The sequence below is a fragment of the Eubalaena glacialis genome, chromosome 15 (genome assembly GCF_028564815.1).
Source record: "Eubalaena glacialis isolate mEubGla1 chromosome 15, mEubGla1.1.hap2.+ XY, whole genome shotgun sequence".
Lineage (NCBI taxonomy): Eukaryota > Metazoa > Chordata > Mammalia > Artiodactyla > Balaenidae > Eubalaena > Eubalaena glacialis.
This window is the reverse complement of record NC_083730.1, coordinates 65,938,823-66,211,093: the sequence shown is the minus strand read 5'-3', so window position 1 is coordinate 66,211,093 and position 272,271 is coordinate 65,938,823. Positions and strand designations below refer to the sequence as shown.

The following is a 272,271-nucleotide window of genomic DNA, read 5'->3' as shown; positions in this document are numbered from 1 at the left end:
AGGTTGACCTCTCAAGCGGGAACTGTCACTGTGGCCTGAAAGTTTGTTTTCCAAACCATTCCGGAAACTCCCCATCAGGGGCCTGATGCGTGGTTTACCCAGATTCCTAGGGTGCCCCTCCACTCCGGACCACAGCGGGGCGGGGGGTGGAAGTGACTACATTCCCATCCCAGCCGGGGGCACAGGGTCTCTATCCTAATCACTTGGGACGGAAAAGACAGGTTCCTTAGCGAGAAAGGGGTCTCCCCAGCACCCCTGCCCCAGGAGAGAGGCACAACCCCTGCGGGGGAGGGAGCAGTTGTGGGCCAGGTATTTCTGGTCAGCCGAGAGTAGAGGGGCCCTTCCTGAGTTGGGGGGGGCTCTCCTAACGCTCCCCTCCCCTCCACCGAGGTCCGTTGGCCCCAAGAGCAGGGGCTGGAGCCGGGTGCTCAGTGCCCGCTTCCCTGCAGATTACCCAGCTCAAGATCGCCAGTAACCCTTTCGCCAAAGGCTTCCGAGACTGCGACCCCGAGGACTGGTGAGTGTCCCCCGAGGAGACGGCGAGCGCGCGGGCGCCTGGCCGGGCGCCCCCTGACCCGCCGCCCACCTCCCTCCCGCAGGCCCCGGAACCATCGGCCCGGCGCACTGCCGCTCATGAGCGCCTTTGCGCGCTCGCGGAACCCCGTGGCCTCCCCGACACAGCCCAACGGCGCGGAGAAAGGTAGGGCCGGGGTCGTGGGATCTGGGCAGACGGCCGCGCCCGGCCTCGCCTGCGCCGCAGGGGCGCTCGCGGCCTTCGCGCGCCGGTTGCACAACGGCCGCGGCGGCGGGCAAGCGCGCACTCGCCCGCCCGGCCTGACGGCTGCGCCTGCCCGCCCCGCCCGCCGTCCCAGTGGAGGGCGCGGGCCCCCGGGGAGGGCCGGGGGCTGGGCAGGGGCGCGGGGCGGGGGCGGGCGCGCTCTCGCGGGCCTCTCCGCGGCTCAGCCCTCGGCCCTCCCCACAGACGCGGCCGAGGCCCGGCGAGAATTCGAGCGCGACGCGGGCGGCCCGGCCGTGCTCGGGGACCCGGCGCACCCGCCGCAGCTGCTGGCGCGGGTGCTGAGCCCCGCGCTGCCCGGGGCCGGCGTCCCGCTGCCCGGCGCGCCCGGAGGCCGGCCCAGCCCCCCGCACCCCGAGCTGCGCCTGGAGGCGCCCGGCGCGTCGGAGCCGCTGCACCACCACCCCTACAAGTACCCGGCCACCGCCTACGACCACTACCTCGGGGCTAAGAGCCGGCCAGCTCCCTACCCGCTGCCGGGCCTGCGCGGCCACGGCTTCCACGCGCACCCGCACGCGCACCCGCACCACCACCCCACCGTGAGCCCCGCAGCCGCCGCCGCCGCGGCCGCCGCCGCCGCCGCCGCCAGCATGTACTCATCGGCCGGGGCCGCGCCGCCTGGCTCTTACGACTACTGCCCCAGATAATGCGGGCGCCCGCCTGGGGGTCCGGTCCACCTAGCCTGGGGCCACCGGAGGCCCCCTTCCCGGGCCTCCAAGCCGTGGGGCCTCCATCCGCCAGCCCCAGAGCTGTCCAAGGACCTGGTTCCCTGGCCCCCTGGCCCCAGGGCCACCGCGGGTCACTCCTCAGCCCCGAGGGCCCCGGGTCCGCACCGCCAGTGCCAAAGTGCGCGGTTCGCGCCGGAAGGAAGTGATATTTATTGTTCTCCGCGAGACCGCGACGTCCCCCGGCCCGGCTGGCAGTTGCAGTGTATACGACCCGAGAACCCGTCTGCAGGCGGTGTAGATACTTGTAGATATTTGTAGATAACTGTAGATACCGCGCCGGCGCCGCCTTGATAAACGGTTTCGCCTCTTTTGGAAGCTGCCTGAGTGTCCATTTCTTTGCGTCCAGTCACATCGCGCGGGATGTCTCGGGGAGAGCGAGTCCGGGCTGACTCGGGGACTCGGGGTCTCCCTGCAGCCGGTTCCTGGGCGGGGCGGGGGGCCCCTGAGGTGCGCTCCGAGCCCCTCCTCCCAGCCCCCTCCCGGCCACGCCTCCCTGCGTCCTCTCCCCGCCCCTCCCAGCCCGGCCCGCGCGCCCCTCCCCCACTGCCACCTTGTGGCCCCAGGTGTGCATCCGGCCTTGTTAAATTCCTCACTTGGCGGTTGTCCCTTTTCTAGGACTTGGGCCCTCACCCCTGGCCTGTTTTCAGGCCGGTGCCTGTCCTGTGTGTTTTTCCACGGAAGCTGGTATAACGGTCTTGGTCATGCAGGACAGGACACTGTCCGTTGGGTGCTGGGAAGGGGAGAAGCCCTGACTCTTATCGGAAAGACAAAAACAGGTAGTTCTGCTCTTGTAGCATTTCCCTGGCTGGCCCTGGCTCAGGCCTGCGTTTTCCCCTGTTTATTGACTTTATTTGCTGTGAGTGTCCCCACGGAGTGACCTGGACGGGGCCACAATGACAGTGGTCATGAGTCATCTTGAAACCTGCCTGTGAAGCGTTTTTCCCAAGCCAGGTGGTGAGGGACCTATTAGCTCAACAACAGGGATGGGGCCAGAGGAACCCTTTGATCCCTCCCTTCCTGAGTCCGGGCAGGAAGAGCTGACAGCCTGTCAACGTCAAGGCTGCCGACTTGGACACGAGACGGACGGGAAATGCAAGTGGCCGAGGTTTTGTCCCCCTTCTGTGCCTGACCCAGTGTATTTGTGTCGATCGCTGCCAGGAGGCACCACATCTCCAAGGACACGGCCAGCCATTTCCTGATGCCTGCCCTGCGCTGGACTCTTTTCCCGGATGTGTTGGTCCTGGAGGCGGAAGTGACCTAGAGCTTAGCAATTGGACGGCAGGAACCGTTCCCTTGAGGCAGGTCTAGGAAGGGAGGTGGTGACCAAGGCTGCTGAAGGGTGAGCTCTGGAGCCCAGGGCCCTCCAGAGCCTCATGGGGCACCTGGTGCCAGGGCATGAAGACTTGCAGCATCTACCTGAGTGGCCAGCAGGCTCCGTGGACAGAGCTTCAGGAACGCACTCCTGAGGGGATCCCTGGACATCACCCCTGATGGACACTGTCTACTCCCCACTGCAGATCTCCCTCTGGGTGAGCCAGCTGTGCCACTGGGCTCCCCTGCTTGGGGGCCACAAATGCACCCAGCACCCCCTTGTCCTGGGAGGCCTGCAGGAGTGATGGGCAGTGGTTTGCCCTGCTGAACTAGTCTTCCCTGTGGGCGCCGGCCACCCCTTCAGGACCACCGTGGTTCTCAGGCCTCCCTCTCCCTGCTGCACACTTTCACCATCCAGACCGGGGGAGAACCATGGGTGGAGAAATCTCTTTCCTGGTTTTGTTCAAAGCTAAAGTGAGGAGATGCTTCCCCTGAACCAACGCTGGTACCTGGCGTTTGCAGGTGAGAGGACTCAGCAGAGCGTGGCCCCTCCTGAGATCACCACCCACTGGAGAGGGAGAGCCCCGCTGCTGTCTGATGTGGGGCCGCGCACACGCTGATGAACGGGACAGAATAAAGGTCAACGTCCGGCTCCCGGCCGGCTGCATTAGAGAGCCAGGCGGCCTGTGGGCTAGACCCTGCAGACGGTCGCCTGCCCTGGGGAACGGCCCCCAGAGGCGGGTTCTCTCCCGCTGCCCCCACAGGTAAGTTGGCCTGGCTGAGAACTTGTCATACGCGGGTCGTGAGCCGGGTGCCCAGCCGGCCACAATGCGCTGGTCAGGGTTCTCTATCTCAGACCAGTGTCCAGTCTCCGGTGAAGGGTGCTTGTTTGTTCTCGAGTGGGTGCTGTGCTGCCCATCACCCCCACAGACTGCCGTCACCCTGCCTTTTATCCTGGGGGTCAGAGGGAAGGGTTGGCTTGGGGCACCCAGCCTCTGCTGTGGGCTTCGCGTTTCAGAAAGGCGCTTGGGCCTCTCTCGGTCACTCATCCTGACCCAAGTGCTTGGTGAGCACCCTCAGCTGCAGGCATCCTCCCTGGGACCGTCCATTGTCTTCCCTCTTCCGGCCCCTCCTCCCACACCCCGACCCTTCTCTGTGTGTGGCTGGGGTCCTGTTCACCCCTCCTCTTCGGGGCGACAGCTCACCCTCAGCTGTTGGATGCCCCACAAGCATCTTCCTTGCGTTTCCCTGTCGGCCCAGAGGCCCTGTTCCACCCCTCTTGCCTGTCCCCAGGTTCTGGCTGCCGGGGCAGCGAGGATGAGAGCTAGGACCAGGAGGGACCTCAGAGCTCTGGTCCAGGGGCTCTGGACTCTTCAATCCCGAAGCTCTTCAAAGAACAACAACGTCCACTGTGTGAAAGAGGGAAAGTCGGGAGCAAGTGGAGGAGGGTGGGGCCTTCGGGCCCCACATCAGGGGTCTCAGGAGCCCAAGGACCCTGGGGTGCGGGGTGACAATGCCCAGCAGTAGGCGGCTCCCTGGACCGGCTGCCGCCTTCCTCCGTCCCACAGCCTGTGTCTGGGACGTAAAGGGCCCAGCTCCCAGGGAGGCTCGGGAACTGCCTGCCCTCCCCGTGCCCCCGGCGCAAATGGCTGGCGGTTCTGGAGACTTGCCCGGTGCCAGGCGCCCCGCAAGCCCGGCAGTTGCACCCCTTCACCTGAGTCCCCAGAGCCCCTGCTCTGGAGCCCTGCGACCCCACAGAACCGCCCCCCCTGGTGTGAGGATGCTCAGGACGGACCCCCTGCACCGCATTGCCAGCCGTGGGATGCAGGTGGTCTGTCCGGTGGTCCTCAGGCCCGAGTTGAGGAGGGAAGGGCCCTGGCGGTTGTGGGGCTGCAGCCCCTTTCCTGGGGCTGGGGAGGTCCAGAGGGTATGTGGGCCATGGACGGGGGTGGGGGCGGGGGAGCGTGATGCAGTGCCCTCCAGGTGCTGCTGCAGATCAAAGCCACGTGCAGGCGGCCAGAGGGAGGTGGGGGCCAGGAGCTTCTTCTAGGACCAAAAGGATGATTCCCATGGAGGCCGGAGTGCAGCCCAGCTGGAGCTGGGTGCAAAGGGGGCGAGCCTGGTTCCACAGGCCCAGGCCTTGGTTTCCCTACTGTGACGGGGGGCCCCCTCCTCCTCTGGGTGGGCCCAGTGAGGCCCTTCGGTTCTGCGGGTTACCGGGCAGAACCTCCGCACAGGCCTGTCCCCATGTGCCTTCCCCAATATGGAAGCGGCTTCTGTGTCCTGACTCGGGCCCAGCTGGGAACAGGCAGGGGACACGGCCCAGCCCTGGGAGGGGACGATGGGGTGTTTGCTGGTCTACCTCACACGTTTTCTGTATTTAGAAAAACTCAAATTGTGCCTTTGATTCAATTCCCTTTCCTGCTTGTTGTACTACTTCAAACCAGATGGGTTCACGAGATGAAACTTTGGAATCTCGGCGTCTCCACTTAACTGCTGCCAGGTCTGTGTGTGGGAAACAGCAGAACCAAAGGTATTTTGTTGAAAGCAGCCCACTTCGGGAGGAGCTGAGGTCTTAATAGCAGCGATTAAATTATCTTCTTAATTATAAAGAGGAATGTTGACATCCTTTATCAGCTCTCGACTGCACGGAGCACACACCTAACCCCCTCCTCCCAGCCCCACCACGGCGCCCCCCTGGGCTGGCGGACAGCCGGGTGCTCCTGCGGCGAGGACCTCCATGCCAGTGATCCAGAGATGCCATCTCGGACATCCAAAGGCTCAGTCTTCCTTGGTGGCGTCAGCAGGAGCCTGCGCCTCCGGTGGACGGGGCCGGACCTGAGGAAAGGCTCATTTTCTCAGCCACGTGTGTGTGTGCCCACTGGGTAGGGCCCGTGCAGCTCTGGGGGCTACCCTCTTGCCCCGAAGACAGCCAGCCCCCCCACCCACCCCCAGGAGACCCTCATCCTCCGCAGCCCCTCCCCCAGCACTGGCCCCTCCAGGACAATGCCCCTCCCAGCACTCCTGTCTTCCCAGCCTCCTCCTGGCTCCTCTTGGTCATCCTAGCCTCAGTTCCTCTCCCCTTTTTCCCATCTCAGAGCCCAACCTTTATCCCAGGATGCATTTTCTAGGTTCTTTCCCAGGACCTTTTGTGACCTCGTCACCCAGTGAAGGTGGTGATGGCAGCCAGGCCAATGGAGGCCTCATGCAGGGAGAGGACAGCGCTTGGGGTCTCTCCAAGGCCCCGGCTGCACTTGGACCTTCCCCCAGCAGGGGGGGCGTCCCCAAGGGCAGGCAGGTTCTCCATGGCAGGGGCTGCCTGGTAGACTGGGTTGCTGCCCGGAACACAAGCCCTTCCCACATGCCTTAGTGCGCTGGGACCCCTGTGTGCCCGAGGGCCGACTGGCCGCCGCTTCCTTTGAGGCCAGCAGGTGGGGCTCGGGGCTGCAGGAGCCCCACACACCCGGGTCGGGCGCGAGGCCATCACCTCCTCCCCTCCAACGTTGTGCTGGGGACTCGGAGCCCCTGGGTGTGGCTGTGAGGCTGAAGCAAAATATGGAAGTAGCCGCGTCTGTGCAAACTGTCACCCTTCTGGTAACAGTGAGTGGAGTCTTAAAGGGGCTAAGAAAAACAGGAAGCTTCCTTAAGACGCGGCTGGCCCGTCTGGAAGCTCTCTGGCTGGGCCCTTCTCCTGGGAGACCCTGTGAGGTGGGGACTGGGCTGCCGCTGAGCCAGGAGGCGGGCACTCACCCACCCACCACCTCGCGGCCGGCCTATGCCAGCGAGAAGCCTCTGGCCATTTAGGGCAAAGTCACTGTCCACGGGGGTGGCCGAGGAGAGGCCACGCCCCACACGTGCCTGCTGCTGTATTCCCTCACCAGACAGCGCTACCCGAGAGCTGACCCACCACCCCGAGGAGGCGGGTGGCGGCCCTGTTTCCCCTTCTGCGGGCTGGGGTGTCCCAGGCACATTTCACCTCCTTGGCTCTGATGATCAATCCCTCCCTCCCTTTGGGTGGCTGGCTGGGAGGGTCCATTTAGAGACGGCCCAGGACACAGTCAGCACCCCCTTCAGGAGAGCTGGACACCCAGTCGTGCCCACAAAGTGCTGCAGGGCTGGCCCCAGAGCTGCCTGGGCTTCATCTGCCACTGTCACTGTCCTGCCATCACCTGCTTTCCTGAGTCCAAGGCCATGGGGGCCAATCCCGCCCTCTCATGGGCGGGCTGCAGGCGGGAGCCCCCAGGCAACAGGCAGCCCGACACCATTGCTGCCAGGAAGGGGCCTGGTCTCAGGTGGGCTGGGATAACCTCTTCCTCGTGCTGACAGGGCCGATTCGCTCCCGGAAGCCGGCCCAGCCCTGCGCTCTGTGGCTGGGTCCCTCCAGTGGTCAGCTGCTTCCATGCATGTGTCTCTCCCCAGGGAATTAAGTTCCCAGAAGCCAGAGATCCTATCATGTGTACACCCAGAAAATAACTTAACGATGAATATAAAACCTGGATTAAACCACAGCAAGAGATCACTTCACACCCATTAGGATGGATGGATATTATCAACACAAAACAAACAGAAAATAACAAGTGCTGGTGGGGATGGGGAGAAATTGGAACCCGTGCACTGCTGGTGGGAATGTAAACTGGTGCAGATGCTGTGGGAAGCTAGAGTTTTCTCAAAAAGTGAAACATAGCATTACCATATGACCGAGCAATTCCACTCCAGGGAGTGGACCCAAGAGAACTGAGAGCAGAGACTTGAACCCGAACTTGTCCACTCACGCTCAGGGCAGCTCAAGTCACAGCAGCCGAGAGGTGGAAACAGCCCACCTGTCAATAGCTGATCAATGGATAGAACTGATCAATTGAAAAATGGATAAAAAGATATGAACTGTCCACACAGGGGAATAAAAAGGACATTCTGACACTACAACGTGGATGACCCTTGATGTGATGCTGTTGAAATGAGCCAGACACAGAATGACAAATCCTGTGTGGTTCCCCCTACATGAGGTCCCTGGGCTTGTCAGATTCAGAGACAGAAAGTAGATGGTGGGGGCCAGGGGCTGGGCAGGGGTGGGGGGAGGGGGAGTTAAGTGTTTGTTGGGGACAGAGTGTCAGTTTGGGAAGATGAAAAGTTCTGAAGGTGACAGTGATGACAGCTGCAGGACAGTGTGAGTGTACTTGATGCCGCTGAGCTGTGCACTTAAAAATGGTTAAAATGGCAATGATTTTTAATGTATATTTATGTATATTTAACAATTAAAAACTGCTGGATTGGGCTTCCCTGGTGGCGCAGAGATTGAGAATCTGCCTGCCAATGCAGGGGACACGGGTTCGAGCCCTGGTCTGGGAAGATCCCACATGCCGCGGAGCAACTAGGCCCGTGAGCCACAATTGCTGAGCCTGCACGTCTGGAGCCTGTGCTCCGCAACGAGAGGCCGCGATACTGAGAGGCCCGCGCACCGTGATGAAGAGTGGCCCCCACTTGCCGCAACTAGAGAAAGCCCTCGCACAGAAACGAAGACCCAACACAGCCATAAATAAATAAATAAATAAATAAATAAATAAATAAATAAATAAATAACAAAACCGCTGGATTATCCACAGTCTGCAAAAAACCATGCTGTTCATCTCAAATTGATCAAGTCCTCAACTGTCTCTAAACCAGCAGTTTTTCACACGGTAGTTTTGTCCCCAGGAGCTTGGGCAGCATTTGGAGACACTGTCGGTTGTCACACGGGGTGGGTGGAGGCCGGCCCCCTGCAGTGCACAGGAATCTTCAGGGCAGGTGTCACAGGGTCTGGAGCAGCTCGCAGTGCGGCCACAGTGTTCTGAGCCCCTCAGCCTGCCTGGCACGCAGCTGGGTGGCAACTGGGTGGGCGAGTGCCCCTCCCACGGGAGCCACTCTCCTGGCTACGTGTCCACGAGGCCTGGTCTACCCAGCCCCCTTCCACGAGCCCCCTGGTGCCCAGGGACCCAGACTTGCCATGAGGCAGGCCATCCAGCCCTGGGCTCAAGTCTGGGTGTGGGGTCAGGACCCGGGAGAGAGCCCCTCCCAGCACCAGAGCCCGGCCAGTCCCATTGGCTCTGGAGCAGAAGGGGCGTGCAGGGCAGGCGATGGTGGGATCTTTTTCACTGACCCCTGTTGCTCCTCTGAAACCACCAGGAAAGTCACTGAGGCTTCACAGTCAGAGCCTGTGCCGACCACCGACCCCCGACATTCAACCCCAGGAGCTGGGCTCTTGCTGGCCCCTCCACCGGCCCCTCCTGGCCTGCCCAGCGTCTCTCCCTCTGTTTGTGGGGTTCTGACCTTCCGGGGGCCAGGCCCAGGGTGGGGAGAGGCAGGGGCCAGAGCGACACTTCCAGGTACGTCTCGTGCCCGCCCCACAGTGTTTGCTGAGACACAGTTTCTGCTCTAAAGGCCCACATGTCCCCCAGGGAGGGACAGGGATGCCCACCAGGATCAGTTGGGGGCGGCTGTGCTCTGGGGAGGGCAAGGGGCTCAGGACAGGCTGGGCAGAGGCAAGACCCCTCGGGGGCGGGTCCAGCTGGCCCTGCTCAGGACCGTGCATGACCAGGCTGGTGGGTGAAGCCTCATGGCAGCACATCCACCCACGAGGGACGGATGGATGGGGATGCACCCCAACGTCCACAAAACCAGGACACGGCCAGGTGAGCCCGGCAGGAGGTGGGTGAGACATTCATCCTTCCGTCCACAGGACCCGATGCAGACGAGGGGGGAAGGCGGCCTGGACAGCCTGGGGAGACGGGACACGGTGGGACACGGTGGGACCCGTCTCCACACTCGGAAGAGGCAGAGCTGCAGACACCAGGACGGACAGGGCGGCAGGGCCACGGGGCGACTACGAGGGGCGGGGCGGCCGCACCGGGTGGACTGCAGCTGTCGTGAAACAGGTCCTCTCGCTGTGAAGATGGAGCCAGGCCTGCTCACCCCTTCCTGACCGGACCCCACCCTGGTGCTGCCCCTCCTCCCTCCACGCCCCGTGTCTGAGCTCGTCCATGTGTTGGCGTAGTTCTCGGGTCTGTTATTTATTGCTAATCACAAAACAGCGCCTTCTCCCTCTTTACTTCTCCAGGGAGGTAAGAGGGCCATCGAGGGCCGGGGGTCACGGCCAGGAAGGCAAGGCTGCAGCGGGTGCAGCCGTGGCCTTGGCTCGTCCTGCCCACGAGGAGAGATGTGTATCCAGAAAGGGGTCCATCCAGGCCCACCTGATGGGCTATCCCATTTTTTGGGCAAGTGGCTGCAGGCCCCGGGGGCCAGAGTTCACCTGATACCTGGAGGCCGCTGCTTCACGCTGAAGCTGGGCGCTGGCTACACGGGGCTGAGGTTTTTCCCTTCATTTTGGTCTCTGCTTGAAATTTCCAAAAAAAAAAAAAAAGTCAATTGTTCAATAAATTCTCAAGATTGATAAATTTTATGTTGTGTAATGGTAATTCCCTATATAGTCACATTCTAACTCAGTTCATAAATCAAAATTTATGAATAAAATAAAGCAAAATTTCCCCAACACTTAAACACTGGTTGCAAATTCATTTAAAAACTCTTCTAAACATTTAACAAAACGACAGCCTCACGTCTACTTCCAACGTCTCAGGAGAGACTCGCGGAAGCTGGTTCTCGCCTGTTTCTCTCCCTCCAAGGCGCATCCTCAGTTCTGGAGTCTCACTTTGTAAAGGTTACAAACACTCTAAGGCCCTCCATTAGGAGGTGGGGTCTGTGTCTCCCACACACCAGGGCTAGGCAAAGGCGGCTCTGGGTGCCCGCCTGGCTCGCTGGCCAAGCCCTCGGTGCCCCCACGAAGAATGACTCCCCCAAGGCCGCCACGCCGAGAGCCCACCCGAAGGCACCCCATGGGCGGTGCCCCCGTGCCGCCTTGTCCCGTGGAGAGAGACAAACCGCCCGGTGGGCCCTCCGCCTTCCTGACTGATGACTCACGGGCATGCCCCTGAGTCTGGGCTGATTATTAACATCCCAGCAACGGGACCAGACCAGGGACTCAACTTCTCAACATGCACGTCTTGACAAACAACAAACACACAGGCATCCTGTCATCCTGTCCTCTTCCTGCTGCTATAACAAAATACCACGGGCTGGGCAGCTTATCAACCACAGAGACTCTGCTCAGTTCTGGAGGCTGGAGGTCTAAGACCAAGGTGGATTCGGGGTCGGGCAAGGGCCCCACATACTGGTTCGGGCACTAATCCCATTCTTGGGGCTCCACCCTCATGACCTAGTCACCCCCCAAAGGCCCTGCCTCCAACTGCCATCATGTTGGGGGTTAGGATTCCAGCCTATGGACTGTAGGGATGCAGACGTTTGGGGCAAAACAGTCTTCAGGCGCGTGCAGCTACCTGCTGTGACAGTACGTTTCTGGCACACTTTGTTATTAGAGTGTTGATGAAGATTCTTGGCCTATTTGAACAGAACCAGTGACTGTCACCGTGATGCCCATGGCGGCCCCTGGACCCTCAGCACTGCTCCTGGCCCCTGTGAACACATCCTGGCCTGTGGCAGCCGCAAGATTCACCGCCCCCCCCGACCCCCGTCTGCCCAGTGCCACGAAAACAGCTCTGCTTTAAGGCAGGAGCCACACACGTCTCTGTGAAGGGCAGGTAATGAACACTGGCCCTGGGGCCTGAGGTCCGGGCGCTGTGCACAGGGCGCCGGTCTGCGACACGGAGAGTGAACCTGCCCGCCAGCTCCGAGTCTGAGCGCCCAGGGCAGGTGCTGGCCGTGCACGCAGGTGGCTCCTGCATCCTCCTGGTGGGATGAGGGAAAGGCCAGGAGCGCCTACTCATTTTCCAGTTCAGCCACCATGAGTCTGTCCTGCTTCCTCATCTGTGGCTGTGCCTCCCACTCAGACGCTTCCCCGAGTGGATCCTTTTGGAACTGGTGGCCTCTACCTGGTGGGCACGGCCCCACCACACAGCACCCGCCTTGCCCTCCCCACCTCACTCAGCTCCGTCCGGTCATGCGCTTCCCGCCTGCCCGGATCCCGAGGGGCCTCCAGACGAGCTGGTGTGAGGGTGGCCGCATCTGGGCAGGACCAAGCAGCCCCAACACACAGGAGACCAGGGAGGGCGGGGAGGGGCCTGCACACCCACCCCGGCCCAGGTGCACAGCCTGCTCAGCTTAACCCCAGACCAGGCTCCCCGCAAGGTGCCAGCTGGTTGAGCACCGAGCCTCCAAAGAACCTCGGGTCATCTCCTCTCTGCACACCGCTCGCAGAGCTGCTCCTGCAGAGACACGGGTGGCAAACACCTAACAGCCTTGCTTGCTGGGGGTGCAGACGCTCACGGCACGTGGCACAGAGCAGCCTGCAGGACAGCCCTCCCCAGGGAACACCTCGGTGGCAGTGTCCAGCCCCCGGGGCCGTGTTTACAGAGCACGTGGCGGTCTGACCTCTCAGACATCTTGAAGCTCATGGAGCCCAGGAAAAGGTGAGAATTCCCAACTGTGCTGCATCCCCTGGTCACTTGCCCGGCCCGCCGCTGACCTCTTGCTCGTCCAAGAGGGGCCAGGGCAGTGCGATGCTGGGATGACCATGGGACCCACCCATAGAGTGCCAGGCGGCTGGAAGAGGGCCAGGCAGCGGCGAGCTCAGGAGAAATGCCTGTGTCCCCAGACCCACTTCCTCTGGTCCTGAGCGTCTGGCGGGGCTGTCACAACCCAACTCGGCCCCGTGCATGGAGATTTGGCCACAAGATGTCCTTGGGACACTGCTCACAGCATGTGGCCTTGGTGGGCAGCCCAGAGCCCAGCTCAGGGCCAGCAGCCGTGATCTTCTGGGAGCCTGTGCCTTCAACAGAGGTGAGGGCCAGGTACGGATGGACACTGTGTCTCCCGAGCCCTCTCCCTCTCCGGGGCTGAGTCACGGCAGGCAGCACGCACGGCTCACCCCCAACGCTTGGGAGGCACCTCTGGCTTCTTGTGGTGCCCTGTCCCTCTGCCGGGAGGACACGCTGCCACAGCTGTTTTCGTGAATTCAGTGATTCTGCCAAAGGACCGCTGAGCTGATGGCGCGGATGTAAGCGGGCATGGGCACCACGTCCTCAGCCACAGCCTGGTTTTAGAGGCTGCCCCAGCCCAGCGCCCGGCACCTCGGGGTCACAGCTGCGGCGGGACCTGCGGAATGACTGGTATGTTCACAGCTATGCTCTAGCGAGGAGGCCAAGTGGGTCCTGAGACAGAGTCCTTTGCTGTTTAGCACCGGCCTCTGGTCCAGTCTCCAGGACAGACCCACGGGAGGGGACGCTGGCCTGAACGTTGGCTTTGCTGGGGGTGGGGGCACATGAGAGATGCAGGAGCCCGGCCAGGCCGGAGAAGCAGAGGTCCACCTCCCGAAAGGGGCACCCAGTGCCCTACTGCCTCCCGTGGAGAAGGCAGAGGGTGGGGTCCTGAGCAGACCACAGTGCCCAGAGGACGCCCCACATGCGGGGTTCAAGTCTCCGCAGCCTAAACAGAGCCGCCCGTCTTGCTGGCATTCGTGATGTGGAAACCCTTCTGGATGCGCACCACCCCCCAACATCCCAAGGGCCGCAGCCCCTCCCAGATGTGCTGGAGGAAACCCGGCAGCACCTCTGTCCAACTGGCCCATGGGGAGGCCCGTCCCTGAGCTGGGACGGTGCACAGCACCCCAGTCAGGGGTGTGGGTCTGGGGGGCCCCGGCTGTATCAGCAGCACAGGTTGCAGGCAGTGTGGTGGGCACCTGGGCCTGGTCGCGGGGCAGATACCTGCTGGTCCAGGTGACCCAGGTCAGACGTCTGCTCTCTGGATCCAGAACGCTCTGCTCTGCCCACAGGGACCAGGCCAGGCTTCAGCGGCTGCCCATTGGCTCCCCTTGCCGGGGCCCAGGGTCATCCGCCCACACCCGCAGCTCTGGACCCTTGTCCACCACGAGGCTCCGCAGCCCCAGGACCCGTTCCCACTGCCGCTTCTGACCTTTGGGGCAGAGAGACCACAGAGCTCTCCAAGGATGCAGGTGGCCCTCACAGCTGTGGGGAGGCACATCTTCTGGAGCCCAGGGAGGGCGAGCTGGTCTCCCATGAAGCTCCCCCAACACCCTCGGTGCCCCCTCTCAGCACCCCACGCAGTGCTGGCATTTCAACCCCACTTGTGTCCCTCGTGGCCCCTGCTTCAACCAATCAGCCAAACCTCAGAGCCCTTCAGCCCCCGAGCTGAACCTGGAGGCCAGACTCTCCAGCAGGGCCCTGTTCCAGTGGGTTCGGCATCCCGCCACCTGGATGCACACGTGTTCTCCAGATGCCTGGGAAAGCCATGCAGCCCTTCTGGAGCGCAGCCACCGCAGACCCCACCCTCTCGGGCCTGCTGGGACCCAGTCTGGTTATAAGCAAAGTGCGGAGTAGGGGGGTCCTGAGTGCCCCTTGGGGCCCCTGCCTCGGGGGAGGCCATTCAGGTCCTGCAGCCAAAGGGAGGCTGACCTCAGGTAGGGTGCGAAGGGGGCTCTCCCGGCAAAGAAGCTGATGGAACGAAGGGGTTTGTGGCCCCCAGCTTGGTTGGGCTCTGCCCACAGCCCCCATTCCAATTTTCAGGGTCCCATTTCCTTCCCAATCAACAGCCCAGCCTTGAGAGCAGCTGTCCTGAGGTCTGGGCTCGGCCCCACGTGGGAGCAGCTGGCAGCTACCTTGTGTGAGCGGCTGCAACAGTGCCCTTGGTCCCCGTCTGTCTTGCTTGAGCTGCTGGGCTTTACACCTAGAAGCCATCCTGGGACAGCCACCTGCCACTCTCGGCCTCACTCCACGAGGTGGCCCTTCTTTCCTCCTGCTGGTCCTGCTGGAGGCCTAGCCCTGTGCCCTCCCCGCCACCCCCATCAGGGGCCCTCTCCCTGCCGTGCTCCCGTCAGGAGCCCGTCACCGGCTCAACCCGGTGATGCAGGAGCTCCTGGCCGTCTGCGGTGTGAGGAGCCCAGGACCTGGGGCCCACACTTGGCATCCCTGCTGGACGGACCAGCCACCCTGCCCAGTGGAGGCTCTGAGGACAGACAGCTCTGGGCTCTGACCACCCAGGGAAGCAGGGGGTCACCTGGGAGAATTCGTACCTCAAGCCTGCAGGTTTGCAAACAAGTTTATTATCAGGCGCCCCCGGGTCGGCCTCTTGTCTGGGTTGCTGGTGCCCAAGGTCTGGCCTGGTTATGCTTTAAACGACAGTCACTGTGGCACAGATGCTGTGCTTCATGAAAGGGAGCAGGTCCCATGCAGAAAGGAGGCCTGAATGACCGGCTCTTCCCATGACCAGAGGGGCCCGTGGCCCATGGCCTCCGACCCCTTGCACCACCTTCCAGCTATCCAAGTGTCCTCACAAGGAGCCACGAGTCACGTGCGCGGGTAGAGAGACCAGACACTGATGCGCTGATCCCCAGACCCTGTGGCCAGCAAGCCGTCGGCAGCGAAGGCCACGCAGTGCACGGTGGCGCTGTGGAAGGCCAGCACGGCCAGCGGCTTCATCGTCCGCCAGTGAAACACACGGACGCGATGGTCCCAGCCCGCGGTGGCCAGGATCCTACGGTCTGGCCGAATCTTGACGTCGGCGATCCCGGGGTTGGTGAGCACGTGAGTCCCACGCACCTGTGATCAGAGCAGCAGGGAGAACCGTTAGGTGGCTTCTTAGACCTGCCTCCGCGCCTCTCCCTCTACCAGGACGCCCCCGTCAGGAACAGGGAGCCAAGCGCTCCTGCCAACTTACTGCCACCTCCTGGAGCCAGCACAGGCGACCTATGCCTTTGGCCAGACCCTCGGGTTGAGACAGGACAGACCTCAGTGGACTGCTGCCTGGGCCCTTCCCCAAGGAAATACTGCCCCCCAGCGTCCAGGCAGCACGGCCCACTGGACGGCAGCAAGGTCAGTGGGTCCTCTCTCGCGAAACCTCACCGCACCCAAAGCAGGAGGAGCAGAAGGAACGCAAACCCCACCTTCAGCAAAGCCGGGGGAAGGGCAGCCCTGAGTGGCATGCGAGGAGGAAGGTCGCCTGGGGCTGGATGCGCAGCCATTGCGGGGCCATCTGGCAGCTCTGCCCCACGCTGACAACACACACTTGGCCATCGTCGTGATGACCCAAATGGCCACGTCCTTCCACCCATCCTGCCTTGGCCCAGCCCTGGGCGCCAGGAGTCCTTGCTGCCTCGGGGTCGCTGGTGTGCCCACAGCAGCTCCCTTTTCTCTGCTAATTCACCTCCTGTTGGGCCAGAGCAGCCTCAGGGAGAGTCCTTCATTTTTCAAAGACAACACAGGGAAAAGGAGGAAAGAAACTCGGCGAAAGATGGCAGCACTCCTCGGAAGCAACCAGACACTCACCAGGCACTTTTGCAAATCAGCAAAACAGAACTTCATGAAGCAATGATCTCCATAAAACAAGAACCAGGAGAGCAAACCCAGAGGAGGGAGCCTGATCCACAGGCACCGAGAGAAGCAAACATTGCAGAAGCGAGGGGAATCGGAAGAGACAGCAAAGGCAGGCGTGACCCAACCTGGGGACAGAGGCGCGGCCACTGGAGAGAAACAGAAGATGTGGAAGGCCGCACAGCTGCTCTGACCTTTGCCATTTAGAAAATCTGTTCTTGCTTCTAGAAACTGAAGTCTTAGGATCCACAGAGAGGCTACAGGGTGGTCACAGGAAGGTGCGCTTGATAACGTCATTGGACGCAAAGCTGATTAGTCCTTTTGACAGTCAGACAAAAGGATCAAGTCAACCGTGAGGGCAGAATGGCCCATGGCCACGTCTGGGCCATGTCTGGGCCAGACGGTGGGGTGACGCCTGCGAAGCTGGGAGGGGAGGCCCGAGAATTTTATATCCAGCCAAATTGTCGCTCAGGTATGAGAACAACAGATGAGCATTTGTGAACATGTAAGAACCCAGGGGATGCGTCCCATCAGCTCTTCCTGGAGAACTAGGAGATTAAGTCCAGTCTCTTAGGAGAAAACAGGGGAACGGCAGCAAGTGGCCTGGCAGAGAGTAGGGAACATAGTCCCCTGCAGGATTAGGCCTGAGACAATACGGGGATCAAGGCTACAGAACCGGTTGTGTAACTAACAGAAATACAGGAGGGCAGCAAAAGAGACGGGTGTGAAGTTCACTGATCTGCTCATCTTTGTCATCTGGGTCGAAGATACAAGTCAGCCTCATTCTACGGAGATTATCTGACACCCACTGAGGTGCTGACAGAACAACCTCACTTCCTCTCCCCACCCAGGTGTAATCGTTTCCTAGTATTTGCCCTTGTATTTCTCTGAAAAGGAATAAAAATATACTCAACAGACTTTTGACTGGATTCCAAAGTTAAAGCCAAATGTGTGCTGTGAACGTGAGAGACACCAAACGAATGACTGGCCAAGAAACCCCGGGAGCCAGCAGACGAGAGAGTCGGGGCCCACCCTGGGGACCAGGGAGCACTCGGACAGACTGTGCCCACACTTGACAATGACAGAGTGTGTACAGTTCACAACGAGAAGCTGCGAATGTCTGCTCAGCAGACAAACAGACACCCTTCATGAAGCTGGGACTACAGGAGGTGGCTGTGATGGGCAGCTGGTGCCAGACCACTCCGCGTGCTGCCAACAACCACCAACTGGACAAAAGACACTGCGTGACTGCGTCCAGGCACCAACACCGGCGGGAAGGGTAGCTGACAGGGGAGCCTCCCAGAGGCCCGGTAGCTCTCTGCTGGGGGAATGTCTGGCCGCAAAGTCCAGGCGGAGCACAGCGGCCACGTGAAGCCAAGGAGGTGATCAGAGGGTGGAGCCGCTGGAACCTGTGGGGTGAGGCAGCAGCATGGAGGGGGCTGGGGGAGGGACTGCAGGCCATGTGGGTCCCACGAGTCCTTGTGAGGGCTGGGCTGTGCCCACTCAGGGCACCACACAAGGTTAACCGGCCAGTGGCTGCTGCAGGGTTAAAGGGAACGAATACAAGAGATCAACAGTGATCTTGGACCCAGCAGCCGAGGGTGACATCTGTGTGTCCACACAAGACCAGCTGAGACCCCGCGTGGCCGCGCTGCAGGGCAGGCATCACACCCTGGTTGGGCCTACTCTGGCCAACCATGATGAAGCTGGAAACCAAGCCCCACAAGTGCGAAGGGGAGGTACAGTTTGGAAGGTGAGTCCCACCACATTACAGGAGCCTGGGGATGACCCTGGGCCCCACATACTGCCTGACGGAGTGGAAGCCAAGCCCATGGTGCAGGTGAACAACCGCAGGGATGAGAGTGATTGCTCTGCAAAGTAACAGAATCCAGTCTCCATCTCCATCAGTACAGTGTCTGGCACAGACAAAAATTACTAGACACCCAAAGAAGTAGGAAAAAAAGCAGTTAATGGAAACCAGCCCAGAATGGCATAGGTGTGGAACATATCAGACAAAGACTTTAAAGCAATATTTAAATGTTCTAAAAAATGAAAGAAAATGCAAATAATTATCAAAAAATTGTCTTGATGAGTGAACAGATAGGATCTATTAGCAGAGAAATGGAAATTCAGAACCAACTCAGAACAGCCAACACTCTGTGAAGGTGAAGAGCAAAGCGGGAGGACCGACTTCACAACTTGCTGTGAAGCTACAGGAATCAAGACCATGGATTTTGGTGGAAGAACAGACAAACAGATCAGCGGAACAGAACAAAGAGCCCAGAAATGGACCCCCATAAACACGTGACCTTTGACACAGGAGCAAAGTAGCCTTTTCAACAAACGGTGCTGGAACAACTGGACGTCCACATGAGAAGAAACGAATCCAGACACAGACCTGCCACCTTCACAAAAATCAACTCAAAATAGACCAAAAACCTAAATGTAAATTGCAAAACTATAAAACTCCTAGATGACGACAGGAGAAAACCCAGGTGACCTTGTATTTAGATACAACACCAGAGCACAATCCATAAAGGAAACAACTGATAATCTGACTTCACTAAAATTAGAAACTTCTGCTCTGTAAAGACACTGTTGAAAGAATGAGAAGACAAGCCAAAGACTAAGAGAAAGTATCTGCAAAGACGCATCTGATAAAGGGCTGTTACCCAAAATACACAAGAACTCTTAAGAAAATGAGCAACCCAATTTAAAAATGGGCAAAAAGCCTGAACAGACACCTCAGCACAGAAGATACACAGATGGCACATAAGCATGTGAAAAGATGCTCCACATCGTATGTCATTAGGGAAATGCAAATGACAACAACCAGATACCACTGCACATCTGGACACATGTCATTATACATTCATCCAAACCCATAGGATGTACATCACCAGAAGTGACCCCTGATGTGAACCATGGGCTCTGGGTGATGATAAGGTGTCAGTGGAGTTCCATCGATTTTAACAAATGTCCCACTTGTTGGGGGGGGATGTCGATAGTGGGGGGACTGGGGGTATATGGGAAATCTCTGTACCTTCCTCTCAATTTTGCTGTGAACCTAAAACTGCTCTAAAAATAGAGTCTTTTGTTAAAAAAAAGCACAATAATAGAAAATGTAGAACTGAAAAGCTAATAACTGACGTGAAAAATGTGTAGGACAGGCTTAACAGCAGATTGGAAATTATTATTTTTTAAAAGTCCGTAAACTAGGGGACATTATCAATGGACATTATCTGACCTGAAGAAGAGAGAAAACTGACCAGAGCCTCGGGGGCCATGGCACAATGTCACTCAGGGAGGTCAGACCCCTGAAAACCACAGATAAAAAGAACGTCTCGGGAGTGGCCGAGGAGAAGCCCCACGAGGTGACCAGGAGCGAGGACCAGACGCCACGAGTCCCCAGCAGACGGGGGTCACCGGAGACCACGTGTCCTCAAAGCACACGAAGGAAGCAAACCAAGTGCTCCAGAGAAAAGGCAGAGGTTGTCGCAAAGCATGAAAAAGCAGAGCCCCACTAGAGGGCCCGACAAGACGGCCAGGCAGCGCACACGGGACAAAACAGAACCCATGCAATGAGGTCGCGTGCGCGGCTGGCCCACGAGGGGGACGCCTGTGTGTGAAGGGAGGCTGAAGGTGAAAGATGGAAAAAAGCTACAGAAGGAAGTAGCAGCCAGTAGACACCTGGCCTGAGCCATGTGAATCGTTGCTGAAACGGGCTTTCAGGCAAAAATCCTTTCCAGAGATAACAAGGGTTCAACCCCCCAGGAAGATTCAAAATGCAGACCAAGAACACACAGGACCCAGGAAAGTCACCAAGATGGACCCAGCAAGAGCGCCCGCCAGAGGCCGTAGCATGCATGGCTCTCGGCCCACGTGGCCCACGTGAACCACACGGCTGCCTGAGGGGCAGGCGCAGCTGGGTGGCGGGTGGCAGAAATACCTCTTTCCAAGCATGCGGGCCACGGGAACCTACTGGCATTTCAGGGAGCTGGTATCACTCAGAACTGGTTCTCCAACCACAAATGGATCAAGTTAGAAGCCTAGAAATAAAAAATAACTGGGGAAAGAATCAAACATTTGGAAACATAAAAACACTCTGATCAGCTCCGCAGTCAGAGAACAAAGAAAAATCGGGCGCCCGGAAGTGAGTGTGATGAAACCCGGTCAGAGCTGCACATCGAGCCTGGAGGACCCAGGGGAGGAAGAGAAAGGTAGACGGGAAATGGGGAAAAGATGTTTAAAGAAAACAAACGTAAGCCTGGTCAGGAATGGACAGGGGACAGTCCTGCAGATAAAACAGGGATGCAATCACAAACAACTGAAAAAGGTCAGTGCAGCCAGCACGTGGGCAGCGCCCCTGCGGCAACCCATCCAGCCCCTCCACATCCGCCTGCCCTGCCTTCCTGCAGCCTCTGTCCAGTGCCCAGGCCCGTGATGTCCCGGGCCCGTCCTCCTCCGTCCATGGAGACCAGCAGCGTCCCCGCATGTCCTGCGCTCTCTGCCACTCCGATGCTCTCGTCCAGAGGAATCCAGGCTCAGTGCTTCCTGTCTGTGCTGCACACAAGCAGCCATAACCCACTCACTGGGCGGGTGCCCAGCACGGCCCTCACCCCCACCGCCCCCTCCCTCGGAAGTTGGTGCAGCCATGCCCGCATGAGAAGGCAAAGCCCACACGTGTGCCGGCGGCAGGGGTGCGTCAGCCTGAGCCCCGACCCATGGACAGGGACAAAGTGATCGTCACAGCCCCCGACTCTTCCTCTTCCAGGAACTCCGCCCTGGGCTTGGAGCAGTGGGTGCGCCGGAACCCACTTGGGGGCCTGCTTCAGGGTGGATTTGTTAACAATGGGGATGTTTCCCAGGGAGTAAAGGGCTGCTTCCAAATCTGCCATCTGCTGGTGGAGCCGGGAGCCCAGGTGGGGGCCGGGGAGTTGCAGAGCAGCCTGAGCAGTGGTCCTTGCGTGGCTGGCTGCGAGTCAGGCGCGGAGCGGAGCGCATCCATGCTAGTGTTGCCACCTGGGAGGGGCTGAGATGCCCAGGACGGCCCAGGGGAAAGGGGACAGGAGTGATGCGCCCCCACCCTCGCAGCCCCTCCTGGAAGCTCAGAATCAAGGCACAAGGCCCTGTCAGTGGGGACCTGGACTGGAAGAGACCAGTCCTATCGGGGCCCACCAGCACCCGTGTGTGGTCAAGGCGGCCGGAGCCCCGCCCATGGTGTCCCGAGATGTGTGTGTGGGGGGTGGTGGTGGTGTTGTGCCCATAGCTCCTCAGCTCGGGGCCCCATGGTCTCCCTCGCACCAGCCCAAGTGTCCCGCTGCTGACACTTTAGAGGGAAGCCCCCAGCAGGGCTGGGGAGCGGGCGGGCAGTGGCCACGCAGCAGGGAGGAGGGGACGCCTGGCCGACCAGCCGTGGGCGTGGTGGGGGAGAGTGGTCGTCTGACTCCAGCCTGGGTTGGCTGGGGTGGGGGTCTAGCTATTACTTCAGGGCCTAGAAATACCGCTGGCTGTAAATCAGCCCCTGCTTCAAGGCCGTGGACCCTGCCCCAAGTGTGGGAGGGAGGGGCAGGTCTGTGCACCACCTGTGTCTGACGACAGCCAAGGCCCAGACCCCGGGCTCGAGGGGAGCAAAGCGAGCAGCCCCTACAGGTGGGTGAGCGTCCAATGTCCTGGAGAGGGTGGCTGAAGGCTCCAGTTACCGCTGCGGCCCCTGGCCAAGCCCGTCTCGGACCCGGACCCTCCAGGAAGGATCCCGGCCACCAGTGGCTCTCGCAGAACATGACCTCAGGTGCCAGGAATGTGCGCGCAGCACGGCCCCATCTGGTTCCCATTACCCTCACTCCACGCGGGAGCCCCATCTGCGCCTCTGCAGCGCCCGCCCGCCCACCCGCCCGGGGAGATTGATTTGGGCTCATTAAAGCTGCTGCCGCGAGGTAAGGCACATCTTTGCCCATGTGGCTCCACGGCCAGCACCTCAGGGCCAGTTGCGGCACCGAGGGCCCAGGGAGAGGTACCTGCGGACACTGCAACGCTGAGGCCCTCGAGGCCCCGACACCTCCTCCTTGAGGCCTGCGTTCCAGGACCTGAAGGTGTCTGGGCCTCTGGGGACATGGACGTCTCCAGCGAGGCCACAGTGGGCGGTCGGAGGGAGGAGCGGCGCCTCCTGGGATGCACGCTGAGAGAGGCCCCGGCCGCGGCACAGCCTCCACCAACCTCCCGGCTGGCCTGGCCTCCCTATCCTCTGACTTTCCAATTCATCTGCACAGTGAACCTCCAGCTCTGCGCTGGAACATGCCCCATAAATTTAAGTCTGAAGTTCCTGCAGCTGTTTCTCCAACAAGCCAGGGGAGACCAGGCCGACCTGGGCCAGGACGGCAGGAGGGGCCTCTTCCCGGGGTCCTGGGGGCAGGGCCTGGGGGCACTGCAGTCGGTGGGGCCCTCAGGAGAGCCACCTGGGTCTCTAGGCCTTTGCAAAGTTGGGCTGAAGTTGAAGTCACAGCAGGACAGAGTACTGGACCTCACTGGGGGTGGGGATCGCTGCCTGGTTCCCACCAGGCAGGAGCAGAGGAGGGTGTGGGGGGAACCCCGATGCCCGCCTGGCCAGGCTCTGTGTCCTTGACGGCTCAGAACATGAAGACCCAGCACCACGTGGCTCCGCCCCATTTCTAAAGATGAGCACCATGGTGACTTCCACTCCCACCACCCACATCCAGGACTTCAAGGCCTTGGAGACCCTTCCCCTGGGATGGATGCTGGAGAAGCTCCACCCCCACAGCCGGCCCCAGCCCCGTAGGGAGGCCTGTTTGACCCCATCCCGCAGGGCCTCTGTGGACTCCCTGGGACACAGGACAGGAAGACGGACGGGAAGCTGCTTTACTGCAAGTCAGGCGAGCGTGGCACAGGCTGGTCTGAGGGGGTGGCATAGGGGGCAGGGGGCGATGCCAAGGAAGCTGGAACACCTGCCTTGTCCCCATGTCACATGACCCCTCCCTCCCTCCCCCTCCCGCCTCCCCAGGACTCCACAGGGCTGCTCCCCCCTCAGGACCCTGTCCAGACCCTGCAGCCACGGCCACTCGCTCTGGTTCTAGCTTGGTCCTCCCACAGACTGTGCTTTTTAGGAAGCTAGAGCAGTCCCTCCAGCTGCCGCATGGAAGGTCTCCTTGCCGAGTCCGCCCTCGGCCCCTAGCTCCTGCCCAGGACTCCTCACCCACCCCTGATAGCCCTGCCCCTCGCTGTCCTGCACCCAGGGTGTGGCAATGCCCGCTGGGCATGGCAGTCTCTCCCGATTTTCACCCATGCCCGCCCTCCCCCACCCACCCAAGTGCACAGGGCCTCTTCCCTGGCTGTGGGGGCCCCGGGCTGCTGGGCAAGGCCTCCCATCTGGGGAGGGCCCGAGAGATGCCCTCTTCCTGAGGCCTCCTGTCTGCAGGGAAGCCTGGACCACGCAGCCCCTGTAGAGGGCGCAGCCACAGGCCCTGTCCTCCAGAGCTCCGGGAGGTGGGATACACGGCTCCCCGCTGGGGCCCCACTCCCCCACCAGACCTGGGCTCGCAGAGCCGGCCATGGTCAGGTCTCAGCCTTCTGAGGCTTCCTGGTTAATGGGGCCGCCCCCGCCCAGAAGCCAGTGTGCACTCAGGCTACCCTCAGGGGGCTGACAGGCACAGGGCACACCCAGCACCTCACTCCCCAGGACCTCACCCATCTGAGGCCTGGCCAGGAGGCTCCCCTCCCAGCCAACTCCATCCCCCCCTCCCAACAGGGCTGAGCACTGGGCACCCAGATGTGGCCCCAAGGGCCCCCCAGCCACGTGGGATGGGAAGCCATTGAGCCGTTACGGCCCTCCCACTGCCCCCGGGCAGCCTGCAGACAGCCACAGGGGCCTCACTCAGGGATTTCTCCATGTAGGGTTTGGGTTTTTTTCTTTTTTTTTTTTCTTTTTGATTGATCAGTTCCTTACTGACCAAATTCCTCTGAGTTTTGCAAACGGGCTTGCACAGTCCTGGATTCTACATGCCTTTCCTCTAGATGGACGAGACGTGACCGTTGTTAGCCAAGGTCTGAGGGAAACCCAAACCCTGTGAATGGCTCACGAGCGCCAGCCCCTCTGCTGCCGCCCGCCAGGCCCGCCCGCGCCGGGTCCGATGATTAATTAACTGGGGACCTGCCACAAGTCCTCTTCATGCCTAAATATTGTTCCAGCCCATCAGACTGTTGGTGCAGAGCAGGATAAATGACACCTCGGGCCTGGCCCACTGACCTGCAGGGCCTGCTGCTCATCCAGGCTCCAGACGGCCAGCGTCTTCTCCGCAGAGCCTGAGACGCCCCTGGCCTCCTGGGAGTCGAAGTCCAGACCCATGACGGGCTCCGTGTGGCAGGCGACGCGGCTGCACACTTTCCGTGAGGAGACGTCCCACAGGGCCACCGAGCCGTCCTCGTAGCCGGCCAGGAGGAGAGGGTGGGGACTGGAGTCAGCCTGCGGGGACAGCTTGCAGTCAGCTGGGGGATGCTCGGGGGTCCCAGGCCTTCTGGAGGAGAAGGGGCTTGAGATAGGCCGCCTTCTCCACTGAGCCCTGGGGGGTCTGCACACCCCCAGGGGGCCAACACCCAGACTGGGGCCAGTGCGGGCTGGGTGGGATGCTTGCGGTCAGGGTCTGGGACACTGGCTGGTCCTCCCGCTCCTTCCCACCGGCCAAGATGTGCGGCCACCCCTGGGCGGGGCCGGCCACCTGTCTAGAACTGCCGGCCAAAGAAAATCTCGAGCTCCGTCTCAATGAAAAATGAACCTTCTGTACTTTGTCAACGTCGCCGCGGAAGCCCCCCAACCATCAAGGCTGCAGAGTCAGCGCCTCGCCGGCCGAGCCGCATGATGGATGAGGGCGCGGGTCAGAGGGCTGCGCAGCCGCCTGCAGGGGAGCATGGGGACCCTGGGTCGGCCTGGCACCGACCGAGAGCAGCCGCCCCGTGCTTGGTGCCCAGTCCCGGGACCGCTGCCAGGACCCGGCACCTTTGCTCTCCACTGAGCTCCCAGGGCTCAGAAATGACCAAGCGCCCCCTGCCAGCGGAGAATTTCTCGAGGCCAGGAGCTCAGCCGGCGGCCCTCAAACCCCGGATGGCCAGCAGTGAGCACAGGGCCTGGGGGCCGCCAGCAAGGCTGCCTCCAGGGTCGCCTGCAGCTCCAATGGGGGCCCGCTGCTGGTGGGCAAGGCTGGTGCTGAGCCACGTGCCTAGGCGTGGCCGACAGCACCCGGGCGGGCCCTCCTGGCCCACCTGCTGGAGCTCGCTGCCCACCCAGAGGGGCTCCACGCCCAGGTGTCGCACACCGCGAGTGTCTAACATGAGTGGACGCTACGTCCTCAACCCCAGGAAGCAGAGCTCGCTGTGCTTGGTGTGAGGGGTATGTCTCAGGGCCCTGCAGAGTGAGGGGAGCCAGGGGAACCCTGTGCAGACCAGCTCTGGGATCTGGAGGACGCCTCCCACAAGCCCTTTTTTCTGATGATAACATGTGCTCCCAAAAACAAAAGCAGGAAGGAGGAGTCCAAGAAAGCAGCTGTGAGGAACTTGCTGGGGCCCCTTGGGTCCGTCCCCATTGGGGCACTGTTGTGTCCTCCCACCAGCTTCCCACCGCACTGCCTGGCCCAGCCTGCTCCCCAGCCCCCACCCCGCATGTTCCTCCTGCATCCAGGGCTCCCCCTATGGTCTGGGAGCTCTGAGTGCCTAGGCTGGAGCGGGGGCTGCACACCGCTGAGCCCCCTGTGCAGGCACACAGGGCGGCCAGGACAGGAGCCAGACCAGCCACAGGGCCCCGTGCCAGGCTCTGCCCCTGCACTGAGGCCCCTCCACCTTCTCTCCTGGCACGCAGGGTCCCTGCGGCCCCCCAGGATAGACCCTGCAGGCGGGTCAGTGCTCTGGGGCCTCAGTCCTCTGGCGGCCACGCCCTTGGTGCCAGGCTGACTTCTGCTCGCTCTGCGTCCCCCCCCCACCCCTGGGTGTGCCCCCCAGCACCTCGAGGTTCCCCGGGGAGCCCTTGGCTGGGGGTGGGGGGGGCACTGGCGGACCTGCTCCAAGGGTTGGTGTGGACGACCCCTGACCTCCTACATGACAATCATCCTAACAACACAGGCCATCCACTCTCAGGAGCAAAACAAGAAATCTCTGAATGTTTCAGAAAGGAATCCCACATCAGGTCACTCTGCCACACTCAGATCAATAAGCTATAACCTGGACCTCCAGGCTTGGAGAGGAATAAAGGGACATTTCAAATCAGAATAGACTTTTCTTAACAGGATGCTTTGCACTGGATCTGTATCAACTAACACAACTCGATTTGTCCTTCTGTCAACCATGTCAATTACCTTGACAAGTTTGTACATCCCATTTCTGCACATTTTTCTGATGGAATTCTTACACGATTAGGCAATGACAGCATCTCCAGGGAGGGAGGGTGAGCGGATGCAGCTCCGTCCCGCCCGGGGCCTGTGAGCGCCAGGCCACCTCCACAGCCTCCGCTGCCCCTCCAGGCGCCCCCCCCGCCACCGCCTGCCGGCACCAGCAGCTTTGCCATCCAGGTGAGTCTCAGAGCCCCCACTTCCTCACACCCCCCCCAACCCCATGGGCTTCTCTCAGTTCAGAGACGGCAGGGACACCAACTGCAAGACAGGGCAGGGCCCTGGAGGGACAAGAGCTGGGCCCAGGGACCCTGCGGGCACACAGACACCTCCAAACCATGCGAGCCTGGCTGTCTAACCCATATGGAGAGTCACAGCAGGGGCAGGAACGTCCTCCTGGTCCCAGGCAGCCCGGGGCGGCTCTGAGGAGGCACAGGTGAGCTGCTCGGAGCTGAAAAACAGGCCGTAGGCAGCAGTCCGGGACAGCCCTGGTCAGTGACCTGCTCCCCATGGCTTCTGCAGCTGTAAAGACGCTGCCGAGACTCTTTCCACGTGAATGCACCGGACCATCCGCTCTGCTGCCCCCAGGAGTAGACGCCCATTTTGAGCTGGTGCTGACCGCTAGGGGTGGGAAGCTGCCCCTCTGGTCAGGAGGGTCCCTCCCAGGCCTCGGGCTCAGCCCCAGAGGCAGAACCCATCCTGCAGGGACTCAGGCCTGTGACTCCGCTGCCCCCCCGGCTTCTGCCGCAGCCCCAGGAGATGCCTCCAGACCCTCTCTAATCAGAGAGAACAGCCAAGAAAGAAGGAAATGGCCACAGATCAGAAATACCAAGTGTGGCCGCAGGGAAAGCCAGCACATTAAGCCCACTCCAGCCTCAACAAGGCAAAGAAGTAACAAAAATTAATCCCGGCGACGCAGGGGCCGTGCAGGCTTGCAGGGTTAGTCAGCACCCCCTCCCGGCCCCACGCCAGGCCGCGCCTGTGAGCAGACCAGAGGGGAGCATGTGGCTCCCCCAGGAGGGGGCCACTGTCTCCCACACTGCCCTGCGAAGACGAGGACGAGCCCAGCATCCCCAAAGGGTCTGTAGGCATCCTCACAGCAGGAGGGCTGGAGGGCTGGGGATACCAAGGCTGAGGAGGACGCTGTGCACACGCCTCCCAGGGGCCAGTGCCCGTAGGTGATGAGGAACCAAGTCCCTAACGGGCATGATTCACACCTGGCGGGCGTGGCCAGCAGGTGTGGTCGGTGGGCGTGGCTGGCGGGCGCTGGGCCTTACCTGCCAGAGCTGCAGGCACATGGGCATGCCCAGCCTGGCCTGTGCCTCGGGCTTCAGGGAGCACACTGACGTCTTGGACGGCATCTCCAGAATCTGAACCTGACAGTAAGAAAACAAGCCGAGTTGGGCCGGAGCCAAGTCAAGTCTGTGCTGCACAAACAGGAGACTCCTGAGGCCTCAGCCCGGCCACTGTGGGCCTGTCTGCACCTTTGGGAACCCAGGTCGTGCCTCCCGCGTTGACCCATGGGCTCCTGGGCTCGGGGGCTGCCGGGCTGTGTGGAATGCACGCGTCACTCATGAGTGACCGGCAGGTCCCTCGAGCGGTGTCACTGCCCCGCAGCTACCTCAGGCCTCCTCTGCGTTGACCTCTTGGCCAAGCAGGAGGCCTGGTCCATGGCACTGACTCAGCTCACTCGGCCTCCCGCCCTCCTCCTGGCGCTCCTTCCCGGTCGGGCCCCACATGTGGATGACCCTGAGCCCTCCCGGACTGTCGCATGGCACCCAGACCTGCACACCTGGGGCCCCAGCGCCTGCTCCTCCACCCTGTGTGCGGCCTGTGCTCAGTGTTGCCTGACGCTGACACAGCCCCTCCTGCGCCTGGCTGGGTGACGTGTCCCCACCTGGTGGCTCCAGCCACCCTCCTGGGGAGGCTCCACCAACAACAGCGTGCGCCTCGCAGAGCTGCAGGGCACCTTTCGTCGACACAGGGCAGCCCCAGGTTTTGCAGATGAGGAGTCTGAGGTCCAGACGCGTTGGGGCATCGAGGGGACAGAACCTACACCTGCTGGTCCACTTCTGACACCCGGGGCACAGAACCCCCAGGAGGAAACCCCAGGGTGAACTCAAGGTGTAACCACGCAGTGTAGAGCAGGTGTAGCCCTGCTGCTGCTCTCACTAATGCACGTGCACACGCGTATACACACACGCCCACACACATGCACACACAGCCCCCTCCGCCCGTATCACGTTGCCTGCAGGGCCAGCATCTACCCCAGACACCTAGTCCTCACTGCCCCAAAGAGACGGAAAAGGACCTAAGTGACATGAGCGTCATCCCGCCATGAATTAGAAGCTGCTAGAAGGAGTTCCTGCAGCACCCAAGAAGCTCAGGGGAAGCTCCAGCAAAATGAAGGAGGTACAGGAGTACGCGGTGGCATGGAGTGTGGTCCAGAAGTGACTGAGCAAACCAAAGAGGAGGGGGCCCTCGGAGCCCTTCTGTCCTCCGAGGTCAGCGGGAGGGAGACAGGGGTGGGGACTGGCTGGGCCTCAGGCACCTAAGCCCGTCCCGGCCAAGGCGGGGGGCCTGGAAGGTCAAGGAACATGGTGCTGGGGGCTGGATGCCTGCCTTCCTATTTCTGCTCCGACGCCAGCTTCCTAAAACGTCACTACGTCAGGAGGACAAGCTGCCGGGCGATGGGGGAGGGGGATCCCGGGTCAGAGAGGGATGCCCCCACCCCCGATCTGGGGACTCAGGAAGACCCCTCTGGTGGCAGTGAGGAGAGGCGCGAGGGCGGGGGGATCGGGCAGAGGTGAGTGGCCCAGAGTGAGGGCGACACCAGGGCAGCCCAGGCCTGGGCTAGGCGCCATGAGAGGGGGCGCAGTGCTGGCATCCAGAACAAGTGCTCCTTGGTCCTTGTGGTCCCAGGAGGGGCTCCGCACTCTGCCGGGGCCTCCCACACACCGGGATGCTTCCACCTGGCATTCAAGGGCAAGTTTTGTTTCCAGAAGGAAAAATGTTCGGTTCGGGCAAGTGTGGCCACCCAGACGGCCAGGCCTGGCTCTGTCTGGGCACAGGCCAGTGGCGCCGATTCCAGGTGGGAACATGGAAAACAGCCCTTTTCCCAGGATGTGCAAGGTTCCCAGACCTGTGGCTCCCAGGCGGGGGGGTGGTGGTGTACCAGGAGCCGGGGAGCCGGAGAGAAGCAGAGGGGACGAGCAGTCTCGGGCCAGGCTGGCGGGGGCAGCGGAAGGTGACCTCAGCGGAAGTGTGGCCCGGCCCCCACCACTGAGGAGGCTCGGCGCCACCCGGCTGCTGCCACCAGGAGAAAGCAGAGCCCTCTCTTTTCACATTAATAAAACTTTTAACAGGTTTTTGGCAAACTGGCAAGAAAATCGCATGTAGCTCCTAATTGGTGACTTAAACGCCATCATGAACAAATAGATGCCTGTTCCTGCCTCATTATTTATGAGCTGAATCTGCTTTAAGACTCACGACTCCTCTTGGGCGGGGGCCAAACTTCCCGGGTGCAGGGCTTGCATCCCTGCCCAGCCCCGCCCGCCGCACAGGCCCTCAGGGCAGCAGGGGACACGGGGAGGACGGGGCGTGGGCGGTGGGTAGGGGCCTCCCTCCCCCTGCACATGTACCCCGAACCCACGCCCACTCTCGGCACCCCCAGGCCCCCACCCACCAGGCCGTCCCGCTGCACTTGGGGCTCCTTCCCCCACTGCCTCCAACCAGCACCCCTATCCCCCTGCCCTCGGCGCTCCCCGCCAGCACCCCATTCTGGGCTCTGCTTCCCCTGGGGATTCTGCCTCTTCTATCCCTGGGGTATGAACACCACTGTCCAGCCTGACCAGTCCCTGCCACAGATCGCTGCTGGACGCTCAGCCTGAGCTCCATCTGACAGTGACCTTGGGGCTCCATCCCGCCCACTGCCCCCAGGAGCCCTGTCCTCTGACGGGCCCCACTCATCTGTGACTGCGATTGCCACCCTGGTGCCAGCCCTTATGCCCTGCGCCTCAGCCCTGCCCAAGACCTCTCATGCCAGTGCCCAGTTCTGACCCCAAAAGGCCGCCCTCCCCTGCTGTCCTGGCTCTGAGGCCTACCTCGACCTCATGGGGTCTGCCTGGGGCTTCCCTCCATGCCTGCCTGCTCCCAAGGCCCCTGACAGCCTCGGGCCCTGACCTCGTCCATCCCGTGCTGCTCCTGGCTGGGTGCCAGGGCCTCCCAGAGACCTTGGCCCACTTCGGGCCCCTTTCCCGACCCCCAGCACCAGGGCCACCTCAGGTGACCAGGCCAAGGCTGGCCGGAGGAGCTGCTTGGGACACAGCATTCCTGCAGCCAGGAGCCAAGGGTGAATGGGCTCACTCACCTCATCACTGCCTCTCCCCGGCACAGCCAGCATCCAGCGCTGCAGGCCCCCAGCCAGCACAGAGCCCCTGCAGAAGCCCACACTCTCCAGGAGCACGGAGTCCACGACGGCGTTCCTGCCCTCCGCCAGGTCCCACACGCACAGCTTCAGGTCGCGGCCCTGGCTGCCAAAATAAGAGGAGACGGGCCGTGACCCTCCCAGGTGAGGACAAATGTCAGTGTGTTGTGGTCGGCCGGAGGCCACAGGACGGCAGGGGACACTTCCTGGGGAGGGCCTGGGGGCACCTCAGCTGAGGAAGGGCCGCACGTGAGTCTGCAGCCCAGACGCCTGATGCCAGCTCACGCTCACGGGCTGGCCTGGGGAGGCTGCAGACCGAGGCCCCGGGCGCCCCATGGCACAGGCCCCATGGCCCGCCTCCCGTGGTCTCCCTGCTGCTCCCTGTGCTGCCAAACTGTGGGCCCTCCACCCCTTTGTGAATTAACTGTGACCACCTGGCAACTCCACCCTCATGAATGTTCCCAAGTGCATTTAAAACCTACATTCACACAAAAACCTGTAAGCGAATGTCCACGGCAGCTCTGCTCACCAAACCCGACACAGCCCTCCAACAGGAGGCTGATAACTCACCATGGAGCATCCGTCCGCACCTGACCTCGCTCAGCACCAGAGCAGCAGCAGGGACACACAGCCACCCGCAGGAATTAGATGCCCTTTGCTACGGGGAGGAAGCCCGTCTGAAAGGCCACACACTGCACTTCCACCCGTGTGACCCTCTGGGGGAGGCAGGGCCGCAGGGGCAGAGGACAACAGGGTCCTGCCCACAGAACTCGCCACAAAGAGTGAACTGTTCTGTGTGTGACTGAAAAAACCCACCAGGAGGTCAGGGTCCCAGGACAAGCTGCAGACAGAGATGAATGCCCGGCACTCGGTGCTCAGGGGAGAGCAGATGAGAGCCGACCTGAGACACTCAGGAAGCGTGTCCTCTAGGCACTGTCTGGTTAGAGACAGAGGAACTGGGCAGAGACACGGGACTCTGGCTGGTAGGTGTTCTCACAGGTGTGGGTTAGCAATCCTGAGACCCCCTCACGCGTCCAGCAGGAGCAGGGCTGGACAGAGACGGATGGGAGTAGGGGCAGGGGGCCGGGTCACCAAGAAGCCCAGCAGGCTTTGGCCCTGAGTCAGAGATGTCGGCATGAGCGCATATCTGTGCAAACACAGACACAGACGGACAGATGCAGAGGTGCACACAGGGTGTACGCAGCATGGAGGTGCACACGGGGAGCCCGGGTTGCCCCCTGAGAAGACCCAGAGGCAACGACACCCCAGGAGTGACGAGAACGCCCAGCGCCCGGTCTGGCTTCTTATCCCTTTTCCCCCAGACAGCAAGAGCTGGGGCAGGGTGGGGGGCCAAGATGAGTTCTAAGCACCCTGTAGGGCCAGAAAATAAGGAAATACTTTTAAAAATGCAACAAAGGGCATGTCCGAAGGACACAAGCACTAAAGTTGGAACAATCTGAGCAATAAAATAAATAACAGTAGAATGAAATTCTAACCCAAGAATAAAAGAAATCTCCACGCGCCCAGACCCATGAGTGAACACATACATACACAGGGAGGAGAATTCCCATTAAACAGAAGAGTTCCAATGAAAGTAGAATGCTATAAAAGGAGGAGGAGAAACCCTCCCCGTGAGACCAGCCCAGGCACAGCTGTGGGGGCAGAGCCCCTGGGCGGACGCTGAGGATGGAGGGACGGGGTATCTGCAGCCCTGAGGCTCACTGTCCGCTGCGCGGCTCTGACACTCACCAGAAATGCTCCTCGCTGGGCCTCGGGACTCACTTCCTAGGAGTCTGGGAAGCAGAGGGAACGGTCCCTGCCGTTGGGACACCGTGGACACACCCTCCCCAGGTGGATGAGCCCCGCAGATGTCCCAGACCCCCGACAAGGGGACGAGAAGGGTTTCCTCCCGAAAGCCCACCTCCCCAGTCTGACCCCAAGAAACCCCAGGGCTGAGCCAACGTGAGGGTCACCCCACAGAACCGCTCTCCCGTCCTCCTCCCAAGGGGTGAGGTCCAGACAAACAAGGGAAGAAGCAGCAGCACAGGCCAGTGGGGACAAAGGGGACAGGACAGTGGGCCGGTCCTGGAGCCGTGGAAGGGGACAGGAGGGCACGTGGGGCCCGGCATCTACCCGCACCGTTGGGAGACCTCGGTGCCGCGCGGATGGATGCCCCCCAGGTGGACCCAGGGCATCTGATCCTGATCCAGACCCCAGCTCTGTCTGGAGAACCGCTGGTGTTGGCAGGATGTGCCTGGATCCTGGGGAGCAGGAGTTGCTCGGCCTGAAGCAGCAGCGACGCAGGAGAGAGAGAACATGAGGCCTCTTGACACCGTCTCCGAGTGGAGCTCAGGAGAGAAGCAGCAGTGGGAACCGTGCTCTCACATGGAGGCGCCGGCCCCGGCCGAGGGCGGCCACACAGGGAGGGAGGGCCGGCCTGTCTCTAAGGAACCCCCAGAACAGTGGCTCCCTGCCTCCTTCGCCTGGACCCCTAACTGCTAACGCTGTACACGCGCCCAACTGTGCCACCTCCACGCTTTCCCCCACAGCCAGGGACCCTGGCACAGCCCATGTGGGTCAGTGCCGGTCACGGAGCGGCGAGCTCGGGGCCCCGGGACGAACGCTGGGCTGGTCAGTGCTCACCAGGCCCTTGGACTGGACGGGCCGCGCCTTTCCCTGTCCCTTGTATGTGTGTGTATCATCCCCAGGGTGACATCTCCACGTTTAGGGAGGACAGCAAGGGGATGACACTGCACACAAGGCTGACTGCCTACCCTGATCACCTGGACAGAGGCGCCCGCCAGGTGTGTTCACTCAAAGCCCCTCCCCCCGCCGTGGGCACTTCTGGGAAAGACACTGTGACATCCGCCACCCTGGCCTCAGATGACCCAGCGCCTCCACCCACAGTGGTGCTGCCCGCCGGTCCTGCAGACAGTCATCTTCCACGTCCGCAAGGCACACCCACCAGACAGCGGGCTCTCGCCTCTTCTCTCCCCTCCTCCCATCAGTCTGGACTCACACATTCCTGTGTTACTGATGGGTCATCACCCACAGTTCTCATTGATTTTTGTGCCCTAACCATCCCAGACTGGCCAGTGGGAGCCCCTTCAAGGACACTGGTGGCCTCCGAGCAGCCCCACCACTGGATCCGGGGGCCCCCGGCACCGGGAGGCCCAGTGGGAGTCTTCTCAAGCCTCGTCCACAACAGCTCCAAGTGGACAACCCAGATCTCCACCAACACAGAAAGGTGAGGAATCTGGGTACACACGTCCAGAGGAATAAGACAGAAAGGCCCACACAACACACGGCAGCCATGCACACCCTGGCGGGTCTTGCAGACACAGAATCAGACAAAAAGGAAGCTGCTCCATATCGTTCCATTTAGGTTAAAAAAAAAAAAACACATAAAATGAGTCTATGCTTTTTGGAGATGCATATTCAGACGGTAAAGCAAGAATGAGGGGAGGGGCTGCCTCCTGAGGATGAGGACAGGCCGCTGGGCGGGTAGTGGCTGCCCAGGTGTCCACCCTTGACTAGATGGTCTGAAACTCGTCTTATGCACCTTCCTGTAAGTACATCACGCCTCCCAATAAAGGAAGAAGGAAACAAGCCCACCCAGGCAGCTGTAGAGGCACAGGTGCATCCTCTGGGGTACAGGTGGGGCTGGGGTGTCTGCAGAGCCCTGGCTCCCAGCTTTGTCCTCCGGCCCCTTGACATGAAAGGGCACCTTCCCCCTCAAGGGCCACTTTGGAGGCTTGACTTCCAAACACAGCTGGGCCCCGGCCTCTAGTGCAGCATCCAAGCACCTGCGCGGTCTGCGCCTGCCTAGGCGGGGCCCCCACAGCGCCATCCACCATGCACATGCGCAGGGCGCCCCTGGAGTTGCCGCCCCGCACAGCACCAGCCAGCTCTCCAAGGGGTGGAACTCCCGGCCTGAGGCTCCCCAAGGCCAGCCCAAGGTGCGCAGAGGAGCATGGGGCCCAGAAGGGCCTACACCTCGGCTCAAACCTCAGCAGGAAGTTTCCAGCAGCTTTGTGGGGTCCTCAGACACAGCATCCACTCTAATCATCAGGGAAAGAGCAAAGCCATGCGAGGGCCCCTGCAGTGAGGGGTGCATCTGGGCAAATGGGCAGGGAAGGAGCGAGGCTCTGAGACGGATGGACAAGCACACACGCCCAGGGTACGGCCTCCAGGACTTCTGGGGCCTCAGCCACCTGCAGGGAGTGGGAGCGGCTTCAGTCCCACACAAAAGTGCTTTGAAGCCACTGGGGGCCCAAGAGGCCTTGTTTTCTGGGGACTGGGCTCCACGGTGCCCAGGTGTCCAAGCTCCAAGTCCAGAGCAGGAGAGCAGAACCGTCCGGGAGTTCTGGGGCAGAGGGCGCCCGGGAAAGCCCTCTTTGACTTGGCAGATTTCTGACGGGGGTGGGAAAGCTGGGACCCCTGTACAGGGGCAGATGTCAGGGCCGCCCCAGACAGCAGTCGCTCTGGCTGCCAGGTGGCCCCCACTCCCTCCTGTCCGTGCCCTGCCCTCACCATCCCTCTCTCCAGGGGAAGGAGGGAAGCCCCCTGACTTACTCCCTCACCCACCAGCGCCCTCTTGCTGCCTCCTGGCCCACCTCCCACCTGGGGCCCCAACCCGTCACCTCCACAGGACCCTCCCTCACTGCTGCCCAGCCCCCAGACTCCCCAGTCCCGGCCCACCATGGCGTCAACACATGCAATCTCCTCTGCCAGGGGGCCAGACCCCTCGCTCTGCCATCTCCCACCCACCCACGCTGGCAGCCTAGAGTTCCACGGCCCTGGCACCTGCACGGCCTCCCGGTCTCCCCTGGGGCAGCCGCACTGGGCAGGGAGCGGGGCCCCATCAGCCTGGGTGAGCTTTAGGCTCAGCTCTGTGCCACCCTGGCGACTAGTCCTCCCTGCCTCGCGGGAAGGTGGCTCCATGGCCAGGGAGAAGGCTGCGCTGCAGAGTGGCTATCAGGACACCAGGGCCCGCGACCTGCAGGAGGGAAGCGGAGGCTCCTCCAAGTACTGGCCCCCAGCCCTCGCCCTGGGGGCCCCAGCAGGCCAGGGTGGGCTCGGACAGAGCCGTCCTAAGCGTCCATCAGGCTCTTCTCAATGGGCACCCGCCCAGAAGGCCCACACACCCGGGCTGCGCTGCCCTCGACAAGTCACCCGGTTCTGCCATTGTTGGGGCCATCCTGCCAGCTGGGGGAGGCCACGAGGGCCTCCCCTGGAAAGCTCACGGAACCCCCCCCGAAGGCCACAACCTGGCTCACTGCCACCAAGACTCACCTGAGGAGCTGGGGCCCCTGGGGCAGTGTCTGCAGCCAGGTCACACACTGGCCCCCATGGCCGTCCAGGGTGGCGACCACCCTCCGTGTCTGCAGGCTCCAGATGTGCACCAGCCCGCGCAGGGACCTGTTCAGACAAGCACCAGTCAGGCTTGGGCATGGTGGGGAGCGGGCTGGACACCACGCAGCCGGTGGGTCAGGTGCTCCAGCCAGCAGCTCCCAGCTCAGGGGACAGCTCTGAACACACAACCAGGGGACACGTGCTCCTCTTACAGGGAGGGCGGCAGGGCCCTGGGCAGCCTCTTCTCTGGAGAGGCGGGGAGGCCTCCACTGACAGTGCCAGCTGCCTGGCGCCTCTAACGGAGACCGTGTCCCTGCGTCCTCCACGGGGGAGGCCCAAGGGGACAGCGCGTCGAGGGCTCTGAAAGGGCGAGTGCCCAGGTGATGGGCAGCCTGAGCCCCTTACCCCCCGACTTCACCCTGGGCCGGGGGTACTCACCCTGAGAGGAGCAGCGGGCGCCCCTGCCCCTGGGCTCCTTCACAGAAATGCAGTGCGTGCACCGCCGACTGGGCGCCTCGGAGGACAAACTGGGGGTCTGGTGGTGGGAGCGGCGGGGCCGCCATGCTTGTCACCTGGGGACTGAGGAAGGGCGTGAATGACTCACCTGTCCTCCTTCGGGAAGGCACAGGAGCGTCCTTGGATGCTGCCCACCCCTGCACCTTCTGTCCCAACAGGTACCGTCCCCAGGCAAGGGCAGCAGTGCCCACACCCCTCACCAACTTGGGCAGGGTCCCCCTCGTCCCAGCTGTCCACACACCGGGAGCACTCGTCCTGCCCTCTGCCCAGGCCTCACTCCAGCTTCTCCCTTGGGGGGCCCTCCCCAACGAGCCCCCCCAGCCAAGTCAGAGGTGTGTGGGGTCCCTGGTCTTCGTCACATGGGCTGCAAACACGGCCCGCCAGGTCCCGGTCCTGCTCATCACAACCTCCCAACTGTTACAGCCACCCAAGGAACCATCCGGTGAGCTGCTCTAGGCCTTCCAGGCTCAGGTTCGAAGTGTTCCAGAGCCTGCACGCTGCCACCAAGGGGCAGAAGGGCCGGCACAGGGGTGTGTGGGCAAGGGGCAGGGCCCAGTTACCCGGCCACTCCCCTGGAGGGCTGCTCTCAGAGGACAGACCCTTCCTCAAATCACTGGTCCTGTGTGTAAGGCCTGCTGGGCCCACCCACCCCAAAGGAGAAGCTGCCAGGGTCCCCCCCGAGCCCACCCCAACCACGCCACCCCAATCTCACAGGCAGCCAGGGCCACGTCTGTCTGCCCGCAGGCCCTGGGCCGGGCCGAGGGTGCAGAGGGGACGGCTAGGAGCGGACCCCCCGGGAGCTGGGGCAGCTGGGGGGCCTCTCCTGCTGGGCTCTGGGACAGTCCCCACCCAGCCTGCACACAGCAGGGGGGAGGCGCCCACACAGCCGCCAGAGGGGGGAAGTGAAAGGGCCGGAGTGGGCCGTCGGGAAGGGGCTCCGGGGGCAGAGGGACAGGCCGCCCCCGCACAGGCTCCCACCGTGCAGCCCCCCAACACACACACACGTGCTCACACAGGCGCGTGCACACACACACACACACACACACACGCAGGCAGCACGGTGGCCCTGAGCAGCGCCAGCAGAGACCCAGCCCACACCTGCCACCTGCCTGCGGCCTGACGGCGTTTCCAGAACCTCACCGCACCAGGCTCGCTCCCAGGTGATGAAATCAAGTCCTCCTCCACTGTTTTCCCCGGACGTAGGGAATAAACCCGTCATGTTGTTACAACAGCTGGACGCTCAGGCCAAGACGAAGCCTCGGCAATTAAGGGCTCCATCATTTCAAGCAATTAAAGTAAACACTTTATTTGAAAACTAATTAATTCTAGCTACATATTTTTCCCATGACAATACTCTATGATGACTTGATTTATGACGTCTAATTATTCTTTATTAATCTAATTGAGAATAATCGTATTATCCTATCTCCTGGCACCAGGCTGCCCGGTGAGCACGATGGCCGCCCACAGGCCTTGCCCCCCGCCGGCCTTGCCCACCCCCCTCCACTGGCCTGTCATTCTCCCCCCACCCAGAGGGCAAAGGAGCCTGAAACTTAATCCATGGAGCACAACTTTGGGTTCTGCGAGACACATTCCTTTAAAAATTAAAAAGAGAGACAGTCTGACAGCCTTTCCACCATTGCTACAAATGCCCCCAGAGCCCCCCAGGCCTGGCCCACAGACGGAGGACAGCCGCAGGGTTACTCCTGTGGAGGGGGGGACCCGGCCTCCCCACTACCCTGGTGTGGGAGCAGTGTGCAGCATGGGCAGGGCCACAGAGCCTGCAGCTGGCCCTGTCCTAGGGCACCTGCTGCCCTAGGGACCTCGAGTCCCAGGTCCACGAGGGACAAAGTTTGAGCCCTCTGGAGGTGGGTAATCTCGAAGGAGTATCCCCTACGGATGAGGTCCCCGGGGCCATGGGCTCAGTGTTAGGCTGAACCAGAACCAAAGCTGTGCTTGGAGATTCCAGAACGTCACCGCCCTCAGCCCTCTGCCCCAAATCACAACACCTTGGGGCCCCCCAACTGCAGTCTGTGCATCTCTCAGAAGGACCCCTTCAACCCAGGCCTCAGTGAATTCACAGGAAAAACCCTAAGAAATGCCGGCTCCCAGCCAACACTCGTAAAAGCAGACAAGGAGGCCCAGCACTGCGAGGACCAGGAGCACCAGGAACCGCAGGCGCAGACCTGGACCCGAGCAGAGAGTTCAGGTCTGTGAAATACAACCCTTCACGGCTTTAAAGAAATAAAAAGATGGAACTGAACGTACAAACAGAGAGCATCACCTCTCAGATCTGGAAAATGACCTGACTGGGGAAAAGCTATTGGGAGCAGGAGATCTGCTGTGCCTACAGGTCGTTTATGAATCACAGAGGAAATGCTCCTTCATGAGGGGACACCGGGCTGTCACCACCGGCACCGTCCTTGAAGCGGGCCACCCGCAGTAAACAGCCTGCATCACTCATCTCCCAAGGGCCCATCGCCGTCCACCTCTGCCAGCAACGTGCGGGAACCTCCAGACATACCCACCGGGGGCCCAGACAGGACACCCAGTTCAGACTCATGGCAAAGGTCAAGGTCAAGAGAAACAGCGAGAGAAACAGCAGGGTGACTCTTCTAAATTCAGAGACTAAAGAGCATGTCGACCAAATGCAACGTGTGAACCTTGATTAGATCCTGATCAGAAACGGGGGCCACAACTGGGGGAATCTGAATACAGGCTGCAGATAATATAGAATTGGTATTGCTAAGTTTCTTGGGGAAAACAATGGTATTTTATGTAAAAGAGTGTCCTTATTCCTAGGATACAGTATTTTAGGGATGAAATGTTATGTCTGCAATCTGTTTTCAAACGTTTCAGAAAAAAAACCCTCGACCTGTGTCTAGCTACATACAAGTACACAGGCAGAGAAGTAAAGCAAATGTGGCAAAATGCCCGCCGTCAGTGAACACAAGTACTCACTACTCCACACTTGCCACAAACCCACACGGGACTTGTATCCAGAATAGATAAAGACACAGATCAATACCATAAAGAAGCAAACACCAAACGTTAAATGAGCAAAAGACTTGAACAGATGTTTCACAAGAAACATAAATACCCAACAAACATAGGAAGAGATGTTTAACCTAATTAATAATCTTGGAAATGCCTGTCAAACCCTATTGTGAAATAACTGCACTCCTAGCAGATTAGCCAAAAATTAAACAGCCTGGCAAATGCTGACCAAAATGTGGGGCAACTGCAGCCGTGTACCACGTTGGAGGGGCCTACATGGAAACAATCACCGTGGAAAACAATCAGGGACCACCTGGCACGCCCTATGACCCAGCAACCCCACGCTTAAACACCCTAAAGAAATTTGCACACTTGTACACAAAGACTTGTACAAGAGTGTTCATAGCAGTATTGTACATAATAATAAAAACTAGAAACAACCCAAATGACCATCAACTGCAGAATGGGATGCTTCTGGCACATTCATATGACAGAATACTCCACAGAACTGAAAATGAATAAACTCCAGTGTCACACGGAAGAAGTTCAAAATCATGATTTTCTTCAAAAGACATTAAGGAAGTAAAAAATGAGCCTAGAAACAAGGATAAAATTGTTGCAACATATATCTGATAAAGGACTCATACTCAGAATATGTGTCAATAAGAAAAACAAGTTAAAGTGATTCCAAAAGGCTGAAATTAAAGATAGACAAAGGAATGTCAGGCAAACGGAAACAGTAAGAAAAAAGGAGTTGAAACACTGACATCAAAGTTTAATTCTAGGGACTTCCCTGGTGGTGCAGCAGTTAAGAATCCGTGTGCCAACGCAGGGGACACAGGTTCGAGCCCTGTTCTGGGAAGATCCCACATGTCGCGGAGCAACTAAGCTCGTGCACCACAACTACTGAAGCCTGCCCGCCTACAGCCTGTGCTCCGCAACAAGAGAAGCCACCGCAATGAGAAGCCCGCGCACTGCAACAATGAGTAGCCTCCGCTCGCCGCACTAGAGAAAGTCCGCGTGCAGCAACAAAGACCCAACATAGCCAAAAATAAATAAATTAAATTAAAAAAAAAGTTTAATTCTAGCCAAAAAGCATCAGATTTGACAAAGCCAGACACTTTCTAATACTAAGCTGTGGTTCACAATGAATGTATGAACATCTATGTACTAAGTAACAGAAACAACACCTTTATAAAGCACAAACTACAGGAGATGCAAAGAGGCACAGAAAAAAACTCACTAGTAGTTGGAGAATGTAATATACTACCGTCAGTACAAGTCAGACCAAGTGACAAAATAAGTAAGGAGACAGAAGACTCAACAAGGTAAACAGTATGGAACTGTAGGGAACTCCACACTCTGACAACAGACACTACACCTTCTCCTCAAGGGCACATGAATGCATTCTCTGTGATCATATACTGCGTCACAAAGGAAACATCAGTAAGTTCCGCAAAGAAAAAATATTAACATTATAAACAATATTCTATGATCACAGTGCAATTAAACCAAAAAATTAACAAAATAAAAACCAAAAAGATCTTTCCAACTAAAAATTTTTTTTAATTTATTAAATGACTCCTAGGTAAAAGGGGAAATACTTAAACCACAAATTTTTTAAAATGACAAAACATTACATACCAAGATTCATCAGATATATTTAAAGCTTTGGTCAGAAGAAAAACAGAGATTGATATCACTTATCATACAAAAATAGCAAATAAAATATTAGCAAACAAAATACAACATCAAATTAAGAACATAATACATGCTGACCAAGTGGAATTTATCCTAGAATGCAAAGTTGGTTCAATTAGGAAATCCATTAATGTCATACATCATATTAATAGATTTATGAAGAAAAAGCATATGATTATCTCCATAGATGCTGAAAAAGCCTTTGACAATTCAATACCCATTTTTTTTAATACCCATTTTTAATTACAACACTTAAGCAAACAGAAACTGATGGGTTTCTTAAAAATGATTATAATACACACACACACACACACACACACCCCCTCCTTAGTTCTAAAGCCAACACATTACTTATGAAGAAATATCGGAGGTATTTCTATTAAGATCAGGATACCCACTGTCTACACTACTAGTCAACATTGTATGGGAGGTTTAAGCTGATTCAGTTAGACAAGAAAAATCAATTAGAGGCATATGAATTGGAAAAGATGTTAAATTCTCTTCCAGATGACATGATGGTATACATTGAAAGCCCTAGATAATCAATGATAAAACAGATCCAAACATTAAAAGAACAGGACTTCCCTGGAGGTCCAGTGGTTAAGACTCTGTGCTTCCACTGCAGGGGTCATAGTTTCGATCCCTGCTCGGGGAACTAAGATCCTGCATGCTGTGCGCCATGGCCGCGGCCAAAAAACAAACAAGCAAACAAACAAACGAAAAAACAAACATTAAAGGAAAACTTCAGTGATAGTAGCAGCAAATAAAACTAGCAAAGAGAACTCAACAGCTTCCATGTACACAAACAATAACCCGTCAGAGAAAATCCCACTTACAATACCAACTAAGAAGATAAAATACTTAACAATAAATTTTTTAACTTTTGCATGTCAAAAGAGATAAAAATCAAAGTATCTTTAAAACACATAAAGTCTTCAAAATTAAAGAAGGACTAAATACCAAATAGAAAATTGGGCAAAAGACATGAATAGACAATTCACAAATAAAGAAATGAAAATGGCCCTTAAACATAAGAAAAGATGCTTAACCTCACTCATGGAGAAATGTAAATTAATACCACCTTAAGAGGCTTCTGGTTCTGGCCAGGATGAAGCAGGCTCACTACAGCCTCTCTCCTCTCTATCTGGCCGATTGCAACTAAAAACTCTAGACAAAATATAAACAGCAATTACTTGAAAACTCTGAAAAGTGAACAATAGCAGACAGACTTTGGAGGCCAGTAAAAAGTTGGAGAATTGATCTGAATGGGCACAAGCTTCCTGCTTTTATTTTTATGTCTTGGGGCACTGCCTTGAGGGTGGGTCCAAGTTGCACTGCTGCAAGGCAGTGGTGGCTAAAACTTGGAGAGACACTTTTTCTCTGCACTGAGATTAGTTTAAGTCCTAGATTGAGTTAAAAACAAGAAATATAGTCAAAAAGCCAATAGAATCCTAGATTCTAAAAAGTTAGGGTTCGACTCCCTGATGGCCTGTGTTTCTCTTCTCTCTTGGCCCTGCCCCAAGGATGGACCCTGGACACGGAGCTATGTGGAAGAAGTTAACTCTGAGAGACCCCTGTCTTTCTGGCCAGAGGAACCATGGAGAATGAACCCTGCCAGATCCTATGTGGGTATGAGAATGGCAGAGAGGAGAGAGCTAAAGAAAAAGATCCCTTAATTCTGTGAATGAACCCACAAAAGCCCCAGGCTCTTCTCTGAGCTGCATACGTGTGGGATAGACCCAAAGCAGCACCAGCTTTAAGACCTGAACTAGGACCTAAACCACTGCCCAAGTCTCAGGCTGACCCCAGAGTGGCTGGTGAGTGGGACAGACCCAAAGCAGTGTATCAAGAGCCTTGAAAATGGAAATGAGAGTAAAACTGTAGCCCACAGAGGGTGAGACAATCTAACTGGGTTGAATGCCTGTTAACACGAAACTCAACATTCTCCAGAGGACCCAATGTAATACCCGGTCCAGGGTATGTCTAGGATACAACACAAAATTATTCAACACACAGAACCAGGAAATGAGGTCAATTCTCAAAGGAAACGACAATTTACAGATGCCAACCTCAAGACAGTTCAGATGTTGGGAATACCAGATAAGGGTTTTTTTTTTTTCATAAATTTATTTATTTATTTATTATTTATTTATTTTTGGCTGTGTTGGGTCTTCATTGCTGCGCGTGGGTTTTCCCTAGTTGCGGCGAGCGGGGGCTACTCTTTGTTGCGGTGCGCAGGCTTCTTATTGCCGTGGTTTCTCTTGTTGTGGAGCACGGGCTCTAGGTGCACGGGCTTCAGTAGTTGCAGCACACAGGCTCAGTAGTTGTGGCTCGCGGGCTCTAGAGCGCAGACTCAGTAGTTGTGGCGCACAGGTTTAGCTGCTCTGCGGCATGTGGGGTCTTCCCAGACCAGGGCTCGAACCTGTGTCCCCTGCATTGGCAGGTGGATTCTTAACCACTGCGCCACCAGGGAAGTCCCAGATAAGGGTTTTAAAGCAGCTTTTATGATTATACTCCATGAGGCAAAGGTAAACACACTTGAAATGAATGAAGGAAAGTTCCCAGCGGAGAGAAAAATTTTTTTAAAAAAAGGAAGTTCCAGAACTAAATAATACAATATCTGAAACAAAGACATTCAATAATGGAATCAGAGATGACAAAGGAGAGAGTCAGTGACATGAAGACTGGTCAACAGAAATTATCCAATATAAGATCAGAAAGAAAAAAGACTGGAATAAATGATTAGAGCATCAGGGACTGCAGAATAATAGAAAAGGTCTAACATTCATGCATGGGAGTCTGAGGAGGAGAGGAGATGGGGTAGGAAAATTACCTGAATAAATAATGCCCGAAATGTCACGAATTTGGGAAAAGACACAAATGTATAAATTCAAGAACTCAATGAATCATAAGCAGGATAAACTCAAAGAAAACCATACTCATATCATAATTAAACTGCTGAAAAATAACAGCAGTAAAATCCTGACAGTAATGGCACATTACACATAGGGAAATAATCATCTGTGTGAACGTGAATTTCATATCAGAAACCATGAAAGTCAGAAGACAGTCGAACATCTTTAGAGTAAACAAAAGAACTCTACATCCAGCAAATTATCTTTTGGGAATGAAGGCAAAATAAAGGTATTTTCAGGTGAAGGAAAACCAAGAGAATTTCTTGCGGGAAGAACTCCTCTAAAAGAAATATTAAAGAAGGTTCTACAGCTCAAAAGAAGGATCAGAAAGAAATGTGGAACTCCAAGAAGATAGAGGAAGAGAAATAGTAAACATAAAAGACAAATTTCCACCTCTTAAATGAACATGTATATTGTTGGGGTTTGCAATCTGACAGCTATAACATGAAGGGGGGAGGGTAAGGGGACCCATATGGATGTAAGGCTTCTACTAACTATTAAAAACATAATATATAAGAGATACAGACAAAAAGCTAACAGAAAATTTAAACAGAGTATTTGAAAATATCCAAATAATCCAAAAGAAGGATGGAAAGAAGGGATAGAGGGCCAAAGCATCAGGAAAATGAGAAAACAAAATGGAAGACCTAAATAGAACCATAAAAATGACTACAATAAACATAAATGCTCTCAACATGCTATTGTAAGACCCAACAACTATAAGCTATTTTTAAAAAAGCCTGACTGTAAATTATCTAGAAGAAACCTACTTTAAATATAAAAACATAGAGGACCTCCCTGGTGGTCCAGTGGTTAAGACTCTGTGCTCCCAATGCAGGGGGCGTGGGTTCGATCCCTGGTCAGGGAACTAAGATCCCGCATGCCACACAGCGTGGCCAAAAAATAAATAAGTAAATAAAATTAAAAAATAAAAACATAGATAAATTGAAAGTAAAAATATAAAAGAGATATACTATACAAATAACAAAAAAAAGGTGTAATGGATACATTATTATCAGACAAAGTACACCTCAAAACGAGGACTATTAACAAGGAGAAGAAAACACACAATGACACAAGGCATCAATTCATCAAGAAGACATAAAAGTCCTAAACATGTACTCCACTAACAGCAGAACTTCACAATGCATGAAGGAAAAACTGATGGAAATGAAAGCAGAAGTAGACAGATACATAATCACAGCTGGAGACTTAAACTCCTCCTCAGGAATCAACTCAACAAGTGGCCAGAAAATAGTACAGGAGACCTAATACTATCTGTCTACTGGACTGAGCTGACATGAATTGAACATTCCACCAACAGAACAACTCATACTTCTCAAATATACATGGAACATTCATCAAGATAGATCATATCCTGTGTTTTAAAACAAACCTTAAGGGCTTCCCTGGTTGTGCAGTGGTTGGGAATCGGCCTGCCAATGCAGGGGACACGGATTCGAGCCCTGGTCCGGGAAGATCCCACATGCCACAGAGCAACTAGGCCTGAGCGCCACAACTACTGAGCCTGCACTCTAGGGCCTGCGAGCCACAACTACTGAAGCCCACGTGCCACAACTACTGAAGCCCACGCACCTAGAGCCCATGCTCCGCAACGAGAGGCCACTGCAATGGGAAGCCCGCACACCGCAACAGGAGTAGCCCCCACTCGCCGCAACTAGAGAAGGCCTGTGCGCAGCAATGAAGACCCAATGCAACCAAAAAAAAAAAAAAAACCTTAAAAAATGTAGAGGAACCTTTGTTACTATGTGAGGTGACAGATGTTAACTGGACTGATCATGGCAATCATTTTGCAATATATACAACTATCAAATCATTATGTTGTATACCTGAAACTAATACAATGTTATATGTCAATTATATCTCAAAAAAATGTAGAAGAACCAAAAGCGCACAATGTTCTCTGACCTTATGGATTTAACCTGGAATCAATAACAGAAAGACAACTGGAAAAATCTCCAAATATTTGGAAAACAAACAACATGCTTTTAAATAATCAATGGGCCAAAGAAGTCCCAACAGAAATTGGAAAATAGTTGAACTGAATAAAAATGAAAATATAAAATATCAAAACTTGTCAGATGCAGCTAAAGCAGGACTTCGAGGAAATTTATAGCATCAAATGCCAAATTAGAAAAGAAGAAAGAGGGAATTCCCTGGTGGTCCAGTGGTTAAGACTCCGTGCCTTCACTGCAGCTGGCCTGGGTTCAATCCCTGGTTGGGGGACTAAGGTACCACAAGCCTCATAGTGTGGCAAAAAAATAAATAAATAAATAAATAAAATAAAGGTTTTCTTTAAAAAAAAAAAGAAAGAAAGAAAGAAAAGAAGAAAGGTCTCAAATCAATGACCTAGCTTTTACCTCAAGAAACTAGAAAAGAGGAGAAAAATAAGCCCAAAGCCAGGAAAAGGAAGGAAATAATAAGGTCAGAAAAGAAATAAATAAAACAGAGAATTGTAAAACTACAGAGAAAAATCAGCAAAACCAAAGATTGGTTCTTTAAAAAGATCAATAAAATAGATAAATCGCTAGCTAGCCTGACAAATGAAAAAAGAGAAGAAACAAATTATAATAATGGAAGAAGGGTTATCACTACAGACACCACTAACTTTAAAAGGAGGATAAGGAAATACCGTAAACAACTCAGTGCACATAAATCCAACAACTTAGATGAAATAGAAATTGAAGACCACAGACTAGGGGGTTTCTAGGTCACCTAGAAGAAATGACCCGAATAGCCCTATAGCAACTAAAGGGATTGCATTTTTAGTTAAAATCCTTGCAAAGAAAAGAAAACTCCAGCCCACATGACTTGACTGGCATATTCTACCAAACATTTAAAGAGAAAATAGCCCCAGTTCTATACAATTTCTTCCAGAAAACAGAAAAAAAGGGAACATTTCCCAATTCATTTTGAGGCCAGCACGATCCTCATACCAAAACCAGATAAAGACAGTACAAGAAAAGAAAACCACAAGCCAATACCCTCATGAATACAGATGTAAAAATCCTCAAAAAAAATGTAAACCAAATCCAGCAGTATATAAAAAGAATACACTATGGGGGCTTCCCTGGTGGCCCAGTGGTTAAGAATCTGCCTGCCAGTGCAGGGGACATGGGTTCGACCCCTGGTCCGGGAAGATCCCACATGCTGCAGAGCAACTAAGCCCGTGCGCCACAACTACTGAGCCTGTGCTCTAGAGCCTGTGAGCCACAACTACTGAGCCTATGTGCAACAGCTACTGAAGCCCGCGTGCCTGGAGCCTGTGCTCCACAACAAGAGAAGCCAGTGCAATGTGCACAATGAAGAGTAGCCCCCGCTCGCCACAACTAGAGAAAGCCCGCGCGAAGCAACGAAGACCTAATGCAGCCAAAAATAAAAATAAAAATAAAATAAATAAGTTAAAAAAAAAAAAGAATACACCATGACCAACTAGAGTTTATTTCAGGAACGCAAAGCAGATTCAATATTCCAAAATCAATAGAGATAACTCCATCACATTAACACACTAGAGAAGAAAAAACACAAGACCATATCAGCTACACTGATACAGAAAAGGCATCTGGCAAAATTCAACATCCATTCATGATTTTTAAAAACTATCAGTAAGCATGATCCACAATAGAAAAACGGGTAAATTTCATTTCAAGAAAATTAGAAACTTTTGCTCTTTGAAAGATGATGTTAAGAAAATGAAAAGACAAACTACAGACTGGGAGAAAATATTTGTAAATCATGCATCCATAATATATAAAGAATCCTCAAACTTCATTAGGAAAGCAAAGAAAAAGTAAATAAAAACAGAAAGTAAATTTAAAAAGAAATGGGCAAAAGATGTGAATAAACACTATAGCCAAGAAGATATGCAAATGGCAAATTAGGACCTGAAAACATACTCACCAGCTTCGGTCATCAGGGAAACGCAAACGAAAGCCACAGTCACATGCACTACACGCTTATGGGACTGACCACACTCCTGGCTGCTGGGAAGCACATGAAGCAGAGGAACTCTCCTATGAATATACTGGTACAATGGCTTTGGAATAAAGTGTGGCTGTTTCTCCAAAAAAAGTCCCAAACTGGGAACAATCCAAACATCCATCAAGGCTGAACAAAAGGTGGTACACCCATCTTCAACAACAAAGGGGCACTGATCACGCCTCCCCACGAATCAACCTCAAAATCATATATCGACTAAAAGCAGCCAGAAAAAAAGAGTAAATACCCTATTCTATTTACATAAAATTCTAAAAAGTGCAAACTACCCAGTAGCGACAGGAAGCAGATGAGTGGCACCTGGGGAGGGGCGCTGCAGGGAGTGGGGAGAGACCTTACAAAGGTCGAAGGTTGGGAGCAAACCCTAGGGATTCCCTAAGGACAGCGGGCACATTCATGTCTTGGGTATAGTGATGCTTACACAGGTGTTGGAACTTATCAAATTATCCACTTTAAATATGTGCACGTTTTAGTATATCAGTAATATTTTTAAAAACTCAACAGCAACTAAACAAAAGATCTGAACAGACACTTCACCTAAAAGGTGTACAGATGGCAAATAAGCACAAGAAGATGCTCAGCATCCTTAGCCTCTAGGGAAATGCAAATGAAAACAACACGGTTCAAATGAAGAAGACAAACCCCCAAGGAAGCCAACGGCCGCTAAGCCACCGGTGAGGATACAAACTGCACACACGCCCTGGATGACAGCCCAGCAGGTCCCTGGAGCACAAAACAGCCGATCGTCAAGTTGCCAGCACTCCACCGCTGGATATTTAATCTAGAGAAATGAAAACATATGTGCAAACAAACACCTGTACCTGACTGGTCTGTTCTATTCAGAATATCGCCCGAATGCGAAATGACAACACACCCTTGAGCAATAAAATAGGAAGAAAGTATTGATGAACGCAACACAATGGACGCCTCCCCAGAAAATCAGAGCGAGTAACAGGCTACATACTGCTTGGCCCTATTCACACGGCATTCTGGAAACAGCAGGGCCAGGTAGACAGCGTGGCTGGAGGTGCCAGGGGCCAGGGTCAGGGGTCAGGGGTGGGCTCATGACCAAGGGGCAGCGAGAGGAGGGCTCTGACCATGGAGCGGTTTCTGTACATGTGTTGGGACTCCCTGTAAGTACGTGTCTTAACAATCAGTCCTGATCGATACTGTGAGTCCACAGTGATGAAGGAAACGACTGAAGAAATAGACCAACGGGGAAAGCAGACAAATCTGAGCAGAATTCCAAGTGACTTGCAAGGCGGTGGAGCTGGACCCCTGACTGTGAGGGTGTGCGTGGAGGCAGCCCTCCTCACAGGGGAGACCCGACAACCGCCACCGTCCAGGCGATCAAGGTCATGCTGACAGCACGTTCCCTGGGTCTGATGCGGTGCGATGGCCCTTTATCTTGGAGGTCTTGCTCCTAGAAACCCAGACCCCAGGCTAATCTCGAGAAACACACACGGCAAATCCCAGCGGAGGGTACTCGTCTCGAAACTGTCTCGGGCGTCACAGCCCAGAGGGGCCCAAGGGGATGTGACCAAGTGTCACATGGTCCTGGCTGAGGTCCTGGAAAAGGACACAAGAGAAAAACTAAGGAAATCGGAATAAGCTCCAGACTTGGGTGGATCACAGTGCTCGAGGCTGTTCATTACGGGACGACCGGGCCGTCCCCACGCACAACGGTCGCAAGGGGAGGGCACCAGCACTTTCCAGGCACGGGGCAACCACTGGGCCGCCGCCCTCCTCGCCATTTTTGAGGAGGCTATTTTTCAAATAACATATATTGAACAATATTTGGGGGCTATTTTTTCTTGACCTACAGTTAATGGTATTTGATTTACCACTAAGGTATTATGAAAACCCAGTTTCCTGCCTAGATTTTTCTGGCTTTAGATCCAATTTCTCATTCCAGTTAAGGTGACTTTAAACAGATTTAATGCCAATTTTTAAGTGCTTCTCCTATTTAAAGTGATTTCCCATCTTATTTTTGCCCTAATATAAATAGACTTAAATCCATCAATAGCGCCCCCAACACAAGGTAGTCAGTACTCAGCTAAGCAATTTACTGGTAACTTTTATCATCTTCATGCTCATCGTTACTCCCAAAGCAGAGCAGCACCAGGGAAGGGAGATGCTGACCCAGCAGTCCCCTCTCTCTCATGCGGCATGGCCATTCTAGCAGGAAAACTCTGAGCTGGCCGGTCCTCCAGGCCAGGAGGCACCGAGACCCAGTCCCTCTGCACCTCCCAGGCCACACCTGGACAGGCCATCCTGAGCAGGCCCCGTCGCCCTCCACCTTCCTGATCAGTTCAGACCACAGCAAGGCCCAAATCCCAGAACTGGCCCCTGGAAGTCACGTTACAGACACGGCAGCCCGGGGGCGGTCCAGGCCAGATCACTGGGAAGCCTCCTGCTTCACAGCAGGACATGGAGGTCTGACCACCGCCCCTCCCCCATCTCTGAAACGCAGGGAGGTCCAGGGGAGTCAGCACACAGTGCGTCAGCAACAAGCCCACGACACAGGACAACCCTCTAGGTAGTCAGCCTCTCATCACCAAGGTCCCTGTGGGTCAGCGTCCCGTCCACGGCGCTGGCTTACTGGGTGAGGGCGGCCCAGTGAGTGACACCCAGGCTCCCAGGAGTGGTCCCCCAATAAGTAAGGCCAAGGACACAGCCCCCTCCGAGGAGGCCGGACTGGCCCACAATGCTGTGGAGAAGCTGCAGTTCAGGGGTCCAGGTGAGACAGGGGACAGCCTGCTGGGTGACAGCCCTACCCTGTTCCCTGCAGCTCGCTCCCTGGGCCAAGGAAAACGCACCAGCCGCCCTGCCCTCCTGCAGACTGCCAAGCGTGGGCCCAGCCCAGGGAGGACCTGGCCCCAGCACCAGCCCTGGCCCCCCCCCGCCCCGTGCCTGCAGAGCCCCGGCCAGGCCCGGGTGCAGCGGCAGGTTTGCCCAGGGAACTCAAACTTCACAAGGAAACCATCTCTGGAGTGGGCTCTGCGTGGCCATTCGGAGTCAAAGGCGTGCTTCATAGCCCTCCTGAGCCTGTGCACGGCCAGGGCCCCTTCCCCTTTGAAGCCTCTGGTGAGTGATTGAAGCGTCTCCTTTCTGAGGGGTAGATAGCACAGTGTAATCTGACTCTAAGCCCCGGGATAAAGGTAGTTTGTTTCCTCTCAGCCTTTCTGTCAACACCTCCTCAGTAATTAGCCCTAATTATTACCAAGGGCCAGCCTCCCATTCGGTTATTAAATCAGAAATAGTATCGTGGCCGGGCATCTGTCAACGCCCGGCTGGCGACCTTGGATTCACTGAATCCTCTGTCAGTATCCGTGGCTTCAAAGATGCGGATCCTGGGGAGGGGTTCCGGGGAGGCAGCTCCCTGGCCCGGGGAGGGGGTGGGGAGGAAGACAGTGTCACAAGCGGCCCCGTGCTTAGCGGGCCTCAGAGCCCATTGGGGAGGCGGGAACCGGGCACCATTCCTACACTGCCTTCCCACAACCCGGCCATGCCTGCCTCCCGGGGCCTGATGTGACCATGTGTGTGTGGGTGGGGGGAGACCAGGAACACCCCCATAGCCCTTCCCCAGGCCTGCCTGCCTCTGGCACAGCGTCGCCCAGGAGCCCAGGTGGTGGCCTCAGTTGTGCCCGGTTGCGCACGGCCTGAGGCTGGCAGGCCCGTGCTGGCTGTTCTGCACGTGCACAGGGAAGACTCCTAAGCCCAGCCGGCAGGAGCCCCCCGAGTCCCGACTACAGCCTACCCACCCCGCCCCCCGTGGGCAGGGCACCTCCCTGTGAGAAGGAGGGTCCACAAGCAAACTCGGGGATGGCTGTGGACATGAGTTTCCGAAGTGGAGCTGAGTGCTGTGCTCCTGAGGCCCGGGGAGGACAGCCACCCACCCGTCCTGGGCCTGAGCTTCTTGTTCCATCCAAGAGAAGCAAGTCACCTGCTCCTGCAAAGCCTGGGAGGGGCGCTGCTCCCTCTGGCAGGATCCACTGCTCAGGCAGCAGCAGCGCTGACCTCACCTCCCTGGGGCAGCATCCCGGGCCCTTGGGCAGCTGCCAGCAATTCGTGTGAAGCCCCTTGGGGGCTGTGAGTGTCCTTTCCAACTCGCCCCGTGTTTGGGGAAGATGGCCACGGAGGACCAGGCTCCTCCGCTGGGGTCAAGGTCCACGTGATGTGATGGGTGCCTGGGCAGAGGTGAGCACAGCCTGTTCTCCCCTAAGCACCTCTGCGGCCTGACCAACACAAGGTACGAAGGGCTTCCTACAGCTGAGGGCTTGGAGGCGCCAACTGGACTCCTTGGGATGGGGGGACAGGCCATCCTTGCCGGGCCAGGAGGAAATGCCAGGGTGAGGAGCCACTGGTCCAGGAGCTGGAGATGACAGGAAGGAAGGCCACTTGGGCGTTCTCAGCCGGCCTGCCCGGCACTTACGGGCTGGGGTGGGACCGGCCAGCAATGGGCTGCCGCCCTGGTTGTTCCCGGTGAACGCACGGAAAAGCTCCATGTTTTACAGGAAGTGGGACCATTCCCAGGCACCAGCACCGGCCTCTGGGTCCCACTTCTGCCAGGAGGGATGGTCCACAGGGGCCAGTTCCCCAGGGTTGACAACAGTGCCCAGACGGCCCTCCCCAGGGCCTGGGACGGGGCCGATGCCCGCAGGCTGGTGCCCAGGAAGCTCCCGTGAACCCAGTCCCACTTGGAGAGGGGCCCCTAAGCATGGTGGTGGTGAAGGGCGCTATCACTTGAGGCCTCTTGGGGGCCGATGTGGCACTCCCAGTGGCCAGCAGGCGTCCCTGCACCGTGGCTGCACTTCTGCCACCCGCACAGGCAGGTGTAAGGGCGCGGGCTCACTCCTGACCGCTGGCCCAGGCCGGCACTGCTCAGACGCACAGGTGGAAAGCAGCCAGGGACGTCCCTCTTCACCTTCTTACGGCTCCACCAACAGGGAGAGAGGGCACCCAGGGAGAAGGAACGGGCTGTCAAGGGCGCCCTGCAGGCCAGGAGATTCCAGAGTCACGTGAAAGGAATAATGTTTAAACTTGGGAATATAGAGTAATGTCTTCGAACCCTCTGTAGGGGTCCCAGACACAGAACAACTGGGCACATCCTGCTCGGAGCTGGAGCAGCTCTGCACACAGGGGCGACGTCAGAAGGATGCTCACGACAGCACTGCCCAAGACTGCAAAGATGGGAAACAAAGAAATCCACGTCGGGCGTTCTGATGGCCCAGCTGTCTCCCCCAAGTTCCCATGTTGAAGCTCCACTCCCAGCACCTCAGACGTGGTTGTGTCTAGAGGCTTCAAAGAGGGGATTAAGGTTCAATGCGGTCATATGGTGGGCCCTGATCCAATAGGACCGGTGTCCTCATAAGGAGGAGAGGACACAGACACACTGAGGGAGATCGTGGGGGTACACACAGCAAGGTGAGGAGCCTCGGGAGCAGCCAGCCCTGCCAACACCTTGATCTCGGATGCCCAGGCTCCAGGACCGGGAGGAAGCACCTCCTGTTGCTTAGGCCACGCAGCCTGAGCAGGTGCGCACGGGCATCTCTCCCCACGGCCCACGTGGCCCCCCTCATGGCTGCACAGCTGTGTCCCGTGGCTCGGCGCTGAGGGCCCCACCCACTTCGCGGGAGGGCGCAGCGGCTTCCTCAGGCCAGGGGAACGGAGGGGAGTGACGCGCACCACTAGTGGTTCACAGCGGTCCTTCCCCAGCCTCTGCGGTCGTGGAGAAATGTAGCCAGTGGAGCCCTGTCGGCACGGCCCGAGGGACCACAATGGACGGGGTGGCCACGATGTGGAGGTTCTGTTCCTGCAGCACACTCAGCCCGCCCTGACCCACACAGCGCCAGCAGCCTGGTGACCGCACTCCTCGCTGCCGGACCTCCAGGCTGTTAACAAGGCGGTGACCCCCACTGGGCCCTCAGCCCTAGCCCGCCCCCTTGAGGACCGGTGATTCCGATGGCTCATGGTTCAGCCGAGACCGTGGAGCGAGCAGCCGCCACCGGCACGCGGGCCAGGGTTCAGCGTGCCCAGAGACCTCCTGCGGTTCCCAGCACCTAGAACGTCTCGAGTCCTGGAATCACAGCAGAAAATCTGCCCATACCTCCCCATGGTGCTTTTGTGACTTTTTACCGTTAAATCTTTAATCCACCTGGAGCACGGCTGGCACAGAGTGAGTTTCACTGTTTTCCAGACAACTGACCAGCTGCTCCAAGTCCTCTCACTGAATGATCCACTTTACCCCCATTAATTGGAAACAGCCCTGCCAGCGTGAACTAAACCCCTGTATTTATTCGGCTTTATTTCCAAGTTCTCTGCTCATCCTTCCACACCAATTCCCACGTCCTTTCGTTCCTGCAGCTTTAAAAAATGTTCTGTATCTCACAGAACCTCATCCTCAACACTTCCGGTGTTAGAAGTTTCCTTGGACACGGGCGCTTTACAAACCCTCCCACAGTGCCCACCGTGTCCCAGCTTTAGAAAATGAGACCTCCGGGTATTTCCAAGGGAAGCGAGGGACAGACACAATGGTCTGGAAGGCACGCCCCAGCACAGCCCGCCTTGAGCACATCCAGCAGGCCTGCCAGGCCCAGAGCACCTCCTCCGGGTGGGCTGCCTGCGTGTGCAGAGCCGGGAGTGGCCATGACCCAAGGGCCCTTCTGCCACGCACAGCAGAGTCCCCTCTCCTGGCCCTCTGTGTTCCTTCTCCCCCCCAGAGGAGAGCAGCTGGGTCATCACATCTGCCCAAAGGCAGGGCACAGTGCCAGCTAAAGATGGGGCAATCACTTTGCGGAACCATAGGCGCTGCCTGTCTGGAAGGCCAGCGCCCTCCCACCCTCTCCTGACCCCAGGAATGGGTGACCTTGCCCTCACAACTGAGGCCTGCCCCCCCGTCCTTTTCTTCATGGCCAGGGCACAACAACAGAACCCGTTTTCCACAGGTCATCTGTCCAGTCTCTCCCCAAAGCCCTGGGGCCTGCCGTGGCAGAGCTGACCCTGAGAGGTATGCTGGACCATAACCCGAGCCTGCAGGAACCGTCTGGGGCCCGAGGGGGAAAAGGCCCCCAGTGAGACTGGGGGTCAGAAGGGAAGATGGCAATCTTGGGCTGAGGGAACTCACTCCAAGTCCACTAAGTGGAGACGGGAGAGGCAGCCTGTGCAGAGGGCTGCTGACTGGGCCACCCGCCCCAGAGGGCGGCTCTGGGGCCCCAATGTTGCCAACGACACCAGACCCACAGGTAGGCCAGGCCACAGCTGACCAGGACAGCCTGCAGGAGGGGGGCCTGGGCCTGAGCAATAGCATGGGGGCAGCAGTGTGACCAGGCTGGGCTGGAACATCCAAATTTCTCCACTGGATCAGAACCAAGGGTGCACACTGATTTCTTGTCAGCTTGCTTGTTTCACTTTGGGGCTATATCAGCTTCCCACCTACTTCTAAGATTCGCAGCTGTTTTACTTACGAGGTGTCTGTGCTGTAAAATAACTCACAAATAAAACCACCTGAACCCACAACCTTTTCAAGCAAATTACTAAAGGAAGTAATCCCAACAATGTCTATTTTACTTAAAATTTTTTACCAGACATTTATTACTTTCCTTCCTAAAATGACTTTCTGATTGCAGTTGTATTTCCACTTCTTTTTCTTTCCTACTCTCCAGGAAGGTGTTTTCTTTTCCCAATTATAGGACCCAAAGGGGCCTGAAATGTTTGCCTATCTGCCCCTCAGAGCAGATGCACTGTGCCCCTCCTGTGCTGACCTGGGCTGGAGGAGCCTCCCAGTCAGCTATGTTACTAGAAAACCCTCCCTGTGCAGAGCGGGTCCTCCTTCACTCCACCCTCGGCCCTGGGGACTCACAGCCCTGGTCTGCTGCCTGCTCCTCACTTCACCGCCGGCCTGGAAGCTAGTTCTCAAGGCCACACTCCTCCCACCAAGCCTCCCACTCCCACCCATTCAATCAGACCCTGCAATGATCCAAGCCCCTGTCATGAACCGCACCTGCAATGCTGACCGGGTGCTCGCTGCTGGGCCCAGGCTCTGCTCCCACTGATGCACAACGACTCACTCAGCCATGGATCCAACTCATGTTTAATAGCACCGATTGTGTACCAGGGACACGAGGTTGACTGATGGAGCCCTACCCTAGGGACTCACAGTCCATCCAGAAACACAAGTCATTAGCGCTGGGCGTGAGTGCTGAAGCAGCCAACTGCACGAGTGGGTGTGGAGGCAGGACTGCTGAAGAGCAGAGGGAAGGGCACCGCGGGCCAAAACAAGACTAGATGCTAACACAGCAGGCAAATGCCTGGAAGGGAGCTAAGACTGGCAAGGAGGCCCCCACCCCACCCTCCTGCATCAAAGCTGTCCCAGTGGGCCAGGGCTGCTGGTAAGCCCGTACGTAGGGAAGCACCCTTCTCTGCCAAGACACCCTCCCACTTACACTGAATAATGAAAGCAGCTGCTTCCTCCATGCAGCCTTCCTTAACTTCCAGTCCAGAGGATAGGGGACACAGGGAGCAGAGACTGGGGCAGCAGGAGTCAAAGCAGACACCACAGGAATTAGGTCCAAAAGGGCTGGCACAGCAGACCCAGTCCAGTCCCAGCCAGCACTGAAGCCGGTGGGTTTGCGGGGGGCAGTAGTTACAAGGACTGTACAAACTTGATGAGGACTGACCTATGCAACTCTTTCCAACTAGCGGGAACAGGCCAGGTGAGAAGGCGCTCCCCAACAAGGTGTTGGGATGCAGCCAAGAGCCCAGTGGGAGGCAGCCTCTGGGCTACTGAGGGAGTTGGAGAATGAGGGGCACAGGGCAGAGGCCATTGTCCTGCTGTGCCCTGGGGTGGGGGTTTAAGGGGAGCTGTTTGTGCTCAGACATGGTAGTCGCCAAACAAGTGCATTTCCTGCCCAGCAAAGAGGCAAGTGGACAGGGCACTACCTGGTGTACCCCATCTAGAGTTAGCTGGCAATACCCCTCTGTCCTGACAGGGGGCCGTGGGGTTCCCTGGTCACGCAGACCACTTCATGACAAGGGGGCACTGCCACACCTGCCCAGGCCGTGTTCGGAATCCAGTGCTGTGGGTTGGGGCGTGGGACAGAATGGTGGTTCTCCTGGGGTCGCTGGGGTGTCCACTGCCCCCTGTGGGGTACCTATGGATGCCTCCTGGCCTGCCTCTGTCTCAGAAACCTCCTTTGTTTTCTGGGGTCCTGGACCCCCTGGGTTAGTGGGACCTGGTTTCTGGGCAGGGGGTTCAGCAGATTCTGCAACTGCAGGGACAGGTTTGGGGGCCGCCTCCCCCGGCTGGGAGGAAGATGGCCCCACGGGACCAGGACTGGTGCTGCCTGCAGAGCTGGACAAGGCAGGAGGCTCCGCAGGCCCAGGGCTGCTCTCCATGGCTAGCAGCTGCTCAAATAGAGTATTTCTAGATGTGGAATTGGAACTAGAAACAGTGGGGGTGGCCAGAGCAGCGGGGACAGACCTGAGGGGAGTGCCCATGTTGAGGGCCAGGGCCTCTGAGAACCTAGCTAAGTACTGTCTCACCACAGGCAGCTGTGGGGCCACTGGTGGCTGGCTCGAGGCCAGAGGCAAAGAACAGGGCCCTGCAGCGTGGTACTCAGCAAAGTTGTTCGGGTTTTGAATAACTTCCTCAAGATCCTGGCAAAAAAGCTCATAGTTGTCGGGCAGGGGCAGGTCTCCATCGAGGTAGGGGGCTGCCCATGCCCGGGCTCGGCCCGTCAAGCGCCCGAGGATCTCGCAGACGCGGCTGAGGTTGTCCCGGTAGTGCTCAAAGCGGAAGGACATGTAATCGCCCAGCTGGGCCAGAAAGCGGTCCAGCAGCCAAGGGGAGCCATCGAAGGTGCCTGGGTCCGAGCCGGGCACCCAGTGGAAGTCCACCCTGAGGGGCCGCGGGCCCATGCACATTGCTGGGGGGCCCCTCTCTGCGGGCTTACTGCCCACAGCACCACTCGCCGAGCTCTTCTGCTCCATGGTCGTGCGCACACACACAGGGTCCCCACAGCAGGGCCGCTCAATCCAGGGATCCACTAGGGGGGTGTACGCAACCCCAGGAGTGGCCCCGTCCACCTGCCAGGGGTGTGCATTGGCGTAGTTGGCTGCCGCCCGGATGGGATTGCGAGGGCCCTGGCGCCGGCCACGAGGCATGCTGGGAGCAGATGGGAGCTGCCACGCCAACTACAGAAAGAAAGGAGAGAGGAGGGAGGGACGGCGCCCGGAGGGTAGGCAGAAGCGGCGCGCAGACACAACGGCACAGATGGCTGCGGAGGGGTGCTCCAGGCAAGTGCTGAGTGGGGAGCTGACCACTGCGGCCTCAGAAGAGCTGAGAAGAGCTGATGGGACTGTCAGACGCAGGCCACCATCCAAGGCGATCTGTCCAAAAACAAGGTGGGAAGAGTGGGAACTAGGCCCAACCACCACCACTGGGCAGCCGACCCTGGGCCCCCACCAGGAGCTCTCCATGCAAGGGGGCCCAGAGGCCAGCCTGGGAGGTCCCAGAAGGCAGGTACATGCCACCTGGGATGTTTCAAAGGCAAGATGTGATGGCGGTGATGTCAATCCCAGGAGAAGAAAAGGGGGCCAGATCAGATCCCCCTGGGCTTCCTTGGACCACCTGGATGGCTGTCAAAGAATTTCAGGAGGAGAGTAACAATAACAACCTTCACTGACCGCTCTAGTCACGCCCAACACTGAACCCCGACGAGGCTGGTCCTCTCGCCACCCCCGAGGCACGGTGGTGAGTGAAGTCACTCGTCTGTGGCCACACACGCCAACCAGTAAGTGGCAGAGGCAGCTGACCCCACCACACGTCAGTTACCAGCTACGCTTCACAGTCCTGTGAACCGTCTCCCAGCCGCCCAAGCACTGTACCGTCAGGTGCAGAGTGTGTCATAAAATCTTTTTACATCACAGCCCCAGAAGCATGGCAAGCACTACCTGAGTGACTTCCAGCTTTCCCCCCACCCCCGTCCTGTGTCTCCCAGACTCATGTCGCTACTCACAATGCAGCCACCCCCACCCCAAACACATCCTCCCTGCATTCCCCTCCCTGTCAACAGCCCAGAATCCGATCCCCTGAGTTAAATTCCACTTGCTGTGTCTACTCTCCCCACCCCAAGGTGGTCCCTGCAAAGGGCCTGGAGAGCAGTGGCCATCACCCCTGAGCAGCCCAAAGAAGCACAAAACAAAAAAGGAAGTGCAATTCCCGTCGGATGCAAGGAGCCCTCCCGCAGTCCAGCCTGAGGGTAGCCACCTCCCCAGTCTCCCTGCAACACGAGGTCCACTCCTGGCCTGCACAGAGCGCTCTCTGCTTCACTCCTCCTGGCGCGATTTCCCCAACAAGCCCTCCACACACACACACACACACCCCGCCCCCCACTGCTCCACCGGCTCCCACCTAGGGGCGCCAGTCTGCACTCACCTTCCAGGCGGCTTCCCACGTGTTTACCTACCCCCATCTGCGGGAGCTCCTCCAGGGGGCACGGCCTGTTGGGTCTTTCCGCCCAGGACCTCCCAGGGCGGCCTGCAGCATTCGGAGCCGCCAGGGCCCCCAGCACCTGCCTCCCCAACCCCCAACGCTGGTGGCGGGGCGGGGGGTGGGGGTCTTCCACCCGAAAGCCAGTCCCATCCTAAGACTAAAAACACGCTAAGGCGGCAAAGACCCAAGACAGCAGGTAAATGCCGTCCAGTCCAGTTCCTCACCGAGCTCTGAAAAAACGGTGACCACGAACCACTCCCGCTCCTGCCCCCTGTGAGGGGAGGCAGTCGCTGCCGTGCGCGCCCCGGACCCCGTCCCGCCTGGCTCTCGCTAATTCGGGGAGCGAGGTTCCCAGCATGCCCGGCGCCGAGGGACCCGGCCCTTCCCCGGGACAGGACAGCGTGCGCCCGCGGAGCCGAAGCCGCACCCGGTTCAGGCGCCGCCGCACGAAGCCCACCTACCTGCGGCCACGCGGCGCTACGACGGTCCGGTTCCCTCGACAGCGAGTCCGAGCGCACCTACAAAACGGACGAGACCGGCCGCCGTGAGGCGAGGCCAGGGCCGGCGCGGACCCCAAAGCACTAACCCGCCGGCCGCAGCCTGCGCCCCCAACCACGAGCAGCGCGGGTCCCAGCACCGCCGTGTCGTGCGGCCACGCCCCCTGCGTGCGCGCGGCCAACCCCTACGTCCCCGCGCCGGCTCCCGGAACGCCCCTCGCTGGCCTCCCAGCCGCGCCGCGCCTGCGCCCTGCGTCGTGAAGCCGCGGTCGCGCAGGCGCTTCCGGGCCCTGCCAGCTGGGCAGCAGGGCGCGAGGGTTGATGGGAGCGCGCCCAGTCGGACGCCGCGCTGAGTGCCACGAGAGCAGGCGGGGCCGCGTGCGCAGGCGCAGGAAGGGCCGAGGCCCGAGGGCGGGCGGGGCCGCGTGCGCAGGCGCCGGGGGCGGGCTTCGCTGAGGACTGGCTGGGTGCGGCGGCATCGTGGCGTCCACCTGGCTCTAGCTGGGACTCAGGGACAGACGCCGCGACCACTGCCCTGAGTTACTGCTGAGCGTTAGGAGGGATGCTGGGGGCCGAGGGCACCAGGGAGGGTTGGCACAGAGGATCTGCAGCGCTTCCTGGACGGAGTGCCCGCAGAGTACCCGTAGCTGGAGACCCGGCCGGGGCCGGGCGCGTACGTGCGCCCAGGAGCGACGGGGCGGGGCTGGCCCCGAGGACAGTCCCCTGAGGGCCCGGTTCCCTCGCCGTGGCCTGGCTGGCTCGACTCATCCCTCAAGGCTGGACCCCGAGCGGCTGCCCAGCCAGCGCCCCGACACAGGGAGGGCCGGTGCGGGGGGAAGCTGGTGCCCTACGTGCGAGACCTCTAGCACCTCGTGCCCCGGCGCCCCCAGGTGGGGGCAGGTTACCAGGGCCAAGGCGGCCGAGGTCACTGGAAGTGATGTAACACCAGCTCCCTTTCTGCCCTGGTCTAGCGACTTCTCCCATGAAACCATCTCTGAAATGTTATCTGCATTTAAAGCCAAACTCACTTGCTTTGATCCTTGAAACGGAATCAAAGATTACACTGTACCTTCTCAGGGTTTGTGGGGCTTTCAGCAGCCTCGCCAAAAATAATAGAGGTGGCACCCAGCCAGGAAACGCCTCCTGGAAGTGTGAATGAAACTTGTATTTTTCGGTTGTGTCTTTCCTAATTGACCTGATAATTTAAACTTCGTGCTTCAAAGGAGAGGGGGAGTTCCCGACAGAGTTCTCGACAGTTTGCCAGCTAAGGCCAACTCAGGGCAGTCAGCGGAGAGTGGGCAGCAGCCTTGTGCAAAACACCCAACCACACCCACCCAACTGGGCCACACCATCAGAAAATACCTTTTTGGGTCCAAAACGTTTTTTTTGTTGTTCAGGCCATCTTCTATGTATATATATTTTTAATTGTAAAATATACATAAAATTTATTTTAACCATTTTTAAGTGTACATTCAGTGGCACTAAGTATATTCATATTATTATGCAACCTTCACCACCATCATCTCCAGAACTTTTTCATTACCCCAAACAGAAACTCTGTCCCCATTAAACACTCTTCACCACCCCTTTCCCAAGCTCCCAGTAACCTCTATTCTACTTTGTCTATATTAATTTGCCTATTCTAGGTACCTCGTATAGTTGGAATCACATATTATTTGCCATTTCACTTAGAAGAATGTTTTAAAGGTTAATCCATGGTGTGGCACCTATCAGAATTATCGTTCCTTTTTAAGACAATAATATTCCTTTGTACATATATACAACATTTTGTCTATCCATTCATCTGTTGGTGGACGCTTGGGTTCCTCCCATCTTTTGGCTGTTGTGACTGATGCTGCTGTGAATGTGGGTATACAAATATCTGTTTGAGTCCTTGCTTTCAATTGTTTTGGGTATATACCTAGGAGTGGAATTGCTGGGTCATATGGTAATGCTATGTTTAAATTTTTGAGGAACTGCCAAATTTTCTACAGTGGTTGCATGAGTTTTCATTCCCGCCAGCAATGCACAAGGGTTCCAATTTCTACAGGTGTTCTTTTTTCTTTTTTTTAAAAAAAATAATGGCCATCTTAATGGGCGTGATGTGGTACCTTGTGGTTTTGATTTGCATTTCCCTAGTGACTAGTGATGTTGAGCATCTTTTCATGTGCTTATTGGACCTGGATGTGTGTTTGAACTGGGAGGCCCAGAGGCAGTCGTCAAGCTCTGAAGTGTTCAGGGTTGGTGTCAGGTCTGTGGCTCCCCAGAGCCAGGGCAGCAAGGAAACAGGGACACGCAGCCCAAGAGGTGACGCCAGCTGCCTGAGGACTGCCAGCCTGTTAAGCCTGCCTGTGCTGCTTGCCCCTGGACCTTCCTCAGGGCCCGTCCCCAGAGCCAGCTGGTGGACAGCAGAACCCAGAACCATTCCTGCCATTTCTTTGTTCAAATTTGCTCTGGTCATTCCTACCTTGGTTCTTGTAGTGCAAGCAATCACTCCAGCTGCCACCTAAGTGTCTTCATTTCTCCCTCATTTTTGAATAATATTTCTGGGTTGTCTTTCTTTCTGAATGTAGATTTCATTCCATTTCTTCTCACCTTCATTTTTTCGATGTGCAGTCAGACACATGTAATGTGTCCTTATTCCTCCGACTGTTTTCACAGTTTCCTCTTTGTCTTTGATTTTCAAGAGTTTGACTATGATATGCCTGGCTGTTTGTTTGTTTTTATGTTTATACTGCTTGAGATTTGTTGGGATTCTTGGATCTATAAGTTAATCCAAAATTCATGAAATTTCAGGTCATCATTTCTTCAAAATTTTTTTATGCCCCATTCTCTCTCTTTTCTCCCTCCGAAGCACCATTATATTAAACTTTCTTTCTTTTTTTTTTTTTAATTATTTATTTATTTGGCTGTGCCGGGTCTTAGTTGTGGCACACGGGATCTTTGTTGCTGCATGCAGGATGTTCGTTGCGGCGTGCAGGATCTTTTAGTTGCGGCATGCAGGCGCTTAGTTGCGGCATGTGGGATTAGTTCCCTGACCAGGGATCGAATCCGGACCCCCTGCACTGGGAGCTTGGAGTCTTAACCGCTGGACCACCAGGGAAGTCCCTAGACTTTCTACTGTGGTCTCTCAGATCCACAGTAGAATTACCTCTATTGTTACTCTCTATTCTTTTGATTGGAGAATTCTTATTTATTTGTCTTCAAGATCATTGACCCTTTCTTTTGCCATCTCCAAACTGTTCTTAAAATCCGTTAAAGTCCATCAAGTTACATTTTCATTTATTGTTATACTTTTCAGTTTTAGAATTTCTATTTGGTTCTCTTTGACCATTTCCGTTTCTCTGCTGAAATTCTTTGTGGTCATTCATTATGGCCAATTTTTCCCTTGAGGACTTAAATATATTTATAAAAGCTGTTTTAAAATTTAATTCCAGGGACTCCCCTGGTGGCACAGTGGTTAAGAATCCGCCTGCCAATGCAGCGGACACAGGTTCGAGCCCTGGTCTGGGAAGATCCCACATGCTGCGATGCAACTAAGCCCGTGCGCCGCAACTACTGAGCCTGCACTCTAGAGCCCGTGAGCCACAATCACTGAGCCCGCATGCCACAACTCTAGCCCGCGCGCCTAGAGCCCATGCTCCGCAACAAGAGAAGCCACCACAATGAGAAGCCCGCACACCGCAACAAAGAGTAGCCCCTGCTCTCTGCAATTAGAGAAAACCCGCGCGCAGCAACAAAGACCTAATGCAGCCATAAATAAATAAATAAATAAATTTATTTTTAAAAAATTTAATTCCAACATCTGGATCATCTTGGGGCTGGTTTCTAGGAACTGCTTTTTCCTCTTGGCTAGGAATCACATTTCCATGTTCCTCACCCATCTAGTCATTTTTAGTTGCATTCTGGACACTGATGGCATTTTGTAGAGCCTTTGGAGTCTGTTATCTTCTGAAGTGTGTTGGCCTTTGTTTCAGCAGGCCTTCCACTTTGAACTTTTGGAGGCATGGTTTTATTTTTGTGAGGGTGGATCTGTTGCAGTTTTGCCTTTAGTCCTACACAAACCCGTTAGTCTTGGAACCTAATTTTTTCTCCTAAGGTGTGGACTTGCTGTGGTTTCAGGGGAAGGCCCACAGTGTTTGCACAGCCCCTGTGACTTGGTGTGACTTGAGATCCAAACTCTCTGTCCCCCTGCAGTGGATGATCACTGAAATCTCTGCCCTCTCCTTCTTGGGTCTCGCTCCCACACAAGCAATTCAGTCATCAACTAAGGATCTGACGGGAGTTTACATGCAGGTTTTCAGGGATTTTCTCCCTCATTTCCAGATGCTCTGGCTGACCCCAGCTGTTCTCTGGCACCTCAAGCCAGCAGGACTACAGCTTCCTGTTCCCATTCTGGTCACTGGTGCCCTGCCCTAGGGAGGGCCCTCAGGGGAAATGCATATACACGCGAATCTCACTCAGTGCATTTCTTTTTCCAGTGGCTGGATTCCCTCTAGTTTCTGATTGCTTTTGGTTGATCTTCAGTGCCTTCAGACAGTATCTTTTCTATTTTGTGTGGAGTTGATCACTTTTATTTGCGAAAAAGTTAGCTTTATACAAGCTGCTCAGACACCACCCAGACCAGCCCCTCTGCCCCCTGTACATCTGTCTCACAAGCACCAATCCAGCTATGCTGCCTGTACGTTAAGACACACAGCGCCTAGCGGAACACTTGGAGCAGACCTGGCCTCCTGCTCCCCTGTGTGGCCCTGGCACACGAGAGCTGGAGGAGGAAAGCTGCAGGAAGTCGGGTCGGCTCTGAGCTGCACCCCTTTCCACGGACACATGGTGTGTGGAGCTCAGACCTTGCAAAGCAGGCTCCTCGGACCTGTCAGGATGGAAAACACAACGTAAAGGCTTCACGCCCAGGTCCATCAACAGCTGTGCCTCGAGCACCTACTACACACCAGGCACCATGCTGGGGACAGAGACATGAGGAAGGGAGGCTCCTTTAGGGCAAGAGAGAAACACCATTCCAGGAAGGCTTCCTGGAGGGACAGCCTTGCACTGAATCATAACCAAGGAGGGGGGCTGGCCAGGCAGAAGGTGGAGGCACAGCCTGGAAAAGGCTTAAGGGCCAGGCGTGTGCCGTGGGGGAAGTGATCCCACTCTCTGCCTCCCCGTGGCAGGACCTGGTCCTCGCAGCCCTGTAGGGCAGGTGGGGAGGGCCTCCCGGTGCAGCTCCTCGCCCGGTGTGCCCAGGCATGCACCTCTGGGAGGAGGCAGGCGCCGGGCGGGCCTCTGACCTGCAGAGAACGGCTGATGTGAACAACACTCCACTTGTACAATGTCTCCCCTTTGAAAACCAGATACTCCCTGAGCTATGGAAACCCAACCACTTGCTGAGCGTCAGGACGTTATTATTATAATCACCCGGCCCAGTTCCAGCCACCGGGGCAGGACAATGCGCCTTTGAGGCCGCAGAGGGCTCGCCTCCCATCCACCCTCTCCCACAGGCAGGGGCCTGGCCGCACCTTCATGCCCCACGGGGCACCTGGGGGTCTGGGCATCAGTCTTCTCACTTGTCAGGTGGGGGCCCAAAGAAGACACGTCCAGATGTTGCTTCGATTGCCTCCCGTTCTGTCCCACGTCTTGACCCTGGTAGCTCAGGAGCCACTTACATCTGCTTTGGGGGAACTTATGGGTATGAAAATTCTTCAAAAATACTAAGACCATCAGGGGCCGTTAGCCATTCTTGCCATCATGGGCTGCATGCCTCGATAACATAATTAGGAAAAGGGGGCCCGTGGGGGGCCGTGCCCAGTGCCTGGAGCCCTGGCTGGGTCAGTGGCTGGCGGCCAGGCAGGGAGCTGGGCCCTGCAGGCTCCTGACCCCCAGCTGCTATGTAACAAGGCCACAGTGCCTGTTGCTCATGGTTCCACTTTATTCCCAAGCTTTTGGTGTTACTTGATCATCAGTTTTATGCCATAAAGATCCCAAATTTATTAGGAAAAAAAAAACCCAACAAACTTAATTTCATGGAACTGCAGGCTCGATCACTGTCCCATGAAACCCTAGAGGCCAGAGTCTCAAGGCTTGAGCCAGACCTGCCTCTCTGTTTGCTTCTGCTGTCGCCGCTGGGCAGCCCTGGGGCAAGGCTGGAGCAGGACCAGCCAGGCAGTGAGGGCTCAGTGGTTCCTGAGCTCACCCGCGTTCATCAGGATTGGGTGTTCACCCTGCGGGTGTCCTGTCCCCAGTGGGGATCAGCTCCAAACAACAGGCACGCAGAGGGAGGTGGTCCTCCTGCTGCCCACTTGGACGGTGCTGGTATGGCTGCTGGGACCCGGGCTTGGGTTTCGGGATTAGGGACACCGGAGCACCATAAGCCACGTTGGGCTGGGATTAGGCGGGCTCAGATCTAAGATGCTCTGCTGGCCCTGGGAAGGCACAGGTGCTTGGCTGGGGCCCAGGACGTGCAGGGTTCCCAGAGCCCTCGGGGCAGGCCCAGAAATCCGAGAGCTCTCCAGGAGCTGGGCCGCAGGGAGGGCCAGCCAACGGGGAGGAGTGGGCCTGGGGAGAGCAAACGGGGAGAGCGAGGGTCTGCATCAGGGCAGACTAGGCTGTGCTTCCCCCCACAGACGTCAGACCCAGGTCTGAAGGCCACAGCCCACCTGTCCTGAGGCCGTGCTCCAGCAGACCTTGAAGCAGCATCTGTAAAACAGTCTCCTCCCTCCCAGTGTTGCCCAAAAGATCCGGTGTGTCAGCAGGAGCGGGTCTCCTGCCGGACCCTGGCTACTCGGGGCGGACAACCCAGCTACTGTCCCCAGGCACCATGGAACCAGCCCAAGGGGGGTGCCATCTGTGGCCATCGGGATCAGGCATCGCTTCCACCAAAGACGCTTCCCGACAGGACTGGGCCAGGAGAGGGATGTGCTGTGGGACCTTGGCGCTACAGCAGAGACAGGGCAGGGGACACTCATGGGGCTGTTTGTGATGTGGCCACCTCGGGCCCAGGCACCCTGCTGGGCTTGTTCGCCCTGGGAGGGGGGGCATCTCCCGACCTGTTTCTGGCAGTGACCGGCCCACAACGTCCCCCCACGTGCACCCGGACTAGGACCCAAGGGTGGGCCGAGCAGGACCAGTGGGCGCTGACCAGAAAGGAGGTGGGCAGTGGAGGTCAGGGCAGGCTTGGTCAAGCTGGGCAGGAAGAGGCCATGGCTCAGGTGAGGGCACCCAGGGGTCCTGGGCTCCCAGAGGGGCTCAGGGATGAGTGGGGGCAGCCTGGGGCTCTTGGTGGCCTGGCCCAGACCCCGCCAGCACGGAGGAGCCTCTCATGGCGGACTTGTAAGAACCAGATGCTTCCGTGAGTGATGTGAGTGCAGGGCACTGAGGCCTCACGGTGGGGGGGTGCCCTGACTGGGGTGGGCCAGGCGCCCAGAGCCTGAACAGTGTCCGCAGGGCTCAGTCATGCGGCCTGGTGGCCCTGGGCCTCTGGACAAGCGCACTGCCCAGCCTACTCACGGCGTCCCTCTTGCAGGGCCCTGGGCCACCTGCACCGCAGCAGCTCCTGGAAGCTCAGTGTCAGGCAGTGAGCGGTGGCTGAGGGTCTTAGGCCCAGCACTGGGGCCTGCTTCAGGCCAGGACACCAGCCACGTCTCTGAGCTGCTGCCTGGCTTGTGGCCACAGGACAGATGCCCCGACCTATGGGCACCACCTGACAACGGCTGTTTCTCACAGGGCAACTCCACCTGGAGGGCCCCTGGCTGGACCTGGCAGTCACCTACTCAGCCAGGCCTGCCGCCGCGTGGAACTATGGCTGAGGCATGTGAGGGGTGGGTGTTCCCTGCTACCCACCCAGCAACACTGGGGGTCCCCACATGGCTGTGGGATGCTGGGGGGCACCCACAGCCTGCGGAGGGTGTGCAGCCCTCAGCCCAGCCCTTGAGGACTGGTCACCCGCCCCTGTGTATCCGCCTCCCCGGGGGCCTGGGACCTCGGAGACAGCACCTCAGGGGGCTGGGGGAGGACTGGGGTGGCAGCAGAGGGCTTCCCAACAGAGGGAGAGGCAGGGGAGGGGTGGGCTGGCCCCAGCAGCAGCTCCCCCACGTCACTGCACAACCTGCAGCCACAAGCAGATGAGTGCAGGACATCGCCGGGTCATTGTAGGTTACACAGAACAATCCGAGGAATTAAAGTCATATTTTCATTGCACCATAAAAACATGCCAAGGAGCAGGAGGCGGCCCTGGGCCCAGGTGGAGAGCACCTGGCCTGTGGGGTTCTGGCCCCTCCCTACGCTCCCTGGGAGGAGGGATTGGAGCCGGGCTTTGCCCAGGGAGGGGCCTCAGGCCACGCAGTGAGCGACCCTGGAGCCAGGCAGGCCCGAGGGACACACAAGCAGGACAGAATGCCCTGTGCCCAGCTCCGGCCTGAGACCCAAAAGTACAGTGGGCGCCTCCCCAAGTGCAGGGCGGGGGGCTGGGGGTCAGCGAGGGAAGCCTGGGTCTGCACACACCATCCCACTGGAGCCCCCAGGGCAGGGGGCACAGGGGACATGGCCGGGCCCTTTGTGGCTCCTGATGCTTGAGAACGGGGCCAGGCCCCTGCCTGCGACGGGGAGGGGGTGAGCCCCGCGTGGGGGAGGGGCCTCCACACTGGCGGCGCCCCAGGGCTGTCCCGAGCACCGTGGGGGCTTTGTTCTCCCTTCGGTGGCCACACAGGCTGCGTGAACTGGCCAGAGAGAGGATGTCGCAGGCACAGCTGGATCGAGGCTGCCCTGGGAAAGGGGCTGCAGGGGTACCAACGTGGGGCGGCCGCCTGGCAGGTGCGTGGGGCTCCCAGCCCGACTGCATCACCCGGCATCACAGGAAGCCGCGAGGCCGCCTCAGGTCCCTCTTTGGCCCCATGTGGCCATCCCAGTGCCCAGGCCCCCCCCCTCCCATCCCGGTCAGCTGACCCCGCAAAGCCCGCCCCCTGCCTCCAAGGCCGGGAGGCCATGCCCAGCGCAGAGGGAACCTCCTCGTGGGGCCACCAGCCGGGCGTTAAACGGGACACGGCTGATCGCACTGCATTTGTCAAGAGGCCTGGCCCCTCCCGGCACTTGGCGTCTCAATGGGGCGTCTGAGGGCCGCTGCACACGCTTCACGCGAGCGGCGTCTGAGTTCCCGCAGGCCCATTAAGGCGCAAAGACATTCCTTTGTTCGCTGACAAGCAGGGTCCCACCCAGGGCTCCCGGGCGGCAGACTAAGTGATGTTTTCTTAGGGAAGACACGAGATTAACCGCCGCTAAAGCCCCAGTACAATGCCGGGCCCTGCCCGTCGCTGTCAGCGCCATCTCTCCGCGGTGACTGACAGGTGCCGGGGGCCTCCCTCCCCGTCAGCCTCCATGTGCGGGATTAGCCTGAGCCCAGCCGACAAGCTGGATGGGGCCCTGGGAAAGCGGAACATTCGGGGGACAGGGCCTCAGCACCATCCCACTCCTGTCACCGGTCATGGCGCTGGCAGGTGGCTCTGGAACACAGCTTGCGTTCCCAGGAGGCTCTGCTCCAGGAGGAAAGGCGGGGTCCTCCGGGGCGGGGTGCTGGGGGCCCCCCGCACGCTGACCCCGGCACAGCATGACTCGGAAGGGATTCCCCATGACAAGGGGGTGACAGACGGGCGGCCACCCCGGGCGCGTTGGGGACATCATGGGCAGGGCACGCTTCCGGAAAACACCCTCTTTATTTGTGCCCTGGAAACGCCAGTGGACTCAGACGTGGGCAGCCCGCGGGGGGTTTCTGCACAAGTCGTCATCATCTGGCACGGGCGGGGATGCGAGATGCAGGCCTGGGCCATCCCTGCAGGGCGCTCGGTGGTTGGTCCAGATGCACTGGGCAGGGGCGCGGCTCGCCCGGGCTCGGCCTCCAGCATCCTGCCTGCCGAGGATGGGGGTCAGCATGGGGTGGCCCCACATCCCCACAGCTGCCTGCACACAGGGACTCTCGGGGGACAGAGGAGAAACCAGCCGAGGGGTGGCCCTGCCCCACCAGGTCGTGCATAACTGTTAGAAACACCCTGAAATGATAAAGCTCATCAGAGGCAGCCCTGTTCAGGAGCTGTGGAGGAGCCAGTGCCCTGGGTGCCCCAGGAGAGGCTCTGGGCCTGGCCCACTGCCCACTGATCCTCTGCCGTGGCTTGGCCCTTCACGCCCACCTGTGGGCATCCCGTGGGCGCTCACTGCTCTGTCCACAGTCTCCCGGGGCCCTCGGGACCCCCCCCCCAACCCAGGAAAGGCCGACGGCCAGGGGATGCCCCTCTCAGGCTGACAGGTGGAAAGGCCCCAACCACAGGCATCCCCTTGGCTGGGGTCAGGCAGGGACTTGCTTATTTCCTCCTAGATGAGGCTCAGGACAAACATCACACCCCGGGGCTTCTGGCAGCCCACTCAGCCCGGCTTTGCAAAGTCTAACAGAACCAGACTGCGGGCGGCTCTGAGCACGAGGCTGTGTCTCCACCTTCTGGGCAAGAGAGAAAGGAGCTGGGTTGTTCTGAGCGGGGCAGGTGGTAGGGAGGCCCACTGAGCATTCCACACCCCGAGTCCCCAACCCCCCCGCCCCCAGGACAGGCGCTACGGGGTGACCCCGGCCTCCAGACACCGCCTGCACATGAGGAGCAGCAGCAACCCGGCCGGGGTCTGGAGTGCCCTGTTGGGGGTGGGGCCCTCTCGGCAGGTGCAGCTTCTCCTGCACCTGGAGAGCAGTTCACAGTGGCACCCTACTCCCCTTAAACATAGGACCTACCCCGCATGCGTACCTGGCTCTGAGCCTCCGCTGAGCCTGGCCGTGGGGGCAGAAGTCATGCTGAGCACCCTGGGTCTAGGGATGGCCGCTTAGCCTCAGCAGCCGGTCACGGTGGGGTCCAGGCCCGAGCGCTTGGAGATGCGCAGCTTGGCCACCTCCTCGGCACAGGTTGGGTGGATGCCCACCGTCCGCATCACCTGCTGGTAGGAGGCCCCACACCTGCACGCCGGGGACAGGGGATTCGGGGGACGAGTCAGTGCAGGGAGGCGTGTTCGAGTCCCCCCCGCCCCCATCCTCAGGTGGCAGCACACGGGGGAGAGCTGGGAAGTCACGGTCTCCTCACCGTCCCCCAGCCCTGGCCCCCATCCTCTCTTCTCCAGCTGGCAGCCAGGAACACCTGCCAACACCTATGCTGGCCCCGCCCCACCTCCCTTGAAGCAAACACCCCGAGCCTGCAGCAGCCAGGCAGCCCCACCTCCGGCCCACCTCCCACCTGCCTGGCCTGGCCTCCTGCTGCCCCCAGCCCACCAGGCACAGGCCCACTCGCCCTCCTCTCTGAGTTCAGCCCCCTCCCTCTGCTTCACCCCAGCCCTCCTGCCTCTGACAGCCCCTCACCAGCTGCCTGGCCTCTTCACACCCAGAAACCCACCCCCACCAGAGCTTCCACAGCACGGGCCCCGGGGCCCCGCCATGCACAGCCTGCAGCTGGGACCGGCCCCACAGGACACGTGCCCCCCGGGCGGCCCTCCCAGCACACTTGATGCCGAGGCCCTGCTCCTGACTGCCTGGGCACACAGCCCCCAACCCTCATTCTGAGCAGAGAAGACCCACCGTGCCCCTCAGGGCTGGCTGGGGACACAAGCCTGTTCCCCCCGGTGGCCCGGCCAGAGATGGACATGGCCACCTCTCAGGTGACCGACTGGACCCGTCCCGTTGGGCAGACCCTCTCTGAAAACATGACCACGAGTGACCCTGATGTGGCAGACTTCCGACAGCGGTGCCGCTGACTTTCGGGGGACCCCAGCCTGAGTGTCACGTAACGGCCGACATTCCTGTGGACTTACTTGATCCCCAGAGCAAATCCTTGAGTAACTTCGCCAGCATTGGGGCCAAGGAAGTGCAGGCCCAGCACCAGCTGTGGGGGCTCCCGCAGACACACCATCTGAAAGGCACATGGTCAGCAGGGGCGTGCGCGGCCGTGGGGGCTCTCTCTCATCCCAGCCAGGCCCACGGGGATGCTCACCTTTATGTAACACTGGGACGCGTCCCGTTCAGGCATCACGAACTCCAGTGGTTTATAATACGCGTGATAAACCTGGGTGACAAGACACCGATTCCTGGGTCAGCGGCTGCAGCAAAATAAGCCCCGGAGGTATTTTACAGCTCGACAGGCTGTGGGCACAGTGGTGGTGGGGGGGCGCGGAACTGCCCACTCAGCCCGCAGGTTGTGGTCTGGGGCAAGGACAAGGCTCGGCTGGCCTCGGAGGCACCCCTCTCCTCCCGGCACGGCAGCCTGCGGACAGACCCTCTCCCACCAGGCCCAAGACCCCCAAGAACTACAGCAGTAGAACGGGTGAAGACTGGCCACCCTCTGACTTGCCCCAGAGCCCAAGGCTCAGTGCAGGCACGGGCACCGCCCAGGAGCACAGCCCAGGTGGACACTGCAGAGAATGGACGGGGCGACCGCGGGCAGTGAAAGGGGGGCCCGGCCGCCCATCTGGCCTCCCTCGGGCACCTCGGTGCTCGCCGGGCCCTCACTCGAGCCAGGAGGCGGGGCGGGCGCGGCCCCCACCGGAGCTGCTGGACAAAGGCTTTCAGCGCCTGAGAAGGGCCGATAGCGCGTTCGGGGCTGCGGCCGAGTAAAATATGAGCAGAGCCCTCACATGTGCTGCACAGCCATTATTAATTAATGCAGCTTCAGAGAATATTGTTCTAACGAAGACAGAATTGAAAAGAAAACAAACAAAGGGCATTTGGCCATTCAACATTGTGAAACATAAAACAACATCACGGAATGCCATGGACACATGTCCCAGGGCACTTATGATGAATTGAACAAAAATAGCAAATAAAGTGCCGTTGATGGAGGGGACCAGGGCGCAGGGATGCAGGGCAGGCACTGGAGCCTGGGCACTCATTCCCAAAGGGCCCCCGGCCGCTCTGGTGGCCACGGGGGTCCGGTTTCTTCCAGCCCGCCTGCAAGCTGCCACAGCACCCACAGCCCACCAGGCTACCTGGGGCACACACTGTGGCCAAAGCAGACCCCAGAGAAACCCCCGTCTGATGACAAACCCACCCCTCCGGGGTGGATGCCTGGGTCTGGGCTGTCAGAGGCCCACAAGGACCAGACTCGTGGAGGAGGCACAGGGCCAGGAGGGGGCAGAAGGGCAGGGGTGGAGGCGAGCAGAGGTCGGAGGGCAGGAGGAGTCTTTCAGGTCAAGGCAGACATGCACCCCACCCCGCTGAGGTGGGCCGCAGCCCAAAGGCCCCCTCATTCCCGGGGCTGCCCGCCAGCACCGCCAGCCCATCACAGCCATCGTTCCGGGCCCCACGCCCCGCCCTGCCAAGCTGCAGGCCCCGGGAAGCAGGACGCCAACACTCCCGCTTGCCGCGGGCCTCTGTGGGGGGCGGCCATGATGGGGTGGAGGGCCACACAGGCCTGTGTCCTGGCAGCCCCCTCCCCAGGGCCCTGACTCACCTCCACACGCTCCTCTCCATGGCGAGCCACGGCCTCCTCCTCTGACAGCCCCACACAGCCATACTCCAGCGGTGTGAAGACCGTCGTGGGGACCTGGAGGGTGGGCCGGGATCAGGCACCAGAGTGAAGACCCCACTGGGGTACACCGAGAGCAGTAGTTGCAGGCCAGTCCCTGGACGGGCGACTCCCTCGCTTGTTCCCGGGCTGCACCTCACACACAGGCACACACGCACACACGCACATGCTCACATGCACAGACACACGTGCACCCCCAGAACAAGCTGCAGCTCCCGCAGGCTGGAAGTGGCGTCTGAAGAGGAGGGGCACTCACGTTGTCATAGTCCATCAGGTCTGAGGACCGACTGCAGAGCCGCTGGGCTAAGAGCCTCCCGGCCATGATAGCCGTGGGCGTCAGCTCTGGCCGCCCCTGGAAGGTGGGAGCACGGGGTTACTTCAGCTTGACCCTCAATGGGGGTACCACCTTCCCAGTGGGGCGTCTCCCCCAGACGCATTTTGCCTCTGCTTGTTCCCGCATGCTCTCCTCTGTCCTGCTCGGGGGAGACACCTGTGGTCACGGCCCCTTCCCTGGAAAAGGGGGTGAGCCGCTAACGAGCCCGGCCACACCGGCTACACCGCCCGTACCCACTTGTGACTTCTCTCAGGACCCCTTCTTCACGTCAGTGCCTTTGCAGAGCTGCCCCCACAACAAAGCTCAAAAGGGACCCAGCCACCATTTACCCATTCGCACTAACGGATTCGGGCTAAGACGGGCCCTGGGAGCAGCAGTGGGCTCCGACACGCAGCTTGTCTGGCACGTCAAGCCCATTACCGAGCCCAGATCGGACGCCGTTCCGTGGAGGCCTCTGCCCCAGGGTGTGTCCTGCCGGGGAGCAAGGGGTGGCACAGCCCCTGTGTCCCCACACGCGTCGGCCTGGGACTGGCTGCCAATCACCCCTGCAGCAGCAGGAAATGCAGATGTTGTTTGACATTCCAGAAATGAATGGAGATCGGCAGCGATAAAGCCGCGTAGGCAGCCCGTGCATTCCACTGGCCTGACTAACGGGGACACAGCCCACACGGCACAGGAGGTCTCCCTGAACCACGGCCTCCCCTCGCCAGACCCCTGGGGGTTAACGTTTCTTGCTGCTCAGAGTGACCTTTCTGAGGGAGCAGGCTGAGTGTTTTAAGACACAGCACTGCCCAGCTAAGCGGCCAGGTCCCCGGGGCAGCGAGCAATCGTGAAGCCTCATCCACACCAATGGGCCGACTAGGTGGCCAGATGACCCAGCGGGGGGAGTGGCTGGAGCTCTGACGCACCCAGTGGGCTGTCCCCGCGGTCACGACACAGAGGTCTGTTTCCCACGCTGCATCTCATGAGCCTGGGTTCATGGGGGGCTCAAGGCTCAAGTGGCAGCCAACTGGCTCCCATCTGAGCACTGGCCACAGCGGGGGCGGCCCCCCTGGGACATTGGGGACACCGGGGCCAGGCTGTAGTGCAGGACAGACTGTCTCCAGATGAGCAGGCTGGCCCTTCGGGAACAAAGGGAGGCCCAGCCATGCATGGCCTCCCCGCCCCGCCCATCTCCACATGTGTGCCAGGCTCTCTGGAAGCCTCCCACCTATCACAAGCTGCAGCAGAGGCTGGGGAGGCTGAGGGAGGGGCGGTCCCACAGCATCGATGACAACTGCCACCTTTCTGACCCCCCACACTGAGCATCTCCTGACACCTGAAATAGCTCATTTGCTTGTCATCTGTGACTGTGACAGAACGTCACCTCCACGAGTGCTGGGACTTCTGTCTGTTCCTGCAGTGACCCCAGAACCCAGAAAAGTGCCTGGTGCTCAATGTGTGAAGAATGAACGTAAACTAACACCACGGTGGGTTTCACAGCACCCCCAAACTCATGTCCCCCCAGAACCTCAGGCTGTGCCCTCCTGGGAAGTCGGGGTCTTTGCAGGGGTAATTAAAGTGAGGATTGACGTGAGGCCAGCCTGGATTCAGGCGGCCCTAAATCCAGGGACAGGCAGGCCCCGGAGGAGATGCTTGTGAAGATACCCGGGGCCTCAGAAGCTGGACCTGGCGAGGAGGGTCCTCCCCAGAGGAGGGAGCGCAGCCCTGACGCCTTGACCTCGGATTTTGGGCCTCCAGAGCAGGAGGGAACAAATTCTGCTGTTCTGACCACCCAGTTCGTGGCGCTTTGTGGCGGCACCGTGGAGAGGCCTGCTAGGTCTGGGGGCCCAGCCTATGATTGGGACCCTGCCCTGACTGCCCTCCTCGGGACGTGATGCACGCGTGCAGGACAGGCCGACTGATCCTGAGGCGCTGGGGCCCATAGCTGAGCAGCCCCCAGTGTTGCTGGGCCCGTAAGGGGGGCCACTGACCGATGCCTCCCAAGCCAGGCTCATGGTGGTGCTGACCGCCCAAGATCAGAGGTAAACCAAGGCCAGGAGGTCAAGGCTGCTGCATGGTGTGCAAACAGACACCATCCCTCAGAGCTGACCCGTGAGGAGCTTCACGGCAGGATCTGTGGACGGTGCCCCCTTGTCCGCCTGCCCGTCCACAGAGAGGAGGAGCGTGGAGGCGGGGGTGATGCTCAGCGCCTGGGGCTCAGCGCAGAGCCCATGTGAGCCACATGGCAGGGGTACGGGGTCGGGGGACGGGGTTGGGGGAGGCAGCGGCGCAGGCCGTACCTCCGCCACGTCTCCGATGGCATAGATGTGGGGGACGGAGGTGGCTTCCTGGGCGTCAACCAGGATCTTCTGAGTGTTGGGGTTGGTACGCACACCAGCCTTCTCCAAATTCAGACCTCTGGTTTCTGGAACTCGGCCTGAAGGACACAAAGAGCAAGGCTGGGAGGTTTTTGTTGGTGGTTCTGACCGAGATTCCTTGTTTTATTTAAAACCCTTCTCAGAATGTCCACTCAGAATTGGTAAGGCATCAAGCACCAACAGTGCCAAGGGCCTCAAACACGCGCTCACACATGTATGTACGTATACACACACGTGTGTATACATGTGCACACACAAACACCCGCATAGAGACTCAATGAAAGGATGGAGCAGGAATGGGGAGGAAATGGGGTGGATGGAGAGTCAGCAACAAGACCCTCCTAAACACATCCTATGATACAATTTTGTTTCTTTAAATCATATACACAGTTTATACGTATACATATTCAAAAAGTAAAATTAAATGTGGAAAAAATCCCTATAACCCATAAACAACCTAAAACAAAGGGGTCTATTGTAACAGAACACGTGGAAAGACAACTCGGGAGACCCTGCGAACCCACATTGGAACTGTACCTCCGAGGGTCACGTCCCCACAAGTGCAGATGCTAACAGGTCCTACATGTCACTCAAAGAGGACGGTTCAAACTCCGTAACGTCAACTTTGAATGGGAAATTCATGATTTTTTAAAAATACAAGGCTCCTGGCTCTGACCACAGAAACGGTGTAGAAGCAGCAGCAACCAAGGGCGATGTGCCCCCAGCCCCAGCCGGACTCCGAGGGGCCAGGGACCCTAGGCCACATGGTGGAGTGATGGACGGGAAGGATCAGCACGGCCGCAGGCTCAGCCCGACAGGACCTTGCAGCCTCTGAAGGCATCAGCCCAAGGGGAAGTCGGAAACAGGACCCAGGCCTCACAGACACTGGGGCCCCATCCTCTGTGTGCATTTCCCGGCAGGGGTGTCTCAGTGTCCTCACGTGGCCCCCCGGGCTGGCCTCCGCCCCCACCAAGACACCCCTCCTGCAGCTTGTGCGAGGCAGGACGGTGCTCCACGTGGGTTTACCTCTCTCTGCCACGAGGCTGTGGCCTCGTGTCCCCACATCTGGCAGCGGCCGTTCCCCCGGCACCCATGGCCCACGAGCTGACCCAAAGGAGGCAGACAGTGTGCACGACCTCGCCCCCCCACTCCCCGGGCAGCCCCAGCTCCAAGACCTCCAGGGCCTGCACTGCACACCCACCCATCCTTGCAGGCAGTCAGAGCACGAACCCTGCTCTTGGGGGAGAGGCCAGGAGGGGCAGTGTCAGGCACTGCCGGCTCCGTGTGCTCACAGCCTGGGCCCCATCACAGCTGAGCTGCCTCACCACCCTTTCTCTCCCAGTTCAGACGATGTGGCCTCGTCGAGCCAGGGTGGCAAGGGCCGCTCTTCCTGTCCGACCCCAGGGGGGCAGCAGGTGACCCCCGTCACCGTGGCTGGGGGATCCCGACGGCAGGACGCATGACTTCAAAGGCACACTTCCCACAGCTTCCACGGCTCAGGCCCCAGAGGTCGGGTGGCGGCTGGTGGAGCCCAGGGAGGGGAGCCTTAAGTCTCCAGCTGCTCTCCTGGCGGGAAGTCAAAACACAGGCTCAGCTAAGCCTGCTTCTTGAGCCGATGGCTCCGGCCTCTGCATTCGGCTCGGCCCCAGGAATCGGGGGCTGAGGGCTGGCGCCCTTCGCCGTCAGATTGGACACAGGCAGTGCAAGGCCAGGAGGGCCCCACCTTCTGACGGTACCAGTGCTGGCCCTATGGTCCTGATGGAGACCCATGAGTGCAGAGTGGGACTTGCCGCCTGCCCAGCATCCTGCCAAGGCGCCTGGGGACCCAGTGGGCACCTGGGAGGGGACTGGACTGTGCTCCCAGAGAGGAAGGAGCTGGCCCCACAGGCAGGACTGGAGGGCATGGGCTTAGTGGGCGACAGTCCCTTATGCAGGGGCTCATAGCTCAGTCCTCAGGTTCCTCCCCAGGCCCCCGGGCCCTGCGCCTCCCGGTGACAATCTGGGCTGGGGCTGGAGAGTCCGAGGGCAAAGCCGGCAGCACTTGGACCAGCTGCTCTGATGCCAGCCACGCTGTCCCGGGCTCTCCCCTGCACCCCTGCCTGGCTGGTCACAGGAGGTCAAGAGTGCTTCCTCCTGCGCCTGTGGTAACCATGGTAACTACACACCTTGCAGATGCCAGCAAACCATATCCCAGATCCCGAAGGAAATAAAGATAAATTTGAAAGTAGTAACAGGAGACGGTAACATATGCTGGAGTTAGGTGGCCTCTGCAGTCCATTTTGAAGCCAGGATTTTTTAGGACGCTCTGCGTACGTGAACTTGGAAAGTATGTGGGATGTGTGAGCCAGGCCACTGGTAAAAAGAATAAATGGATGGTTGATGGGGGGTGGGGGGCAGTACAGTGAAGAACAGGCCGCATGCAGCAGGCACTCCACTGACGCTTCCAGAATGAACAGTGAAGGGAGGGGCTGGAGCAGGCGAAGCCCCAGGGGCAGCCGCGGGCACCTCAGGGCTTGGAAGCTGGGCCTTACGGATGAGGCCTGGGGTGGGCAAGCCCTGGACAGGGGTCACACAGGGAGGGACAGGCCCACGCCCTCTGCCGCGCTGCCCCCTCGTGCTCAGAGCAGGGGGTCATGCCCTCCCTTTCAGCTCAGGCCCAGAGCCCCAGAGGAAGATGGAAAACGGCTGTGGGGTCCGGGGGGGTACCCAGTGGCTGGTCGCTCGGATGCCAGCTCAGGCCCAGGCTGGGCTTACATGGCAACGGTCACGTCGTCCTCCGACCGCCTCCCTCGCACCGTGTGTGCAGGTAGTGCTCCTCCCACGATTGGTGGAGGCCCGTCCCGGTCACCCTGCATGTCACGGTCACACGCTGCCCTGTCCGGCACGCGGGCTGCCTGCTCCTCGCCCTGCACGGGGTTGGTGGGCCCCCAGGATAAGGATGGCATCCTCAGGGGGGCTTCGGGGCGCAGGCAGGGCTGCCCCCTCCTCAGTGGCAGTGGGCTCTGCTCATTTGCAGGGCGGTGGAGGGGGGACTGTGAGGACTGAATTTGCGCTTCTTTGACTACTAGTAAAATTCGGTGTTTTTTTGGCCACATGTTAAATTAGCTGTGTCTCCTCTTGAGAATGTCCGATCCTGCCCTTTTCATTCATTTATACGCATCCTCGTGATTCTCTTGCCTTGTAAGAGTTTCTTCCTTAAAACCCGCGTGACTCGCTGCCGTGCTTACTACAAATGACGAGAGCACTAGAACCCCACGTACGAGCAGACACCCAGCTTCCTCCTTCGAGGTGATGTCCACACACCCTGCCCTTGGAGCTGCCCCTCGCCTGCTGGCCAGAGTCCCTCGGGGGGACTGTGTGAGCCCCGGTGCCTCGAAGCTGGGATGGCCCTCCCTCCCAGCGCAGTCTGCCCAGGACACCCAGGGCAGCGTTGCGCCCGAGAGCTCTTGGTGCGACCGGGCCAGTCCAGCCTCCTCTGGTCGCACTGGGAGAACCACGAGCTGCTGGTCATGGCTACCTGCTCTGCGGCACACGGGGACGCAGACAACGAGACACACGTCCTCTCACGTGCCCCTTGCCTCCCGTTACAGGAAGACGGGCGTTCCCTCCAATTTCACGCCTCCTTGGAGCACACTTCCCAACAAGCAGGGGGATCGTGTAACGAGGGAAGATTTAAGTGCCGACAGGAGTGTGAAAGGTGAGCACGGGCTGTGGTCGGACAGACCGCAGCAAGGGTGCACAGGCAGCCTGCAAGGTGCCGGGAGGCAGGGACCCACCCTGGGTGACCCTCCCAGGGGGCACAGGCAGGCCACTGTGGAGTCCCCACCTAAGAGAACATAGCCACACTGGGGTCTCCCGCAGCCACAGCAAGACGCGGTCCCAGGGAACAGGCCTGGTAGCCTTGGCCCGAGGCTGGCCCAACCAGGTTGCATCCGCGCTCAGACTACCAGCTCCTCCCCAACCTCCAAGAGGCGGCCCTGGACGGAGAAAGGGCCCCGGCTGCAGGCATCCTGGGCACCTCGGGCCCCCATCACTGTGTCCTCGGGCCCGAGGGCTTCAGTGTGGTCATTGGGTGCAGTTGGGAAGCTGGCCTCCAGTCCTGAGCCAGGTCTCACGAGCTCCCTTTCCCCACGTTTGAGGCTCAAACATGACACAGGTAAACGGCAATGGCTTTTTGCTAAGACAAAGCCTGAAGAAGAGGAGATGGCTTCAGGGGCTGACTCCCCCTGCCCTGTCTCGAGGCAGGCACTCTGGACCCCGTAACAGTGGCCACCTGGGTGGGCTCTTCCAACTTGGGCAGGGCTCCTGTGGCCCAGGGATGGACATGCCAGAGCCTTCATCCTTCCCTGGAGGCTGGAGATGCTGAGGAGCCTGGGACCGTTTCAGCTCCTGGTTTTTCCGAGGCCATGGTGCTCCAGCCATTCTTTAAAACAAGAGGAAGCTACACGGAAGCTGAGGGTTCCTGCTCGGAGGTGTCCACTCAGGGCCAGCCAGTCCTGCTCCCGCCCCCGCTCCACAGCCAGGCTCCAGGCCACAAGTGGTTAACTGTGCGGGTGAACACGAGCCTGCGGCAGGCGGGCTGACTGTCTTCACTCAGCACCGTAATCGGCACATCTGCAGACAGGAAATCCTCCTCCTGCGAGTTCCCAGCCTGTTATCTAAGACACCTGGTGTGGGTGGGTGATTCACAGACAAACAATGAGCTGGCCCCCTGCACAGCAATTAACTGCTTTAGCTGCTAATGTGTTTAATCCACCACGTGGAGATCAAGGCTGCACCGAGGAAGAGGCTGGCAGACTGCAGGGCCCACGTCCCATCCCCGCGTCTGTGAGCCTCGTCGGCTGTGGCCAAGGCCGTCCACGTGGACCGTCCACAGGGCATGAGGCGCATCTTTCCCTTTTCATTTTTAACACGTCAAGTCCAGCCGGTGTGGATGCAGCACTGGCTTCTGGGCAGACCTACGGTCTGCGAGGTCTTTGCCTCCTCAGCCATGCCGCCCAGGTCGTTGTATTTTGACCTCCAGGATCACCCTTTGTTGCAAGTAGAAATAACGCTTGGTTCAAGGCTTACCTGGTAAACGGGCGGAGAACATTCCCAGTTGTTAAACTGGGAAATGGTTCCTGAATGTTTACAAAACCCGGCGGGAGCAGTGGCCCCGCCAGCACTTGCCCGTGCAGACCCAGGAGGCGTGCCAGGAACCCGCCACCGCAGCGCCGCCTCGGAAAGCAAGGTCAGAGGCCAAGGACTGTGAAAAGCTTCCACCCCCAGCATCAATCACGCCCGGCAGACTGTCTGGGGGATGCTCTTTTTGAAAATACAGAAAACAAAACTCCCAGTTGGGGAGGGCTCCCGGGGCCTTGCCTGCCGCCCACCAGGGTCGTCTGGATGCTGGGAGGACCCTGAGGCTTTCCGAGGGCCCGGCCCCTCGCCCTCTGGCTGCCGCCAGCAGTGTGGGCTCAGCTGATGGCATCTGGGTGCAAGCCCGCGCCTCAGTACAAAGGCATTGGGGACCAAGTGGGAGGATGGGGTGCAAGTTGGGGGGGGAACCAGCCACCTCGTCAGTTAGAACGGATTTTAAATTAATAACCATCAGTTTACGTTTCTGGGTCTGAGTAGCGTTCATCAAAATAAACCTACGTAAAATTTACTTTTACAATTTGGTCAAGAACATTTCCTCTGGTAATTTAGCGGATCTTGGTCAAGAGGCAGTAAGTTCACTCTGGGGCATTTCAGATCTTTGCTTTGTTCCTCAGAAGTGAATCGCTGACTCCTCCGGAGTTTATTTCATTTTCTGATTTCCCACTACTCTGAGCATCTCAGCTTCGCAGAAGTGCACTGCTGCCTGGGCCCACCTCCGGGGACGCAGGGGCCTGGGCAGCTGGGGTGGACAAACACTGGGGGACAGGCCCTCTGAGGGCTCTGCACACTCGCCGAGTGCTGTGGAGCTGGACAACAAGTCTGATGGCCACACGGACTCAGAGCCCAGGCCCAGACGGGGGACGAGTGACCGGGCTCAGCACGAAGAGACCCACGGGCTGGAAACACGGGAGAACGAAGACACTGACCGTCCCTACGTTTAAAATGCAAGCAGACAGATCAGGAAAAAGGGTCCCAAGCCCACGGGCCGCAGGCACCAAGGCAGGTGGGTGTCCCGGCAGGTGAGCCCACACGCCCTCGGGAGCAGGACCCGCAGCCCCTCTGTGGGGAGCCCCTCACGGCGCCTGCACTCTCTGCTCCACCCTCAAAGTCCATTCCTCTCCAGGCTGACCGTCCCGGCCCTGGCAGGGGCCCCCCACATCCACTCTCCCCTTCTCCGTGGGGGCAGCCGGGTGCAGGGAGGGCCCAGCCTGGGAGGGAGTGTGCCCGACAAGGTCACCAACAAGCCATTTCTGCGTGGCCACGCTTGCTTGGCCTTCACCCCCCCAAACAGGTGGACCCATGCCTCTCGGGGAACGGGAGGCAGGGTGGCGGCCAGCCCACGCCTGCTGGGAAAGGCCCAGGGCCTCTGCCCTATCACTAGACGCTGCCTTTGCAAATCTGCAAAGTGTGACTTCTGGCAAGGCTGGGAGGACACCCACTCCCAACACAAGATGACCCACAGAGCTGAAGGCGGCCAAGGGGACGCGTCAGAAGCAACGAGAAGCTGGCTAGAAGCTACACGTCTCCATTACGTTCGCATCTCCATTATGTTCACATAGTAACAGCAGCTGGCTTCTGCGTGCCACCGTCCACAGCAGCATTTTCCAAGACACGCAGAAGACAGAAGCAACCCAAGTGTCCACCGGCAAATGCCCGGATGAGCCTAGTGTGCCATATGCAGCACTGCCTACCATCACAGGCTACGACACAGACGACCTCCAGGACACAATGCCAGTGAACTAAGTCAGACACAAAAAGGGAAACACTGTAGGGTCCCACTCACTTGAGGGACCTGGTCATCAGAGTCACAGAGACAGAAAGTAGGAGGGTGGGGGTCAGGGGCTGGGAGGGGGTGGGGGGTTATCTGATGGGGACAGAGTTTCCATTTGGGACGATGAAAAGTTCTGAAGATGGAGGGTGGTGTGTGAATGTACTTAATGTCACTGAACTGAGCACTTAAAAATGGTTAAGATAGTAAATTTTATGTTACTCACACGTTAAAACAGTTAAAAAAAGGTAAAAACTCTGCTATCGTTTGTATGTTATAAACAGCTATCTGGAAGCTACGGTGGAAAACAAGTCTAATTTACTAAAAAAACACATCTACACCAAGGTTTAAAGTTAGTAGGAAATGTACACGAGGCCTCGATAAACCGCCCGTAGGACTAACTAGTCTCCCCGACGAAAACCCAGCTGCCTGCGACCCACCATCCACAGCTCTTCCTTGGTTTTCATTTCCAGAACGAGGAGCGCTGGGGAAGAAAGACCAGGAGAGCACAGTGTGCTCGGACGGAGGAGGAGCGAGGCTGGTCAGGGCCGACCCATGGCCTTTATCCACCCCCCCACCCCAGAGCCAGCAGGGTGACGGGCGCCGGGAGTGGCGAGAAGGGGGCCAAGATGCCCAATGGAGGGGAAGGCGGCACGCCTTGTCCCCCGAGTGTGCGTAGGAGCACCTGGTCCCGCACCTGGTCCCTGAGTGCGCGCAGGAGCACGTGGTCCCACACCTTGTCCCCCGAGTGCGCGCACAATCACATGGTCCCTCGCCTGGTCCCCCAAGTGTGCGCAGGAGCACAGGGTCCTGAGCATCCTTACCTACGGCCCACAGGACGGTGTCAAAGGTGCCTGTGTCCTTCTTGTCGGAGGCGAGGTCCACCCAGGTGACCTGGAGCCGCCTGTCTGAGAGCCTCTCCACCCTCAAGGGGGTGCAGCCCCTCAGGATTCGGGTGCCGTGAACCACCATGTGCTCTGTGACCAAGGAAGCCATTTGCTGCAAAGCACAAGAGGACACGCCTTGAGGACCGGGCAGCAGTGGGAGTGTCACTGCTGAGGCCTGTGGAGAGGACCTGGGCCTACAGCCTGAAAAGGCCCAGGGCCCCAGGGGAGCCTGTCCAAAGGAAGAGGTCAGGGCCCCACGCCTTCTTCCAGGACGCCTCACACAGGCCGCCCCGCTCCGAGTGCCCTGCTTTCCACGGAGCTGAGGGCCAAGCCGGGAGAGTCTCTGGCGCCCCGACCCCCTCCAAATCTGAGGACCCAAGCCCCTTGGTTAGGGTGCATGTGACCTCTGGACTCTCTTTAGATGTTAGTTAACTGAGTCTTCACTGAAATGGCAGAGACGCACCCCTTCTCCCGGGCTCTGCCTGCCTGGACCCCTGGCTGGGGTCAGCAGCAGGGGAGCTAGGAGTGGAGGTGGGCACCTCCGCTTCTCACCAAGAACTGCTAGGGGAGGTGGCACGGCATAAGGAGGCGCTGCAGGGGGTTCCTCCCTCTCAGCCCAGGCAGCTGTGCCCCCAGGGCCACGGTGGGGGCTCGAACAAGCCATCAGGAGAAAATACAAGTCACTGTTTAACTCCCCTGACTCAGGGGCCACCCCAGCATGAGGAGCCTTGTCTGTCCCCCAGAACAGGTGGGCAGGCCACGAGGCCTCACCTGGAGCCTGCTCTCCCCCCGCTCCCCCGACTCCAGCCTGGTGACCCCACTGTCTCCGCGTGCCAACCACATGCAGATTCTCCCTCTCCTGCTACCATGACCACCTGCCAACCCGGCTCTCCAGCTCAGCCTCATCGGCCCCCTTCTCCATGTCCCTGCGGGCCTCTGCCTCTCGGGCCCCATCTCTGCCTGTGTCCAGCATGAGGCTCGAGGCCTTCCCTGGACATGTGTCCCTGTGGCAGGTGCTCGGGCGTGTGCACTGAGCAGGTGACAGGACCGAGGGGTGCATTGCCCCAGAGCTGTGCAATGGACAGTGCCCATCTCTGCAGGGCACCGGGAGCCTGGTGTCTTGACAATGACAACCCAGACCTGGATTTTAAAGTGACATCTCCTCGGAGGGTTTTTGGTTTAAAAAAAACTCCACGCGCTCATTACGTGGGCACGTCCGCCGTCAGGGAGAGAGTCTGTGCCCCAGGGCCGGTGCTGCCCTGCGCGGTGGACGGGGAGGTGGCGAGGCTGCAGTGGCCTGGCTCAGCATCACGTCTTTCCAGTCCATGGTGGCCGGGCCACCATCTCCCGTGACGGTCACCCAGGGCCTCGCCAGCTGCCGCCTGCTCCCTGTCCATGCTGCCCTTGGATAGCGGAGCTCCTCGGACCTCAGGTGGCTCAGCGAGGAAGCCAGGACAGCACTTCTGCCCACACACGCCGGCCGCTTACTATTGGGTGACCTGACCTCACGGCCCGTGAGCTGGCCAGCATGCCCACGGTGTCCCTCTGGTCCCTGCCACGCTCCCCACGTGCTGACCCTTGCTGCAATACGCTGGCAGGTGTTTATTTTGCCAACAATCTCCTCATTCGACTCAAGGGCCAGTTTCTAAAGACTGAGACCTCGGGCTTCCCTGGTGGTGCAGTGGTTGAGAATCTGCCTGCCAATGCAGGGGACACGGGTTCGAGCCCTGGTCTGGGAAGATCCCACATGCCGCGGAGCAACTAGGCCCGTGAGCCACAATTACTGAGCCTGCGCATCTGGAGCCTGTGCTCCACAACAAGAGAGGCCGCGATAATGAGAGGCCCGCACACCGCGATGAAGAGGGGCCCCCACTTGCCACAACTAGAGAAAGCCCTCGCACAGAAACGAAGACCCAACACAGCCATAAATAAATAACTAATTAAAAAAAAAGAAAAAAAAAGACTGAGACCTCGCTCCCAGCCCACACCTGCACCTGCCCAGGCGGGCCACAGGTGGAGGGGACACCGGCCCGGCATTACCTGGTCGAAGGCCCGGAGAGGGACACTGCGTATCATGACAGTGGCATCCAGGCCGAGCCCAGTGAGGAAGCCAGCACACTCCAGGGCCACGTCTGCCAGAGCAGGCTAAGGAACACTAACGGGAGCTAGGCAGCAAGACCCCCGGTGCCCCCGCCAGCAGCCCCCGTCTCCACCAGTCCCCAGCAGCCCAGAAGAGTCTCCAACACTGGCTGCAGAGACACCCTCCCCACCGCCCCCATCTCTCAAACGCACGTCCAGGGCAAGGTGGAGGCTCCCTTCAGCACCCACAGGCCAGGCGGGTTCTGCCTCCACGGGGCCTCTGTCCAGACTCCCTGGAGGTTAACCAAGGGGCCTGTGTGGTGAAGGACAGGAGACGTGCCCAGACCTCAGTGCCTCCATCTCCCTGCAGACACGCCCTCCACCCTCCCTGGTGTTACTACTCCCTCTTAAGGAACCGGCCTGAGTGGGGCTGCTCTCCAGGGAGGACCGTCTGCCTCACGGCTGTGACCAGCTGCCCAGCCAGCAAGTGGCTCAGGAAGAGCCTCCAGGAAGCCCCAGCCTCAAAGGTCAACCTCAAATTGTCCCTCGAGCACAGGTCATCCGCCCTGAGTGGGCCTGTAAGTGCCTGTAAGTGCCTGGTTCCAGGTGGCAGAGGGCAAGCCCCATGGGAGAGAGTGCGGCAAGGGGGGGAGGCGGGCCTGGGGCCCAAGCTTCCACTCTCAGGACGGTGAACACAGCTGTCTATCTGTCTGTCACCTGCACGCAGCAAAGGATACAGCTGGCCCCAACCACCAACCTGTAAGAGAGATGGACAGAGAGAGAGAAATTGAGTCTCACACGTGGCCGCCATGATGCACGCAGCCATCCCTGGTGGGGCTCTGAGGGGGACGGGGCCCTGCAGCCTTCATGCAGGGCGCCTGTCAGCTGACATGTCACTATTGTGGAGTCCCTGCGGCTAACTGTTCAAACAGGCAGTCCCAATGTACAAAACCCACTTCCCAGAGCTCCAGCTGTAAATGACAAACAGAGCTGCTGGTTTGGGAAATTGCCTGGTGGCGAAGGAATGAGTGGCCAGGGACAAAACAGCACGTCCCGGGGATGGGCCTGGAGGCGGGACAAACATGGACGAAGCCCAGTCAGAAGAAGCAGGAGGCTTTTCCTTCTCTCCTAAGGAAAGTTCTGCCTTGGGTTCCTCTGGACCTCCTGCAGCCAGGCTGGAAACAGACGGGGAGGCGCCAGACGTGGGGCGGCTCCTGGAAGCCCTGTCTGTGGGCAGAACACTCTGGGACCACGGGGCCCAGGCAGACGGCCCACCCCATGCCCACCCAGCCCTACTGCACACAGGCCTGTGGCTGGGAGAGTCAGCTCCCCGAGCAAGGGCAGCCGGGGAGAGGGACACAGGACGCTGGGACCCAGCAGATCCTCTCCTGTTATTCAGCTGCACACACCCTGCATGCATACATGTGCACACACACACACTTGCACACGTGTACACATGAACAGAACTGAACACAGAGTGGAGACTCCCAGCCCGGGCGGCGTGTGGGTGGGCTTGTCAGATCACCCCTCAGCCTTTGAACGAGAGGAGGTGATGCAAGGATGGATAAGCAAATGTCAGCTCTGATCCCAGCAGGTACTAATGATATAATTCCATTTCAAACAGCAGCACATCTCTGGGAATACTGCTGCCGGTGCCTGCGGGAAGCAACTGGCACACGGCTTCCTCTCAGGAGCTGGGACAGGACCGTGCTGGCATCCTGTGCAGGGTGAGTGGGGAGAGCTCGGCGTGTGAGGCACACACACATAGGCACAATGCACATGTCTGCGCATGGGTACACTCAACGTTACACAACCTGCCCTCCCTGAGTTTTGACGTGTATGGGGAACGGGGACAAGCCTTTCTTTAAAATATGAAACTACGAGTTACTTAAAATGCAAACAGGCTTGAGCTGCTTTGAACATCCTGCCCCAATGCAAGGACCAATGAAGAGCATCCGTGTGGACCTCATGGTGCCCTGTGCTCCCACTCAGGGTGGCCAAGGCCTGGGCAACCGTGCCATGCAGGTGCTGGGGAGCCCACTGCCCGCCTGCTGGGCTGTCCTGCTCGTCCGAGCCTTCCTGTCTCCATAGAGCAGACCCTCTTGGCGGGGGGTGGCTGCAGCCTGAAGCCCGCAGCCCAGCTCCAGGCAACGCAGCAACATGGTCTCCTGATTTTGGCAAAAGCGTTTTGTTCCTGCAGCCCCGGGCACCTCCCCAAGCCCTGCAGGGAGCAGGGTAGGGAGGCGGGGTGGGCCCCCCACTCCCACCTCAAGGTCATGGTACCCCCAGCCCCAGGCTACTGGCTCCGAGCCGCCAACATAGGGCACATCTGGGGGACAGGCGCCAGCCAGGCCGGGCCTCAGTGGGCGTTCTTGACCAAGCATGGGCGGCTGAAACCTCACAGCGGGCAGGCGTCCCCTGGCCCTGATGGTCACCTTGGGCCTCATCTTGTCTCCAAGAGGAAAGATGGTCAACAGTGTTGGTTTTCACTCCACCCTGCCCCACCTAGGTGACCCCAGCCTGGGTGGGGCTGAAGCTGGTGCCAAGGCAAAGTGCCCAGGGCAGGCCCTGCCGGCAAAGGGAGGACCTGGGGAGGCGGGGCCTCTGAGGACTGGACACATGGCCTCACACTGCAGCAGGACACCCCACGGGGGCTCCACCTGCACCCAGAGCCCCGCTCAGCTGTGTGTGTGTTCGGGGAGCCCCCCTGTGTGCCCTTCAGTGCTGCAAACACTGTACTCCAAGGTGTAACTGCAGTGGGATTAGCCTGATCACAGGGCTGGCTCTCTCCTTAAAGTCTGAAGGGGGAGAAAGCAGAAACAAAGCCTTCCTTCAGGCCTTGGAGCCCCAGCTTAAAGAGCTCTCCACCTGCCTCTTGAGTCTGAAGGCCCCGATCCGCTCCCCGGGGGTGCACCCACACAGCGTGGGGGCCCTGCAGCTGTCCTGCCATCGCAGGAAATGCTGGGGCCACGGAGCTCGGGGCCCCCAGGAGCAGCTGGACACAATGTCCAGAGAGCACCAAGACTCTCGGGGGCAAAGGCGGGTGGGGCAACCGCGGAGGCTGAGGGCCGGATCTCCAGGCCTGAGCTGCTGGCCACCCAGCCTCATGCAGACGCCCCTGAAGGACGGTCCAGCCGCGGCCCGCACTCCATCGTGGGGAGGAAGACAGGACGCCGCGGAGCCCACGGGCCCTTGGGAGCCGGCCAGTGGAGGCTCCACCGCTGCAGGCCGAGGCCAGGCACGCTGGGCACCCTCGGCCGCCGGCTGGCCTCCTGGCCGGGGCCAAGTGGGAAGGTCCCGCCCGGCTTCAGGAGGCCTCCAGGGCCGGGGGCAGCCCTCGGGTCCATATTCATTTCAGCTCCATTTTAAAGGCGAGTTAAAATAAACACGGGGAATATTTATAAGGCAAATAAATCTGGCAGAAACAGCCCCTCGGAGTGTGAGCAGAGGCCCCCCCTAGCCCAGCCCAAGCTGATAAAATACAGAAATGCTACTGTAGACCCTCGGGCTTATTTTGACTGCAGGCAGGAATGTAAGGAGTAAACACTGACTCCCGTATCACACTGTTACAACTTGCATCCACAGCTCCGCACAAAAGCTGCGTTTCACAGAAGCATCGTACAGGGATATATCTCCAGCTTAATTTTTAAAAAAACCATTTCCTCACATAAATCATGCTCAGAACGGAACGGGTGACTGATACATTGCAAACACTTTTTTCCTTAAACAATAACATACCTAGATTCCTTCTAAACGAAAGAGCTTTTTTAAAAAAGTCTTCTAAACGTTTTTTTTTCTGAAGAAAATAAACACTTTCCTGACCCCAATATCTGGGGCTGTCTTCCCGGCCGCGCAGGCCGCTGCCCCAGCACGTGGTCACTGGGGGCAGCCGCGCGGGGCCCTTGCGCCCGGGCCTCCTTCCGGCCTGTGCGGCCTCTCCGCGCACCAGCCTCCGGTGAGCAGCGGGCAGTGAGAGCCGCCAGACACCGGCCCCTCCTGGAGGTGGACTTGGCTCTCAAAATGTAACGGGGAAATAGCAAACGAGAGAAAATAAAACACACAGGAACTAATTTAACAAAAGACCAGGATTCAGAAACTGCTGGCCTTCGGTGATGGGCGGAGATTACCGGGCCACACCGAGCGGGGTGCCAGTGTCCAGGCGGCCGCAGGTTGAAGGCCATCGGCACCACGGTCTCCACAGTCCACCTCGGAGAGGCTGGCAAAGTGCCTCAGTGACCCAGAGAAATCAATGCGCAAGAAAACAACGCAGGTCTGAAGACCACGCTGGGCACTTGTGCAGCGGTAGGGACCCCGAATCAGGGCCAGAGCAGGACTGGGCTCCACTTGGAGGAGCTTCCAGGCTTGTGGGAGGGGCTGGTGGTGGACGCATGGGACCCCGTCTCTGCCGCAGATGTGCTGCAGACGCCCCAAGGCCCTGGGACCCACAGGAAATCCAGGGCTTTTGTCAAAAACGATCTTGGGGGGGAAAGGCCCTCCTGAACATGCAATAAATCTAACAGCCATTAAGTGTAAAAGAGCCTAAGCTACACTTAAAAAAAAAGACCAAAACATTTGTATGTTACATGAGTTAAAAGGACAAGCTGAGAAAATCTGCAATTGTAAACAACACGGGATCTCAGCCCTGACAGCAAACCTGTGGGAAGATAAGAAAGAGAAAAGCCAGAGAGCAGGCCCAGGAGCGAGCAGCCCCCATTCACAGCCACACACACTCACACTCACAGACACAGACACACGCTTACTCACAGACACACACTCACGACTCACACACTCAATTTTAAACGGCCAATAATTGCACAAAAGACCACATAATAGCAAATGCAAATGAAACCAGGCCACATTTAACCTACTAGTCAGAGACAAAACAACAAATAACCCAGATACTATGGCGTAAAGAGAAAACGTGATAAATGTGACATCAGAAAAATTAACAACTATTCCCAAGTCGAAGCACCAACCACAGCCTGGGGGCCCTGTGGGAGGCGAGGCGGTGGCCGGGGCCAGGAGCCTGACCGCAGATGGAAGTGGCTGCGCTCCCTCCACACCCCCGCAGGGAGCAGGAGAGGCTCCCTTCCCTTCAGGCCCCATGGAAATGCCGAGGCAGCATCAGGCAGGGAGCGCAGCACAGGCGCCCAGCCGGGACCGCAGTTCTCTACTGTGGACATGGCCCTGACCGCGCACACGACACGTAAGAAACACTGAGACAACAAGAAGACGCACGTTGGGGTTTTCATTGCAGCCTTCCACAACGAGGTGGCCGCGAGTGGTGGGAGGTCACACCAAGCCACCCCCATGCCAGGGGCCGTGCCCAGCCCTGAACAAGGACATCTCGTGAGGCTGGGATAGCAAGGACAAGCAGAGCGCAGCACGAGCACACGCGCAAGCTCTCACACACATGCTCACGTGTTCACACACATGCTCACGTGTACACATACATGCCCTCACCCATGCTGACACATGCACACTTGCACACACCTGCCCACCCCGGGCATGCCCTCGGGCCATCGGCAGCCGGTCCCCCGCAGCCCAGCACTATGACAGCCGAGCCTCTGTCGCCCTCTGGTGGCCTCTACGGTCCCTGCGAGCATGAGGTCCCCTCGGTGTCCAGGAAGCAGCACCCAGACCTGGACCCCATGCCAGGAGTGAACCCGGCCCTTGGCCACAGGGGGGCCAGTCACGCTGCAGGCCTGGCTTCACAGCTGGGCTCTGGTTTCTGGCAGCCCAAGCCTTTGCTGATTTCAGGGAAGCCCAGGTGACAAACAGATGAAAACGGGGATGTTCGATCGGAGCCAGAGGGGGACCAGGGCTTTCCCCCAGGGCCCACTCACCTACCCACCCACCCAGATGGCCCTGAGGACCCGCTGGGACCTGCAGCTCCTGGGAACCCTGGTGAAAACCTGCGCCCCAGACAATAACGGCCACTCACTGTGACTCAGTCCTGGGAGAGTGTCAGCCCCAAATGGGCACAGGGCCGGGCTTTTTGCCCTTTCCTCAGGTAGGTGGGAAAGAATGCGCTACAGAGGGGCAGCGGCGTGTGCTCCCCGCCTGGCCGTGTGCACAGGGGAGTGGGGCCCCTTGGGCACCCCCAGGCCTTACGTTTTTCCAGGGGACTCCTTCAGCCAGAAGATGTCATCACTCGTAATCCCGTATTCCAAGGCACCTTCGATCTATCCGGGAAAAGGGTCAATGTGAGGTCCACGTCCCCGGCTGCCCCGGGGCTCCCTCCGAGGATGCCCAGTTTGCAGACACAACTGGGCCAGAACCACCTGCCCACATGTGGCTGCACCTCCTCGGGTGCGGCCTCTGGGACAGGGGACACGGCCGCTCCCTGGGGGGCCCGGGGCAGCGGCTCCTTCCTCTCGCTCTCCAGGACTCCCCCCAGATCCAGACCCAGGGCTGTGGGGAGCAAGGGGTGAAGTGGGGCGGGCCAGCTCCCAGGGTGCCAGGCTGAAGGCTGGAGGCTGGATGCGACCGACCGGGGGCCCTTGAGGGACAGCACGGTGGGCCCTGTGCCCGGGAGTTGTTCAGGTCACCCCATACCCCAGCAGGTGGGGGACACAGGACACGTCCTCTCTATGGCCCCTGAGAGTCAGATGTGTTGGGAGAGAGGAAACGGATTTCAAACAGTTTACGGTTCCAATTGGCAAAAAAAATAAAGTCAGGAATTTCTTAAGTTTGCTCAAGAAGATCGAAAGGTCTGGATATCAAAGGGACTAAAACACAACAAGTGTTGGCAGGCACCGGGGCGGGCAGCCAAGAGCAGAGTAGCCACTAAGCGGCTTCCCCAGGACCCGAGGCTCCCGCTTCACCCCCCACCCCCACGCCCCCTGCCCCTCAGGCAAGCGGACAGCAGGGAGAGTCCAGGCCAGTCCCCTCGCAGGCGCTCTGGCAGCCGCGTGCAGGGTGGAGCTGAGCTGATCCCTGGGCCCCAGGAACTGACCACGGCCATCAGGGGCTTTGAGTGGAGCCAACGTGGGCCCAGCTGTGGGTGAGGGATCACTAATGGTCACCACTTGGCCCCTGCCTATGTGGCTACTGGAACAAGCGCCCTCCTCTCCTACGGAGCCACACATCCTGCCCAGGGCCACCTGGCACAGCTGTCTGGTCCCCTCTGGAGGCTGCTCTTGCTGGGCTGACAGCGGCAGGGGCCGCGTCGCGGTCCTGAGGACTGGAGTGTGTACTTGCCTTGGCGCTCTCCCAGCTCCTGTTTCCAGTGGAAGCACAGAACTGGACGGAGGTTCAGATTTAAGAGTCTGCGAGGACGCAGAACCACGCCCTTGGTCCTCCCCATCCACCTGTCTGGGCCTATGTCTGGGTCTGGGGTGGCCTTGAGCACTGGCCTCCAGGTCCCGCAGAAGCAGGAGGTGGGGGCGAAGGCAGAGCGTCCCCCACCAGGCTGAGCGCTGAGGGTGGGGCACCTCGCAAAGACGGGGGGACTTCCTGGGTCTGGTGTTTAAGCACATCTCTGCCCAATCACTAGCTGGCCACTGAGCAGAGACCTCAGTAGCCTCACAGGACACAGAATAAAGAGTTTACAAAATCGGTCCAGAAAAATCACCCAACAGCCAAGCAGCAATAAACGAAATCCCAAAGTGGAGGGAGATCCTAGCTTCCAGAGTGAACGTGTCATTTTATTTGAAATGATCACTTTTCAGCAAAACATCACAAGACACGAGAAGAAACCAAAAAGGATGAACCCCACGCACTGCAGGTGGGGATGTAAACGGTGAGGCTGCCCCCCGCCCCCAGGGCCTGGGACCTCCACCCCCAGGTGTCTGCCCAGGAGAAGGGACAACTCGCATCCACATGGGCTCCCAGCAGCATCACTCATAACAAAGTGGAAACAACCCAGAGGTCCACCACGCAAGCGGACAACAGAATGTCACACCCGCCGCAGAACATCACTCAGCCATAAGCTGGTCAAAGAGGCCATGCATCTCAACCCACTGATGTGAAACGTCCAGAACAGACAAATCCACAGAGACAGAGAGCAGGCTGCTGGGGCCGGGGGAGGGGGGCGGGAGCGACGGCTGATGGGGCTAGGGTTTCGTTCTGGGCGGATGAAACATTCTGAGATTCAGTAGTGGGACCGACGGGTGAACGACTCTGAGTCAACTGGAACTCACTGGACTGTACCCTTTGAAAGGGTGCATTTTATGGTATGTGAGTTTCACGTCAACTAAAGAACAAGATTTGGGTTTGGGGGAGGAGGAACAAGGCTGAAGTCCCAAACGTTCCAACATTCTGAGGCTAAAAAGGAGGAAACACGGGAGATAGAGAAGAAGTGACGTGGGGACAGGAAGAGGGCAGGCGGGGGCTGGCCCAGCAGCTGAGGAACGTGAGAGCCGGTCTCGGGACTCAGCCAAGTGGGGATGTGGGAACCTGGCTCAGCAGAGGGCACTCAAGAGCACGGGCAGTGGAAAGTGACAGCCGTGAGCACAGGGCCACTTGGAGGAAAGCGGGGAGTGGGAGGTGCACGTCACCAGACCATGAACGGGGTGGGGGGGTGGGGGCTCCTGAGGACACTCACGTGCGTGGGGTACCTCGGCCGCCCTCCGGTGGCGATGACAATGTGGTCGGCCGAAAGCAGAGTCTGAGAAGAAACCGAGAAAGCCACAGTCACCCGGGTCACCTGTGGTCCCCACTCGAGGGCTCCACCAGCTTCCCCATCACAGCCTCTGCCCTGAAGTGTGGACCCTGTGGCAGCAGCCCCAGGGACTGGCAGGAGAGCCTCTAAGTCCAAGCACTTCACAGTTTACACAGCATCGCACGGGGGGTAAGGTCTCCTGGAATCCCCGCAAACCCCTGCAGGGCTGCAGCCGCCTGAGCAGCGGGCAGCCTGGCATGGTCACTTCCTCCTTCACAAAGAATTAGACTGGCCTCGGCCCCAGAGGAACATCGTATCAATCCCAGCAGCGCTGATCTCCAAGGACAGCGCTGAGGCCGAGCAGAGCTGAGGTCCACCCGCCTGGGCCACAGACTGACCCACGGACTGGCCTGTGCTGCCCCAGGGGCCCCGGGAGGTGGGCGCTCACCTCTTCCCCACCTTTTGAGACACCACAAACCATGTGTGGGTTGACAAAGCTGGCCTTGAAGTTAAAGTACTTCACTTTTCTGCAAAATAAAAATAGGATGTTCAAACATTTCCCCTGCAAATGAGGCATCACCTCAGGATTAAATAGGGAGCACTAGGCAGATGGCTACAATGTGAGCTCAGGCCACCCATGGCTCACGGGGGGCAAAAGGAGTGTGTGGACCCGCACCGGGAAGCATGGGGCGCGGCTGCTGTCTCCCCAGGGTTCCCTGGGACGTGGTGACCACAGCTGCCATGGAGGGGTGTCTTAAGGGCCCAAGTTCAGCCCCGGTGTGTGAGGACAGAGGTGGCCAGGCCTCCCCCGAGGTCAGTCCTGTCACCTGGACACCCTCCACCAGGAAGGGGAGGCCCCCACATGCACCCAGTTACCCTCCCCCCAAAACACCCACGGACCTCCTGCTGGTAAGGGGGGTGCCCAGCAGGGAGGGGACGGTGAGGCGGGGAGAGCAGGCACCGCGAGGGGGGAGGGTGGCCGGGCTTTCTAACCCGGGTCTCATGCCTCCTCCTCCTGGGGAGTCCTCACGTGCCCCAGGACCCGCCCAGAGCCTAGCGCGGCGTTAGTACCTGTCCTGCAGCTGGACCCGGTGCCCCCAGTTCAGGGACTTCACGTGGTTCTGAACGGCTTCTGCCATTTTCCCCCTGTTGACACAAAGCACGATGCTTAAAGCCACCACACAAGTGTCAGCTGTGGTCCCGCCACAGATTATTAGAGGCAAACAGCCCTTAACAGAAATGCCCAGAGGCAGAGGGGTTTCTCAAGGTGGTAAAGGTGACGTTTGTCCCCACGGCTGCCGCCCCAGGGCCAGGTTTGGGGCTTCAGACCGAGGGGCTCCGAGCGGACCACGTGCCACCCGCCAGGCCTGAAGCACCGCAGCCTTTGGGCCGAGCGTCCTTCCAGGGGTGTCCTGGGCGCCGTGGGGCAAGTGGCAGCGTCCCAGGCTCCACCCAGGGGATGTGCAGCCCCCACTGTGGAGATCACCAAAAACGTCTCCACACTTTGCCCACTGCTGGGGGCCCAGAGGTGCTCCTGGGTGAGAATCGCGCCCGCAGCTCCTGTGACGCTGATGGGATCGGCCGTCCCCCACGCGCCCTCACCAGTCGTGCAGGGGCTGGGCCACCTTCCAGCCGTAGTGGGGGGCGTCGTGGATCATGCCCCCTAGCAGCGCCGCCTGGTGCATCAGCTTCTTGGGGATGCAGCCGACGTTCACGCAGGTGCCACCAAGGCCCCACCGGGTGCCTGGGGAGGTGGGAAGAGCACACAAACCGGGTTCAGGTGAGCCAGGCCAGCCCTGCTCTACAGCTGTTTCCAATTCCTTTTAGTTGCTTTAACTCCAACGCGGCCCAGGTGAACCTGCCGTGTGGACGCGTCGGCTGCGGTTGCATTCAGACTTGGTTTAAATGAGGAGGATGAGGAACCTACAGTGATGGCAGATTCCCCGAGAAGCAGGACGCCGTCCGGAGACTGGGCAGCAGTCCAGGGCGCAGCCACCCTCTGTATGTGACCCCCCCCACACCTTCTCCAGGGCGCAGCCACCCTCTGTATGTGACCCCCCCACACCTTCCCCAGGACACACGGCTCCCGGCGGGGGCTGCCTACCTCGGGGGGAAGGCTCCACGTAGTCCACCACGGCCACCTTCTTCCCCAGCTGAGCGGCTGGAAGGACCAGAGAAGCAGGCAGGTGAGTACAACCAGGGACTGATTCAGGGTCGGGGACCCCAGGAGCCCACAAGGCCCAGAGGAGGTTGGGGAAGGACCGGGCCAGCAGCCGCCCACGAGCTATGCAGCCGGGTCTCCCACTGCCTCTGCCCCCAGCTATGCTGCCCCTAGATGGGCACCCCGACCTCTTCCTGACCGCAGGCTCTGCACCACCCACCACAGCAGTGCTGGGACGCACCCCCCCCCCACCTGGTTGCAGGTCCAGCACAGGCCCAGGGCTCACCCCAAGCACACTCCCTGGAGGCATCACAGGGAGGCCCCCGGCTCGCTCCCCAGGCCCTCCCTCACTCCTCTCTTCCCCAGACACCATGTGGGGTGGCCCTCGGTCTACCCTGGTCAGAGCCCCCAGGTGGACGTTTGCTGCCTCCTCTCAGGGTGAGGAAATGGAAGCTCGGAGGTCAAATGGCAGGTCCAGGTCAGCCAGGCCCCAAGACCAGGGCTCCAAACTGCACCCCTGCCTGGAGCCCCCTCCCTGGCCTCCCTCAACTGCACCCCTGCCTGGAGCCCCCAGCTGTCAGCAGGCTCCCCCAGCCACAAGCCCCAGGTTCTGAGGCCAGGACTAATCACAGGCTTCCCGCTGGCTCGCCTGTGACACTGCATCAGCCAGCCCTGGTCCCTGGCTGTGACGGCCCCGAGGGCACGCCCCACTTGTATGTCACGAGCCCACGAGTGTTTGAAACACTACAGAACATGCTTGATTCATGGCTACCAGCTACCAAGATTAGAACCAAATTTTAGAAGCCTTCATTAACAAAACCATTTCATTCAACTGAATTAAGATGGGATCCCAGTGCTTGATTTAAAGGCTCCGGCCAAGGGGACACCTCAGACATACCAATGCCCGGCTCCCAGGTCTGATCAGGATGGAGCAACAGGGACCAGAGTTAGCCTCCTGCTCAAAATAACCAAAAATCCTGACAAAATACACGAAATAATGGTTTCAAGAAACTGAATAAACGAAAACAAAGGCCAGCAATCTCTGAGAGACAGGAAAGGGACAAGGTGAGCCCCGCGACCAGAGAGTCTGCAGGACACAGCACGGAGGGGGCCCAGGCAGGTCCAGCAGGCTCCCGGCCTGAGAGTTCCTAGGACAGAGGACAGAGAGGAGAGAGAGGGGAAAGTACCTAAGGCCAGGACAGTGCTGCTCCCAGAAGCCAGCCTGGAGAAACGTTAACTCCTGGAGCACTGGGTGAGCATTAGGAAGGTCATGCCTCAGCAGTTGAGAATAATTAGCCCTAGACCGGGCACAGCGCCACAGCGCCTAACAAATCTTAAGCAGAAGACTCAAAAAGATCAAACTGTCTGTAGCTACATCCCAGAACATGCTCAGAGATATTTCTAGGAATATAAAAATATCCAGAAACCAGCAAGGTAAAGTCCAAAGTGTCTGGCACTCAAACAAAAATTACCAGGCACGCAAAGAAGCAGGAAAATACAGCCCTTAAAGGGAAAAATAGTCAATGGAAACTGACCAAGAACTGACACCAACGTCAGAATTAGTGGAAAAAAAAGTAAAACAGGTGTTTTAACTGTATTCCACATGTTCAAAAAGTCAAGAAGTAACGTGGAAGATAGAAAAAAGGACCCAAGTTGAACTGTAGAGATGAATACTGCACCGAGTGGGGTTCATGGTCAAGTAGACATCGCACACTCTTTTATTAGTGAATTTGAAAACAGGAATAGAAACTATCCACAATGGAAAGAGCTCTCATGAGCTCTGGGACAACCCGGAGCAGCCAGATGCTCAAGTCCCTTATAGAAAACGGTGCAGCATCTGCAGTAACCTTTACCTTAAATCATCTCTAGATTATAACACCTAACACAACGTTAACACTATGTAAGTAGTTGTAAATACAGTGTAAATGATAAATAGTTGCCAGTATGCGGCAAGTTCAAGTTTTGCTTTTTGGAATTTTCTGGAATTTAAAAAAAAATTTTTTTTTGATCTGTGGTTGGTTGAATCTGTGAATGTGGAGCCTGTGGATACAGAGGGCCGGCTGTACTGTCCCCTTGAATTCTATACCCAGAGAAAATATCTTTTTAAAATGAAGGCAGGGCTTCCCTGGTGGCGCAGTGGTTGGGAGTCCGCCTGCCGATGCAGGGGACACGGGTTCGAGCCCTGGTCTGGGAGGATCCCACATGCCGCGGAGCGACTGGGCCCGTGCGCCACAGCTGCTGAGCCTGCGCGTCTGGAGCCTGTGCTCCGCAACAAGAGAGGCCGCGATAGTGAGAGGCCGCGATAGTGAGGGGCCTGTGCACCGCGATGAAGAGTGGCCCCCGCTCGCCGCAACTAGAGAAAGCCCTCGCACAGAAACGAGGACCCAACACAGCCATAAATAAATAAATAAATAAATTTAAAATGAAGGCAGAGTAAAGATGTCTTCAGACTCACAAAAGCTGAAAGAATTTATAACCCCTAGAGCCACACGACAAGAAGTGTTCACGGACGTCCTTCCAGTAGGAGGAAAATGATGCCGGGTGGAAATTCAGATCCACAGAAAGGAACGGAAGCCCCAGAAATGACGACCACATGGGCAGATGTGTTAGTTTTTTCCTTATCGCTGAAATCTCTTCAGAAGGTCACTATTTAGGGACTTCCTTGGTGGCACGGTGGTTAAGACTCTGCGCTCCCAATGCAGGGGGCCCGGGTTCGTTCCCTGGTCGGGGAACTAGATCCCACGTGCATGCCGCAACTAAGAGTTTGCATGCCACAACTAGGGAGCCAGCGAGCCACAACTAAGGAGCCCTCCTGCCACAACTAAGACCCAGTGCAACCAAATAAATAAATATATAAAAATAAAAACAACAAAAAAATAATCAGTATAAAAAAAAAAGGTCACTGTTTAAACAAAAATTGTACAATGTGCTATGGAGTTTGTAACATGTAGAAGTGGAACGTGACTGGTGGGAGAGTGTCACCTGAAGGGGGACCGTGACACGGAAAGGTGCATGTCTCAAACCCGGAGGCAAAAACCTCACCACGTCTGCACGTTAATCCACAATGCACCAAAGGCCTAAATGTAAGAACTGAAGCTGTGAGGCTCTCAGAAGAAAACAGGCCTAAGTCTTTGTGACCTTGGATCGTGATGCTGTTTCTTGGATGTGACACCAAAAGCACAAGAAACAACAGATCAACTGACTTCATCAAAATTAAACACTTTTGTGCTGAAAAGGACACCATCAAGAAAGTGACAAGATAACCCCCAGGATGGGAGAAAGTAATTGAGAATTATGCATCTGATACGGATCTAATATCCAGAATATACGTGTGTGTGTATGTGTGTGTGTATTCTCATAACTCAATAATGAAAAAACAACCCAACTTAAAAATGGGCAAAGGTTCTAAACAGACATTTCTCCATAAATATAGAAACGGCCAATAAACACATGAAAAGATGCTCCATTAACCATGAGGGAAATACAAGTCAACCACAATGAGATACCACCTACCTCCCACCTACTTAGGATGGGCTACGATAGAAAAGACAGTAACAGGTGTTGGTGAGGATGTGGAGAAATTTGAACCCCACACTTCCTAGTGGGAATATAAAATGGTGCAGACACTTTGGAAAATAGTCTGGCAGCTCCTCAAAAGGTTAAACCTTGAGCTACCCTATCACCCAGCAATTCCACTCCTGGGAATCTGCCCAAGGGAAATAAAAGCACACGTCCATACAAAACCTGCAGGAATGTTCAGAGCAGCATTACTCATAACTGCCCCAAGCAGAAATAACCCAAACATCCACCAGCGGACAAGTGGATAAACAAAATGTGGTTCATCCACACTATTCAGCCCTAAAAAAGGAACGAAGTACTAACACACGCTGTATCACAGATGAACACTAAAAACATCATGCTAAGTGAGAGCAAAACCACACGTTTCTATGAAACATCCAGAACACAGGCCAGTCCATAGAGGCGGAAAGGAAACTAGTGGTAGCCTGGTGCTGAGGAGGGGAGGGGGACAGGTGACTACCAGTGGGTACAGAGTACCTGGGGGTGATGAGATGTTCTGAAATTGGTGGTGGTGATGGTTGCACAACTCTGTGAATATAAAATCCACTGAAATAGGCAGTTTAAATGAGTGATCTGTATGGTGTGTGACTTGTACCTCAGTAAAGCTGTTTTAAAAATATGAAACACTAGGGATAAATCTGACATAAGATGTGAAAGACCTGTATATTGAAATGACAAAATATTGCTGAAAGAAACGAAAAAATACCTAAATGAGAGATACGCCACATGACCCAGCTGTTCCACTTTTAGGAGATTATCCAAGAGATTTAAAACACACATCCACACAAAGACACACACACACATACACACACACACACACACACACACACGAATGTTCATAGCAGCACTGTTCACAACAGCCAAAAACTGGAAACAACCCAATCCACAGGCGAATGAACCAACCAAACGTGGTCTAGACATACAGTGGAATACTTATCAGTAATGAAAAGGCGTGAACTCTGGATACACACAGCAACACAGATGAATCTCCAAATAATTGTGCTTTGTGGGGAAGCCCGGAAAGTAAGAATACACACAGCATGATTTCATTTAGACAGAACTTTAGAAAATGCAAACTAATCTACAATGAGAGAAAGCAGATCAGTGGTTGCCTGGGGTTGCAGCGGGGAGGAGCGGGCCAACTGCAGAGACAATGCATTCAGCTCGTGGCTGCTCAGGAGCATCCCCACCCAGCCCGGAGAGCACCACTGCCCTCTCCAGGGGACCCGGAAGCCTGGAGGCCCTGCCATGCTGGCGGGATGCAGGACGCAGGACACGTACCTTCCTTGGCACAGGCTAGGCCGCCGGATCCCCCGCCAATCACCAGGAGGTCATAGCATTGCCGCCCTGCAGGGGTGAGGGGGAGACGTTGAGAAGGAAGGACCAGGAGCAGCCTGGGGCACAATCCCAGGAGGCCACACAGTTTCCAATGTGGTACAGGGTCCACTTTAGGGGATCGGAGTCCCATCCTGTGATGGTATGGGGTGACCACACATCCCCCAGCAGGCAGGAAGCAATGACGGGGTGCATGTTGTCTGCCCAGATCCCGAGACTAAGCAGGTGAGGCTGGCGGGGGTGTAATCCCCACCTCCCCACATCAGGAAGGTAATTGAACTGGCAGGACTGCCCTGAACTCAACTTCACCCAACGTTCTAGCAGACACGGGATTAAAACGTTTGTCTTGACTCCACATGTCTTTCCGTTGTAAAGGTCACCCTTTGTCACCAGTGAGGGAGAACAAGGGCGGCCCATGCGTCGGGCAACACGGCCTGGCCTCTCACAGTGCCCGGCGGGGCCTGGCAGGACTCTGAAACGCCTCTGGGTTCCTTGGAGGCCATTTGCACCCTCCACCCCTGCCCCCGGCACACAGGCCGCTGTGAGTCCTTCCTCCCTGCAGAAGCCACTATCCGTCTCCTGTAAATGCTGGCACAGAAGGCAGGCCAGAGACAACAGAAGCAGGGGGACGGCAAGGGCAGGTGTGTCCTTAGGTGTGGCCAACCTGTGAGAGCCCCGAGCTGGGGACCCCCAGCACCAGGCTCTGGCCCACTCCCCGTGGAGGGAGGAAGAAATAACGGAAGATCATCAGGACGTGGGGAGGTAGGCAGGGAGGTCAAGGCAGCTAGGGGCTGCATCCAGTTGCTCTCTCATCTCTGCTGCTCAGGGAGGCTCTGACCAGGAGAATGTCCCTACCTTCCATGGCAGATGCCCATCCCTCCTGCCGCCACTACAGGGTCCCGGCTGTCACCCCGCAGCCCCACTCTATCAGGCAGAGGGCAGTGCGAGCAGCTGGCTGCGTGGATTGTGGGCTTATCTTTGGCGGTGGGCTCTCCCCACGTGCACGCCCAGCAGCCCTCTCTGTCTGATAAGCACTTGGCAGAGGCCTCCGTGGGGCCTCTGTAGGCTCCACTGCAGGAAATCTGCCTTTAAACACCTGGGGGGTCTGGGTAGCCTGTAGGGGAGGAAGGACCCTGAAGGACCCCAAGACGGGCAGGGCGGGTGCTGCCCTTAGGGTGTCAGCTGGGGACGCACCCGTGCACTCTATGGGGTACCCTGGGGCACCTCACAGCCTGGCTCCCTTCCCCGCATGCAGGGGCTCAGCCGGGAAGGTGTGTCTGCCCCTGTGTCCTGAGCCCACCCTCTTCTGATTTTCTGCTCCTCGCTGAACACAGCGGCTGGTACAGGGCCTGAAAAGAGCAGAGCCCCGCCAGGACGGCGAGGCCTCGGGAACAGCGTTCTGGGGAGGTGGAGGCCCCTGTGAACCCACAGGCCGCTGGCCACCTCGGGAGCCACCTGGGGGAGCATCTGCACAGCTGTCCCCCCTGCACACTCTTTCCTGGAAGCAGGGGTTAGGGAACAGGTGACACCAGCATCGTGGTCACTCTGGCTCCTGTTCAGGGGCCATGTCTGCCACCCCCCATGCCTGGATGGGGCAGGCATGTTCCTATCAGGAGCTCCGGGGCTGAAGTGGAGGCTGAGGCTCAAAATCAGACCCTGCTGACTAGGTGTTGGCACCGTCCCCAGGCCCTATTGGCTCCTCCTCACCCTGGTCCTGGGGGTCCCCCTTTTGCCCTTGAGCGTGGGGGCAGAACTCTGGGTGCATGGCCTCCTGCCAGCCTGCACGGCCTGGGCTGTCACAGCAGCTGCAGCATGAGGGCTGAGGGCTTTAATCATGAAGGTCCCGCCTGACACGTGCAGCAAGGGGGGCCCAGGGGCCAGCAAAGCCACCAAGAGCAGCCCTCCGTCCCCACCTCAGGAGCTGGTGACCGCCTCCCCAGACTCTGCAGGGCTACCTAGCCCTGCTCCCCAAGGCCAGGGTGGCACACAGCTGGCCAGGGCCGGCAATCTTCCTCCCACAGCACCCTATCCGTGAAGGAGCCCTCCCTCTGTCCCTGCTCCAGCACCTCAGCACTCACTCCCTGTGGGGCAGTCCAGGGGTAGGATCTGGGGGATGGTCCCTGCAGGGATGTGGTGGGGAGCATGTTGTCATGCGTGGGACCGGCCACACTGCGGTGGCAGATATGGTGGCACTGTGGCCAGCTCTGGGGGAGCCCCCCAACCAGGAATCACCCCCACCCCCACCCCCTGCCCCGTGTGCCCAGCCGGTGCTCAGGACCCTAGCAGGCCCAGCGCCCGCAGTCATCAGATTGTTGTCTGGTTTGGTCCATGACCCTTGGTGGCTCCAGGAGGACCAGCAGAGTGTGCTCCGCTCCCCCATGGCACCCAAAGAGCGCAGACCGCCGGACTCAGCGTCCCCTCCTTGATTCCCTGCACGTGCATCTATTGAGCACCTGCTGTGTGCGCCCACGAGGCCTTGGGGAGGAGGTGGGAGGCCTGGCCAGTGGGGTGCGCAGGGCGCGAAACCTGGTGACCTCGGGAGGTGAGCCACCGTCACCACGGTCGGGACCACAGGTAATGCTGGGCCGGGGGATCGGGAGGCGGCCACTCTCCCCGCGCTGTTCCCCGCGGGGAAAGGGCGCCGGCGCGGACCCCTCCGGCCCTCGCTCCGCCTCCCCGCGCGAACCCCGATCCCGCGCCCGCCCGCCCGCGCCCAGCAGACCTGCAGTGCCCCGCGCTCCGCCCGGCACGGCCCGCACGCGCCACCGGAAGCGCCCGGCAGGTCCCCGCAGGGCCGCCATCGCCGCCGCCGCCGCCGCCGCCGCCGCCGCCTGGGGCCTCGGCCGGGTCGGGCTGCCCGCCGCGCTGCCTGCGCCGACGACCGACGGGGACGCGACAGGTTGGTGCGCGCGGCCAGGGGCCCACCCGGCGGGGTCCGGACGGGGAGAGGCGCTCCGACCCGGGGCGAGGAGCCTCGAATGGGGGGCCGATCCGGGTGGAGGGATCCCCCTGGGGCGGGGGTTCCGACCTGGGCGGGGGATGTCCCTGGACATGGGGTGGGTCTCCGGAGGTGAGGTGGGGTCTCCGGACTCTAAATGGGGGGGTCCCCGGATCTGGGGTGGGGTCTCCGGACGTGGAGGGGGGCTTCAACCTGGGGTGGGAGTCCCGGGACCTAGGGTGGCGAGGTCCCCGGATCTGGAGTCGGTCTCTGGACATGAGGTGGAGTCTCTAGACCTTAAGTGGGGTGGGGGTGGGGGTCCCAGGACCTGGGGTGAGGGGCTCTCTGGACATGAGGTGGGGTCTTCTGACATGGGTGGGGGCGATGGCACCAGGCTGGTGGAGGAAGGGGGAGTCGTGCTGCAGAGAGAAAGTCCACTTGGGCACAGAGGCCACCACAGGGCTTGAAGACCCCGACCCCAGGTGTGGTGGTTTCTGGGAGGGCTTGGCCATGGGAATGGGTTGCAGAGTCAGGGTCTGACTGTCCTTGGGTCCTCGGAGAGGGAGAACTGTGGGGGCCTGGGCGAGGGGCTCAGCCATCTGGTAGCGCTGGCAGGCCCCGGGGTTCCCCGGGGCCTTTCCTTTTGTGGGAACGGTGGCCCTACCAGGAAGGGGAAGCCTGGGCCCCGACCTGCCCCAGACCAGCCTTTGAGTTTTGAACAGTGGGATTTCTGCACGCTGCTGCCTCCACTCCTGGAGGGGTCCGAGGGGCTTGCCAGGAGAGTGGGTCAGATAAACACAGAGAACACTGGTAACTGCACAGTTGGGGAAAGACCCCAGCACCCTCCAGACTTGCTCAGAGGCAACTGGGCCTTTTAAGTGTGGGTGAGGGGGCATCGGGGCTCGAGACTCAGGGGGTGGAAAATACAAAAAGTGCGAAGAGGCATGGGTCCATGTGACTCCCACCTGAGCTTGCCAACTGGATTTGGACTCCTGCCCTCCTGCAGAAGCTGGGCGGTGTTGCTAGAAGCGATGAGCTTGTCAAGCGGGCACCGTGGGGGGCCAGGGCATTGTAGGGAAGTGGCCTCTAGCTGAGAAACGCAGTCAGTGTTTGTTCCAGTCTTTACAGGAGGCCTCTTGGAGAAGAGGGCTCAGAGGGGCCTGGCTGGGTTCTGTCAGGGAGCGTCTCCTTAGTGAATGGTCGGAGCCAACAGTAGACCCGGGTTTTGAGTCCTGAGGCCGTCCAGTTGAGATGATTTTAGACGTTGAGCTCTCAGGTCTCTAGGTGGTGGAGTGAGGCCGTGGTGGCAGTCCACCAGATTTCCCGGTTTGCCTGTGAATGTTTGTGGTGACGTGGAGACCTCAGAGTCGCAGGCAAGGCTACTTCCGTCCGGAGCAGAGCCCGGGAGACATGGGCATCCCGGTGGGCTCACGCAGTGGCCCACACGTGATGGGCGGTGGTGACCGGTTCTCTGAAGTTCCTGCCACCTTATCTGCCTTCAGCTTCCAGGGCTTTTTCAGACCCTGGAGGAAAAGGGCAGCTACACGACTCCTGAGTCCCAGGATGGGTCTGGGCAGTCACGCCAGGAGGGAGGGAGGAAAATGGGAAAAATTGATATTTGGAGAGGTGTACCAGATATTGAAGGAAATGGAAAGGCCTGGGGATCTGGTGAATGCTGACAAATGTGTAAGTCGGCAGTGCAGTCCAGCGAACAGGTGGATAATAAAACCTCAAAGGCAACAGACAGGACTGGACTCTGATGACCCACAAGGTGTATTATTTTCTCCACTGAGACAAAATTTCTCTCTGTAGTCACTTCCATTTTTGATCAAAGATAAAGTAAGATTATTCTTGTTTACAAAATAGCTCTGGTCTCACTAGATTTGGGCTGATTCTTTACATAAGTGCAGCAAGAATAATGGTTGACACACAGCCCTTTTAAAGTTTGCCTCGTGGAATTTTTTACAGGGAATCTCAGATTGGACATTTAAAAGCTTCCAAGGCTAGGAAGTCAAGAAAGTGCCAGCAGACTTCACCTGTAGACTCGAGTGAACTCCTCTCTGCTCAAGGTTCCCCCAATATCCCAGAGTTCCTAGGCCTGCAGGAGCCAACCTTCCTCGGTCCCTGGGAGACTGGGGACCCTGGATGCCCAGCACCAGGCTGGGTTTTCCCAGAGGGCTTTTTAAGCCTTGGTTCCATAAAGTGACTGCAGTTCCTTAGAACCGTCTGGTCATAGCTGAGTCCATGCGTCATTTTCAAACATGACATTCCTTGGTAATACAAGCAACGTTTTCAGTTATGTCCTATCACAAAGAAGACAGAGTCTTATTAAACCTATGCAAATAACTATATTGCCATGAAAATAAGGATACTCAATAATAGTTTCTGATTTTTGGAGGGATCAGGTGCAGAGAAAAACATAAATGCTTCAATTTTGTTTACAGAAGTATAACTTACTAGATTGTTATGAGTCATAGATAGCTTAAGAGAAAAGGGAAAGTTTTTTTTTTTCTCTAATATCCAGAAAATGGGACATTAAAGAGCCAACAAGGGACTTCCCTGGTGGTGCAGTGAATAAGACTCAGCGCTCCCAATGCAGGGGTCCCACATTCGATCCCTGGTCAGGGAACTAGATCCCACATGCATGCTGCAACTAAGAGTTTTCATGTCACAACTAAGGAGCCAGTGAGCCACAACTAAGGAGCTGGCCTGCCACAACTAGGACCCGGCACAACCAAATAAATAAATAATAATTTAAAAAATAAACAAATAACTCTTAAAAAAGAAAAGAACCAACTATTCTAAACAGAAGCCATAAAAATTATAATCATGCTTTGTCAGTTTACTTAGTCTCATGTAGTTAGTTTTTTTTTTTAACATCTTTATTGGAGTATAATTGCTTCACAATGGTGTGTTAGTTTCTGCTTTATAACAAAGTGAATCAGCTATAAATATACATACATCCCCATATCTCCTCCCTCTTGCATCTCCCTCCCACCCTCCCTATCCCACCCCTCTAGGTGGTCACAGAGCACCGAGCTGATCTCCCTGTGCTATGTGGCTGCTTCCCACTAGCTATCTATTTTACATTTGGTAGTGTATATATGTCCATGCCACTCTGTCACTTCGTCCCAGCTTACCCTTCCCACTCCCCGCGTCCTCAAGTCCATTCTCTACGTCTGCGTCTTTATTCCTGTCCTGCCCCTAGGTTCTTCAGAACAAATTTTTTTTTTTTATTTTAGATTCCATATATATGTGTTAGCATACGGTATTTGTTTTTCTCTTTCTGACTTACTTCACTCTGTATGACACACTCTAGGTCCATCCACCTCACTACAAATAACTCAATTTCGTTTCTTTTTATGGCTGAGTAATATTCCATTGTATATCTGTGCCACATCTTCTTTATCCATTCATCTGTCGATGGACACTTAGGTTGCTTCCATGTCCTGGCTATTGTAAATAGTGCTGCAATGAACATTGTGTCATGTAGTTAGTTTTCGTTCTGCTTGATCTTGGGAGAGCAGTTCCTGGGCCTGTGGGTTTCTCCACTAGAGTTCTGGGTTCTGGGTTCTGATCCTTAGTCCAGAGGGATGGCGCTGCCCGAGGTCCCTGCCCAGTCCTTCCGCAGGTCTCTGAGACAGGCCCTTTTTGTTGAGGATGAAGCCCCCTGGCCTGTAGCTGATTGCAAATGCTTTGGAGAAGCATCAGAGTGAAACAAAGTTACCTGCAGCTGACAAAGACTTAAAATGGCTGTGGTTAAAGAACTGATGAGAGGGGCTTCCCTGGTGGTGCAGTAAGAATCCGGCTGCCAATGCAGGGGACATGGGTTCGAGCCCTGGTCCGGGAAGATCCCACATGCCACGGAGCAACTAAGCCTGTGCGCCACAACTACTGAGCCTGCGTTCTAGAGCTTGTGTGCCACCACTACTGAGCCCGCGTGCCACAACTACTGAAGCCCGCGCGCCTAGAGCCGGTGCTCCGCAACAAGAGAAGCCACCACAATGAGAAGCCCGTGCACCGCAATGAAGAGTAGCCCCCGCTCACCACAACCAGAGAAAGCCTGAGCACAGCAACAAAGACCCAATGCAGCCGAAAATAAAAATTAAAAAAAAAAAAAGAACTGATGAGAGTTCATTATAAAAACACAATTGACAAGGAAATTTGGGTGTTTCTGTAACATACATACCATTTTAAATATTAACTATAATTATGAGTGATAACATTATACCAAAACATATGGAAAGCAAGCAAAATTTCTAAAATATTTATATTAATAGCGTTTACCTGTACAAATATAACGTAGGGAAAGTTAAGATTCTCTTCTTATTTGACAGTGCTTCCCATGCAGTTTACCATAACAGACAGACCTAATTATTATTATTATTATTTTTTTAAATCAATCATCTCATACAGTTTCTCTCTGAGCTTGTTATTTATAAATTTTTATTTATTTATTTATGGCTGTGTTGGGTCTTCGTTTCTGTGCGAGGGCTCTAGTTGCGGCAAGTGGGGGCCTCTCTTCATTGCGGTGCGCGGGCCTCTCATTATCGCAGCCTCTCTTATTTCGGAGCACAGGCGCCAGACGCGCAGGCTCAGTAATTGTGGCTCACGGGCCTAGTTGCTCCGCGGCATGTGGGATCTTCCCAGACCAGGGCCCGAACCCGCGTCCCCTGCATTGGCAGGCAGACTCTCAACCACTGCGCCACCAGGGAAGCCCCAGACCTAATTATTTTTAACATCCCTTCTTTTACAAGGTAAAAGTACAAACCACTGAGATTTTCCAAGGACCCTCTGGGAAATCCCAAAGCCATTTTGAGATCCAAGACTTCATTTAGGATTGATTTTGGGAAGACAGAGTTGTCCAAAATGTCAGAAGGTTTGAACACTTGATTAAATAGGATCCCAGCTCACTGCAGAACAAGACTCAGTTATTTCCTTAACCAAGTGACAATACGGGAGCTCACAAGTAGGAACAGGAGGAAACAGGACTGCAGACCTGAGCTTTTGACCAGGGGGGACACTCAGTTCTCCCGAGTGGCGACGAGGGGTACAGGGAATTATTTTAAGACACAGCTTTGTTTCCTAGGAAGATTATTCAAAAGGTAGAGGGAAACCTTTTACAATCTCTTATTAAAAGCAGACCAATAGGGGCTTCCCTGGTGGCGCAGTGGTTAAGAATCCGCCTGCCAATGCAGGGGACACGGGTTCAAGCCCTGGTCTGGGAGGATCCCACATGCCGCGGAGCAACTGGGCCCGTGAGCCACAATTACTGAGCCTGCGCGTCTGGAGCCTGTGCTCCGCAACAGCAGAGGCCGCGATAGTGAGAGGCCCGCGCACCGCGATGAAGAGTGGCCCCCGCTTGCCGCAACTAGAGAAAGCCCTCGCACAGAAACGAAGACACAACACAGCCATAAATAAATAAATAAATACATAAAATATAAAAGCAGACCAATAATCCAAGAAATCTCTTTTTAACAGAGAGGAAACCAAGCTCTAGTTTTGTATCAGTATGCTATTGATGGTAAAGCTCATTTAAGAAAACTTTGTATACAAATCCATTTAACCTTAGCCAGCTGTAACCTCACAACACAAAATTCCTTTTCCACAAACCTTCCACCACTTTCTATGTCCATTCAGGTTTGTTTCCCTCTTTTTTATTTTACTTGAGGACAAAACAACTTTCCTTCCCTAACAAAAACACATCCTACATTCTCTGCATACTTTTCACATAAGAACACATCCTATTTTCCTACTTTGTGTACCAAGTTGTTTCCCTTTGCTTTGTATCTAGTAGTAGTTTTATTCTCACACATTGATTATAATTTTTAACCATTAGCAACCTTTATTTTACAGAGAAAACTAGGAAGTAGGCAATTGCAAATTGTCTGTCATATCCCAGTATTCTGTAGCAGATTAGCAAATTTTATGAATATAACATCTCGTAATCTGTAAGGCAGATGCTTTTGACAGTACAAATTGTTTGACTGTGGCAAGAATATGTTTATTAACACACCCAAATGTCTTTAGCTTCTTTGTAGCATATAAACATGAGAAGCCAAAAGTATATAAACTTAAACTTATGCCTAATAATGAATGTTTCAGCACTTTATCTTTTTTAATTAATTAATTGATTGATTAATTAATTATTTTTGGCTGCGTTGGGTCTTCGTTGCTGTGCGCAGGCTTCCTCTAGTTGTGGTGAGTGGGGGCGACTCTTCGTTGTCGGTGCGCGGGCTTCTCATTGCGGTGGCTTCCCTTGTTGCTGAGCACAGGCTCTAGGAGTGTGGGCTTCAGTAGTTGTGGTGCATGGGCTTAGTCGCTGCGTGGCATGTGGGATCTTCCTGGACCAGGGCTCGAACCCGTGTCCCCTGCATTGGCAGGCGGATTCTTAACCACTGAGCCACCTGGGAAATCCTCAGCACCTTATCTTATTTAGAAATTATTTAGATATTCAATGAATATCTGTTATTTAACTTAACTTGGCATAACTCTAAGGTTGCAAATTACCAAAAAGATTTTGGAAACTGTTTTTAGGCAGACACATTATAAAACACAATTATTATTGAAATAAAGTGTGTCAGAATAGTGACTGGATTTGATTAAAATCAAACTTATGTGTAAAATCTTAAATGTCTAGTGTATAAAATATTAGCTATTTGACTAGTAAACCAAGTAGAATAAAAATGTATATTTGCACTATGTTTAATTTTGACAACTCTAAAGATACACCTGTTTTATGAAATGAACAATATTAAACTAGTTTTATTTAGCAAAGATTTACCAAATTACAGGAACTTGAAAAACAGTTGAGTTGGTTCTTATATTTCGGGAGGTTTAGGAAGATTTAATTTACGTAAGTGGTTGTTCCTCTCCAAGCCAATTACGATAGAACTCCTTTAAGGAATTTTATAACCTGATTTGGTAATACCATCTGGAGGTAGGGAAATATCATATATATATATATAAACATACAATCTTACATAAACATACAGACAGATGCAAACAGAGATGGTTTTCTTTAAAAAAAATTTTTAGCTATGTGTCAGGCATAAATACAATTATATAAAACTCACTAGTTTATATAAGAGTTAGACCTTGTCTTTGCTTCGTTTTATATTTTTATCCGAATCATGTTGTGGCAGGTGGGGCAGGTTAATTACCTGTTACATATGAGGCCTTAAAGCTTCCCACCAGCATCTGTGGGGACACCTTTAAGATTTTTTCTTCCCTGGTATATAATCTTAGGGAGGCGTAGACTAAATGTTTCCAATTCATTTTTTTTTCCTTTTCAGCCTCAAGTGGTTGCTTTCGGGGGTCCCTGAGTCCCTTGAGAGCCCCCAGTGGGGCAGGGCCCAAGGTTTCAGGGGCTGGGGGATTTTAGGGGCTGGGGGTAGGGGAAAGGCTGGGAAGGAACAGAGGACAGAGGAGGCAGGGACTGGGGGAGGAGGGAGTGGGAAGGGGAGCCACCCAAGACCACCTTATCCTTAGCAAGGATGCTATGCCAACCAGGAGGAAGTGGGCAGAGGCAGCCCGAGTGCTGCTCCGTCAGCGGGGCTGCAGGGAGTCCCCAGGGAGGAGCAGAGTGGCCCCCAAGGGCCAGGAGGGACTCCAGCCCAGGAGGTGCCCTAGCCTTCCCCTGCCCCCTGCTTCAGGGACAACACCTCTACTCACTGTGGTCTGCGGACGTTTGTCTGGAGCCAGAATCACAGGGAAGGGAGATGAGCCTATGGTCCCTGGGCCTCTGCGTCCCACGGGGTGCACACGGGCAGTGCCTGAGGGCACAGCTTTGCGTGTCCCTGGCAGACCCCCAGCTCGGTCAGCCAGCCCCTGGACCCCCTTCACAAGGACCCTGGCCAACCCACACACTTTTGCCCCCAACTGTTGCCTGTGCTCTGAGGCCTGCCCTCTGGGGACGCTGCGCCCCTCAAGCCCTTTCTCTGGGAGGCTGGCTGGCCTTGTGTGGCTCCTGGAGCCCCCACACAAGTGCCGTCTGGCCCTCCCCCGGCTTCCCCATGAGTGTGGCTGAGGCCCAGGCATCCGCTGCTCTCTAGACAGGGGGAGGGCCACCCGGGCGCCACAGCAGATTCAGCTCTTTGCAGAGGGGCCAGAGGCATTCCCAGTGTCTTGATGGACTTTTCAGACTAGCCTCGGAACCCCGGGACTGAAGATCCCATGGCTCTGGGTGTCTGTGCCCTGATTGCCAGTCCCCACCTGGGCCTGAGGGGGGCCAGGGCCCTGGCCAGCATCTCCATTGGGCCCGTGGGGGGATTATCTCCAGGAGGGTAAGTGGTGATAGAAGATGAGGGAGGGCGTGGTTTGAGGGTTGCAGGGAGAACACTTAAGAACGGGCTTGGGACTTCCCTGGTGGCGCAGTGGTTAAGAATCCGCCTGCCAATGCAGGGGACACGGGTTCGAGCCCTGGTCTGGGAGGATCCCACATGCCGCGGAGCAACTAAGCCCGTGCGCCAGAACTACTGAGCCTGCGCTCTAGAGCCCGCGAGCCACAACTACTGAAGCCTGTGCGCCTAGAGCCGGTGCTCCGCAACAAGAGAAACCACCCAATGAGAAGCCCGCACACCACAACGAAGAGTAGCCCCCGCTCTCCACAACTAGAGAAAGCCCATGAGCAGCAACAAAGACCCAATGCAGCCATAAAAATAACGGGCTTATAATAAGGAAGGTTTATGGGGTGGGCTGTTGCTGTGGTGGTTTGGGGAAAGAGGGCCTGCCCCTCACCCAGGTCCACGTGCTGTCTCTGGGGAGATGGATGCGGGGTACATACATACACCGGAGGTATCGGAGGAAGCTCAGGACAAGAAGGCCTTCCCCTCCTCCCAGAAGGGGGTGAGTGTGCACTGTGGGGCAGGCAGCAGGCTGCCCCCAGGCACCCAGTCTCAGGGGGCAGGCGGCCAGAGGACAGAGAGACTGGGAGCTGGGCTGGTTTTTCTGGATCCTGCTTCCTAGTGGGGAGTGGTATGTCCCTTTTTCTTTTTGGAATAGGGAGGACCAGAAACAGGGTGGCTTGTTTTCTTGGTTTTCCACTGTTTTTACTGTAGTAAAACATAAAAAGTTAAAATTTACCATTTTAACCATTTCTAAGTGTACAGTTAGGTGGCATTAAGTGCATTCACATAGTTGTGTAACCATTGCCGCTATTTTCAACACTTTCTCATCATCCCAGGCAGAAGCTCTGTCCCCATTCAGCAGTAACTACCCTCCTCCTCTCCAGCCCCTGGCAACTTCTGTTCTGCTTTCTGTCTCTGTGGATTTGCTTCTTGTAGGTATTTCATATGAGTGGAAACATTCAGTATTTATCCTCTTGTGTCTGGCTTATATCACTGAGCATAATGTCCTCTAGGTCCATCCGTGATGTAGCAGGGTGTCAGCACTTCCTTCCTTGTGGGATGTGAATCAGGGCTGCACTCATCTTAATAGCCAAGTGATGCCCCAGTGTGCAGATAGACCACACTTTGTCCGTTCGTCTGTTTCCATTCGTTCGTCCCTCGGCTGCTGTGACTCACACTGCTCAGAACGTGGGTGGACAAGTGCAGGTTCAAGTCCCTGCTCCTAGTTCTCTTGGGTCCACTCCCAGAATTGGAATTGCTGGGTCATATGGTGACTCTATATTTAACATTTTGAGGAACCACCAGCTTTTTTCCACAGCAGCTGCTCCGTCTTACGTTCCCATCAGCCGTGCACGAGTTTCTGATTTCTCCACATCCCCGCCAACACTTGTTATGTTCCCTTTTTTGGGGGAAGTCATCCTAATTGGTGTGAAGTTGCACCTTGTGGCTTTGATCTACATTTCCTTAGTGACTAGTCATGTTGGGCACCTTTTCATGTGCTTATTGGTTGTTGGTGTATCTTCTTTAGAGAAATGTCTATTCATGTCCTTTGCCCATTTTCTAACTGGGTTGTTGTCTTTGAGTTGTAGGAATTCTTATATATATTCAGGATTTTAAACCGTCATCAGATATGTGGTTTGCAAATATTTTCTCCCATCCCCTGGGTTGTCTTTTGCTCTCTAGATAGTGTCCTTTGATGCACAAAGTTTTTAATTTTAATGAAATTCTATTTTTCTTTTGTTGCCTATGGTTTTGGTGTCATATCAAAGAATCCATTGCCAAATTCAAGGTCATGAAGATTTACTCCTACATTTTCTTCTACGAGTTTTATGGTTTTATCTCTTTAAATTAGGTTTTGGATGCATTTTGAGTTAGTTTTGTATATGGTGTGAGGTAAGGGTCCAAGTTCATTCTTTCACAGGTGGAACTCTAGTTGTCCCAGAACCTTTCCTATGGAATGCTCCTGGCACCTTGTAAAACAATCATTTGATCATAGACGTGAGGGTTTGTTTCCAGCCTCTCAGTTCTGTCCCTTTGTTCTATGTGTCTGTACCACAGTGTGTTAATTACTGTAGCTTTGCAGTAAGTTTTGAAATTAGGAAGTGTGAGTTCTCCAACTTTGTTCTTTTCCAAGATTGTTTTGGCTATTGTAGGTCCCTTGAGATTCCATATGACTTTTAGGATGAATTTTTCTATTTCTGGAAAAATGCTATTGGACTTTTTTGGTGAGAGTGGCATTGTATCTGAGGGTCACGCTGGGCACTGTTTACATCCTGAAAATGTCAAGTCTCCAGTCCATGGACATGGGATGTCTTTTCATTTATCTGTGTCTCCCTCAACTTCCCTCTTGCTATCATGATGCTAAATGTGTCACCTGTGGAGGCCTCATGAAGGTCCAGCCTCCTCAGCAAAACCGGATCTCCGCGGCAGCCTCTCCCAGGACTGCCCCTGTCCTGAGGCGAGAGCCACCGGGAACAGGACACAGCATCCTGCACAGAGCTTTGCCCCTTCCCCTCACTGCGGTCGGGAACCATGTTTGGAAAGTGCACTTTGCAAGCCCCTTAAAACCTTTCCATCATGGCGTGTTTAGGACACACAGAAACAGAGGGTTCGAGGGTGCCCCTCGGTCATCGGCTCTTACCTTCTGGCCAACAGCCTCTTTGTCCTCCTGTCAGGGTAACTGGGGCTCTTTATCTCCCACCCTGGGCCCAGAGCCAAGCAGGGCGTTGGGATTCTAGGGTCCCAAGGCCACCGCTGGGTATGCCGAGTGACCTCACCATGGCTCTTTGGAAGGGCAGAGCGGAAGGCACTTGGGTACGAAGACCTGAAACAAGAGGAGCCCCCCATGCTTTGTTTCCCCACAGAGGGTTCTCCACGGCCCTGAAGCGCTTCCTCCAAGTGTGGCTTCCTTCAGTGGCTTTATTCTTTTTTTTTTTTTTTAAATAAATGTATTTATTTATTTATTCTTGGCTGCATTGGGTCTTCGTTGCTGGGCGCAGGCTTCCTCTAGATGCAGCAAGTGGGGGCTACTCTTCATTGCGGTGCACGGGCTTCTCATTGCGGTGGCTTCTCTTGTTGCGAAGCACGGGCTCTAGGCACGCAGGGTTCAGTAGTCGTGGCACGCGGGCTCAGTAATTGCGGCTCGCGGGCTCTAGAGCGCAGGCTCGGTAGTTGTGGCGCACGGGCTTAGTTACTCCACGGCATGTGGGATCTTCCCAGACCAGGGCTCGAACCCGTGTCCCCTGCATCAGCAGGCAGATTCTTAACCACTGAGCCACCAGGGAAGTCCCCGGAATATTCCTTCTTATTTTTGATATTTATGTGTAACATTTATTAGTTTTTTTCATCAACCCAGAGAATAAATCAAAATGACCCAACATCTCACCACTGCTAGTGAAGATAGTCGTGATACATAAAGCAGCACAGGTGTGGTTAGGGGCTCCTAAGCTCTCAGAAAGGAGCACAGTGGGCAGTTCTGGTCACTTCAGGCCACTCGGCCCCTCCTTGTTGAGTCCTGTCACCCGTCCCTGGAAGAAAGCGCTGTGCCTTAACCCACGGCGCCTTCCCTGTGATTCCCCTACCTGCCTCCTTGGTGGTGGTGCGTCCTGCCCCGTGGGGCATGTGCCTCCTTAGCCTGCAGGGCAGTGCCAGGACCAGGGAAACCAGGCCGTCCCTGGTGTCCCGGACTGGGGGACGCTCCAGGCTACGTCTCGCTGCCTCTCTGCTCTCACTTGAGGGCCAGGCCGGCCTCCGGGAGGGGCCCACGTGCCAGGACTCTGGTCACCATCAGGTTATGGTTCCTGCTTAAAGGCAGGAGAACCCCGCACAAATTCCATCTGCTTTGCTGCTGAGCTCAGAGGAGGGGCGTGGGGGGCGGAGCCGTCTGAGGAGGCAGGTCTGGTCAGTGGCCTGGGAGCAGGAGAGCAGGGCGTGGGCACCACCTGGGCCTTTGTGTGTGAAGACTCTGACCTGCTGACCATGTGCTCACTGTGCCTGGTGTAAATAGGCCATGTGGCCCGAGACCACTCAGACGTCTGGGTGTCCATGCTCCCCTGTTCATCCCTGCTCTGCCCACCAGGCCCCCTCCTCGTGGTCCAGGGCGTTGGGGTTTGGAGCCCTGAGCTGTCCTCGAGGGGTCTCCCCTCCAAGATCCTTGGCCTGCCCGCTTTCCCATGTGCCTTTCCCAATGGGAGCTTCTCGGGGAGCGGGGTCCTGTGTGGCCCCTTCCTGTGCATGACCCCTGCATGACCGCAAGCCCCGATGGAAGCTTCCCACCTTCCTCTGTCTTTCATCCTTTTCCATTTTAAGGTCTGCTCTGTGCCAGCTCAGCCTTGCCGTGTCTCAGGGGCCCCAGGCCCCTCATCTGACTGGGACCCCAGCTACCTGCCCAAAAGGTCGCTTGCCGGGGGGAGGCCTGTCTCGCTCCCACTGTGGTGTGGGTGGCAGGGTGGCCTTCCTTCTCGAGTGGGAAGAGGGGACAGACTGGCCCTGTGTGGTTGTCTCCTACGGGAAGAGCCAATGGGCTGTGCCCTGTGTGCCTGACTTGGGGGCTGCCTGTGTCCTTCTCTGGAAACTCACAGGTCCACACGAGCTCCTGGACTGTCCCGAGTGTGAGTGCCCAAGGGGGCTATGCATGAGGCCGGCTTCCCCTGTGCCGTGTAAACAAGCCTCAGGCCAGCTGTGTCCCTTGTCAGGGCCGCCTGGGAAGCCGCGGGGCTGGGGGAAGCCAGACACACCCGCTCCCCACCCGGGACGCAGCCCCAGTGGGAAGTGGTTTGCAGGTGGGCGGGGCTGTGGCTGTGCTCACCTGGAGCTGGCCACCAGGCATGTGGCTGGCCTCTTGAACCTTGTACCCCCATCAGCACGGGGGGGTGGCCGGGGGGGCAGTGGCAGCACCCCCAGACTGAGAGCGTGGGTCAGCCAGGAGGGCAGGTTACTAACACTGTGGTGACCACGTGCTTCCAGGAGTCCTTCAGGCTGCAAGGCCGGGTAGAGCCCCGCCCATTGCCCCATCACGGATGCTGGAGGCCCCGCCCCTGCTGCTGGCAGCTGGCGCCCTTGGCCTGGTGCTGCTGGCGCTGCTGTGGCTGCTGCGGGCCTTGCGACTCTGGGGCCTGTTCATCATTGGCTGGAACGAGCTTGTCCTGCACCCCGTCCGCAACCTCCTCATGGGCAACAGCAAGGAGCAGCGCATTCTGCGCCACGTGCTGCAGCACGCGGTGGCCGGGGACCCGCAGAGCGTGCTGGACACCATCGACGCCTACTGCTCGCAGAAGGAGTGGGCTATGAACGTGGGCGACAAGAAAGGTGGGCGATGCGGCCGGCACAGGCGAGGGTCAGGGGCTGTGCAGAGCCCCGACGCCCACGTCGCTGTCCCCATGGGAGGGAGGGACATTTGATAAACCCCCCCAGGAGGTGCTGTTCAAGGGGCCCCTTGCCAACGCCAGTCAGAGGCAACAGCAGAGTCTCCACGTGGGCCCTGCACTCGCAGGCCGTCAGGCAGAGCCAGGTGTCAGCACAGGGCGGGCAGTGGGTCCCTGGGTGTCCTGGCTGGGTCTGAGGGTGTATGGAGACCCTTGGACTCTGCCAGGCACAGGCACCAGGCCCCTTCTGGGCTGCCTCCTGACCTTTGGACTCCAGCCTGGGGCACAGGCAAGTGCTGCACTGTACCCCCTGGAGTCAGGCCCTGGGGACAGACGTGACAGCCACTATCCAGCCCCCTTGGACCTTCTGACAGTGTCCAGCTCAAGGGAGCCGGGGAGGCTCTGAGTGCAGCCTGGGGGCAGAGTGGGGGCTGGACAGTGGTTGTCACGTCTGGGGGCTTCCACAGAGGGCAGCTCTGGGTTAGGACGAGTTGCGGGCAGGGAAGAAGGGTGGAAAAGAGAGGGAGCAGTGAGTGCAAAAGCAGAGGCCTGAGGGGCCAGGCACTGGGAAGGGCTGCTGCTCAGTCAGGAAGGGATGGGTCAGGACTGGGGTGGGTCACCCACTGCCTGCTCACCCCACTCCCCTCCGTAGGCCAGATCGTGGACGCCGTGTTGAGGGAGCAGCGTCCCTCGGTGCTGCTGGAGCTGGGTGCCTACTGTGGCTACTCGGCCGTGCGAATGGCCCGCCTGCTGCTGCCCGGCGCCCGGCTGCTCACCATTGAGCTTAACCCTGACTACGCCGCCATCACCCAGCAGATGGTGGACTTCGCAGGCCTGCAGGACAGGGTGCGGAACCATTCCTAGGGTGACAGATGTGGACACAGGTTCCAGGGGCCGGGAGGGCATGAAGGGCCTGGGCCACACCCCGGCGGCTCAAGGCCATGTTTACCCAGCTGGCCCGCAGCCCTGGTCCACAGAGCAGGAGACTCCCAAGGCCCCCAGAGGGAGGGGCAGAGCGGGAACCTGTCTCCCAGAAGCCCCAAGCTCACTGCCCTTGGACACTCAGGGGTCCGGGTGGGGTCTTTTGTTCCAGGTGACCGTTGTCGTCGGGGCATCCGAGGACATCATCCCCCAGCTGAAGAAGAAATATGACGTGGACATTGTGGACATGGTCTTCCTCGATCACTGGAAGGACCGGTACCTGCCAGACACGCTCCTCCTGGAGGTGAGTGTCGACTTAAAAAAAATTGCACAGTGTGAGAGTAGCAAGTTAAGTTTTATTTGGGGCTAAATGAGGACTGCAGCCTGGGAGACAGCACCCCCGATAGCTCTGAGAAACTGTTCCAAAGAGGTAGGGGGGAAGGTCAATATATATGTGATTTTGGTGAAGAGGGAGTACATGCAATCGAGTGCATATTTTTTTGCCAAATGTTTCTGCTAGTCACGAGGAGCAGTCATCGCCATGAAGGATTTTAGTGTTTTTCTAGATACAAGGAGATACAAGAATTGGGCTCATAAAATCTTCTCCTGAAAATTTCTATCTGAAGACCTGTTCTGCCAGTTTTTCCCAGAGCACAGAGTGCCTCATTTTAGCTCTCTACCTGAACTCCTTTCAGGGGGTTTTGAAAGTCAGCAGCTGCAGCAGCACATGATTTAATCCTTGTAGAGGTAGATGGCAAGTGCCAATGGAAAATGCCAATTCATAGTTGACAGGAGCCTCGCGCCCGCCTGGCCGGGATGGGCCCTGCCGAGGGCGGCCCCGGGGGCCCGGGAGGCTTGGGCCAGCCTGCCTGCGGTTAGGACGTGGAGGGGAGTGCGGGGCCCTGGGTGGGGTGGAGACTGGAGGAAGGGGGATCCCCGCAGGGTAGCCTGTGCCAGGGTGGCTGGGAGGGGTGAACACCCGGGGCTGCAAGGGCTTGGGCCGGGGAGGCAAGAGGGAGGCAGCCTAGTGACCACGCAGCTCTCCTGACTGGGTAGCAGGTGCTGGCCAGGGAAAGACGCGTCTCCTGCCCACCTTCCTCCCCAGGCTCCTTGTTGTACGCTCCCTGCGCCCCCGCCCCCGCGTGCCCACCCCCAGGCTGTCCAGCCTCAGTGCCAGCTGCTCCACCGGCACCACGTGGTAGCCAGGGGGCTGCCTCGCCCCCAGGTGAGTGGAGCTCAATATTGATGACCACGACCTTGTCCCTCCCGGGCGGTCAAGGGAATACAGCGGCTGGGGATGCTCCGCCCCACCACGGCCTCCAGCCCGGCAGCCACATGGGGCTGACCCTTGTTGTCAGTCCCCTGCTCGCCCACCTCAGCTCCCCCACAGGCCGGGCATCGCCCGGCACAGGGGGACCGTGGGCGTCAGGGGCACGGCTGCTTGAGCCATAGCTGGGGCCAGGCAGGACCTTGCACCAGTGGTGTTGGCGTGGGTGTGGTGGGCCTGGTGCCTGGACGTGGCGAGAAGGAACCAGCCCTGGCTGGGGGTGTGTGAGAGGGTGCAGGATGGTCTGGGACTGGGCAGGGTGGGGGCAGTGGGCCAGGGCTGTGTGTGGAGGGCTTGACCACACAGGCAGGGCACGGAGGAGGGCTTCAGGCAGGTGAGGGCAGGCTAGACCTATCTTCCGGAAAGATCCTGTTGGCTGCGTGGAGTGGGGAGGGGTGGCAGTGCAGGGGACCCAGACCAGGAGCTGCACAGGGACCTGTGCTGGCCGAGACGGGTGGCAGTGGGGGGCTGGCACGGAGGCCCTCGGGCCAGAGCGGGGGCAGCCACGGGGAGCACATCTGGGCAACTGAGCAGCTGGGCCTGCGTCACCGGGAGGGGAGGTTTCAGCAGCTTTGGGGTGTGTGATAATTACAGGGCCTGCATTGATAGAAAAGCAGCAAATATTGCCCTTAGTAACTAGGAAACTAATAGTTTTCTCAGTGCCGCTTGTTCAAAACTGGTAATTATCTCAAAAGAAGAAAAGTTGTGAATTGGGAACATGCGCTCTGAAGCCCTGCAGCCGGGCTCTGCTTGGGCCTGGCTGCTCCCCCTGGGTTGGGGTGAGGGGCTGGCAGGGAATGTGGCAGTTCAGACCTGGAGCTGCTTCAAGGCGGCCGCGGTCCCCCATTGCTCGGGCCTCTCCACAGGCTGCTTGGGTGTCCTCCCAGCAGGGCAGCTGGCTTCCCCCAGAGCCAGAGACAGACAGAAGCCACACGGTGGCCGGAGTCTCAGCCCAGCCCACACCCTGGGCGGAAGGAGGGAGGGTCAGGGAACAGTGGACCCGGCTCTGGTCCTCTGAATGCCGTTCCCTCCCTGCGGCCAGCACACAGCCTTACTCGGACGTGGGCTTCTGGCCAGAACTCTCCAGGGCCAGGCGGGCGGCCCGGCTTTTGCATCCCTCCTCCGTGATTAACTTGTGCGTTTAGCGCCTGACTCGTTGAGCCCACCTTGTCCACCTGCGTCCTTCAGCACGAGCTCCAGCTCGCCTTGGGTGTTTCCTGCCCAAACCTGAGATGCCCTCCTGGGGCTGGGCTGGGCAGGGCAGGGCGGCGGTGGGGGGGGGGGCGGGGGGGGGGGCGCCTGCTCCCAGGCTGCCCTTTCTCATCAAGATTGCTGGGAAGTTCCTTTTCTTTTTCTAAGAGAAATGCTCCATGATTCAATAGAGGTACTTTGTTCAAATTCTGGCTCATGGGTTGTCCCAGCCTCACTGATCTCACAGCTGTGTTTTCCACTCTGGCCTGAGGGCCCTTGCCTCCCCCTCAGCCCATGGGCCGGAAGGGAGGCAGCCACCATCAGGGAGACTCGAGGGCTGCACAGTGGATCCCACATTCCTAAGTCACCAGGGGGTGCCCGTCTGTCCCTGTGGTCCCGCTGGCAACTTAAGACACGCCTGGGGCCCTTGCTTGATTTTGCTTTCTGTGTTTGGGATTGTTTTTTTTTTTTTCTTTCTCACTTTTATTTAATGATCATGTAAAGAAAACTCTGAGCTTCCAACAGAACAACTGGGCCGTCCCTTCACCCCCTCCCCCAGGCAAACATTTCCTCTCAAGGTATTTCCTCTTTGATTTTTGATGTAATCTAAGCATCTCCTCCCCCAGCTTAGAGAGACTGCAGAGGGACCCGGGAGGTCCAGCCGCTCCTCCCTCTGCAGAGCCTAGGCCCGGAACACTGGCCAGCTGCCCAGGGCCCAGGCGCTGGTGGAGATGGGGTGCCTCAGAGTGGACCCGAGGGCCAGGCTTGTGGGTGGGTGGGGAGGTGTGCCCCATCTCTGCCCCCCAACAGTCACCCTGGTCAGGCCGGATTGAACCTCCAGTGACCGCTGACAGCAGCCCACACACTGGGCACCAGGCATCTCTCTGACCTGGAAGAGCCCCGTGTTCCTGGCACCCGGTGACCAAGGGACCCACTGGCCTTAGTCACCACTGTGGCTTTCCCAATCCTGGCCCCGTCACCTCCTCCACTCACACTTCCAGCTAGCGCTTAGTAAGCACCTGCTGTACTGAGGATGCAGGAGAAGCAAGGAGACCCCTGCCCAGCACAGCCCTTTCCTGCTGTGGCCGCTGCCAGTGAGGAGCTGGCGCAGGGCTGACCCCAGTTTAGGCCACCCTCACCTCCTCCAACAGTCCATCTGTCCCTGCAGGAGTGTGGCCTGCTGCGGAAGGGGACAGTGTTGCTGGCCGACAACGTCATCTGCCCGGGGACACCAGAGTTCCTGGAGTACGTGCGTGGGAGCAGCCGCTTCGAGTGCACGCACTTCAGCTCGTACCTTGAGTACTCGCAGGTGGTGGACGGCCTGGAGAAGGTCATCTACAAGGGCCTGGGCAGCCCTGCGCAGCCTTGACCGCCCACCCTGCCCCAGCTCCCTGGCCAAGCCGGATTCTGAAGGGTGTGGTGGCCCTACTCCCAGCTGCCCCATGTCTGCTATGTGTGCGTCTGTCCTCAGTGCAACACCATCAAGGCCTGCGAGGCCCAGGCCTGCCTGTGCTGGCCCCTGCATGTGGGTCCACCCCAAGCGCGACCAGCTCACCTTGCAAAATCACTGCAGTAAATCTGGAAAGTATCTGACTGTAAAGGCCAGCTCAGGCAGGTGGAGTCCGTGACAGTGTCACACCCCCACCCCCGCCCCCACCCCCGCCCCCACCCCCCAGCATTCCAGTCAGGCTTCTGAGCCTGCCCTTGAGGTCTGCCGTCACCAGGTGGCAGCAATGCCTCAGTGATTGCACCATAACCAACAACTCACCCCACACTTCTGACTCTTGAGTTCTTTCACTTCCTTTTTAAGAATGAAATGCAACTTCTTTACTAAAATCATGTTAACAATCTTATATACCAATATCATGTTTAAAAGATAGTAAAATAGAAATTAAAGATCTAAATATTTAGGTAAGAGATGAACTGAGTGCTTCTTTTCAGCCACTGTGATGATGCTCCTTTCCCCTGGTGTCCTCAGCTTTGCACCAAACACAAGCTGCTCCCCTTGGCCAGATGCTAACATTGCAGACTGGCCGCAGCAGTGCCGGAGGTCAGCCTTGCTCAGTACTGCTCCCGTGGCCAGGCCAAGGGCACCTGTTACAGCCCCATGGGGATGTCTGCAGGCTGGGGTGTGCCCCACCTGGGAAACCAGAACAAGGCAGTCAGCCAGCCTGCAGGTCCATCTCTGACCAAGCAGGTGCTGGGGAAGGTGGACACGGCCCTGCAGCAGTGCCAGATGTGGTCTGTCCAGTGCCCAGCCTTTTGGGGCCCGTGTGTGGCTCTGAGGGGAAGCACCGTCCCCAGTCCCACTCGGCCTTGTTTGGGGAAGAGAGAGTAGACTCAGACCAGCTGCAGCACTTCTGCAGGTGCCCAGCTGGCAAGCGATGAAGCAGAGTTGGTTTGCATCCACCTAAATCCACAGGTGCCCCCAGCTCTGACCTGGTGCTCCAGCCCCAAGGCCCCTAAGTGGTTGGACCTCTGGCCACCTCGGAGGCTCCCTTGGGCCCCAGCAGAGGGTGGGGTCCTAGACCCCAGGATCACCCCTCCTGGCTGAGGCCCACCTGTGCCCAAGACCAGTCACTGGCCAGGACTCCACCCCAGGCCTCAGGACCCAGCTAGCCACCCAGGATCAAGCCCACTCCTCTTTGTGTGTAGAAAGGGGACGCATGTGGGGAAACAACCCTGGGGACTCGGAGCTGAGCCCCTGCGGGACACAGCAGACACACACCATGGGCCACCTCCGACACCCAGCAAACGATGGGAGCGGCTCACGGAGAGAGCTGAGCCTCGGAAGACAGGAGGTTCCTTTGTTGTTTTTTTTAATTTTTAATTTTTCTTACAAAAATTTAGATGTTTACCCATAGTCTTATTTTGGTTTTGTTTTTAATTGTTTTCATTAGTGTTTTTCTTGTTTTTAAGTAACAAACAGCAGGCACTGAACAGCAGTCCCCCACTGCTGCTCCCAAAGGTCAGTCCCAGAGGCGCTACTCAGGGGCCAGAGCCGAGCAGGGAAGGCGCTCCAGGCATCCAGGGGTGGGCGGGGCCCTCCAAAGCCTCTCTGTGGGTCGCCCCCAACTCAGGGCCCAGGGAAGCCCCTCCACCCTTGGGTTCAGACTCCCTTCACTGAGCCCCCTCCCTGCCTGGCTGCGGGGCCCCAGGGCCCCACCCCCACCCAGCTCCTCAGGGGCCCCACCAGCCCCAAAGCAAAGCCGGGTGCCCTGCCCTGGGCCCTGCCGGGCTCCCACTGGCACACAGCACCATATCAGTAAACTAACTCGCCCGGGAGTTAGAAGGGGGGAGAGAGGGCGGGAGGGCAGGCGTGTCCAGAACCCACAGCTCCAGGGAAAGAGGAGCTGCCTACCCCCGCCGCCAGGGGCTCCCAGCTCCACGGCGGGGTCTGCGCAGGCCGCCTGGAGGTCCTTTCCCGAGGTCCCTTCTTCCGAGATCAGACCCTAAGAGCAAACGGCTGGGCCCAGGCCCTGAGGAGGAAGAGGGGAAGGCTGAGCAGGCCCGGTAGCAGGGCGATGGATGCGTGGGTGAAGGCGACTGCCTCGGGTGGTCCTCGGGGGACCCTGTGCTAGGGGCATTGGAAGGTGTGGACCACCCCTGCTCTCACCCCGTGACCTCCAGGCCCTGATGGCACAGGGCCTGAGCCAGGCTGCAGGCCAGGGGGCCCCTCCCTCAGCCCCCAGCCTGGGCTTCCCTCCGCTGGGCCTTCAGGCCCGCTGAGCTCGAGGTGGCCCTGCGGGGAGCGTGCGGAGAGCGGAGCAGGCAGGCAGGCAGATGGGATGGAGAGAAGGCCCCGCCCAGAGGACGAACACCAAATGAGAACAAGAACGTACCAGGCATGCAAGCTAGACCCAGGAGTCAACAGGCTGAGGCTTAGCATCCCCCACGGCGTCCACCAGCCTGACCGCGGGTCTGCTGGGCCCGGGAGGAGGAGCCTTCCTGCTGGGGTCGGGCTGCAGGGCAGTGGGCAGGAGGGCGTTAGAGGCAGAACAGAGCAGGTTAGTCCGAGCTGGCAAGTGGGGGCTGGGCTGGTCAGCAGGGCAGGGCGAGAGCCGGGGTGCATGCGAGAGAGGCCCGAGGGCCGGGGGAGCTGAACCAGCGGGGCTCGGAGAGGCAGGGTTGGCACAGAGCAGGTGGCAGGGGCTGCCCTGGAGGCGAGACCATGCAGAGGAGGGTGCAGATGCGCCCTCTGTCCCGGGCCCCCTCCCTCCCAGTGGGTGCGAGTTTTTAACCACCTGCACCCACAGGCTGGCCCTGACGTGAGGTTCCCGAGGCAGAAGGGCCACACCCCAAACGGGTCTCCTAGCCCAACTGCCCTGCAGGTGAGCCCCACCCCAGGCCCCAGACCAAACCTTGCCTGGGCCCCTCTCCAGGTGACCCCCGGACACACCACCTCCCTGGACACCTGCCCACAGCCACTCACTTTCAACGATTCCTTCTCAGAGGCCTCCCCTGCAGGGTCACTGCCTCGAGCCCTGCACTCCCTCCGGTCAACGGTGGAGTATCCATCTGTGGGGTGGAGGCAGGAGAGGACTCTGAGGCAGGCACCAGGCATGGATCTCCCTCTCAGCCCAGGGTGCATCTGGAGAGGGCCCCCACCTAGCCCGCTCTGAGCCAGGCCTTCTCACGGCCCCTCCCGTGCGGTGGGCCTTGCAGCCTCTCCCCTGTTCCCCACCAGCGGCTCAGAACCCTCCAGCTGCCCCCTCAGCTGCCAGACAGGACACCCTGGCTGGGCAGTGACCCCTCCCTGGCTGCCCCACCCCTCACCCCTGAGCACCCCTAAACCAAATCTTTTTTCCAACCACACCTCCTCGGAAAGTTCTCCCCACACAGAGAATAGGCAGCCTGCACCTGCACCTGCACCTGCACCTGCCCTCACCTGGGCCAAGTGCCTCCATGGGGATCATGTCCTGGCTGCCTGGCTTCTCGCCGTCTGCAAGGTACGAGCGGGTGGCTGGCTGGTTGCAAGCGGTGGCAGGGGACCAGGGCTGGCCTCAGCCTGGTGCCAAGGTGAACACCACGGGTGGAGAGGATTGGGGAGGGGAAGGGAGGGGGCCATCTTCCTGGAGGAAGGTCGGCCTCCCTCCACCCCTCAGCAGGGTGGAGGGACACTCCTGAACCTCAGGATGGACCCCTGCCTCATACTTACCTTGGCTCTTGTCCACCAGCGGCAGCGTGCTATCGTCCAAGCCTCCAGGACTCGGTGGTGCCTTGGGGCCCTTGGCATTAGCAGAACCTGACTAGGGGTAGGAGGGCACATAACAGACAGGGTGGGTCGGGGTGCTCCCGCGGGGTACCCAGCCTGGGCGAAGTGAGAGAGAAAGGCCGGGTGGGCCGAACCTGGAAGCGCGCCTTGGTCCAGCCGTCCCTCTGCAGGGCACCACGCAGCTCCTTGTAACTCCACACTGTCTGCAGCACGTGGGATGCGGCCTTTGCCTCGCGCACCGATTGGCTGCGGTCCGGGCTGGGGTCAGTGTCTGGCCAAGACTGCCCTGCTCTGCCCCCACCTAGGCCCCGCCCCACCCACCTGGGGGCACCTCCTGCCCCACCTAAGCCCCGCCCACCCACCTGGAGGTGCCAAGTGCCACCAGCGCAGGCACGCCGCGGGCCTGCAGCAGCGAGCGCGCGTTGTCCAGGCTGTCAGACACGATCTCGTGGATGGTGTTGAGCACGGCCACCACTGTGTCCTCCTCCAGACAGGCCCCGGGCCGCGCGGGTGCCTGCGCGCTGCGCACGTTTCGCACAAGCTCGGCCATGGCGTAGCTCCCTGCGGGCAGGGGCTGTGAGGATGCTCCGGCGCCGGCAGGAGGGGGGCCGCAAGGAGCAGGTGGCCCGGGCCCCAGACCCCCATCCCCGCCCTCACCAATGAGGTCCTTGTTGCGCCGGTCCAGCGAGAGGTTGCGCAGGGCGATGGCGACAGCGCGCACCACCTTGTCGGTCTCCGACTGCAGCAGCTCCACCAGCACCGGCAGCCCGCGCTCCTTGCGCACCGTGGCGCGGATGTACGTGGCCCACTGCGGCAGGGGTGCGAGGTGTGCTCAGTGCTGGCCGCCCCGCACACACCAGACAGTCGCCCACCTGAGCCCTGACCGCCCCTCCGGCTGGACCGTTCTTCTCCCCCGCCTGACAAAGCCCTCCCCCAGCAGCTCCCCCGGCATCTCCACCAGGAATACTCCTGGGATTCCCTAGGCCTCCTCCCTGCCAGGCTTGGCCTCTCACCACCCAGTTGCCGGCACTGAGGTTCTGCAGGGCACCGGCCGCGGCCTCCAGAGTGTTGAAGTTCCGACTCTCCGTCAGGAGGGACAGGTAAAGACGCACTACCTCGGGCTGGTACAGCAGCTCGAAGCCTGCGCACGGAGCACCCGCAGCCCACAGTCACCCAGGTCGCCCCGTCACCCCCCACCCCCTCCTCAGCCCTCCCAGGGAAGGGCGAGCTGTGGCCCATGATGGCTGTGGCATCATCAGGCATGTTTAGCAGCAACATGTTCACCCCTTAGTCACCGAAGAGTAAAAAGCCTTCCCACTTCACAAAGCAATCAACCCAGGCTCTGAGGTGGCAGTGGGTTTAGGCGAGGTCATTCTTCCTTGACCCCACTGCCAAAGAAATGGGACCTGCCTGACGCTGGAGCTTCCGGGAGGCCTGGGGTGGGGAGGGAGGCAGTAACCATGGCTGCTCCCCTAGCAACAGGACTCAGACTCCCTAGCAACAGCCCCCCCACCCGTATATAAGGCCCACCCTCCCTGTCAGAGCCACTCAACCACTCCTCATCCCTCATCAATTGAGGCTCCAGCCTGGCAGCAGAGCCACCCCACAGTGCTCCAGAGAGGAGGGCGGAGTGGCCTTCCAAGTCTGTCCCCACATTTAGGCTTCTGTGTCCCTGGACATTTCCTCCCCTCCCCCGCAAGCCCCACATGTCATCACCCCTTCTCCAGTTCTCATGTCCCATGCTCCCTCCACTCCAGCTTCCTGTCCCCCAAATGCTCCAAGCACTCACCCCTGCAGGGCATTTGCATGGGCTGATCCCTCTGCCTGTGATGCTTCCCCCCCCAGACCTCCCACGGCTGCGCCGCTGCACCTTGCTCTTGGGCATCTGGGCTTGCAGGGCGGACCTCTCTCGCCCAGGCTGGATTCCCAGTGCACAGAGAAGTGCCACACAGAGTGGGGCTCCGATGGACACAGGGCGCGAGAAGCTTCAACTGCTCCCCCACACGATCTGGGTGATCTTGCCCAGCCTCCCAACTGGATCTGACTGCACCTCGGGGCTCCAAAACCCCTAGGAGTGAACCCGGGCTCCTCGGCTGGCACAGGAGGCCCTCCCCAGCTAGCCCTCGCTCCAATCCCTGCCAGCCTCTCATGTGCTGTGTGACCTGGCAAGTGCCTGGCTCCTCCCTGCCTCCGTGCCCACACCCTGCCTGAAATGACCTGTGGCACAGACCCTGATTCTGAGCCCTGAGCAGGTGCCCAGGGACTGCACAGTCCTCCGGGGAACCCCACACCTGTGGGCCTCAGTTTCCCCACGGGATCCCCAAGCCCCTTCAGCCTGTTTGGTGGTACAAAGCTTAACTCCTGGACAGGCCTGGGCCTGGATTCCACCTCCCACTGCTCACCTTTGGCAGCCTCAGTCCGCTTGGGTAGGTCCAGAGTGTCAAAGTTCCGGTCCATCTCACCATCCCTCTTCCCTGGAACAGAAGGGCAGTGGGAGGTGAGGTGGACCCCGCAGGGTGCAGGTTTGTGTCACGAGGGGCGGGGACAGCACCCCCACATCCAAGACTGGGCACCAAGAGGCCTGGGAACAGAGCACCGTTCTGAGTCCAGGCAGGCAGCTCTGCCCAAAGGGCAGTGGTGGCAGTTAGGCCTAGGGAGGTCCGAGCCCTGCCTGAGCTGCCAGGACTCATCCTCCATCGGGTGCTGGGAGCTGCACTGCAGATCCTCCCGATGGGCTCCTTGGGTCCACCATGTGTGTGAACTGAGGGGCCCAGGAGCCCAGGCAGGGGCAGGGAGGTGCAGACAGGGAAGCCGAGGGCTGGCAGGGACAGGACTTGCCTGGCTGCACAGTGAGGCAGGGCTGGAGCCAAGAGTCCCACTCATGGGGAAACTTGTCTCTGTCTGGGGCCAGGACCCGGCCCTGGGCTCTGCTGGCCAGGAGACCCCCCCACCCGCAGGCCCCTGCAGCAGCCCCACCTAACACCCGTCAGCCTCGGCCTGCACACCTCCATGAGAGCCAGCTCACCACCTCCCGGCCGTCCTCCAGCTCAGATGAGGAACCTTCCCATTCTTGGAAGGCAGAGCTGAGTTCAGACGATCAGGGGCCTGCCCTACCCAGCCTCCTGGGGCATTTGCATGGTCCCTCCATCTGAGCCACACCTGGCCCATCCCATCGGAGGGGCAGACTCTGCTCCCCAGTGCCCCTGGGAATGGACATGCCCAGGCCCTATCCACCCTCGGCTCTGAGGTTACAGAGGGACAGCCCCTCGGCCTCCCGACCAGCCCCAGGCTGACATTCCTGCAGTTGTCATGTCCACACAGTTGCCATGGAGATGGCTGCCTGGAGAAGGGACAGGGATGGGGCCTTCCCAAGGATGAAAGGTCCTGCAGTTGTCATGGAGATGGCTGTCTGAGCAATGGGGGGGGGGGGGGTCCCTGGTGCCCACTGCACCCGCCAGGCCTGCACGGCAGGACAAACAGGGACTTACCTTCATGGAACCACTCTTCTGGGCGGCCGGAGGAAGCACAGGAGAGAGGAGAGGAGCCTGAGCGGGAAGCACCCCCATTCCCTCCCAGGAAGTGTAGGGCAGGGGGACGGGGACTCTCACCCCGATTACTTTTGGGGGCTGAGTGCCCACAAGTGGGATGGGGATCAGAAAAGGCCAACGCAGTGGGGCAGGTGAAGGCAGTGTACAGACCCCTGGCAGCTGCACCCGAGGTAGGGACGGCGTGAGGCAGGTGGGGTGCTGCCCCCTGGGCTCCTCAGGATCCTCGGGTGCCCTGCCAATGCCAGGAGGCGGCGCTGTCCTCGGCACTTCCAAACTTGGGCCCCCAGGCCCTTCCTGGAGCTGAGGGCCTGGGTCCGGGAACCAGGGGGGACCACTGCACAGGTGGTCCTGGCACCCTCCTTGGCTCCCTGAACGTGTCCCCCGTGGGTGTGGAGGGCCTTCAGCTTGGCAGGGCCGGGGGTCCTAAAGCAGTACCCCAGTCCCACCCACACACCTTTGGCCTTCTTGCCACCAAAGCAGCCGGCATCCTCCCTCCTCCGGCGCTGGGCGCCCATGGCACTGCCTGGGGGCCTGGGCTCGGCCTCCTGGTACCTGTCGGCCCCCGGCACCTCCTTGTGCACGTGGTAGGAGAGGTTCCGCACGATGCACACGCAGTTCTCCACCGACTGCAGGGAGAGGGGGCTAGGGTACCGCTGGGGGGCACGGGACACTGACCGCCCCCTCCCCAGGGAAGATGCCACAGCTCGTGAGCGCAGAAGGGACCGGGTGTAGGATGGGGAGGCCTGGGTTAGGGGCCCACTCGGGCGAAACCCAGGGAGGGCCTGAGGAAGGAGGGGGGAGCACCTACCACACGCGGGACCTGGTCCAGGGCTTCAGGGCACACCTGCTGCCCCGCACCACACACCCGTCCCCTGTGCCGCCTGGACAGTCCAGGGCTCCTGCTCCATTCCCCGACCCTTCATGGGAGGATGCGAGACTGACCCTGCCTAGGGCCTGCCAGGGCCTCCCCGCCTACCTTGTTGTCCGTGTCCTTCCTGCCCACGGCTGACTGCAGGGCGTGCAGGAGTGCGTCCACCAGCCCTTCACACTCACGGAGTCGCCTCCGGGCCTCTGCACCATCTGAGCTCACATTCCTGTGTGGCCAAGAGCAAGCCCTGTGACCCCAGCTCCAGCTCCGGGGTCTCATCTTATCTGCAGAACATGCTCTGTGCCACGCTGTTAGGGCTGCTAGCAGATGACAAGAGGTTAGCAGTGAAGGTGAAGCAGCAATGGCCTGACGGCTGGGACCCCAGGAGGGGGCCCTGGCCTGGCATCTGTGTGGGGTGGGGGGCTCCCCTGACTCCCAGCTGAACTGTAAAGGGACAGAAGTGGATCCAGAGGCCTGCATCTGTGCAGCTCAAGGCTCCACCTTGTGCTGAGGTAAGGACCCCAGAGGGTCACGGGGGGATATCCTGATGGACAGGCAGGACCGAGGGGACGCAGGACTGCCTGTGGGGTCTCTGCAGGGCCTCCAAGGGTGGTGGGGGGAGGGCAGGGGTCACAAGGAGGTGGGATGAGGCCTCTGAGGCAGACTGGAGAGGAGGGTCCTAGCTCCCCCTCCCTGGGTGTCACAGGGATGGGTCGAAGCTGGGCAGGGATGGAGCAGGGATACATGGGAGGGTGGCAGACATCCAGAGGCTGCCTGTGGGAGTGAGTACAGCCCCATCAGGCACATTCTCGGGACTCGGGCAGGAACTGTGACCTGGCTCTGACGCCGAGGCCTGGGTGGCTAGCTGTCTTCCACGTTATCTAGGACACAAGGACGTGGCTATTCCTAGGACAGCTGTCCCCAGGTGTGCATGCAGGCTCTGGTGCCTGGCTCCTGCCTCCTTGGCTGGGAACAGCCCTGGGAGGCTTCGAGGGGCACCTGAGCCTGGCCCCACCCACACCTCAAGCAGCCTGATGTGTTCTTGAAGACAGTCGTCCACTCAGCGTCCCGTGGCTTGGAGTCCTCGTTGGGCTCTGGCTCCCAGCCCGAGTGCGGCACAATGACCTCGTGGGTCAGCGTCTGCAGACCATGGTCAATGATGACCATCTTCAGGGGTTCGTAGGACGACAGGTTCCAGAGTGTGCCTGCAGGGTGCCATCAACCCGCCAGTGCTGACCACAGGCACTGTCCCCACAGGACCAGCTCAGGACCCACCCCGCCCTCTTTGGGCCCCAGCTCACACCAGAAGACAGGAGTGACAAAAGCCACAAGAGGCCCTGGGTGCTGCTCTGGTGTGGGTGAGATGCACACGCCACACCGAAAGGGGGCTCCCCAGGGGGGGAAGGAGCCCCCTAGAGGCCAGGACACATAGGAGGGGCTGGCAGGGAGCCTGGAGCTGGCATGTGCCTTCTTTTCCTCACCCCTTCCCAGCCACCCAGGCAGGTAGGACTATGCTCCTGGGGCCACGCCAAGAGGGGATCATCACATGACCCTGACCAGCCACGGTCCCCACCACTGCCCTGCTGGGGGGGGACCAGAGAGGCAGGACCCAGAGTAGTCACAGTGGGGACATGGGAGCTGGCGGGGAGGGGGCCAGCGCCAGCCCCACCTGTGGCGGCCAAGTCCAGAGGTAGAGACCTGACACAGTGCCTGAGCCTGACTCCCGACTGAACCGTGACGCAGGCGGCCAGGCGCCTCACCTGTGACGAGCTCACGGACCTCGCTGTCCCGGGCGGCCCGAAGGAGGCGCACCAGGGCAGGCACACCGCCACAGTCCCGGATGGCGGCCTTGTTGTCAGCATCCCGGCCATACGAGAGGTTCCGCAGCGCCCCACAGGCCCGGCGCCGCACCTCCGCCCGCGGGTGGTCCAGTAGGGCCACAAGCAGCGGCAGCCCCCGCAGTTGCCGCACGCGGCGCTTGACACCCTCGTTCTCGAAGCACAGGTGCTGCAAGTAGGCGGCCGCATTGGCCTTCACGGGGTCCACGGGGTGCCGCAGCATGGCCAGCACCTCGGGCAGCTCGGGGTCCCGCCAGCGCGGCTCCTTGCGGGCACTGTCCACCGAGGGCGAGCGCCGCACTGCCCGGTCCAGGCTGCCCAGGCTGCCATGTTCCGGCTGGGCCAGGGGCGCCGCCGTGGCCGGGAAGGGGGGCCGCTCCTCCATCAGCTCACCGCCATCGTCCGCCACGTCCTCGTAGGCCCTGTGCAGGCGAGCACGGTGCGTGACCGTCCTCTCGCGGCTGCTGGCTGGCCCTGTCCCCAAGCGGCCCCATCACACATTCTCTGGGGGACCATGAACCCATGGGTTAGGGCTAGGCCTAGAGCATCGTCGGTGCTGAGGGTCATACCCGACCCAGCAAGAACTAATAGCCAGTAATAGAGCCAAACCCCAGCCAATGTCATCAGAACTTGTATCCCTGCCAGATGGGAGCTCACTCACTCCCATCACCAGGCAGTTTCCCTGACTCCCAGCTACACGTATTTCTACGAAACATCTGTCTGTGACTGGGGTCCCACCTCCGCATGAGGCCATGTCTGGCTAGTGCACCCCTTGCACACAGCCAGCCTGGTAGGACCATCTGAGGGGCCTCAGGCCACCAGTTCTCCAAGGCACAAGATGTCAAACCCACTTCCTAGGTGAGGGATTGGGGCTGGGGGTGGGCGAGTGTCTTGCCTGTGGTCACACAGCATAATCCAGACCCAGGCAGTGGTCACGTTCCCACCTGACAGAGAGAGGAGCTGAGGGCAGGGGAGACAGAACCAAAGGCTGCAGCGGGAAGGGAAGGACCGAGGGCCTGGGTTCTGGGTGCTCCTGTGCATGGGGGAGGGGCTGGGGCCCAAGCTCAGAAAAATGCCCTGGGCCCCTTGGGCTTGTGTCTTCCGGGCCATCTGGCTGGAGCAGGGGCAGCAGGCATGGGCGCGTCACCAGCTTCTCTTGCTCCAGACCCGCAGGGAGGGTGCCCAGTGCAACCCCACAGCCCAGAGCCCGCCCTTGCCGCTGTCCCCGAGAAGAACCAAGGCCAATTCAAACTAACATGTGCGTTACTAACACAGCCCCGCAGCGAGACTACCCGTGTGGTACTCTGCAAGGAGTGGAAGGCAGGCTTCCCGGAGGCAGTGAGAGCGCATGGGGGCTCACCTGGTGCGCAGGCCCCGCCCACAGTCTGGCCTCCTCCGCGCGGCTGTGCCACAGTCAGGCTCCAGCTCCGGGCCCCCCTCGTCCTCAGCAGCCAGGCTGCGAGTGTCGTCCTCCAAGCCATACGGCTCTGCCTGGAACCGCTCGGGCTGGGAGCGGCCGGCTGGCAGCCCAGGCTCAGGGCCTGCGGGGAAGGCCTCCCGGCGGCTGGGCAGCGTGAAGCAGCCATCACCGGGGCCTGGGCCCAGGGGGCCTCCACGCGGGGGCCGCACACCCAGCCCGCGGGACAGGCTGCCATAGCTGGGGACGTCGCGGGGCTCGTCAGGAAAGCCGCCCCCGCTGCCAAGGCAGGTGCGGGAGAGCGTGGCCGCCGGGCCACCCCCGCGCAGCAGGAAGTGTCGGTCCAGGGGGCCGTCGGTGAAGGGGCCCAGTGGGTGGCCGCCATCCAGCAGGGGGAGGCCATCGGGGCCCACGGGCACCTGGCGCACTGTTCGAGTGGTCACCGTCTTGACTGTCTTGGTGACCTGGTGGGTGAGGGGGCAGCCTGTGGGCTGGTAGCCTGAGAGGCCAGGGTGGCCTCAGCCCTCCACCTGAATAATGGGTGGCCCGCAGGAGGCCGGGGCGAGGTGTACCTTGGTCTCAGTGCGACGAGTGGTGCCATCTTCCGACGTGATGATGGACACATGGGAGGTGGGGGTGCCAGGGTCCTCCTCCACCGTCACTGTCTCCTCCAGCACTTCAGGCGCCTCCGGCATCATGGCCAGAGAGGCCTGGCTGCCCGGGCTCTGCTCCTGGGCGAGGGGGCAGGTGTTGGTGGGAGGACCCCGTGCTCTGCAGCCCTGGGGCAAGGACGCTCATGCTGGCCTGGACGCCAGGAGGGCCTTCTTCCCCTGCCCCAGGGCCTGTCTCAGCCCCGGCTGGTGAGGACAGCAGCACATTCTTGCCTCTGAAAGCCGAGGGGCTGGTCCCCATCCCAGGGCATCCTCGGGCTGATCTAGTGGATAAGGCCCTGGGCCCAGCGGCGCAGTCTTGGGCAGCCCTGTCTGAGCTGTAAGCCCAGCTGCCACAGCTCCTGGAGGCCCAAGCACCCGCAGGATGCTCTCCTGACGTCACTCATCATCACCCCTGGCTGGGCCCTCCCTAAAGGATGGCTCTTTCCTGTGCCTCCTCCCTGCCCACCCCAGAAACCTTGAGTGCAGAGGGTGGCAATTTCAGCATTGTTCACTGACTCCCTGTGGCCACACCCAGGCTCCCGCCATCCCCAAGGCCAGCTAGACGCCCTCGCAGGACAGAAATACCCAACTCCCAGAATGCCCTGAGCACTCAGAGCACCAAAATACCCTCGCCCCTTCCGGCCCAGATACTCTTGGGGTGCTGAGTGGGCAGGGCCTGGCCCTACCTCACTCGGGCCAGTGGCTGGTGCCCCTCACTGAGGCCCTGGGTGTCATATCAGAGCCCAGAGAGGGTGGATTCAGGCCAATGGGGGCCCAGCTGATCCTTGATGGGAACCCTGGTGTCCCCTCCCCACACACCCCGGGCCTCCCCAGCCTTGGACCTCAGCTCTCAGCCTCCCTTGCCAACATCCCCGCAGGCAAGATGGCGCTGGAGAGAGGCTCTTCTAAAGCCCACAGGCCTACTGGCCAGACTCACCAGTGGGGAAACTGAGGCTCAGAGAGGACAGGCCAGCCCACAGCACAGCTGGGCTGGACCCCTGCTATGCTGAGTGGCACGGGGACCCCAGGCCTCTGACCACCTGGGTCCCCCCCACCATGCCAACATCCCAGGATCAGCGTCTGGCCAGGACGGGTAGGAGCTGAAACCCAAGCCGCAGTGGGCGGGCGCGGGGGAGCACATTCCCGGGCAGCCAGGGCCGGGTCAGCAGGAGGACAGGTCCTGCTCCAGGGCCCAGGCCCGTGCCTTGTGGGATGGGTCCCCGCCTGGGCCCCAGGCCCCTGAGGCCTGCACAGACAGGGAGCTGAGGCCCAGGAAAGGCCAGCAGCTCAACCCGCATCTGCCTGGTGCCAGAGCCCTGCTCTGCTCCCGTCCCTGGGACCGGGAACATGCAAGGCAAGGCTCCCAGGGCCACCTTCCCGTCCCAGGGCCCAGGAGCATGCAAGGCAAGGTGCCCAGGGCCAGCCTCATGTCCCCGGGCCCAGGAGCATGCAAGGCAAGGTGCCCAGGGCTGCCCTCGGGGCCTGCCTCCCGAGGGCCTCGGGTGTGAAGTCTCCCCAGGTTGGGGTCCTGTCCTAAAGGAATGCATGTCCCCCCAAATGAACACAGTGTTGAGGTTCTGGGCCCCTGCAGCCTCTTCAGGGGTCCAGGGAGAAGCCTGCACCAACCTGCTAGGAGCATCCCTCAGGCTCTGGTGACAGAGGAAGAGGTCACAGAATGTGCCCCCTCCCCCAGCAGCAGGGCCTCGGAGGACAATATGTAATTTTATGAAAAAGAGAAACTGAGGCCTGACAGAGGGGAAAGAACTACCCAGAACTGCACAAACTGCTAACGTGGGATTTCAGGCATCCACAGGGAAGGCCTTTCAGCCACATGTCACCCCTCTGGGGCGACAGCCTTGGCTGCCACCTTCTCAGTCCTAGAATGCAAGTAGTATGCCTGTTGGGGACCTAGCCAGGAAGGAGGGATGCTGTTCCTTGGGAAAGAGAAATAAACTGAGGCCTGGGGTGGGGACACGCTGACGTGCAGCTGGGCAGGGTGGCCTGGCTCTTCTCTGAGGGCACTGGGGAGCTGGGGCGGTTCTGGAGCAGAGGTTCAGGGACAGCATATGTCCCTGCTGGGGCCTCGGCCGCCCCATCTGCACTTGGCAACTGTGGGAGCAAAAGTGTGGCTGGCAGTGAGCTCTCTGCTCAGCCGGGGAAGGGGAGGAGCAGCAAGGCCCCATGGCTACAAAGCACAGGGAGTGCAGGGAGCAGGACTGACAGGAGGAGACCAGGTTGTCCAGGACACTGCCAGGAGTATGGGCCCCTTAGTAGGTATGCATACATTTGCATACATTTAACCCTCTCCGAGAAGAGCCCCTAGGCTCTTCTTCTAGCCAGGCTTGGGCTGCTGGAGGGTGGCACAGGGGGTGCACATCTTGGACCTCAGTGCCAGGGGGGCCTGGCTGCTGCTTCTCACTCCAGCCTGCAGACACAATGCAGAATTGGGGCAAAAAGGGGATGGGGGTCCAGGAGAGCCAGGGGCCCAACAAGGCCTGGCAACCCTGCAGCATCAGCCACCAGCACCCAGCCCGGGCAGCCCGGTAGCGGGATCCCAAGACCCCAAGAGCCCTGACTGGCAAATGACCTCAGGGAGCTAAAAATGGTGATGACTTCACCCCGGTGGGCAGGGAGGCGGGAGCGTGAGTCAGCCGGTGATCACGGGGAGGCCTGGCCCCCGTTACACACGCCTGGGCACACACATGCAGAAAGGGACCTGGACACACATGTGCACGAGCACCCATCCCAGCTCCCAGGCCCAGGTACGTCAGTTCGCAGGCTCTCCCGACAGCACCCAGCACCGACATCCCCTCTTGCCTTCTACGTGCATGTCCAGACTTCCTCAACCACCCACCCAGCGTCTACCATGGGAGTCTCAGAGCTGGCAGGTGGGGGATCCGAGGCCTAGGGTAGAAGGAGCCCAAGGTCGACCCCTGGCTTGGGCCTCCGAAACGTCTTTGGGGTGAAGACATGGGGTCACAGACTGACTGACCAGGACACAGTCAGCTCTCAACAGAGGCTGCTGACCAGGCTGCCTGGATCCTCATCTGGCCTCAAGGCCCTGCTCTAGGGCCCCATGTCCCACGGCCACCTACCCAGGCAGGCCCACCTCAGGAAACCCCAGCCCTGCCCCAAATTTCCCTCATACCCTAGACATGAACAACACCTGCAGCCTCCCCCACACCCCAAATCCCGCCAAGTCCTGTCAACTGCCTCACCCTTCCTCTGCCCTGGCACCATCCTTGCCTCTCTCGCTGGGATGACTGTCCAGCCTCCCATCACCTCTCCCCAGGGCCCAAATCTGTCCCATGGTCCTCCCATCCATGGTCCACTTGGTCCAGGGGCCCTGGGCCTGGCCCAGCAAGGGGCTGTTGTCCACTTCTGGAGTTTCCCATGAGCTCCTGTGAACTTGTGGGAGGGGCTTAGCCCAGGACTCCAAGCAGGGGCGGGAGTGACCAGTATCCCAGAAAGGTGGACCCAACCACTGCTCTCAAGAGGGTCTCCAGAGGCCCAGAGCTGGAGGGCTCTGGCCCCGTCACACACCTGGGCTCAGCTTCCTTGTATGAAAACAGGAAGGACCCGGGGTGTCCAGGCCACAGGACAGGTGGGATAGTGCCAGTCCTGACTTTGTGACCAGATCTAAGGTGTGTGAGGCACAGAAAAATGAGACGTGGGACAAGACACAGAAGGGCCACCCCTGGGCAAAAGCCCACAACAGCCTCTGGGGGCGCATGTGGGAATGGCGGAAGGAGGAGACAGAGGAAACAAGCCAAGTCACCACTGGTGGGGAGCTGGACTGGGGTCCCAGAGGCACGGATCCACCTGCAATGCCTGCCCTTGAGAGATGAGCACCCATGGTCTGGATCACGAAGAACAGGATGTGGGGTGGTTGCCCCACCCTGTCCACAGCCCCACCAGCACATGCAAGGGATAGATTAAGGTGGGATCCCACCCCTGGCTCCCACAACCCCCTGTCCAGGCTCTCAGAGAGCACGAGATGGCTGCTGCTGGATGAATGAACCGAGGGGTGGAGGAATACCAGCCCCCGACCCAGAGTGGCCATCCTGGATGGCCAAGCCAGGCAAGCATCTCCCACCAGGGAGCAAGTCCTTGGCCACTACAGACGTCCTCTCCCTTGGTGCCCACAGTGGCGAACCCAGCCCTGACTGACCGGGAGCTCCCCCCTCCACAGCAGCAGTCCACCTGCAAGGGCGCAGGCCCAGGCTGAGTGGCCAAGAGGCCAAGGGGCAGTGGGTGCCCAGCAGACTGGGGGAGCAAGCTTGTGGGCGATGGCAGGGTGGGCCATCACCCACCCCAGCTTTCCCAAGCCCAGCCCACACCCATCAGGCACACAGTGGCCCCACATTCTTCCAGCTCCCCTGAACTGGCCTCTCCATCTCTGGGGCAGGCAGGCACCTAGCTGTCCAGGTGGGCAGGTGTGTAGGAGACCTACCTCTTGCTCCTCCACTCTGCCTCAGTTTCCCCGCCTGTTAGGGGACCCCGCCCCTCTGAGCAAGAGTGCAGGCTGCCCGCGAGCCTTCCCCCATGCTGGTGCTGGGAGGAAGCCCCCCTCCGCCTCCGCACGTGGGCAGGGCCATCCCCCAGCCCTCTCTCCACGTGCGCTGCCGCGGCAGACCCTGCTTGCATTAAAGCTCCGAAGCTCCTGCGCGGCCCCCAGAGCCGGGGCCCTGTGAATTTGGGGGAGGCCTAGTCGCGCCGCCCTCTCCAGACTCGGCCTCCCACCTGCGCAGAGGGGCTGCTCGGGAAGGCCCTGCCCACCACCCCGTCCCAGGCACCTGTCCCGGGCGCTGGCCCGGGTGCGCCCGCTCCCACCCCTCCACCCGCTCCCCGCACCCCCGGCGGCGCGCTCACTCCGCCGCCCCAACCGGCCCCGGCCCGGGGCCGCAGACAATAGCCGCCTCCGGCCGGCGGCTCCACGAACAAAAGCGGGTCCTCCCGGAGGGCCGGCGCCCCGCCCTCCGCCACCGGCCCCCGGGACAGTGCCCCCGCCCGGGACCAAGTTCCCTCCAACCTGTCTGAGTTCGGCCGGCATCGGGCCGGGCGCGGGGGGAGCGAGCCGGCGGTGGCGGCGGCTGGACTGGGTTCGGCTGCGGGGCCTCGGCCGCTCTCCTCGGGCTAGGCGGACTCGCTCCCCGCGGGGCCGACCTGGGTACGCGCGGCCAGCGGCCAACCGGGAGGGGCGGGACGGTGAGGCGAGCAGCCAATCGGGCGGGGCCAAGCTGGGGCGGGGTGGATAGCAGCCAATCGGTTGGGGTCGCACCCGGGAGGGGCGGGGCGGCGGGCAGCCAATTGGGCGGGGCGAAGTCCCGCCCCGACCGGCGCGGAGCGGGGCTTGCCTGCAGCCTTGGGCCGGGGTCGCCCTCCGGCCTCGCGGTCAGGCCAGTCAGGGCTCCCCTTCCCCACCCCCGTACCGCGGGGGTAGCATTTTCCCGCCGAGTCCTCCTTCCCAGGCCTCGGTTTACCCCCAGTAAAAGAGCCCACAGCCCTACCCCTGCAGTTGAGGAAACAGTTCTGGCAGTGCAGGGGCCAGTGCGGCTAAGGCATCCTGCAAGACCACCCTCCTGGCACAAGCTGCCCATCCCGGCTGCGACTCAGTTTCCCCTAGCTGTGAAATGGCGGCCTATAAGACAGTATTGACGGCGATGTCGTTCAGGTTTCCTAGATCTGGCTCCAGGCCCTTGCCCACCCTCCAGCACCTCCCCGGTAAGCGTCCCCACAGAGCTCAACCCGAGCCTGCACTGACCCACTTTGTCTTGGGTTCTCTCCATCAAGTCACAAAGGCCCAGGGGTCCCCCATCCTCTGAGAGGTGTCAGAGCAGATCAAAGGGAGGGGAGGGAGCACAACTCTTGGGTGACCCTGGGCGAAAGCTCGTGGGGCCCAGCTGGCCTCAGATCCTCTCCCTTCCATGTCTTTGACCTACTGGGAAGTGGTGGCTAGAAGGGGCGGTTAATCAGAGCTTCTCCTACTATGGTGCACTCCCCACCCCCAGCAGCCTGGCATGGAAGTGCAGCCACCCTGGGGGTCTGGCTTGGCCAAAGGGAAGCGTAGACACAGGGAAGGGTCTGGGCTGGGGCCCTCTCGGATCATACCCCACAAAGGCAAGCCAACGGCTCTCACACCAAGACCAAGAGACCTATGCTCTGGGTTGAACAGAGCTGGGCCGGCCCACAAAGGTTCAGTGGGCTGGGCAAGAGAGGGGGCCTTAGCCTTGGTTTTCTGCTTCCCACCTGCTTCTCCCCAGACCCCACTCCTTCTAGGACACTCCATGCACATAGGCCATGCAACCAGCATGCTCAAGCACTCTGGGTGTCCACTGCATGTCCCTCTGAGTCTCAGTTTCCCTTAAGTTGTCCTTACCACTGGCCCCCCTGTAACTTCCATCCGTGGAGCTACCTGGGGCAGGAGCAGAAGACTGTACCACTGCCCTGAGGGAACTTGGCCTGGATGCTTACATGTGAGTCATTTCTGTCTTCTCCCAAATTTCACCATCTGTTACTGCCCTAGCCTCATCCCCCTCTTGGCCCAGCCCAAAGTTGGCCAGGTCCCTAAAGGTGTCCCCCCCATACACACACACATTGGGCGAGGGCCAGTCCTGCTCCAGCCAGCCTGCTCCAGGTGTCTGGAGGAGGCGACCCTTTCTGCTGGAGGATGAAGGGCAGGCAGCCAGCACTGTGGAGCAGCACCCCCAGACTCTCAACTCCCCAGCCCCAGCTACCTGCCTTGCCACCAGCCTCCAAGCTGCACAGATCCGGGCTCTGACACTGAGGACCAGGTCCAGGCAGCCGTGGCTCACAGGTGGGTCACTAGGCACCTCCGGCTGAGATGGGTCTGGGAAGCAGGTTTGGCATGGAGGCTGCCAGGCCTGGCCCGCTGGATGTGGCTGCCTCCCCATCAGCCCTGCTAGTCCAGCCACAGCCCTGGGAACACACACTCTCTGATCTCAGCCTGAGAAACCATCTCCTCCCAAGAGAGAAAACCAAGGGCAGGCCTGGAGGGCCTTGGGGGGGGAGGGGTAGTGGGTGGGGAGGGTGGTGGCCTGATCTTCAGGCTGCAGCCCTCAGGAGGCCAGGGCAGCTCCAGGCTATGGGAATGTCTTCCCACAGGGGCGTTGACCCTCAGCAGCACCCTCTGGGCTGGAGGCCAGAGCCCTTTCCGGCCTGGGAGGGCTGGAAAGAGGGCCTGGAGCCTAAAGAGTGGCCTTGGGGTCATGGGCTGCCACTGTCCCTGTGTGGCCCAGCGGGCTGTTCTGCTCCCCAAATTTGGGGGTGCAGACCTCACCCTTTGGAGTGCCTGGGGTCCAGGGGGCCACAGGGGTGGCCCTCATACCTAGACCCACCTGGCCTCAGTTCCAGCCTCCCATGAACTGGCTGTGCGGCCACCTCAGCACCAGCTGGCTTGGAAAGACAGCTACCCTGTGTGTCTGGGCCCACTGAAGATGTGTCTTCAGCTCTGACTGTGGACCATGCTGGGCCGTGCGTATGGATCACCCACTGGTAGATGAGGACATCAAGGCTTGGGGGCAGTCACTGGCCAGGTCCCCCAGCCTGACACAGACCACTGCTTCTGAGCCCCAAACGCCCAGGCTAGGTGAGGCTAGCGCACTGGGCCAGTCTCCACCAAGACCCGTAACCCCCTCCCTTTCTCTCCAGCCACAGAGGTCCAGGCTGCCCCAAGCCGCCAGCACATATGTGCCGGGCCCCCGCAGCCAGCAGCCCGTCTGGCTCCCTGGAGCTCTGCCCGTTCCCTGCCCTGCATCTCAGTCAATCACAGGAACTGTAACAATCACAGCAAACTCCAGGTGTGGCGTTCCCTCCTCCCCCACCAGCACCCCGGGAGCCAGGCGCTATTGCCCCATCTGAAGGTTCGGTACTGGGGCACAGCTCGTGTCGGGAGGACCCCACGAGGCCTCCTGACCTGACTGTACATCCCAACTTCAGAGTTCTCAGGGCCTGGCCAAGAGCAGACCGGGCTCTACACCTCCTGGGGCTGAGCAGGGGCAATGGCCAGTCACCTGCTGGGCTGCAGGCAGGGCCTCAGCCCTGCTCAAGCCTCCTCTGGGGCTGACCCACTGACTGATGCAGGCAATGAAGGCAGGGAGACTCCATGGAAGCAAAACCCTCAGTGTCACCAGGCTGACTGCTGAGCCGCCCAGAACAGACCCTGCCCAGCTGCCTGAGCCCTGAGGGCTCACACAAGTGGAAAGTGCTGTTCTGAGGGTCGGGCTGTGTCCTGCCCATTAGTCACATGATGCCCTGCATACCCAAGGGGGTTGGAATCCCACTTTCTTTCCCTCCCCAGAGGCCCCAGGTCTTGCAATAAGCCACTGCATACTGGCTTGTGGTCCACCTAGGCCCCTTGATTTTTTCCCCACTTGGCCATTTTCACCCTTCCTGAGTCCCTGGGCTGTTACCTGCAGGACAAGCTGTTGCCAGGCCATCGACAAGGGCTGCCCACTGCCCACGCCGCTGCTGCCCATGCCAGGCTGCTGGGCACGCTCTAGCTGCAGGGCAACATGGCGCCGTTCCTGCTCCAATGCCCGTGTCAGCCGCTCGAAGCGGGCCTCCTGCTCCTTCACTGAGGCCAGGATGCTGGCAGCCGAGTGCACGTTGCAGTCCTCCATGACCAGGACGCTGGCTGACTGCAGGCAAAGCAGAGCAAGTCAGGGTGGGGCCAGGGCGGGGGCCTGGAGAGGCCGTCGTGGGCCCCCTGCCCACCCCACTCACAGATCACTTGACTCACTCTCAGACCACAGCAGCCAGCTCTCTGGAAAGAAGTCACATTGATTAAATTCTAAATTAAAAGCCATTAATCCAAGGCTGGCCGGAAACAGCCGGCTCCCTCCCTGTGGTGTGTGGGGCTGTGACCCGGGCTCCCTGCTTCCTGCCAGGCCCAGCAGAACCTCGGACCATGGGCGGCCCAGAGCCTGCTGGGGAGGGAAGGGAAGGGGAGGGAAGGGAAGGAAAGAAAGAGCTGGTGTGACCAGCTCTCAGACCTCCCAGGCCCTCTGCTGTCCAAAGCACATGCCAGTTCACCCCACCCTCATGGCACCAGCACAGGCCCATCTCACTGAGGTGGATGCTGGGGCCCAAAGAGGGTGGGGGACTTGTCTGCAGCCACACAGCTCACACGGCAGAGCCGGCGTACTAGTGGGCACGGAGTGAGAAGTTGCTCCGCAGCCGCTGGGTGCCTGGCCACCTAGGCTGGTGCGGGGATGACGCGGGCCTGCAGACCAGCGGTCCCACCTCCACTCCCAGCCACGCTGGCTGGGAGCAAGGGCGGTGTCTACCCCATGCATACAGCCTGGCTGAGATTCCGTGTCCAGAAGTGGCCCATGTGCCTGACGCCTGACCCTGAAGGAGGCTGAGGGCAGGGGCCTGGGCGCCTCAGGCCCAGCGTATGGAGAGAGTCAGGCCTGCCCGGGCCCCATCCCAGCGCTGCCCCTGTGGGCCCCTGGGGAGCGGGTGGGGGCAGTGGGGGCTTGGCAGCTGCAAAGACGAGACAGAGCCAGCGCTTTTCCTTACCACTTGCTCCCTGGCTGACCAGCATGTTTGCTTTTTGTGGGCAAAGAGCAGCAGAAGTATGTGTGCTCAGACCCAGGCGCACGGCAGCGGGTGGGGCGCAGGCCACGTGGGGGCTCCATGTGCAGCACAAAGCCTGACCCAGGCCAGCCCGCCAAGGCCATACCAACGTGGGGCCTGGGCATGGCTGGCAGCACCCCTCAAGGGTCAGCTCTGCTGCTCATGGGCCCCTGGGGAACCAGCTACAAGGACAGAGCCCTGGAGAGGAAGGGTCAGCGCTGGGCTCGGCCACTCCAGTGCCAGCCGGGCCAGGGGTGCGGGTGCACTTCAAGGTGAAAGGACAGCACAGAGACTCCCCCAAAGCCCGCGACAGCTGGGGAAACCAAGGCCCATCGAGGGAAGAGACCAGCGTGGGTCCAGGGCTGGGCTCCACTTCCCCAGCACCTGTCACACAAATGAAACAGCAACGAATTGAATTCCTGCTGGGAGAGGTGGTGGTCAGCACGGGGGTGGTGGGCCGGCTGCGGACCCACGTGATAACATGGAAGGCAAAATATGCATGAATTTTTAAGATGGACCATGAGATTTCAAAGATGCTTTACCCAGCTGATCCTGGGTAGAGGTCGGCTCCAGACTTGCTTCCTCTGCTGTCCCGGGAGGCCTGGGGGCCGCCAGGGAAGTGCCATATGCAGGACCTCAGTGACCCTCGCTCTCCTCCCTGGCCAACGCCTTCCCAGCCTCTGTTCCCCTCAAGGGCCCCGCACTGCCTGCTGGGCAGGCCCCTCCCGCCCCTGCCCAGACCAAGCCACCAGCTTCCTGAGTCCTCGGTGGAGGCCGCTCCTCACCACGCTTGCCCGTCACCCATGGGGTGGATTTAGGAAGAGGACAGGGACGAATGTGCCGTGCAGACACAGGCTGCCTGTCCTGGGGCCCATGTCCAGGCCTAGGCACCCCAGGAGTGGCCCCAGGTGGGTGGATGTTGGGTGGATGGAGGGATGGAAGGGCAGGAGACCGGGTGGAAAGGGACACAGATGAACAGTGAGGGGACGTGTGGATGCTGCCGGGAGGGGGCTGCATGGGAAGGTGGGTGGGGACGGAGGCAGCAGGGTGGGGGGAGAACGGGAGGCGAGCAGGAGGAATGAGTGGACGGGTAGTTGGGTGGATGAATGGGTGAGCAAGGGTGAGGCTGAGAAACACTCTTGGGAAGGGGCCCCCAAGCCCGCTGGGGTGCCACTGTGGCCAGCGCTCACTCCCCCATGGGGGTGCAGGCACACGGAGGAACTGGGGAGATGCCCACCCTCCCCCGAAACCATGCCCACACTCGGCGTCTTCCTGCTAAACCAGCCGCTCCTCCTCAGAAGGAGCCCAGCCAAACCCTGCTCCAGAAATCAAATTATGGGGACGGAGTCCAATCTGGGTTGAGGAATTAGAGGAATTTCCTACGGGTCAGGCTGGCGGGAGGCCTGGGCTCCAGCGCTGACCCTTCGCCGGCCATTTGTTGGCACACTGCCCACTGCCCCAACCTTCACAAGGGGAGGGAGGGGACTGGCTACGGGTGGAGCCTCCTTCCACGCCCCTGGCCCCACCCACTTGATGGGGAGGAAAGTAGGCAGCAGGAGTGCTGAAGGCCACCCACCTGGGAGGGCACGGTGTCCCCCCCATGCTCCCAGCACTGGCCAGGCCTTTCAAGTGCCCATCTTTACCCTACCGCCCCTGCTGTGGTTGGATGGTGCCCACAGCCACGGGGACAGCTTCTGGCCAAGCCCACGAGGACGGGCACTGTGCCACGGCCAGGACCAGAGGGTCACCCGTAGTTGGTGTAATGCGGGGGTCGCAGGGTTGGGGGGGGCTTGGATGGGAAGAGTCCGTTCTTGACCTCAAAGCAGTGGAAGGAACTGCCAAGGAAAAAGGACCAGATCGCCTTTGTGAGAATGAAACATTTCTAAACATCCAGAAAGAGTGCCACGTGCTGTGGTTGTGGCTTCTGTTTTTCAAGTGTAGCGAGCGTTTCAGACAGACGACAAGTGGGACTGTACATGTAGACACGGCTCCACTGCCGCGGAAGATGCGCAGGCACGTGGGGACACGTCACACTACTCTCCACTGTTGTGTTTGCAATTTTCCATGATATGGGAAGTAGGAGAAAACGACAAAGAAAACGAAAATACTGTCAACATATTGGGATCGTCTTCACAACATCCGGTAGAAAAGTGATATCCTTCATCTATATGGTGCCTATATAAGTCAGTAGGAAAACCAAACCCCAACTCGAGGTGGGAAAAGGTCATCAACAAGGCGTGTGGCCCAGAGATGAGGTGCGAAGGATGAGTGTGGAAATGGTCACGCGCGCGCGCGCACACACACACATACACCCACGCACTGGAAAGAGGGCGTGTCGGCCGCAGCGGTGCTCTGGGTGGAGGGCTCCTGGCCCACAGGTTGCAGCAGGTCCAAAGTTCTGCACGTACCCACGTTCTAGGAGCTACTGCCTTCGCAAGACGGCAAGTAAGAGATGGGAAAGCAGGTGCCCCTCCCCCACCCCAGCAGGCCAGGCAAGTGTGAGGCCAGGGAACTCTCCCCAGGGGCTCAGGCGGGCGTTGCCACCCGCCACCTGAGGGAAGCAGCTAGGTTTTCAGGGAGCTGGGAGAACTGTAACTGAATTCAGCCTGGAAATTGGATTTCCCTAGCAGAGGAGGTGACCCTATCGCCACCTGGACCCGACACCATGGGGGTGGGAGGTGGACAGAGATGGCCCCTCAGTGACCTCCTCCTGCCCCCAAACTGTCCCTGTGGACACCCAGCAGCACCCACTGACCACATAGAGTACAACTACTCTGTGCAGGGGGAAGGGTCTGGGCGGTTCTTCCCAAGGGGCTCTTGCCCTGCACTGATGAGGCGCCCTGGGCTAAGGGAGAGCCAGGTCCCTGGCAGCACTGGTCAGCCCCAGGGAAGGGGCCGCTGGACTGGTGGTCCAGGAGGACCAGGGGCTATGGGGAGGCTGATGCAGGAGGCTCGGAGCCAGGTCAAGGCAGGGACACTTCTGGGGGCCCACGGAGGCTGAGGTCTTGGGAGCTAAGGGCCTGGAGCCGGGCCCAGGGCCAGGGCTGGGGAATGGCCAGGTAACTGCAGGCTGGACACAGCAGAGGAGGCCTCGCCCTGGCAGGAGGGTGGGCCAGGTGTAGGTGAGCACCCAGCTGCTGCCCCTCCTCAGTGGGGGAATTGAGCCACAGGGAGCCCCCACCAGAGGCCCCCAAAGGGTCTCGGTCTGAGATTCCTGCCGGGGCAGGTCACAGACACTTGCTCTAAGTCTCCGGGTTCCCTGCCTCTCTGGGTGGACTCGTGGGATGGCGATGGACAGCAGTCCCCCAGCCCCAGGCTGCCCCTCCTGCACCTGACCCAGATGCCAGCTGCAGTCGCAGCCCGAGGGCGATGCCTGACAGGCTCCAAGTGTGGGGTCTGGGCAGCGAGGACCCATCTCCTCCACGGTCTCTACAGCAGCAGCCAGCCCAGGGGCACCCCAAGGGCAGGGCAGGGAGGGCTGGGGCTGGTGGTCTCTATGCCTGCACCAGCAGCCTACCCACTCCAGCCTGGTCATGAGAGGGGAGCCCGGGCATAAGGCTGGGGAACCCCAAGGTGCCCCACTGTGCGGGGTGGGCTGGCCTGTTGCCTCCATACCTCCCCCTAGGGTCCCTCTGGGAGGTGGCTCCCCCAACCCCCCATTCCATCTCAGGGAGAGCAGAGCAGCGAGGGGGCAGTTCTGAGGGCCCAGGCTCAGAGCCCCACCCCACCGTGCTCTGGGGTGGGCACAGGGGCCAAGGCATTCCTGAGGCGGAGCCTGAGGCTCACAGCCAGGCTGGGACCAAACCCGACGGATCCAACTGGCACCAGGGCCTGGGAGCCCAGCTCCTACCCAGGGGCCAAGGGATCCATGAGACCCCGAGGACCACCCCCCCCCCCCGAAGGCACAGGTGGGGCAGCTGTCCGGTCAGGCTGAGGGCCGGTGGCCTGTGTGCACCAGTGCCCTCTGCCTGGAACACCCTTTCAGCCCTCAAGACGCTGGACCCCTTCTTCCCAGGCCCCCTCTGTCACCATGGCAACGCCCAAGCTTCTCTGAGAGGGACAGAGCCTCTTTGTGGTGGCACAAAGCCCCTTTGAGGGGCGGTGGGGGTTCAGCCCCTGGGAGCCTGTGGCCAGTAAGTCTCTGGGGGGCAAGGCATGGCCCCTCAGCCCAGCCCCCACCAAGGCTGCGGAGCCAAGAAAGATGGAGCAGGAGAGCCTGGTGGTTAGGGGCTGAGACACCCACCCCGGCACCACCTGCCCAGCTGCCCACGGAAGGGTCTCTGGGATGAGCCCCAGGGCCCCAGGAGAGGCTCTCTGTGGGGGCCTGAGGACTTCCCACGGCCTTTCCACCATTTGACAAGAAACATGCTCTCCCTGGATAAGTGGAAGAGGCACTGGCAGTGGGGAAACTCCCTGCCAGACGGGAAACCAGACTCAGGACTGGGTGGGAACCAGGCACAGGGAGCCCTCGGGGGGCAAGCGGGTCAGATGGCGCGGCCTGGCATCAGGCCTGCTGAGGGGCTGCCCATGTATCCGGGCCTGCCCTACTCATGATCCTGGCCTGCCTTGCCCTGCTGCAGGGCCCCCCATCTTCGCCTGCCTGCCCTGGGGGAACACAGCCAGCCCAGCTGGGTGGCCTGGGGTAGCCTTGCTGCAGCCAGGACCTCAGGACAGGTTTGGGCAAGATGGAACCTCGCTGTGGCCGGGCTCACTCCAGGGGTTGGGAGATGGGACCCCGAGGGCAATGTGGGTCCAGGGCACAGTGACAGGGACCGAGCGCAGAGCTCCCCGTCCCCACCCCCGAGTGTTGCCCTATCTGTGCCCTGGCCCCGCAGTCAGGGAGGCTCACCCCAGCCATGGAGCCCCTCCCCGTCCCAGTCTGTGGGCCCATGCCACCCTGGCCACTGCTGACCAGGCACTTTGCAGTGCCCCCACATGCTGGGCGCCCTGCCGGGCAGCCCTCCCCAAGTGACCTCAATGTGACCCACTGCAGCTTTGCTAACTAAGCCCCCAGGCTGGGGGGTCACAGCCCCCGGGTGGCAGCACGAGGCAGAGCTGGCCCCAGGAGAGATCTGCCCCTTTGTGGGCAGATCCACGCAGGGCCCGGGGGTGGGGGGCTGCCAAGGGGCCAACCCTGACATGGCAGTGCCCCTCATGGTCAGCAAATGAGATGCCCCTGCACCCCGCGGAGGCCTCGTCTCATGCCTCCACACCCCGCCCGCCTGCTTCCCCGCCAGCATTCCTGCAAGCTGCTGACACTTCTGGGCACTGGGACGGGCCTGCACAGACCATCGTCAGCAATACCAGGTCCACCTCCCCACAGAGCCCAGCCTGGGCCTTCGCCATCCAGGGAGATGGGGCCTGGGGCTCAGCTTCCAGAAGGAGGTTCCCTGGGAAGTGTGAGAGTGAGAAACTGGTCCCCTGTTCCCTCATCGGGAACAACACCGGGGTCCAGCAGGGAGACTCCAGGCCCTGCAGGCACAGTACCCACAGCCCAGGGGGTGACAGGTGTCAGGAAGACCCTCCAGCTGCCAAGGGTAGAGGCAGGGCAGCTGTGGCCACCTGGCCCTGGATGGATCAAAGGGGAGTGTAGGTAAGAGACCAGAGCACGCCCTGTGGAGGGAGGTTCCATCCTTGCTCCTGAGCACAGCATCAAAGAGCCAGGTCCCCTCTGGTCTGCCCTTGCCCAGGGTCCTGTGTGGCCTCCAGCCAGCACTGGCTCCTCCAGGGGCCCCTGGGAACTCCCATTCTCTCCCAGAAGCTGAGCTGGACGCCAGTCTCTCTGCTCCAAACCCCCACGCCTGCCTGGGAACCAATTCAGTGCTCCTGACGCCCAGGAGTGCCCATGGCAACAGGTCCAGACACCACCAGCCTCCATCAGACAGCAAAGTCCTGCCTTTTATATGCAAATGATGACCCAGTGGAACTGGGCAGGGGGCTTCACCCCGCCCCTACCCAGTGCAGACTCTGGGCCCCACAGTGTCCCTGCCTGGCTCCCCACCCCCCCACACACCACATACCATGAGAGCCTGCTGGGAACCGGACCTGTCTGTGTGTCCTGCCCCCCCCCAGGGCGCAGAACACTGCAGCTGGCATGCTGACAATTTGGGGAACTCCTTAAACCCACCCGCAGGCTCACGCGTGCGGCCACCCACAAAGTCATGCACACACACACCCAGAGGCACCCAGGCTGCCCTGTGGGGCCTTGCCTGCCCTGGAAAATGGATGGTAGGTGACCTGACACTCCTGACAGGTCCTTGTGCTGGGGGAGGTAGGACTCAGGCTCCTGGGGGTCAGCGTTCTGGGCAGACTGCATTCCTGTCCTGAACACCTGGCAAGGCTGCCCCCACCAAGACCTGTGAGGCCGGGCCTGCCCTGGCTCCACAGCCTGCAGGTGCCCAGCCTCAGTCCACACCGAAGTGTCTCTGTGACAGGAGTGGGGAGCATGGCCGGGCCAGGACCCTGGACAGAAACACCGAGGCTGCACAGACCTGCTCCAGCCCCCACGGCCCAAGGCAGACCCTGCTGCCCCCCCCCCCCCGGGGACCCAGGAGAGCTGCCGTTTACCAGCACAAACATCAGGGAACAGCTGATGTGCCCTCAAAAGGTTAAAGACGGCCTTGAACTGATGAGCTGGGAACAAACTATAGGGAGAAGGACCGATCGTGGGTGATGAGGATCCTGTGGGGATTTGAAGAAAAACATGGCGGAAGCTAAACAGCAGCCAGGACGCTGTCCCCAGGCCGCAGGATGCAAACCCAAGGCAGACCTGCCAAATGGGCAGAAAAGGACACAAAGCTGTCAAGAGGGAAGACAGGAGTGGTGGAAAATGGACCCTGGGAACAAACTCCCCTGGCACAGGAGGTCCCCGAGGCACCCCACAAATGGCCAGGAGCCACCCCCAACAGAGGCCTCCAGCAGGGTTGTCAGGGTCAGGTTGGGGTCTGAGCTTTCCGCCCAGAAAGAAGCTGAGCAGATTGCGGTCATGTCAACCCTAGCCTTTACGACTTGCTCTCCCTGGGCTCTGTGCCCCAGCCTCCAGGCCGCTGTCCCTCCGCAGGGCAGGAAGGAGGTCGCCTGGCCTGGCCCGCACCGGACACACCCAAGGCGGCACTGAGGAGGGTCCATGTTGCCGCCAAGCTGCCCACGTCCCGGAGGGGCTGGACGTCATCCACGCACAGATGTCAGCTGCAGGACCCTGCTGCCCAGCTATCGTCTCTTGTTTGCAGAAGCTCTTCTACGGTGAGGACCAGCTGACAGCTTTGTTAACAGGGTGCTTCCCTTTCTTCCTTAACTTGGGATCTTGAAAGAGTAAACCCAGCTCTGTGCTTCCTTAAGGAAACATCGTGCAAAGTTCCCGGACTGTCAGAGACGATTTGCCACCCCAGGCCTCAGTGTCCCCATCTGCACACTCGGTGTCCCGCAGGCACTGCGGCCCAGGGCCCATGGGTGCAGGGGTCATGGGGCGCCAGCCTCTCCCTGCAGGGCACAGAGCAAAGGCCCCGGAGGACTGGCTGGCAGCCCGCTCGAAGCCTCCTCGTTATCTTGCAAAATGCAGAGAGCAGCAAGTACATTCAGACGAATGAATGGCCTAATTAGGATTTCACAGAGAGTGAAAATATTTTGAAAAGAAAAAGTTTAACTAAAGGCATATTTGAAATACCAAACTCATCAATTGCAAATGACAACCTGGCAAGATGTGCCAGGGGGGCGGGGTGTCTCCTTCTCCCCACCTGACAATGGGCAGCCTTCCCTGTGGGCGAAAGAACCTGGGCCTCAGCCTCCCCAAATCAGAGCTGCAGGGGGGTGTCCCCGCAGCACAAGACCTAACTCAGGGCGGAGCTGACGACTCTGGGTGCCCCGGTGGAAGGTCACACAGGGACGGGGACGGACGCCCAGGGCCTGGGGAAGAAAGGCCCCTCAGCAGCCTGACAGTCCAGTCCAGGCAGGAGAACGAAGCAGAGCAAGCCAGGGAACAGCCAGAAGCTGACTATGGCTGGCAAGGCAGGGAGAGGCTCCAGGGGCGAGCTGAGGGGCAGGGGCTGCCCCAAGAGCCACTAGGCCAATGGCCACCTCAGGCTTGCACAGACTACCCAGCACGGCTGGCGTGGCACCGTCCCTCCTGGTGGCCTGGGCCCCGCAGCGCAGTCACACCACCAGCTGTGAGGCACCCTGAGCAAGGAATGGCACAGCCAGAAGCTGGCATGGCTCTCGCACCATAACACAGCGGCCAGCACGAAGTGCCACCTGCGCTGAGCCCCACAGGGCGAGCAGAGCCAGGTCTGAAGCCAAGTTCGGCCTCGTAGAATGTTATTCCTGAGAAGCATGTGCTCCGGAGTGGGAAGGGGCTGGGGGCATCCCTGGGGCCGTGGTCTTCGCTCCTGCCTCTCACGTTGAGCCCCCCCACCCGGGGAATGACCCACGAGTCCAATCACAGAGACCCCTGGATGCCTGGCTGAGGGCCGCCCACAGGCGAGGGCCAGCACCTGGCTCTCTGGCAACGCAGGCAAGATGCTTGCGAGGCAGGTGGACCAGCCGACCCGCCCCGAACTGAGACACAAACAGGCGTGCGTGTGCCTGGCCCAGTGGTGCTGCCACTGGAGGCCCTGGGGGTGCCAAGCCCGCGACCCTAGAGGAAGAGGCCCGTTCACCCCCCACAGCATGACAAAGCCACTCGGGCGTGGGACAGCCCATGCCCTCCCAGCCACAGGGAGTCACGCATTCACAGGCCGGATGCTGCAAAGGGGCCCGGATCACTGTGGGGGCTTCTGAGGGGCCTTCCCACAGCAGGGACCTGTTCTCAGTAACCAAGGAGGCTCAGAGGGGCTGGAGACCTGGGGAAACCAGAGTGGGATGCACACGCGCACAGGCCAGCACACCGGGGGTCCCGGGGAGGAGGCCCCAACTGCGTGGACCAACCTGCATCTGCAGGGCAAGTGCGAGGCCGCCCGTGACTTTTCAGAACAGAGACTGGTCAAAGGGAGGCCCCGACCTGATCTTCTAACGGGGCCACAGGCACCTTGAACCTGAGGATGCGGTATGTCACATTTATAGTTCCTGGTGATAGAAAACATCAGTCAAGAAACTGTTCAGATATAACCATATCAACACAGTTCAGCCCTTGCCTCACATTTATGTCAAAGTAAATTCCAGACGGATGAAATCTCAACTGTAGATGCTGACCTGGAAACACCGACAGGAGAAGACGGATGTGTGTTTATCTGCCCACGTGCTAGACAACGCGTGGAACAACAGAAGGATTGAAGAAGGAAGAATTCCACAGATTCCACACAAAACATGAAAAATTTGAGCAATTTTTGAACACGAAAGCCATCATAAGCAAAAATTAAAAGGCTGAAGAAAGACGGATGAAGGCAGAACCCACTCTGTGCGTGGCTGCGACCCCAAGAGGCCCCACGGGGGCCGCGGCCACAGAGGCACAGCCTCCCTCAGCCCGGGTGAGGCTGGTGGAACCAGTGCCCGCGAGGCTGCGTGGAAGTGCCTGCGGCAGACACGAAGAGTCCGTTACCAGACTCAAGAAGCGCAGGAGATGGGGAAACAGGAAGAGGCAGAGAGAGAGGGACAGAGAGAAACAGGGAGAAAACCAGGAGCACGAGGGAGGAGGGAGAAACAGGGACAGGAAAAGAGCAGCAAGGGCAGGCACAGCAGGCGAGGCGGTGGGCAGCCTCCCACAGACCTCATTACCTGCCATTTGGTGTCTGGTTGGCCTGCCAATCTGAGGCACGGTGGTCCACCAGAAGTTTAGGGGGGTGGGGGCCAGCCCCTGCCACCCTAGGCCCCAGATGCCATGCCACCTGTGCCACCAGCAATGCCACGTTCCAAGGCCTGGTGCTCTGGCCCAGCAAGCCCTGGACACAGGCTGAGCCTCTTCATCCCAATCCACAAGCCCCCACATGGCCCAGCAGCCTGGCCACTGAGATGCTTGGCCAGACCTTGGTCCTCCCACCTGCCTGGCTGGCAGGTTGCCACACCCGAGGTCCTGTGGAACACAGAGGAAGGAGCAGGCCCCCTGCCCTCTCCTGTCTTACAGCCCTCAGCACAGGACACTCAGGCATCTGGAGGCTCCTGAGTCTGTAGCCACTGCCTTCTCACCACCACCCAAGTGAGGTGCTGGCTGGGCCAGGCTATCCACGCTGGACACCCAGGGACACAGAATCCACAGGGCTGGGTGGGCTGAGCCTCCCACAGAGACAGGGCTGGGCGGGGCAGGGGCAGAGGGCCAGGCTGGGGCCTGGGCTCCCGCAGTGGAGCAGCACAAGTGGCCACCACACTCTGCAAATCAGGCAACACAGCAAACTGACAGAGTGGTACCAGCAGGGCTCACTTCCCACCACACAGGGTTCTGGGGGCCACAGGGACCACTCAGCCTCCGTCCCTGCTATACTTCCCGGGCACCATGCCTCGTGCCCCTGGAGCTGTGATTAGCAGAGGAGCCCACGTGGCAGGGCCAGCACCAGCGCCCTCGCCATGATCACAGCAGTCACGGCCCCTCCCCACTCCGACGGTGGCCCAGGGTGGCTGTGTGTGCCAGAGGCCATCTGGCCCTTTCAGACAAAGCCTCCTCCCGGCCTCAGTGCCCTCCTCCAGGAGCTGCAGCACCCATTGCCTGTCCTCGCTGGCAGCTCCAACCTCCCTGGTGCAGCAGGGACTACCCTGAGCCGGGAGCGAAGCTGACGGCCTGTGCGACACCAGACACCGCCATGCCAGGCATCCAAGTCAAGGAGGGTGCGGACCAGTCCAGCTAATGTCCTGGTGGGTTGTCCCCAGTGCACGCTTGTCCCTCAAGCCAGACGTCCCTCAAGCCGGTATCTGTGGTCCATACCCAGGCCATCGGTGAATTCAAGTAGGGGTGGCAGGAGGCCCCATGTCCAGCCTTGTCCAGCCCAGGGCCCTGTGCCCACCAGGTTGAGGCTGGCCGGAAGCACACACCACTCAGGCCACAGTCCATCCCTCCATGGACCACACCCACCGGCCCACCACCCGTGTGAGGAGGGGACGTCCCTGGAGGAGGTCAGCATGTCCAGACACCCATCCAGCTGGCTCCACATCCTGCAAGGAACCAGAGGGCACCTGGTGAAGCCAACCGGCGGGGTTAAGTCCCTTCTGGATGGGGCCAGAGCCCCAGCTGGGCACTGTCATCCCTGACCCAAGGGCGTCTGGTGGTGCTCCAACACAGACTCGCTCCCACACGACCGTGCGTGTTCTCACCCCCACCCCACTGGGACTGTCACGTCTACAGTTTGCATCAGCTGCCGTGGTCCCTCCTGGGCGTTTCTTACGCTGTTGACTATCCTTCAAAACCCTGACCATTTTGAGCCGAAGATAACGTCTCCCTTCTCCAGAGGTTGGGTGTGCTCTGTTGTGATAAACTCCCACACCAGGATCCCACTGGCCTGTTCAGGGGGTCATGGCCCCCAGGGGTCTGCCCCCCTCACCTGCCCTGGGGCACAGGCTGCCTGCCTCTCTCCTGAGGCTCCCCGAGGCCAGCCCCCATCCATGTCCCTCCTAGGCCAGCAGCCAGCCTCCCAGTCCCAGACCAAGGACCATGCAGCTTCCTGTCTCGTCCAGTGGTCTGGGGACGCGTTCCCTCTCCTTGTATCTAGGTCTGGGGAAGTTGCCAAAGTGTTTGTGTCGTAAAAATGAAAAACAGGGCACCACAGACAGGCTGGAGGCCACCTCCGGGAGATCACAGTGGCAGAAGCTCTCTCCCCTTGGCTCTGCAGTGTTTACCAGGTTGTTCCAAGCTTCTGTCCAACCTTCCTTTGTGGACATGGCTCATTTGTGGGCCTGCGGGTGGGTCTCTTTGCCTCACAGTAGCCCCTTCATCACGAGGAGGGGCTTCAAGTCAGGGTGGGATCATGGGGGTAGATCAGGATGCCAGGGCCAGAGGCAAGGAAGAACGGGGAGCTCAAGCCAGGCGTGTGTGTGCACGCGTGTACACGTGTGTGCGTGGGCACCTGGGAGGGCAGGCGTGGTTGGGAGTCTGCCCACCCACTGTACCCTCCCCACCCACAGCAGGACCTGCTGCTCCCACCCTGAGGTCTGAGGCTCAGGGATCAGCTTTTGCTTAGAATGTGATGCTTCTGGGGCACGTCTGCTTTTGGCTTAAACGTTCACATAGACCTTGTCCCATGGAGAACCACGTGCCTTTCTTATCAGTCCTGATAACCGCCAGCCTCTCCCCAGTGCTGGCTGTGCCCCATCATCTCGGACTCTCACTAGGGGCCTGGGGTCAGCCCAGGACACCATTTTACAGATGGGGAAACCAGGTCCAGGCAAGGCAGCGCTGGGCCAGGATTTGAACTCAGGTCTTCCTGTCCTTAGGACACACCCCCCCCACCCCAATCCAGCCACAGGAAGAATGTGGCTCCTGCCTCGTGGGACTCCAGCAGGCCAATAACTCCACAAATGCAGAGGAGGGCCGAGAGTCAATGCCAGTGTGGGGGGTGGGAGGGCATCTGCAGGGCTGCAGGTGGGGAGGGGGCCCGAGGGAGCTTCCTGCAGGAGGGTGGGAGCAGGGGGGCAGGGAGGGTCTGGGGACGCAGGGTGGCGGTGGGACCTGAGGTGGGGTCTGTGTCCCCAGGGCGCCTCATCTCAGCAGCACTGTACAGATGGGGGGTGGGGGGAACAGAACCTCATAAGAGCCCTGGGGCCATGGACAGACAGATGGACAAGTCTGAGATACGAAGGTAGAAGCATTGATGGGATTTGTGCCGAGAAGGTGGGGGTACCTGTCTCAGGGAGCCCTTTCTAGCACCCCTCAGAGTTGGTCCTGGCCAAGGACCCTGCACCAAGAGCCTCGGGGCCAAGGGACCCACCCCCAGCCTTGAAAAGGCCTGCTGTGTCCCCGACTGGGGCAGGAGGCCTCTGCAAGGGCTGGCCAAGAGCCACAACAGCACAGACCACAGATGTCTGACAGCACGAGGCAGCCCCCATGTGCACAAACCAAGTCCAGCGGAGGGACAGGGCCCAGGCTTGGGGGATGCTGGGCAGGCAGCTCAGGGCCGCAGTGGGTGATGAGGAGCCCGGGTGAGGGTCAGGCCGGCCTGACTGAGAGCTTGCTCTGCACTCGAGCCTTGAGTCCTGCTCCACCACAGCAAATCCTGACATGCCCTTCCAGGCCGCTGGTCACTCTGTGCACATCTTGAAAAGGCGCCACTTTGGCTGCACCCTTGTTTTACAGAGGACACTGAGGCAGAGAGAGGCACAGCCCTGTGCTGAGTGGCAGATGCAGAGACCTTGCCCGGACCCCTGGGCAGTGGCAAGATGGCCTATGGGGGTCAGGGAGGCACCTAGGGCACACGCCTGAAGGAGGACCCCACCTCCACGGTCCCTGCTGGAGCCTGTGCTCAACCACCCCGCCACCCAGCCCTCGGCCTCCCTCTGCTGTACCGAGGCGGTGAGGGCACAGGGTACTGAGGGGCGTTGCCCAGGGTCCTTGCCCCTCTCCAGCTCCCCACCCTGAACAGGGGGCCTGGAGAAAGCAGAGCTCCAGCCTCCCAGCGGGTGCCTTGGCGGGTGCCTCGGGAAGGGTCCCCACCTCTGGGGGAGGCTGGGTGGAGCCAGTCTTGCTGGCCATGGCAGTCCTGGGTGCCCTCTGGTGGCTGCACTCAGCTTGTTGCTGCTTTGCTAGAGGCCGCTGGCCCCTCAGGGTCCACTGGGGCAGTGGTAAGTGCTGTGCCTCACACACACACAGCCTGGGCTGGGGGCCCTGTAGGTGATGTGGATGTCCACCAGCTCTGGGCTCTTCTTTCCGACCTGTGAAATAGGCTGAGCTGTGCAGCTCTCCCATTCAGGAAGCCCCAGGAAGGAATTCCTGACCCTGAGTCTCTCTTGGTTACTCTCTGATTCCGGGGCTCCTGCAGAGTGGCCGAGGCCTCATCCTAGTCTTGATGGAAGCTGGCAGCAAGGGAACAGATGCCTTCCCCGACCCGAGCCACTGCTGGGGAAGGTCCCAGAACCCCTCGCTGCCTCCCTGGCACCCCACAGCACCCCAGCTCTGTCCCCTCCTTCCCTCTGCTGACGCCAGCCCAGGGCACATGCTAGGGGCTGGCCGAGGCTCTGTTGGGCCTGGTGTCCCCACCCCCCTCTGCGCTACAGTTCTTGGCTCCTCTTGGAAGTGCAGGATCCCACTGCTCGTGGTCCCAGGCCTGTCTCCTGGGATGAAGGGGAGTGAACCCACCTGAATCCTTGTGCAGCACAAACATGGATGGAGGTGCAGCCTCCATGGAAACTGGGAGATGCAAAGGGACCCCTGAGGGGCCACCCTGGGGGAGGCACACAGCCCAGATTGGGGGGCAGCTCTAACCTAGCAGGACTGAGGGCTGGCCCAGCTCACCCAGGAGGCACCTGGTCAACAGGTACTTGTGCCCATGAGGAGAGTGGGGTGAGGGCTGGCCGGGCTGTGCTTATGTGACCTCCTCCCCAGGCCAGGACCAGAGTCCTGAGCACAGCAAGTGCTCTGTGCCCAGCCCTGTGCTGGGTGCCAGTGGATCTCAGACTTGGGGGCATGGGGCGGCAGGGAACAGACAGGGTACTGTGGATGGGACAGGGCAAGGCTGGGGGAAAGCACGAGTGCCCAATTCACAGCCCCACACGCTGTGGCCAGACCCCAGGTCCAGACCACCTGCTTGGGAACTGACTGCTGTGGGTCCAGCACTGTCCCAGGTCCAGATACACTGAGCCCAGGACAGGTGGGACCTGCTTGGGGTGGGCAGACCTCTGGCAGCCTGGACCTGGGAGTGGAGGTTCCCAGTGCAGCCCTGTGTGTGTCCTCATGGGGGAGGTTGCCCCACAGGTGCTAAGCCGGTCACCATCCAACCCCCTGGGTTCATAAACCCTGACCCGGCGTGTGCCCTGCTCGGTGACTCGGGAAAGGGGTGTGAGTGAGGGATTATACAATGAATCGATCCTAAAGAATGAAACCCTTGGGGCAGTTCTTTTCTTTTTCTTGTTCCTAAACACGCCTGGGTCTAAAGGGAAAGGCCGCTGGAGTCCCCGAGTTGCGTTTCCACTGGGACACGTTATGCAGAGATTAGAAACGGTGACATATTGTAAAAACCCAATATTTAATTATTTAAGATTAAAATAGGAAGGCTGGGGATCTCCGGCTGCCCGCCCAGGGTAACACCACGGCAAACCTGGGCCGAGTCCCACTACGAGTAGAGGGGACACGCCTCAGCCAGGGGTCCGGGGGCCCGCCGACAGGGCGCAGGGGTGGCGAGGAGGGGGACCCAGGTTGGGGCTCCGGGCAGGAACCCCAGGCAGCGTTCCCTCCCTCGTCCTCTGGGCGGCGGGAGCAGCGCGGCGCCGGGACATCCCTCGGCCCGGCCGTGCCGGTGCTTCCCGGCGGCGCGCCGCCCCAGGAAAGTTCCCCCGCCCCGGGCCCCTCCGGCCGATGGAAAGTTTCCGTGGCTGCGCGGCGCCAGCTCCAGGCGCCCGGTCGAGCAGGGGGAGGACACGGCTCATATTGGCCGCGGCTTGAGGGGCGCGCGGACCTAGGCGCACGGCCGGTCGGGCAGGACCCGAAGCTGCGCACAAAGGGACCCGCCCCCGTCGGTCCGGGGTCTTGCGCACCGCGGCGCGGGCTCGGTGCGGGTGGAGCAGAGCCGGGCTGGACCCCCGGCCTTGACCCCTGCCCGGACCTCGATTCGGGTCCCTGCCCGTCCCGCAGCCCCGATCCCGGCCCCGACCCCGGTCCCCGGCCCGAGCCTACCTGGAGCGCGGCGTGGGCGGCGCCGCAACGCGGCCCCCGCCCCAGACGGGCGTCCCCGGGTCCCTCGGCGCGCGGCGTCCCCGGGCGGGCGCAAGTGACTGTCCCGGGGCCTCCGCTCGCGCCGGTGCAGGACTCACGCCCTGAGCCCAGCGCAGTCCAGACTAGCCCTCCGCCCCTCTCGCGGCCCGTGCGCAAAGGGGGCCTGCCGGCGCGGCGACCCTCGCCCCGCCCCGCCGCCGCCAGTGTTTCCATTGGTCGGGAGGCCCGGCAGCCGGCACCGATTGGACGGGCGCGGGGAGACACCGGCTTGCCATTGGGCGCTCCGGCTGTCCGTCTCTGCCGACCACGGCCCCTCGTGGAGTAGCGGAGGCCCGGGCACCTGCCGGGACCTCTGCGGCTGAGGCCAGGGCCGCGGGCCGCCCCTTCCGGCGGACCGCCCCCTCCCGGCCGCCTTCGAGGACGTCCCCGGACCGTCCGGCCCGAGCGGGGAAGGGAGCAGGCCCGGCGCCCCATCCCCGGACTCGGGCCGGGTCGGCTGCATCACCACCCCCAGTTCCCAGGTATTCTGCTCCAGCGCCTGCTGTTGGCCCGGCGCTGGGCGCCACGCCCTCCCTTCAGCGTCAATTGTATTCCCCACAATCCGCGAGGGAGCGTTCTGCTGCCCTCCCATTTTACAGACGGGAAACCGAGGCTCAGAGAGGTTCTCACTAGCTTTAGGTCACCGGGGCTCCAACCCAGTCCATCTGACTCCGGCGCCCGGGCGCTCTCCCACCCTCATTGCCCCAGGGTTCCCACTGTGGAGGCCGGAGTGGGTGGGGCTGGCAGTTTTTCCAAGGGTAGAAAGGGACCCCTCCGTGAACAGCGGTTTTCCTCCTTGGTCAGTGATGACTCGACAGACACCGTGGGCTCAGCCCATCCTGCAGGGCCCCAGGGACTGGCCTCCCTCACGCGGCTCACCGAAAGGCCACAGGTCTGGGCCTGGGGAGGAGAAGTTTGTGTGTTCATTTTCCCCGCTTTCTGGTGTCCATTTCCTCCACCCTACCTGGGGTCATGCAGGATCCCTGTGGGGCTCAGCCACCCGAGTTGGGTTTAGCACAGGTTACATTTCCCTGCCAGGTGGAGAGCAGCCACCTGGTCCCTGCAGTGACACAGGGCACACACATGACCACAAATGGGACCACAACCCTAGGCCAGCTCCAGGTAACTTTGGGGTGCAGGGGGCACCAGTGTGGATGCCTCCCATTGGGGCTTGTTTCAGGGGGTCCCTGACCAGTGACCCTGGCTCGTGCGTGGTTCTAAGCCGTTCTTGCTCTGGTTGCACCTGGAGATGACCAGATCCTCAGCTCACCATATTCCCCAAGGCTGCACAGAGCCACATGGCCCACCACAGTGCTAATTGGGGGGGCAGCGGGGGGAGAGACATTCATGTCTTATCCACCCACATCAGGGGTCCACTGTGTTCACCCAGAAGTTCCTTGGTCAGAACGAAGAAAAGGAAATGATTTGGGGCCAGAATTCACCACTGGTACCACATTGGGTTCCCCTGTACCCTGGCATACATGACAAATCAACCCCCAGCAGCCATTCAGAGCCAGGCAGCCACAGCCAACTGACTGGAATTGGCACTGGAGGTGTCACCAGCACTGGAAGTGACAGCCATTTGGCACCCTGGCACAGGGACATTGCTTGAAGCTCTGGGCAGGCAGAATGAAGGGTCCCTCTCCAGAACATGGCAGACCCTTTCCTATACTTAGGAGTGGATTTAATTAGCCCAAAGTTCTCTGTGGATCTCTCCAAGGGCATTGGGCCCTGGTCCTCCTGCAGCCCCTCCTCTCACAATGACCTTGTGGCCCAGCACCACCCCTTTCCCACACACTTGCTGATGGTAGCAAGAGGGGCTGGACAGACCTCTGCTGAGAGGGCAAAGGGGAGAATTGTGCACCAAAATCGGCCCAAGTGAGGACTCCCTCCATCCCCCTCATCCCTACCCCCCCCTCTCCTGACAGGCTTCCAGAGACCTGTCTGCCCTCAAGCTGGCTCACCAGCTGCACGGAGGGTCGGGACAGGCAGTGCCAGTTCCACGAGGACCCACCATGACCCAGGCTGCAGATGGGGGTCAGAAACAGAGTACAGGAGAGATGGTCTCTACCCCTAGACCACTGTCACAGGGCCCAGTAGCCTGGTCTCCTCCATTTCGCCCTCTCTACCTGGCTTCTGGCCAACTCTGTAGGGACATTCCTGGGGCACGTGAGGAAAGCTGCAGGGAGAAAAAGGTTTCAGCCGGATATTAGGAGGAACTTCCCAACAGTTGCAGATGCATGAGATCAAAAGGGTGACCACACAGGTAATGAGCTCCCCATCTAAGGATGTATCTATGTATGTATTTATGTATTTTTTTTTTTAGTTTTTTTTGACGTGGACCATTTTTAAAGTCTTTATTGAATTTGTTACAGTATTGCTTCTGTTTTATGTTTTGGTTTTTTGGCCGTGGGGCATGTGGGATCTTAGCTCCCTGACCAGGGATCGAACCTGCACCCCCTGCATTGGAAGGTGAAGTCTTAACCACTGGACCACCAGGGAAGCCCCTGGATGTATGTATTTAGAGGTGGAGTAGCAGTGAACCCCTTGTAGTCCTGAGACCACCCCCACCCAGATGCATCTCATTGGGTGATGGCAAAGTGGGATTTAAACCTCCATGGAACCCAAGCATGGCTGCATCCCACTTTGCAGGTAATGGGAAGGCACTGCTCAGGAGGGCTTGACCAGTCTGTGTCCCACCCCTCTAAGGCATTGGCCCAGTGATTTGGGGCAGACCACTGCAGCTGCTGCCCCATCCCCCAGGGCATGGTCACTCACCTCCAAGCCCCAGGTCCTGCTTATTCAACACTACTACCTCTTGGCTGGACTGCATGATCCAGCTGCCAGGAGGGGAATCACTGGCACCCACCCAGCATGACTCTCTTGCCAGAAGGCAGGAGGGAGGACTGAGTGTCTCACTGGGTTTGCCGCCTGCTGGCCAGGAGTCCTTGGACGTCGGGAGTCCTTGGCTTCTGTGCCTGTAAAGGGCTTTTGTTGAGTTCCAGGAGGAACATAGATGAGATGGCAAGAGAGTGGGGTGGAATGGGCCTTTGGGGGTGTCATGCAGGTTTGGGTTTTACTCTTGCCTGTGTTTACTACCAGCCAGGCCCTTGCCCTCTCTGATCCCCAGTTTTCACAGGGCGTCAGTCCTCCAAGGAAGGATCAGGGCACCTACAACCTCAACGCAGGGCTGTGGAACTAATCCAGCCACTGCTACTTGCCACCTTCTTTTGACTTCAAGCAAGTGACATACATAACTGCTCTGAGCCTCGATGTTTGCATCTGTAAAATGGGATAAATGAGAGCTGTGTCCTGCAACTCTGGGTTTAGAGCACTTACCACATTGTTATTAACCTTAATATAACTATTTGTTGAGGGCCCACTTTGGAGCAAGCCCTGGGCCTCTGACTCCCCACTTTCTCTGCACTCAGACCCCAGACACAGCCCAGAGGCCAGTGTGCGCAGGGAGCCCAGTGAATGACTCTGTCCTCTTGCAAGGGCCCGGGTCAGTGCCCCTTCCCAGCCTCTTGCTCACTTGTAACCCGGTGCAGATCAAGCCGGCAGCCCTTCATCCTGGGGCCGGCCCTGCAGAACAGCCTCCAGGTGGGTTAAAGGCTGCAGTGGCCGGTCCAGGGTCTGTCCTGAGTTTGGCAGGGATGTCAGGGGTCAGGGGTGCAGTGAGGAAGATGGCCAGTTCAGAGGCATGGAGGGGGCGAGCAGGGCCCCACCAGTGAGCATCCCTGCAGAGCCTCCAGCAGGGCCCAGTGCAGCGCGGGACGCTGGGCGGGCAGGTGACATGTCCTCGAGGGCAGGGCCCAGGGGCCGGTGTCCGAACCGGGCGGGCTGCAAAGGCCGCAGGGGTCACGAGGCGCAGCCGGGCGCTTGGCGCAGCCCCGAGGGCGGGGCGCCGGGAGGTGCAGCCGGAGCGATGGTGCGCGCAGCCAACTGTACTCCGGCTCGCGGCTCGCCGCCCCGCCCCTAGCCTCGCTGCCCAATGGCGAGCGCGCAGACGGTGGGGGGCGGGGCCTGGCGGTGGCGGCGGCGCGCGGGCGCAGCACCCGGAAGTCGGCGGCGGTGGCGGAGGCGGTGAGTACGCGGTGGACTGCGGGCGGCGGGTGGCCGGCGGCGGGTGGCCGGCTGCGCTCCCTGCGGTGCTCGGGGCTCGGAGTCGGGAAGCGGGTCTCGGGAAGTGGGGCGCGGAGTCGGAAGCGGCCGTACAGCCCGCCCTGCCTCAGTTTCCCCTTCTCGAGGCGGTGAATGCAAATCCAGCGGCCGGTCCGGGGAGACCAAGCCGACCCCGGCCGAAGGAGCGTCCTTCCCATTCCTGGAAGGCGTTTCCAGTATCCCCGCCTGGGTGGGGCGTGGGCCCCGCAGGCAGGGCCGGTGTCCCTCGGTGGGGCAGACTGGCCGGCCGGGAGCTGCGCGGTCATCGCGGGGCGAGGGTGGGTGGGCTACGCGGCTGTCGGCCCCAGAGCCCTGAGTCACGCTGCTCCCTCCCTGCGCCCTGCTGCGGGTGACAGCTGATGTCTCTCCGGGGAGGCAGCAAGTGCCAGGTCATCTGTGCGTCTGGACACGGTCTTCCTGGGGTGGCTCAATACTCAGACCTTCCCCCCAGGGCGTCATGGGAGGAGACTGGGCAGGGCTGCACGCTGGGCAAGGCCTTGTAGCCTCTGGGCTTTAAGACGCCTTCCCGCCCAGCAGCTACCACGCTCACCTCTGGGCCACAGATTTGGCTTGGGCCTTCTGGCCTTGGACCGGTCCCTGAGGCTCAAGCCCCCGTCTGTCCTCCACTGGGGATGTCACATGGTCAGCCAGGCCTGCCCTGCCATCCTGCTGCGGACTTGCCCACTGATGTTTTGCTGTTGCTGTTTCCATGCGGCAGCTGTGCAGTAATGGTGCTGTAAGGGGCGCCTGCAGCTGGTAGCTCTTGGGAATTGCTTTTTGCTGCTTGTTCCTTAGTCTTCTGGGCAGCCTTTCACAGCAAGTGTTTGTTGGCCAGACACCGTTCACAGCGAAGAAAACTCAGGCCGAGGGCCAATGGTGTTCCCAAGGTCAGTAAGAGCCAGGGTTGGCCTCTCCTCCTGAGCCCCTCTCCCAAGAACCTTCCTGCGTCGGGTGACCTTTCGTGTGGGGTGGAGCTGCAGGAGGGTGGCTGTGTTGGCAGGTGGACACAGCAGAGGTTCTGTTTCCCCCTCTCCAGGTTCCCAGGGCTCCCAGTGGGCGGAACATGTTGCCCTGGTGCTCCCACCCCCTTGGACCCCTGACCATTCACTTCAAAAGCATGTGTCCTGTAGTCCTGTGGCTGTGTGTTACTGGTGTGTCTGCAGAATGCAGGCCCCTCAGACCAGGCCACTAGCCGTCAGCTCTGCCCCGCTGCTCAGCCCCTGAGTCGTATTACTGCCTCATGCTTTCTTTGTTTTTTCATTTCTGGGCTGTCACTTAGATCATGTTTACCCTGGGTGTAGTCACATGTGGTGTTGTGGGGACTTATTCCTGTGGTGGCTGCTGCTCTAGAAGGCGCCTCCCGGTCCCACTCGCCTGTCCGTGGATGCTGCTGCTTCTGAGGATGTCAGTAGCCCAGGGCAGGGAGGTAGGCGGGCTGCTACAAATAGGGCCACACTCGTCACTGACACCCCAGATGTGTGAGGACTGGGTCCATCCTTTGGCAACATGTCAGCTGGTGTTGAGGACAGTTTGTTGGTCTGGACTTTGGGGTTTGCTGATGGGCTCTGAGAGAATGAGGTCACCCCTGGACCACTGAGTTCCCTTTTCAGGGTATCGATGAAGCCTTTTTTTTTTCCCTCTCAACGTTTTTTTTAGGTTGCAGAAATAATGGATACACGCTTAAAAGTAAAGAGGCCAGCCCCCATCTCGTGGTGTCGGCTGGTACTCAGGGCGGCTCTGCTGGGTCTTCAGGACCATGCCTACTATAAGTATTTGCTTCCACCCTCTTTCGAGGGGCTGGTGGGAATGCCCCCTTCCTCCCCTATTAACCATGTGAGCTATAGGGGCCACCATGAGGCCGGGCTGGCCCCCGCCTTGTGGGGAAGCTGTCTGTGTTCCTGCCAGGAGAGGCCGGGGTGCGGAGCATCCAGAGCTCGCCGTGGCTCACTGTATCCCTCATTTGTGTTGCCCTTTTGAACCTTGAAGGGACAATGATACTTGGTATGAGGCTGAATTAGTGCTCCTAAGACATCTTGAAGATCTCAGGAAAGAGTGTCACCATAGAAAATGTGTCATGGTGAAATGCTACTTATCAGCCAGATGACAGAGTGTAGATTATGGAGTTCTAGGTCGTGGGCGGGGAGGAGGGCACGGTGTTTGGGGCGGGGGGCGGCGGGCTGCCTGGAACGATTAGGATGGCAGGGCTTTCTCAGCGAAGGCTCCGGAACAGCGACAGTGTGTTCCCATGTGTTTACCTCCTCTGCTGGCAGCCTGGGGGGACGTCACACGTCACTTGTAAAGAGCAGCTCCTGCCGTCCAGCTCCGCCCTGTGCAGGGTGGGTGGGGTGCCCAGCTCCTCTGCTCAAGGCCAGATGGACAGGCTGGCTAGCCTTGACCGCGTTCCTCCACATGTGTGCGGTGCTGGGCGTAAGGAGTGGGGCCGCCGACTCTAGGGCTCCATCACCCCCTGCCCAGAGCCCTAAGCAACAGCCAGAGGAGACTGATTGCTGGGACCCGGGGCCTCACTGTCCTGCTGGCCCAGGCCCCCTCGTTCCTGCTTGCTCGCATGCATCCCTGTGTTCCTCGCTGCCTCTGGCCCGCGTGCTCCCCTCTGTCTGACAGAGGGAAGTGCTCCCCGAGGGCACAGGCCGCCACCCCACCCGGTGGTCACCTGAGTGTGTGGGTCCTTGTGCAGAACTCAGGGCAGCCTGGCCGCTCCGTCCTGTTCTGAGGAGCTCTGAGCTGGGGCTGGATCCGCCTTGTCCGGTCTCCTGAGAATTGCTCTTCCTGCCTCACCCCTCAGTGCCCCCAACCCAGAGTAGCAACTCAAAGCCAACGGGGAAGGAGGGCAGGGTCTGTCCATGTTCTCCTCATGGGCAGCTTTCCAGGTGGATGATCCTGTTTTCCCTACCGGAAGTGTGCAGCGTCCAGCTCCAGGGATGGTGCAGAGTGAGCCCAGCGTGCAGCCGCCATCCAGATCAGGGTGTGGACACCGTCACTAGCACCCAAACGTCTCCCTGCAGGTCTCCATTGTCCCCTGGCCAGGTGGCCTGCCCTGACTTCTGTACCCACGCATGAGTCTTGCTTCTTCCTTGCCTCGTACAAGCACCAAGTGGTATGCTCTCATGGGTGGGGTCCCACTCTGCCCCACGCTGCTCAGGCGGGTGGACACCGCTATGGACAGACAGCCTGGCTTCCAGCTCCGGGCTGTGGACTTCCTCGTCTGTGTCACTTCATGGACACGGGTGCCCCACAGTGCCTGGTGTGCCCTGATCAGTCGGAGTTTTAGAAGCTTCTGTGAAAAGCCAAGAGGGAGACTCACCTTCCAGATACCACAGCATGTGCTGAAGCTCAGGGGCCGAGGGGCCGAGTGGGAGGGTGTCCAGGGCGTGACCCAGGTGGTGGCAGACAGCATGCCCGTCTGCTGGGAAGCATGGGGGTCCGTGGCTCACACCTCCCACATAGGCAGACCCTGGATACATCCTAGAACAAAGCCCAAATGCAACCACGCACGGAAATCAAGAGAAAGGGGCTCTTGCTTTGGGATGAGGAGGGCGAGAGCCATGCAGTACAAGTGGGGGGACTTGCTGTGGAAGGACAGATGGGTTCCGATGGAGGCAGCACAGGCAAAGGGATGGGCCACCCCACCCCACTGCCACCGCACTGTGGGACAGAGGTCCTGGATCCTGGCACGGTGTGCCAGTGGCTGCTGGGGGATGCCAGCAGACCACCTGAGCATCTCCTGCCACTGCGGTGAGGGTGGGGGGAGCAGTGGCTGGTCCCCTCGTGCTGGACGCCCCTGTGCCAGACATTGGAGGGAGTCGGCCGGGCGTGCTCATCTAAGAGCGCCACCCCCTGCCCAGTGATTCTGCCTCCCGGGTGTCTGCCTTGGAGACAGGAAGACACCTGTCGGGAAGGTCCTCAGCCTGTTTGCAGAACGTGCGCGCCGGGCCCCGCTGTGTTGCTCTGTATGGGTGGAAGCTGGATGGCAAGAGTGGACACAAGGCGCACGTGCCCCGGGCAGCAGCAGGCAGGTGGGGGACGCCGCTACCCCGGGCGTGGGCGAACCGCACGGCCAGGTGGCAAGAAGACAGGGTGGCGGGGTCCTGTGCATGTGATGGAGCATACATCTGTAGAGTACGTGGAGCCATGGGCGGGGGCCTTCCTTCGGGGCCTTGCAGTGAGCACAAAACGACATGCCCCCCAACCCTAGTGGTGACAAAGATGGCTTCTCTCTGCCACCAGGCCCAGAGACCCACTGCCACGCCACGTGGGCACCCTGGGCACTTGTCAGGATGTTCGGCCATCTCACAGCCTGCATGCTTCGGTCCCGGGAGGCCCCCTCAGACTGCTGCCCATGAGGCTTCCCCTCAGCCCAGGCCACCGTCTGGGGCCTTCCTTCCGTGGGGGCCCGTCTGAGGCCTAGCTGCACCCCTGTATGCGAGGCAGTTGTAAGGCAGCCCCCCAGCGAGATACACATGGGCACAGTGATTCCAGGACTGTGGCCAGGATGGAGCTGGCTGCCCCACTGTGAGCTTTCCTGGGGGCTGCTCGCACCTGGGGAGGGTCAGCAGGGATGCTCAGGAGCATGCTGGTTGCCGAGCATTTCCGTGACATGGCTGGAGCAGCTCGTTCGTGTGCCAGTGGGTGCAGATGGGCAGGTCCAGTGCCTGGGGCATCCTGAGAGCATGTACAGGGGTCAGGAGACCCCACGTGTGCCCACACTATCACCCCGAGTGCAGCCAGCAGGCACCCCCATCCCCCAGAGCCCCCGTGTGGCCTCTGGCACCACCTGAACTCTCGGTGAGAGAGGAGCCTGCCCAGGATGTGCCCGACCTGGGAAGGGGGTCCCCAGCTGTCCCTCCCCTGCCCCGTGGCACTGGGGCCCGGCCTCCTCCAGGTCAGTGTGTCACCTGCCCCATCGGGTGGGGGCCCTGCTCTCCTGGCCTGGGTCCCCCACTGCCATCCTGCTTGCCATGGGGCCAAGCAAGGGGGAGGGAGGGGGAGGGAGGGGGAGGGAGGGAGCCCCCTCACCTGCAGAGGGCAGGCGTGTGGCATCCGACTGCCATCCACACACCTGGTGGGGTGTGCACGTCACCTTAGCGGCCTCCACACCCGCTGGGCGGGCACGGCTTCCTGTATCGCTTGAAGCCGCAGGCTTTGCCCACCTCCAGGCGGCGTCCACCCTGTGGTCGCTGAGGCCTGTAGGTGAGGCTCCTCGTCAGGCCCCGGGACCTTCCTGCTCACCTCTGGCTCTGCCTCTGCCTCTGGCCACCTGGCCCTCATGGTGGCCCCAGCAGCCACAGAGCTCTGACATGGGCGTGTGGACACCCCGGGCTTCAGGTGGAGATGGGCGGGGCGGGGATGGCGTGAGAAAGCCAGCGCGCTTCTGCCCCGGTCGCCCCCCCTCCCTCGGCACCTGCCAGCCCAGGTGTTCTTCAGGGTGACTTCCTCCTGACAGACTTAGGTGTCACCTGGTGAGGAGGAGCCCTGAGTTTACCTGGAGCAGTGAGACCTGTTGAACTGCTCCCCCGCCTCACCTTCCCACTCCGTGGCCTTGGAAGCCTTGGGAGTGGAGGGGAGCATTTCCCAGCAGCGGAGCGCCGCGGGCAGGATGCCCCAGTCAGTGCCCCGCTGCAGTGCAGTGGTGGGACGGCAGTGGTGTGTCCAGGGCTTGCTCTGGGAGCCCCGAAAGTCAGCAGGGGTGTCAGGGAGGACTCGCCAGGCCCCGAAGAGGGTGTTGGAGCTCGGCCTGGGTTGGGGCAGGATGGAAGAAGGGCCCTGCACCCACAGGACCTGCGAAGGAGGGTGCTGGGGGTGGTGGGAGTGAAGCGGGAAGGGGATGGGCCAGTTGGCAGCGGGCCTGGCTCGAGTGGGGGGTGAGGGATTGGAGAGAAAGGCAGTTCCTGATGGTCTCTTCCCCAGGGGCTGGCTTTCCTCTGGTCCTTCCCTCCCAATGACCGCGTCTTCACTCTTCACTGAGGCCGCAGCCCTGGGTTCCGCGCCCACACCACTGGCAGCAAGCTGCCCGGAGACCTCTCGGCAGCCTTCCTCTGACCACGGAGCCCTTCTTGCCACCACCTTCTGGAGGGCTTGTCTGCCACCCACCTGGGCCAGCTAGGGTGGCGGGGTGCTGCAGCCGAATTGGGGGGCTCTGCATCTGGCCTGTGAGCAGCGGTGGCCGGCGACCTCGCCCAGTGCCGGTCATGCAGCCTGGGCTGGGCGTGGGGGGATGGCAGGCATGCTGGCCTCCTTTGACGGCCCAGAGTAGTGTGTTCCTGGTGAGGCAGCCCTCTGTCCTGGCGGGGCCGGGGGCGGTGGGATCTCAGCAGGGCTTCTCCCATTGACCTCGGCCAGCCTGGTTGCCACAGATGACACAGGCCAACCTTGCCTGGAGCATCCTTGTGTCTGGGAGAGACCAGCTCCCTCAGGGTGGGGGACCTGTGTCTTCTGTGCTGGACTCTGGTCACAAGGCAGGTGCTGGGAGCCCCGCCAGCTACACGGGACAGGTGGGATGACGGGGCCCTGTGACGCCCAGCGTGCTTCCCATCACCCTGCACTGCATTCTGGGTGATTCTCATTCTCTGTGCGTAATCTGATCGAACATTCTCTGCCAAGTTTTAAGTCGTACTTACTGGGGCTGCTGTTTCTAAAGGGTCTTTCTGGTGCTGGGGTGGACACCCCGTTTACTCTTTTTTTTAAAATTTATTTATTTATTTATTTATTTATTTTTGGCTGTGTTGGGTCTTCGTCTCTGTGCACGGGCCTTCTCCAGTTGCGGCGAGCTGGGGCCACTCTTCATCGCGGTGCGCGGGCCTCTCACCGCCGTGGCCTCTCCCATTGCGGAGCACAGGCTCCAGACGCGCAGGCTCAGCAGTTGTGGCCCACGGGCCCAGCCGCTCCGCGGCATGTGGGATCCTCCCAGACCGGGGTACGAACCCGTGTCCCCTGCATTGGCAGGCGGACTCCCAACCACTGCGCCACCAGGGAAGCCCCCCCCGTTTACTCTTTATCATGTCCTTTCCCTGCAGATATTCCTGAGCTCCTTTCTCCTGCACTCAGTGGCTGGCTTATGGGACGTGTGGGGACTACTGCTGGTTCTTGCTGTGGTGCTTTGTTTTATGTGGTTCTTTCTATTGTACTGCTTTTTGTTCTTGAAATTATTTGTGAGACTTCTCGGAAGTCTGGGATGAAGAGGAAAACTTTGGTTTGCCTGGTGCCCAGGGGCACTGCCAGTGCAAGCACCCATCAGACCAAGTCCCTGGACCCCTGGTGTGGCCCTAGCTCTGCACATGGAGCTTCTCAGGGACCACCCCCACTTCTGTGTGCCTTCCCTGCGGCCCTGGTGTGGCTGTGGATACAACCCCCCAACCCTAGGTCCCTGTCCTGGGGTGGTCCTGGGCCGTGTCTTCTGTCTCCCTCACCCCTGAGGCCACCAGAGCCTGGTTTGCCCCATGGGCCAGTGCCCTGGGGCAGGAACTGCTGCTGTACTCTGCTGTCTTTCCTCTCTGGGTTCCTGTGTTCTCTGAGATGTTGGCTAAATCCTGCATGACCTTGTCAGCTCTTGGTTGCTTTTAAGATTTTTCACCTTCTTTCAAGCGTTTGGAATTGCTTTTACCAGGGAGGTCGGTCCCAACAGTCTGCCTACCAGTACTGGGATCATCAGGCACTCCTGGGATGATGGCCACCAGTGGACACTGCCAGGCCCCCCTGGCAGGAACCCAGCCTGTTCCCATCACCTTGGGGAACCCTTCTGCACAGGGCCCTTCTGCGTCAGCACTGCATGTGGCCCAGCGTCCCGGGGTGGGGGGCAGCGGCTGGCAGCCCATCTCACATGGTGCACATACCCTAGCGCCCCGGGCTGCTGCAGATGGTGCTCGTCACCGCAGCAGCACCTCAGCTGCACAGCCACAAAAGTTGGTCCTCTGAGGCTGTCACCACATCTGTGCCTGGAGGAACACAGGGCTGAATCCTGGGGGTCCCTCCAGGGCCCGTGGGGGCCGACAGGGAAAATAGTGGGGTGACCCCTGCCCCTGCCACCCGCGCCAGCCAGACCAGTGAGCACGAGTGAGAGGAGGGTGGGACGCCCGAAGGCCTCGTGCGCTGGGTAGCTACCGCGTGGCTCTGAGCCACGGTTGTGTCTGTGGTGCTGGCCTTGGGCTCCGGCCCATCCTCGGCTTCTCTTTGCACGGTGGCCAGAGCCACCACGCCCGCCCACCCACCACGCGATGCTGGCATGGCTTTGAAGCCAGGGTCGGTGTGGTGGGAACATCCTCCTGTGAATTCCAAGGTGGGAAGGGTTCCGTTTCAGACCCCAGAACCAGAAGCAATTGCCAACAATCCAGGGCCAACAAGGTCACAGGCGTCAGGGGAGTGTCTGGCCAGTGCCCAGGAGCGTGTTTACAGAGATGGACGAGTGTCAGGGCATCCGACACGCGGTCTCCTCGTCCAGCGAGGGTCTGGGCGTCGTGAGCCCGTTCCGTTTGGGCAAGGGAGTTTTGCAGGTTTGAGAGGCAGTTCTGTCGTCTGCCATTTACTCAACTCATTTTTCCTTCTCCCACAGACCTCGTTACCCCGTGTGAGCCAAGCCACCCCTTGGGGACCCATGTGCATCATCTTCTTTAAGTTCGATCCTCGCCCCGTTTCCAAAAATGCGTACAGGTAACCCCCTCGTGCTGTGTCTGCTATCCTGCTTGGCCTTGGGAACACGCCACCCTCAGTGCCTGTTTGGGCTCCATGTGCGGGGTCGGGGGCAGAGGCCAGGCCCTGGGACACGCTGCCCGGGCCCTGCCCTGCCCTCTCCCACAGTGGCCGCTCAGTGTGGGCAGGGACCCTGAGTCGATGTGCAGAGATGCTAAGACTGAGCCGCTGAAGGTGGCCATGTGGGCAGGATGGGGGAGTGACGTGGGTCCAGCACAGCCCTGCACCCCTGACTGGGGATCAGGTGGCAACAGAACAGAGTGATAAGGAGCGAGACCTGGCTTGTGGGGCTGGAGCCTGTGGCCAGTGAGCAGTCTGGGTGGTGAGGGCAGAGTGCGGGGGGCGGGTCAGGGAAGCTGGGGGACCAGCTGGAGGAGGCGGGAGGCCGAGGCCAGTGAGGGGCCACACACGGTCCCGATTTCTCTCCTCCCCATGACCCCCGGCTCTGGACGGCGCCCCTCCATTCCCCGGCACCCTGGTGGGAATCCACCGACATTTATCCACACGGAGAATGAGGCTGGGATGTGACCCTCAACCACAGATGAGCCACTAGTGCGACTGCCTAGGAAGTTTACATCATCTCAAGATCTGGAACATTTCAACTGGCTTCTGGGATTCCGTGCTACCTGATGTGTGGCTGAAGTAACTCATTCCAGGCTGGGGAACGGGGAACAAGGGGTGCCCAGTGTCCCTTTCCTGCAGGGAAGTGGGCAGCAGGGCCATGCTGGGGGCCGGAAGCTGGCCCTGAGCAGCCCCCAGCAGAGCATGCCGTGTGAGTCGGGGTCCAGCCAGGGGACAGAATCCCGGAACAGTGATTCGAGCAGGGAACGTCTAACTCGTGGAAGTACAAACTGTTGTGGGATCGGGGTGCCCGAGGCAGAGCCTGTCTTCCATCCTTGGGCTGAGACCCAGACCTTGCTGGGGGCACAGCCGTGGCACACCGGGCGGCCGGGAGCTCTCTGGGCACTTGCTGGAAGTCTGCCCGCTCCGCTCGCGCTGGCCGCTGTCTGGGGCGCTTGTTGCTGGGGAAGCCGCACCCAGAGCCTGGGAGAGAAGCCTCTCCCCCTTGCAGCATCCCTCCAGCGCCCTCTGCTGACAGAACTGGACCTGCAGCCACTGCAGAGCCCCCAGGAAGGGCGGGAATGGGGCTGAGGCAACAGGTGGATCACTGGCGCTGTCGCCTCCCGCGCTGAGAGTAGCACTCCTTCCTCCTGACAAGTGAGGACACGCGGCCTGATGGCCACCGAGTCCATGGCTGCCTTGGTTCTTACTCACGGATTCAGCCAAGCCCTGAGGTCACCCCTGTTCTCCTGGGAGTGAGAAGGAACGGAAGGGACGGGGAGGGGGAGCCTGCCTCCTGCAAGGACCTGCCTCTGACAGCTCCCGGGCTGGGACTCGGTCTCAGCATTGATCTCAAATGTTGTCCTAGCCTGATGGCGTTGGAGGGTGAGAGGGGCTTCCGGCTCCGGGGTGGGCAGCTCTCACGTGTGATGTGGGACTAGGACGGGAGGAGTGGGGGTGGGGCTGCTGTGGGAGGGACACTGCAGCAGGGCCGTGAGGAGAGCCTGGTGAGCCGACCCTGGGCCCATCGGAGACCAAGGAGGGGCCCCGAGCTCCTGGAGTTGGGGTGGGCAGGCGCAGAGCCAGGAGGCCTGGCTGTCCTCACCTGGGCTCCCTCCCACCTAAGTTGTCGCTGCCCTGGCTGGCAGTGCAGCAGCTTCTGCCCCCACCCCAGTGCCCATCACTGTGTTCACTGCCGGCCCCCCACCCAGTGATGTCAGGAGAAGAAGTGTACTTTGTGTGTGTGTGTGTTTGTGGTTAAGTATACATGACATAAATTTACCATTTTTAAGCGCAGGGCTCAGCGGCATAAAGCACATTCACACTGTCATGTAACCGTCACCAGAACTTTCTGATCTTCCCAAACTGACACTCTGTCCCCAACAAACACTGACTCCCCATCCCCCTCCCCAGCCCCTGGCACCCACCCTCCTTCTTTTTATCTCTATGACCTTGACTCTTCTAAGTCCCTCATGGAAGTAGCATCATATGTTTTCTTTCTGTGTCTGGCTTTTTTTCACTCAACATAATGTCCTCAAGGTTCATCCACGTTGTAACATGTGTCAGGATTTCCTTCCTTTTTAAGGCTGAATAATGTTCCTTTGTGTGGATGGACTACGTTTTGCGTCTGCGTCCATCCTGTCGGCGGACACCTGTACTGTTCCCGCTTCTCGGCTGCTGTGGACATTAGTGTACAAGTACCTGTCCCAGCCCTCCTTTCAGTCCTTTTGGGTATGTACCCAGAATCAGAAAATCCTGGATCACACGGAACCTCCAAGTTGATTTCCTCGTGTGTCTTCTGATGGCTGTGCCAGAGGCTCCCTGCGGCGTTGGTCCGTGTCCTCATGTTGGGTGGTGGAGTGGGTCTTTGTGGCGCTTTGTCGTCATGCATCATTGAGACTAGGTCCTCTCCCCACAGCCGGAAAGGCCCAGACCCAGGGCCGCCGTCCACTTGGACACCACTGCCCACAAAGCCTGTCCGGGGCCTGGGACCCACACAGGCCCCTGCTCCGGCACGTTCGACATCGCACCTGTTTTCATCTGTGTTTGTGAGCTAAGGTCACCCCTGTGTCAATAACGCTCCAGGGTCAGCTGATTGCAGAGGACTCTTTCATCTGCGTCTGTGGCCATCCCTGCCGTGTGTAAGCATTGATCTAAACAGATCACCTCTGCCCTGAAGGACAGAGCGGGACATCCTCACTCTGATGCTGTGGGTGGTGCCGCTCCTGGCTTTGTCCTTTCCAGTCTCACGGGAACCTGTTTTCTGGCCTCCCTAGAATTAGTTCCTGAAAGATGAGGCCAGCCCTGCCAGCTCTGCCGTGCCTGTGGGGTTCTTGAAGCCTCTCTCCCCTCCTTGGGCTGCAGCTGATTTAGAGCGTGTGTCCTGTGGGCTATTCAGACAAGTGCCCTCGTGGGTGTGGGAAGGGAAGGGAGACAGCCCAGTGCGGCCGGGAGTACATGTGAACTGCCTCTGCAGAGCAGCTCCAGGCCTGATGTTGGGCTGGGCCGTGACTGTCATGGACCCCTCGTCTGCACCCCACCCCCATGTCACCAGCCCACTGCCCTCCATATTGGGGCACCCATCCCTCCAGACGTGGCAGCTCTCCCCACATCATATCCCACTGCCATGTCCCCCCAGGCACTGCCCAGCATGATCCCCCAGGCGCCCTTGGGTTTGACCTGCCTTCCAGGCTGCACACCTGCCCACCCACAGGTGCCGCGCCCTCCTGGGGTCACCCCTGGGGGGTCCCGGCCTCTGCACCGCACCCCCCACCACGCCTGAGGTTGCCCAGCACTTGGAACCTCCATATTTTGCCGACACAATGAAAGTCCCGAATCAGGGGACCCGGAGTTCATGGGATGGGGGTGTCCTGGGTGGGCCTGACCTCATCGGGGCGGCCCGCAGAGGGACCAGCCCCTCCTCAGGGAGTAAGCTGCTGCCCTTGGAGGGGCCCGTGGCCAGAGCTTGAGGGCGGCCTCCAGGGGCGAGTGACCTCGGCGCACGGCAGGCGAGACCAGGGGCCCCAGCCACATGGCTTCAAGGAACTGACCCCTGCAACAGCGGAGACCCCGCCGACCAGCACCTGTGTCACCCCAGGGCTGAGCACCTGGCTGAGATGATGGGTGGGCGTTGCTTTAAGCTGCCGCATTTGTGTAGATGTTTGGCTGCATAGAAGACCAGCATACTCCCGTCAGGATGGCGCTGTCATGGCTGTCATGTCACCACCCTCTGTCAAAATGTCATTTAGACCCACAGGCTGATGCTTTTACTGGCTCCACCTGGAGGGACTGCTGGGCCAGCTGTTGCCCTTTGGGGTGGCTTCCATGGAGGTTGTCACTACTGGACACTTCACTGGACCCTGGCCTGTGCACCCGTCACTGCTGCCAAACACCTCCCGGCGGTGTGCAGATCCCTCCCCTGACTGTGCCCAGACCCACCCCTCAAATGATGACAGACCCTTTCCATGACTGTGCCCAGCTGGACTTGGAAGTGAGGAGTGAGGGGCTTCCTCTCGCTTGGAGCCTCCACGTGGTACCATCATGCCCACCAGCAGTTTGGCTAAACAGTGACTCTGATGAAAGCAACCCAGCACTTCAGGCTCCTAGCGATTAGCAAACACCTCGCTTCTTGTCTACAAATGGGCAGTTGGAGTAAGAGGACAGAGGCACTGCTCTTTCGCTTTGTTATTTTCCCTAAGTTTTCCTTTCTGGAGTCTTCACAAGAATGGGAACCAGAAGCCACGGCACCGGCCTGGTTCGGGCTCAGCCTCCCGTCCCCTGCGACTGCAGGGGTCAGGCGAGCGGGCAGGTGAGGGGCGCTGGGCACCTGAAGGAGGACGCTTGATCCTGGCACAGGAGCCACCGCACCCTCTGTGGGGCCCAGGCCCCACAGCCAAGTCTCCCCACCCGGGGAGGGGGGGCATTGCGCTGTCCTTTTCCTGACTGCTGCTTAGCAAGCTTCTGCCAGGATGGGTCCCGGACTGGGTCCCAGGGGGACAGGGCAGACGTGGCAAGGGGCAGGGGGTGGGGTCTGGGTCAGGGCCTGGCAGCTGGAGCTGCAGAGGATCCTTCTGTGAGCGGCTGTGGCTCATGTCAGGGACAGTGAACCCCCTGCCCCCTGCGCCTGGACCCGGCGCAGCCCTAGAGCCAGCTGTGTGGAGGAAGAGCCAGGCCACAGGCTAGACGGGCATCCTGAGGGTGGTGAGGCTTCCAGGGTGGTCCCTGGAGGTGCCAGCGCCTGTGGCCGAGGTGGCGTGGGAGGCACAGGTGGGGGGTGACACGTGCGCACAGGTGAGACACTTCCAGGGCCCTGGGGTGCCAGCACTGGTTTTGCCTTCAATTTTGTGAGTGTCTTTGTTAATTCACATTTTACCACAAGCCAATATTCATGAAATCAATGAGTCGATGCAAACAGTACCTCTGAAGACTTCTGAGGATCTAACCCCTGACTCAGCGAACTTGGTTTCAGACCCACTGTGGCCCCAGGTGCCGCGCCCGCCTGCGGTGCTTGGAGGGTCCTTCGGCGGCCACTGTTAGACCCCGGGGTCTACGGGACCCTGTGCGGTGACCCCGCCCACTCAGTCACTGTCTGTGTTCGTAGTTATTTTAAATGGCAAAGCTGACCGAAAACTTCGTTTTCTTACCTCAAAACCAGGGCCCCGAAAACATCGACGTCTTTCCTAATTGCCAAAGAAATACTTGTTTGATTCATAATACAAAACACTAGTGAAACACAGAGAAGTCCTCACTCGCTCCCTCCCAAAGACACCCCAAAGTGCGGGATGGAGCAGCCCTCGGAGTCCCTGAGCGCTGGTGGGAGGCTTACAGGGTGTCCTCAGGGAAGGGACCAAAGGGCAGGAGGACACGCCCGCCCGGCGCCCTGTTCCAGGTGGCGGAGCGAGCAGGGCTGAGCCGGCAGCCACTCGTCTCCTCCTCCCAGCGGATCCCCGTCCTCTCTGGGACTTGCCCACGTTGCTGCCTACCAAGGTGTGTTGTCTTGGTAATGAGAGGAAACACGTGACTCTTCCACATTCACACGAGACCCTCAGCCGTGCTCTCTCCTCAGGCTCATCCTGGCCGCCAACAGGGACGAGTTCTACCACCGGCCTTCCAGGGCGGCGGACTTCTGGGGGAACAACAACGAGGTCCTCAGCGGTGAGTGTCCCCGCTGTCCACCCAGCACCGTCCACTCAGCTTCACGTGCCCGGATCCCCAGGGGAAGCAGATGGAAGGTGGGGGTTGTATTTGGATCCACCATCCGCTGCGGTTGGTCTCCTGTGAGGCATGAGTTCAGACCGGTCACCTCGGAGCATCATGGTTGTGCGTGCACGCATGTGTGTGTACCTGCATGTGTATGTGCATGTAATTCTGTTACACACATGGCACCCCTTGCCCCAGGGAGAGCGGCCTGAGTTTGGGGAGCAGAGGCCCGGCTGGCAGGGCTGGGGGAGCCGATGAGGAGCCCATGGGGTGGAGTGGAGGTGACCGCACCCCGCCTGCCCTGCCGGTGGCTTCCGCGGGCCCCTTGGAGGGAGCAGCTCCTATCCCAGCAGGCAGGGGCCACTCGGAGGACGTGCAGACAGGTGTCGGCTGGGCCAGGGACCCTCTGCCTGCGGAGCCTGGAAGCTCGTCTGGAGCATTCACGAAGGCCTCCAGTGTGGACTGGGGTCGGGCAGTGGTGCTGCGTGGGAGGAGGATGGGAGTGGGGAGACCAAAGCAGGGGTCTGGAAGGAGGTGGGGAGAGCTGTGAGTGGGGCCCTCAGGGTGGGAGTGCAGGAGGGTGGGAGTGCAGGAGGGTGAGGCTGAGTCTTGGCCTCACCAGAAGCTGCTCGGGAGATCTTGGATACCTGCTTGCTCGGGAGTGTGGGGTGGGGCTGGCAGGGAGGCCCCCGCTGCCTGAGCTCTGGGCACAGCGGTCGTGTGTGGGGTCTTCAGCCAGGCCGGCCATGGCTCCCCCAGAGGTCCAGGGGCAGGCCTGCTGGGCCACGGGAGGGGGTCCAAGGGGAGCCTGTGGGCATGGCCAGGACCATCCTGGGCTAGGACGGAACAAAGAGGTCGTGGGGAGAGGGCAGGCCGTGTGTGTCACTGCTGCAGGGCACGCATGGGAGGCTGAAGTGGGGGCTGCTCAGGACGGGTGAGGTGAAGGGCGAGGAGCTGATCCTTCGGGAGGGAGGCAGGAGGCACTGCTGGGGCACTTTGTAGATGAGGACACAGAGGCTCAGACGAAGGGTGAGCCTGCCTGGGCCCCTTGGCCACCCTGGCCCCTGGGCTCCACACTACCTGCCCTGGTCAGTGCCCATCCCGCTGGGGAGCCCCAGTCACTCAAGTCCTTCACCCTTTGCAGTGGTTTGGAGGTGACCCCTGGCACGTTGATACGGGTCCTGCCAGGCGGGAGGGTGGCCCTGCTGCACCGCAGTGCTGGGTGGACCCGTGGCCACTGCGCCCAGCTCAGGCCTGGGAGACCCCAAGGTCCACCCCCTCCCTCTGTCTGGCGTCGCCCAGTGTGCACAGAATTGTAGCAGCAGCGTCAGCATTGCTGGGGACTTGTTAGGCGTTCAGGAACCTCTGGGTTCTGTTTCTTCAAGTCCTCCGTCTCCTGCTGTCTCTCCTCAGCACCCCAGTCACACGTGTGTCAGTTTATCTGAAGTGGTCGTGCCCTTCGGTGATGCTCGGTTCACTTAAAAGCCCTCTGTTGTCCCTGCTCCTTTTTAGGTGGTTTCTATTGCCATATCCTTTACTCACGTTCACTAACCTTTTTTTCTTCAGTGTCTAATCTGCTTTTAATCCCATTCTGCATATTTTTCATCTCACACACTGTAGTTTTTATCTCCAGAAATTCCACCGTGGTATCTTCCTTGTCTGGACTCTGTTGTTTGGCCAGATGTGGAAGCTTCATTCACTTTCTAGTTGTTGGTTTGTCAGAGGCCTCTGTGCTCTGGATGTGAATCCTTTGCTGGATAATTGTGTCACTCTCATTTTCTTCATGATGTCCTTTGGTGAGCAGAATATTTTAATGAAGTGCTGTTTATCTTCTGTTTTGTGACTTGTTCTTTTTGTGTTTTACTCACAAAGTCTTTGCCTATCATGAGGTCGTAAAGATATTTTTCTCTGTGTGCTTCTGGAAGCCTCCTGATTTGGGTTTATGCTTAGGTCTGTGATTTGTCTCAAATTAAACTTTGCGTGCAGTACAAAGCAGGGACTGAGCCACGCCCACCTCTCCGGCTGTCCCCGCAGCACCGACCAGTGGGCCTCATCTGGCCTGTGCATGACTATGGCAAACTGGCTGAAAGTCAGTTGATCACATCCGTGTGGGGCCGTTGTTGTACCACTGACATGTCTCTGGTGCTGCAGCCTCTGAGCAAGTCTGGGAACCAGCTGAGGTGAGCCCTGTGGCTTTGCTGCTTGTTGGGACTGCTGTGGACGTCCTGAACTTCAGGGCCAGCTTATGAATTTCTATAAACACCAGCCCACGGGGTCTTCACTGGGATCATGGTCATCCTCTTGGTCATTTGGGGAGAACTGTCATCCTTTTTTTGTTTTGTTTTATTATTTTTTTATTGAATTACAATTGATTTACAAGGTTGTGTTAATTTCTGGTGTTCAGCACAGTGATTCAGTTATACATACATATGTGTATATTCTTTTCCATTATGGTTCATTATAGGATATTGAATATAGTTCCCTGTGCTGTATGGTAGGACCTTGTTTATCCATCCTGTATGTAATAGTTTGTATCTGCTAATCCCAAACTCCCACTCCATCCCTCCCCCACCCCCCCCTCCCCCTCCCCCTTGGCATCCACAAGTCTGTTCTCTATATCTATGAGTCTGTTTCATAGATATGTTCTTGTGTCATATTTCAGATGACACATACAAGTGATATCATATTATATTTGTCTTTCTCTTTTTTTTTTAAACAGTTTTTTTTTTAAGTGCTAAGTTTTTTTTTTGTTTTTTGTTTTTAAATGAGCTTATTTATTTATTTATTTATTTATTATTATTTATTTTTGGCTGTGTTGGGTCTTCGTTTCTGTGCGAGGGCTTTCTCTAGTTGCGGCAAGTGGGGGCCACTCTTCATCGTGGTGCGCGGGCCTCTCACTATCGCGGCCTCTCTTGTTGCGGAGCACAGGCTCCAGACGCGCAGGCTCAGTAGTTGTGGCTCACGGGCCTAGTTGCTCCGCGGCATGTGGGATCTTCCCAGACCAGGGCTCGAACCCGTGTCCCCTGCATTGGCAGGCAGATTCTCAACCGCTGCGCCACCAGGGAAGCCCTGTCTTTCTCTTTCTGACTTATTTTACTTAGTACAATAATTTCCATCCATGTTGCTGCGAATGACATTATTTTGTTCTTTTTTTTATAGCTGAGTAACATTCCATTGTATATACGTACCACATCTTCTTTATCCATTCATCTGTCAGTGGACATTTAGGTTGTTTCTATGTCGTGGCCATTGTGAATAGTGCTGCTATGAACATTGGGGTGCGTATATCTTTTCGAATTAATTTTCTCTAGGTATACACCCAGGAGTGGGATTGCAGGATCATACGGTAGCTCTATTTTTAGTTTTTTCAGGAACCTCCATATTGTTCTCCACGGTGGCTGCACCAATTTACATTCCCACCAACAGTGTAGGAGGCTCCCTTTTCTCCACACTCTGGGAGAACTGTCCTCTTAACCATGTGAGCTTCCCCGGCGAGGAACAAGGCTCCTCCTTTAACTAGGTCGGCCTGACGTCCATCCCTCAGCACACACATCTTTCCTGTAACGTTTTCCTAAGTGTTTTGAAAATCTTTCAGTGCTGTTGTAAATGATTAATTGAATTTTCATTTCCCAGTTCTTGCCAAGTATTCACTTATTCCAGTAGGTTTTTTTTGTAGATCCTTTTGGATCTTCTTTACATATGATCCTATCTTGTACAAATAAGGACAGTTTTGCTTTTTTCAGATCTTTGCGGCTTTTAGTTCTTCTACTATTATAACTTATTACTGTTATAATAATAATATGTTAATGACTTAGCTATTTTGTCAAGTGAAATGCCCCTCTGGCCTGGGAAGACACTCTCCTGGGGCTGTAGTGGCCTTGCTGCCCTGCGGCGGGGCCCACGGTTATGGAGGGTTGCAGCCTGCGGGGCTCCTAGTGAAGGGCCCACCGAGGGCTGGGTCCTGCCTAGGGAGGACAGCCGGTGTCCCTACACCTGATCAGGATGCGGGGCTGGGGCCTGGCGTGATTTCTGCAACGGAGCTGGTGCTGTGCCCCCAGCCTGACGCCCACCCAGGCACCAGGATGTGTTGTGCAGGGGCCGGGGGCTCCCAGGGGCATCAGGTGTTGTCCCGGGCGAGGGTCTCTCCCACATACCCATGGTCCCCAGGGGCTGCCTCAGCCTGCGGAGTTCCAGTCCCCGTTTCACCACAAGGGCTGCTGGGCTGGTGGTGACAGTGTTGTTGCCGCAGGGCTGGACATGGAGGAAGGCAAGGAAGGCGGCACGTGGCTGGGCATCAACACGCGGGGCAAGCTGGCGGCACTTACCAACTACCTGCAGCCACGGCTGGACCGGGACGCCCGGGGCCGAGGTACAGGGTTGCGGGGGGGCTTCCTGGGCACCTGGAGGGACGGGAGGAGTGGCGAAAAGAGGGGCCCTGAAGCCCCATGGCTGGCAACGCCGGGAGCCACCCTTGGCCTGGCCATATGGCTCCCACTTGTGGCCATGGCATGGCTCCCGACTGCCGTGTTGTCACTGCCCGTCTGGTGGACATATACTGTCCCCACTGAAGACTTTTCCCCTCGTGCTGGACTTCCATGTCGGGGCACAACAGGAAAAATTTTCATAATCAGAGTTCTTGGTGCCCTCCTCCTTGGCTGCCGGGTCGCTGAGGTGTGGCCGTCCCGTGGGGGACCATCAGTCTCCCCGGGAGAGGGGCTCAGTCCTACCGCCCCGGCCATGGGCGTGTGTCCCCTGACGCAGGTGAGCTCGTGGCCCAGTTTCTGACCTCAGACGTGGATAGCTTGTCCTACCTGAAGAAGGTCTCCGCAGAGGGCCACCTGTACAACGGCTTCAACCTCATAGCGGCCGACCTAAGGTGGGTCTACCGGGTGGGGACGCAGCCCCCAGGCGCCACACAGGGCCGGGTTGCAGGCTCGGCAGGCAGCGGGAGCTGGGGCATCAGTGGCAGCCTCTCTGGGGACATTACACCTGGTGGGCTCAGGGAGCGTCCCGAGGGTCGAGCCCCTCCCAGACCCACTGTCCTGGGGACTCAGGGAGCCAAGCTGGGGCAGCGTTAGGGCCGCCAGCTCCTGCTGTGGGAGCTGGAGTAGGGCCAGGGGTGCACCCGGGCCAGACCGGCCCCTCCGTCTCATCTCCTCCCTGCGTCTGTGGCTGAGGAGCCCGTTTTTGAGCCATACCTCACTTGCCCTGTGGTCTGGTGGCAGAGGTGCCCCGGTGGAGAAGGCGGTGCAGGCACAGCTGGGTACGGAGACCCCGGGCCCCATGGTGGTCGGGCGCTGCCGAGTGCTGGGCAGAGTGGGTGACGAGGCTCACGTTGGCTTCTGCAAGGGGCTCGGCAGACGGCTCCTGGGGCAATGACGCTGTCCATGCTACCCATGGGCCCTGTCACCAGAGGACATGGTGGCTGGGAGCTTTCTCCACCTGGGGTGGGGCAGACTGGCTGGGAGCAGGGCAGGAGCAGGGGCAGAGGGGCCTGTCCTAGAGGCGGGAGGAGCAGGTCCCCCAGGGAGGTGCAGGCCCTCGAGTCTAGGGCACCTGCGCTGGCTGTGAGATTCAGGAGTCAGGTTGCTGGGACTCTGCAGGAGGCTGGGGCCACGTGGGGAAGTGGCAGTTGAGGTGTGGCCAGGCCCATGTTGGCACACAGAGAGATGCTGGGCGGGGTGGGAGGCAGATAGCTCAGCAACAGCGGTGCCTGCACGGATGGTGCCACCTGAGTGCTGGGGCCCGGGCTGTGGGGCTTGCCAGGTGGCGAGGGTTGGGGACGCCCTGTGGCTTCTGTCTGACCCTGTCTCCCCTCCGGTCCGCAGCACAGAGAAGGGAGATGTCATTTGCTACTATGGAAACCGGGGGGAGCGTGAGCCTGTTGTCCTGGCGCCAGGTGAGGCTGCTCTGGCGGGTGGCACAGGGTGGGGCTGCTCCTGTGGGGACCCCAGTACTTTCAGGGACCGGGTCCCTGCTGATTTCCCTCCTGGGGCTGTTTTTCGGCCGTTCGTGTACCTTGTGGCCAGTAGTGGCCATGGCCTCACCTGGTCCACATGAGGCTGCCCACAGGTTAGGTTGCCTTCCCCCTGTACCGAGTCCCTGGCTGTCTGGAGAGAATTGGAAGCTAAGAGGCACAAAAGGACGCAGAGACCTCCCCCTGCAATTCTGTGGCCTTTGTGGAAGCATCTGGAAACCACCCCATGATGCCCTCAACTGTGACTGGAGATGCTTCTTTTCTACTAAATTGCTGCTTGGAAGGAATTCTTTTGAACTCCGTCCTATTTCATCCCTGAGCCTGCCGCGCCTGATCCACGTCCCTTAAAAAAAAAACAACAGCTCCATTGAGATATAACCGCATGTCGTACAGTTCACTCATTAGAGTGTGCCTTCAGTCGTTTTTACTCTATCTACAAAGTGGTGCAACCATCACCAAAATCCAACTCTAGAACATTTTCATCACCTCACCAAGAAACCACACCCACTGGCACTGCCACCGGCCCCTAGAAACCACTAGTCTCCTTTCTGTCTCTGTGGATTTGCCTGTCCTGCACATTTTACATAAACAGATGCAGACAATACGTGGCCTTTTGTGTCTGGTTTCTTTCCCTTTATGTAATGCTTTCAAGGTTCATCCATGTTGTAGCGTGAGTGAGGGCTCCATTCCTTTTTATGGCTGAATAATATTCCATCGTGTGGATTTTCTGCCTTTTGTTTATCCATCATCCGCTGAAGCACACTTGGTTGTTTCCACCTTTTGGCTATTGTGGAAAATGCTGCTGTGAATGTTTGTTATATGTTTTTGTGTGGAAACGTTTTCATTTCTCTTGTGTGTGGACCTAGGAGTGGAGTTGCTGGATCATAAGGTAACCATTTAACCTTTTGAGGAATTGCCAGACTGTTTTCCAAAGCAGCTGTGCCATTTTATATTCCCAGCAGTAACTTATGAGGTTCCAGTCTCTCCCCATCCTCGCCAAGACTTGTCACTGTCTGACTTTTTGATCGCAGCTGTTTTGGGCTATGATGCGGTCTCACTGTGGCCTTGATTTGCATTTCCCTGATGGTTAATGACGTTGAGCAGCTTTTCATGTGCTTGTTGGTCATTTGTGTATCTTGTTTGGAGAAATGTCTATTCAAGTCCCATGCTTGTTTTTAAATTGGGTTGTCTTTTTGTTATTGAATTGTAAGAATTGTTTTATATATTCTAAATACAAGTCTCTCATCAGTTACATGATTTGCAAATATTTTCTCCCATCCTGTGGGATTTTCCCCTTTCTCGTTGGTCCCTTTTGAAGTACGTCATTTTAAATTTTGATGACGTCCAATTTTATGTATTTTTTTTGTTGTTGCTCATGCTTTTGGTGTCACATCTAGGAAGTCATTTCCTAATCTAAGGTTGTGTAGCTTTACCCCTATTTGGTTTTAGCTCTCATGTTCAGGTCTTTGAGACATTTTCAATGGACTCTTGTGTGTGGTGCACGGTGCGGGTCCTGCTCTGTTCTTTGCATGTGGCTGCCAGGTGCCTGATGGATACAGCGCGGTGATGCCGTGGCTGGCGGCGTGACTATGGGCCCCACAGTGCCAAGTGGCAGTAGTCATGTCAGACTTGGCCCAGAGTCCGGTAGCAGCAGAGGGTGGTGGCTCTCTGTCATTGGTGCATCTTTTCAGGCCGCATGGCTCCGGGTTGGCTGCCCCTGCTGCCTCTTGAGAAGAGGCTCTGGGGGCCTTTCCACCTTGAGGCTGGGCCTCTTCTTGAGAACTTGTCCTGAGAAACTTGCTCTAAGCCCCTACGGCGCCCCCAGCCAGGACCTGGCCTACGCCTCGGGCCTGCCAAGGTCAGCGGGCTTCCTGACCCCGGCTGACCCCGGTGGGCCGCCTCCTGGCCTCAGGCTGTGGTGCTCCCAGCCTTGACCTTCTCAGGTGGACCCCCATGTCGGGCTCCCCCAACTTATGGACGGACCTTCCTCCGCTGTTGATTCCGATCACCCATCCCTGAGGCCTGGCGAGTTACTGGATGCATGTAGAGAAGGGGCGGGTGGGTGGAGTTCCAGCCACAGCCCCCGACATCTCCGACGCTGGCCGAGCCAACCCCTCCTGCAGGGACCTACGGGCTAAGCAACGCGCTGCTGGAGACGCCCTGGAGGAAGCTGTGCTTCGGGAAGCGGCTCTTCCTGGAGGCCGTGGAGCGAGGCCAGGCACTCCCCAAGGACGCCCTGGCCGCCCAGCTCCTGGACATGCTCAACAACGAAGAGGCGTGAGTGCCGTGCCACACACACACACACCCGCCCCCCCGGCTCTGAGAGGTGGCTACTGTCCTTCCACAGGGCCTGCACAGCTCTGACCGGACAGAGCCCATGAGCTCGTGTCCCTGGGCCCTGGGAAGCTCCTGGTGGCCCCAGCACAGGGACTGGCCAGCAATCGCTGTCCTGCGGCCTGGCCCCCACAATGGAGCCCTGAGTGAAAGGCTAGATGGAGGTTCGAGGCCTTGACCTGGAAAGTGCCCGGAACGACCCTTGTGGTTCCCCCAGCCCCTCTCTGAGGCTGGTGGGCTCCTCAGGCGCTGCAGGGCTGTGGCTGAGCGTTGGTGGGGATAGGTGGGGGGCGGCCAGTGGTGACCCCTCCTCTGTCCTTCAGGCAGCTGCCGGACCCGGCCATCGAGGACCAGGGCAGGGAGTACGTGCAGCCCATACTTAGCAAGTACGCGGCTGTGTGTGTGCGCTGCCCGGACTACGGCACCAGGTACGACGGATGGGCCGCTGGTGCGCCCTCCTGTCCCTGGAGGAGCCCACCTTCCCCAGCTCCTCCCCACCTCCACCCTGCTTAGAAGCCACTGCAGGTGTCTGGGCAGTCCCCGGTGGTGGTGCTGGGAGCCCTGGGGGTTCTGAGCGGGGAAGTGCCTGGTCAGCCCAGGGCCCACCCTGCTGAGAGTGGTGGGCAATCAGGGCTCGTGCTGCAGAGGGTGGGCAGGGCGGCCTGGGGGTGTTTCAGAGGGGAGGTGATAGGACTTGTGGGCAGGGGCCTGTGGGGCCCGCGGCTCAGGGCCCTGATGCCTCACAGGAGACCCTCTGCTCACCGAGACTGAGGCTGCTGCTCTTTGTGACCCATCTCGAGCCAGGCCAGTGCCCAGCAAGGCCCCTCGCACCTCTGGTCTGATCCATTTGGGGCTCTGACTGGCGTGCAGGGGTCCAGGGGCAGCGGGCTGAACACAGGCCCCATGCTCTCTTTCAGAACCAACACGGTCATCCTTGTGGATGCAGATGGGCACGTGACCTTCACAGAGCGAAGCATGCTGGGCACGGACCCCTCTTGCTGGGAGACCAGCACCCACGAGTTCAGGCTGCAGAGCTAACCCCCGCCCGGGTGTGGCCGGGGCTCCCGGGAGGCCCTGTCATAGGTACTGCCTGTGACTCGGCCAGCGTCCCCCAGGGCCAGAGCCCTCTGATGCGTGTGAACTGTTTGCATCCCCATGTCAAGCTCAGGGTCCAGCCTTGTGCCAGCGGAAATGACAGAGGCCCATGGCCAGGTGTGCGGCAGGCCCAGGTGTGCCGTGCCTCCCCCTGCCCACGCACAGAAGCTCACACAAGGCACACGTGACACCCATCATGCACGCGCGCACATGTTACAGGCAGTAGACGTGTGCACACGTGCTCAGACACGCACACGCTCCAGGCATGCACCCCCCCATGCGAGCCAGACACGCAGAGCTGTGCCTCTCAACACCCACACGTGCTTCTGGCCGGTGAGTCTTGCTGTGATCCCGACAACAAGAGTGGATGTCTGTTTCAAAGCGGCCCCTCCTCTCCTGGGCGTAGCCAGTTCCTGACCACCAGCCCTGCTCTTGGAGAGGACACGGGCCACATTTGAATGAGGAAAACCTCCTCCATAGCAGAGGCACAGGCCGCTGGGTGGGTCCGGTGGTTCTGTGCGTGCCGGGGGGTCCTGTGTGTGGAGCTATCCTGTGAGGGGGCATCCATGTGCACTGGGCTGCCTCGGCAGGCTCTCAGGCCTCCACCTGTGCAGGGGGGTCATGGGTTCCGGGCAGGCCCATCTCAGGGAGGGGACACAGCTGCCCCTGCCATTTCCCTTCTCCTAGGGAGTTAAATTTCATAAGACTCTGTACTTGAATGTGAGACGCTGATAATAAAACTCTGAGGCCGTGGTGAGCCAGTGCATTCCAGGCCCTTGACTCTGTGACAGGATGACCAGAGCTGCCGTGTGGGAGCCCCCAGGAGCTCCTGGGGCCCAGACCCCGGTGCAGGGCTCTTTCTGTTTTCCCTTTTGCTCATGGCCTCCTGAGCACTGTGACGGAAGCCAGGAGTTCATCCGGGTGCAGGTGGGAGCCCTGGGGAGCCGTGCACACGTGCTGGACCGTGGAGGCCGGGGGATGGCAGGAAGGGCTGGACTTCAGGTAACAGAGCAGGTGGAGTCTGTCCTACCCCAGGGCCCTTGTTTTGGGCAAGCACCCTGGAGCTCCTGTCCCCAGCTGGGGCTGGGCATTTGGGGGTCCTGTGTCCAATGCTGACACTCAGGCTTCCCTCTGCCTCAGCGGCCGACCCGACTTGGCCTTCTCAGTGCAGTGACAGCTCGGGTGGGCTGTGGACCTTGACTGGGCCCAACCTGCCTCTCCGTCCCTTCTCCCTTCCTGCTCGCCACCCCACAGCCAGGCATGAAGGGGCTCCCAGTGTGACGCAGCCTGTGCCCCCCACCCACGTGTCCAGCTGAGCCATGGCTAGCCAGGCTCCCAGCTCCGGCACTGCCAACACCCTCTGTCTGCTTCAGCAGGCCACCCCGCACCATGGAATGGACCAGGTCCCCCACACCAGCACCTGCCCTGGCCAGGCAGGTCTGCCCTCGTGGGGTGCCGCTGGACTGGGTGCAAAGCCATCTGAAGAGCCTTTCAGATGTTTGCCGCTGCCCCAGGGACAGGGCTGCACAGGAAAAGCTTCCCACACTTGTCATGGTCCCCTCTGCCCCTGCCTGCCCTGGGCTTCCTGGCAGCTTGGAACCCCTGAGGAAGGGGCAGCCCAAGACTTGTTTCTATTGTTATGGGCTGAGTTGTGTGCCCTCCAAAAGATATGTTGGACCCCAGCACCCAGTACCTCAGAATGTGATCTTGTCACGGTCTTTCCAGAGGTAATCAGAATAAAATGGGATCGTTAGGGTGGCCCTAATCCAATATGAGTGGTGTCCTTATAAAAAGGGGGAAACGTGAACACAGGGACAGACAGGCACCCAGGCAGACGCCTGTGAAGACTGGAGCTAGGCTGCCTCACGCCAAGGAACCCCAGAAGCTGGGAGAGAGGCCGGGGCACGTCCTGCCCTGGAGCCCTCAGAGGGAGCAGGGCCCTGTGACACCCTGCCCTCAGACGTCCAGCCTCCAGAACTGTGAGAATAAATTTCTGTTGTTTAAGCCCCCTCACTTGTCGTACTTTGTTATGGCAGCCCAAGCAAGATTAAAAAATTGTGACCTTGCTTTACACACAAGGAAACTGAGGCTTGGGGAGACACAGTAACAGTCCTTCAGTCCCCAGGTGGGTGGGGAGGCAGAGTCACGAGGCCAGGAGGGAAGAGGATGAGGGCGAGGTGGTCCTCGGGGTCCTGCCACACCCAGCTCACCCTGCTGCCTGGCACCCCTGCCTTCGCCTCACTTGCCCTGGCTCTTGCCACTGCTCCTGCTCCAGGGCCTTTGCTCTCGCTGTCCCCTCTGCCTGAAGGGCTCCTTCCCCAGACACCCAAACCGCACTCCCCCTCGTGTCCCACAGGTCTTTGCTGAAGTCCCGGGCAGTCGACCTGTCTAAGGCAGTCTTCCCTCCCTTGGTCCCTGCTCTGCTTTGCTCTGTAACAGAAAGCGCTGTCTGATGTGCTGTGCATTTTGATTGACTGTTTCTTGTGTGTCTCCCTGTCGGAACAAGAGCTCCAGGAAGTCGGGACCTTTCCTCTCTTGTCTACCCCTGTATCCTGATGCCCAGGCCAGGTAGATGTTAGAGCTGAGGATGACAGTGCTGGCCCTTCCCAGGCCCCATTGGCTCAGGCCAGTGTCTGGAAGTGAGGTCGGTGCTGTAGGTGGGTTCAGGACCCTGGGAAGCTGTCTCCTAGAATTGCTTTTGACATGCCCAGAAAGGCCTCTGTGCTTGTCACCAGATGCATCTGATCCCTGAGTCCCCAACACGGGTCTCTTCTCCTGGGCAGAGGAGACTCTGCCCCTTCCCAGATGAGCTGCTTCTGTTCTCCGGCTCCAGGATGGCCAAGCGGAGGTGTGCAGGCACAGAGGCTGGAGGCGTGGAGCTGAGCGAGGCAGAGGCATGTCTACGAGCACACGTGGCCAGCCCAGGGACACAGGGGACCTTGGGCCTAATCCCATCAGGCCTGGGCTCCTGGCCTTCTGCCCACAGAGACCCCCCCCCCCCAATCATCCCATCTTTTGGTCTCATCTGCCAGCAGATGGCATCATTCAGGCTCTCCAGAGGGAAAAGTTTCCTCCCCCAGCTTGGGCTGGAGTTCCAACTTCCAGGTGTTGATCTTTGTGACTCCAAGGCTGGAGCCAGGTGGGGATGGTGGGGAGGTCCCGTGGTAAGGTCCTTGTCCATCACCCGGTTGGTGCCAGGCCGAGTGGAAGTTGGCTGTAGTGTGCAGGGCTGAGGTCTCAGGTCTGACTGGGGTAGGCGGGGCCCCCACCTCACCAAGCAATGAAGCGTGGCGAGGTGGCTAGTTGGAGGGTGGTGTGCTGAGGGTTCCCATGGGCTCTGACTGCGCTGGACAAGGTCAGCAGCTGGCTGAGTCCAGGAGCCAGACCCTTACGGGGCTCGGTGTCCACTGGGGTTCGTGGTGCTGTCCCCTGGCACAGCCTGACAAGCAGAGGGGCAGGCAGGGAGGGAAGGGCCTGGGTAGGCCTCCAGCTTAGTCACCTGCAGCACCCCTGCCCCACTTTTCTTTAGGAAATGATTTCAACTTGCTACAAACTTGAAAAAATAGAACAAAGAATCCAATATCCTTTGCCCAGTTCCTCCCAACACTTTACCTAACCACAGTAAACTGTATTACAACCATGAAATTAGCATTGACTTTTTCTGAATTTTACGAACTGTCCTGCTAATAACCCTTGTCTGAGTTCAGACCCCTCATCCCACTTAGTTGTCTCTCCTTCAGTCCAAGACGGCTCCTCAGTCTGTCTTTGACTTGAACGATCCTGACACTTTCTGAAAAGCACTGGCCAGTTTTTTGGGTAGAAGGGCCTTCCTATGGGTTTGCTGGATCTTTCTTCACGATTACATTCAGGTTTTGCCTTTGGGGCTTTAATGTGGATACATGTCCCTCTCAGGAAGCCCTCCATACGTCCCTTTACTGGTGCTTTTTTCATTTTTATCGAGGCATCAACACACAAAGCAACACACGTCTTTCAAGTGCATCCTCTGATGTTGGTCGTGTGCACCTTTGGTCACCTGGTGAAGGGGTCTCCCAGGTTATTTCTTGCAAAATCACTGTATTCATTTTGCAGTTAGAGTCTGGGGCGGGTGGGAACTCTGCAACTCTGCCCAACTGACAACCCCCGTCTGTTTCTCATTCTTTACCCTCTGTCTAGCACCCCTGGCTTTTGTCTGCAGCAGCCACCGTGCCGGCTACCGACGGGAGAGCGTGTTCCCTGCGTTCCTGGGAATTCCCGCCTCAGCAAGAGCGGTCCCTGCTCCACGGCTCAGCACCTTTGTCAAGGCTCCTCGCGCAGGATCAGCAAATGGAAAAGTGCCAGACACTTGCGCACACTTGTCTTTTTCCCCCTAGTGGTTACGTTTAATGCTTTTAAATGGAAAATGGGTGATGTCTCTATGTGTACGGTCTCGTCCGCACCGTCCACACAGGAGACGCACCTTCTACCCCCGGTTCCCGGCGTCCTCCGCGCTCTCCCGTTCCCGGCGTCACCCGCGCTCCCTGTTCCCGGCGCCCCTCGCGGCCGCCGTCCTCCGCGCCACGAGCCCCGCCCCGGCGGCGACCGTTAGCGGGGCCCCGGCCTCAGCGCCTGGTCCCGCCCACGTGGCCGCGCCATTGGGCCGTGCGCCGTGGCCGGGAGCGCCGCGCGCCGCCGATTGGCTGACTCTGCAGCCCGCTCTGCGGTTCCCCCAATGCGGGGCGGCCGCGCGCCGGATTGGCCGCGCGCGCCAAGGTCCGCCCTCCGCTCGCCCCGCGCGGCAGGCGGGTCCCGCCGACTGGAGAGCGCTCGCCCGGCCCTTCTGGAGGGCGGCGGCGGCGGCCAGGCAGTAGGGGTCTCCGCTGCAGTTGGGCTGCGGGCAGCTCGGGCCGGCCGCGGGCGCCGGAGGTAGGTGCGGGGCGCGAGGGGCGCCCCGCGGCCGAGCGGGCGGGCGGGCGGCGCTGCGGCCTGCGTGAGGCGCGCCCTTCCCCTCCCTCCCTCCCGGGCCGAGGCCGCGGGCCGGGGTCCGGCGGGCGGCGGGGGCGCGGGCGGGCCTGGCCTCTCCGAGTCCCGGCCTTTGTGAAGCATCATGGCCACGGGCCTCGGAGCGCGGGCGGGGGGCCCGCCGGGGCCGGGGTCTGGGCTGGGGCCGGGGGCGGCGGCGGGCCCCGGGCCGGGGGGCGCCGCGCCGGTCGCTTTCCTCCCGGGCAGACACCGGGGTGTGAGGAGGTCCCTCGTCCCGCGGGCCCGAAGCCGTAGATGGCTTTCAGGCGGGAAAGGTACCAACAGGGGCGGTGCTCGCCCAGGACCCTGCCGGGTGTAACACAGTTTGGGAAATCTGAGAAGTCGCCCGTCTTCACCAAATGCTCACGGACTGAGTGTCACGTAGGTGATCAGGATATGGTTTTGTCGTAACAATGACCATGATAGAAAAAAGTGGAAGGTGGCAACCTGTTGACAGTGGTACCTGTCAGGTGTCGTCCGATGGACTTGGGTTGCTCAGGGTAGGAACTTGATTTGTCATTTGCATGCTTGCATGTACCTTGTTACCCGGTGCACGACAGTCCATTCTGGGGCTGGGGACTGTGCCAGGCCAACCGCTAGGCGGGGATCCTGTTTCCTGGCGGCGGTAGAGTGGGCCAAACCCTGCCACAGGCGGTCACCCACCAGAGGGAGTGAATGGCCAGTCGGCAGTGCCGCCTGTAAGTGCGGGATGTGAGGCCGATGGAGGATGACAAAAGGACGGGATGAGGTCATACTGCTGCTGGGTTGGGCGGGAGGCTGCAGCGCGGAGAGGCTTGAGCGAAAGGCAGCAGCCACAGCGCTGGACCATCACTGACGGCACCTCCATGCCAGCCCAGCAAGCGGACTCCAGTGAAGGGCACTGTCCAAGCGTCTCGGTTTTACCCTGTGCCGGGATCCAGGGGAGCCTGCTGCAAGTCTGCTGCTGGCTTACGGTCCACTTGGCAAGCAAGGTTTGCATCCGTGTTTGCAGTCAGCTGAAGCAGTAGTGAGGCCGATGGCAGGAGAGCCACCCTTTGAGCCCTTTGTGGCCAGCCACTGTTCAGGGCACTTCCCAGGGGTTTTATAATCTAACTGTGACCTTGGGGGTAGGAAAGTGAGTCTGACTGGTTTGCCCAGTCTCGGCTTCAGGTTGGAGCTGCCCTCTACTCCTTGGTGATCTCGTCCAGTCTCCTGGCTTTAATGCCGTCTCTCCTTGACATCTGCATCTCCATCTCCAGCCCTCGCCTCCCTTCTGAGCTGCAGCCTTATGCCTGTGGCTGCCTCTTCCACATCCCCACGTGTTACTTTGATGCCAGGTAGCCATGTGTAAACCTAAACTGTGATCTTCACTCACCCCAAACACTCCCCATGCTGCCTTCACCACCTCTGCACGTGACACCTCTGTCCTTGAATATGGAGTCACTCCTAGGCCTCCATGCAACCCTCAGGACAGTTTCTCACCACCTCCAGCTTGACATTCTGGTCCAAGCTCCCGGTGAGCCTCTTTATTCTTTTCTTTGCTCTCACCATTGCTCCTCCTACTGTCCAGCCACCTGGGGTTTTTCTGGACCTACAGTGGTTCTTTTAAACTGCAAGACTGTAATCCCGAGGCAGTACAGACTGGAGCCAGCTTACCTGGGTGGTAAAGCAGCTCCACCACTTTCTAGCTGTGTGACCTCGAGCAAGTTGCTTCATTTTTCTATCCTTAACTTTTCCTCACAGTGCTGTGTGAGAGCTGGTGAGTGACAGTACATAAAGTGCTTAGAACAGGGCCTGCCTGAGGGTTGGTTGCCACTGCTGACCTTGGATCATGTGACCTCACCGCTTGGACCCTCCTGTCCAGTGGCCCATCTCTCAAGATAAGAGCCAGAGTCCTGCTCTCCCTCGCCCTCATTGACCTGGCCTCCTCTCTCCCCCCTGGGCATACTGCTGTCACCTGCCACCCCACGCTCCTACCCGGAGGCGTTTGCTCTTCTCGCTGTTGCCTGGAATGTCCCCTCCTCCCACCCCAGCTACCCACCCGGCCCACTCCTCTACGTTCGGGTGGACGTTGGCTGTGAGGCCTTTGCTGCCCACCCTTTTTGAAGCTGCCTCCCCTTCCCCAACTCCTTGCCTTGTTTTTTCTTGAACGGTTCTCAGTTTTTCTTAGCTGTTACTTGTCAGTCTCTCTGCTAAAATGTGAGCTCTGTGGCCAGGGGTTTTGTCTGTCTCATGTCTTCAGCATCTAAAATGGTATGTGTGTACCACCTGGAAGGTATTGATAGGTACCGACAGGCAACAGGGATGGTAAGGAGCTTGCTTAGGATGGCCTGCTGTGGAGCCCTCAGCATGAGCGGCTGCCCCTGGGGCTGGGCAGCTTCCCTGAGCTCCAAGGACCACACTCTCCACGGCTCCTTGGAGACTCCACTCTGCAGCTCTTCAAGGCTTCCATTCAGTTTTTATCATTATCATCCTGGCTTCGTGCTGCTCTTAGCCTTTGAACGTGGTAGCAGGTGTCCCCGTCCTATGCCGAGTGTATCTCCAGTGCCCCCCGTCTCCTCACATCTCTTCATGTTAGCCTTTTCAGCCCCAGAATCACGAGTTGGCTCTTGCTAGGGTCTCTGCAGACCTGCCTGGTGCCGAGGGGTTTGGTCCTGGTCACATCTGTGTTCTGTAGCACTGGGTATGCTGACCTTCTGTCCTTCTCTGAAATGATCTTTCTTGGTGCCGGGAGACTGGCCCTACTCCACTCAGTGTTCCTCGTGTGTGTCTGGCTACAGCCTCAGCGATCACTGCGGTTCTGAGTCTGTCATCATTTGTGTGCTATGTTTCCTTGGTCCTTAGCACCTTTGACAGACATACCTGTGGGGGAGGTATTATGTTAAATTCCCACTGAATTCAGAAATGTGAAGACATCTTAGAATCTAGGAAATAGATTGACAGTCAGTGGTCGTTGCCCTGTAGTTCGTGGTAGTGCCCCCATCAGAGTAGGTAGTCTTTGGGTAGTTGTTGGATGAATTAATCAAATCTAAACAAGTCTCTGGTTTTTATGTTATGTCCCCTTCAAAGTTCAACCACCACGCTCTGTCCCTTCACTGTAAACTTCTTAAACATGTGGTGTGTGCTGTTTCCTGTTCTGTCTGCAACCAGCAAGCTGCCCCGAGTGGGCGTGGGCACGCACATGTGTCTGCATCTGCGTGCATATGGCATGTTTGTGCGTGTGTCTGCACGGTGTGGGGGTGTACGTGTGAGCACATGCGTGCGTGTCTGCACGTGCTTCTGCTCTGGTGGGTGCCCTCCCTCCTGCAAGCCCCTGTGTTTGGATGGCCCCCTGCCCTGCCTTCTCAGCCTTGTGTCTTCCTTTCCGTTGTGCTTCTCCAGAGTTGCGTCCTCAGCCCTCTTCTCGGTCTGCATTCCCTCTCTGGGCGGCCTCTCCTGCGGTTTGGGTGACCGCCTGGCTGATGTGTCCTGGCGGCCTCAGCCCCGTTGGCCGGGTCTGCCCAGAAGCTTGGGGCGCCCTCCTCTGCAGGCCCTGCTTGACTGTCCCTCCGGGGAGAGGCCTCGTTGGTCGTCAGGGTCCCCTTGTCCCAGCTCTCCACCTCTGCCCACTCAGCAGTGCGGTCAACTCTGTGTCTCTGCTGTTCTCGAGGGCGCGGGCACTGTGCCTGGCGCAGCTGTTGGCCTCCCTTCTCGAGTAGGGACTGAATTGTGGCCTGAGGGTCCCTTCACTCCCGGTGGCTTCTTGTTGCCCCCCAGGATGGAGCCAGGCTCTGGGCGGCTCCCAGGATTCCCCGTGCCTTGGCTCCAGCTGTCTCCTGCGGCTCCCCCGACCCACCCTGGCTGGGCTCCCTTCCCTGCGGCCACCACCCCTACCTCTCCCGGGAACAGAACCACGCCACCTCTGGCTCCCCCAGCCCGCTGCATCACTGTCCCCATCCACGTGCCCCAGGGTCCCGGGTGACAGAGCCCCTGGCCCTAGTGCCGCAGAGTTGAGCCGAGGGTCTCCCGCTTGCCCTCTGACTGACCCGGCCCTCGCAGGTGAGTGGATCCATGTCGCTCTGGTGCTGGAGGGAAGCCGCACACCTTCTGTGTGTTCTGGAAAGGGCAGCCTTGCATTGCATGCTGGCTTGCCTTGTAAACTGAGTTAGGGGGTACTGCGGTGAAGTTTAGTGGAGGATTTTTTTTTTTAATCCTTTTTGAGCCTAAATATAATATGGTTTTTGTGCTTCTCAAGTTGGAATTACAGTGGACAATTAATAAAGTATTTAATTTGGGACTTAAGGTACAATTTAGGTTCTGAAGAAAAAAGTAAAGTTCGATTGTTTTGAAACATAGAAGGTTCTCTTTTTAGGCAGCATTCTTTTAAGTTTTCACTGCGCTGTCAATAGCACTGGGCTCTTGGTACCAGGACACGGAGGGCTCTGTTGCGTTGTGACGACGCCTTTACGTCTCTTTGCAGGTGGAGGAAGACGGGTGCCCCTCCGGCTTGAGGACAGACTCGCTTAGTCGTCAGTCATTTAAGCTGAGTGCATTGTGATTTCCAATAATTGAGGCAGTGGTTCTAAAAGCTGTCTACATTAATGAAAAGAGCAATGTGGCCAGCTTGACTAAGCCGCCAGCGTGTGCAGCGCGGGCAGGACGGCACCCGGGTCTCGACGGACTTGTGCATGTTAGCTGTATAGATTTATGTAAGGTTTTTTAAAACTCTGGTCTTTTAAAATAGTCTTAACCACTTTTACTATGGAGACATGTGAGAGCCCCTCTCCTCTCCCGCGTGAGCCCGCAGGAGGAGCGGTGATGGAGAACCAAGCTTGCCCCCTCCGAGCGCTGCCCCGTGGACAGTCTCCACCACCTCCCCTGCAAACGTCCAGTGATGCAGAGGTAATGGACGTTGGCTCTGGTGGTGATGGACAGGCCGAACCCCCTGCTGAGGACCCACTCAACTTCTACGGAGCTTCTCTTCTCTCCAAAGGATCCTTCTCTAAGGCCCGCCTCCTCGTAGACCCGAACTGTAGTGGCCACAGCCCGCGCACCGCCCGGCACGCACCTGCGGTCCGGAAGTTCTCCCCTGACCTTAAGTTGCTTAAGGATGTAAAGATTAGCGTGAGCTTTACCGAGAGCTGCAGGAGTAAGGACAGGAAGGTGCTGTACACGGGAGCGGAGCGCGACGCGCGGGCAGAGTGCGGTCTGGCCCTTAGCCCTGTCAGTGGAGACGTGCATGCTTGTCCCTTTGGCGGGAGTGTTGGTAACGGGGTAGGCGTAGGGGGTGAGAGTGCGGATAAGAAGGATGAGGAGAATGAGCTGGATCAGGAAAAGAGAGTGGAGTACGCAGTGCTGGATGAGTTAGAAGATTTTACTGACAATTTGGAGCTAGATGAAGAAGGAGCAGGCGGGCTCACGGCTAAAGCGATCGTGCAGAGAGACAGAGTGGACGAAGAGGCCTTGAAGTTCTCCTACGAGGTATGTCGGCGTCCCCTCCTTTGGAGCACTCTTAGCAAAACCCAAAGAGAGGTGTTTGGGAATTGCAGCATCTCTGTAAAGCTGATGTTGCAGAGGAAAGAACACCCACAGGAGGTGGAAACGTAAATGTGAAAAGAGAAAGCCGTCAGGAGTCCAGGTTTTCAAACTTTGCTAATGAAAAGTTTGGCTGACAGGTCTGCCTCGTACCCTTGTCCCAACTGAGTTGGAAGGAGCTGCTGGCCACGCTCCCTGGTGGCACGGGCACCTGCCTGAGTGTGTGCTTCAGCTGGCGGTTTCATCCCATTTGTTTTTCAGATGATCACGCAACATAGAGGCACACCTAGGCCCCCGAGAGCGCCTCCTTTCTGTGTCGTTGTCAGTGACACTGTGACACTTGCCTGGAGGGCACCGGGGGGCTGTGGTGTCTGAACAGCATATTTTGCAGGATGATTTTGACAACGATGTTGATGCTCTGCTGGAAGAGGGCCTCTGTGCTCCCAAAAAGAGGCGGATGGAGGAGAAATACGGAGGAGACAGCGACCACCCGTCAGACGGAGAGACAAGTGTGCAGCCAATGATGACCAAGATTAAAACAGTGCTCAAAAGTAAGTCGGGCCAGGAAGTAGCGAGTGTTCACGGGGCTTTGCATGTACGGGCATGAGAGCCCTCGGTGTCAGGCAGCAGGTGTGCGTCTGAGGCCAGGAGGGTCCTGTCTGGTGACAGGAAACAGACAAGATGTGAGGACACACCCAGATGCATGATGGCCCAACTGCAGGTGGTGCAGATGCTGTGGAAACCAGAGCAGCTGGGCCTGTGCGGCGTGGCGGGGAGAGGCCTTCTGAGGGGGTTGGGCAGATCCCTGGGGAGGGGGCATCCAGAGGTGTGGATGCTGGGCCCAGAGGCGGTTGCTCGGCGCGGTGGCTGGTGATGGTTGCAGTCCGGGTTCTAGATTCTGTGCCAAGTGTCGAGGGAGCCACTGGAAGCAGGCAGGACTTGTTCCACAGTCTGGTCTGAAAGCACGGCTCGCGGTGCATGTGTGACTCCTGCACTTTGAGTGGGCAGAGGTGGAGGGGTCGGAGACGTGGTGGGGAGCGGTCAGGGGGCGCCCAGAGCTGGCCCGTGCAGCCCCCCTGCTGACGCGGAGAGGTCTGAGGGGGCTCCGTGTCTGTTTCTGTCTTGGCCTGGAGGCGCCTCTCAGTGTCTAGGTGGAGGTGTCAGGTGGGCGGTGGAAAGGGGCTGGAGGGACACAGGACTCAGGCACACAGGTTACACCTTCTGCTGAGCACCAGCGCAGGTGGCCAGCATGATGGGAGGAAACCGAGGGTGGCCGGCGTACAGTCTCCTGGCTGCGGAGCGGACATGTTGGCAGTGCTGGGCCGCGCGTCTGCCAAGTGGGCCGCAACAGGAACAGTAACAGACTATGAGATGCACGCGAGCTCTCCGGGCAGCCGGGCCAACTCTGTGACAGCTCGCTATCGCAGACATGCCTTGTCCCATGATGCGCTCAGCTTGAGCTGTGTGAGTGCCTCCTTCTCCTTACTTAGCCCAGAGCTGGTTGCAGACAGCTCCCAGCTCAGCCCACGGTGGGCATGGGGGTGCCTGACGGGGTCTGTGCGTGTCCAACCTCACATTCCCTCCCAGGGCTGTCCTGACACAGGTGTCTGCCGGTGTTGGCCACGTGTGGGTGTCAGACCTGGCACAAGGGTGTCATTCCCTTTTCTGTGAGAGTAGCTGGTGCTGTTTTCATCTCATATGTGTCTTTTCAGATTTCACTTGGTTTTTCACTTTTGTTTCTGAATTTTTAACTTGTTCCCAATACCTGTAAGAAAAATAAGTTTTACTTAAGTCTTTGCCATGTGCTTTTTTCAGCAGCCAGGGCTGTCAGTGGCAGCTCGAACAGCACAGGCTTGTCACCTGGTCACAGGGAGCAGTGATCCACAGATGTGCAGTTACTAGCGAAGCCTATCCAGGCCCTGCGGTGCCTCTGGCCACACCTGTGGGAGGCGGGCGGGGAGTCAGTGTCCACGGTGCTTGCCAGCCGTGGAGGCAGAGCTGTGGCGAGGCCCTGTGTCTTGCAGAACCCTGCTCTGGGCTCCGTGGTGTGCCTGTGCCGTTCTAGGCTGGGGAATATAGCAGTGAGCAGGGTGGACAGCTTCCTGCTGCACGGAGGGACTTGGAGCCTGTGGGTCACACCCAGAGGGACAGGCACAGCAGCAGAGGGAGAGCAGAGTTTTGCAGGTGGGGCTGGCTGGGGCTTTCTCTAGTGGAGGGTGGGGTGTTCCCCCACTACTACTTCTTGGAGGTTCTCTGTAACGTTGGGTCCACCTTGCTGTTGTTTCTGACACGGGTTGTAACTTTGGAAACATCCTGACAGTTCTTACTCAGTTACAAGTGTCTTTAAGTGATTGCAGGGTGTTCTTGTCTTCTGTGCAGGTCGTGGCCGCCCACCTACAGAACCACTGCCGGACGGGTGGATCATGACGTTCCATAACTCCGGAGTCCCCGTGTACCTGCACCGAGAGTCTCGGGTGGTCACCTGGTCCAGGCCATACTTCTTGGGAACGGGAAGCATACGGGTAGGGGACGTGTCAGTCGTGAATTTAGTCTCGTAAGTTGTAGGAGGAGCATGCATGTCTGCCCACGTTGCATTGCAGCCAGACAGGCAGGTGAAAGGCATCAGACGTTCAGACGTTTGGGGCCATCCTTGTAATCTGTGTTGCAATTTCACTATCCACAGAAACATGACCCTCCTCTGAGTAGCATCCCCTGTCTGCATTACAAGAAAATGAAAGACAATGAGGAAAGGGAGCAAAACAGCGAGCTCTCCCCCTGTGGGGAGGTGTCCCCTGCCAAGCCCCTGAGCCGATCTGCAGAGCTGGAGCTCCCCCTGGAAGAGCCCGACTCCTTGGGGGCTGACTTGGGGCCCCCAGATGAGAAGGACCCACTGGGGGCCGAGGCCGCCCCCGGGGCCCTGGGGCAAGTGAAGGCCAAGGTGGAAGTGTGCAAAGATGAATCAGTTGGTAAGTTTCCAGAGTGAACTTGGTCCCTGAGGAGGAAGGGACCTGTCCGTGCTTGCCTGTCCACTCCCGCATGGCTGGAGAGGCCGTCTCCCCGAGCTTAGGAGATTCTGCCTGACCTCTTGCTCCCGACCCGCACACTGGTGCTGCCCTGCAGATTGCCTTTTTCTCTGGTCATGTTCACGATCTTTCCTCAAGTCTTGCTTTTCATGAAAATGGGACATGCTCGCATGGAGTCCTGGTGTACCAGTGTGCAGAGTGGGTGTCTCCACCACGTGGTGTGGGTGCCGCCCCCTTCTCAGACCCTCAGTTGCTCTCGGGTGTGGGGCGTTCCTCCCTGTCCCTCCTGCATCTCTTCCGTGGTGGCAGGCTGTCTTAGCCCCCATGCGTTTTCGGGGTCTCTGCCTCTGTGCTACTGCCCGGCCTGTCTGGGAACTCCTGCATGTGAGGGGCTGGGGCTGCTGCTGAGGAGGGGGACAGTGGTGTCTAGCTCCCCGTCCTGGCCAGCTCTGTCAGCGGGTGGGCTGTTCTCGGGACCCAGCTGGAAGGGAGCCCTCCCTATAAGACTCTAACTTGACGGTCTGCTTCTTCACAACGTCCTTCCGCACACGCAGGACACACCTGAGTGTGCTCCTGTTTTTCTGAAAACACCTGCCTCCCACCTCTGACCTCATGGCGCTTGTTTCCAGACTCGCTTCTCTGCACTAATGTGTAAAGAACTATGTGATTTCGGTTTGTCACTATGTGTGCAAGCACGTTGTTCTGTAGCTCACATGGAATCTCAGGCATCTGCCTGGGTGGGAGGAGGGGTGCAGGCAGGGCGCCAGCAAGGCTGATGGGAAGCCCTGGGGTCCTGGGGGAGAGGTGGGACGAGTGCCATGGCCCTGAGCTGCCTGCTTGCTGCAGGGCGTGGGGGCGGCCACGGTGGGCACGTGGTGCCTCGGCTGCTGCTGGCCGTCCGGCACCTGTTTCCGTATGGGGAGAAAGGTCCCAAAGGCTGGTTGTGCTTGGCTTTTTTTTTTTTTTTTAGGTTCCTTTTTGTTTGTTTATTTTTGTATTCTTATTCTTGCTCTAAATAAACTAAAGGACATGCCAGAAATTTGTCCCTAGGGGACCTGGCAGGGTAATTTGAGCTGGCAGAATGAAGGAACGTGAATCTTTACTTCCCTCGCCCTTGGAGAGGAAAGGGGAAGGAGGGGTATCGTGTGGCTGGGACCTATCCTGCTCACCGGGTGGAGGGTGTGACCCGCTGGTTGGGAGTCCGTGACTTGGGTCTCTGGTGAATCCCGTATAGACCTCGAGGAGTTTCGGAACTACCTGGAGAAGCGCTTTGACTTCGAGCAAGTTACCGTGAAGAAGTTCAGGACATGGGCTGAGCGTCGGCAGTTCAACCGAGAAATGAAGCGAAAACAAGCTGAGTCAGAGAGGCCCATCCTGCCGGCCAATCAGAAGCTCATCACTCTGTCTGTGCAGGACGCGCCCACGAAGAAAGGTGAGCGGGACTCTCAGGTCTGATGTTCCTGGGATGTGTGCTCCAAGGGTGCTGCATCGGCCTGTCTGCCCTGCGGTGTAGAGGTCCTCTCCCCGCGGGCTGAGGTGTGGTCGCTGTGGCCCCCGCTGTTGCTGAGACGGCCCCTCTTGTCACAGAGTTTGTCATCAACCCCAATGGGAAGTCGGAGGTCTGCATCCTGCACGAGTACATGCAGCGCGTCCTCAAGGTCCGCCCTGTGTACAACTTCTTTGAATGTGGTGAGTGTGGCCTTCCCCATCTCGCTCCTAAAGCATCAAGCACGTCACTGGGGTCACCGCCGGGGAGGCGGGAACTGACTGTCAGTCCCCTCTGCTGGGAAGGAACGAGAGGGGAGGTCGAGGGGGATCAGATGGTCACCTCCCCACACCCCCTCCCCACTGCGCCTCCGAGGGTGGAGGGGCCGCAGCCCTGCAATGGCCACCAGCTGTCCTCTGGCCGCCCTCATCACTCCTTAGTGAAAACCAGAAGCTCAGCGTCCGCCATCGTCTTCCTGCTTCTCTGGCTCACAATGTCTGCATCCCACCCCTCGCGCTCCTCCATCCATCTTTCTCAGACGTTGGTCCCTGTCCTCCTCGACTTCCTGGCCATGCTCTCTGCCTGCTGACTGTCCCTCAGCCCCATCCCAGTGCCTCAGGGACCCCCCCCCCCAGGCCTCTGCCTTCCAGCAGCAGCCCTACCCCCACCTCGTCCGTCTGTCAGTGTGAGCAGATTGTGTGTGTGCACGTATGCTTTTAACGTCTTGGTAAGTGTGTTTTAAAATGGTAATTTTAATTTTAAGAGAACCCAAGTGAGCCTTTTGGTGCCTCGGTGACCATCGACGGTGTGACCTATGGATCTGGAACGGCAAGCAGCAAAAAACTTGCGAAGAATAAAGCTGGTAATGTGCCTGCTTGGTGTCAGAGACCCGTGTTGGCCCACCAATGGCTAGGGAAGGCTGTGGATGGGGCAAGTCTGTTTTATTTATGTAATCATCTACTTGGATATTTTTAAATTATGTACTCACTGGAAAAGATTCAGACAGAAAAAGTAAAACGTGAGAAATGAAAGTAGAAGGCCCTTTTCCACTCAGATGGCTGGGCCAGCGCCTCCCGCCCCGTCCCCAGTGCTCACAGATGCTGGTTTCTCTCTGCTGCCTGAGCCCAGGGCACCGTCTGTTTAAACCCAGCAAGCCAGGGGTGTGCTGAGAAGGAGAACAGGTGGCATCTTCCTCAGGTGGTTTTGACGTCCATGAGGACCATTTTCCAAGTCCTTCTAGCTCCAGACTTGGGACTGCCACTCCCGGAACACAGCCAAGCAGGCCCTTGGGAAAGCTGGTGGTTTTTGGTGGAAGCCTGTTGCTCCTCCTGCCCGTGGCCTGCCGCTGGCTATATTCCTGGTACACCTTGTTGTTGGCGTGCTTTTCCAGAAGCCGCTTAGCCCCAGCACCAGGGTTATTTGGCCTCTTCTGGGGAGTGGACCACATCGCAGGCACGCGATGGATGCACCCTGGGCCCTGGCGCCCCCATCGCCACATTGTCTTCAGAGCAGCTCTGCCCCTTACAGAGTGCGGAGCGTTTATCGCAGTCTAACCGAGTCTCGGGTTGGTGGAGTGTCTGTGCTCCGGGGCTCAGAGTGCCCCTGGGCCTTGCTCTCTTCTGGTGGCGAATGCCGAGGGTGATGGGACCCCACCTTACTGTCTGGCTGACCCCGTGTGAAGCTGTGCTGGGCTCACAAGCTCTGCCTGGTCCCCAGGAGGCCTCCTGTCCATTTTAGAGAGATTCTCTCCAAAGGCTCTTCCTGCTTCACAAGTGGGGTGTTCCTGGGGTCTCGGAGCAGAAGCCTGTGAGGGTCCCATGGTGGGTGGGGCCATCCTCGTGGCGCCCCGCCTCCCACCCCCACCCCATGCTTCTCCCCACGTGCTCTTCATTTTGCACCCCTGTTCATGGGGTGCCTGCACTCGGCTTCCCGCCACCCCTGCGCTCGGGCCTGCAGGCACCTCCCTAGAGTGTCCTTTTGGCCCGGCTGCTGCTCCCCACCGCACCCTCTGCCCGTGCCTCACCTGCAGGCTCTTGGGGCTCTGTCCCCGGGGCCCGGGCTCCCCTCGGCCATGGGGACCCCACCCTCACCCTCAGGGTTCCTCTTTCCACAGCCCGGGCCACGCTGGAAATCCTCATCCCGGACTTTGTTAAACAGACCTCTGAGGAGAAGCCCAAAGACAGCGAGGAGCTGGAGGTGAGGGTCGTGAGCCCGCCCTGGTGTCAGGCTGTGCTCGGGTTTAATCGCCCAGGTGCCAGGTGCTCCGTCTCTTGTACTTCATCAAAGAGACCTGCTTGTCTTTGTGCAAGCAGAGGAAATGTTCTTGTCGGAGATTTCTGTCATTGTGTCTTGCCATGGGTCGTGAGAAGCTGCGGGTAAATGTTTTGGAAGGAAGCCACGCTCTGCTGACAGCAGATCCAAAGTGGAGTGAGCCTTTGAGGCAGAGGCTGCAAAAGCTAGATCGTTCTTTATGTTAAGAACCATTTAAAACTATTTGTTAAGTTTTTTGGGTAAATATGGTCCTATGGTTATTTGTAGCAAGGGCTTCTCACTCTGAAGAATGCATTCTTTTTTATAACACCATAAATTTTTCCCTTTTAAACTACACAGTACAGTGGATTTTTGTACATTCAGAGTATTTTCATCACTCCAAAAAAAAACTCTGTCCCCATTAGCAGCCGCCCCCATTTCTCCCCATTCCCAGCCCCTCAACCCCCAGCAGCCACTCATCTACTTTCTGTCCCTGGACTTGCCAATTCTGACGCCTTCTGTCAGTGGAATCATACGATGTATGTTCCTTTGCGACTGGCCTCTTCCACTTCACGTGCTATGTGAGTTGTGAGTATTATCAGATTGAGGATGTTTCTTCCACTCCTGGTTTGTTGACAGTTTTTGTCAGGAATGGGTGTTGGATTTTGTTTTTTCTGTTTCTGTTGAGATGATCTTGTGGTTTTTGTCTTTGACTTTACTGACGGGGGGGGGGGGTGTTTCATTGACTTTTGAATGGTAAACAAACCTTGCATTCCTGGGGTAAATCCCACTCAGTCATGGTGTATAATCATTTTTATGCGTTGACGGGTTTGGCTCACTGGTATTTGTTAAGGAGTTTTGCAGCTGTACTTATAAGGGATACTGTTCTGTATTTTCTTTTCTCGTGATGTCGTTGGTGTTGGTTTCAGGGTAATACTTGCCTCATAGAATGAGTTGGGAAGTGTTGCTTCCTCTTTCATTGTGTGGAATAGTTTGCGAAGGATTGGTATTAATTTTTTTTTTTTAAGATATACCACACGCTTCCTTGGTGGTACAGTGGTTAAGAATCCGCCTGCCAATGCAGGGGACATGGGTTCGAGCCCTGGTCCAGGAAGATCCCACATGCCGTGGAGCAACTAAGCCCTGCGCCACAACTACTGAGCCTGTGTGCCACAACTACTGAAGCCTGTGAGCCTAGAGCCCGTGCTCCATCACAAGAGAAGCCACTGCAATGAGAAGCCCGCACACTGCAATGAAGAGTAGCCCCCGCTGGCCACAACTAGAGAAAGCCCGCGCGCAGCAACGAAGACCCAACGCAGCCAAAAAAAAAAAAGTTATACCATGCAAGCACAATATTTATTCATTCATTCATTCATTTATTTATTTATTTATTGGCTGCACTGGGTCTTCGTTGCGGCACACAGGCTTCTGTAGTTGTGGCGCGCAGGCTCTGTGGTTTCAGCACACGGTCTTAGTTGCTCCGCAGTATGTCGGATCTTAGTTCCCTGACCAGGGATCAAACACACGTCCCCTGCATTGGAAGGCAGATGCTTAACCACTGGACCACCCGGGAAGTCCCGTTATTAATTTTTTAAACACTTGATAGAATTCACCAGTGAAACAGTCCGAGCCTAGACTTTGCTTGGTTTTGAAGTTATTTATTTACTGATTCAATCTTTTTACTTGTTATACATCTTCAGATTTTCTACTCCTTCTTGAGCCACTTTTGGGATTTTGTGTCTCTCTAGGAGTTTTCCCACTTGATCTGGGTTATCTAATTTATTGATAAATACACATTCATAGTATTCCATTATGATCCTTTTGTTTAAACTTTTTTTTTCATAAATTTATTTTATTTTTATTTTTGGCTGCATTGTGTCTTCATTGCTGCGCACAGGCTTTCTCTAGTTGCGGCCAGCAGGGGCTACTCTTTATTGGGGTGCGCAAGTTTCTCATTGTGGTGGCTTCTCTTGTTACGGAGCACAGGCTCTAGGCACGTGGGCTTCAGTAGTTGTGGCACACGGGCTCAGTAGTTGTGGCTCGCGGGCTCTAGAGCACAGGCTCAGTAGTTGTGGCGCATGGGCTTAGTTGCTCCATGGCATGTGGGATCTCCCCGGACCAGGGCTCGAACCCATGTCTCCTGCATTGGCAGGCGGATTCTTAACCACTGCGCCACCAGGGAAGCCCCTTATTCCTGATTTTTAGCAGCTTGAGTCTTTCCTTTCTCTTGGTCAGTCTGACTAAAGGTTTGTCAACGTTGTTGGTCTTTTCAAATATCCAACTTGCGGTTTTGTTCATTTTTTTCCTATTGGTTTTTTATTTTCTATTTATTTCTGCTCTTGCCTTTATTATTCTTTTTTTCTGCCAGCCTTGGGTTTAGTTTGTTCTTCTTTTTCTAGTGTCTTAAGATTAAGGTATTGATTTGGGGTCTTCTTTTTAAATATGGAGTTCACAGCTATAAATTTTCTTCTGTGTACTACTTTGCATCCCATAATTTTGTTTTAATATATGTTGTGTTTCTTTTGTCATTTGTCTCAAGGTATTTTCCTAATTTCTCTTGTAATTTTTTTCTTTAAACCAGCGGTTATTTTAGGAGCATTTACTTTTCATATATTTGTGAATCTCCCAAATTTCCTTTGGTTATTGATTTCTAACTTAATTCCATTGTGGTTCAAAAACATAGTTTTTGTGATTTCAGTCAGTCCTTTTAAGTTTATTGAGGCTTGTGTTGTGACCGCCTGAGAGGATGTGCACTGTGTTTCTGAGTGGAGTGAACAGGCGTCTGTGGGTTGAGCTGGTGTGGGGTTTGCTGTTCTCGTTCTTGGTGGGTCTTCTGTTCTGTCTGGACTGGTGTTGAGTCCCCAGCTGTTACTGTTGAATTGTTTATTGCTCCCTTCACTTGTCAGGTTTTGTTTCATGTATTTGGGGGCTGTTAGGTGTGTATGTGTTTGTGATATTGTGATATAAAATACACGTTTGGTCTTTGTCCTTGGTTCCTGGTGGGACCTTCTAATGTAGTAAATAAATTAACGTTTGGTTTTTGTCTCCAGTTCCTGAAATAGTTCCAGTTGATAAAAGTGAAGGGAACGTTCTATTCTAACCCCTTCAACTACGCCTGAGTTCATGTTCAGGAGGTGACTTTTGGAAGCCCCGAGGATGGGGGTTGGTTGCCAGGGGAACCATCATGTAGTCAGAGGTTGGACTTCCAGCCTTGTCCTCTGCCTCCCCCAGTGCCCGGGGAGGGGTGGTGCTGGGGGTTGGGTTCATCCCTCGTGGCCAGGGTCTGAGCAGCCTGGCTCACACAGTGACGCCTCCGCAGACACCCTGACTAAGGGGCTCGGGGTGCCTCTGGCTGGCGGACCCATTGAGGTGCTGGGGGGGCGGGGTTGTGCTCAGAGGGGGATGATTTCCTGCTTGCTGGAACCAGGGCCTCCTCCTGATGCTGGGTGGGGAGGAAACCCCCTCCCTGCCAGAGCAGCAGGTTCCAAGGCTTCTATACGAAGAGGGCAGGGCTGGGGTTGATGCTGCCACAAGCCGAGGGACACCTGGGGCCCTAGAAACTGGACAATCTGGGAAGGGACCTCCCTGAGAGGCCTCGAAGGAGCGTGTGGTTCTGCGTTATGGCTGCCCCGGGAGGGGGGCCACAATCCTGAGTGGGAGCCGGGGGCCATGGGGTCAGAGCCACCTCTGGGCTGGCGATGCCCCTGTCACCAGCTTCCTTTTTCTCCCTGAACCAGCTGGGCGTCGCCTCTTAAGAACCTTGGTCACGTTTCTGTTCTGTCGTATCTGGTCACTTTCTCTCTTCTATAACCTCACTTATGATGGTTTTCAAGCTTTTCTCCGAAGGTTGTGTGTCTTTAGACTTCTGACCGGTCGTCTGATCAGCCTCTGATTCAGCATGGGCTCCGCAGGCCAGCGGGCAGGCAGCCCAGCCCTTGCCATTCCTCGTTTGTGTCACCGGCTGCTGGGCGGGGAGGTGTGGGATGTGGGGTGCAATGTCTCCGAGAGGTAGTGGTGGGGGCAAGAGGCCCCTGGGGGAGGCGGCAGCACGGGAGCCGCTTCACGGGGCTGCGGGCGTGGCCAGCACTATGACCGGCTGCTTCATTTTGTAGTATTTTAACCACATCAGTATCGAGGACTCGCGAGTCTACGAGCTGACCAGCAAGGCTGGACTGCTATCTCCCTACCAGATCCTCCATGAGTGCCTTAAAAGGTAAGGGGGGTGGGGGGTGGGGCGCTTCCCTGGCCATCGGGCACGGGGGCCTCTCTGGGGTGCCCAGCACCCTTCCACCCAAGGGGCCAGATTGCGTGTGGTGGGAGAGTCCCTCCTCTTGGGCGGAGCAGCGGTTTGGGGAGAAGGGTTGGTGCTGTCTTGATGGGCCCTTGGAGGGCTTTCTGGAAGCAGCCATTTCCTCCCCCTCAGCTGATGTCACCTACTGTCTGTTTTCTCCTACAGAAACCATGGGATGGGGGACACCTCCATCAAGTTTGAAGTGGTTCCTGGTAAAAACCAGAAGAGTGAATATGTCATGGCGTGTGGCAAGCACACAGTGCGCGGCTGGTGTAAGACACACCCCCCCTCCCCCAATACACCCACACACAGGCTTTCAGTGATCCCGGGGACCACTGCCCTGGCATCAGCCGAGCCTCAGCTGTATGCTGACGGCCCACGGTTGTGCCCACAGCATCTCATGTCCACGTCTGAGTCACAGCTGGCCTGAGTGCAGCTGTGGGTGTCCCGTCCCCCGGGCTGGTCATTTTGGCTGGGCTGTGTTGCTCCCCGGCTGCCACCGCTGCCCCTGTCCAGCCCTCGGTCCCTGTAAAGGGAGCAGGAGCCTCCTAAGACAGCAGCAGAGGCCCCCGCAGGGCCCTCTGCTGTTGCTGGGCACCAACTGTGCTCTTCACCTAATCTGGTGTTTGGATATAACCTTACTTGAAAAGGAACTTTGTGTAACTACTGTAAACACAGACCAGCACTGGGTAAGTGAGAAGGTCATGACCAAGCAGGCCCTGGGTGTGCCCCGTGCCCTGCAGACACCATTCCTTGCTGAGACCAGCCCTGAGCAGGTGGGCAGGGCATAGGATAGATCCCCCATCTGAGCCAGAGGCCCTTGCTGCTCTCCAGGCCTGTTCTGCACCCTGGCCCCACATTCTCTCCATCTAGAAACGTCCCCAGCACAGGATGCCCTCTGGATGCTCCCCCACCCCTGTGTCTGCCCTGCAGGTGCGTCCTCTGTATTGGCAGATGTGGGCTGGGGGCCGGGAGGCCTCATAAGCTATGGCCTTGGGTGTGTCCTGACCTCCCTGAGCTTCTGATGGGCTGTTCTGCAGGACGGGCAGGGCTGAGGTGCTGTGCCCAGTGTAGCGGCTGCGCCTTCTGCCCCCTCCCGTCGGGAGTGCCCCTGTCTGGACGAGGTGGCCCTGTGGATGGCTGGTATCTGTGACTCCCTCTCTCCACGTTTCCTCTCAGGCAAGAATAAGCGAGTCGGGAAACAGTTAGCTTCTCAGAAGATCCTTCAGCTGCTGCACCCACACGTCAAGAACTGGGGGTCCTTGCTGCGCATGTACGGCCGTGAAAGCAGCAAGATGGTCAAACAGGTAATGGGGCCCCCCGCTGGCACGGGGGGCGGGGGGCAGAGTCAGGCTCTGGCTGCATGGGGAGGGGATGGGGTACGGGCCAGGGCTAGAGGGAGAGCGAGCAGACCACACACAGCTCTCCTCGGCCACCAACTTTCAACAGCCCGTGTGTGTCATCTGTTTTGTTTCTGCTCTTTGGGCCAAGATCTCAAGATTTTAGCCAATACCCTTAGGTTTTTGTGTTTGGGGTGGAGAGAAGTACAGGGAAGCGAGGTTTATGTTCTTTGATTTTTTTTTTTCCCTGACGTTTACAGAAACGGTCTGGGTCACCAGCCACCCCAGTGAGTGGTGGGTGTGGAGGGTGGGGACTGTGGGTGGTGACCCCCAGGCCGTCTGTGAAGAGCTCCTTGCTCTCGGCCTGACAGTGTGGGTGAGGGGAGGGGACATTGGGCCCCAAGGTGCTTGGCCCTGCGTTGCTGAGCCTCTGCCTTCAGGTCTGTGCTTCTGTGCATCGTGCTGGGCTGTGAGTGAGGGGAGAAAGCTTGCTTGGGCCCGTGGTGGGAGCCCCCCTGGAGCTGGCAGGCGAGGGGTCCTTCCAGGGGCAGGGCAGTGTGGCACCCACGGCCAGCAGGCATCCTCAGATATGGCTTCTTCACCCTGGACGGGCCTGCAGGGAGTTCAGCGTCTGGGCCCCACAGGCTCCCAGGGGCCGCAGTGCCGGGGCGAGTCCTGTCCTGCAGTGTGCTGTCCCCCTGGCCGAGGCTGTGTCCTGGTCGCTCCTGCCTGAGGGCTCTGGGCATGTCGAGTGCCTGGCCAGTGGCTATGTCAGAGGCCAAGGAGGCCGGGGGACCACCCCACGCAGGAGGCAGTGGCAGAAGTGGGGACAGCCGGCAGGCAGCCAGCCAGGCGGGTCAAGGGAGGGGTGGCCCCAGACGGTCCTGCGAGCCGGCTCTGCTCCCCAGGAGACGTCGGACAAGAGTGTGATTGAGCTGCAGCAGTTTGCCCGGAAGAACAAGCCCAACCTGCACATCCTGAGCAAACTGCAGGAGGAGATGCGGAGGCTGGCGGAGGAGAGGGTGAGGCCCGCCCGCATGCCCTCGGGCTGTGGCAGTGCTGGAGAGCTGGCGGCCCTGGCCTCCTGTGCGCTGATGTGGGGTCCCCGTGGGGCTTGTCGGGGCAGCGTCAAATCCCTGGTGGCTGTGACCTCCTTGACCCTGCACTCCCGGGCATGCCTCTTGATGCCCACAGGAGTGCCAGCACGTGGTGCCCTGCGAATCGCGCACATTCTGCAGCCCCGCCACCAGCCTTTCACCGAGGTTGGGCTGCAGGTTCCCATGTTGCCTACATCCCTGACCTTGGCTGTTCTTCCAGGAGGAGACGCGGAAGAAGCCCAAGATGTCCATCGTGGCGTCTGCACAGCCTGGCGGCGAGCCCCTGTGCACTGTGGACGTGTGATGGCTGGTGGTCCGGGCTCAGGGGCTGCCAGCTCTGCTGCGGGGGAGACCTGCCCTCACTCTGCAGCCCCGGGTCTCCAGTCCACGGTCCCCCGCCACTGCGTCTGACAGCCAGATCCACGCAGCTCCTCCTTGGGGGCCACCCACAGATCTGGGTGGCCGTGTTAAAGCATCGACTCAGCCTGCCACACAGGTGGACACAGAGAGGTGGGAGGTCGCCATGGACTTTTGCTTGTGTGGACATGCTGCAGACGGGTGTTATGAAGGTTTTCATGAATTTTAGTATGTAACAGGCGCTGACAAGAAATGATAGTTGGATGACATGAAATGAGAAAGCCCTGCGCCTGGGGCTTCCGCGGGCACCGTAGGGACCTGGCCAGAAGGTGCACGCTGGCACCCCATCCCCTCCCCCGTCTCCTGGGTTTTCCTTTTTTCTCTGAAAAAGTTATAGTTAGGAAGGAGTATTTCAGACCTCTTTGGTTTAAAATAAATACAACTTAGTATCAGAACTATTTTTCAGAGGCTGTAGGCAAACCACCAAGGTGATCATTCTTTGCCTTGAAATGCATTGCCCGTGATGTGGATGAAGGCACCTGTCCCTGCCCAGCTTGCTGCCCCTGCCTGGGCTGGGGTGCAGTGCATTCTTCTAAGTCTTAATGCCCCCAAAACATGCCTTCTTAGACACTGAGGCCCCTCACCTTCGCTGGCCTCTGGCAATTTTTTACTAAATTTTTGCACAGTCAAGTCTGTCCACCCATCAATTTTTAAAGCTTTTATGATATTTTAGCGTTTGGAAAGAAACTTTTACAGTGAGAGTAGAAGATAGATTTGGAATCATGTAGCAGATATGAACAGTTAACACATTTTAGCTCGTGGACTTCAGAGAGGAAACGACTCTCAGTGCAGTGCGTTCACATGCTGGTGCTCCTCTCCAGAGCTGGTGCGAGCATGTTGGGGCGGCACTGGATTTTGAGAGCAGCCGCCTGGTGCAGCCAGGTGACTAGGTGGCCCCTGTGGACAGGTGTGGGGTAGATCTGTCCCCACCAAGTCCCAGCAGTCCAAGTTGGTTGTGAGCCGTTGGCTCCCCGCCCCTGGCACCTGTTCAGGGCACCGTGTGCTCATGGCACAGTGCTGGACACCTCCCCTTGTGTGGTGTTTTTACAGGAGACAGTATTCTCTGTTCCCTGCCACCACCCGTGACTGAGGTTGGCGCCTGTGCTGACCTTTGTAAAAGAGAGTCCGCAAATCAAGTTGCTATAATTACACACTTGCTTCTGTCCTGCCCCATCTGCAGTTGTGAATAACCATTTGACTATAACTGTTTGCCCTTAAAACAGTCAGATGCACCACCTCGAACCAAAGCTTTGTGCACACTGGAGGTAGGTGAGCCTCACTGAGGCCTCCCCGAGTCCTTCCTTCCTCTGTCCCGTGTGTGGGTGCAAGTATCCTGTGAACACAGCCATACTGTGGGGGCAGAGGGCAGGGGGAGCCTGTGCTGAGGCCACTTCTGGGTGGCCACCACCCTTTGTGTACCTCCCAGGTGGCGGCTGGGCCATGGCTGTAGGGGTGAGCCTTGACTGTCTGAACGCATAAAGCAAAACTGTCCAAAAGGAAATGGCTGGTCTGTTTTTCTTCTGGCCATGGGTCCTCAACTGGCCAGAGCTGCCCTAAAGGCCAGAGCAGCTGAGCAGTGTCCCAACCCCACCCCTAGCTCTTGTGGTCACTGGGAGGTATATCCCTTTGGGGATGGGATTGCAATGAGGGTGGGGAAGGGCAACAGGGCAGCATCTTGCTCTGTGCTCCCCATGTCATGTGTACAGTTGGCCCTTGGCCACAAAGCCTGTGTCTCTTGTCAGACAGCAGGCTCTCTGCTGGGACACCAGGACTTTTGGCCACGCGAAGAGCTGGGAGAACTGTTCCAACTGGGCCAGTTCTTATGAGCGCTCCTGGCCCTGCCCCTTTGCACCTGTGGTGAGGGTAGAGGGGAGTCCCTGTGTGCCAGGCTCTAAGTTCTCATCACAAACATTGGTAGTTCAGCACTTGTTTATTGCAGCCCTTACAGCCCATTCTGGGGGTGAGGGGGGAGCAGACCACAGGAGCCCACGGGGACAGGGATCTTGTACCGTCTGTGGCTATTGCCTGAGTATGCCAGGCAGGGCAAGGACTTGGGGAGCCCCTGGAGTCTGCCCGTGATGCAGTCTGGGTGCTGTTCTGGAAGGGCTGGTTTCCGCTGCCCCAGAGGACTAAGAAGCAGGGGAGGCCCTGGTTTCTGGTGGGGTGTCACCTGGGGGCCCTGGTGGGGGCTGGACTGGAGGATCCTGGGGCTCCAGGGTCCCCACGCCATTGGGGTGCTCCACTCTCTCAAACAGGATGAGCATCTCACAGTGTGGGGTCTGTGGGAACAGGTCCACGGCCACAGCCTTGACTGGCCGGAAGGGACTGCCCTTCACCCGGTTCGACGGGGCCCTGCAGAGGCTGTGTGGGAGGGAGCGCCATGGTCAACTGCGTGGGTACAGCAGGGTCTCCTGGGGTGAGGCCCCGTCCACCCAGGCCCCACACTCACTCCACAAAGTTGCCCATGGCTGCCCTGGGGTTGCAGGAGACATATAGGAGTCGCTTGAGGTTCTCAGCTCTGCGGACAGCCAGGATCACTTTGGAATCTGGAGAGGCACAGACCCCTCAAGGGAGAGTCCCCAGTGGCTCCCCCTCAAGGAGCGGACAGGGGCCTGAGGCCAGGCAGCCTAGTTGGCCACCCTCTGCCTCCCCGCACCACGCCTCAGGTGGGGACCACTCACGTAGACCAGCGCGGGGTGGGTCCAGGACGGCCGTGAGCTGCTGGGACGCCAGTCTGCTCACCAGTGCAGGCACCAGGTCCTCGGCCCTCCCGCAATGGAACTCGACGTTGCTCAACTCTGGAGGTGGCACAGCAGCAGCCCTGCCATGAGGCCCGGGACACCCCCCAGAGACCTGCCCAGCTGTGTCCAGAAGCCCCCAGAAAACACCTCAGGAAAACCCTTCCCTGCGGGGCAGCCCCAGGCATCGTGGGTGCACAATAGGTCCACACACAGTAGGGGCCCTTTCTGCCCCCACCCCATGAGCCCTAGAAGCCACTGGGTGGGTCCCAGGTGCCGTGTGGAGGGACACACAGGACCTGCCACCCACTGCGAGGCCCGCTGGCTCTCACCGTTGTCCAGGGCATTCACCCGGGCGTCCTCCACAGCCTCCTGGCACAGCTCGATCCCCACGACTCTCTTTACCTTCTGGAGCAAAAACAGGGCAGACTAATGGCGCCCCTCCCCACCCCTGGACCTTCTGGGGGGCAGCAGAAGAGGATCTGGAACAGTCTGAGGTTCTCCTGGGGGGTCATGACAGGATGGGTGACGACACAAAAGTGGGGTGGGAGAGAGCATGCTCTTGACCGGGGTAGGAGGGCTCACCCGGGCCAGAGCCAGGCCGATGGTGCCAGTGCCGCAGCACACGTCCAGCACCGTGCTCCCCGCGTCCAGCTGAGCCCAGTCCTGGATGAGCATGTAGAGCACCTCAGCCGCGGGGGTGTTCACCTGGGCGTGGGTTACACATCAGAGCAGCCTCCCTGCTGCCCTCCAGCCCCCAAGTGTCTGCATCCCCAGGCACCTGTGCTCTTGGTCGCCCCCCCCCACTCCCTTCCCCACCTCTAACTGCCTGAGAGCCCCAGGGTCCCTCCGTCCACACCCAGTCTCCCGGTCCGAGAAAGCAACTCAATGCCGCCCCCCTCCCACCTCCTCGAGAGCTGGACCCATGGGACCCCGGCAGCAGCAGATACCAGACCCCACCAGCGCCAGAGCCTGGTGTCGTGCCCACAAGCCACCCTCCCACAGGGTGGTCACCAGGGTCTAGCAAGTGGCCACGGTTAGTAGCCCTTCTTCCAGGTGGCCGACCTCACAGCCCTGGCAGCTCACTGCCTGGATGCTCTCCCCTCTCTGCTGCACCAGCCCGGAGCCCAGGGATCTGGTCACCTGGAAGAAGGCGTGAGGGGAAATCCGGAAGGTGAGCCCCAGCAGGTCCTCGCGGATGCACTGGTCCCCGGCCACATGCTCCAGAGGCAGGCCCTCTTGGCTGGGGGTCTTTCTGTAGGCGGGAAGGTGGGTCTATAGGTGTCACCAGTCCTCGGAGAAACCCGCCCAGCCCCACCTGGGCTACTAACCGCTGTCCCTCCTCCACGAAGTAGAGGCAAGTCACCCCGCTGGTCTTGCCCGGCCCCTCCATGAAGTGCTGTGCCAAAGAAGCCTTCAGCCCCTCCAGCTCCTCAGGGCTCAGATTCTGGAGCAAGCAGTAGAAAAGGCCCGTAAGACTGTGTCGAAGTCTGCTTTGGCCCAGACACCCCTCCCCCAGCAAGCCACCCGCTTGAGACCTGCGGGTGGAAGTAGGCAATGGCCATGGCTTGGCCACGGCGGCTGGTGCGCACGGTCAGCTGCTTCCAGTGACCCGAGTATGTCTCCGGGTCATACGCCGAGTAGGGAGTGGACCTGTGGGAGCCACAGATGGCCCTAAGTCCCTGACATCTGCCGACCAAGACTGGGTGAGCAGCGTCCCTGCTCTCTCCTCCAGCCACACCCACCAGACCCCCCAGGTAGGACCCAGGTCTTCTGCTCCCAGACTGCCGCGGGATGTCCCGGAGCCACCAGCCCAGCCATGTGTCCTCACCGGATGAACTCCTGGAAAGCCTTCACCACCTGCTTGGTGGCCCCAGGGATATGCACGGTGTCGAAAGGAGCTGCCACAGCACACGTCCCGCCCTTATACTTGCCAAGCCGGCAGCCGACCGTGTTGTCTTCCCCATCCACCCCGACACCAACCAGAAACTCACATTTGTTCCGATACTCAGTCTGCAGGGAGGGGAGAAGGAAATAGAGAGACACCCACCCTTACCCCGGCGGTCCAGCACTCGTGCATGGAGGGTGCACAGCAAAAGATGGCGGTGAGCGAGGCCCTGGTTCCCCCTCAGGCCCTGGCAGCCCAGGGCAGAAGGCTGACAACTAACAAGCACTTGATGACAACCATAAGCAGATACGCAGGAGGAAGAGAGATGGGAGAGCCAGGCAGAACTTTCTGTGAGAGCAGAGGCCCTGACCTGCTGAGGTGACGGCCGGACCCCCTCCAGCGGGCAGCAGGCCTTGTTGTGTTTGTGCCTCTGTAAGAGCAACCAAGGGAGCAGAGCGCGGTTGGTGCTCCCAATTTCCCTGCGGGGCAAAGGAGGGGCAGAGGTCAGGCTCCAATTGCCCAAGCGCCTGGGCCCCTTCTTGGAACCTCACTGTCCCCACCGGTAACACAGGGTTTTTACTGGCTAGTTCCCCAAAGGGGTATCTGAGCAGGCTGAGCGCACAGGGAGCCACCGATGGGCGCTCTGTCTAGAAGTGCCTGCACCCACACTCACTTGGCGAGCTTCTGCAGCACCTGCTCACACTCCAGCCGCTTCCGTTCAAGCTGCTCCGCGTAAGGCATGGTCCAAAGAGGGGTCACCACATCAGCGATGCACGTGGCGGGGGTGGCAGGCGGCTCCCCCTGGTCCTCCCGTTGCCTCTTCTTGGCCAAGGGGTCAGCCTTGGGCCTGGCCAGGCGCACGCTGAGCGGCCGGCCCTTCCACAGGGCGCCGTGCAGCACACATAGGGCTTTGTCGCGCTCGGCGGCGCTGCGAAAGGTCACGAAGGCGCAGGGAGGCTGCCCGAAGAGCTTCGTCTTGTGGGGCTGCAGCCCGAAGCGGCCCAGGAAGCGCCGGACGTCGCTAAAGCTGGCGTGGCGCGGCACGTTCTGAAGCTCCAGCTTGAAGATCTCCGAAGTGAATAGGCCGGCCCGGATGTAGCTGTAGGGCCCCGGCTGAGCACCCGGTCCCGCGGCCCCGGCCCCCGTTGCCTGCTCCTCCCCCTGCTGGGGGCCCGGGGCCGCGGGGCTGCCCGGAGCGCTGGGGCCGTCCTGGCCGGGGCCCCCCACGCGCGCCCGGCCCTGCGTGGAGACAGCAGACAGGCGGGCTGGCTGGGGCCCGCGCGCCCCGAGGCTCTCCCTCCCCGTCCCATCTCCCCACCCGCCCCCGGCTCCGCCAGGGTCTCCCTTCACCGTACTTCGCCGTCGAGCTCGTCACCCATCGTCCGCTCCGTCCGCCGCCTCGCCCGGGGCCTGGCACACGGGGGGCGCGCGGAGAGCGGCTGCGACTCGGCGACGCCGGCCCTGCTCCGGCCCGGGCGGGGGCGGGACTCGTACCCTCTGCGCTCAGGTCCGGGCCTCGGGCACGGGCTGCGCAGCCCGCCAGGCAGGGGCCCGCGTCCGCCGCTCTCCTCGCCGACCGCTCTCTCGTCCGCCGGCGCGCGCAGCTGAGGCGGCGCGTCTCTATCGTCCCCACTTCCGTCGACGTCATCGCCACGCGCCGCTCGGACCCCCAGCACTGTCCGCGAGCTCTAGGGGCGCGCGCGGCCGCGGACGGAAGTGCGCGCGAGGGCCGCCGGGAGTGCGCGCTCCCCGGCCCCCGGGCGGGCCGGGCATGCGCCGCGGGCGTTTTGGCGGGAAGCGCGGGGCGGGCTGGACAATGAGAGTGTCCGCCGCCTGAGCCAATAAAGCTGCGCTGGTTTTGAATCGCGGCGCGTTTCCCGCCGCCGGGGTCAGGGGTCGGGGTTCGGGTCGCGGGGCGGAGGGAAGAGAGGGCGGGCGGGAGGTGCCGGCGCCAGACGCGGAGGAAGGAGCTGCGACCAGCCGCCGAGAGGCCGCGGAGCCCGCGACGACCGAGCCAGCCGAGCCGCCGCCGCCGCCGCGCCCATGGCGGCCGCCAAGGTGGGCCGGGCCGGGCGGGCCGGGGCGGGGGCCGGGCGGGCCGGGGCCGCTACCGGCGGCCACGTGGGAGGCCCGCGCCGCCGCCAACCCCCGTCGGCCAGCGGGCTCGGGCGCGGGGCCGCGTGACCTTGGGGCGGCCGGGCCTCGCACTCGCTCCTGGCCGCCGGGCCGCGGGCGGGCGCAGGCCTCCCGCTCGATCCCCGCGGGCCCCGCACCGAGACGGCCCCCGCCCGCCCGCGGCCCGTGCAAAGCCCCATTCATCCGGTGCTGGTCCCCGAGCCGCCACCGGCCTCCGCTCCCGCGCGGCCCGGCGGGTGGCCTGTGGCGGCGGGGGCCCGGGGGTGGCCGTGCGGCCCGGTGCGATCCGGCCGAGGAGCCGGCGAAGGCCTGCCTTTCTGGGCAGAGCCCGGGAGCTAAGTCTGGGCGTCTTATACTCCTGGGCTATGGATTGCCAAGCCACGTGCTCCATGAGACAATCTAAAACATGATCCTTTGTGCTCTACAGTTCTTTGCACTGGATTAGAATTCTGTGGCTCTTGTGTGAATTCTTCTGAATTATAAAACGTAATTTTCCCAACCTAGGTATAACTGCCGGCAGAACTGTGAATTCTGTATAAACGCTAGCAGACCCATCACAACTTTTTTTCCTCTTAAGCAAGAGCACAGATTTTTCTCAACCAGTAAAAACTCAAAGGGTTGCTTTGTTTTAAGGGTAGTGTTTGTTTCTAGGCCCTCTTTTCTCCAACATCGTGTCCTTAGTCTGTGCGTGGCAGTACCAGCATCTGTATCTTACAGATGAGGAGCCTGGGGCAGTTTCTCCCCGGCACTGGGAGTTTCAGGGTTTAAGGAGCCCAGTCAGTCTGTGCAGGTGTGGTTGGTGCATCTGGGAGAGGGTGTCAGAGTCTGGTGTCTCCCTGCAGATCCTGGAGAAAAGTTTTGAGTTGAAAGGCTTTTTTAATCCCTTGCTTTGTAGTGAGGCCCTTCACTAGTGGGGATGATGGCTGTGGCCACGGGTGAGCTCTGGCGTGGCCAGTAGGGTCATATCTCCACCCTCCTCCACAGGACACCCACGAGGACCACGACACCTCCACCGAGAATGCCGACGAGTCCAACCATGACCCCCAGTTTGAACCAATAGTTTCTCTTCCTGAGCAAGAAATTAAAACGTTGGAAGAAGATGAAGAGGAGCTTTTTAAAATGTAAGTAAGTTGGTGTTTTTTCAGAAGTACGCATTTTTAGTATAAGATAGTAACTGGTTCTTACGGGTGTCAAGGTCTTGGCTTGACCTTTAACCACACTGAGGGTTTTGTGATGGTTACTCCCACGTGGAAATCAAGGCTGTTGGTAGAATCCACTCATTCCTAGGTCCTGGGTGTCCCTGCTGCCCTGAGGCCAGTCCTGGGGAGGGCATGGGCACTCCCAGGTGTCATGTTACCACTGCTCTGTCCACAAGGGACATCTCCCCAAGACCCCTGTCCTTGCCAGCCTTGCCTCTAAGACTCTCTCAGCCCCCTGCTGCTGGTTGAGCATTGGGTCTTTACTATTATCTTTTTTCCTTAAATGGGGGGGTACTTTGAAGTTTATGAATTTCAGATTCAATACTTTTAGTGTACGAAACAATGCCTGGAATTACAAATGAGAGTGGGCGGTACTATAGTCATTAAAGTTACTCTTTAAAAATCATACGTGATTCTTGGTGCTTTCAACAAGAAGCTACGGTGGCCGTGTCACTTTGAAGCAGTGGTCACAGAAGCCGTGCATCCAGATGTGTGCGACAAAGTGACGGCACCGGCGGACACGCAGGATCGCAGGAGACGCTAATGTAGCTACAAGTTAGTGGAAATCAGGGGGAAGCAAACTCTCCACCCCTTCAAATTCTGTCCAAGATGCCAGGTTATGGTTTGAGTGCTTTGCTGTGTGTCAGGGGAGGGAAGCAGAGGGGATCACCAGCACTGCGACTCCTCCCTCTAAAGCAGGGAGGCTGGAGAGACCAGCCCCTCCCCACCACTCCCAAGGACCTGGGGAAGGAGAGCTGTCTGCACCCCTTGGGTCTCAGAGGGTGCTGGGCGGCTCCATAAAGACACTGGTTTTCTGGGTCTCTGATCTGCGTAGAAATGCTGCTGCACCTCCTGGCGTCCTGAGGGAAGTGAGGCCAGTGGGTGGGGCCTTCATGATGGGCCTGGGGCTTCTTCCTGAGGATGCATCTTCCTTGACAGAGTTGAGTTCGGAGAGCAGTCTTCCACAGGAAAGGGACCGGCTGAGCTGGGGTCCTGTGGGGAAGCAAAGGGCAGGGCTGCTCTGGGCAGGAAGGCGGGCTGTTGGGCCAGAGCCTGGCGGCCTGAGCAGAGGCCTGCAGCCCTGTCTTCCCAGCAGAGGGACGGCTCCTTGGCCCCTGCCTACTTCCGTGCTGCCCTTGTGGTGCCGGGGACGCCAGGGAGCCCCCTGCCCCGTGATTGCAGCCTTGCCCAGGACGCGGTGGGCTCTCTGAGAGGTCAGGTCTTCCTGTTGGAATACATTGCAACTGTAGAAATTTTTTTCCTTTTTTTATTGTGAAGTAAAAACTTGGAGTTTGTTGAGCTGTCTCACTCTTTTGCTGATGTATTAACTTGTGGTTCTGGGAGTAAAAAGAAAGGCAAGGGTGTCTCATGACGCCGCGGGCGCAGGCTCGTTCGTCCCCTCCTGTGCTTGCCTAACCCCTCGCTCAACGGCTTTCCTCAAAGGCGGGCCAAGCTGTTCCGGTTCGCTTCAGAGAACGACCTCCCGGAGTGGAAGGAGCGGGGCACTGGGGACGTCAAGCTGCTGAAGCACAAGGAGAAGGGGACCATCCGCCTCCTCATGCGCAGGGACAAGACCCTCAAGATCTGCGCCAACCACTACAGTAGGTGGCCCCGGGCACAGTGTGGGGCGTCCAGGGAAAGCCACCCGCAGCTTGGCTGGCGAAGGGGTGACAGTAAGATTCCCCCCATGTCAGTCCCTTGGTCACTGGGCTGCTCTGGAGCCGCAAGTGTGTGTCTGGAAGCAAACGTGTCCAGCGGGGCAGGGCCCCTCTTCTGGGCACACAGGTGACCCTGGCAGGAACCAGAGGGAGCAGCCCTGGAGGGTGATGTGGCCAGATGAGCAGGGAGGGGCCTCCTGGCACCACAGTCCCCCGGGCCTTCACGGGCCAGACTCCATGTCCCTGCCCCATGGTCCTCCCACCCTGCCCAGGCCATCGGCTCTGGCCTGGTCCTCGTCTTCCAACCCAATTTGAGGTGTTTCCCCGGGGGTTTTCCCTGACCTCCTGCTTTTCCCAGAGCCAGGCCGGTCACTGGGTTGTTTGCTGTGAGCTGCAGGTGGGTCCCAGGCCTGGTGCCCTGTAGGAATGCGGGCTCACTGGGTGTCTGTGGGCTGGGATGACCGCTCTCGGTTCAGAATGTGACGTATTCCTGGGGCTGGGCATGTCCTGTATCTCAGGAGGCTTCTGCCAGGGGCGTGGGGTGAGCGTGGCTCTGGGGTGCTCCTGTTTCTTGGGGAGCTCGTCCCCCTTGAGTCTGTGCGAGGTCTGAGGAGATGGACAGCTGTGCTTATTCTCGGCCGTGGCTCAACCTTCTGTGATGTACGAGCAGGTCACGAGGCCCTCGGTGTCCACTTCCGGTGGCCTCGTTCCCCGTGGTGTCCCTGGGCAGTGCAAGGCTGAGAGTGGTTGGCCTGGTCTGACCATGAGCCTTCCTGGGTGATCACTCCACTTCCTGGCTTCTCCTCTGCCGCTCCCCACTTCCTGTGGGCCAGGTCCCAGATGGAGTGGCCAAGCATGGACACAGCCACGTGGTGGGTGCCCTTCACTGGAAGGGCTGGGCCCACCAGGCCCTGTGGCCCATGTCTGCCCTGGGTCTGGGGGCTGCTCAGACAGGGGCAGGACCATGGGGCTGAGCGTGAGCAGCCATGGTGGCACTGGAGGCCTTGGCTGAGTTGGGATTGGAAACCCTCGCTGAGGTGTCCTCGTGGTCAGGGAATGGGCCACCCTGTTCCCCGATTCAGAGCAGTCCTGGTTTTAAGTGAACATAGGGTGTTTTCAAAGGTTTGGGTAAAATCTGGATCCCACAGGACTTTGTCTAAGCCTGGTTGGCAAACCCCAAACCAGGCCTGTTTTGCCCCAAGTCGGGCCTTCAGGGGTGGGTGGGCGGGCCAGCTTGACAGCTGCACCGTCCTCATGGGGCTTCTCTCTCCAGTCACACCGATGATGGAGCTGAAGCCGAACGCAGGCAGTGACCGTGCCTGGGTCTGGAATACCCACGCAGACTTCGCCGACGAGTGCCCCAAGCAGGAGCTGCTGGCCATCCGCTTCCTTAACGCCGAGAGTAAGCAGGCCTGGGTCAGCCTGCCGCTGCTTCTTAACGGTGTAGCGGTTTGGTTGCAAACGCCAGTGCTGTTGCTTTCCCGGGAGAGTTGACGGCAGCTGGGAAGCGTGTGGTGGGGACTGATCCTGCCCTGCTGTCTGATGGGCCCTTGGGGAAGGGACCTAAGTGCCCTCGAGGTCTTGCCCAGACTCTTGAGTCCATGACAGTGCGGTTCCTTTGCTGAGTTCACAGGGGGCTGTGCTGGCAGTCTGCCCAGGGCCGACCTGTTCTCTCACCATGGCCTGGGTGCCAGCAAGGGCAGTGCCCAGGCAGACCTTTCCCCTGCTGGGACATCTTTCCAGCTCGGGTTGTCAGAAGCAGCACCCAGTGGGCCCTGGGGGGTTGGTTGGGTGCTGGGGCTCAGCACCCCAGCAGCTGAACATCCAGTGCTGAGTGGACCTCGCTTCTGCTCTGGGAATGGGGCCTGCAGGAGCAGAGAGCAGAGCGCCTGGCAGGAACAAGGCTACCCTGCCCTGCCCAGATGGGTGCCAAGTCAGGCAGGGAGGTGGAGGGTTGGGGCAGCCTGGGATGGGCCTTGTGAATCTTGGAGTTTCAGACCCACCAGGACACGTACTCCTCGCTGCTCAGGGACCTTAGGGGGGTATCTTCTCTTATCTCTGCAGATGCACAGAAATTCAAAACAAAGTTTGAAGAATGCAGGAAAGAGATTGAAGAGAGAGAAAAGAAAGGTGCCAGATGCCCATGGGGTGGCGGGCGCCCGGGGGGGCTCTGCAGACTCACTCTGCACCTGGCTGCAGCCTCAGGCGGGTGCTTTTTCCGTCTGCCACAGCAGCATTCCGGGGGGCTGTGACCACTTTGACCTGTCAAGGGCAACGCAGCCACCCCGGTACACGGGTGCTTTCTGAGGGGCAAGCCAGCTGTTGGGGCCCCGTGCACGTGCTCTCTGGCCTGGCCTAGCAGCCAAGTCACGACGTCTCCTGGAGTCTCCCGGGGGCTGCAGGGGCTTGGAGAGGTCCTCGTGGTCACCTGCTTACTCAGGGCCCCATGCTGGTCGCCAGGCATCCTGAGCGGGGTCCCAGGCGTGAGCACGTGTTTACCTGGAGGCACACAGGGAAGTGGCCTGTCCGCTGCCATGGGGCTGGGCAGAGCGGTGATTCTTTCTTACCGCGTTCCTGTGTCTTGGCAGGATCTGGCAAAAATGATAGTGCCGAGAAAGTAGCTGAGAAGCTAGAAGCTCTTTCGGTGAAGGAGGGCAAGGAGCCCGAGAACGAGACCAAGGAGCCCGAGAACGAGACCAAGGAGGTGGCTGAGGAGGAGCAATGAGTCAGCTCCTGTTGTGTTCTTTCTCCCTGTCTTTTCCCTTTTTCTTTTTTTAAATTTTGCCCTGCACCCTTCTTTTTGGTTTGTTTTTATTCTGTTTTGTTTTTACAAGGGACTTTATATAAAGAACTGACTTCCAACATTCAGGTTGTTTTTTTCTAAGTTTTTGCCCTAATGAAGACGACTTCAGAAAATCCATTACCCAGTCGTGAGAATGTACTGTGCTAACTTTCTTTTCCATAGTGGAAACACTTATTTATAGTCATCAAAATAGCAAATAAACAACACGTTTGAAACTTGCATGGAGGCAGGACCATGTGTGCGTCGGCCCCATCCTGGGACAGTGGGTTCCTGCCCCTTTGGCTGTCACACACCCTCTGCTGTGTGGCCTTTGGGCCGCGGTGCGTCTGAGCTGGTGCTGGTGGGGCAGGTGGCCTGGGGAAGCCAGTGCTGTCCTGGAGACCTAAACAGCCCTGCTTTGCCCCATGGCCAGGAGCAGGGAGGTTTTTTTCCTGGCCTTTGGGGGAGAGAGGAAGCCCACCAGGTCCCCTTGGCTGCGGTACAGAGAGACCCAGTGGGTCCCCTGGCTTCGGCCGGGCATCTTTTGTTGGTCCTCAGCCCTGGCGGAGCCACCCGTCCACAGCTTGCACATCTGGCCTGGTGCCGGGCGCAGGCGGGGCTCAGCCCCACAGCCATCCTCGGAGAAGACCTGTCTGCGTGCTCCTGGCCCTCCGTCTGGGTGGAGGCCGGGGACATCTGCGGGAGCTTTCAGTAAGGGACGACTTCAGGGATGCAAGCGGGTTAGTGCCATTTGGAGTTTGTCCTGTAAGGCAGGTAGGCCTAAGCAGCAGAGAGGTTCTCCAAGCACAGGGTCATGCCTGTAATGGCCTGTGTCCCGGGAGACCACCCAGGCTCGGAGGAGCTCCCGCAGGGGAGGGGGAGGAGCACGGCAGGAGCCGACCCTGGAGCATCTATCAGAGGCTTCCATCATGGCCGAGCCCTGGCCTGTCTTCCCTGTGTCCCGTGTCCCATTTAAACCTCACTTCCTTGGCCCCTCTGGTGGAGGCGCCTCCAAAGGAAGCCAAACTGAAGACCTCACTGGCCTTGGTCACGTGCTGGCATCCCTAGGCCTCGCTTGCTCGCCAGGCACCTGTGGTGGTCCTTCCCGCCCAGGGAGGCCCAGGGAGGGACGTGGAAGCTTTTGCACCTCCCCATTTCAGTCGTGATGCTGGTGGAGGTCACGATGCATTGACCGGAAAGGCTGGTGCTGGGCCTTGGTCCTTCTCCAGGGAAGTGGTCAGACAACCCTGCCAGCACAGAAGGGACATGGAACGCCTCTGCTTTGGGCTGTAGTACATGGTGAATCCCACTTGCTGTAAAAACGCCAGGCTGACTTCCCTCCTCTTGGGTGAGGAGATGTGTCTCCAAGGGGGGAACCGTGAGCGGGGTGGCCCCTCGGTGGCTGGGGCACAGCCGTGCTGTGACCAGGCTGCACTGCAAGGTGTGACAGTCAGGATGAGCAGGGACACTGTGGGGGCTCCTCTGAGCCCCCAGCCAGTGTATGTCCAGGTGGACTCCCCGAGGCCAGGGTGTGTGAGGGGGTGTGTGATGGGGTGGGGGTGGGGCACGAAATGGCCACGCTGTTCCAGGTCAGTCCCCTGGCCTGCAGCTCAGGCACTCTGCTGTGCTCAGGAGAGGACACCTGGGCCATGGCGTCACTGGGTCTGTCCCACCCGGGACCCCTCTGCCCAGGCAGTTGGCAGGGACCTCTTCAAGGGGGACACGTGCCTTTCCTGCCCACGCCCAGCGACAGGTGCTCACTGCACAGCTCTCACCCCGCACAGACCTGGAGGCCCTCCGGGGGCCTCCATGTGCTGGGCCACAGAAGGGCAGGAGCCAGGGCCAGGCCCGGGGGGGGGCTACAGTGTGTCCTCAGGCCCCGAGGCCACCAGAGGCTGAGGCAGCCCGGGCAGAGCAAGGTGTCTGCTCTCCGCTCACCTCTGGGCCCTGGGCCTCCTGGGGTGGGTGGCTCCCCGATGGGCAGAGGCTGTAACTGGGGGTGGTGAGAGGAAGCCCATTACCACCTCTGCTGTCCAGCAGCTGCATTAATGCCTCTGTTCTGGCCCCCAAGCCCAGGTTCCTTTCTAACAGCTCACGGCCCTGCCTGCTGGGCTAGGACCTTAAGGCGAGGTGGGGTCTTCCAGTCTGAGGAGTCCCAGGGCCTGTGCAGTGTGGCCCGAGGAGGTGGCCCGAGGAGGTGGCCGCTGGGCTGCGCGGGGTTCTGGCTGTAGAGAAGCAGATGCCCAGGGCCAGGGAGGGCGAGGGCCCCACACGGATTCCGACCTGGGGAGGGGGCAGATGGGTCTTGGTTTCAGAACAGAGGACCCAGGGACGTGTTAGAGGGGACAGACTTGCCGGTCCTCACTGTGGAGGCTGTGGTCCGCCCACGCGCGGCCCAGAACTGCGAGGCTGCTGGTCCACCTTAAGCGACAGAAGTGGCGGTGCTGGTGGGGTGGGATTTCCTGCAGGAGGTGGGCCTGCCCGCGGGCCTATCCCAGGCACGGGCAGGGTGCCCGGCCCTTCCCGAGGGGCACTCCACTCTGTCCTGGGAGACCTGCAGCCTGGGCTGGGATGCAGAGGGACCAGCAGCCCCGCCCTCCTTACCCAGCCCGCTGGCCCTGTGGCTCAAGGGCTGTGAGGTGGGCAGGGGATAAACAACCAAGGTGCCCCTGCAGTGTCACGATCCCCCACCCTCATAAATGCTGCGGGTGGGGTGGGGTGGGGTGGGGTGGGGTGGGGTGGGGTGGGGCTGGGGGGGGGGTGTTGCTCCAGATGGGAGGGGCCTGGCCCTACCCAGGAAGAGCTCCGAGGTGTTTAGGGAAAGGTCCGTGCAAACAGGGACCCGGAAGGGACCTACATGCTCCAGCGCCGCGGCCTGTGGGCTGGGGACAGGAGGCCTGGCGGCCGCCGCGTATACCCCGGTGGGCAAGACCTCAGGTGTGCGGCGGCCGCATGGCCTCAGAGGGTCACGGGCTCCCAGCCTGGAGTTGGAGGAGAGGTCCCGCCGCGGGAGGGTCCGCCACCGGCTCTGCCCCGAGCGCAGAGGGAGGAGGAGGAGGAGGGAGGTGGCAGGCCGGGCAGGTGGGAGGGGCCGGCTGTCGTGAGGGGGGCCCCGCCCGGCCCCATGGCCCCTCACCGCCGGTCCACCTTAAGGGGCGTGCTGACATCAGCACGCTGTCTCCGCCGGCGCCTGGGAGGTGGGATTTCCTCTGCTGCCACCGCTGCTGCCTGGGTCCTGCCCGTCCAGCCGGCCCCGCCCGCCCGGCCCCGGGGAGGGATGCGGCGGCGCGGCGCCCAGGATGCCCCGCAGCCCCGGGACGCGCCTCAAACCCGCCAAGTACATCCCGGTGGCCACGGCGGCCGCACTGCTGGTCGGCTCCAGCACCCTGTTCTTCGTGTTCACGTGAGTCGGCCGTGGCGCTGGGGCCAGAAGGGGCAGGGCTGCGCACAGCGGTGGACGCGGCCTGGCGGGACCGGGGCCGGGGTTGGGCTGGCGGGCTGGGCTGGGTGGGGGCACCAGGGCCATGGACAACGTGAGACCCCACTCTGGGCCAAGGCTGATGCCACGAGCGTGCCCGTCCTGGGGTGCCAGGGACAGGTGAGTCCTGGATGTGAGGACACTGGTGTCCGACGGCCACCCCGTGAGCATACCAGGCAGGCCCTGGGTGCGAGGCGCCAGCCCGGGCAGGGGAGTGCGTGCGGGGGCTGCCCCGGGTGTGGCTGCAGCCCTGCCCTCCCCACGAGGGGAGGGGGGCCGCCCAGAGCCACCAGCCCTCCTTGCGAGGAGCCAAGGACGACTCTCGAGTGCCCTCCTAGCCGTCCGGCCCCAGGCCAGAGCCAAGTTGTTCCCGCGTAGGTGTGGCCTGGCCCGGCTGCCACGTGCCTGCCCCATGGCCACCGCCGACGCTGGCCTGGCAGTGCCCTCTGCCTTCTCTTGACCTCCTTCTCAGCAAGGCCCAGTGGTCACAGCTGGAGGGCCCAGGCCAGGCCACACCCAGGGACACAGGCCTCGGTGGGCGCTGGGGCCCTTGAGGCAGAGGGCAGGCAGGTCCCGGGCCCATGCAGACCAGGGTAGGCGCTGACGACAGTTCCCTCTGCATTGTCGTGCCACCCCCCTCCCCAGGGCTCCTCAGGCACAGGGAAGGGTTGGGGACCCCAGGCTTCAGCCATGCAGGTCTGCGACCACCTCCTGCCACAAGTCCCAGGCTGGGACACAGCCAGGTCACCAGAGTAACAACCACTCTAGCCTTCCTGGGGACCTGAGGCTTGGGGTGGCCGCAGCCAGTGGGGCATCTGTTCCAAGGCGGGGGTGGGCAGGAGCCAGCTGGGTACCCTTTCACCTTAGCCGGGGCGAGGGCAGCAGCACAAGGACGGAAGGCTGCGTTGGGCACCTTGGAGGTAGGCGAGCCCCGACCTGGAGGCTGGGCTGGGTGGGCACCACAGGCTGCCAACAGCGTGTTTAAAAAAGGCCTGTGTGGACAGGCTTATTTCTGGCTTTGGCGAGCAGACTTGTTCTTGTCACTCAGATGCTGCTGGCTATGAGGCTGTGGGCAGCGGGTGTGGGCCGAGGTGGGATGCGTCCCGCTGAGGCTTCTGGAGGGTGGGCCCTGGGCAGGGGTCTTGCGGGAGTCTCGGCTTTGCTTCCCTGCAGCCTGGCCTCCACTTGCTGGTTCTGGTTTCTCACTCCCCAAATGCAATTCAGCATCTGTCCTGACTTTAAAAGGAATATGTGTTCTCTGATGAGAACTTGTGAAACGCTGGGAAAAAGTTCAACAAGCAACTGAGATCAACCCCACCCCAGGGAGCTCACCCACCTCCTCTTCCCTTAGGTGCACACAGGCCCCCTGAAGGGTGCTTGTCCTGAGCCTTCCCTTGATTTCAGAGGGTCCTTACTGTCCTGTGAACTCGACCCACCCCAGGGGCTGGGCATGGAGGCTGCCTACCCTCCCTCTGCTCTCACCGCTGGGGTTCTGGGTTCTGGGTTCAGTGACCCAGCGCTGAGAGGTTCGGGGTTGCCTCGGGGCAGCACAGGCGTGCCCTGCATCCTGCCCTGAGTGACTCACTCTGCCTGAGAGACCATGCGGAAGATGGAGGTGCAGGGGTGCTGGCCGGCGTCCAGGTGCAGCAATCATCTTGCCAAGGGACCCTCACTCGCCCCCCGGAACTGGGATCCCTGCACCCCACGGCCACATTCCTTGGCTGAATGGCCATCGAGGACCCTGGCCGGCTCCCAGCCCGGTTCTGCTGGCATTGTAGTTCCTGAGGGGGTCTGCTGGGTGGCCCAGGCCCAATGACACCACCCACAGTGGGCTGATTCCGGGTAAGCAGGGGGCCAAGCAGTCCCCTTCTTGGGACAGGCCTCTCGTCACCCCGGTACCCACACCTCTGCCCTGTTACTGATCCCAGGCCCACTGCAGACTCAGACACCCGCTCCTGGGCCCTTCCCACCCTGCCCTCGGGGCCCCGCAGGATTCTGTCTGCTCTGCTCCTTGGACTTCACTGGAAGCTGAGTGGTCCCCGGCCCCTGCTCTACACTCAGTAAATATGAGTTGCCCCTTTGAGACAGGTCCACGTAGGCAGCAGCTCCGGGTGTCACTCAGGGTGGGGAGCCCAGGCCTAGAGGACCAAAGACCCATCCCTTGGGCCAGCTCTTTGAGGGGCTCGGCCAGCAGGACACTCAGATATGTCACCAGGAAAGGCTGGGGTGTGGGGAGGATGCCCAGAGCTGGGGGTGTCCCCCCCCCCGAGGATGGGTAGCATGCCTCAGGGTAGATTCCTGGTGGCCCTCCTCCTCCAGGAAGCCTTCCTGGGTTCTTGGTACAGTTCTGTCCCCCTGGGCCCCAGAAGGCTCAGCGTCAGGCTGGGTCAGGTGCTGGGAGGGGTCCGAGAGCGCCGAGGCCAGGTCTCTGCCCCTGCCCCTTCCCCTTCCTCCTCCTGGAGCCACCTTACAGAATGACAGGGACCCTGTGAACATCAGAGGGCCAGGGCTGCTTGGTGGGATACCCATGCCTGGGGCCCACACTGGGCTGTTTTGTCTCTGTCTGGGGCCAGTGGGCTGACTTCTGGGATGTCACGGCAGGTCCCCAGGATGGGCCTGAGCCCTCCCTATGCTTAGAGGCCTAGTCAGCCACAAGGCCCAGCCTAGGACAGTGAGAGTTCCAGTCCAAGACTAAGCCAGCCTGTGGCGGGCCTAGGTGGATGGAGCCGCTGGCAGGGACCATATGCGGAGGGGGACACTTGGTGTTAGCCCCCTGCCAGGACTTGCTGTGTGTACCCCTGGTCCCCTGAGCTTCAGTTTCCCCATCTGCTTGGGTGTCTGTAGGGGGTGCATGTGGCCAGAGGCCCTGCCTGGCTGGACCAGGGCAGAGTGGCCGCAGACCCTCTGGTTCCGGGTGTCCCGTGTGTGAGCTTCATTAGTCAGTGATAATGAAGAACCTGATTTAAGTGAAAACGTCTGAGTTAAAATTTTCCACTCTGCATTTAGCCGAGGCCGCATGCTACGCTGCAGAACCCCATCCTGCTGGGCGGTGTCTCCCGCCGGCCCAGGTGGGGCCATGGTGGAGGCTCAGGAGGGGGGCCGGCCCGGGGGAGGGGCCTGCAGTGTGTCTGCCACCAGTGGGCAGTGTCCAACCCCTGCCCGGCAGGGCGAGCCTGGAGCACACCATTCCCTGGGAAGGGAGTGGGGTGTCATCCCTGAGGGCAGAGAGGTGCTCCTGGAGCCTGGCACAGACTCAGGCGGCCGGAGCAGTGCTGCCTGCCAGGCCTCACCCACAGAGCTCGTGTGTCCTCACACATCCTCACACTTGCCCAGCCCACAGGGAGCTGAGAGATGTCCAGAGAGGGCTGGTGTGTGGGGGTCAGTGGAGGAGGGGCAAGTCTGCATCTGTGTTTGTGCGTGAATGAGGGTACAAATGTGCCATTGTGTGCACGAGTATGCATATCCGTACACACGTCGGCACACACGTGCCTTTTGTGTTGATCACATGTGCGTGTGTGTATGCATGCTTGTGCAGTATCCACACATGTACGCCTGGAGCATTGTGTGTGTCTGCGTGTGTGCTACACACGTGTGCATGCATGGGTCCCTGCATGTTCATGTGGATGTGCGTGTGTTCTTTCGTCATCTCCCCTACTTAGCCGTTCCTGGGCCCTGGCAGCATTGGCTAGTGAGCCAGTCCTTGTTGGGCATGACCCAGGCCTCAGCTCCTCTTATGGCACAGCCTGGGGGTAGAGGCCCCCGGGGCGAGGATGGGGGGACAGGATGCGTGGCAGTGCCTGATCCTGGGTCTGAGTGAAGCCTGGGGGGCTGGAGGTGGTGAGTGGAGGGTAAAGTGGCTCAGGTCCCAGTCAGAGAACCCATACCCTCCCAGACTTGCCCAGCACCGGCTAAAGCCCCACCCTGCCCTCCCCGGTATGTGCTGCCCACGCGTGCAGTGGGTGGGTGGTGTCCAACCTGGGTAGAGGCCATCTAGCACCTCATTGCAAGCGTTACTCCGTCACCTTGCAGCTGCTGCTCTCCCCAGCCCCCACCATGTCACTCAGGGTCATCGAGGCCCAGGGAGGACAAAGCAGTGTGGGCCTCCGGGGAGGGGGAGGGTGGCCTGAGCTGCCCACCAGGGCTGGCCTGAGCTGCCCGGCAGGTCACTGCGAAGGGCCGGTGGGCAGTGGGCTCTCAACATCTGCCGGTAAAACTCGGAGGGCGATGATGAAGGGCCGCGCTCAGCCCCCGTCCCATGTCCTCCCGCCTTCAGCGACCGCCTGCCTGCTGCACTTCGTGTCTGCATGTCTGTCCGTTCTCGGCCAGTTCCCTCCTCTCGAGAGCAGGCTGGCTTCCCAATGTGCGACAGTGCAGGTGCCCGAGAGCCACGTTTTCCTTTTGCACAGACTACGTGGTCAGCCCTCCCAGAAGGCGCATGGGGAGCTGGCTCACAGAGCCAGGGTGGGTCCGCGGTGCCCACCTCTCCCAGGTTCTGGCTGTGCCTGGCTCTCTCTCACCTGTCTTCACCGGCATCTGGGCTCCTAGTCCCCTCCCACCCTGTTGGGAGACCATGCCTCAGGGGCCCACCGTCATCCTGCCAAATGACATTGGATCGGAGGTCACAAACATACATTGAGCGCTGTCTGCACGCCAGGCTCCAGCGTGCAGGGATGGGGAGTGTGGAAGGTATCTGCTCTGGGCCGCCTGGGCAGGGGTGGTGGAGGAAGGCCTCCTGGCAGAGGGACCCCGTGTCCTCAGGTTGTGCATCACTTCCACGACGGGTTCTGGAGAAGAGGAAGGGGCAACTCACGGCTCCCAGCCCGCCGAGTGTGCTGCCTGCCGTGGGAGCGGAATCTTTAAATAGCCTCTTGCTTTCCACTAAAAATAGAGAAGTTCCGCTACCATGGAGGTGGTTGCTGGGGTGGCAGGGCTGGCTCCCAGCCAAGGCAGGCGTGGGCGTGCCAGTGTGGCCGGCGTATGCCGTGGGGGCGGGCAGGGCCACGGGCACGACTCACTCTGCGGGTGGCCACAATGCCCTATCCACATGGTCAAGTCTGGTGTAGGGGATCCCCACCGGCCCCCCAGCTCCACAGAGGGCCTGAGTGCGGGGAGGGAAGCAGAACCACTGGCTGCGCCCTGCTTATCACAGCAGCCATGGGAGAGACGGTGAGCCTGAAGCCAGAGGGGCTTCGTAGTAGCCTAGTGGGCAGAGACCCACCACAGGGTTGGGGCAGGGGGTCACAGGCCATGTGCCCAAGGACTGGCGAGTCTCCACTGAGGGGGCGCTCTGGTCAGGTCCTGCGAGGCCTGAGGAAGATGCTCTCTGTGCCAGAGTGTCCACCAGGGAGGCGTGTGAGACCTTTGCAGGGAGCCAGCAGTCTGAGAAGGCTTCATGGAAGAGGGGGCAGCCTTGGAGCCAAGTGGCGAGGGGTGATGAGAGATGGCGGAAGAGTGGGGGGCGCCATGCTTTTAGAGTCTCCAAGTATTCTGCACTGCCCTATGGAGAGTAAGGTGACAAACTAAAAAGAAGAGGCAGCCTGGGCAGGGATGCACGCAGGGCCCAGGCCCTGAGACTGCACCCCTCAGGGAAGAGCAGGCATGACCCCCCCCATGCATTTACAGACCGAGGATTGGGGCTCCCCACACCACACCCCAGAATCTCCCTGGCAACAGGGCCCTGCCAAGCTGGGGACAGGGCTGGGTGTGGCCCAGGGCCTGCCCGGCAGGTCACTGGCCTCTACCTGTCAGAGCACATGGGCAGAGCCAGCTCCTTTCCCATCCTGGGCTCCCACCTCCTGTCTGTGTCTCCCTATCCAGGGCAGGGGACCCGGAAAGATGCCCAGCTGGGGCAGGAGGACGTGGCTTGGCTCTGGCCTATGGGCCTCTCTGAGCCTCAGTCTGCTCAACTGGGAGTTGAGCTCCTAACAGGTGCTCAGGGGTGTCTGGGTCATGGCTGACACACACAGAGCCTGTGCACAGCCCCTGAGGGTTGAGTAGAGACGCAGTGGGCCCGTGGCAACAGTGGTCTCCCTGACTGCCATGCTGAGCACTGCACGCGTGTGGCCAAGCCTAATTCCTCTGCCCCGCGTCCCCTCCCCACACACCTGCCACACCCCCAGACCCAGCTCTGCACTGCTGTCCAACACAGGTGCCCATGGTTGACACGAGCTGTGTCCCCAGCCGTTCCTGTCTACAATGGCATCCTCTTCCTCTTTGTGCTGGCCAACTTCAGCATGGCCACCTTCATGGACCCTGGCGTCTTCCCCCGAGGTAGGGCCCTGTGCTGGGGCAGCTCATCTGGCTCGCTTTTGCTAGAGTGTGAGTGGCTGACGAAGGAGAGCCTGGCTGGGGGTGGTGTGGGGGGGTGGGTGGGGGGCTGGCTGGAGAGGGGCTCTCCTGCCAGGGAAGTCACTTTCGTGCTGCCCCCGGCCCACAGCGGATGAGGACGAGGATAAGGAGGATGACTTCCGGGCCCCGCTGTACAAGAACGTGGATGTGCGGGGCATCCAGGTCCGTATGAAATGGTGCGCCACCTGCCACTTCTACCGCCCGCCGCGCTGCTCCCACTGCAGCGTCTGCGACAACTGCGTGGAGGTGACCGCCTGCCCCGCCCCCAGCCCACGCCCTCCTCCCCTGCCCGCCGTGTGCCCTGACGCGCTGTTCCTGCCCAGGACTTCGACCACCACTGCCCCTGGGTCAACAACTGCATTGGGCGCCGCAACTACCGCTACTTCTTCCTGTTCCTGCTGTCGCTCAGTGCGCACATGGTGGGCGTCGTAGCCTTCGGCCTGGTCTATGTGCTGAACCATGCCGAGGGGTTGGGCGCCGCGCACACCACCATCACGTATCCTTGGCCTGACCACAAAGGCGGTGTGGACCGGGGACGCTTCTCACAGGGGAAGTCGAGGCTTGGAGGGGTGGGTCGGCAACCCAGAAGTCCCCAGGGAGTGGGTCTCCTTCCCTGAGTGGGCGGTGGGGAGGGGGTGGGTAGTCTGCCCACAGGCGCCTGCTCCATCCTCACCCACGGCCGTTGGCCTTAACGGGCCAGCATGGCCGTCATGTGTGTGGCCGGCCTCTTCTTCATCCCTGTCATCGGCCTCACTGGCTTCCATGTGGTGCTGGTCACTCGGGGCCGCACCACCAATGAGCAGGTGCAGACCCTGGGTGGGGCCATGCAGTGATGGGGGTGGGCATGGGAGGGTCCCCGATGGGCTGAGCGAGGAACCAGGGCTGCACAGGGACTGGGGTGGGGCGGGGCAGGGCAGGGCCGTGGGGGCCCTCGGCTGACGTGCAGCTGTGGTAGGGGAAGCTCTGGCCCTGGAGACCCCAGGTGGGGTTTGGCATGTGGGGTCTCACCTGCCCTGTCCCCCTCCTCACCCCCATCTGTGGGCACTGCAGCCACCAGTGAATCAGAGCCCAGAAATTCCACAGCTGCATGCAGGGGCAGACCCTGGTGACCTGGGTGGGGGGCACCCCTGGGCTGACCCTGCCCAACTCACCTCTGCGGAACCCCTGCTGTCCCTGCCTGTCCCCCTGCCCTCCTTGGCCAGACCCTGGCTGGCCAGGCTGGCTGAGGGGTCCCATGTCCACAGGTGACGGGGAAGTTCCGTGGGGGTGTGAACCCCTTCACCCGCGGCTGCTATGGGAACGTGGAGCACGTGCTGTGCAGCCCCCTGGCGCCCCGGTGAGGCCCGGCGGGTGTCCAGTGGGCCTCCTCGGGGTTTGGGGTGGGCAGCCATGGGCCCTCAGCCTGATCCACTTCTGCTTTTGGCAGGTGGGGTCCTGCCCTTGACATGCATTCTGGCCAGGCTGCCCTGGCCACTGACCCCTCTGCCCCTGGTGCAGGTATGTGGTGGAGCCGCCCCGGCTGCCGCTCGCCGCTCGCCTGAAGCCGCCCTTCCTTCGGCCGGAGCTCCTGGAGCGAGCGGCACCGCTCAAGGTCAAGCTTAGTGACAACGGGCTGAAGGCTGGCCTGGGCCACAGCAAGGTGGGGGCCCAGGGGTGGGGTAAGGGATGGGGTGAGGTGGGAAGCGGTCAGGTTGGAGGGGCCTAAGAGTAGAAAGGGGAAGGACTGGGTGGAATGGGGGAGGGGTCTAGGTCCCAGGCCCCAGGATGGAGTCCCCAGTTAAGCCCTGCCAGTGGCCTGTACCCTACACACCACTGACCGCGCCCCCTCCCAGTCCAAGGGCAGCCTGGACCGGCTGGATGAGAAGCCGCTGGACCTGGGGCCGCCGCTGCCCCCCAAGGCGGAGGCCGGCACATTTGGCAGCGACCTGCAGACCCCACGCCCCGGCAGTGCTGGTGAGGCGGGGTTGGCCAAACGGAGGGAGGGGCACAGACTGATCCCAGTCTGACAGTGGTCCATCTCCCCCAGAGAGCGCCCTGTCGGCGCAGAGGACCAGCCCCCCGACACCCGCCATGTACAAGTTCCGGCCCGCCTTTCCCGCGGGTACCAAGGCGCCCTTCTGTGGGCCGGGCGAGCAGGTGAGGAGGCCTGGCCCTGCCCGGAGGTCCCGAGGCCCCGCCCCGGAGGCTCCACCCAAGAGGCCCCGCCCAGGAAGCTCCAGAGCCCCGCCCCCAGACTTCGCCACACCCTGGAGGCCCTGTCCCCAGGAATCCTACCTGAGGCCCCGCCCCAGGCCTCACCCCTGAAGGACCCACCTGGGTCACAGAGGGTGTGGGCATCCCAGCTGGAGCTGGTAGAGGGGAGCAGGGCCGGGTGTCCTGGGAGGGGCTGGCGCAGGCAGTCCTAGCCACCCGGCCCTTGGCCAGTGTTGCCTGCTGGCTCTAGGCGCTGCCCCCGTGGGCACTGTGTGCCAGGATGCCTGGAATTCCACCATTAGTCACTCTGTAAGGTCCTCAGGGCCCTCGGGAAGGCTTCAGAGGAATCTGAGATTGTTTGAGGAAGCACATTTATTCTCTGCGTTCACGTGGAGCAGCGGACGGCCTGAGCAGACACCCAGACCCCTGAGGCTCCCAGGCTGCCTGCCTCCTTCATGCCACCAGAGGGCAGGCCCGTGGCTGAGCCAGCACACTTGGACCAGCCCCTCTCTCCCAGGGAACTCCCTCCAGGACTGATATCCCGCCTGACCCTGCCTCTGGGGCCTGCTGGTCAGGGCAGTGAGTCTGGGCCTCCCTGGCCAGTGTCCGGTGGCCCTTCTTGGAATGAGGGGGCTTAGGTGGGTTGCCTCCTTCCTGGGATTGTCCTGGATCCCATGGAGGGTCTGGCTTGTTGGTCAAGTGCCCTGAGGCCACATTTGTCCCCACCCATGTGCCTTCTGGGTTTTGAGGTTCTGCAGGCTCTTGTCCCAGTCCAAGTCTGTGTGCCTGGAATCACGGAGAATCAAAAAGGGCCCTCTCTGTCACTGTGGCTACCCCCTGGGCTGCTGGGCTCCGAGGGCACTGCCCTGCTGTCTGCTTTACACTGCCTGCCCAGACCCTCAGCCGTGGGGTGCCTGGGAGAGGCCCTGGGTCACTGTGTGGTTATTAAGTCTCTTCGAGGTCCTGATCCCAAGGCTCTCCCAAGGCCCCTTCCTCTCCCTGGGGAGTTGGGCTGGAGCAGATGCACAGCCTTCCCTGGAGAGATACTGGGGCCCCCTGCTCTGCTCCACCCTGTCCCCGCTTCCCTCCGTGCGGCGCAGGGGATAGAGAGCTTCTGGGAACAGCTCGTCGGTTGCACCTGCCGCCACCTCTGATGCCACCAGGATTGCAACTTCCTAGTGGCACAGAGCACCTGGTGAGCTGGCAGGGCACAGTGGGTGGGCCAAGATGGATGTGCGCCATCTCCCCCTGCAGGTCACGGGCACTGACTCCCTGACGCTGGGGGAGGACAGCATCCACAGCCTGGACTTTGCGTCCGAGCCCAGCCTGGACGTCCCTGACTACCCGCCCAGTGGCCTGCATGCGGCCTACCCACCATCCCCACCACTCAGTGCTGCTGACACCTTCTCAGGCGCCTTGCGCTCCCTGAGCCTCAAGGCCGCCAGCCGGCGGGGCGGGGACCACGTGGCCCTGCAGCCCCTGCGCTCTGAGGGTGGGCCCCCCACGCCCCACCGTGGCCTCTTTGCCCCCCACGCGCTGCCCAACCGCAACGGCAGCCTGTCCTACGACAGCCTGCTGAACCCTGGCTCTCCCGGGAGCCACACGTGCCCGGCCCACCCCTCAGCTGGCGCAGCCAGCTACCGCTCGCCCTACCTGCACGCGGGGGCAGCGGGCGACCCACCACGGCCCCCGCCCCGCAGCTTCAGCCCCGTGCTGGGCCTGCGGCCTCGGGAGCCCTCGCCTGTGCGCTACGACAACCTGTCCAGGACCATCATGGCCTCCATCCAGGAGCGCAAGGACAGGGAGGAGCGTGAGCGGCTGCTGCGCTCTCAGGCTGACTCGCTCTTTGGCGACTCGGGCGTCTACGACGCACCCAGCTCCTATAGCCTGCAGCAGGCCAGCGTGCTGTCCGAGGGCCCCCGTGGCCCCGCGCTGCGCTGCAGCTCCAGGGACGACCTGGTGGCCGGGCCCGGCTTCGGGGGCGCCCGCAACCCCGCGCTGCAGGCGTCGCTGTCCTCGCTGTCCAGCGCCGTGAGCCGGGCGCCGCGGACCTCCTCTTCCTCCCTGCAGGCAGACCTGGCCAACAGTGGCGCCCCGGGGACCCGGCCCGCCAGCGGCTCGCACAGGTCACCCGTGCGCCAGGTCCCTCCGTCCCCACCTAGCACTCCCCGCTCGCCCTCCTACGTGGGCCCCAAAGCCGTCGCCTTCATCCAAGCGGAGCTCCCAGAACCGCCGCCCTCGCTGTCTGTGCAGAGGTGGGTGCTCAGGGTGCGGTCAGCTGCCGGGCACAGGGCAGGTGTCTGGCTGCCTGCAGGGCCTCTTGGCCAAGCACGTGGGGGCTGCCCAGGAGGCCTGAGGCTACCTAGGGGGGTGGGCCTCACCCACCTTGGAGGATCCTGGCGGCCAGTGTGAGGGTAGCCCGGCTACAAGGACGCCCTGGCATGTCCGGGGACCAGGGACAGGAGAATTTGCATCTTGAGCCCAACACCCACACTCTCCCCTGGCTGGCACAGACCCAGCATGTGGGGGACCCTAGGGTTCTTCCTCTAGAGATGGTGCCACTGTCCATGTCCAGAAGGCCAAGTCTGGGGGACATTCTCCCACAGCAAAACATGCCACTCTGGGCACCACGGTCCTGGCCCTCGGGGGGCACACAGCCCCAGGAAGCAAGGGCTTCCCTGCTCAGAGATGGGCGAACCAAGTCTCAGAAGGGCAGGCTGGTCCCAGGCCCAAGTACAAGAGCTGAGCACCTGCTGGGCACGTTTGCTCACCAGGGCTTCACCTGGCTGCCATGAGCACAGGCTCAGTTGACAAGGAGGTTCCTGTTGTGGGTGTAACAGGCCCAGAGGGGGCAGCTGTGAGGCAGCCCAGGGAGGGAGGGGCTCCTGCCCGCATGAATGCTGGGCAGCGAGGTCCATGCTACTGGTCAGTGCTGGGCAGGCTGGAGGGCAGAAGGGCAGCCCCTCGTTTCCCTTGGAGGGATCAGGGAAGAGGCCACATCGTCACCGCTGGGCTTCCCAGCTCAGGGCACCAGGACAGGGCAGGGTCCAGGGACTCGCCTGGCCAGCATCCACCTGGCCTCCCTGTGTTCTGTGGTCTGTGCCGAGAGGCCTGGGAGGGGATGGCGGCCATTATGACATCTGTCTGTCCTGTGACAGCACGGCCCTCCCCTGGCAGGCTCTGCTCCCCCACCCATTTCCGTGTGGGACCGTCCAGGGTCAGAGGCAGGGGCTGCCCAGTGCTCCGTCTGTGTCTGTGTCCTCTGTCCTCTTGCCTCCGCTGGCCCCTGTCCTGCCATGGTCCCGTGTTCACCGTGTGTGTGCGTGTGTGTGCTTGTTTTGATGCAGGGACCACCCTCAGCTGAAGACCCCCCCAAGTAAGCTTAATGGGCAGTCCCCGGGCCTGGCCCGCTTGGGGCCTGCCACCGGCCCCCCAGGGCCCTCCGCCAGCCCTGCCCGGCACACGCTCGTTAAGAAGGTGTCCGGCGTGGGTGGGACCACATACGAGATCTCGGTGTGAGGACTGACTGCCACCCGTCGCCGTGGCGCCATGGGAGCCAGGACCCCCCCCCCCCCAGCGGCTGCCCCCACTCCCAACTTCTCTGCCCTGGGAGAGGAGGCCCAGGCTTGGTGTGGACGCATCAGCGGGAGGAGAACCACGCCTCCACGGGCCTATCCCTCGTCCTCGGCCCGTGCATCCACTCATCTGCTCACCAGGGCACGGCTGGGCCAAGGGCCATGAGGCTGCAGGATCTGCGTGTTGGTGGCCCTGCTCCCGCGAGCTGGGGCAGCAAGGGGGTGTGGACTGCACAGGTTGTCACCAGGCCAGTCCCTACCCACTTCCCTTACACATGGGTCACCATGGCCCAGAGATGGACAGAGAAGCCTGGGCCCCTGGCCGTCCTCCCAGACCGAGGGCCCCACCGCCCAGCTGCTCCTAACCATTGCCTTTCAGGGACCCGCTGGAAGCTTGTAGCTTGGCAAGGCCCACTCTTCTGCAGGGAGTCCAGGCCCGGCCCACAGGCACCCAGCTCCGGGACTGCTCTGGGTTCTGACGGACAGGTGCACAAATGGACAGACGGACGGACAGCCAGCTGTGGGTGGGGTCCTGGCTCCGTGTGTCTCGTCTCGCCCAGCTGGTGGGCGCGTCCCCGTGTCTGTGCGCTGAGCTGCCATGCCACGTCCCATGTGTTCACGCTCGGGCCCCCGCTGCCCCCACTGCCCGGAAACTCGCTTTAATTGAAGCCTTAATCTTTGCTTTATGCTCTTGTGGGAGGTGACGGGGGCAGGGGGAGCGGGCACAGGAGGCCGGATGCCACCACAGGGGGCCCACGCGACCCCGAGTCCCCTCCCTGCAAACTGGAGACCCCCACCCGAGGCATGCAAAGTCCAGGCCCTGCTGGAGCCTGGGCGCCCACGTGGAAAGCACATCGGGGAGGGGTCGGAGTTTTGTCTGGCGCCAGGGACCCGAGAGTAAGCACACGGCAGCGTCCGCTTGCGTTGTGTCTGTTTTATGTTTTTATATCTACATCTATATATCTATAATTTTATTAAAAAAAGAAAAAGAGTCATTTCGATCCTTTCCTTGAGCAAGGCCAGGGGCTCTGGGCGGGGGCAGAGGGGGTCAGGCTCCGGGAGAGGTGGTGGCGGACAGTCCGGGCGTGGACATTCTGCGTGGGTGTTTCCGTGGACTTAAGCCAAGTTGGAGGCCTGGTGGGTGGGGGCTGGCCGGCGGTTCTCTGGCTGACCAGCGTGAAGCTTCCCTGGGTCTGCGTCATCCCTGGCAGTAACAGGGCGTTTGGAGAGAAGCTGGGGCTGTAGCCGCCCCAGGGGCCCAGGATCCCAGGAGCAGGGAGTGCCCGCCCGTGCTGCAGCTGCACGGACTGGAACTCATCTCCCGTCCCCCCTGCAAGTGTCTGGGGTGGGGGCGTCGGGAATCCACAGCTTTTCAGGGACTGGGGGACTGGGGCAGGGGCTGGGCCCGCGTGGTAGGCCAGCGGGTCCTCAGACCCTGAACCGTGCAGCTCTGCCCCTTGCTGACCTCCGCCTTTCTGCTTCTCTCTCACGGGACGCTGCAACCCGCAGGGGGCGGATCGGCACCTGCAGCCGTGGATGGGGGCGGCGTGGCCAGCCCAGGGTGCCCCCCGGCCTGCACCTGTGCCACCTTGGCCTCCCGGTGGACCGCCCGTCACTGCGGGTCCCCTGGAACCCGGCCACTGGGGCGCCCCCCCGGGGGGCCGTGTGCCGTCTACACTTGGCCGCCTCCAGCCTCTTCCCCAGCCTCTCAGGGCCCGAGCGGGACACCAAGTAGGAGACTCCGGGGCCCAAGAGGCCAGGCTGCCGCAGACCCTAGGGTGTGGGCTGGGGGGGTCCCCTCTCCACCAGCTGCACCTTGACTGACCCCGAGCCCACCAGGGCCCGTGACCCTGTGCCCTCCCAGCTCAGGAAGTCCCCACCTGCTGCAGAGGGTCCGAAACCCCAGGTGGGGGCCCTGGAGCTGCTGGGACCAGCACAGCCTTCCCGGGTGTCACCATCACCTGACTCCCCTGCCTGACCAAGCACTTTACACGCCACTTCCTCCCAGGGAGCCCCGGCCTCTGTGGGTTGGGCTGGGTGGGGGTCTCAGGTCGCCCCTGCAGGTCACTACACTCCCCCCTCCCTGCACCCAGCACATGAACAGATGCCTTAAGCTCCTGGAGCCGCCAGCTGGAGGAGACCCCAGCCCACCGGCCCTGCCCGGGTGGTCTTCACTCCTTCACTCTGAGATGTTGCACCTGGCGAGCTCAGAGGGCCCTGCCACCCCCAGCCTTGCAGCCCCCAGCCGGCTGGGCCTGGACGCTCCCAGGGGCAGGGCCGGGCCCTGGCCGTCCCCTCTGCCTGGGCAGCGGCTCTGTTTCTCCCACTTGGGGATGAGCAGCCACAAAGCTATTCTCTATTGTTCTAAAAGGTATTGCCCCGCCCCAGTTTAATGCACTAAATAAAATTTTTGGTGTTTACCTCCATGGCTCTGTCCACCAGCGTGGTCCCCCTGTCCTCCAAGCCTCGGGGAAACGCCAGGAGGCTGGACTGGACAGGGACCCTGGGATGGGGAGGGAACAGGAGCCGGGGGCCGGGTGGTGGCTGGGCCGGTTTGGGAAGGGGGTGGTCGGCCAGACAGGGACGTGGGTTATGTGAAGGGTCAGCAGAGCCTGGGCTGAGAACCTGATCCCCGAGGTCTGCCAGTCCCAGGGGTGAGGCCTGAGGACCTCACTTTCAGTGGAGTCCCTTCTGCACACCCTCTGCTCAGAGCCCTTCTGGTGGCCAGGGCGGTCTGGGGGCGTCCTGCGGAGAGGCTGCCCTGGCAGCGGATAGGGCCTGGGGGACGAGGCAGGGGCGCCACCCTTAGGGACCCTCACTGCAAGATCGGCCTCAGAAGGCGGCAAAGCGTCCTGTGCCCCGCCCCCGTTTCCATGGAAACAAGTGCACAGGCCTTGTGTCACTACTATATGTCCAGCCGCAGGCCCAGCCCTCAGGACAGACCCCGCCTCCACCCTCCTCCAAGGCTCCGGGCTGGGATGATGCGTGGCAGTGCCATGGGTGGGGGCTGGCACGGCCGCTGGGCACCCTGGGCCACACGGGTCGCCTTGCTTCCTCCTCGCTGGGGCTGCTGGGCCTCTGGCCTAGAAGGGCAAGAAGTCGTCCACCTCAAGGCGCAGGAACGGGCCCAGCAGGGTCCGGAGCTTCCAGACGGTGGCGCGGCTCAGCAGGGGCGGCACCAGCCCCTCGAAGGGCGCGGGGTCCACCACGTATACGTAGGCGGCGGTGCAGGCTAGCAGGGCACCCAGCAGCAACCTCAGGGCCAGCAGCCTGTGGACGGTGGTGGTCAGGGGGCGGGGACGCCCAGGGGATGGTCCCTGGGGACTGGGCTCTGCCCCTGAGCTCGGACGGCCACCTACCAGAGCTGGCCTTTGAGGCCCTCGGAACATCCCAGCTGCGTCCGCGCCTTCTGCGGGAGAGGGGCTGAGTCAGAGCAAGTTCCTGCTCTCTCCCAGGACAAGGGTGATTCTGGTCACAGGGATCCTCTCCCGCTCCCTGAGTGGGGCCTCCAGGGAGAGGGTGGGGTGGGGGACTTACCCCTATGCACACCATCTGCTGCTCCTTCCTGACCTGGGTGCGGCACTGGGCCCGTTCCCTGGCGGGGGGGGTGGGGCTCAGAGTCAGCGCCACGTGTACCCCCCCACCTCAGCCTGGCACCACCTGGTCTGGTGCAGGGGAATTGGGGAGGGGTCAGGGATTGGTCCACCCCATCCTGACCCGGACACCTACCCCCATCCCGGCTCAGCCAGGCCCCGCTCGCTCCCAACCCTGCACATCACCCCAAAATCTCCAGCTGGATGTCCTCCATCTGGTTCAGCACACCCCGGATGTCCTTCTTGAGGTTCTGGGGGGCAGAGAGGGTAAAGCTGGTCCCCCAACCCCACTGCCCCCACCCAGCCCCCTCATCCTCTGGGTGTTGCCTTTAGGGACCTACCAGGAGCCCGGTGGCCTGGTTGTTCAGGGCCATGTGTACTTCGGCCACGCCGTCCCACACCTGGTGGGAGGGTGGAGGCTGGGTCACGCCCCAAGGAGCGGGACCCACGCAGGATGCATGTCACAGGTGGGTGCCCCAGCGCCCCCTCCCACCCTTGCAGGTGGGCACCTCGGTGATGGCCATCTTCTTCCTCTCAAAGGACAGTCGGATCTGCTGCAGCTCGTTCTGGGGGCAGGCACAGTGTGGGCAGAGGGAGGGCCGGCGGGTGGTCAGCTCCTTCCTCCCCACACGCCACTGGTCCCCGGGGCCCACCTGGGACTGCTGCACGAAGGACTCTTTCCCCCGGCACAGCTCCTGCCGCAGCAGCTGCAGAGGGGCACTGTCCTCCAGGGGCCGGGCACTGGCCTGCTCAAGGGGCTGCAGAGGAGCCACCGGCTCAGCCCCAAGGCCATCGGCAGCATCCGTGGTCAAGGACTGCTTAGGAGTGGGGTGGGGGTAGCGCATGGAGCCACAGGGAGCTCCCCAGACCTCCCATTGTCCTGCTGGGGCTGCACCCTGCCACACACTCACCCAGGTCAGGGCCGTGCAGCTCGAGTGCTCCGGGCACAAGGGCAGGAACTGCTGCCCCGGCCCCAGGAGGGCCCCCAGCTGCTCCCGCAGGTCCTGGTTCTGCCTTTTCTGGGGGTGGGGGCAGAGAGATGGGAACAGCCACTTCACAGGCAGGAGGCCGAAGGGGGCGGTGGTGGAGGGCTTGGGGCCTGGGAGGGCTGGGAGCGCACTCACCAGATTCTGGTTCTCCTGCTCCATCTGGAGAAAGGACTGCTCTGCAGGCCCCAGGAGTACGCTCTGGAGCTGGGAGGGGGCTGCCCTAGGCGAGGCCGGGGTCCCTGCCCCCGGGGTCAGGGGTGGGCTAGGGCAGGGTCTGGGCCCTGAGCTGGGCCCTGCCCCCTGCCTGGGTGTCCCCTGCTCTTGGCCTGAGTGCAAGGGCCAGCCCCACCCCAGCCCCATCTCCACTTGTCCTTGTCTCGCCCCTGCCGGGTGGTCTCGCGGCCTCTGTCGCTGCATCTCTCCCTCTTCATCTGTGATAAAGTTCCCAGGTACCTCGTCACCGACCCTGGGCCCCCCACCCCCTGTCCCCGGGGCTGGGAAAGGCCTGGCAGACTCCACTGAGTGGGTGGAGCTGAGAGGCACCATGCAGGGCCACCTTACAAACCCCTGGCAGGGTGGGTCCAGGCATCCTCCATGGCTTCTCGAAGCTGGGGGTTGGGGGCACTGTGGGTGGGAGTGGCCACGGGGTCCCAGGGTTTTCGGCCCCTCCATACCTCCCTGTGACCCCTTCCTGACCCCAGGTCCAGGCTTTGGCCTGGCCTGACCTGCCACCCTCTTACTGAGCGCCCTCTGGGTGTCATGGCTCACAGGTGACTCAGGGACACCTGTCACAAAGGCCTGGGCATGGCCAGGGAGGTCATAATGGGCTGGGGCGGTGGTCAGAGCAGGGCTGGCAGGGCCCCTCCCACCATGTCCCTGTTTCTCAAGTAACCTCAGGGGGTCACCCCCTCTGCATCGTCCCCACCACACCCACCTCAGCTATTTTCTTAAAATGTACAGCAGATCATGCAGACACGTGGTTAGAACAAAGTCAAACAACAGGAAGTGTCCAGTGTGACCCTGCCCCCAGCCTGTGATCCCAGTGGCTGAGACTTTTCTGGAGGTGGCCGCACGTCTCATGGTCTCTCTCTCTTCACACAGAAGAGATCATCCTACAGCCTGGCTTCTTCACCTAACGTATCTCCAAGTTTTTTAAAAAAATCATTTATTGAACATTTGATGGTCCTGCAAGGACTATTATTATCCTCTCCCTGTAGGCGGGGGACTGAGGTCTGAAGACACTTGCCTGAGGCCATGGCCTATTCAGTGATGGGACCAGAGTCCAGCCTGCTCTTCACCACTTTGGGGGTCTTTTCAGTGACAGCAGAGCGTGCCTCTCATGCGGAGCCAGATCCAGCCCCTGCCCCCCAATGGTTTCTCCTCCCTTCCTACAACATCGTGTTGTGCTATCTGCCCCACTGCATCCCCGCTGCTCCTGGAGCCCCTGCCTCACATCCTCCTCTTTCTCAGTTCCCTCCCTTGTTCTGTGGAAGCACATCCTCAAGCAGCGTCCTCAGAAAGGTGGGTCAGTGGAAACCCGAGTGCCTGTGTGGTGGAAACAGCCGCAAATCCCTCCTGTCCCCGGGTCCTTGGCCCTCTGCAATGTGACCCTGGGCTCTGGGCTAGCCTGGGAGTTCGCTTGGGCCAGTGGAGTCTTACCAGCAGAGGCCTGAACAGTGCTTGTGTGTTGGGCTGTGACTGTCTTGCTGCTCTGGGGACCCTCTGTGGTGGGAGGGGGGCATGGCCTTGCTCTCAGATACCAGGTCGTGGGGAGGGAGGCTCTGGTCATCCCAGAGGGTCCCCAGCTGCCAGAAGCTGGGTTGAAGAGCCCAGCGAGACCACAGAGACCCACCCCGTGGGGCCGGCCAAGTCGCCAAGGCCCGACTGACTTGTGCTTGTTTTAGCCTCTGAGATTGGGAGCCATCTGCCCCTTGGGACTAGATCATGAGACACCTCACAAGTCTGAAAGCATCTTACTCTGACCTCACACTTGTTGGCTGTGAGTTTGGGCAGAGTCAGCTCAGAGGGCATTTTCCCACAGGAATTCAGGGGCCCCACAGTCCCTGGAGCTGCTGCCCGCAGGCCGTGCTGCGATCATGCTTTAAAATTTCAAGACATCTCCATTGTTCTTTGCGTGGCCTTATTCTTTTTTCAGAGCTGTTTTAGGGATAACGTGGATTTTGCAGAGAGGGGAACTTTTGCTTCCTGCTTTTTCTCTTTGTGGTTCTTTTTTTCTGTTTGGTAGGACTTCCTATTAGGCCCTGTCCTCAAACGTCTGGCTTTTCTACTCCTGTGCATAGGGGGCAGGATGGAGCTGAGGAGTTTCTCTCCCCGTTAGCAGCTGGGGTGTCCCAGAGTCAGTCCCCTGGAAGGAAGGCCTCCTGCCTCTGGGCAGACATCTGGAGAGGGGGACAGCTTGGGGAGTTTGCCTGGCAGTCCCCGTGTTACCTGCCGTCCCTCACACGTGCTGGAGGCCACCCCAAGCCGTCCCATAGCCAGCCCAGTTTTGCTGCCCTGCCTCATCCACACCCAGGTGATGTCAGACCCTGTCCTGCTATGTCAGTCCCCGCTTCCCATCTGAAGAAGTCTGTCAAAATCCCTTATCTGCTGGTGGTCTCACTCCTGTCCTCTTTGTAGGACAGATACACTGCAGGGGCTGCCGGACGGGGGCCACCCACAGAGGAGGGGGCATGCACAGCCCATAGGCTGTGTCCACCTGGACACAGGTGGCCCAGTCCCAGGAGGTCACTCTGTTTCTAGGGGTGCAACTGTGAAGCACTAGCAACAGGCTCTGGCTGGGGATGGGCCGGGAAAGATGGGCCTGGAGCCCCACTCAGGCATCAGCGGCCCCCTGAACTCTCCCCTGAGCAGACTCTGCTTAGCCACCAGGGGAGGAGGGGGCCTCCGGGGTGGGGCAGGGGGCGGCGCCCTGTCAGGTGCCAGCAGGTGCCTGGGAACGTTAAATGGGGAGAGGGAATCTCCTCATGGAGACTGGGGACCCCCTGTAATAACAGCAAGGACAGTGGCGGCAACCCGGGGACTGCTAGCAGAGGCCTCAAGTCTCAGGAGCCAGGCAGGGCACCCAGGCGGGGCTGCAGGAGGGGGTGCCTGGGACACCCGATGACACAGGAGCCTCGGCCCCACCCACCGTGTCCTGGCCTGGAACCCCATGCTCCTGGATGCAACATTTACCCTGACTGCGCCCCATCTGGGAAGTTTGCTGGTGGCTCACAGCCCAGCCCTGAAGAACCCAACACCCTGAAACCTTCCTCACACCCTCCCTGTGGTCCTTGCTAAGTGGCCCTGAGCTTGAGAATGGCCCAAAGGGTGGGGGGCTCTCAGAGGGAACCTCAGCTTTGGTGGCATTTCCACAAATGGGGACAGGTAAGGTAATGTATGTGGGGCACCCTGCAAATCCGTGTTGATTGGGGTGGGGGTCTGAATTGAGTCAGGGCTCCAGGATGGGGCGGGGGTTAGTCTGCATCGTCAGATTTCCTTGCCATGGCGGGAAGCGAGGCTCAAGTGCGTTGTGGAAAGAGCCAGGCCAAGGCCCTCCTTGTCATGCAGCGTGCACCTCCCTGGACACCAGTTGCCATGGCAGCTGCTTCCTGCCCAAGTTGCCATGACGCCCAATAGCCTCAGGGAGCCTGGAGCCTGTGAGCAGGGGTTGGGCTGCGGAGGGAGAGGAGGTGTGGAGGCCCGCGCCCTTCCTGCTCCTGCCAGGACTCACCGTGGCCTCGACATTCAAGACCCCACGCTTATTTCCAAAGCTGGGAAACAGACCTGGAACTTGGAGTCCCTGGACCAGCCACAGCCCCTCAGGAGGAGCCCCATCTCTGTATCCCCTAGCCAGGGCCCTGGCCCAGAACCACCCCCTCCAGCCCTCAGACCCTCAGGCCCTGCAGGCTTCCTGGAGCAGCCCCAGGCTGGGGATCACCCCCTTCTCTGGGGCTTCAGGTCACTCTTGGGGTCTCACCTCCTCCCTGGCAGTTCTCCTCCCAGGGCCTCCCAGTTCTCCTGTGCTCTGAGTTTGTAGCAGACACAGATGGCCTGAGGCTGGGGCCCATGGGGCTCTGAGGGTGGTCTTGTGCCCTCTTGGGGCACAAGGGGGTGGTTAGGCCCATAACCAGGAGGACAGGTCCACTGGGTGTGACTGCGTGAGGGGGGGCGGCCTGGGGAATGACCGCCCCACCCCAGGGCCAGAGGGCAGGCACACTGCAGGCAAGTGGTCACAGGGAGCTGAGCGCTGGGCAGCTCCCTCCCCTCCCCAGCCTGTGGGGCAGCCCTTCGGGAGGGAAAACAGACTGGGGGTGGGCCCTGGGAATGGGTGCGGGTGAAGGTGAGAGGAGGTGCTGGGGGTGGGCCCATGGGGTCCTCCCACAGTGGTTCTATTTCAGAGGCTGTGACTGAGCAGCTCCCAGGGCATGGGCTTGGCAGGCCATTTGTCTCCCCTCCCTCGGTGACTCTTTGGACAGCTGCTGCTCACATTTTCTATTTAAGAATCAGAGGAGACTGTACGTTTGAGATTCACCATGAGATAGTGTCAAAATGTATTTTATCATAAAATCTACAAATAATTTTCTGACAAATCTATGATACCGTATATGTGTAACGTAAAATCACAACCATGGAAACTGTTACTTTGGAAAACTATGCCTAAATCTAAGTATGATTGGAGCTTTAAAATTTTTTCCAGTAATAATGCTTGTTACTTGTTCACTTATTTTGTCAAGCAGAAAATCAATAACTGATACTACAGATTTAAGCAAAATTTATGAGAAAATTATTTCAAACGAAGGCAATGCTCTCCATGAGCCTAACTTTTATCTGCAAATTAGGAAAGACTGTTTTGATTCAATCAGTGATCAGACCCATGGATCATTGGTGCAGGAAAAAAAAAAAAATCAGAGGAGATAATGTCAAGGAAAATACTCTCTATAAATTACCATCAGCCAGGGTGTTGAGGGCTGAAGCCTGGGGAGGTGGCTGTGCTGCGGCTGCAGGGCCCCCTGCACCCCAGGGTGGGTGAACTGGGTGTGCCTACCCTGCCTGAGCCCAGAGATCCCCCCAAGAGGGTCTCACCCAGCTAGGCTCACCCCCTTTTCGATACCCCCATGCCCATCTGCCCCTGCTAGCCCGACAGTGGTGCCCGGGAAGCCAGCATGGCCAGAGCGCCTGATGGTCAATGCTGGGCTCACCTCACCAAGTCCATACTGCGGCCAGAATCCATGACATCTGCCCACCTCGCTCTCCACCCTCTGCCCCTAGCCAGCTCTTGCTGGGCCGTGAGCTCCTGGGGTCCATCCCTGAGTCCAGGCAATGGGCCCAAAGGGGCTGAGTGAGACTGGGGGTAAGGTGAGGGACGGAGACCTTGGTGCCAGGCGCTGCCTCCCTAGGAAGGACGCTCCATCCTCTCCCGGCTGGCCCTGTGTGGGTCCCAGGATCCACCACCAGATGGCGCCAGAACCCTGCAGACGGGCTGCAGGCTTTGGGGAACACCAAACCCAGGGCGGGGGCAGCCCTGGGCTGAGGAGGAGCCCGGGGTGGTTCCACCGAGGCCTAAGCTTCTGGCAGTGCTGGGGGAGAAACCCCCTCCCCACTTGGATCTGCAGTTCTGTGGGGGTCTGATTGCCTCCTGCTGGTTCCATCCCACTGTTCACACTGAAATAAATGACCCTGGGACTCACCCCCCCACTCCTTCTGGCTCCTCGCCTGCTCCCTCCCCAGGATCTGGGCTCCCAGAGTGGGGGGGGGCCTTCCCCAGTGTGGGAACCCAGCCCCCACCTCCTGCCAGCAGCCCTGGGCTGGCCACATGATGCCTGGTTATCAGTGGGCAGCCAGAGTTGGTGAGGGGGGTCCCAGGTTCAAGGCTGTGAGGCCTTGGCTAGAACGTGGCTCAGGAGCTGGGAGGTGAGAGCCCATCTGCAGGGGGCAGGCTGGGGCGTCTGGCACCCTTAGGGGGCCAGTGCGGCAGGGGCAGGTTGTGGTCACCTGCATGGTCTCCAGGGTGTCTGGGAAGCTGTGCAGGGGGACAAGGAAGGAGGCGGAGGGGTTGGGGAGAAAGAGCCCCCACCTCCAATCGTTGCCTCAGCCCCCAAGGCAGCAGTGGAGGTGGCGTGGGGATGGGGGATGCTGATGCTCCATGCCCAGAGATGCCGTCCCGAGCCTTGCCCTGGGGTGATGGGCTGGCCGGGCAGCAGGGCACAGCCACTGTTTTGGGGTGACCACGTGGTGCTGGCACAGAGAACAGGCCTGGAACCATCTCTGCCTCCCACAAGATCATCAAGGTGGACACACCGGATGTTTGCTTGCGTGCTGGGGACAGGGCCTTGGACAGGTTCTCAGTGTAGGCTCTCCGGACTTGGGACTGGACCCCCAAGGCTTCCGCGTCTCAGCCCTGGGGGGGCCCAGCCCTTTCTGAGGCCTTCAGGCCCCTGGGCAGCCACCCTACTCTTGGAGCCAGGCCAGGGGTCTGGGCTCTGTCCTGGTGAGATGGGGTTTTGGGGTGCGGAACCGATTGCTGGGGTGGTGAAGTTGGCTGTCTGGGCTCTGGGGGTGGGCCTCAGAAGTCGGAGGGAAGTGGGCCAGGACTGGGGCATGGGTTGGGGGTTCCCGGGTTGAGGCCTGCAGGCTGGAGGGGACACAGGCTCTCTCAACCCTGGGCTTTTGGGGCCTGAGCCTGGCTTCCTTCCCAGGCAGGCTGTCCCTTTAACTACAATTCCTGCATGAATGGGGAGATGTGATGAGGGAGTGTCAGAGCCTCCCTTGGCCTGGCCCAGGACACACAGCTGGGAAGTGGACCGAGGTCACACTGTGCACCTGACCTTGGGGCTTCAACACCAACCATACCACCAGAGCCTCCAGTTGAGCCTGGGCTGCAGGGCCACAGTGGTGGGGGTGGGGGGAGCCGGTGGGGGATGGAAAGGAGGCAGGCACATAGTTGTGGGGTGCAGTCATCCCATCACCCACCCCCACGGGGCTTCCATCATCCTCCCTGGCTGCCCATCTGGTCCCCTCCAGGGCTCCTCCAGAGGGCTCAGCTTCAGGGGAAGGTCGGACCTCCAGAGCCAGTATTCCAGGCCCCTGGCAACCCCAGGTTGTAGCCCTTGGCCAGAGTCCGCCCAGACATCCACAATGGAAACTGGTTTGGGACCTTCCCCCTCCCCTCCCTACGGAGCAGAGACCAGCACCTACCCCCCCAGCTTTCTCTTGTGAATAGTCTCACTGTTGGGTCCTTTGTCTGAAGGTGGGTCAGCTGAGCACAGCGGCCAACACTTGTAGCAAACTCAGTCTCTTGTCTGAGCATCTCAGCTTCCCCACCACCTGAAAGGCCACCCACCCACCCAACCAGCAAGAGGCACGTTTCCGCACCCACCAGCCAACTGTGACCACCAAACCCACCAGCTAACCAGCTCACAAACTTACTGACCATTCAAACACTTGTCACCTACTCTGCCCTCCCTTCTGGCACTGACCTTGAGATGCCCCAGGACCCTTGGGTGCCCAGCGCAGCCCAGTGGGCAGTTAGCTGCTGGGGTCAGCTTTGGTCAACAGGAAGGGGCAGGTGGGTAACCCCCCTCTCTTCTTGCCAGGCCTGCTCTCTGCTGCCCTTCCCTCACCCCTCTCCGACTCCGGTCCCCTACCAACCACCCACAGCTTCCAAGCAGAGGAACCCACCGCCCACACACCTCCAGAGCCGACCGCGGCCCACTCCGGACTGTGCGGTGGAGCCCAGGCGCCCCCCGGGAGGCAGCGTGAGGCATTCTTCCTAAGAAGGCCCCAGGTCAGTGATAAAGGGCAGGATCACCCCTTGCTGATGTGCCATGAGCCGCCCGCCATACAGGGAGACGTTCATTTATCTCAGGAACTGGGCACAAGTTATAAAAATGGTAATTTCTTGGAGATTCAATTATGTGTTTTCACTGTTACCCTCAGTAATCAAGGAAACGATTTTTAAAGAAATTCTGTGGGATGATAGGAATCTGGAGGGGAGGATCAGGCCGGGCGGTCGCTGGTTTGAGGACCGGGAGAAAGACGGTGTCTGCTGCGGGCAGGTGGGCGGAGTGGGGCTGGGCTGCCTGGCCTCAGTCTTCCACCCAAGATGGGCCCATCTGGGACCCTGCCAGCCTGCAGCAAGATGAAGTGATCCTAGGGCTGCCGAGGACGCCCACTCCCCGCCCAGCACCTGGGCGGGCCTCGTCTGTCTCCCAAGGCCTCTGTGGGAAAAGAAGTGGCTCGTTGTGGGGTTTGGACTTGATTTTCCCCGAGTGATGTCTTGGCTTTAAATAACATCCCCAGGATTAATGGTGCTGGCAGCCAACAGCTCCAGGTGATTGGAAAAGGGTTTTATGGCCCCTCGGGTGAAATTGAACTTGCTTCCTTCGTGTGTTTCCAAGATGAGATTGTCCTCCCTGGCAAAGGCGGCACGTTTCACGCTAATTACAGCGGCTCTTGTTGCTGCTCATCACCCACGCTGCCTGGGGTCGGGGCTGGGGTCACTGCCAGGTCCCCTAATCTCAGCAGACCCTGGTGCCAGTTCTGGGGAGGTGACCTCACCCAACCAGGGGCCAGGGAGGCCAGTCACACCGGGGAGGGGGCTGGAAGGAGGCCCCAGCCTGTGGGGTGGGTGGTCTGGGCTCCCTCCCACCAGGCCCACAAGGTGGCCCTACCTGCCAGTGGTGACCCTGACAGCAGGGCGTGGTGCCCAGAATCCCAAAAGGGGACTTTTCCCAGAGTAATCACCTTTGATTCACTTGCAGTAAACACTAGCCTATTTTTTTCCTTTCCAATAATTGAACTTATTTATTTTTAACTAAGATTAAATGTTGTCTGTCAGCTCAAGATATACCACTGTGCTGTCAGGCCTGGTCTAGGCTCTCTTACCTGCTGCCTTTAGGGACAGCCCACAGGCAGGGATGGGGCCAGTGGCTGGGGTGGGGACAGTGGCCAAGACATCGTTTGTCTGGGAAACTCTGGGTCCTGGAGAATCAGTTTTCATTACCATGCTGTCACCATGAACATGACCATCATTACCATCACCTCTACCTCCACAGCTGCCACCATCACCTCCACCCTCACCTCTACCACTACAAACACCATCACTTCTACCACCACCACCACCACCACCACCACCACCACCATCACCTCCACCACCACCACTACCAACAACACCAACACCAACACCACCACAACCACCATCACCTCCACCGCCACCAACAACAATACCACCACCACCACAACCACCACAACCATCACCACCACCACCACCACAACCACCACCACTACAACCACCATCACCTCCACCACCACCAACAACAACAACACAACCACCACAACCACCAACACCACCAATACCAACACCACAACCACCACCAACAACAACACCTCCACCGCCAACAACAACACAAACACAACCAACACCACAACCAACACCAACACCAACACCTCCACCACCACCACAACCATCACCACCACCACCACCACAACCAACACCAACACCATAACCACCACCACCACCACCACCACCTCCACCACCACCACCACCACCACCTCCACCACCACCACCACCACCACCTCCACCAGCACCACCTCCACCACCACCGTCGCTTCCACCATGACTGCGATCATTGTGCCTGTGCCATCAGCACCACTGTCACAGCACCGTGTTGACAAGCCGATCGTGGGTTCAAGCCTCCATCAGTTGGCACTAATCACTCCAGCACAGGCACCTTTATGCGGTTCTGATCACACTTGAGGGGAGGTTGGATGTGGCTGTCTGTGGGGGACATGTGGAGCAGGAGGGAGGCAGGCTTGGCAGGTCTTGAAGGACTCAGGCTTTGGGGGGCCCCAGTCCAAGGACACTCTCAGTGCCCCCTCCTGTCTCAACACTGACCCACATTCTGTCTTTGGCCACATGGGGGCAGAGGAACTGTTAGTCCTTCTGTCCATCCACACCCACGTCACACAGGCTGGCCTCCCCAGGGCAAAGGAGGCCTGGATGAGATGCCCAGCTGTCCTCCCCTTCAGACCCCAGCCAGTGCTTGGGGAGCCAAGGGGCCGGGCGCTGGGCAGAGGTGGCCCTGGGCGTGGCAGCCAGAGCTGGGCCAGTCTCCTGCCTCTGAGCTCGGTTTGCTCATGTGAGATGGGGTGACACAGTGCCCTCTATGCAGCAGGTCATGAGGGCAGGGTGGGAAGATGCCCATGAAGGGCAGCAGGAGGGGCTGTGGACCAGCATTAGCTGGTGGCCTCACTGTGTCAACTTGCTGAGAACAGCGGGAAGTAAGCGGGGAGCTCGCATTCACTGTGGTTCTAGGTCATTGGTGTCACATAATGTTACCCCACAGTGCCAGCTCTGTCCCCGCTGGGATCCCCAGCACCAGTCAGCTGCCAGCACCACTGTCCTGCCCTCAGAACCGACACACAGAGAGAGAGGGGCTGCTGGTGGCTCCTCCCTGGTCTGCTGGTCACAGGGCTGCAGCCAGAGTTCCTGGGGATACTGGATGGTGGTGGGGCTGAGTGGTCAGTGAGGCCTGCGGGGGCACACAGGCCTGGAGCTGACCTGGGACAGCAGGGCCCTCAGTGGCACCTGACCTGTGATGGGCACCCTCCCGGTTGGCCTTGGTGCCAGGGCCTCAGAGAGGCTGGCAGGTGTGGGGTGGGCATGGACACCAGGAGTGGGCCACTCTCCTGTCCAGGTGTTCGGGGGCCCTAAGGGGAGCTTGGGAGGGCTGGGTCACGCCTGAGGCCCAGGACACACGTGTGGGGGAGCAACCCTGCCAGGGCGGCCCGGGGGGGGCCCCTCCCTGCCTCATCCAGGCAGGGGGAAATATATCGAGGTGCATTAAACCTCCCTCGTGTTTGGGAAATATTATTAACAATCAAAGATCTTAAATCTTCGCGACACTCCCGATGACCAGAAAATTAATATAAGAGCAGATAATAATTACTTAATGATTAATAATTACACTTAATAGTTTTCAAAGTAATTGTGATAAAGAAAAAGTTAAATGAAAACCCATCAAAATTGCTGATGCTCTGCACACTGCAGGAATCTTGGTGCTGGGGTGTAGGGGAGGGGTAGACAAGTCATCCGGGCCACGTATGGTTCCTCTGGACCCCTGAGTGGCCCACTTTCCGGGCCTGCACCCCAGGGGTGGATGTTACCCACACAAGACGGTGAGGACCCCACACTCGCCTGCAGAGAGGGATGTCTTGCCCAATCACTGGGCCTGGTGGATGGAGCCTGTCTCCCTCCCTTGAGGGCTAGCGGAGTGGCTACAGCGTTGCCTCAGTGAGCCCATGAGTCTCTGCCCTGTGCCTATAGGTGTCCTGGGTCTCAGGGCTGACAGGCAGGGACATCCTCTGCCCCCATCGGCCGATCCCTGGTCCTCCCATGGCCTGTAGACCCTCTGGGCCCTGGGAGTACCCCTCTGCTATCAGACTTACCCTGCCATCTCCTGGATCAACCCACCAATTCTCACTAAAGTGTGAGTGGTTGCTCAGTGCTGCCCTAATCCTCTAGGCCTGCAGTCTCATGAAGCCTTCACCTGAGGGAGAGGAACAGGGCAATTCCAGGCAAAGGAGGCCTGGTACTGGCTGCCCTGAGTTTCTGGACTTTCCCAGCCCTGGACAGCATGTCAGGAAGACCAGAGCCCTGGTAGGGGCAGGACCTGGGGACCTACTGCCCTTCATGTCAGTCATTTTTTCTGATCTTGGTTTCTGGCCCCACCTGGTGAGACTACCAGCTGACAGCGCTCTGCAGCCCCCTCACCTTGGCCTCAAAGCAGGACCACCTTAATTATGCCCCTCCTCCAAGTCATCACAGCTCCCAGAGCCCTCAAAGCCATGTTGTGCCCTAGCCAGGGCTAGTACTGTCTCTGCACAGCCTGCCACAAGGCGATGGTGGGACAGAGAGGTCCCCCAGCGCCTGCTCTGGGCAGGCAGATGGCCACTTTAAACTTAAACTTTTGTGAGGGTTTAAAGTTTTTCAAAGCACAAGTTAGGAAAAGGTGGCAGCTGGAGGAACGAAGAGAAGATGGCAGCCCCACAGGGAGGGCTGGGTGGGGACCCCTGTCACTCAGCGCAGACAGACAGTCGCCACGCGCAACAAGCAGGCAGGTGCGGTCCTGGCATTGGCTTCCGCGTCTCCCGCTGTGGAGCGCGCCCCTCCCTCATCAGCCCTGTTCCAAGGGCACCCCTGGATGGGTAAACTGAGGCCCCAAGAGGTTCAGGGCTGCCCAAGGTCCCAAAGGCCCTGCGCCCAGCCCAGACCCTCATATTCAGACCCTCTTGACCTCTGGCCTGGGGTGACTGCTCTGAGTGTCCCTCAGTGTCCCCTCATTAGGCCCGTCATGGTTCCCTTCTGAGTTCAGCGGCTCTGAGGCCATTAGCGGGATTGCAGCTCCTACAAACTCAATTGCTCATTAAGGCTCCTCCACGGGCCCACCCTCCTTCTGCTCCTGGCAAATGGCCTTCCCAGGGCAGGCATTGGCTGTCCACCCACGCGAGCACCCAGTGGCCTTGGCCCTGACCCATGGGTGACACAGCAGGGTGGGTGAGTCTGCCCACCACCCGCCCTTCCCGCCTCTGCCTGTCACCACCCCACCCCTGACTCCTTGCATCAGCCGGGAAGGGACTGATGACCTCGAGCCGGGCTGTCCCAGGATGCACCCCAACCGATCCCAGGAGCCAGGAGGGGGCTGGGAGGGGCCTGGTCCCAGTCTCTGCTCTGTAGTTGGGGCTGCCTACCCCTGGGTCTCAGTTTCCTTGTCTGTGAAGTGGGTTTGGGTAGCCGTGAGGCACTGACCTTGATGCTGAAGTTCCTGTTTCCCAGGGTCCTTGGGGCCCAAGCCGTCCTGAGGGCAGCCTCCACGCAGCCCTGGGGCAGGGGTGCAGGGTGCGCTCAGATTCTGTCCCCAGCTTCCCTGTCACTGTGAGGAGACCGAGTCCCACTGTGGGCCCAGGTCGGAGCAGAGGCTGCCTCTGCCCCCGGGGGAGGGGTGGACAGTAGGGGTCAGGGCAGGCCCCGAGGGCAGAGGACCAAGGCCGTACTTGAACACATTTGTTGTGGGCAGTGCCTGTGCTGTGGACCCTACTTCGGCTCCCCTGCTGGGGTCAGAGGCTGGGGGTGGGGTGCTGCCCACGGCTGCCCCTGGCCCAGCAGCAGAGGCTCAGCTGGTAAAACGTGTGGGCTCAGCCAGAGGCGGACGGAGCTGGGGGTTCCCAGGGCAATGGCGTGGGTAGTCCTTGGGCCCCTGCCCCGAGGCCTGGACACCACTGGGGTCCTCGGTGCTGAGGGGCCCACCCCCCTGCAGCCTGGCGGACCCCCCTGAGGGCTCGATGACTCCCTGTTAGTCTTCAGGGATTCGGAGTGAGAATGGTGATTCAGTGGTCTGCCTAATTAGGCCTCCTCGTTAATAATCCATTCCTGCTAATGACCTTCTCTCCTCCATGACATTAAAACTGTCAGTGGGCTGGTGGGTGGAGGGAGGCAGCCAGGAGGCCTGGGGTCCCCAGGGGTGGGGCGCTGGGGGAGGCTGGGTGGAGCTGTGTGCAGGGTCCCTGCTCCTGACATTGTCATGAGACGCTCTGGAGGGTGGGTGGGGCTGGGCAGGGAACCCAGGTGAGGCCCCTGCGTCCTGTGGTCAGCAGGCGTGGGGTGTGGTCTGTGGCTGGGGTGACCAAGGCCCTGGGGGGAGAAGCCTGGGGATGGTGGAAATGACAGGATGAGGTTTGGAGGGAAGGAGGCTTGGAGCACATGTTTGGGGCAATCCCATGAAGTGATAGATAGAAGTAACGGCAGCCCTTCCTGTGGAGTGGGGCCTGGGCCACGGGACAGGGGGCAGATGAGGAAACCGGTCGGGTGGGGAGGCACCCAGCACCAGCCACTTCCCACCCGACCAGGCTCTTTCCCCAGGATCCAATCCCCACCTAGCCAATTCTGCCCACGGGCTGAGAATCATAGCAGATTGAGGCCAATTCTACCCACGGGCTGAGAATCATAGCAGATTGAGGACAGAGGACACGGCGGCCCTGGGAGGTGACGGGGGAGTCAGGCCAAGGCCCAAGGACGCCCAGGTGCCAGCCCTGCCCACCCCTGGGGCAGGCCGGCTGCAGTCCTGCTCCCACTGTCCCCTCGGCAACACAGAAAGCAGTCCTCTGTCAGGTACAGTCACAAAACTTCTAAGACTTAATTAAAATCAATCTCCAATTACTCAGATGCCATTGACTCGGGTCTCGACCGGTGGGGAAAATATGATCATCATTATGGGAAATGTCGATATTAGGCCATCGACCATTCTTCTCCGCACAGAGCTGGCCAGGGCCCTGCTGCGCTCTGGTCCAGGCCACTCAGCCCTGGCTCAGAACCCCCATCCGGGCCCTTCTGGTAGGGATGGCCCTGTCACTCCCCGGCTGGCATCCACGTCCGTGCCCCGCTGGCTGAGCTCCAGGCACTCACAGAAACGGGAGCTGTTGGTAGGCTTGACAGTTTCTGAAAAGTGTGCATCTTGGGGTGGCTCCATGGAGGTGGCTGCGGTCTTCTTGCTGTTGCAGTGGGGACGCCTGGCTGAGTCTCACTGGGGTCCACGGCTCCTGCCCAATCAGCCCCATGGCCTTGACTGAAACCCCTCTCACTCAGGTGGGTTTTGAGGCCTGGAGCCCATCGGGCAGCAGCTGTCCAGCGACCTGCATTGGACACCTGGGCCTCTGTGCCCCTTAGTTCAAACCCCTAGGTTCAGCCTCCGCAGGGGAGTGAAGATGGAGAGCAGGACACATCAACAGAGGTAGATATCCAGGAGGAAGGAGGTGACGCTGTGTGGGGCTGGGAGAAGTCGCTTAGACCAGGGACCCTTGGGCCTGTCCTGGGGCCGAGGGGCAGCATACCCGTGAGGCCTCAAGGGCAGCGGGAAACCCCGGGAGACAGTCAGGGTTGTGGGAGAGTAAGCCACCTAATCTAGTTTTCTGTTTTTCCTTAGAGAAAGAAATATAAACCCTCAATTCTCCTGCCCTTAAAATAAAAAGTCGGATAAAGCACTTCTCATAAATACTCAAGCCTCATGCGATTCTTGATCAGGGTGCTGGGGGTGAAGGCCAGGCAGGGGTGGGAGGGCGGGAGGTGAGGGGACTCAGGCAGAGGGAGATGGAGGGGCCTTGGCCCGTGCTGGCTGCAGCGTCCGTGTTTTGTCTCTGTGTCCCCCGCCCCCTCCCCGGGCCGCACGTGGCCCGTGGCCGTGCGAGGTCAGGACACGAGGCTCCAAATGGCCTTTGACGTGTGGGCCAGGGTGGAGAGGATTAGAGGACGCTGGGCTAAGGGGGTCGAGAGCTTGCGGGACGAGCGTGGGGCCATCCCTGCTGGCCATGCTTGGCCTCCCCTGACCACCTGGCCACAGCCTTTCCAGCCGGGCCCCGCCCGTGTTGTGCTGAGTCTTTGTTACTTTAATTAATGCAAAGCTTCCTGACGCCTAATTAAACTGGAATCACTCCATGTCCATGCGTCCCATTAGATACAAGTTAATGCAAGTGTCGCTGTGGCAGTGCAATGAGGCTGGCGTGTCCCCGGGGAGGGGCCCAGAACACAACGGGATTATGGATGGATGGATGGTGGCACACAGGGAGGGCACAAAGCCTGGGCCCGGGAGGGCACCCTTCACTGGACCGCACGTGTGGGGGCCCAGCCCGAGGGAGCCTGACCCCCTTGGGGCCCTGGGCCTCCAGCTTCCGCCGCCCGAGGGGAGCCTGGTTTCTCCCTGCTGACACTCTCTCTTCTGATTACCTGAGAAACTCGTGCCCGTGTAAGAAAAATTGGAAGTGCAGAAAAATGAGAAAAGGGAAACTGCAAAAACAGGTGCCCATTTTCCTGCCTTGGGCTCCTCTGCAGCTGGGGCTGGGGGCTGGGGCAGGGGTCCCGGGAGTGGGCCGTGGGCACAGAGGCTGGTAGGGAGGAGCCCTGTACCCCAGGACCTGGCCGTACCAGAAGGACCCCTGGGCAGGAGGGCAGCAGGGCTGGGAGCAAGCTGGGGGTCCGGGCTCCTACCCTGATGGCCCTGCTGACCAGGGCAGCCCTTGTGAGGGTTCTGTCAGGGGCCAAGGGGCGTCCTGCCTGGTTGGCCTGTCACCCCTGAGTCTTGGTTCTGTTCCAGGAGGAATTGGGTGGGGTGAGGAGTGGACTAGAGGAAAGGCCACTCTGGGCAGCTCCATGGAGGCCATTACATGGGCGCCAGCTCTCCTCAGGTCTGGGCTCCCACATAGGGCCTGCAGGACCCCCGAAGTGGGGGCGGCCCTGGCCGGAGGGCAGAGCTCAGGGTTGGGGTAGCTGCACCAGTGGTGGGGTAGGCACAGGTGTGGGGGCCCGGGCCGGCGTCGGGCTGGTGGTGCCACGGGGCTGGGCACTCCCTCTATAGCTCGTACGCTGTCTGGTCCCCTCCTGAGGCCAGGGCCATGTCCACCCTGCCCCTATGGTCCTTCAGTGTCCAGCTTGGTGCACACAAGGGCTGGGTGGGCGTGTGTCTTAAGAGATGTCCCATGCCCCCAACCCGGGGACACCCCATGGCTCGGTGTTCCTGCCATGTTCCTGCCCGAAGGACTCGGCCCCCAGAGCCCCACTGTGCGTTTGGCTCTCCAAGCCCCTCTTTGGTGCTGTGGCATTGCTCCTGTTTGCACAGAGCTAATCCGGGGCGTGTTTGTTTAGCGAGATTGCCTCTGCCGCTGGACGCGAAACAGGGAACGTGTGGGTGGTGGCCCGAGGGTAGCTCTGCCCGCTGCCCGCACTCTGCAGCCACCCCGGAGTGCCGGAGGCACGGTCCTGAGGCGGCCACCACCGTGGGTCACTGGAACCGCACAAGCGGGTCCCTGTCTGGTGGTCCATCACATCCAGCCCTTTGTCCAGCCTCCAGGGCTCTGAGCTGCCCAGGGAGGGGCCTGGCCTTGGGCCCGAGGTCAGAGGAGCACTGACCCCGCCCGCTTGCAGGTACGGGAAGAGTGGGAGGTAGCAGATGTGGACTCTGGGGACCTGGCTGCGGGGAGGGGCAGTGCCAGCCTGTGGCCAAAATGTGGCCCTAGAGCCAGGGACAGGGCTCACCTCCTCGCTTTGCCATTTATTTACAGGCCGGGGGACCTTGGGCAGGTAGGTCTCCTTTCTGAGCCGGTGGGTGAGGACCAGGATCTGGGATGATGGGCCACGTGCTGGCTAAGCTTGGCTGCCGGGCATCCTCGGCAAACAGCAGCCGGGCAGCAGGCGTTGAAGGCAGCCGGCCCTGCCTTTGAGCCCAAATCCCACTTCAGCACCAAGACCCCATCTTGGCAAGGGTTCACCTGCTGAGGTCCTGGGTTTACCACACACCTGATCCACTCAGGACTAGGAGGCCTTGGGCTGCTTCTTACCCACAGTCTTGGGGACGTTTCTGTTCATTTTTTTCCAGAAAGGAGCCCACGAGGGGATCTGCCCAGAACCTCGGGAGCTTCAGTTGGACCAATTTTCCAGGGGTCTGGGGTCCAGGTGCGCCTCTGCCCCTTTGCCTGCCCCGGCACTCTGGTCTGAGGCAGGCCTGTGGGGACCCAAAGAGGTCCCTGATCCTCCATAACCTCGGTCTTTGTTCCTCCCTGGACCCAGGTGGCCTGGGATAGCTCTGACCACAGATGGAGGGCGGACGTGATGCTGAGCTGGGCCCTGGGCCTTCAGAGCCTGGAGCTTCTGCCTCCTGCTCTGGGCCTCGAGCTGCCACTTAAGGAGTCTCACTACTGGCATGGCCATGTGGAAAGGGGCGACCTGCTGAGCCCGGCCAGGCAGCCAGCCCGCCAAGGCCAGGAATGTGCTGAGTGGCACCCAGGGACCCAGTGGACGCCACACAAAGGGGAAACTCAGCCCCCACAGCCCAGCCTGGATTCTGACCCCCAGACTGAGCACATGGGAGCCATTGGGCCTGTCTGTCACCTGCGGAAGGTAACCAGGCACAGGCTCTCCCCTTTCCTTGACTTCCCCTCAAAGCCTGTGGGGAAGTGACTGGTCCAAGGGCTGAAAGCTGGTGCCCAGGAGCCTGGCCTCCTGAAAAAGTCCCCAGCCAGGCCAGCCTGGGGGTCCAAGAGGGGTTGGGGTCAGGGTCTGACTCAGAGCTCCCTTTCTAACCCTAGTCTGGATCCCATCCAGCACCGGTTCTCACACTGGCTAGTTCCTACTTATGCCTCAAAGCCCAGGTCCACAAGGCCCCTGCGATCCCACATTGGGGCATCACGGCACCCATGCCTTCCTCTGCTATAGCACCAACCACTCTGTGGTTTTAAGTGTTTAAGGAAAGTCCTGTGCAAGGTTTAGCTGACCCGGTCTGTTTGCCTGGGAGGCCATGAGCTGCTCAGGGCGCTTGGGTCCCCTATCTTGCCAGGCACACAAGGGACACATGGACGAGAATACAGAGCGTGCTGGTGAAGGTCCTGGTCGGGGCGGGGGGACACAGCAACCCCCTGGGAGGGGCAGGGGCTGGCGGGGCTGGCGGGGCAGGCGGGGCACCCGGCTCCCACCCTTCACCTCCTGTTGTTTCAATAGCATCTGAGGAGAAAACAAGGACTTTCCAGCTGGCACAGATATTTCCTCCTGCGCATTTTACAGTCCATGGCTGCTGTGAACTCTGGGCTCCTGTCGGAGCCGGAAGGTTCATAGATTATGCCTGAGTTTTTATGTTCAATGATCCCAGTCCCCATGGGGGGCCCATGAGCTGCCCCATGTACCACCCAGGCCCCTGATTCTGTCTCAGCCCCATCCCCACCCTGGCCCCCACCCGCCTTCCCAGGGGCTCTGGTGAGCTCTGAATGCTATACCCGTCCCATTACCCCCCCACTTCTCTCCCCTGCCGTGGGGCTGGGTGACCTCCATTGTTACAGCCAGGGCTGGGGGACCTGGGCCTGGGGGTGGGGGGTGGGAGTGGGGGCTGTGCGCCCGCCAGGACCCGTTCCTCAGGCTCAGCCTCCCTGGGCCTCAGCTTCCTCTCCTGGAAAGAGGGTATATGAGTAATGTGGTTGCTGAGAAAATTCTTGTCCAGAGCTTGGCACTTGGAACCGTGACGGGGCTGGGCTGGCGCCTCGGCAGGGCCCCCCAGCAGGTGGAGGGCACGGGTGCAGCTCATCAGTTGCGGCCTCACGTCCCTTCGTTATGGTGCCGGCAGAAGATGTTCTCTGATTAGTCCGCTGAATTATGAATTAGGTTCCAGGTCCCTGTGCAGCTGTTCCCGGCTTGTCATCCCCACCACTTTATTTCCCCATCTGCTTATAAAACCAGGAGCGCCGTCCTGCAATAAACACTTCAAACTCTTTTTTTAGGGGCTAATTAATCGTGTTGCATTTCTCCGACACAGCAGCAGGCTGGACCTGCCCCGAATTCCCAATGCCGGCGCAGCTCACCGAGGGCCTGGGGAGAGGCTGGGGTGTCTCAGGGCCCAGAGCCTGGGGCTGCAGGTGGCCTCCCCAAGTGCACGCCCCTGCAGGCAGCGCCCACCCCCGTTCTGGCAGGGTTCTCCCCACTCCCTGTCCCCTGGACCACTGGACGCCCCTCCCCTCCAACTCACCATGACACATCCAAGGTCAAGTTCATGCTCCTCCCCTCCGCCTGCCGCTGGCAGTGCAGACTCTGTGGCCCCCAATCCCCCTCCTCACCCCCAGCATCCAAGCCCCCTCGGCGCCCATGCTCACGCCTCCTGCCTTCGTGCAGCCCATCTCCCTGCCGCAAGCACCCCCGGCCTTCATCTGCCGGAGTTTCTCCCGCCCCTGAGATCCTGTTCCCACGTCCGCCTCTTTAGTGGAGTCCCCCTCTGCTCTGCACTTGGAGGCCCAGTACAGAATGTGGTGGAGGAAGTTTAAAACAATGACATTAATAAGGAAACAAAATCACAATTATTGAGTTACAAAACAGGGAGCTCTGAGGCAATTAAGTTATAGCAACCATTTGACTGTGTCTGATGGCGGGGGAAGGGGCTTTTTATTGAGATGATTCTCACGGTGGGCTCTGCATTGCTCCAGTAAGAGGTTTGGGTGTTAAGCCCACGGCCAGGCGCTGGGGTCCCCATCTAGCCCCTGTGGGACCCGGGAGGCGTCTTTCCCCAGGCCAGGAGGGCTCCCGCGGGTGGTGTGGTCATGCCCTTCGGAGCTGGTTCCTCATCTTCAGACGATAGGAAGGCAGGGCCTCGGCGGTGTTCCCCAGGAGAGGGTCCTGCCGTTCAGAGCACAGGGCCTGGCAGGGGCTGAGCCTCAGCCCCGCTCGCCTGTTGGGCCTCCAGGCCCAGTGGTCATGGGTGCCCGCCCTCACCTCGGTCCACACCATGGGGACCCGGGAGGGCTTTGCTCCTCGTTCCGTCTGCACAGGGTCTGGGGAGCCTTGACTGGCGAAGGAGCCCGAGGCAGTGGGAGGCCGGGTGAAGGCCGGGCTCCCTCCCCATGAGCCCCAGACCCCTCAGGCCAATGGTGCAGGGTGACAGAGCTCGGCCTGGGAGAGGTGGGCCCCCGGAGACTTGGGGGAGCATGGCCACAGGGGGACACCAGGACATGTGAGCCCTTCCACACGCGGGGAGCACGCTAGCCGCTGTCTTGCTGTGGATTCCCCAGAGCGGCCCTGACCCCAGGCTGGTGGCGGGGGCTGGTTTGGGGGCAAAGTGGGGTGGGGCAGGGTGGGGGTGGGGGACAGAGTCCCGCTGGAACTGTGAGGCCTGGCGAGGACCTCCTGGAGGGGATGTAGGCTAGCGTCCTGCTGGGCCAGGCTCCGCTCAGGACACTTTGACGGACTGTTAATCTTTACGCCTCCATTTAATTCTGCGTGTCATTCCCTGTCAGCCAAGCCCGGTGGCCGGGATTTACGCCCCGAGTTACAGGGCTCAGGCTAGTCGGAGGTGAAACAATCACCCATCAATCAGCACTGACTGGCTCCCTCGGGGCTGGCGGGTGTGGAGGGGAGGGCAGGTGTGTGGGACCCCAGTCACCATCTCCAGCTCCATTTCCGAGAGGTCGGTGGCCTGGCCTGGAGGAGCCTGGGGTCTGCACTTGGACGTTGTGGACGTGGACACTGTGACACAGGAGGCCCGTGTGTCCCGTGTGATACTAACCCTAACCTAACCACCCAGGAAGCGAGGTGTCCAAACGACAGAGGGGGCCTCGACTCGCCTTCTGAGGACCAGCATGAGGGATGGGAGCCGCTAGGCGGGGATGGGAGCCCCAGATCAGCTCCTGAGCCCCTTGGAGATATTCTGTGCCTCGGTTTCCCTCCTGTGAGCTCCAGGCAGTGGAGGGTGGAGGAGCCTGGGGGGCCCCGTGGAAGGTGGGCTATGCAGATGCGCAAGCCAAACCTTGCAGGGATCTTCCTGGGGAATGAGAGGGGCAGTGACCTGGGAGCTCAGAGGGAAGAAGGGCTGCAAGGTGTTGGGGTGAAGTGAGGGGTGAGGTGAAGGGTGAGGTGAGGGGTGAGGTGAGTGATGAACATTCCCATACCTCCCAGTCTGGTGCTTCAACCTCCAGGGTGAAGGTGCCTTGGTTTTGGGTCCCTGGAAGGGCTGCTCTGGGCACAGGGATTGGGGGGCAGGGCTGACGCTTGCCGTCGTGGAGGGGCCTTAGGGACCCCTGCAGCTCTGGCCCAAGAAGGCAGCGGCTCCGTCGCACTTGCACTGGCAGACCAGCTGGGCACCCTTCTCCCAGGTGCCCTGTGTCATGGTGCCTGCTGTCCCCTGACCCTCCCCCCGCCCCCGCCATGCCCAGGCGGCTGCCCTGGCATTTGGAGCCCTGGGAGCCTGTCCGGAAATGTCAGGCTGGGGGCGGGGGGCTTCGCCAGAGACCACGGGGGGGGCTGCTGGAGATCTGGGGCCGCTGGAGGGGCTGAGGGACCAGGCCCGTCCCCGTGGCTTTACCGCCTCGCTAGGCCTCTGGTCAAAGAGTGAGGGTGCCCTGGGGCTGAGGCGTCTGAGGGAGGCTTATTGGTGTCACCGAGTCACGGGGCCCCTTGCTGTCAGGCACACGGGGGTTGTGACGAGGGGCACCGGGGGCCGTGGGCTGCCAGGAGGCGGGTGGGAGGGTCTGTGCTGGGAGAGGGCAGGGGCGGTTATGGGATGGGGGCGCCGGGGGACACAGTGACAGGGAACAAAGCGCCCCGGGGAGGCCCCTGCAGGACAGAACAGCTGTCCCCGTGCTCTGCTGCCCAGTCTGGCCGACCAACCTGCCTGCACCGCCCCGTGGCCGCCACCTTCCCGGCCTCAGCTCCCTCCCTGGAGGCCCTCCTGGAGGGCCCCTTGCTCCTGACCCCAGGGAGGGCCACCCACCCCTGGGCCACGGCCCTGGTTGGGGAGAGGCCAGTCCCTGGCAGGTGGCTCTGAGGAGGCTTCCCCATGGGGCCAGCTCAGTGATGAGGGGCAGGACCTCAGCCCACCGTCACCATCATGGTCCACGGGGCCTCCGTGTGGCCTTGCTCCCTGGAGAGTCCGGGGCTCAGTCAGCCTGTGACCGTGGGCCCCTCCTCCATGCAATGGGTTGTATGGGCCGCGCTGTACTCCTCCCACTCCTACTCTCCACCTCTCACTCCTCTGGGTGACAAACTCCCCTTTTCCTGGACTCGTGTGTCCACCCTGGAGAGGGGCCTGCATCTGCCCAGCCTGTGGGCCGCGTGGGATCTTCCAAGTGTGTGGACGCTGTACCGATGCTGACCTGGGCCCGGTCCCGGCCAACATGCTTCCTATGCACCTGGCCCTGTCCGTACCCCTGTCTGCCTGCCTGCCCCATGGCTGGGGACACCTGCCTTGCCTGTATCGCTCAGGCAGGTCGGCCATGTCCGGTGGGGCTGCCCTTCAAGTCCAGCCACTCCGAGACGTGCTGGGCTCGGCCCTGTGTCTGCCCCATGTGGCCCCCGGCAAGTGCCCCCCGTCCTCCATCCCAAGCTGGCCCAGGCTCTGCCCCAGGTCAGACTCGAGGGTCCCCCAGGACAATGACTGGCTCCGAGCTGAGCTGAGCGTGGCCCAGGGTCCACAGCCAAGGCCCAACCCTCTGTGCAGGGCCTCTGGGAGGCCCCTGGCCCCTTGAGGGCTCAGGGTTAGGCAGGGGGGACAGGTGGCTGTTTTGAAGTCCCTGGCACAGGATCCCACCTGGAGCGCCTGGTGCACAGTGGGACAGATGGCTCTTGGCAGGACAGGAGCCCCCACCCTTCAGGGCCGGCTGCCCCCAGCTGGCATGGAGCACAGCTTCCGGCAAACCCAGAGGGGTCAGATCCAGTGGTAGCCAGGATACCGGGGATTCTTGGGGCCGGCATCTGGGGCTTGAGGTGCACAGTAGGGTTGGGACCCAGGAGTGCAGGGCTGCAGAGGAAGTCCAGGAATGCACAAGTGTGTCTGTTTCCTCCATGGGGTCAATTCCTGGCAGATCACCGGTCCCCAGTGGACCTGGCCGTGCTCACAGCCTTGCCGACACTGCCCCTGGGAAGCAAAAGTTTTGCTGGCTCTGTGCCATCTCCCACCACATGGGGCCATCACAGACGCAGCCCTCCGGTGCCCTTGCCAGCCCAGCAGTGCCTTTGGGGCCTTCACATGGAGCATCCCTTTTGGGGCACATCCCAAGCAGAAAGACCCTGCTGGGGGTCCCGAGGTCTGGGACTGGACCCAAGGGGGCGTGAGTCCCCGTGGGGTGCTTGGGGACACCCCAGAGGCCCAGCTGGCCCCTGGCCTGGCAGCTCCATTGCACTCTGGGTCCAAAACCCGACATCCCCAATCCCAGGAACACCTTGGAAACCACATAAAACAGTGACAGGCTGCCAATTGTTTGAGCAGCACACAGCGGCCGGGGCCAATTAGCTGAGATTCTCAGGGGCTCCCATGGGCTCAGGGCTGGGGTGGGGAGTGTTGGCTCTGGTGCCACTCCACCAACTGGGCCCCGTTGACTCCAGAGATAGAGCCTGCCACCCAGGAAGCGACTCCTTGCAGGAGTGGGATGTTTTTTCTCTCCTTTTTTGGTTCAGATAGAGGGACGTCAGTCGAGGTGCTGATAAGGCCTGCAGGGAGCACGTGGCCGAAGGCTGGAGCTGGGTGGGGCCACCTCTGGTCACAGACACAAGGCACAGAGAAGTCCTGCAGGGGACCCCTTAACCTTGTCTAACCCAGAGTTCCCCGGGGGACCTTCTTCCTGGCTCTGCCCTGGTCTGTGTGTGGATGCTGCCAGGCTGGGGCTGCCGTCTTCCTGCTCTGCCCTGGACCTTGTGCAAGGGCTTGGGGTGAGGCTGGGACTGCCCAGGACGGTGGAAGGTGGGGATCCCAATCCACAGACACCTCCTCTGAACTGGGGCCAAGATTCAGTCATTTCATGTCCCCAGTAGACAGTGCTCACAGGAGGCGCCCACTTGGGTAAAGGAAGAGCTTTCTGACCCTCTGGTGGGGCCCCCCCATGTGTCGGGACCAGTGCCCCTCCTAGCTCTGCGTGGAGCTGAGCTGCCAGATCAGGGCTGCAGACCTGCGGGTACGGGCCTCGCAGGGTTTCATAACATGTTTTGTTTTCATTCTGTTTGTATGGATACCTTCTATTTGTCGCCTGCAATGCTTGTTTTCCATTTCCAGTGGTGCTGTAAGATTTCCTTTCAAAATATAATCATTTAAGTAAAAAAAATCCGTTTGAAGAAAACCCTCCAGTAAATAATAGTGAAGCAGGTGGGCAGATGCAGGATGGAGCAGAGTGTGGTGGGCCTTCGTGGTGGGCAGGGTGAGGGTTGCAGGCAGGGAGGGGTTGGGGAGAGGGTGGGGAGGGGTTGGGGACCCCCCTGTTGCTGCCTGGTCAGCTGGACCCCCTTGGCCGCTGTCCTGAGGCCGCGGAGCCGTTGGCCATCTGCGTGTTGAAGTGGCCGTGGCCATGCTTGTCCAGCCCTGGACTCCCCTGGATCTCACACCCACTTGTGCCCTTAACTTGTGTCTAACTGTGCTTTTTATTTGCCTGTTAACCTTCCAGCATATGTATTCATCAGGAAGGTGCCCAGGAAAGGAGTGTTTGGCGGAGTCTGGGGTGCCCTGAGCCGGCAGGGGGCTGCTCCCAGAGTCCACCTCAGTCGGGGCCTTCTGCCCATGGACTCACACACGTAGTGGAAGGTCCTGCCTCCCCACACACTCCCTCTTTGCAGGGGTAAACTGAGGTCCAGGGTGCTGCCCCTGCCCGAGGTGTGTGGCTTGGGGGACAGGCCCTGACCTCTGCCCCCCCCCAAGGGCTGGCGAGGCTGTGCACAGGGCAGACCATCCAGGAACTGCATGTTGGGATTTTGTGGCTGTCGTCCTGTTCTCCCCACACTTTCCTGGCCTGTGGAGCAGAGGTGGGGTGGGTGATGAGGCGGGGGATGGGCTGGACCTGTCACCAGAGGTCACGTCATCCAGCTGGTGAACTCACACGAGCGGGGTCCAGAATGGACACTGTCGGGGCCTGGACACCCCTTATGGGGGCAGGAAGGAGGGCACGGAGCCTGGCACAGTTGGGGCGTCTGTGGGCCTGGGTCCAAGTCCTGACTTGGCTGCCCCTCGGCGAGGACAGGCAGGGCTTGGCCTCAGTGTGCCCAGCTGTCCCCTCTGCCAGGGTCTGTGGGCGTGGTGGGCCGGGGCTTCAGAGCCTAGGGGACGTTCACAGGAAGTGGGCTGGGGAGCCCTGGTGGCACTAGGCCCTGCGGCCTCTCTCCGTACAGACAGGATGGGGGTGGGGGGTGCTCTGCAGCCGACTGTCTGGGCCTCACTCCCTCACTCCAGTTGTCCCCCCCATCCCGCAGGGAGACCCGGCCCAACACCCCCTTCCCACCAACTGAGGGGTGACTCCCACTGGGACTCGTGGGTGAGACCCACTGTGCACCCCCCATCCAGGCCACGCCCTCCTGGGACACCCTCCCCCAGCCCCATCACCCGCTGCTCCGTCCTGTGCCGGACCAATCCTGGGGGCTACACGTAGGTCATTTCCGGGATTTCATGACAA

General features: G+C 59.6%; 12 protein-coding genes and 1 non-coding gene across 35 annotated transcripts in view; 7 read left to right on the top strand and 6 right to left on the bottom strand.

Moving 5' to 3' along the window:
- TBX1 (T-box transcription factor 1) overlaps positions 1-1,730 on the top strand; it is a 7,493-nt gene extending 5,763 nt beyond the window's left edge. For both annotated transcript variants that reach the window (XM_061169734.1, XM_061169733.1), the window contains 3 exons: positions 450-517; positions 600-700; positions 983-1,730. In XM_061169734.1, the coding sequence (XP_061025717.1) occupies positions 450-517; positions 600-700; positions 983-1,443 (630 nt within the window). In that variant the 3' untranslated portion in view covers positions 1,444-1,730. The remainder of the gene's footprint in view (positions 1-449; positions 518-599; positions 701-982) is intronic.
- A 13,207-nt stretch (positions 1,731-14,937) lies between these two features.
- On the bottom strand, positions 14,938-60,534 carry GNB1L (G protein subunit beta 1 like). Of its 2 annotated transcripts, none has more exons than XM_061169855.1 (7): positions 60,476-60,534; positions 36,813-36,953; positions 36,315-36,440; positions 30,963-31,125; positions 27,871-27,969; positions 24,466-24,681; positions 14,938-15,434 (listed from the first exon to the last, which is right to left on the bottom strand). In XM_061169855.1, the coding sequence occupies exons 2-7, from the start codon at positions 36,935-36,937 to the stop codon at positions 15,183-15,185; spliced, it is 981 nt and encodes a 326-aa protein (XP_061025838.1). In that variant the 5' UTR covers positions 36,938-36,953; positions 60,476-60,534; the 3' UTR covers positions 14,938-15,182. The 2 variants fall into 2 exon arrangements, with proteins under 2 accessions (XP_061025838.1, XP_061025837.1); XM_061169854.1 differs by lacking the exon at positions 60,476-60,534 and adding an exon at positions 56,523-56,600.
- RTL10 (retrotransposon Gag like 10) lies at positions 56,595-60,541 on the bottom strand. Of its 3 annotated transcripts, none has more exons than XR_009697371.1 (2): positions 56,965-59,505; positions 56,595-56,762 (listed from the first exon to the last, which is right to left on the bottom strand). XR_009697371.1 is itself a non-coding variant. In XM_061169852.1 (2 exons), the coding sequence occupies exon 2, from the start codon at positions 58,682-58,684 to the stop codon at positions 57,545-57,547; it is 1,140 nt and encodes a 379-aa protein (XP_061025835.1). In that variant the 5' UTR covers positions 58,685-58,909; positions 60,476-60,541; the 3' UTR covers positions 56,595-57,544. The 3 variants fall into 3 exon arrangements, 2 of the variants coding, with proteins under 2 accessions (XP_061025835.1, XP_061025836.1); XM_061169852.1 differs by adding an exon at positions 60,476-60,541 and having other exon boundaries at positions 56,595-58,909; XM_061169853.1 differs by adding an exon at positions 59,958-60,482 and having other exon boundaries at positions 56,595-59,158.
- Positions 60,542-70,193: 9,652 nt separating this feature from the next.
- On the bottom strand, positions 70,194-105,121 carry TXNRD2 (thioredoxin reductase 2). Of its 3 annotated transcripts, none has more exons than XM_061170367.1 (18): positions 105,013-105,121; positions 102,237-102,302; positions 97,320-97,376; positions 96,818-96,959; positions 96,287-96,361; positions 95,664-95,742; positions 95,159-95,221; positions 92,725-92,795; positions 87,348-87,367; positions 86,572-86,663; positions 84,469-84,643; positions 76,660-76,796; positions 74,300-74,395; positions 73,969-74,061; positions 72,514-72,585; positions 72,335-72,432; positions 71,284-71,489; positions 70,194-70,545 (listed from the first exon to the last, which is right to left on the bottom strand). In XM_061170367.1, the coding sequence occupies exons 1-17, from the start codon at positions 105,089-105,091 to the stop codon at positions 71,366-71,368; spliced, it is 1,539 nt and encodes a 512-aa protein (XP_061026350.1). In that variant the 5' UTR covers positions 105,092-105,121; the 3' UTR covers positions 70,194-70,545; positions 71,284-71,365. The 3 variants fall into 3 exon arrangements, with proteins under 3 accessions (XP_061026350.1, XP_061026349.1, XP_061026351.1); XM_061170366.1 differs by having other exon boundaries at positions 70,194-70,406; XM_061170368.1 differs by having other exon boundaries at positions 70,194-70,402.
- On the top strand, positions 105,083-124,295 carry COMT (catechol-O-methyltransferase). 3 transcript variants are annotated; one of them, XM_061170370.1, is made up of 6 exons: positions 105,121-105,189; positions 117,885-117,970; positions 118,542-118,883; positions 119,592-119,785; positions 120,033-120,164; positions 123,547-124,295. In XM_061170370.1, exons 3-6 carry the CDS (start codon positions 118,595-118,597, stop codon positions 123,745-123,747), a joined length of 816 nt encoding a protein of 271 aa, XP_061026353.1. In that variant the 5' UTR covers positions 105,121-105,189; positions 117,885-117,970; positions 118,542-118,594; the 3' UTR covers positions 123,748-124,295. The 3 variants fall into 3 exon arrangements, with proteins under 3 accessions (XP_061026352.1, XP_061026354.1, XP_061026353.1); XM_061170369.1 differs by lacking the exon at positions 117,885-117,970 and having other exon boundaries at positions 105,083-105,189; XM_061170371.1 differs by lacking the exons at positions 117,885-117,970; positions 123,547-124,295 and adding an exon at positions 120,966-121,121 and having other exon boundaries at positions 105,083-105,189.
- Positions 124,296-125,196: 901 nt separating this feature from the next.
- Positions 125,197-161,422, bottom strand: ARVCF (ARVCF delta catenin family member). 4 transcript variants are annotated; one of them, XM_061168868.1, is made up of 18 exons: positions 161,254-161,422; positions 144,350-144,577; positions 135,837-135,995; positions 135,208-135,728; positions 133,770-134,269; positions 133,031-133,214; positions 132,118-132,235; positions 131,596-131,767; positions 129,996-130,067; positions 128,607-128,734; positions 128,251-128,401; positions 127,956-128,154; positions 127,728-127,839; positions 127,537-127,627; positions 127,267-127,320; positions 126,811-126,896; positions 126,221-126,340; positions 125,197-125,857 (listed from the first exon to the last, which is right to left on the bottom strand). In XM_061168868.1, exons 2-17 carry the CDS (start codon positions 144,557-144,559, stop codon positions 126,233-126,235), a joined length of 2,865 nt encoding a protein of 954 aa, XP_061024851.1. In that variant the 5' UTR covers positions 144,560-144,577; positions 161,254-161,422; the 3' UTR covers positions 125,197-125,857; positions 126,221-126,232. The 4 variants fall into 4 exon arrangements, with proteins under 4 accessions (XP_061024851.1, XP_061024852.1, XP_061024853.1 ...); XM_061168869.1 differs by lacking the exon at positions 126,221-126,340; XM_061168870.1 differs by lacking the exons at positions 144,350-144,577; positions 161,254-161,422 and adding an exon at positions 140,950-141,057.
- Positions 161,423-165,373: 3,951 nt separating this feature from the next.
- Positions 165,374-190,130, top strand: TANGO2 (transport and golgi organization 2 homolog). 6 transcript variants are annotated; one of them, XM_061169783.1, is made up of 9 exons: positions 165,374-165,417; positions 174,059-174,156; positions 179,822-179,910; positions 184,205-184,324; positions 184,717-184,831; positions 185,784-185,854; positions 188,056-188,209; positions 188,590-188,694; positions 189,184-190,130. In XM_061169783.1, exons 2-9 carry the CDS (start codon positions 174,101-174,103, stop codon positions 189,302-189,304), a joined length of 831 nt encoding a protein of 276 aa, XP_061025766.1. In that variant the 5' UTR covers positions 165,374-165,417; positions 174,059-174,100; the 3' UTR covers positions 189,305-190,130. The 6 variants fall into 6 exon arrangements, with proteins under 6 accessions (XP_061025766.1, XP_061025767.1, XP_061025768.1 ...); XM_061169784.1 differs by lacking the exon at positions 165,374-165,417 and adding an exon at positions 166,365-166,382; XM_061169785.1 differs by lacking the exon at positions 165,374-165,417 and having other exon boundaries at positions 188,594-188,694; positions 189,184-189,313.
- A 3,986-nt stretch (positions 190,131-194,116) lies between these two features.
- DGCR8 (DGCR8 microprocessor complex subunit) lies at positions 194,117-215,257 on the top strand. Of its 4 annotated transcripts, XM_061169909.1 has the most exons (15): positions 194,117-194,263; positions 198,798-199,026; positions 199,125-199,798; positions 200,244-200,403; positions 202,232-202,374; positions 202,536-202,818; positions 204,110-204,307; positions 204,463-204,564; positions 205,125-205,223; positions 206,475-206,557; positions 210,724-210,824; positions 211,068-211,174; positions 212,082-212,209; positions 213,151-213,264; positions 213,560-215,257. In XM_061169909.1, the coding sequence occupies exons 3-15, from the start codon at positions 199,136-199,138 to the stop codon at positions 213,641-213,643; spliced, it is 2,265 nt and encodes a 754-aa protein (XP_061025892.1). In that variant the 5' UTR covers positions 194,117-194,263; positions 198,798-199,026; positions 199,125-199,135; the 3' UTR covers positions 213,644-215,257. The 4 variants fall into 4 exon arrangements, with proteins under 4 accessions (XP_061025892.1, XP_061025891.1, XP_061025889.1 ...); XM_061169908.1 differs by having other exon boundaries at positions 198,798-199,798; positions 213,154-213,264; XM_061169906.1 differs by having other exon boundaries at positions 198,798-199,798.
- Positions 215,258-215,662: 405 nt separating this feature from the next.
- TRMT2A (tRNA methyltransferase 2 homolog A) lies at positions 215,663-220,014 on the bottom strand. The gene is made up of 12 exons (XM_061169488.1): positions 219,738-220,014; positions 219,056-219,621; positions 218,753-218,861; positions 218,326-218,507; positions 218,033-218,147; positions 217,826-217,941; positions 217,638-217,749; positions 217,080-217,202; positions 216,827-216,902; positions 216,438-216,554; positions 216,206-216,302; positions 215,663-216,117 (listed from the first exon to the last, which is right to left on the bottom strand). Exons 1-12 carry the CDS (start codon positions 219,759-219,761, stop codon positions 215,886-215,888), a joined length of 1,869 nt encoding a protein of 622 aa, XP_061025471.1. The 5' UTR covers positions 219,762-220,014; the 3' UTR covers positions 215,663-215,885.
- A 285-nt stretch (positions 220,015-220,299) lies between these two features.
- Positions 220,300-226,241, top strand: RANBP1 (RAN binding protein 1). Its single transcript, XM_061169489.1, has 6 exons — positions 220,300-220,440; positions 221,503-221,639; positions 223,161-223,318; positions 224,649-224,777; positions 225,440-225,505; positions 225,964-226,241. The coding sequence occupies exons 1-6, from the start codon at positions 220,426-220,428 to the stop codon at positions 226,098-226,100; spliced, it is 642 nt and encodes a 213-aa protein (XP_061025472.1). The 5' UTR covers positions 220,300-220,425; the 3' UTR covers positions 226,101-226,241.
- On the top strand, positions 225,548-225,673 carry LOC133076021 (small nucleolar RNA SNORA77). Its single transcript, XR_009697446.1, has one exon. It is a non-coding gene; the product is annotated as a small nucleolar RNA SNORA77 (small nucleolar RNA).
- A 2,475-nt stretch (positions 226,242-228,716) lies between the features above and the next one.
- ZDHHC8 (zinc finger DHHC-type palmitoyltransferase 8) lies at positions 228,717-242,746 on the top strand. Of its 4 annotated transcripts, none has more exons than XM_061169722.1 (12): positions 229,014-229,094; positions 229,311-229,560; positions 235,784-235,905; positions 236,072-236,145; positions 236,307-236,479; positions 236,684-236,786; positions 237,228-237,319; positions 237,481-237,622; positions 237,816-237,936; positions 238,010-238,119; positions 239,431-240,431; positions 241,524-242,217. In XM_061169722.1, exons 2-12 carry the CDS (start codon positions 229,457-229,459, stop codon positions 241,693-241,695), a joined length of 2,214 nt encoding a protein of 737 aa, XP_061025705.1. In that variant the 5' UTR covers positions 229,014-229,094; positions 229,311-229,456; the 3' UTR covers positions 241,696-242,217. The 4 variants fall into 4 exon arrangements, with proteins under 4 accessions (XP_061025703.1, XP_061025705.1, XP_061025704.1 ...); XM_061169721.1 differs by having other exon boundaries at positions 229,015-229,094; positions 236,072-236,229; positions 242,131-242,746; XM_061169719.1 differs by having other exon boundaries at positions 229,016-229,094; positions 236,072-236,229.
- Positions 242,747-244,834: 2,088 nt separating this feature from the next.
- Positions 244,835-247,005, bottom strand: CCDC188 (coiled-coil domain containing 188). Its single transcript, XM_061170267.1, has 9 exons — positions 246,469-247,005; positions 246,256-246,363; positions 245,998-246,102; positions 245,854-245,910; positions 245,686-245,745; positions 245,531-245,595; positions 245,289-245,346; positions 245,111-245,160; positions 244,835-245,021 (listed from the first exon to the last, which is right to left on the bottom strand). The coding sequence occupies exons 1-9, from the start codon at positions 247,003-247,005 to the stop codon at positions 244,835-244,837; spliced, it is 1,227 nt and encodes a 408-aa protein (XP_061026250.1).
- Between the last annotated feature and the right edge of the window lie 25,266 nt (positions 247,006-272,271).

Excerpts from the sequence above, each read along its gene's own strand:
- COMT (XM_061170369.1), top strand. The coding sequence starts at position 118,595 with ATGCTGGAGGCCCCGCCCCTGCTGCTGGCAGCTGGCGCCCTTGGCCTG. Across the intron at positions 119,786-120,032 it reads TCGCAGGCCTGCAGGACAGG|GTGACCGTTGTCGTCGGGGC; the intron begins GTGCGGAACCAT and ends CTTTTGTTCCAG. Across the intron at positions 120,165-123,546 it reads CAGACACGCTCCTCCTGGAG|GAGTGTGGCCTGCTGCGGAA; the intron begins GTGAGTGTCGAC and ends CTGTCCCTGCAG.
- GNB1L (XM_061169855.1), bottom strand. The coding sequence starts at position 36,937 with ATGGCGGCCCCGCCGCTCCCACCACCAGACCCCCAGTTTGTCCTCCGA. Across the intron at positions 31,126-36,314 it reads CAGGGGCCCCAGCTCCTCAG|CCAGGGCCGCGACCTGAAGC; the intron begins GTGAGTCTTGGT and ends TTATTTTGGCAG. Across the intron at positions 15,435-24,465 it reads ATGAGCAGCAGGCCCTGCAG|GTGCGTGGGACTCACGTGCT; the intron begins GTCAGTGGGCCA and ends CTCTGATCACAG.
- TXNRD2 (XM_061170367.1), bottom strand. The coding sequence starts at position 105,091 with ATGGCGGCCCTGCGGGGACCTGCCGGGCGCTTCCGGTGGCGCGTGCGG. Across the intron at positions 96,960-97,319 it reads CGTGGAGCCTTCCCCCCGAG|GCACCCGGTGGGGCCTTGGT; the intron begins GTAGGCAGCCCC and ends CCACCTCCCCAG. Across the intron at positions 72,586-73,968 it reads ATGGAGAGGAGCGTGTGGAG|GTTTATCACGCGTATTATAA; the intron begins GTGAGTCAGGGC and ends CTTGTCACCCAG.
- CCDC188 (XM_061170267.1), bottom strand. The coding sequence starts at position 247,005 with ATGGAGGGGCCGAAAACCCTGGGACCCCGTGGCCACTCCCACCCACAG. Across the intron at positions 246,103-246,255 it reads GCTGCACGGCCCTGACCTGG|CCCCTTGAGCAGGCCAGTGC; the intron begins GTGAGTGTGTGG and ends GCTCCTCTGCAG. Across the intron at positions 245,596-245,685 it reads ACCAGGCCACCGGGCTCCTG|AACCTCAAGAAGGACATCCG; the intron begins GTAGGTCCCTAA and ends TCTGCCCCCCAG.
- TANGO2 (XM_061169788.1), top strand. The coding sequence starts at position 178,332 with ATGAAAGCAACCCAGCACTTCAGGCTCCTAGCGATTAGCAAACACCTC. Across the intron at positions 184,325-184,716 it reads CCGGGACGCCCGGGGCCGAG|GTGAGCTCGTGGCCCAGTTT; the intron begins GTACAGGGTTGC and ends CCCCTGACGCAG. Across the intron at positions 184,832-185,783 it reads CTCATAGCGGCCGACCTAAG|CACAGAGAAGGGAGATGTCA; the intron begins GTGGGTCTACCG and ends TCCGGTCCGCAG.
- ZDHHC8 (XM_061169719.1), top strand. The coding sequence starts at position 229,457 with ATGCCCCGCAGCCCCGGGACGCGCCTCAAACCCGCCAAGTACATCCCG. Across the intron at positions 229,561-235,783 it reads ACCCTGTTCTTCGTGTTCAC|GTGCCCATGGTTGACACGAG; the intron begins GTGAGTCGGCCG and ends TGTCCAACACAG. Across the intron at positions 238,120-239,430 it reads TCTGTGGGCCGGGCGAGCAG|GTCACGGGCACTGACTCCCT; the intron begins GTGAGGAGGCCT and ends CTCCCCCTGCAG.
- ARVCF (XM_061168868.1), bottom strand. The coding sequence starts at position 144,559 with ATGGAGGACTGCAACGTGCACTCGGCTGCCAGCATCCTGGCCTCAGTG. Across the intron at positions 128,155-128,250 it reads GCGCAACAAGGACCTCATTG|GGAGCTACGCCATGGCCGAG; the intron begins GTGAGGGCGGGG and ends CCCTGCCCGCAG. Across the intron at positions 126,897-127,266 it reads CATGGAGGCACTTGGCCCAG|ATGGATACTCCACCGTTGAC; the intron begins GTGAGGGCAGGT and ends TCCACCCCACAG.
- RTL10 (XM_061169852.1), bottom strand. The coding sequence starts at position 58,684 with ATGCCTCGTGGCCGGCGCCAGGGCCCTCGCAATCCCATCCGGGCGGCA.
- DGCR8 (XM_061169906.1), top strand. The coding sequence starts at position 199,079 with ATGGAGACATGTGAGAGCCCCTCTCCTCTCCCGCGTGAGCCCGCAGGA. Across the intron at positions 202,375-202,535 it reads TGGGAACGGGAAGCATACGG|AAACATGACCCTCCTCTGAG; the intron begins GTAGGGGACGTG and ends CACTATCCACAG. Across the intron at positions 202,819-204,109 it reads GTGCAAAGATGAATCAGTTG|ACCTCGAGGAGTTTCGGAAC; the intron begins GTAAGTTTCCAG and ends AATCCCGTATAG.
- TRMT2A (XM_061169488.1), bottom strand. The coding sequence starts at position 219,761 with ATGGGTGACGAGCTCGACGGCGAA. Across the intron at positions 218,148-218,325 it reads GCTTTCCAGGAGTTCATCCG|GTCCACTCCCTACTCGGCGT; the intron begins GTGAGGACACAT and ends TGGCTCCCACAG. Across the intron at positions 216,903-217,079 it reads TCGGCCTGGCTCTGGCCCGG|AAGGTAAAGAGAGTCGTGGG; the intron begins GTGAGCCCTCCT and ends TTTTTGCTCCAG.
- RANBP1 (XM_061169489.1), top strand. Across the intron at positions 221,640-223,160 it reads GAAGAGGAGCTTTTTAAAAT|GCGGGCCAAGCTGTTCCGGT; the intron begins GTAAGTAAGTTG and ends CTTTCCTCAAAG. Across the intron at positions 224,778-225,439 it reads CCGCTTCCTTAACGCCGAGA|ATGCACAGAAATTCAAAACA; the intron begins GTAAGCAGGCCT and ends TTATCTCTGCAG.